The 288,358-nt window shown below is 43.0% G+C and overlaps 1 protein-coding gene across 6 annotated transcripts; it reads left to right on the top strand.

Annotated features, from left to right (window-relative positions):
- Positions 1 to 78,668: 78,668 nt before the first annotated feature.
- On the top strand, positions 78,669 to 272,423 carry PCNX1 (pecanex 1). Of its 6 annotated transcripts, none has more exons than XM_062181383.1 (36): positions 78,669 to 78,821; positions 120,758 to 120,966; positions 132,262 to 132,367; positions 134,593 to 134,638; positions 136,041 to 136,130; positions 146,601 to 148,307; positions 158,849 to 158,978; positions 166,082 to 166,266; positions 180,792 to 180,882; positions 182,609 to 182,666; positions 185,291 to 185,508; positions 194,248 to 194,401; positions 198,151 to 198,183; positions 201,555 to 201,726; positions 202,199 to 202,309; positions 204,164 to 204,255; positions 211,017 to 211,126; positions 211,522 to 211,627; positions 214,174 to 214,266; positions 218,060 to 218,210; positions 223,990 to 224,131; positions 224,825 to 225,002; positions 228,526 to 228,634; positions 230,575 to 230,704; positions 234,097 to 234,155; positions 238,448 to 238,663; positions 244,950 to 245,203; positions 247,368 to 247,598; positions 249,815 to 249,915; positions 250,768 to 250,918; positions 258,904 to 259,134; positions 260,837 to 261,111; positions 262,447 to 262,652; positions 265,878 to 266,320; positions 266,987 to 267,127; positions 267,314 to 272,423. In XM_062181383.1, exons 1-36 carry the CDS (start codon positions 78,669 to 78,671, stop codon positions 267,452 to 267,454), a joined length of 7,023 nt encoding a protein of 2,340 aa, XP_062037367.1. In that variant the 3' UTR covers positions 267,455 to 272,423. The 6 variants fall into 6 exon arrangements, with proteins under 6 accessions (XP_062037367.1, XP_062037368.1, XP_062037366.1 ...); XM_062181384.1 differs by having other exon boundaries at positions 158,846 to 158,978; positions 185,306 to 185,508; XM_062181382.1 differs by having other exon boundaries at positions 158,846 to 158,978.
- Positions 272,424 to 288,358: the final 15,935 nt, after the last annotated feature.

Genomic DNA, 288,358 nt, shown 5'->3' with positions numbered 1-288,358 from the left:
AGTTTTAAGCTATAATGTTTTTCAGGTAACACACTTGAGAAGGATAATCCTCAATGAATACCAAATATATTGAAAGTGCTCTTCCGCCTAAGAAGCACTTTCCTTGTGTTTTGCTTGAAGCTTGAAAACTCTTGAAGTTTTTTAGGAAATTAAGAAATGTTCAGTTAGTAAATAAAGGTGAACCACATTTAAAAAAAAAAAAAAAGACTTCTACCTGGGAGCAGCTTGTCTTCCTGCAAAATTCACCTGCTACGGGGGTGGGCATTCAGCCCAGCAGTTCAGGCACCCATGTACCATTGCCATGAGCCTGGGTTCTGTTCCCCACTGCAGCTTCCTATCTTACACAGCCTGGACAGCAACTATGGTGTGTGAGTGGGTTCCAGTCACCCATGTGAGAGACCCGGATGGAGTTCCTGGCTCCTTAGTTCCTGGCTCCTGCCCTGGCCCAAGCCAGCCCATCATGGACATTTGGGGAGTGAATCAGTGGATGGTACCACTCATTCTCTCTCTCTTCCTCTCTCTTCCTCTTCCTCCCTCCCCCGCTTTTAAATCACCACTGTGGCTGGTGTTGCGGCACAGCAAGTTAAACTCCCATATCAGAGTTCCAGTTTGAGTCCCAGTTGCTCTGCTTCTAAACCAACTCCCTTCTAATGCATTGGGAAGGCAGCAGAAGGTGGCCCAAGTACTTGGGCCCCTGCCACCCATGTGGGAGACCAGGGTGGAATTCCTGGCTCCTGGCTTCAGCCTGGCCCAGCCCTGGCATTTTCAGCTATTTAAGGAGTAAACCAGTAGATAGAAGATTCTCTCTCCCTTCTCTCCCTCTCTCTCTCTCCCTCTCTGTCACTCTTTCAAATAATAAATAAATAAATCTTTATTTATATAAATTATATATTATATAATATGTATAATATAATATATACTATATATAATATAATTATATTATATAATAGAAACATATTATATAATATAAATAATATAAAGATTTATTTATTATTTGAAAGGCAGAGTGACAGAGTGAAGTAGAGACAGAGAGGTCTTCCATCTGCTGGTTCACTCCCCAAATGACCACAACAGCTGGAGCTAGGCTGGTCTGAAGCCAGGAGCCAGGAGCTTCTTCCGGGCCTCTCACGCGGGTGCAGGGGTCCAAGGACTTGGGCCATCTTCTACTGCTTTCCCAGGCCATAGCAGAGAGCTGGATCAGGAGTGGAGCAGCCAGGACTCAAACTGGCCTCCATATGGGATGCTGGCACTGCAAGCAGTGGCTTTACCCACTGTGCCACAGCACTGGCCCCGAGAAATAAATCTTTGAAAAGAAAAAAAAAATCCCTTATCGTGGAAGATCTTGCCAGGACCCTCCCCTTTCCTTCCTCCAAACCCAGAGGTTGGGTGGGCCCAGGTGCCTTCCCTGCACGCCCGGGCACCTTGGGAGTCCCCAGGCCAGCTTCGCTGTGCAAGCAGGTGGCAGAGGAAGGTGCCTGGTCCGAGGAGAAGCACAGAGGACCGGCCCTTCCCCGGCGACCGGAAGTCTGCTTGCTGCCTTGTCTCCCGTTTCCATCCCTGCTGCACCTCCAGTCAGTAGAGTCCCTCTCAGTGGGAGGGATTGGAAACCTGGGGGGGGGGCTGAGTACCCTTCCCCACTTCCTCCCTGCTTGCTTCCTTCCGGAGTGATGCACTTGGCTTTGCTGCACACACCCCAGAGCAGAACTGCGAGCCAGCCAGAGCAAGCACCCCAGATCCTGCTGCTACTTCCTGCCTCCCACAATGGGTGAGCTGGGTTCAGATGGCACTCCCCCTCTTTTTTTCAAAGATTTATTTTATTTATTTGAAGGGCAGAGTTACAGAGAGAGAGAGAGAGAGAGGGAGAGAGAGACTTTTTCCATCTGCTGTCCACTCTCCAAATGGCCACAAAGGCCAAGGCTGGGCCAGGCTGAAGCCAGAAGCCTAGAATTCCAACCAGGTCTCCCACATGGGTGCAGGGGCCCAAGCACTCAGGTCATCTCATGCTGCTCCCTCGGGTGCATTAGCAGGGAGCTGGATCAGCGGTGGAGCCGCCAGGACTCCAACCGGCATCCGTACGCGATGCTGGCCTGGCGGGTGGCAGCTTCACCCCAGAAGGCGCCCTTTGCACTGTTTAGGTATCGCTTGTGAAGAGGTGTGATGAGCCCACCCTTGATGTAGGCCGTGGGTCGTAGATACATGTTCTAGTGCCTGGTAATAACTCGGGTCCTGCACCCGCCTGCTGTCACTCCAACAGTGACCCCTCTGCCCCCGCCCCTCCCCTCAAGCTCTTCCCACACACGCCCCGGCCCCATGTAGCTAAGGAGCTGCAGCGGCCTGTGGCTGCCCTGCCTGGTCTCTGCCCGCCGTCCTCCCTCCCTGGTCCTCCCGTGCCCCTGCTGTGCTGCTCTCTGCTGAGTTCTGAGCCTGGGACACCGGGTCACTATATGGGTAAGAGAAAGAGGAAAATCAAGTCGGAGCGATGTGTTCTGATGAGCCCTGGGTCCTGGTTCTCAGAGCCCCCAGCGCCTGGGGTTTGGAGAGGGGTGAAATGGCCACAGATGCTGACTCCACTGGCAGTCACGGCGGCTCTTATCTGTGAAGGCTTCACCCCCTCCCTCCTCTACCCCATCCTGAGGGTGTCCTCCCTGCCTCAGCCTCTCTCCACCTGCTGTCAGGAAAAGACTTGAGGGGCTGGCCTCGTGCAGCAGCAGGTCAGGACGCCGCCTGTGACATGGGCATCCCACATGAGCACTGGTTCAAGTCCCGGCTGCTTCCACTTCCCACAGTAGAAGGTGGCATGGGTGGTTGGGCTCCTGATTCCTGATTCCTATGTGGGAGACCCTGGCTGTTACAGCCATGTGGGGAGTGAACCAAAGTATGAAAGATCTTGCTCTCTGCAAAAAAAAAAAAAAAAAAAAAAAAAGAGTTGAGACTTGAAGTGTGGATCTGAAATGGGGCTTTGAAACTTAAAAGGGCCTTAAGAAAAAAAGAAAAAAAGGTTCTTTCTGGAGAACAAGGAGAAGCACCCAGCACTTCAGGGTTCCACAGGGGGCCTCTTAAAAAAAGCTCACGGAAAATGCATATGACAGGGGAAAAAATGCATGGATTTTTATTTTGGAAGGACACCAAAATAAACTTATCTTTTTTTATTCTATTTTCCCACAAACCTTTGGAAATGGCGTCTCATGTCTCCAGTGACAGGGCAGCTGCTCCAGGCAGCAGCTGGCGCACCTGCACCCCAGGGACACCCATCCGTACCTACGTGGCCCTGAGCATCGCCCAGCTCTGCAGCACGGCCGTGAACACAGGGACGGAGCTGATGAGCAGGCCAGGGGCAAATCAGAGCCATCAGAGCCTGTGATTCCTACGAGCGTCTTGGTTGGAGGCCCTGAAATCAGACAGCCAAGCGTGGCCTCTCCGGCACAGAGGAGAAGAGCCTGACAGTATCTGACAACCGTGTCATCACCCCCAGCCCTTCCACCGTTCCACCGGCCCAGCTGCCTCTGCCCAGCGAGCTCCAGCCATGCTCTAATGAGACCTCGCTCTAGGGTGGGAATTCGGCACAGCAGTTACGATGCCACTTGGGATGCCCGCAACCCATATCAGAGGGCCTGGGCTCAAGCCTGGGCTCCACTCCGGACTCCAGCTTCTTGCTGATGCATACCCTGGGAGGCAGCAGTGACGGCTCAAGGACTTAGGTCCCGGCAAGCCTCGTGGGAAGAACGGGGTTAAGCTCCTGGCTGCTGTCTTCAGCCTGGCCCAGCCCTGGTGGTTGCGAGCATTTGGGGATGTGACCCAACAGAAGGGAAGTCTCTCTCTCTCTCTCTCTGTCACTCGGCCTTTCTAAATAAACACGTACATACACTCATTTTTTTCAAAAGCCGTTTCCCCAGGTTCTGCACCCTGGGAAACCTCTCCTGACCGCCCTCAGATGTCAGGAAGCTCCCTCTCCTGGCTCCCATGGGACTAGTCCTGCCGCCTGCTCCCACCCCTTCTCCATTCGTTTTTAATGAAGGGGCTTTGCCCGTTTCACCCTTGCCCGGCACAGTTCCTGTGTGGCCCACTTTGAATGGGGAGAGATGATAACACTCACACAGCGGTCAAGGAGCCCTTATCCAAAATGCTTGGGACCAGAATTGTTCTGGATTTTCAACTTTGGAATATTTGCATACACCCAACTGTAATATCTTGGGAATCAGACCAAGTCTAAATACGAGATTCATTTATGTTTCACATATACCTTATACACATAGCCTGAAGGTGATTTTTTTTTTAAAGATTTATTTATTTGAAAGGCAGAGTGACAGAGGGAAAGAGACAGAAACAGAGATCTTCCATCTACTAGTTTACTCCCCAAATGGTCACAATGTCCAGGCCAGGCCAAAGCTGGGAGCTGGGAGCCCAGAACTCTGCCCATGTGGATAGCAGAGGTCCAAGCACTCAGGCCATCCTCTGCTGCTTTCCCAGGCGCATTAGCAGGAAGCTGGATTGGAAGAGCAGCCAAAACTTGAACTGATGATCTGATATGAGATGCCGGCATCACAAATTTCAGCTGAACCGACTGTGCCACAATAGTAGCTCCCTAAAGGCAATACTATACAATATATCAAATAGTTTTGTGCATGAAACGAAGCTTCGTGGTGTGAAATTTTCCGCTGTGACATCACATTCATGCTCAATGTTTGCATTTGGGATCATTTCAGATTTTGGACTTTCAGATGAGGGAACCAGCGCTCAGCGTTTCCTCTTTTCGCCCTCCCACCAGAGCAGGAGAATGCACACAATGCGTGAAGCGACTTGTCCAGGTCATTTTGTGAAGTGGCAGAACTGGACGATCTACTCAGTTCAGATACTGTAGACCCACCTTGCAGGTGACACTGACTGCCTCCTGCCATGGAGTAGGAAGCTTCTAACAAAGACAGTATAAAGCAACTTCAGAACAGTCATGGATGGAGCCAGCACTGTGGCTTAGTGGGTGAAGCCACCACCTGCAACACCAGCAACCCAAATGGGCTCTGGTTCGAGCCCTGACTGCTCCACTCCCAATCCAGCTCCCTGCTTATGCTCCTGGGAAAGCAGCAGAAGATGGCCCAAGTCTCTGGGCCCCTGCACCTACGTGGGAGACCTGGAAGAAACTCCTGGATCCTGGCTTCGGCCGGGCCACACCCAGCTGTTGCAGCCATTTAGGGAGTGAACCAGGGGATGGAAGACCTCTCTCTCTTTGTTTCTCCCTCTCTCTCTGTAACTCTGCCTTTCAAATAAATTAAATATTTTTAAAATTCATGGAATATGGAATTAAACAATGTGTCCATTTTGGTGAAAAAAAATTTGAAAGCTATGCATGTTTTTTCCCTATAATACCTATTTCCTTGAATTTTTTGAAGACCCTGCTTAGATACCTCAATTTCATTCTCCATTCTCTCCCACCAAACTCAAAACTCCAGATAACCCTTAGATCCTCCTCTCTCCAGCTGTGTGTCTTCAAGCCAGCCCTCAGTGCTCTGTGTTATTATCTGGAAAACAGGAATTCAAGTTAATTAAATATCAGCTAAAAGTCCGGCACGTGCAGAACCCAGAACTAGGTGTTAGGGATCTAAATGCAAAGGTGAAAACAAAACAGGAAAAGATACAGCCTCGGTCTTCAATAAAGGTAAAGTCAAACAGAAGAGATCAGGGTTGTACCAGTCAACCCCACAAAACAGTGAAATAAAGTAGATATGCAAGTACGAATAGCATGCATGGGGACTAGAGTTGTGGTGTGATGGGTTAAGCTGCAGCTTGCAATGCTGCATCCCCTATGGGAGCCCCAGCTGCTCCACTTCTGACCCAGCTCCCTGCTAACGCTCCTGGGAAAGCAGCAGAGGATGGCCCGAGTGCTTGGGTCCCTGCCATCTCATGTAGGAGATCCAGATGGAGTTCCAGGCTACTGGTTTCAGCCTGACCCAACCCTAAGTGAACCTGCAGATTCAAGATCTTCCTTTCTCTCTGTGTCTTCCTCTGTCTCCAACACTCGGCCTTTCAAATACATAAACAAATCTTAAAAAGAGGGGGGGATATTAATGGGTGGAGTGCCTACCTCCTAGGGTTGTGTTAAGAATCAAATGAGGTCACAGGTGTCAAGGCTCCTTAAAGCACTATGCAAAGGTTGGCCAATAGGAGGGGGCTCCAGAGAGTTTGAGGAAAATGGAGTTAGGAGATAATACAGGGTGAGCCTTTGGTGCAGTGGGTAAGATGCCAGTTAACACACTCGTTTCACATATCACATGCCTGGGTTCAAGGCCTGGCTCTGCTCTCAATTCCTGCTTCCTGCTAACACACATCCTAGGAGGCAGCAGGTAACAGATCAGCTTCCAGGCTCTTGGCTTCAGTTTGGAGCCCTCATTTTTGCAGGCATCTGGGGGAGTGAGCCAATGAATGGAAGACCTCTCTCTCTCTCTCTCTCTCTCTCTCTCTCTCTCTCTCTCTCTCTCTCGTCATCTGTCTTTGTCTCTCTTCCTTTAAAACTAATAAAAATAATTTTTAAAAGATAAGGGAATTTTCCATGAACTTTTGGGAGCCCTTGGTTACTATGTTATTATTTGGCTTCTATTGGAGACGCCAATCCGGTTGTCTGCCCAGACTCCCTCCCTTTCCAAGAACTGCACTCAGAGCCAGTTCCGCAGGCAGCACAGGCACCCTCCTGCTCATGTGCCATTTTGGCCATTCTGGCTGATGGAGCCAGGTGCAGACCCCTGGCCCAACCTGCGTCACTCAGAGTCCCCGCTGTGGATTTGGGATGGGAATGAAGGCGCCATGTCTCAGCCACTCCGAGCTCTCGAGCAGAGGAGACACAAACCCTGGAGGCAAGGATTGCTATTTTCAGACAAAGCAGACTGCAGGTTAAAGAGCCCCAGACTGTGGAAGGAGGGAGAAGGGAGAGGTTCGCGGAGGACTGAAGACCAGGGGCCGGGGGCCGGAGCTCTGACATCTCAGCCTTAGTGTGCATCTGTCCATGCCGCCCAGAAACCCCGCACCAGCAAGGGATTCGGTGGGCTTCGACCCCTTGTAACTAAAAGATTCATAACTAAACTGCTTCTAAACTGACTTGGTTCCGAGTCATTAGAGTAGGAGCCCCCCTTAGCTTGGTAACAGCATGTCACTCACTCAGCACCTCAACGAGTATCATTGCATATCGGCTGCTTACAAGAGGGAGGAGTGGAGGAAGAAGAGGAAGCTGGCGCCACCCTCTGCGATACAAGCCGGCCGTCATGTCAGCCTCCGCCAGCTGGAATCACCAGGTTGTGTCCTGGAGCTCTCTAACGGCACTTGATGCAGCCAGCCTCGGACCCTGTGGTTTTTGCCCATTAGCCTTCTGCCTCCCGGGAACAGCCCCCAAGCCCCACTCCCACCACACTACCTCTCCCCATTTCAGGTTCTCCTGACGAGGCTGTTGTCACGGGCCCCCGCCCCTGGCCACAGAGTGGACAGGGAACCCACGCTGGGCATAGTGAGAATCTGCTTCTGGGGGGCTTGAGTTCTGAGCTGAGACACACGTGCAGAGGGCAGCTGGAGCTGGGCCATCGTCCCACAGCCGCGCACTCCGAAAACTCCCCAGGTGGCCTGGGGGGGGGGGCATCAGAGCAGCCCTGCCCCTGGTCTCAGGGGCTCAGCTGTTCCTTTAAATCTGTAGCCACCTCAGGATCCATCACTCAAAAAAATGTAAATCTTTTGAATTAAATGAGCCAATCAGCTATTTATAACCACAGAGTCCTGACACATCCCTGCTCTGCTTTCCGGATAAAAGCTCCTGGGTGAGTGAAGAGAACAGGAAGAGGCAGAAGAGGGAAGCTCCACCGTGTCCCCTCCCCCAGCCTCCGGCCCAAGCCCACTTCCTGTTTCAAGGCCCTTTAACAAATCTGTATTTGCCACCAGGTTTTTTTTTTTTTTACTTTTGGAAATCTACACAAGTCATTTGGCTGAAGGCTGAGGCTTGTCTCGGGCAAAGAAGATTGTTCTTTTACAGAGCTCTTGCTGGACCCCTCTGCACCCGTTCTCCTCTGCCAGAGCCACCTCTTGCTCATTTCCAAAGCATGCATAAATCAATAATCAATAATAAATTAATCAGGATCCACATCCCAAAGCAGGACGCAAGTGATGCTTGGACAGGCCTGCGTTTTTAATTCCTAACTGTCATAGCAAACTGTTCACAACTGTGGTACCGTGTAACGGTTCAGTACACGAATATGTTGTGTAGCGTCCACTCCCGTAAGCATGCCCATCTCCTCCAACATTTAGTGTTCCTTTATGGTGAAAACATTCCAAGGGCTGGCTCTGTGGTGTAGTGGGTAAAGCCACCACCTGCCATGCCGACATCCCATATGAGCGCTGGTTCAAGTCCCGGCTGCTCCACTTACCATCCAGCTCTCTGCTATGGACTGGGAAAGCAGTAGAAGATGGCCCAAGTCCTTGGGCCCCTGCACCCATGAGGGAGACCCAGAAGAAGCTCCTGGCTCCTGGCTTTGATTGGCTCAACTCCTGACTTTGCAGCCATTTGGGGAGTGAACCAGCGGATAGAAGATCTCTCTCTGCCTCTCCTTCTCTCTCTGTGTAACTCTGACTTTCAAATAAATAAATAAATAACTCTTTAAAAAAATTAAAACATTCCAAATCCTTTCTTCTAGCTTTTTTTCCCCAGAAAACTTTTATTTAAGGTCTACAGTGTCCATGCATTTCATAAATACAACTGTAGGAACATAGTGATCCTTCCTACCATACCTGCCCTCCCACCCACACTCCCACCCTTCTTCCTCCTCACTCTCCTATTCCCATTCTTATTTTTCACTAAGATCTATTGATCTATTTTCAACTAACTTTATACCCAAAAGATTAACTCTATACTAAGTGAAGATTTCAACAAATATTATGAAAAAAAAAAAAAACTGTTCTTCAACAGTTGAGACAAGAGCTGTTCAAAGTCATCACATCTCACAGGGTCAATTTCAATTCTATAGGTTACCTTTATGTGCTCTATTAGTTTCCACAGATCAGGGAGAACATATGGTTTTTGTCCTTTTGGGACTGGTTTATTTCACTACCTATAATGTTTTCCAGTTTCATCCATTTTGTTGCAAACAACAGGATTTCAATTTTTTTTTTTTTACTGCTATGTAGTATTCCATGGTATACATATCCTATAATTTCTTTATCCAGTCTTCAGTTGACGGATATTTGGGTTGATTCTATATTTTAGCTAATATGAATTGAGCTGCAATAAATATGGGGGTACAGATAACACTTTCATATGCTGATTTCATTTCCCTTGGGTAAATTCCCAGGAGTGGGATGGCTGGGTCATATGGTATGTCTATATTCAGATTTCTGAGGTATCTCTATACTGTCTTCCACAGTGGCTGTACCAGTAAACATTACCACCAACAGTGGATTAGGGTACTTTTTCCTCACATCCTCGCCAGCATTTGTTGTTTGTTGATTTCTGTATGAGAACCATTCTAACGGGTCAGGTGAAACCTCATTTTGGTTTTGATTTGCATTTCCCTGATGGCTAGTGATCCTGAGCATTTTTTCATGTGTCTGTTAGCCATTCGGATTTCCTCTTTTAAAAAATGCTTGTTTAAATCCTTTGCTCATTTCTTAACTGGGTTGTTTGTTTTGTTGTTGTTGAGTTTCTTCTAGCATTTAAAAGAGAAATATGCAGTCCATTATAACTTTTTTTTAAAGATTTACTTATTTGAAAGTCAGAGTTACACAGAGAGAAGGAGAGGCAAAGGGGGAGAGAGAGAGAGACAGAGACAGAGACAGAGACAGAGACAGAGACAGAGAGAGAGGTCTTCCATCCGATGCGTCACTCCCCAATTTGCCGTAACAGCCGGAGCTGTGCTGATCCGAAGCCAGGAGCCAAGAGCCAGGAGCTTCCTCTGGGTCTTCCCATGTGGGTGCAGGGGCCCAAGGACCTGGGCCATCTTCCACTGCTTTTCCAGGCTGTAGTAGAGAGCTGGATTGGAAGTGGAGCAGCTGGGTCTCAAACCAGCGCCCATATGGGATGCCAGCACTGCAGGCAGTGGCTTTACCCACTACACAGTGCTGGCCCCCATTATCACTTATTTATTTATTTATTTATTTGAAAGATAGTTACAAAGAGAGGCAGAGACAGAGAGAGAGGTCTTCCATCCACTGGTCCACTCTCCAGATGGCTGCAACGGCTGGAGCTGAGCCGATCTGAAACCACTACCAGGAGCTTCCTCCAGGTCTCCCACGTGAGTGCAGGGGCCCAAGGACTTGGGCCATCTTCTCCTACCATCCCAGGCCACAGCAGAGAGCTGGATCAGAAGAGGAGCAGCCAGAACTAGAACCAGTGCCCATAAGGGATGCCGGCACTACAGGAGGTAGCTTTACCCACTACATAGTGCCAGCCCCTGTTATCACTTTCTACAGTGATGCTACTGTGCAGCAGAACACCAGAACTTGTCATACCTATCTAACTGCAACTTAGACCTGTGTTTTTGTTATACATTTTCTTAATGGTCATTATGTATTATATCCGGTCAACACAGATCCCTCATGGAAATATATTCCTGGGGCAGTTTGGCCTGACAGTTAAGACACTAATTAGGATGCCTGTGTCTCATGTCAGAGTGCCTGGTTCAATGTCCCCTTCTGGCTCCTGACTCCAGCCTTCTACCAGTGTAGATCCTGGGAGGCAGCAGGTGACGGCTCACATAATTTGGTTGTCGTCACCTCTCTTGGAGACTGAACTGAGTTTTCGGCTCCCAGGTTTTTTTGGTGCAGCCCTGACTATTGTGAGCATCTGGGGAACGAACCAGTAGATGGGGGCTTGCTCTCTCTCTCGCTTGCTCTCTCTCTCTCACACAATTGAATACATAAATGACCATTTAAAGAAAAAGAACATATATTCCTAATTTCATGGAGGAAGTTATCTCCCAAAGTAAGGCTGATAGAATTCAAATAATAGATACCTCAGGACTAGCCAATAGCAGATCTAAAACCAGAAGTCAGGCCTTATTACCAAAAGATCAGAGCTCTTTCAATCATCGCATGCTTCCTTTTGCACTATAATTTGCTTTCTTAACATTTAAGAATTTTCTTTACATTTAGAAATTCTTATTGAGCAATAAATACTCAATAAAAAAGCTAGATTCGGGGTGGGCAATTGGAATAATGGTTAAGATGCCACTTGAGTGGGCCAATGCCATGGCATGGGGGTAAGGCCACCACCTGCAGTGCTGGTATCCCATATAAGCACCAGATCTAGTCCCAGCTGCTCCACTTCCGATCCAGCTCTCTGCTATGGGCTGCGAAGGCAGCAGAAGATGGCCCAAGTGCTTGGGCCCCTGCACCCATGTGGGAGACCGTGAAGAAGCTGCTGGCTCCTGGCTTTGGATCGGCCCAGTTCTGGCTGTTGTAGCCAAGTGGGGAGTGAACCAGTGGATGGAAGATCTCTCTCTCTCTCTCTCTCTCTCTCTCTCTCTATCTCTCTCTGCCTCTCCTTCTCCTTTTGTGTAACTCTGACTTTCAAATAAATAAATTAATTTAAAAAAAAAAAAGATGCCACTTGGGACATCCCACATCAGAGTGCCTAGGTTTGAGTCCCAGCTCCACTCCTGATTCCACCTTCCTACTAACGCACACCTTGGGTGTCAGTAGGTGACAATTCATGTAGTTAGAGCTTTGTCACCCATATGGGAGCCCCAGATTGGGTTCTAAGTTCCTGGCTTCAGTGTGGTCCAGTCCGAGCTGCTGTGAGCATTTGGGGAGTGAACCAACATGTGGAAAGTTTGCTCTTTCTCTCTCTCTCTCTGCCTTACAAATAAATATAAATTAAAATAAATTGAAAATTTTTAAGAAAGAAGCTAGATGCAGAAATCCTAAATAGTTTATTTTTACTACTTTTTTTAAGATTTACTATTTGTTTGAAAGGCAGAGTTACAGAGAAGCAGAGGCAGAGAGAGAGAGAGAGAGAGAGGTCCTCCATCCACTGGTTCACTCCCAAAATGACCGCAATTGCTAGAGTTGTGCCCATCTGAAGCCAGGAGCCAGGAGCCTCCTCAGGATCTCCCATGTGGGTGCAGGGCCTCAAGCACTTGGGCCATCCCCCACTGCTTTCCCAGGCCATAGTAGAGAGCTGGACTGGAAGTGGAGCAGCTGAGACTTGAACCGGCACCCATATGGGATGCCAGCACTAAAGGCAACAGCTTTACCTGCTACACCACAGCACCGGCCCTCCTCTACTACTATTTGAGATCCATAAATTATTGCAAATTCTATATCAGTTGGATATAAATCCAAATAACATAATTTAATACACTTCCAAATATTAACTAAATATAGTGTAAACAAAGTAAGATACTTGGTTCTTATCATTGTGGTTGTTTTTTTTTTTTAACTCCCCAAAGTGACTCAATTATATGGTTGAATTAGAACAGCTAAGCGGGGACAGGCCTTGTGGAACATGGAACGTTCACATACCATGTTGGAGTCCCAGTCTGTTCTGGCATGTCTACTTCCAATCCAGCTTCCTGCTAATGCATCTTGGGAGGCAGCAGATGGTGGCCCAAGTGCTTGGGCTCTGGTCATCAACATGGAGGCCCAGATGGAGTTCCAGGATCTTGTCCTTGTCCTGGCCCGGCTGTGGCTGTGGTAGGCATTTGGGGATAGAAGATCCAGTGGATGGATCTCTCTCTCTGTGTTTCCATCTGTCACTCTGCCTTTCAATTAGATAAAAATAAATAGACATTTGGGAAAAAAATACAGGTAAGAGAAAATGACAAGGAATTTGATTTGAGCAAGATAAGTTTCATGGAATTTTTAAAAAAGATTTTTCTTATTATTTATTTGAGAGACAGTTACGGGGGATGGGGAGAGAAAGAGTGAGAAGTCTTCCATTGGCTGATCACTCCCCAAATGACCGCAACGGCCAGAGCAGGGCTGATCCAAAGCCAGGAGCCTGGAGCCTCCTCAGGGTCTCCCACATGGGTGCAGGGGCCCAAGCACTTGGACCATCCTCTACTGCTTTCCCAGGCCATTAACAGGGTACAGCAGATAGCTGGATAGGAAATAGAACAGCTATGACTTGAACTGGCACCCATATGGGATGTTACATTGCATGTGGAAGCTTAGCCTACCACTCCACAACACTGCCCCCCTCCAGGGGGCCTGCGCTGTGGCATAATGGATAAAGCCGTCACCTGCAGTGCCGGCATCCCATTTGGGCGCCAGTCCTAGTCTCGGTTGCTCCACTTCTGATCCAGCTCTCTGCTATGGCCTGGGAATGCAATAGAAGATGGCCCAAGTCCTTGGGCCACTGTACCCACGTGGGAGACCCAGGAGAAGCTCCTGGCTCCTGGCTTCGGATCAGCGTAGTTCCGGCCATTGCAGCCATCTGGGAAGTGAACCAGCGGGTGGAAGACTTTTCTGTCTCTCTGCCTCTCCTTCTCTCTGTGTGTAACTCTGACTTTCAAATAAATAATTAAATCTTTAAAAAACACACAGAACACTGGCCCCCGTATCACAGAATTTGTAAGGGAATTGCTTGGAGGTAGTGAATGCCTCATCACAAGAGGTCAAGCAAGGTCAAACAAACAACTATGAGCGTACTTTGAGAAGTTTATGGAACTAAAGCATAGGTGTAGAGGCTGGCTAAGACTCCCACACGTCACACTGGAGAGCCTGGGCTCGAGTCCTGGCTCCGGCTCCTGACTCCAGCTGCCTGCTAAGGCAGATCCTGGAAGGCAGCAGCCATGGCCCTGGAAACCCAGGCTGGGCTCCTGGCTTCAACCCCGGCCCAGCCCTGGCTGTCGCAGGCATTTGGGAGAGAGAACCAGTGGATGGGAGCTCCTTCTCCCTTTCTCTGCGTCTCAGATGAATAATTACATGCTTCAAAGGATGACTTATTTTTCTGCAAACATTTTTTTAAATCTAGGCATAGTTTTTTGCAGCATACATTTTCCATGAACGTTTTGAGGACCACCTCAAAACCACGGATTTTTTTTTTTTTAATGTTTGCACCAAATTAAACTTTTCTTCTAATTCTACTTTCCACAACCTTTTTGAGGCACCCATATTTGGCAGAACTCTTACAAAGCAGTGAGTGGTTCTCCAGCACCCGTGAGCAGGAGAATCAGCCTGAGGGCTTGTCGAAGCAGCCACAGGGTCTCTGGCTCCAGGGCTCTAAGTGAACCTGCAAGTTTGTATTTCTAACCAGGGCCCAGGTGATGCCGCTGCTACTGCTGCTGTCCTGGAACACTTTTTGTTTTCCATTTTTATTTATTTATTATTTTTTATAATAGATATCTCCCAACTGCTGATTCACTTGCCCACAGCTGGAACTGGGCCAGGAGTTCGGTCCTGGTCTCTGTGTGAGTGGCTAGAACAACTCCAAGTACTTAAACCAACACCTGCTGCCTCCCAGGGTGTGGATTAGCAGCAAGCTGGCATTGGGAGTGGAACTGGGACTTGAACCCAAGCACTCTGATACGGGATACGAGCACTCCAAGCATCATCCTAAGGGCAGCACCTTAAGGGCTGCAGCTGTTTGGGATAGGCTGCCAGAGATGTGGTGTCCCTGCTCACACCTGGGACAGACCCGTGACACTCCCACAGCAGCACCGTGAGCAATGCAGTGTGCAGTGGCTGGCAGTCGTGACCAAGGACAAATCCCTGCTCTCTGCACGTGTTCGTGGAGGGAAAGCCCAGAAATCTGGTTGCCGTCTGTGGGGCCACTGCTGATGAAAAAAGGCGATATTTATTGACCATTCATTCAGCGTCAACTAGTAGTCTGAGCAAGTTACCTGTGTACCTCCTTTAAGAAAGGGACTAACCAGGGTCGGTTAAGCCTCTGCCTGCAGTGCCAGCACCACTTATGGGCACCAGTTCACACCTCAGCTGCTCCCCTTCCAATCCAGCTCTCTGCTTATGGTCTGGGGAAAGCAGTGGAAGTTGGTCCAAGTGCTTGGGCCCCTGCACCCTCATGGGAGACGCAGAAAAAGCTGCTGGCTTCCGATCAGCCCAGTTCCACCCATTGCCTCCAGCTGGGGAGTGAACCAGCAGATAGACAACCTCTCCCTCTCTCTCTCCCTCTCTTTGTCTGTAACACTGCCTCTCAGATAAATAAATAAAAAACTTTTAAAAAAGGGAATAACTGGTAGAATGGAGATGTGTAGCCAGATTCTAAACTTTATGCCCTTTCTTTCTTTCTTTGAGAGACAGACAGACAGATAAGGGAGAGAACTCTCCTCTGCTGGTTTGCTCCCCAAATGCCCACAATGGGTGAGACAAAGCTGGGCTGATGCCAGGAGCCCGGATCTTGATCCGAGTCTCCCACATGGGTGGCAGGAACCCAATTACTGCAGCCATCATCTGCTGCCTCCCAGGATCTGCGGTATCAAGGAGCTGAGTAAGGAGCTGGAGGGGAGTATTGAACCCAGGAACTCCCCCATGGCACATGGGCATCTCAACTGGTAGCCTAAGTGATAGTTCCTGCACCCACACTCTTCATTCACAAGGAAAGACAAGTGGAAGGGACAGAGACAGAGGTTGTGTTGTATGAAGCCAGAGCTTGAGCCCCTGTGTATTGTGGTCTTACCACATCTCTGCAGGCCTGGACTCCTAAAATTTCACCCGTCTGCTTCAATCGCACACATAGTTATTGTTTCCAAAGCTCACTTAGAGTTCTGCATGGTCAGCCTGACCACATTCTGCCCATAACAGTCTCTCTGATAGAACCACCTCAGTGCTGACGTTGGGCCAAATTGCCATTCCGGGTTCCTCTTGCTGTCAATTCCAGTAGCCCCTGGGGACCCAACATCCCTTCCTGACTGGCCTTGTTGGGACCATTCAGGCATGAGAAGCCACAAGTGATGTTAGTGTGAAACTTTGAGCCATCGCTGCTGCCTCCCAGGGTCTGCATTACTGGGAGGTTGAAGTAAGAAGTATTAAAATGGAGCCACTAATGTCAAACCGTAAAAAAACTGAACCAGAAGTCTATGAAGGAAAAGCCTTCACACACATATGCCTGTGGCAGGAATTTGGAAGGAATTCCTCAAAATCGCAGTATTCTAGGTAAGCCACTTGCACCAGGACACCTACCTGACAGTGTGCATCTCATTGCTGAGTTAACGCCAGCTCCTGCAACAAGCCCTTCTAACCAATGGCCTTTGCTTCAAAACAGCTTACGTGGACTTCTCCTTTTTGTCTTTAAGCTCTTCCCCTTTATCCCCACCCTGCTTGGATGTGCCCGTGGTCTATCATAGCATGCATAATCTGGATGGCAATCCCTTGCTGCTATTCCCAATTAAACACAGGAACTCAATCCAGGTCTCCAACGTGTGTGACAAGAACTCAACTACTGGAGTCATCGCTGCTGCCTCCCAGGGTCTGCATTAGCAGGGAGCTGGAGAGTCAGTCTCTCTGTCATTCATGTGAGGCTGACAGCCCTAAGAGAGATGTAATCTGGCTGTCAGATCCCTCTCATTCTGATGGGGTCTTTGGCCCCCAGTGCAAATCTCTCCAACTTCTCCCCAAGTCAACCACATGCCATGGATTAGACCAAGACTTGCTCTTAAAACTTGCCCTGTTTGCTTCATTCCTCTAGGACAATGGGCCACCACTTGCTTTAACTCAGCATAACCAAAGAGTCAACTCAGATAATTCCTGCAAAACAGGATCTGCCCCCAAGGTCCTCTGATGCGTCCAGTCTAGACTTTGGCTTCAGCTGATGCCTCTTTTCTTTTTAAAAATTTTAAAAATGTATCTGTTAGATCAAGAAAGGAAAAGAGAGAGAGAGTTCCCGTCCAAAATGTCTGCCATGGCCAGGACTGAGCCAGAGCTGAAACTGGGAGCGAGGAAACTCAAATCAAGTTCTTCCACTTCGGTGTCTGAGCCATCACGGCAGCCTTCCAGGATGCACATCAGCAGGTAGCCGGAATCAGGAGCCACAGCCGGGAGTCAAACCCAGGTACTCTGACAGATGCTGCCGCTGATTTAACTAACGTCTTATCCTCTAGGCCAAGCGATTGCCCCCAGATGTCTCTTTTAAAGGCTGACTTCTCTCTCTAATCAAATAACCAAACTTTTACCTTATTTGGGCCCTTTGACCCAAGCATTGGCAACTTAATAGTATCACCACTCAGCACATATTGAATGGCTTCTACAGCTAGGGCACTGTGTTAGGAACAAGAGAGAGAAATAAGACACAGACGTTCTTAAATAAAAAGAACAAGGGCCATAAAAGGTAGCACATGAACCCCATGCCTCCTGCCTGAGACAACAGGAAGGGCATGGGCAGGGTAGAGGGAGGAGAGCTGAGATGGGTGAGGGAGAAGAGGCAGTAATCAGTAGCCTGAAGACTGGCTGCTGCCAGTGAAGCCAGAGCTGGCTGACATCAAGTCTATTCAGGGACAGCCGCAACACAGAACCCTTATTAGCCAAAGCTGTCAAAATAGACTCACTTACTAAATGCGTAGCCAAGCGTTTCACTCCCACACAACTCCATATAGAAACATCCTACAAAAGCAATTTCCCAGCACACCCTTCCAAAATACACAGTGACGTTCCGTTTGAAGGGCAAAATAATTAAGAGACAGGTGTTAATTGACTCGGCCAATATTACAGAGCAGGGGGTGAAAACACTAGACACGGGTTGTCAGGAGCTTGCTGGGAACTGCCGATGTCTGGCCCTTACGTGAGTGTTGCCGGTCTCTCCTGCCGCCTACCAAGCTCCCCTAAAACTTTGCCTCTGAAAGCAACCACAAGCCTATGCACATGACTCTGCAGCCAGGGCTGGGCTCACCTGGGCAGTTCTTCTGCTGGTCTGGCTTGGAGTCACTCACGAGCTTGCAAGAATTGAATGCAACAATTGAAGCAGGATGATGTTAAATGATCTCACCTGCGGGACTGAGGCCCTGGTGCTAGCTGTCGGCTGCTCCTCTTGGCTGATGTCACTCAGTGGCCTGGCACTGTCTTAGAGGGTGGCAGGAGCACAGCAAGAAGGCCCTACTGGAAGCTGCAAGGCCTCCTAGGCCCAGGTTCTGGGAGGTGTACAGTGTAAGGTGCCTCCCCCGCCTCATCTCCCCCTCCCTCCAACTCCCACCTAAGCACCCTCAGAAGAAAAGCTGTGTGACCACAAAGTAGTCTCCTGCACACTGGGAAGAAAGTCCCCCAGCAGAACGGGAACCCTGCCAGACTCTCAATCTTGTACCATGAAAAAATACATTTGTTGTTTAAGGCCTGGAGCCTGTGGGATTTTGTCATAGCAGCCGGAGTAGACTAAATACGGGTTGTTTACAGCTGGGGGCTTGGTATTAATTAGCTTCTCATTACTGTAAGACAAGACCCAGAGTAGACTTCTTGGGAAAGAAAAGGGGTTTATTTTGCCTGCTGGGTCTGGAGGGTCAGAGTCAAGGTCGGTTGCTGGCAGAGTCCATCCAGGTTGGCTGCTGGCAGAGTCCCAGGGTGGCACAGAGCAGGCAGTACACGTGTCATCTGTGTGAGTCTCTCTAGCCTTATAAAGTTACCAGGTTTCAGTCACATGGGCTCCACCCTAACGATCCGTTCAATCTAATCACTGCCTAAATGCCCTGACTCTGAACCCCATAACCGGATTAGATCTCCGCCCTCTTGATACAAAAAGCATAAGACTTTGAGGACTCAACTCTTGGGTTCAGGAGGATACATATTCCAACCACAGCAGGGCTTCGCAGAATGAAACCGCTATGAGCATTTGTGCACAAGCGTCTGGAGACGTGCTTTCCTTTCTCCTAAGTCAATACCTACAAGTGGAACAGCTGGGATCATATGGTGCATGTTTGTTTACCTTGGAAAGAAACTGTCAAAACTGTTTTCTAAAGAGGCTGTATCACATTGCATTCCCGCCTGCAGTGCGTGAGTCTTTGGGTAGCGAGCAATTCTTGCCCACATCTTGTACAGTCAATCTTTTTCACGTTAACCGTCCCGTTGACTGTGTGGTGGCAGCTCCCTGTGGGTTTCATTTGCATTTCCCCCGTGACCCGTGGTGCTGGTCATTTTTCCGTCTGCTTCTTTGCTGTCTTCTGCTTTCTTTAACGAAGCATCTGCTCAAAGCTTTTGCCCTTCTGTTGTTGCTGGAGAGTTTATTCAACATAAATTTGAATACGTGTTAGCATAGATAATTAAGTCTAGAATCTTTTTTTTTTAAAGATTTATTTATTTATTTACAAGGCAGTTACAGAGAGGCAGAGAGAGAAGGAGAGAGAGGGACAGAGAGGGAGAGAGAGAGAGGTCTTTCATCCGCTGGTTCACTCCCCAAATGGCCACAACGGCTGGGGCTGAGCCGATCCGAAGCCAGGAGCCAGCAGCTTCCACCAGTCTCCCACACTGGTGCAGGGGCCCAAGGACTTCGGTCATCTTCTACTGCTTTCCTAGGCCACAGCAGATAGCTGGATCAGAAGTGGAACAGCTGGGACTTGAACCGGCGCCCATATGGGATGCTGGCAGTGCAGGTGGTAGCTATACCTGCTATGCCACAACACTGACCCCTAAGTGTAGAATCTTCCTGGCTGTCCAGATTGGGCAATTCTGGGAAAGGAGACCAAAATAGCCAAAGAATCATCTATGGATGTTGAAATTTTGGAGGAGGAGCTATGGGGCCTGAAAGGAAGATGAATGGAGACACATTCTCCAGCTCCACAATTTTGTCTCTAATTAGCCTTGAGGCCTTCCTAGGGGTTCTCTCACCATTAGCACCTGATTCCAGTCCCTTCCACCTTCTGTGGGAGTTTGCTGGTTCAGGAGTGCACCACCATATGTCACCCTTGCTTGAAGTTTGCCAAGTGTGTAGGCAAATACAGAGATACCCAAGAGAAGAGCCGAGATAAGATTTGGCCCTCAATTTGTCTAAGGACAGAGTTGAAAACAAGGTGGCGTAGCAGGTAAAGCCACCACCTGCAGTGCCGGCATCCCATTTGGGCACTGGCTCGAGTCCCAGCTGCTCTACTTCTGATCCAGCTTTCTGCTGTGGCCTGGGAAAGCAGTAGAAGATGGCCCAAGTGCTTGAGCCCCTGCAACTGCGTGGGAGACCTGGAGGAAGCTCCTGGCTCCTGGCTTCGGATCGGCCCAGCTCCAGCTATTGCAACCATCTGGGGAGTAAACCAGTGGATGGAAGACCTCTTTCTCTCTCTCTCTGCCTCTCTGTAACTCTGCCTTTTAAATAAACAAATAGATCTTAAGAAAAAAAAAAAAAGAGAAAGAAAAAGAAAACAAGGTGGTGTCTGAAACACGTTCCACTAAAGCCAGGACAGTGGAAAGGGGGAATACGGAGAAAGGACCGGGGAGAGGGCGTGGATGGGCCAGGCGGGTCGTGAGGACGCGTGATAACAGCCTGTGCTGGGACCAAGGACACTGCGTTCACTCCACTCTGGAAGGAGGGAAGTGCAGACAGCCCAGGAAGGAGATGCATAAATGATTAAGGAACAGGGAGGCTGATTGATGAGGCTGATTTAATAGAGTTCACTGAAGCTCATTTATTTAACAAAATGTAACTGAAGCTAATTTTCCATCAGAGCCTGAAAGGCCTTGGAAAAGATGAAGAAGATGGCAAATGGGAGCGTTGGCTGTCTAGCAATCCCATTAAATAAATGGGCATACTCTGTGTTACGCAGACCAGTGTTGGAGCTACACTGCGGCCTCCCTGTGTTGCCACAAGCCTCTTGCTGACATTTTCTCATCCGCTACCCCGTTTCTCATTTCCTCCCTTCTCCTTTCTGTCTGGTGGATGTCACAAAACCCCAATTCTGAGGGTTCTTACACCCTCACCATTTAGAAGAATCTTTCTCGTTGGGTTCTGCCCTGGGTTCAACCATCCACGGTCCCATCTATGTGAGGGGGCTCAGAAGGTTCATGGAAAGGTCACAATATCTTTTTAAAAAATATTTGAGGGGCCAGCACTGTGGCTTAGTGGGTAAAGCTACCACCTGCAGTGTCGGCATCCCACGTGGGCACCGGTTCGAGTCCCGGCTGCTCCTCTTCTGATCCCGCTCTCTGCTGAGGCCTGGGAAAGCAGTAGAAGATGGCCCAAGTCCTTGGGTTCCTGCACCCATGTGGGAGATCCAGAAGAAGCTCCTGGCTCCTGGCTTCAAATCAGCATGGCTCTGGCCGTTGCAGCCAATTGGGGAGTGAACATGCAGATGGAAGACCTCTCTCTATCTCTCTCTCTCTCTCTCTCTCTCTCTGCCTCTGCCTCTCTGTAACTCTGCCTTTCAAATAAATAAATGCATCTTTAAAAAATTATAAAAAGTATTTGAGAGAGAGAGAGAGAGAGATCTCCCATCCACTGATTTACTCTCCAAATACAGGCTAGAGCCAGGAACCAGGAACTCAATCCAGGTCTCCCACATGGGTGGCAGGGATTCAATTACTTGAAACATCACAGCTGCCTCCCAGAGTCTGCATTAACAGGAAGCCGGAGTCAGGAGCCAAAGCCAGGAAGTAAACCCAGGCACTCCAGCTCGGCCACGGGCATCTTACCAGCGAGGCTAAATGCCTTCGCACCCTGTCTTTCAACCCATTTTCTGTGAACTTTATTGAAAACCTTGGGTTCTCTGGGTCTCACCCAGTTGTCCTAGACTGAAGTTTATTCTAATAGCCCTCACCCCTCTTTGAATTAGACCTTTTCTCAACTCTGGAAAAGATAATAGAGGAGCGCAATTCCACCCGCTTACCTGATCACTTTGGAGCACCTTGTTCTAATCAGTTTCCCGCATCCAACAGACCCCTCAGGTCTGATCACATCTCAGTGCACATACCGAACACAACCATGTTGTGATGCTGGATTTTATGCATCAACTTGGCTGGGTTATGGAATTTAGATACTTAGCCAAGCACTATTTTGAATATTTCTGTGAAGTGCTTTTGGATGAAATTTACATTTTTAAACATTTTAACTAATTTATTTGAGAAGCAGAGACACAGAGAGAGAGATAGAAAGAGAGTGGGTTCCCACCTGTTGGTTCACTCCACAAAGGCCTGCAGTGGACTGGGCTAGGCTGGGGCCAAAACTGGGGGCAGGATGGAGCCAGCGTTGTGGCATAGGGGACAAAACCACCACCTGTAATGCAAACAGCCTTTACAGGTGTGGCTTTGTGTCTCGGTTGCTCTTCGTGCAATACAGCTCCCTGCCAATGGCCTGGGGAAAGCAGTGGAGGATTCCCCAGGTATTTGGGTCCCTGCCACCCACGTGAGAGACCCAGATGGAAGTTCTGGGTTCCTAGTTTCAGCTTGGCTCAGCTTGGGCCATTGGGGCCATCTGGGGGTTAAACCAATAGATGGAAGATCTGTCTGTCTCTCTGTGTGTCTCCCTCTCTCACTGTAACTCTGCCTTTCAAATAAATAATTAAAAAAACAAAAACAAAAACAAAAATGGGAGCTGGAAACTCAACGCAGGTATCCCACATGGGTGGCAGGAACCAAATTACTTGAGCCATCACTGCTGCCTCCCAGGGGCTGCATTGGCAGGCAGCTGCAGTAACAGATGGAGCCAAATATTGAACCCAGGTATTCAGGTGGGGGACACAGGACGAGGGTGTCCAAGCCACTAGGCTAACGTCCCACTCTAAGATTTATATTTAAATTGGCGTACTTTATGGGACAGGCTTTGGGTCCAGCAGTTAAGACTCCACTTGGGATTCCCTCATCCCATTCGAGCGTCTGAGCTCACGTCCCAGCTCCATTCCCCATTCCAGCTTCTTGCTGGGGCAGGCACCCTGGGGGGCAGCAGGTGACGGCTGTGGGAGCTGGGTCCTTGCGACTCTGTGGAATACCCAGATTGAGTTCTGTGCTCCTGGCTTCAGCCTGGCCCGGGCCCAGCTGTTGCAGGCATTTGTGGAGTAAATTAGTGGACGGGAAATCTCCCTGTCTTTCTCCCTGTCACTCTGTGCTTTTAATCAGTTAATGACATTGGCGCACTTTGAGGGAAGCAGATTGCCCTCCTGTACGTGATGGACTTTGCCCAGCAGGTGAAGGCCTGACCAGAGCAGCAGGCTGAACTCCAAGCAGAAGGCATTCTTCAAGCGTCATCTGCAAAATCAACTCCACCTGTGCCTTTAACGGGCTGCTTTGAGCTTGGACTGCAATTCTCTCCTGAGTTTCCAGCCTGACAACCACCCCCATCAGATTCTGGGCTCACCAAGCTGACAAAATCACCTGACCCAGTTCCTTAAAATAAATCTTTTTGTACACCGCCCACCCCATTCCCCAACATGCACACAATCACACACACGCACACACTCGGTGCTGTTTCTCTGGAGAACCCTGACTCATACAAATTTGCACATCATTGAGTATCGCTGGTGATGTAGCTGAGCATTGAAAACAGGAAGAGTGGGACCCCGATCCAGACTGGGAGCTTTTAAGCTCACAGAAGTCATGCTAAGCTCAGGTGAGAGCTTTTGCAGGCAAGTGAGGCAACAGTTTTGAGGGAGATCTTCAGTGGTATAAAATGCTATTGGTAAGAATATATTTTTTAAAACTCTTTGACCTCTGTGAATTGAAAAAATGTTTAAATGTGTCTTAGTATCAGCATCATCATTGATAAAGTTGACATCTTTCCATGTAATCCCCTCCCACAATGGCAAAATATACTACCAGGCCCTTATTTTGAGAAGACCCTGGGGCCAACTGCACACAGAAATAGCAGCCCTAGTAAAAAGAGATTTTGTAAAACAACAGAGTGATCTCCCCATTATCAAAATTCCTTATTCAGTGTCCTTTAACACGTGATAGTACACAGATGTCCTACAAAGACCTTAAGAATTTACAATATAAGCATACTTCAACAAGTTTGTGAAAAACGGACTTAAAAAAATAAGGTTGGGGGCAGGCATTTGGCCTAGCAGTTAAGATGCTGGTTGAGATGCCTGCATCCTCTATCAGGGTGTTCGGGGTTCAAGTCCCAGCTCCACTTACGATTTCAGCTTCCTGATAATGCACACCCTGGAAGGCAGGGATGATAGATCAGCTGGCTGGGTCCCTGACACCCATGTGTGTGATACCCAGATTGAGTTCCAGGCTCCTGGCTTTGAACTGTTGTGGGCATCTGGAGAGTGAATTAGCAGCAGATGGGAGATTCTCTCTCTCTGCCTTTCACAGTTCTTTTAAAGAGATAGTTTGTGAGGCTGGCATTGTGGTGCAGTAGGTTAAGCCCCAGCCGATGACATTGGCGTCCCATGTGGGTGCCAGTTGGAGTCCTGGCTTCCAATCCAACCCCCTGCTGATGCACATAAGGAAGCAGCAGAAGATGGCCCAAGTGCTTGGGCCCCTGCACCCACGTGGGAGACCTGGAGGACGTTCTTAGCTCCTGGCTTTGGCCTGGCCCAGCCTTGGCTGTTGTGGCCTTTTGGGCGGTGAACCAACAGATGCAAGATTTTTCTCTGTGTGTCCCTTCTTCTCTCTGTAATTCTGCCATTCCAATAAATAAATAAACAAACCAATCTTTAAAACAAAACAAGATCTGTTTGTTTTGGTGCAGAAATTTTGAATTCTGTGCAAGAAAGGGATCTTCAAAAGGTTTATGGGAAATGTGGATTGCATGGATTTCAAAACTTTTTTGTGCCAAAAATAAACTTTTAATTCAATTTTCCCATAGACTTTGTAGAGTACTCCTGTAGAAGCTATCACATGGTGATAACAATAATTGTCCTTCGTTGAGCACATATTAGACAGCATACTGTTCTACATGCATTACATACAAGAATCTCTTCTTTACAACAAATCTGCAAGTAGATGTATATAATGAAGAATTCATCTGGTCTTTTCCCTGGTTCACAGGAGGCAGACCAAATTCATAGTGATGGGAGTATCTTTGTTATTCATGGTGGGCTCCTTGGACCTCACCTGAGTTTATGCTAATGAGGTTAAAAAAGGATGGGGCTTATTCACACCAGAAAGAGCAATCATGTGGTTTGAGGGTTAGAGCTCTGAGCCACGTGACATCACTCAACCTCCAGGGAACGGAGGGAGGAGGCCTGGAGACAGACTTATCACGTGACAAGTGATTTACTCGGTCATGGCCATACAATGAAACCCCGAGACAAACTCTGGACAAGGATGCGCAGTTGAATTTCCTGGTTGATGATAATAAACATTGCTATGGGCTGAAAGTTTGTGTTCCCCTCCCTCACCCCAAATTCATATGTTGAAGCTCTAGTCCCTAATGTGATGGTCTTTGGCGGGGATGGAGTTAAGATGCCCACATTGCACATCAGAGTGCCCAAGCTCATTTCCTGGCTCTGGCTCCTGACTCCAGGTTCCTGTTAATGCAGATCCTCAGAGGCAGTCATGGTTTAAGTGCTTGGGTCCCTGCCACCCATGTGGGAGTCCTGGATTGAGTTTCTGTTTCCTGGCTCTAGTCCAGCCCTGGTCATTGTGAGTATCTGGGGAATGGACCAGCAGATGGGAGCTTGACCTACCTATCTACCTTCCTGTTTATCATTTATCTATCTATCTATCTATCATCTCTCTCTGCTTCTGAAATTTAAAAAAATAATAATAAATTTGTACTGGAATGTGAGTCAGGCTTTTGATGCTCAAAAATTCAGACTCCCAGTTTTTCAAAGATTTATTTATTTTCATTTTATTAGGAAAGCAGAGAGACAAAGAGAGATCTTCCATTCACGGGTTCACTCCCCAAATGTCCACAAGAGCCGAGACTGGGCCAGGCCTAAGCCAGGAGCCCAGAAATCAGTTTGGGTCTCCCACTTGAGCCATCATCCCCGGAGGCTGGATCAGAAGCAGAGGGGACAGGACTCAAACCCAGGTGCTCCAATATGGGATGTGGGATGAGGGCATCCAAGGCGACATCGTAGTTGATCTGCCAAATGCCCGCCTGCAACTCTCTCAGTTTGGAGAAACAGCAAGAAATTTGAACCGAAATAGTACCAGAGAAAGTGTACAGATGACAAGCAAGCACATGAGAAGGTGCTCAGCATCGTTCGTCACCACAAATTAAAAACTATACGCACTGGAACGGCTGCTAAGTGATACGGTAACTGATAACATCTAGTACTCACAGGATGTGGAGCACCTGGAGCTCCTGTAGTTTGCTGTCCGGAATGCAAAATAATACAAACACTCTGGAAAACAGTTGTAAAGCTGAGCACATACTTCCCATCCCAGCCATTAATCCCACTTCAACGTATTTACCCAAGCGAAGTGTAAACCTATGTCCATGCAAAGATCCGTACACAAATGTTTACAGGGACTTTCTTCACAAGCACCAAATATGGGAAACAATCCAATGTCCCTCAGCAAAGAGTCAACTGTGGTGCTTTCTTAAAATGCAATACTTCTCTTGGGGTCGGAGCTACGGCGCAGCGGGTTGAAGCCCTGGCCTGCAGCGCCAGCAGCTCATATCGAGTCCCAGCTGCTCCACTTCCAATCCAGCTCTCTGTTGTGGCCTGGGAAAGCAGTAGAAGATGGCCCAAGTCCTTGGGCCCCTGCACCCATGTGGGAGACCTGGAGGAAGCCCCTGGCTCCTGGCTTCGGATCGGCTCAGCTCCAGCCATTGTGGTCATTTGGGGAGTGAACCAGTGGATGGAAGACCTCTCTCTCTCTTTCTCGGTCTCTACCTCTCTCTGTAACTCTTTCATTATTTTTTAAAAATGCAATACTTCTCAGCAGTAAAAGGAACAAACTTACACCAATATTCATAGCAGCATTCTTCTCAAAAAAAGAAAGGTAGAAGCTAATCAAGAGTCCATCAATGGATAAAAGGATTCACAGCCGGCACTACGGCTCACTAGGCTAATCCTCTGCCTGCGGCGCCGGCACCCAGTAGGGGCGCTGGATTCTGTCCGGTTGCCCCTCTTCCAGGCCAGCTCTCTGCTGTGGCCCAGGAAGGCAGTGGAGAATGGCCCAAGTGCTTGGGCCCTGCACCCGCATGGGAGACCAGGAGAAGCACCTGGCTTCAGATTGACACAGTGCCGGCCGTAGCGGCCATTTAGGGGGTGAACCAACGGAAGGAAGACCTTTCTCTCTGTCTCTCTCTCTCTCACTGTCTAACTCTGCCTATCAAAAAAAAAAAAAAAAAAAAGGTTCACAAAATGTGATATATACACACAATGGAACATTATTCAGCCTTAAAAGGGAATTGAATTCTGACCTACTGCAGCAGGGCTGACCTTTAAGATTGTTATGCCAAGTGAAAAAAAAAACAGACACAAAAGAACAAATATTGCATGCTCCGCTTATATGAGGTACAGATAAAGCCATGAGCCTGGAGCTCCAGCTGGGTCTCCCACACGAGTGGCAGAGGACTAAGCTCTTAGGTCATCTTCTGCTGCCTTCCCAGGTGAATTAGCAGGGCACTGGATAGGAAGTGGAGCAGCCAGGACTTGAACGGGTGCTCATGTGGGATGCCCACACAGTAGGCAGCGGTTTAACCCGCTGTGCCACAATGCCAGCCCCATAACCCACGCATTCTGATAACTGATGCAGGTGTCCAAGTGGCATCTTTACGGATGCACCAAATGCCCACCCCCAAGCTTTAGCTTGAAATTCCATATTTTCCTATGATATCATTTTGTCCTTTGCAGCAATAAATGCGAGTTAATATCAGAAAGGGTAGAGACATAAAGACTTGCAGGAGGGAAATGCCTTGGTTACTATCTCAAATTATGAACACTCAGCTGTCCCCGCAGCCATCACGAATTGCCCTTCCTGATTACCCTTTCCTGATTCAGCTCCTTTACTCGCACGTGATGATCTCAGAACTCCTTGAAGCTGCCTTATCTATGACATCACCCATCACAAGGATGCCAAAGTCCGTGCCGTGGCGATATCTCTGGATCTGGTTTTATTATAAGGATATCAGAGTGGATCTAAATTTCATGCAGAAGCTGGAGGAGGGCCTCCTCCCTAAGGAACTCTGGGCCACGCTTTGTTCCCAGAGCCCTGAAGCCTGGAGTGACTTAACCACTAGACACAGTAAGCACAGCACCTAAGGCATAGGATATTTTTAGGGGCCCATAAAATAATTTTCATTTCTTTTAAAATCAGAAGCAAACAATGACTTTTTGTGCCAAAGAAAATGTCTTCATATGTAATATTAATAGATCTACCTTTATGCCAGTGCAGTTGTAAAGTAGAATTTTTAATATTTTTTAGGGAAGAAAGGGGCCCAGGAAGGTAAAAGTTTACACATAGCCCCTCCTAAGGAGGGCCTGTGTGTTGCCAGAATCTCTCTAAATCTCTCTCTAAATCAGTTGGGTCAGGGTGGGCATATAATCTAGCAGATAAAATGCCTGTGTCCAGGGTGGGCATTGTGGGTTGAACGATCTCTTGGGACACCCACCTCCCACACTCTACTTCTTCTTCTTCTTTTTTTTTTTTTTTTTTTGACAGGCAGAGTGGACAGTGAGAGAAAGAGACAGAGAGAAAGGTCTTCCTTTGCTGTTGGCTCACCTTCCAATGGCTGCTGCGGCCGGTGCACTGCGCTAATCCAAAGCCAGGAGCCAGGTGCTTCTCCTGGTCTCCCATGCGGGTGCAGGGCCCAAGGACTTGGGCCATCCTCCACTGCCTTCCCGGGCCATAGCAGAGAGCTGGCCTGGAAGAGTTGCGACCGGGACAGAATCCGGTGCCCACACCGGGACTAGAACCCTATGTGCCGGCGCCGCAGGCGGAAGATTAGCCTATTGAGCCACAGCGCCGCCCCCACACTCCACTTCTGATCCAGTTTCCTACTTACGTGCCTGGGAAGGCAGCAGATGATAGCCCAGGTGTTTGGGTCCCTTTCACCTCCATGGGAGACCCAGCTGGAGTTTTGAGCTCCTGACTTTGGCCTTGCTCAACCATAGCTATTGTGGGCATGTGGGGAACGAACCTGGGATGGAAGATTCTCTGTCTGTCTGTCTGTCTCCCTTTCAAATACAGAAATATATAATTTTTTAAAAAATACAGATGCCCATGCCCCACATCAAGGTACCTGAGTTCAGCGCCCAGCTCTGGCTCCTGCTGATGCAGCCTCTGGGAGGCAGGGGTAATGGCTCAAGTGATTGGGTTCCTGCCACCCATGTGGGAGACCTGGGTTAGCTCCCAACTCCTGACTTCAGCCCTGGCCCAACCTCCGCCATGGCAGGCATTTGGGGAGCGAATTGATGAATAGGAGTTCTCTCTTTATCCCGCTCCCTGTCTCTCAAATAAAATTTAAACACAAGTAAATAAGTAAAACGGAAAACAGTGGGTCAGCTTTTTTGCTGTTGTCCACTTAACCACAGGGACTTGGACCACATCGAGAGTGCTCACAGGCTCCTTTTTCCTCTTTGCTTCTTTTCTGGTTCCTTCCTCCACCCAAATCCCTCTTCACTTCTCATATTACAAAACCAAAACCAGACAGGCAAACAAATTCCAGTCTTCCCTAAGAAGTCCTTTCTATGATTGTCTTGGTAATCCATGTCCTTTTGGCCCAAAGCTTTGTACTTGAACATTTGAATGTGTTCATTTGCCCCTCAATTCTTCAAAGCCAGAGGGTGATGGCACAAAGGTTAATATCTGCAGCCTTCCTCTTCCAGTTCAAATGCAAGTACCAGCCACTTCTCCAGGTGGCCTGGAGCAGTGTGCAGACAAGCCTGGAGAAGGAGTGTGAGCTTGGGCTCTGCTGGTATGCAGAGAGAACGAAAGTTCGGTGGTTGTCTGCCCCTGTTTCAGATGGAGGCTTGGAGACTGATCACTGAGAGCTCCAAGTACAGGGAAAAAGGGGAAGATGACAGGGCCTTTCCATTCCCCAGCGCCCAGGAAGGGTGGCCCCAGGCAGCATGCAGGGTACCAGGGAAGCTGAAAGGGAATGAGCCAGCAGACTAAGTGCCTTATAACTCTGCGCCTGGAAACCATGGATTCTCTGGCTCTGAGGACAGGGGAACAAAGTGGGTCCTCCCACCCAGTGACCCCACAGAGGACTGACAGTTTGCAAGTATGATACACAGTCTGTACCTCTCAGCAGTAGCAACTTGACCTAACCCAGGAGCTCCACACAGCTTCCCCAGAACTTCCAATTTTTATAAAGGAAACCCCCAGATGTAGATGAAATTGCCCTTGATCGTCCCAAGAAGTATTCCAGGTAGTTACTTTTTTTTTCATATACAAGGGGTCTTCAAAAAGTCCACTGAAAACATGTGCAATGAAAAAACTATGCCTGGACTTCAAAATGGTTTCTTGTACCAAAATAAACTTATCTTTTAAATCTCTTTTTCTATGAACTTTTAAAAGTACCTTTGTGTAAAGTATGGTTTAGATACATAATCCACTGGCAATCTCTTTAAGCCTCTGGAGCTTTTAAAAAGATAAGTCAATAAGCAGAAGTAAAATCCGTTGACACTAAAAGTCACAGTATAGGCGCGAGTGTTTAGCCTAGCACTGAAGGCATTGGTTAGGATGCCTGCATCTCATGTTGGAGTACCTAGGTTTGAAACCTGGCTCTGTCTCCCAATTCCAAGTTCCTATTAATGCAGAACCTGGGCGGCAGTGGTGATGGCTCGAGTAACTGGGTCTCTGCCACACACGTGGATGACCTGGACTGAGTCCCTGGCCCCCAGCTTTGGCCTAGCCTGGACCAGCCTTGGCATTTAGGGAATAATTCAGCTGATAATCTCTCTCTCTCTCTCTCTCTCTCTCTCTCTCTCTCTCCCTCCCTCCCTCCTTCCCTCCTTCTTTCTCTCTCATAAGTAAATAAATATATAAAATTTTAAAAAGAAAGTCACAGTAAAAACATCCCTACTCCATGTTAACAACACTAAAGTCTTGTTTCAAACGGCTGAAGTCTAGTAACGGGTGAATTATGGGATGAGGATGATACTTCTCCATCTTCTTGATCCAATGTCAGAAGTTGTCTGATTTATCCAAATCAGACCAGCAGCCATGGGTAGAGGAATGACATTGGATTTAGAATCTGTCCCCAACTGACTATATGACCACATAAGTCATTTCACTGTTGGAGCTTCCATTTCTTCCCTGGAGAAATAAGATTTTGGGGCCAGCACTGTGGCACAGCAGATTAAAGCCCTGGCCTGTAGCATCAGCATCTCATATGGGCCCCAATTCGAGTCCTGGCTGCTCCACTTCCCATAGAGCTCCCTGCTAATGTACCTGGGGAAGCGGCAGAAGATGGTCCAAGTGCTTGGGCCTCTGCACTCACATGGGAAACCCTGAAGAAGCTCCTGGCTCCTCGCTTCAGCCTGGCCTAGCCCAGGTTGTTGTGGCAATTTGCGGAGTGAACCAGCATGTGGGAGACCTCTCTCTCTTTCTCTGTAACTCTGCCTTTCAAATCAATAAAATAAAACTTAAAAAAAAAAAAAAACAAGAAGATTTCACCCACCTTAACTGTCTTACTTCCCTGGGACCATCATAACCAAATACCAACACCTGGGGGACTTCAACAAAGGAACCCACTGGACCTCACAATGCTGAAGGCCAGAAGCCTGAAGCAAGGTGCTGGTAGGATTGATCCCTTCTGAGAGCTGCATTTCTTGTCCCTCTCCTAGGTTCCTTGGCTCACAGGTGGACGTCTTTCCCTGTGTCTACACATTTTCCCTTCACATGTCTGTCCAAATCTCCCCTTACTGGATTACTGGATTAGGACTTGCTATACTGACCTCATCTGCAAAGACCTCATTTCCAAATAAGCACACATTGATAGATGCTTGGAACTATCCACAGAGTTGGGACTTCAAATTTTGGCAGAGACTTCATTCAATCAATACACTCACTTTAAAAAAAAAAAAAAAAAAAACAGTGAGGGGGAATATTTAAGAACCCCAAAATAAATTAAATATCTACCAAGAGGAGCTGGATTGAATATTGGTAGGTGGGTAGGGGACCACAGTTGCCTGTTCAGACTGTTCTCTGGCCAACTGCAGTGTTCTATGTGTTCCCTCCAGGGATATTAGGGACCCATGGCAGAGATGTCACCCAGGTAGAAAAACACACAATTCCAGAGACTTCCTCAAATTGTTCCAATAGCTTTCACACATACCTAGGTGTGCAAAGGTGTGTATGGATTTATTTGTTCTGTACACATAGAAATAGAGCCAGCATGGGGTCAGTGTTTCAGTATAGTAGGTAAAGCTGCCACCTGTGATGCCAGCATCTCATAAGGGCACAGTTTCAAGACCTGGTTACTCCACTTCCAATCCAGCTCCCTGCTAATGCACCTGGGAAAGCAGCAGATGATGGCCCAAGTGCTTGGGTCCTTGCACTCATGTGGGAGACCTGGAAGAAGTTCCTGGCTCCTAGCTTCGATCTGACCCAGCCCCAGGCATTGCTGGTATTGGGAGGGTGAACCAGCAGATGTACAATCTCTCTCTGTGTTTCTCCTTCTCCCTCTCTCTGTAACTCTGCCTTTCAAATAAATAAATATATCTTAAAAAAGAAAGCCTAGAGTAAATATAGAATCACTGTTGGTTTTTTGTTTTTGTTTTTTTTGACAGGCAGAGTGGACAGTGAGAGAGACAGAGAGAAAGGTCTTCCTTTTGCCGTTGGTTCACCCTCCAATGGCCGCCGCGGCCGGCACGCTGTGCCCGGTGCACCGCACTGATCCGAAGCCAGGTGCCAGGTGCTTCTCCTGGTCTCCCATGCAGGTGCAGGACCCAAGCACTTGGGCCACCCTCCACTGCACTCCCTGGCCACAGCAGAGAGCTGGCCTGGAAGAGGGGCAACCGGGACAGAATCTGGCGCCCCAACCGGGACTAGAACCCAGTGTGCCGGCGCCGCTAGGCAGAGGATTAGCCTATTGAGCCACGGCGCAGGCCCGAATCACTGTTTTAAAAAAAGAAATAGAACTACCAATACTCAAGGACCTAAATCCAGCCTTTTCACACTTGATAAGAAGCCAAAGAAGTTTCGCATTCATTCCTTAACTAGGTCCACCTGCCTGTACAAACCAAATGTTTTTTCCCTGCGAGGTAAACATGGAAGCCTCATTGGCAACCCCAGCCCTCAGGCTCTTAGAAATAAGGGGTGAACCTTTTGTGAGCTGCGCGTCCAGACCAGAACCAAAGTGTCCATGACCTGCACAAAGGTCACTTACTCTTCCGCCTTCGCCTTCCTGGGCGTTTCACCTTTGTCTCCCTTGCTCACGTCCTATGTGAATTTCCCAAGCCTTTCCCCTGCCACGCTCTCCACAAAGAGATGCAAGATCTTTGTTGAGGAGAAACCTTTGTAACAATGAAAAAATTCCTCCCTACATGACTCAGGACAGCTTGGAGCCAAACCATTTCCTTCAGTCCCTGAGCACAGTGTCTCCTTCCAGGGACTTCAGCAGCGCAGGGACAGCTGCAGACTCCAGTCAGACAATGTCTGCTCCAGTCCCTCAAGCCATCTTTACCCTTTTGTTTTTCTCTCTGGAAGGAGGAAAGAAAAAAAAATACCTTGAAAAGCTGCCATGCTGCATTATTTCCAAGTGTCTGTTGATGGAGGCATGAGCCAAACAGTCCTTTTTATTGGAGGACAGCAGGAGAGAGTACAAATGGAAGAAAGCAAGATATTTTTTAAAAAGATGGAAAAGGGCATGGATAGAACTCTGAGTGAATGGAATAAAGTTACACAATGGAAACAGAATTGAGCACAAACATTGCTTGTGCAACTCAGCTGACGTGTGCTCAGTAGAGGGCTCATGCTCACCTTCCTCTCACTGTGGGCGAACCAGGAAGCCAGCCTATTTCAATATTTAATTTGGGCCATTCTTCTTTCAAAGTAACCTAATAAGAGAACTGCAGGATTTATCAAAATGACACAGTGAATTGAAAGTGCGTAAACAGGATAGAATTTCACAAAATCATGTATAGTAATGCGCTTGAAACTAGCAGCCCTCGGAGTACACTGAAATGATACGTCCGCTTATGGAATTCTCTTCCATTCGCCCCTTCACATCCGGTCTTTTCCTTATTTCAGTCCTCGCTGGGAGTCTGGTCTCCATGGCTGGAATTACCGCTTGCCCTGCAGCTTCTCGCCGGGTTTAGCTATCGGGGAGTATCACCAGGTAACTGGAGAGAGGAGAGAGTGACGCGGAAGTGTTTACTGCTCTAGCTCCTTCCCTGATGGTCCCCATGGGTGTGCGCTGCTCTCTATGGAAGGGTCCAGCTCCTGGGGGAAACTTACCTCCCTCCCTTCTCCACCAGTTAGGCTCTGCTCCTTGCCTCTGTCCTTGCATGTTTTGGGGGCCACAGGTCTCTACTCTGGCTAGCCCCGAGGTACTGCATTGTTCTTTTCCAATTCCCCAAACCTCACCCTCATCATTATGAATAGATTAGTCACTTGAACGCTTCTTAACTGTCTAGTTGGGGTGGGGTGGGGTGGGGGCTTTGTTTCTAGGAGGTGCCCAGAATATGACAATGTGTGTTTTTCCCCCATTCAGCTGATCTAAGTCTCTCGAATGCCATCTTACGGGATGCTCTGTGTCACTGCAAAGCTTCTGGCGTCCCACACACAGAAGAAACATTTGTCATTCACAGCGTTGCTGATCTCAGGAAAATCCTTGCCCCAGTCTAACCCCTCTTTCTAAGGTCACAGTTGCAAACCCATTTGGTGAATCATACAGGATTCTATTTTGTTCACATAAAATCTGCCCATCACTGTTACCCAATATCTGCTTGTAACGAGATCTTGCTGCTTATGGTAAATAGGGTCGCGTCATGGAAACAGCTGATGCTTGGGAGCCCTAGTGACCCACGCTCAACTACCAGCTCTGCTGCGTATGCTTGGATAACATGGGAAAAGTGTCTCAAAGTCCCCAAGAGCCACCCTCATAATGTGTAGCGATGAAGAATTGCCACACCTCTGCCTCCTCCTTCCACTTTTCCAATGTGGCCGTCTAGAATCCTCGGTCCCTATTTGAACACAACAGTCAATGGTAAGATGAAGCTGGCTTTCTGAGGGCGACCGCATAGACAAGAAAGGAAAAGGTTTAGCTGCTTACCAACATGGCTCACAACCCATATTCAAACATGGCTTTGGGAGATGGGGAGGAAACTGTGAGACCTGAAGAAACTGATGAAAAACACATGAGGAAGAGGTGAAGCTGAACAAGATAGATTATTCCACTGCAGCTCGTGTGCAGCTATAGTGCCGTATGCGTTGTTCTTTTGTTGAGAGCTGGCTGAAGCAAAAGGATTTATCAATGTAGAAACCGGGACACTAAGCACAGACCATGTTCAAAAGAAAAACACACTAAGTGACCGCAATTCCTCCCACCCCCTTGAATGAGTTATGTTGTAAATAGCTCCTAAATTGCCACCAAAATGGAATTAAAATTTTTCCAATTCTACCAATAAAGGGTCCTCGTTGCAGGACCCTTGGGATAAGCTGATTTAGTCTTAGTATTTTCTGTTTGGATAAACACTTGTTACCTTTGTTGGGTGAGGAAAGAGGTTTCCAAATACTCATGCAAGGCAGGCTGGTGTGGACTAACGGACTGAAAGACCCTCCAGGAGCACAGGACCAGAACACGTGCACCGTGCTGCAGACTCGGCGCTTCTCTGTCATTGGCTACAGCTAAGCGTGTCCTTCCAGGCAGTGCGCCCAGCCTACCTGCTTGCCTGGCTGTTGTGAAACATCACGGCGGGGTCACAGGGGTTAGAATGCCTCCTCTGAACCGTTGCTATGGGGCGGTTAGATGAGGAAATACACGCAAAGCACACCGTGGGCACTCTGCGCTTGCTCGTTATTGCTTTTTGCAGGAGTTCAGAGCCTGTGTGCAATTTGGATGAAAGGATTTCTTTTCATTTGGAAAATCATTACGGATGACATTCTCCTAATTCATCATGCCAGCTATTACTGTGGCCCCAAAGGATTATCCTCGGCCTCTTTTCTACCAGGCCTTGCATCCATGAAAAACAACAAATGGAATCTGACAACATCAAGGACCAAACGGTACAAAGCAGTTACACTACACAAACATTTAAGTTGCTTGAACTGAACTATATGCTCAGCAAAAGAAAATAATACAGATGAATATATATATAAATTCCCCCTTCCAATATGGCCCTTAAGTCCAAGCCAACTACTTCATCTGGTACCCAACCAACGAAACAGCCATGGCCATCTGTTCTAACTCTGGAGGGAAAGTTGGCTGGGTTGCATCACTGAAAGATGGCCCAGAATTCCTAAAGCCTTGTAATCGGTACTGTATGGGTGATTTAAGAGATTTTTAATAGTAATGCTTTTCTTATAAAAGAATTTTTGTCATAGTCATTGACTTTAAAAGCTAAACTGCAAGCCTGGTACAACAGCACTGCTACGCTCTGTTGGGTGTCCTTCAAAGTTGTCAAACCACAGTGTGTGTGAAAAACGACTCCTAACCAAAACCGGTTTTACTCTAGGATTAATCTGGGGACCGCGTAAGTAGCTTTGTAGCTCCAAAGACAGCTTTTATCAATATTGGCATGATTGGCATTTTCAGTTACTTGTTTAAAAAAAAAAAAAACCAGACTGAGCACCTACTACCCACTAGGTCCTGTGCTCAGCTCTAGGAACACAGGAGTGAATAAAACAGGCTTGGTCTCTGATCTCGTGGAGCTCACAGTCTAGGAGGGTAATCAGATACATTGATCAACTAACCATACCAAATCATGAAGTCATTCATTCAACAAATAATCACCATAAACCAATACTGTGCCAGCCATTCATTGTACTTGGCATTTGGGATAATATTGACGATTAAACAGACTATACTCCCTCTCGCAAGGAGTTCACATGCTATTATGGAAGACAACGTGATGGACATGTAAACCATGCAGCTGGGCAGATGCTGTGATTTGGATATTGTTTGCAGGTGTTCCACGACGTTTCATGTGTTGGAATTTAATCCTCAGTGTGAGATATTCAGAGGGTGGAAATTCAACCCAATTACAGCATTCACAGGTGGGGTCTTTGGGAGGCCATGAGGATTGGTTAAAGTCACCAAAGTCAGGGCCAGTGCTGTGGCATAGTGGATTAATCCTCCGCCTGTGGCGCAGGCATCCTATATGGGTGCCGGTTCTAGTCCCAGCTGCTCCTCTTCCGATCCAGCTCTCTGCTATGGCCTGGGAAAGCAGTAGAAGATGGCCCAAGTCCTTGGCCCCTGCACCTGCATGGGAGACCTGGAAGAAGCTCCTGGCTCCTGGCTTTGGGTAGACTCAGCTCCAGCTGTTGTGGCCATTTGGAGAGTGAACCAGCAGATGGAAGACCTTTCTCTCTGCCTCTGCCTCTCACTGTCTGTAATTCTACCTCTCAAATAAATAAATAAAATCTTTAAAAATAGATAAATAAAGTCACCAAAATGTACCTCTCTTCCCCTGAATACTGGTGGCTTTTTTTTTAGAAGAGAGGGAAAGAGACTGGAAGGGACACATGTATGCTCCCCATCTCTCGCCATGTGATGCTCTGCATGGATTCAGCACCCTGCCAGCAAGAAGATGGACACCAAATTGTACCATCGAACCCACAGGGCCTTTTCTCCGTATGAAGTCACCCAGTCTCAAGTATTTTGTTGAAGAAATGCAAATCAGACTACTCATTTTGTAGATACTTATAATACCTGAGGAGGAAAAAGCAAAGCAAGAAATAAAGCTAGAGATGGTGGAGCCCCGATTGGGATGACAGGATGGTCGGAAGGAGCTCCCTGGGGGCTGGCACTGTGGTGCAGCGGGTTAACACCGTGGCCTGAAGCACTGGCATCCCATATGGGCACCAGTTCTAGTCCCAGCTGCTCCTCTTCTGATCCAGCCCTCTGCTATGGCCTGGGAAAGCAGTAGAAGATGGCCCAAGTCCTTGGGCCCCTGCACCCGCGTGGAAGACCTGGAGGAAGCTCCTGGCTCCTGGCTTTAGATCAGCACAGCTCCGGTCAGTGTGGCCATCTGAGGAGTGAACCAGCGAATGGAAGACTCTCTCTCTGTCTCTACCTCTCTGTAACTCTGACTTTCAAATAAATAAAATAAATCTTTAAAAAAAAAAAAAAAGGAGCTCCCTGAGAAGCTGACTTTTGAGCAAAAACTGAAAGAAGCAATGGTTTTAGCCTTTCAAGTACCTGGAGGAAGAGCTTTCCAGGAAGAAGAAATGGTTGGTGGAAAACGAGGTGTGGCTAGAGAGGAGGGAAAACCCAAGAGGGAACTGGCGGTGTGGTGTGGCAGGTTAGGCTCTGCTTGCGATTCCAGCATCCCATACCAAAGCTCTAGTTCAAGTCCTACCACTCTGCTTCCAATCCACACTCTGCTAACGCTCCTGAAAATGCAGTGGAAGATGATCCACGTGCTTGGGTCCCTGCTACCCATGTGAGAGCCCTGGATGGATTTCCAGGCTCCTGGCTTCGGCCTGGCACAGCCCCTGCCATTGCAGCCATCTGGGAAGTGAACCAGTGCATGGAAGGTATCTCTCTCTCTCTCTCTCTCTCTCTGTGTGTGTGTATATATATATGTATGTATGTAGCTGCCTTTCAAATGAAAAGATAAATCTTTAAAAAATAAATAGTGACAGAGGCCAGATAATACAGGCCTGGTAAGTCAGAATGAGAGAGTGCTTTTGCTTGGTCTATAAAAGCAGACCACTGAGAGGTTTCGAGCAGAGGAGTGATACAATCTTATCCACTAATGGAATCCTTCTGACTTGTGATGAAAATGGTCCACGGTCAAGGGCAGCAGTGAAAACTCTGGTGAAGAGACTTGCAATAGCGTAAGCAAAACATGAGTGTGGCGTACACAAATGGGGTGGTAAAAAACAGCTTGATCCTGGATGTCCTTTGAAGGGGAGCTGACAGGTTTTAATGTCAAATTGAAGATGGCGATACGGAGAGAAAGAAAAGAAGCAGCTATCATCAAGAGTGTGGGCCTGAGCAATTGGAAAGGTGAATTTCCACGAATTTAGATAAAGAGGGAGCAAGGTTCAGAGGTGGGGGTACTCTTATGTGTGCCTTTCTTGATTTGCATTGGACTATGTTAGACACTCTAGTAGAGAAGTACTATAGACTGTTAGATACATGGGCTTGGATTTCAGAGATATAAATTTGAGAGTTATGTGCATACAGAATTTTAAAATTTAATCTATCAGTTTTAAAATATTTATTTATTTGAGAGGCAGAGTTACATAGATAGAGATTACATGATTCCATTTATATGAATTGTACAGGAAAGGCAAGTTAATGAAGATGGCAAACAAACTAGTGGTTATCTTAGGTTGAAGGGTGGGATTCAATCTGCTGGTTCACTTCCCAAATGACTGCAACAGCCAGGGCTGAGCCAGGCCATACCCAGGAGCCAGGAACTCCATCTGGGTCTCCCACATGGGTGCAGGGACCCAAGGACTCAGGCCATCTTCTGCTGCTTTCCCAGGCACATTAGTAGGGAGCTGGATCGGAAATAGAGCAGCCCAAACTAGAGCTGATGCTCATATGGGATGCCAGCTATGCCACGATATAAGCTCCTAGAGATGTTTTTTAAAGCCACAAATGCAGATGAGACCACCAAGGGATTGAGTATGGAGAGAAAAGGAAAGCCCAAAGATTGAGTTCTGGCTACTCCAATATGTAGAAGCCGGAGTCAGGGGCCATGCTCACTTAGGGGTTCCTGGCTGGTGCTTGTTGGCTGCACTCGTAGATGAGCCCAATCAGAGAGCATATCCAGGGACCAGTCATTGGACCCTGCCTGTTTTCTGCAGGCAACAGACCAAGAAGAAAAGAGGATGGAAAGAAAGTCTGATGTCAAGGTGTGTCAAATAATGCGATAGAGGAGCTCTTCAGTAAAGCCTATACACAGAGCTACCATTTTAAGGAAAGCGGACCCAGGTGCTGCTGTGGTGTAGATTACCAGATGAAATCAAATCCAGCCACTCTGATACTGCTAACTGGACCAAGAGCTCCTCACACCCTCCGTGTCCAGGGCAGCGCTAATGGAGAAAGTCAAGCAGAAACTGCACAAAGGAACACCCTAGGCTGAGCAGTGGCAACATGACTCCCCAAAGCCTCTTTGGGAATGCTTCCATCCTACAAATAAAAAGAGAGAAGCAACTCCACACATGCTCCTGGCAGCACCGCACACAAGAGCCAAGAGATGGAAGCCTCCCTAATGTCCATCCATGCATGAATAGAAAAACCGAATGTGATATATGCATATTGTGGAATAGTATTCAGGCTGAAAATGTCACATGTTGCAACATGGATGAACTTTGAGAACATTATGCTAAGTTAAATGCCAGTCACATAAAAGTGAAATACTTGGGCCGGTGCTGTGACATAGCAGGTAAAGCCACCGCCTGCAGTGCCGGCATCCCATATGGGCTCCAGTTCGAGCCCTGGCTGCTCCACTGCTGATCCAGCTCTCTGCTATGGCCTGGGAAAGCAGTAGAAGATGGCCCAAGTCCTTGGGCCCCTGCACCTGTGTGGGAGACCCAGAAGAAGCTCCTGGCTCCTGGTTTTGGATCGGTGCAGCTCCAGCCCTTGCGGCCAATTGGGGAGTGAACCAGAGGATGGAAGACCTCTCTCTCTCTCTCTCTCTCTCTCTCTCTCTCTCTCTCTCCCTCTGCCTCTCTGTAACTCTGCCTTTCAAATAAAATAAATAAATCTTTAAAAAAAAAAGAGAGAGAAATACTGAAATGATTCTGCTGACATGAAGTATCAGAAGTAGTCAAATTTGCAGAAACAAAAAGCAGAATGGTGGTTTCCTGGGGCAGAAAGGAGGGAAAATGAAGAATTGCTGTTTACTAGGTTGAGTTGCTGTTTACTGAGTTCAGGTTACAAAATGGAAAAGTTCTGGAGATCTTTGTAAACAGTGTACAAACAACACTACTGAACTGTACACCTAAAAATGAGAAAGATGATAAATTTTACATGGTTTCTACCAACAAGATTATTTATTTGAAAGTCAGAGTTATACAAAGAGAGAAGGAAAGGCAAAGAAAGGGAGAGAGAGAGAGAGAGAGAGAGAGAGAGAGAGAGGTCTTACATCTGCTGGTTCACTCCCCAATTGGCTGCAACGGCCAGAGCTGCGCCAATCTGAAGCCAGGAGCCAGGAGCTTATTCTGGGACTCCCACGTGGGTCCAAAGGAGCCCAAGGAACCTAGGGCATCTTCTACTGCTATCCCAAGCCATAGCAGAGAGCTGGATCAGAAGTGGAGCAGCCGGGACTAGAACCGGCACCCATATGGGATGCCGGCACTGCAGGCAGCGGCTTTACCTGCTATGCCAGAGTGCCGGCCCCTGGAGCACTTTTTGTCTCTCTCTTTTTTTGTCTCTCAAATAAATAAGTAAAACATTTTAGGAAGTGCATCCTGATATAGGCATTGTGGTACTGCAGTTTGGTCTCCACTTGTGTAACCTATATCCCATGTCATAGTGCCAGTTCAAGGAGCAGCTACTCTGCTTCTGATTCAGCACCCTGTTAATGCACCTGGGAAGCAGAAGATGATGGTTCAAGTATTTGGATCCCTTCCACCCACATGGGGAACTGAGACGAAGCTCCTGGCTCTTGGCTTCAGCCTAGCCCAGCTCTGGCAATTGCAACCATTTGGGGAGTGAATCAGCAGGTGGAAGATGTCTATTTCTCTCTCTTTGTTACTCTGCTTTTCAAATAAATAAATATTTTTAGAGAAAGGTCTCTCTTGTATTTTATAAGGAAGTACAGGGTAGTGTGCTAAAGGCTAGAGTAAGAGGCAAGGATTTGAATGTCAGCTCTGACTTTACTGGCTACTCGATCTTGGACAAGTGATCATCGTTGTTACAAGTCTCCACACCCTTATCTATAAAAGGAGAGTTGGTCAAAGGACACAGAATATCAGATGGATAGGAGGAATAAGCTCACAAGATCTGTTGCAGAACATGGTGACTCTAGTTAATAATATGGGACTGTATTCTTGAAAACTGCTAAGAGAATACATTATAACTATTTTCACCACACATAGTAGGTATGGGGGGCTACAATGGATACATATTTCAAACCATCAGATCGAAATAAATGAAATAAAATGGGAGTAATGTTAGTACCTAGCTTTAGGGTGCTTATTGGGTTTAAAAAGGATGAAGGTATAAAGTTTCTAGCACAGTATTTATCCTTTACTTTCTCTTTAGCCTATGTCTCACCTCTAGAAGCAGAGGAGGACTTTGTAAGGAGGACAACAATTCTAACAAATAACGATCCCTTTTACTTTTTTAAAAAATGATTTATTTATTTATTTATTTGAAAGTCAGAGTTACACAGAGAGAGAAGGAGAGGCAGAGAAAAGGAGAGGCAGCGAGAGAGAGAGAGAGAGAGAGAGAGAGAGAGAGAGAGAGAGAAAGTCTTCCATCTGCTGGTTCACTTCCCAATTGGCTGCAATGGCTGGAGCTGTACCGATGCAAAGAAAGGAGCCAGGAACTTTTGGGTCTCTCACGTAGGTTCAGGGGCCCAAGGACTTGGGCCATCTTCTACTACAATCCCAGGCCATAGCAGAGAGCTGGATCGGAAGTGGAGCAGCCGGGTCTCAAACCGGCGCCCAAATGGGAGGCTGGCACTGCAGGCAGTGGCCCCACCTGCTACACCACAGCACTGCCCCCACCTTTACTTTCATGAGACTAAAGGGAGGACAGAGCCTTAGGCCAATTATAGGGTCAAGTCATCCTAGTTGCCTGAGTTATGGGACACAAGGCTTTAAGCACCTACATCACCTTCAAGGAAACAAGGTGAACTTGACACATGGCCACAGCTGTAGTCCTGTGCTAGGGAGGCAGCACAGGAGGCCAAAGATGGAGCTTACCTCGTGCACATCACACATCACACCTGGACTTTCTCTCCAGCCCTGCTATGCAGGAAAGGAGGTCTACTTCCTCACAGCTGGTGTGAGGCCCAATCTGCTCTCAAGCCATGAAAAAACCAATGCAGATGTGAACTATAATTCAACAACCCAAGGCGTGTTCTCATGAGCCCCACTGCTGCCTTTTCCAACACCAGGTAGGATGCTGTGCAGAAATCCAAAAACTTCTAGCCAGAACCTTTGTCTCTGAACAGTCCACTCCCTGTGTGAGCCTGCCAGCCCGTGATGCAAACTGAAGCCTCTTTTTCAACTTGACCAGCCCCAAGTGCTGGCAGATGGAGGCTACTCAGGACCAGAGAGGATTGGAAAAAGCAACGGAAGCTAGAGAGGAGTAAGAGGTCTCCCATAAGGGTGGCAGGAGCCCAGGGACTTGGGCCATTCTTCTGCTGCCTTCACAAGTGCATTACCAGGGAGCTGGATGGGAAGTGGAGCAGCTGGACTGGAACTGGTATTCCGATATGGGAAGCTGGCATCACAGGTGGTGGCTTAACCTGCTGTGCCACAACACCAGCCCCTGTGGTTGAATAAGAAATCATTCATTCAACTGACGTTTTCCGAGGTGTGTCCAATGAAACACGCATACATGCAAACGCACAGAGGGAAATGTTTCTACCCAGTGTTGCTTATATTCTAGCAAGATGAGAAACACAATAGATATATTGAACAAGTGAATGCACAGTATGTTGCCAGGTGATGGGGCTATGAATAAAAAGAAGAAGAAATTATAGTAAACACAAATGGGGCAGGAAGCAGTCCGGGGAAAATTGCAATTTTTAAAAAGTATTATTCAGGGTAGGCTTCTTTGAAAGGGTAACATTTGAGCAAGGACTTAAATGGCCTGAGGGAGTAAGCCATGCAGCTATCTTTTTAAAAAATTAATTAATTAATTTGAAAGGAGGAGTTACAGAGGCGGGGGGGAAGTCTTCCATCTGCTGGTTCACTCCCCAAGTGGCCACAACAGCCGGAGCTAGGCTGATCCAAAGCCAGGAGCCAGGAGTTCCTTCCAGGTCTCCCACATGGGTGCAGGGGCCCAAGGACTTGGGCCGTCTTCTACTACTTTCTCAGGCCAAAGCAGAGAGCTGGATCAGAAGTGGAGCAGCCGGGACTAGAACTGGCACCCATAGGGATGCCGGCACTGTAGGCAGCGGCTTTAGCTGCTATACCACAGCACTGGCCCCACCATGCAGCTGTCTAAGAGAAGAACTTTCTAGTCACAGAGAACAGCCAGTGTTAAGGCCCTGAGCATACAGCATGTTGGGTTTTCATACCTCACGATCAATCTAGGTGGAGTAGTACAACGTACCGAGTGAAATCGTTGGGTGTGAAGTCTGCGAGTGCGTGCATCCTACACCTGCATGACTAGCTCGCATCCAGGGTCCTCTGTTTCTCATCCAGCGTTCTGCAGAAGCACACCCTGGAAGGCAGCAGGTGCTGCCAGCACACAGGAAACCTGGAGGGAGTTTGGGCTCCTGGTTTTAACTTGGTCCTGTCCTGGCTATTGCAGGCATTTGGGAGAGTGGATCAGTGGATGGAAGACCTCTGTCTGTCTGTCTGGCTGGCTCCATCTGTCTGCACTTCAAATAAGATGGAAAATAGAAATTAATTAATTAGAAAAATTTTAAGAAGCAGAGCCTACTGGAAGGTGATGATGTCACTTGGGGGCACTGCTCACAGGAGGAATTGAGGGAGTTCTCAGCTCTCATGGGACTACATGAGTTCATGTGAGAATGTGTTACCATCAAGGAGCCTGGCTCCTCCCCCAAGTCCCTGTTTTGCATGTACTGCTCGTCTCTCTTGCACATGATCCCACCATCGAGACGCCAGCTGCCATGAAGCCCTCACCAGAGCCAAGCAGGTGTCCAGGCTCCACTCTCTAACCTCCAAAACTGTGAGCTGAAAAAACCTTTCTTTTATAAAGTACCAGGTTCAGGTATCTTGTTACAGCAACAGAAAATGGACTAAAACATCATGACCCAAGGGATTGAAGAGAAGCTAAGTTTGGAAAAAGAGATACTGGTTCTTAGGAAAAGCTTCCCATTTAAGGCACTTCTGACAGGTGAGTCTAGAGGGATAGATCATAGTTCTGCAAATGGTCTCTAGACGGAGCTGGGGACATTCAAGACGAGGGAAACCACAGCAAGCTTTGTCACAGGCTGTCAGCTGCAGAGGAACCCTAAGCTTCTGATCTATTGGTTTTCCATGCATGCTGCAATAATGAGCTGGTCCGTTCCTTTCTTAACCAGCCCGCCAGCATTACAGCCTGTGCTTTCTGTTGTGTCACTTCCTACCAAGATGGTCGATTTGCACTGCTTTAATCACACTCCTTCCCCAATCTTCTAATGATGAGATGGCTAGCCAGGCTCAGCAGAGCAGCCTGCAGCCACAAACTGGATGAAGCAGGTTCACCATCTTGTGGAACTGGAGCTAACAGTGCTGGTCTTATCATAGAGTGCTCTACCCAGTTGAACAAACTAGGCCTGGATGATGTTGGAATTGTCAGCTGGGAGAGGTTTACACCAAATAGAACATGTTCTCTCCTGCCCGCATGTGTGCAACATGTGTGTCCCTCTCAACTGGCTTTGTAACAGTCCATCTCTGCCTTAATTATATTCACATAGTCCTTTAAATACTCCACGTATAATAAAGAAAACAGAAGGAAGTGAAATGACTCTACACGACTGAAAACTTTATACACGGCTCCTGCCCATTTCCTGTAAGTCTATCACTCTGGGATTTGCAGGGAACAATAGGACATAAAACAGGGCACAGTTGAAAGAGAATGAAGAAAATTAGAACTTAACTGTTATTAATCATTCTTTTAATAGGCATCATTTTTTAAAGTTCCAGAATACCCCAAGGCCTTAGGCATAATGATAGGTCTGATTAATCAATGAAAAACAGAAGCTTGGAGAAATGAGGTAATGACTAGCAAGGCACAGCCACGGTTCAGGATGAGACTTCCCACCCAACAAGTCTGGCTCCAGAGTCTATACTCTCTGTAGCCACTGTATTACTTTTCTGCAATTAGGAAAGAATAAGAAAGGAGAAAAACGGTGATAAGAAAAGGCAGTGTTGAGTAAGAGAAGACGAAGAAAAGAGGAAGTGACTCACGCTGGTTCTACATTTGGAGATAACTGAGCAGAGCTAATGCTGCCCTCAAAAGAGAACTACTTCTTTCAACACTCATTCTGTTGTAAAAACATAAATAAATAAGCCACTGTCCTCTCTCCTTTTCTTTTCCTAACTGCACAATGCTTAGAATAATGCCGTCTAAACAGCATGTGTTCAGCCTGCTCCACGGACCAGCCAACAGATTCGCGTTAGAGGCACCGAAGGACTGAAGCCAGTAACTCTATCATCTAGACCTGTGGTAATGAGATCTCTTCCATACCTGTCTCCCACTATGTACTGTTTGTCTAAAGCAATAGCATCATAAAAGCCAGCCCTCCCCAGGAGTGGCACCTATAACGCTGGGTGCCGTGTGACTCTCCATCCTGGGTTCTACCGTAGCACCAGGGTGAGCCTCGAGGGGTCCAATCCCATCTCTCTCCCCATTGCTAGTGAATAGGTCTGGGGTAGGCAGACCCAGGCTAGTCTGGGCCAATGAGGCACAAAGACATTTTCTAGGTACTTCTAGAAAATGCAAGAGTATTCTGAAAATACTTGGGAGGAAGGTGAATTAAAAGATCAATGTAGTTGGGTGCAAAAAATTTGAAATCTATTTTTTCATAATACATGTTTTCTATTAACTTTTTGAAGATCTCTTCGGCTTTCTTATCCTTAACCATATGAAGTTCATAGGAGGTGAAAAGGGAGGCAATTGCCCAGTAATTACTAGAAGGCTTCCAAAAACCAGGGAAATTCCCTCATGATGAAGTTAGCATTGGGAATAGCACAGCAGAAAGCTGGAAAGGGCCACTGGACTCACTACTCCCAAATCCTACCTTACCTCTGACTTCCTGCATGTAAGTCAAGAACTTATTTGCTAATTATCTTTATTTAAAATACATACAGAAAAAGAGAGTGATTTCCCATTTGCTATTTCATTCCCCAAATATCTACAACTGTTGGGGTTGGACCAGGCCAAAGCCAGGAGCCAGAGACTCCATCTGGGTCTCCCATGTGGGTGGCAGGGACCCAAGCACTTAAGCCATCACCTGCTACCTCCAAGAGTTCATATGAGCAGGAAGCTAGGATTGGGAGTGAAGCTGGGACTTGAATCCAGGCATTCTAAGGATATAGGTAGGCATCCCAAGATGCATCTTAACTGCTGTACCAAATGCCCACTCCTGCAATTCAGATTTTAAGGCATCCTACTGATGCAGCCTAGTAAACATAAAAATAAATGGCAGATACACATGATCTGATTTTACCCTCAGTGCGGCTCACTTATTCAAGCTTTTCTTTTCTTTTCTTTTTTTTTTTTTTTTTTTTTTGACAGGCAGAGTGGACAGTGAGAGAGAGACAGAGAAAGGTCTTCCTTTTGCTATTGGTTCACCCTCCAATGGCCGCTGTGGCCGGCGCACCACGCTGATCCGAAGCCAGGAGCCAGGTGCTTCTTCTGGTCTCCCATGCGGGTGCAGGGCCCAAGCACTTGGGCCATCCTCCACTGCACTCCCGGGCCACAGCAGAGAGCTGGCCTGGAAGAGGGGGAACCAGGACAGAATCTGGCGCCCCGACCAGGACTAGAACCTGTTGTGCCAGCGCCGCAAGGCGGAGGATTAGCCTATTGAGCCACGGCGCCAGCTAAGTTCAAGCTTTTCTTCTTGTTATGATAGCCCTCTCACCTGAAAGGTGCAGCCTTTAGCTGCCTGGCTGAAAAAAACCTAGCCATATCCCAATGCCTCTAATTTCCTTTCCTTCATCCATCCATTCATCCACCCATCTGGCTAGTGGATCAATAAATTTATATCAACCACTTACTGTAAGCAAGGCATTTTGCTGGACACTGTAAGACTATCAACAAGAAAAATAAATCAAATACTCTATGCTCTAAGAGTCCTTAGAATCTGAAAAGTAAGAAAAATATTTTTTATAATTAACTATGGTAAAATAGATAATGTTGTTGACAGTCACCAGAACCATGCAGATGGAGAACCACAGCAGATCAACAAGAAGAAGAGACTCTTCCCAGCTAAGGTTTTTTGTGGAGAAGATAAATTTCACTTTCTATCTTGGATGAAACAGAACTGGTGCAGAGGACGTGGGCATTCCTGGCAAAGCAAGGCAGGAGCAAAGGCCCAGCAGCAAATCACAGAGAAGGGACAGGGAAAGATCTGGCTGGGAAACATGGTTGGAACTTGGAAGGGTCTTTGAGGCCAGGTGGTGATGGGATGTGATTCCAGGTCAAGGGATTGTTGTGTGGGCAAAAATGGTGGTTTTGAATCAGGTATGAGCTGCACAACAGATTGTGGTTTTGTAAGAAAGGAAGAGTGTTGAAGATGGAAGACAGCAAGTGCGGAGAGTGGGGTCTGGGCGGATGGTCATGCCAACGTCGTGAGCCATGCTAGACGTCACTGGAGCCTCCCCCCTGCTGAAGCAAGTGCGTCTAGAATGAGGGCAACTACTCAGAATGTGGGGGCATCAAGCCAGGCCCAGCCAGCACATTCATGAGCAGTGAGGTTAGGAAAGCCCTGGGTGAGAACCAGGGGAACAGGAAACAGGTGAGCACTGCACGTTTGCGGGGGCCACACAGGTGAACATTTCAGCCAACAAGACAGGACACAGGAGCCGGGCAAAGCAAGAGAGACAGGACAAAGGCAGGACCTAGGCGCTGACTGGGCAGGAGCATCAATGCCCAAGTAAAGGGTCAGGCGCCCAGACAAGGAGCCCGGACAACAGCTGTGTTGTGGAGACGGAGCAAGGAGAGCCCGCACAGACTCAGGGCTGAATCCGAGATTCTGCTGGGTAAATGTGCACCTGTCACTTAACCTCTGTGGGCCCTCTGTCTCCTTGACTAGGAAGGAACATAATAATGTCATCTCACAGAGTTGTTATAAGGAGTATAAATAATACATGAAAAGAGCCTGGCGCTGGGAGCACTCCACAAACGGGAGCTGTCGTTATTATCGACGTCCTCCTCAGTACTGGCATGGAACCATCGAGATTGTTTCGGCCCAGGCTGCGAAGATTAAGTCAGCGAGAGGAACGCTTGCCAAGAACAGAGGAGCCAGGACCGGGAGCCGGGCCTCTCCAGAACTGATCACGAATGACCTCTCTTGCTTATATATATTGGGCATTTGTAATTGTCAGTTTGGTCACTTGTTCTTTTTTTTAAAAAACAGATTATTTTATTTATTTGCAAGGCAGAGAGAGAGAGAGAGAGAGATCTGCCATCCGCTGGTCCACTCCTCAAATGCCCTCACTGGTAGGGCTTAGCCAAGCTAACGCTGGGAGCCAGGAACCCAGCCTAGGTCTCCCACATGGGTGTCAGGGGCTCAGCCATCTGAGCCATCACCTGCTGCCTCCTGAGCTGTGCCTTCATAGGACTTCGGAACTGGGGTTGAGCTGGGGCATGGACCCAGGCACTGCAGTAGGGACTGTGGGTGCTTTAATCACTAAGTCAAAAGCCCACTGCTCATTTGTTCTTCTACTCGGTGACATTAACACTGTGGTCACCATTCCCTCCAGCAAAAATCAAAAGGACCTTAGCGTTCTGCTAAGCGAGCCACACAGCCCGTGTTCTGTTCCTGGCATAGCCATTCGTGTTCCCCGGGGGGGTGAGTTATCATCAGTGTTCAGGGACACCATCTGCTCAGAGTCTCTGACAACCATCTCCATGGTGTCTGGCCAGATCTCATTAGCTAAGCGAGGCTGAGCCCAGGGAGCTTAATGTTGTTGGGGTGAGGTGGGGGGAAGGTGCAGGAGAGACAGGGGAGCTTACGGCGCAGGTGATGGGAACACAGGAGTGACCCAGCCTGGAGTTAGGAGATGCCTCCAGGGCAGAAAACCAAGGTTCTCAGCACCTGCAGCCTCTGAGGAGTCCTGTGTCTGCACGAGCTGATAAGGATGCTGCCCTGGTGATCCCGGGTGAGTGGAGCGCTTTTCCTGCTCCCTTTACATTTGACTCACCCTGCTATTAGCACCCAGTGCAAGAATAACCAACAGTTATTAATTCCGAACTGCCTGGCTGGCTACAAATAGACTGAAATTTGGGCTAAAATATTTTATTTTATTTTTTAATTTGTTTATTTGAAAGGCAGAATGATAGAGAAAGAGGGAGGGGTAGAGAGATCTTCCACCTACGGGTTCACTCATCAAATGCCTGCAAAACCAGGTCTGAACCAGATCAAAGCCGGAGCCTAGAACTCCATCTGGGTCTTCCATACAGGTGGCAGGGGTCCAAGTACTTCGGCCATCATCTGCTGCTTTCTCAGATGCTTTAGCCAGGAGCTGCATCAGAAACAGAGCAATCGGAACTCGAACCAGCACTCCAATATGGGTTGCCAGCACCTGAAGCAGTGGAGGGGCCGGTGCTGTGGTGCAGTAGGTAATCCTCCACCTGCAGTGCTGGCATCCCATACAGGCACCAGGTCTAGTCCTGGTTGCTCCTCTTCCGATCCAGCTCTCTGCTGTGGCCTGGGAAAGCAGTGGAAGATGGCCTAAGTCCATGGGCCCCTGCACCCATGTGGGAGATCCAGAAGAAGCTCCTGGCTCCTGGCTTCAAACTGGCCTAGCTCTGGCTGTTGTGGCCATTTGAGGAGTGAATCAGCGAATGGAAGACCTCTGTGTCTCTCTCTCACTGTAACTCTACCTCTCAAATAAATAAATAAAATCTTTTTTAAAAAAGAAAGAAAGCAGTGGAGTAACCCACTGTGTAACACCAGACCCTGGCCTAAGATATTTTAAAATATTTTACTTATTAACCGGTTTAGTCCTCATGACAGTTTCGTAAAGTCACTATTATTGTTTACTCCATTTTACAGGTTAAAAACTCATAGAGGCCGGCGCTGCAGCTCAATAGGCTAATCCTCCACCTGTGGCGCCAGCACCCTGGGTTCTAGTCCCGGTCGGGGTACCGGATTCTGTCCTGGTTGCTCCTCTTCCTGTCCAGATCTCTGCTGTGGCCCGGGAGTGCAGTGGAGGATGGCCCAAGTCCTTGGGCCCTGCACCCGCATGGGAGACCAAGAGAAGCACCTGGCTCCTGGCTTCAGATCAGCGTGGTGCGCCGGCCGCAGTGGCCATTGGGGAGTGAACCAACGGCAAAGGAAGACCTTTCTCTCTGTCTCTCTCTCTCACTGCCCACTCTGCCTGTCCAAAAAAAAAAAAAAAAAAAAAAAAACCTCAGAGAAACTGGGGGAGGCATTTGGCACAGCAGTTAACACACTGCTCAGGGCACCCCTACCCCCTATCGGAGTACCTGGATTGGAATCCCAGCTCTGCTGCTGATTCTATCTTCCTGTTAATGTCCATCCTGGAAGGCAGCAGTAATGGTTCGTTCAAGCAGTTGGGTCCTTGTCACCCATGCAAGAAACCAGATTTGAGTTCCTGACTTCTGGCTTCAGCCTGGCCCACGCCCAGCTGTTGTGGGCATTTGGAAAATGAGCCAGCAGATGGAAGCTCTGTCTTTGTCTTTCTGCCTTTCCAATAAATAAATAAATTTTTAAGAAGCTCAGGAAGGTCAAGCAATAAGGCCCCACAGCTCGCAAAACCCTTGAGCCAGGCTGTATTGGGTTCCGGGTTCCTATCTTCAACCTAGCATAGCCCCTGCTGAGAAATGAACCAAGTTGGACCCAAGTTTTGCTGATTCCAGATCTCTAGTTCTGAACTAGAAAGGTAACTGGTGCTCCTCACACTTGAACCTGTATACAAGTCGCACATGTGGAGTGTGGGAAGGGCATGGCTCTCTACTCAGGGCTGCACCAGGTGTTAGCTGGGCTATGTTCTCGCCTGGAGCTCAAGGTCCTTGTCCAAAAAGCTCCTTTGGGTTGTCACAGGCCCAGTTTCTTGTGGCCACTGCCCTAGGGCCCCTGTCTCTTGGCTGTTGTCAGCTGAGGGCCACTCAGGTCCTGGCAGCCCCTCACTTGCTCACCACCTGGCCCTCCTCTGTTCTGACCCCTGTGTGTTCAAGTCTCTAACACTTCTCTCTGCCTTCTTCTGCCTGACCTTTAGGCCCAGATGTACAGGGCTCTTGCAAGTAGATCAGGCCCACCTAGATAATCTCCTATCTTAGAGACACTTGATTCGGAATCTAATCATAGCGGCAAAGTCTGTGCACAGCAGAACCTAGGTTAACGTTTGATTGAATCACTGGGTGCAGGCCCATGGATTCCAGGGGCAGGAAGTCTTGGGGGTTGTCTAGAATTCCACCTATCACAAAGCGTTTTGGTATTCCTGGATGAGCTGCTTTGTTGATTCATCAACAGTTTCAGAGTCATGGAAACTGAGACTCCGTCAGCTGCCTCGTTTTTGCTTTCATTTCTACTCATTTGTTGCAAGCCTTTCCCCTAGGATAAAATGTACCAAACAATGACTACAAAATAAAAACGGACCGGCCATTTCCAGCAAATAGAGCTGAGCTCTTTTTCTTGCTTGTTGTGTAAACTGAAAGTACAACATAGCAGCCGATGCATAGATCATCTGGGGTTTCACTGACTCAGGAGCTTGCCCAGGAAAGTGTTCAGCCAGGGCCTGGATTGTGGGAAGGCAGCACCTCCTACTCAGGGGACTCTGAGAGGCCTGGCAAGGGCCAGGGCCTGCAATCTGAAGAAGGAGGGTTTGTGACAGCCTGACGTCAGCCACCTGATTGAGATCACAGGAATCCAAATCATTTTCCTGATTTCTAGCCTTCTACTGGCACAAGCTGAGAAAATATGAACCCAGGGGTGGGTGTTTGGTGTAACGGTTAAGACGCTTCTTGGAATTCCCATATCCCATATCAGAGTACTTGGGTTTGAGTCCCAGCTTCCTGCTCGTGGGCACCCTGGGAAGCAGCAGAGGATGGCCCAAGTGCTTGGGTCCCTGCCACCCATGTAGGAGACCTGGATGGAGCTCCAGGCTCCTAGTTTTGGCCTGTCCCATCCTTGACTGTTGCAGGGAAGCAAACCAGTGGCCAGAAGATCTCTCTTTGTTTCTGTCTCTCTGCTTTTCAAATAAAATAAAAAAAAAAATAAACCTTTTTTTAATATAAAAAAATGCTAATCCGCTATTATTGTCACTACTTGCAAAGGAGAGAAGTCAAAGTAAGAAATGGAAAGTAGGGGCCGGTGCTGTGGTGTAGTGGGTAAAGCTGCCGCCTGCAGTGCCAGCATCCCATATGGGCTCTGGTTCAAGTTCCGGCTGCTCCACTTCCATTCCAGCTCTCTGCTATGGCCTGGGGAAGCAGTAGAAGATGGCTCAAGTCCTTGGGGCCCTGCACCCACATGGAAGACCCGAAGGAAGCTCTTGGCTTCGGATCGGTGCAGCTCCGGCTGTAGCGGCCAATTGAGGAGTGAACCAGCTGATGGAAGACCTCTCTCTCTCTCTCTCTCTCTCTCTCTCTGCCTCTCCTCTCTCTGTGTAACTCTGACTTTCAAATAAAATAAATAAATCTTTAGACAGAAAGAAAGAAAGAGGAAGCTGCTGGAGACCTACAGGCAAGGGAATTCCCAGGGGAGTTCTCTACCCAGAAGGTTCTCTTCCCAAGCAAAGCAGAGAAAAACAACTCCCACTCCCTACTGTTTCTGGGTTTAGAGAGTGTGGCTGTCATAGTCCATTGGGTGACTATAACAAAATACCATAGACAAGTGGCCTTGAAACAGTAGCAACTTATTTCTCTCAGCTCTGGTGGCCCAGAAGTTCAAGATCAAGGAGCCTGCAGATCTGGTGTCTGATCAAGGCCTACTTCTTTGTTCAAACACATTCATTTTTTTAAAGATATATCTATAATATATAATACATATTATATATCTTTATATATTATATATATATAATTTATTTGAAAGACAGTGTTGCAGACAGAGAGAAAGAGAGAGAAAAACATTCCGTCTGTTGATTTACTCTCCAAATGGCTGCAATGGCCAGGACTGGGCCAGGACAAAGCCAGGGACCGGGAGCCATCCTCCAGCTCTCTTCCCAGGCCATTAGTGGCAAGCTAGATCAGAAGTGGAGCAGCTAGGTTTCAAACGGGTGCCCAAATGGGATGCTGGTGTTGCAAGCTGAGGCTTAATCTGCTAAGCCCCATGATCAAACACTTCCCCAAAGTCCTACCTCCAAATGCCATCATACAGTCACCTGACGCTTCATGGGACGTGCATATGGATTTCAATTCTTTTTTGCACCAAAATTGATTTGTCTTCTTAAAAACTTTTATTTATTTTTTTATTTGAGAGCATAGAGACAGAAAGACAGAGGCAGCTCCCAATCTGCTGGTGCACCCCCCAAATACCCACACTGGCCAGGATTGGGATTAGGTTTTGAGGGGACAGACATTCAGCCTATCACAGTTGGCCAATAACACCAAGAGGTAGAGCCGGCATCACGCTGGTGATTCTGTTCTCCTTAGTGCCTCCAAGTTCACCACACAGGAAGTGTCCCAGTTCCTTAGCCCACTCTCAGCACGGAGCACAGTGAAGTGAAGCCTGCAGGAAAAACCAAATGCGCACTGCAACCTCAGGGCAAGGGGAGTGGGAATTGGTAGTGGTGCTGTCTTCACCAGAACTTAAAATGTACAGCCTAGGTGACTGCCCTTAACTATATTTTTGTCAACACATAACAAGCTCTGCTTGGCGTTTCTGGTCCCATGACATCATCTTTGAAATATGAATCATAAAAGCAGTGCATTTCTGCTGCGCCTGCTGAGACTTGCTTTATCACCCTCCCATTTCAGCATCAATAAAATGATGCTGTCATTCCAGCTGGGAGGTATTTTGATTGTTCCCGAGAGCTGGCTGATCGCATTGTGAGTGTATGAGTACTTGTGTGCATGTGCCTGCTCTCTGAGGTTGAGAAGGAAACTGTCTCATCTCAGCAATGGATGAATGCTTTTTAATGGGAACCGATTACCAAGTTGAGACTTTCTATAAAATCTTCTAGCATCATGGCAATTTAAGAACAGCCAAAGAGAATTCCTTGCTAAAGGCATCATTAGCAAAAAATCCCATGCCTCTCACTTCTAAACAGAAGCATAAATGTAGGGTAGAAAAGTAGAGACTAGGAATAAAATAGGAGGGTTGGAGTAAATGATCTGTGAGGGCCCCTTTGATTTAAGGAAAATTCCAAGCTTAACATTGGAAGACTTGGAAATGATGACAAATGCTTGAAAAGGGAGAGTTAAATTTAGCAAGGTAGTAGAAATCTTCTCAGCTGATAAAAGGATTTGTGAGTATGGGTGTTTGCATGTGCACTGCTATGTCTGTTGTGCCCCCATTGTCTTTTTTCTTGAATCTCAGAATGATGGCTCAATGGGTGGCAGAATGGAAAGGACTCAAGAGACCAGCCAGAATGCCAGGCACAAGGCAGGCTTTCCCAGAAGGTCTTGGCAGAAAGAGTTAGACTGAGAGGCAGGCTGGCCGGCCAGAGCCAGGGAGGGTGAGAGATGGATACAGGTGGGTGGAGCATAGCCCACGCCGTTCAGAGCTCTAGGCGGTCAGGAAGTCCAAAGTGGCTGTCCTGGAGAGTGGGCACTGCACCCTGGAGGGAGAGGTTCAGAAGTAGGATTGGAGTTCTTAAGGGAATTAACAGGAGCAAGAGCACAGCACCCCGGCCAGAACAACTGAGACATCAAAAAAGGGCCCTGAGGGCAGGCTGCTAGGCATTGATCTCCTCGGATCCAATAGTAAGGCTGGTGTGATGCTGTCCTCTTGAGAAACTACCTTAGGGCTCCTTAAATTCTCACAGAGCATAGAAACACTGTAGGATCTCTGTGGCTCCCAGTTGGGATAATTAGCAAATGAGATGATGTCGAGAGGTTTAAGATGCGGCCTTTGTCCTCAAGGAGTTTATAATCCACTTGAGAAGAAAAGGCCAGCACACACGAGACAGAGAAAAATCAGTGTGCCCATGCACTGTGGCTGTTAGGAAAAAGACAATTTAGGGTTGGTGCCATGGCATAGTAGGCTAGGCCATTGCCTGTGGCACCAGCTTCTCATATGGGTACCAGTTCATGTCCCGGCTGCTCCTCTTCTGATCCAGCTCCCTGCTTAGGTCTGGAAAGGCAGTAGAGGATGGCCCAAATGCTTGGGCCCCTGTACCTATGTGGAAGAGGCTCCTGGCTTCGGATTGGCCATTTGGGGAAGTGAACCAGTGGGTGGAAGACTTTTCTCTCTGCCTCTCCCTCTTTCTGTCTGTAACTCTACCTCTCAAATAAATAAATAAATCATTTAAAAAAAGAAAAATTAATTAATATGAGAGTATTTCACAAGTTTATGGGAAAATGGAATTAAAAGATAAATTGCGGGGGAGGGGCATTCGACATACCAGAATGCCTGAGTTTGAACCCTGGCTCCAGTTTCCCAATTCCAATGTCCTACTAATGCACACCCCATTAGTAGGGCTCAAGTGGTTGAGTCCCTGCCACCCACATGGGCAACCTGAATTGAGTCCCTGGCTCCCAGTTACAGCCTGACCCAGCCCTGGCCATTGAGAGCGTTTGGGGAATGAACCAGCAGAGGGGAGTTCTGTCTGTCTGTGTGTGTGTGTCTAGCTACTGTGAGATAAATAAATAAGTAGATACAAACTTTTGCACCTTTATTTTTCTGCAAATTGAAATCCAGGCAAGTTTTTTTCATATTACACGTTTTCCATGAACTTTTAAAAGACCCTCTCATATGCATGAGATTTCAAAATGTTTTGCAACAAAATTAACTTTTTCAATTCTGTTTTTCATGAATAGCTTGGAGTGCCCTCCAATGTGCTGTAGAGGTCAAGGAAGGCTCCCAGGAAGAGGTGAAACTTAGGGGAATGGTTTGAAAATTATCAGCAAGGAAGACCAGATTCTGGGCCCAGAGGGTGGAAGATGTTGAAGCGGGCAGAGAGAAGAAAGAAATACCCAGAGACAATTTTCTTATCCTGGTCCCACCTGAGCTGAAGTCGCGGAGCCCCTCACTGCAGCAGGGGAAGCCGGTGCCAGAGCTGCACCATGGAGAACGCAGAAAGCCGAAGATCAAGGAAGGAGGTGGCCAGCCGGCGCCGTGGCTCAACAGGCTAATCCTCCACCTAGTGGCACCGGCACCCCGGGTTCTAGTCCGGTCAGGGTGGATTCTGTCCTGGTTGCCCCTCTTCCAGGCCAGCTCTCTGTTATGGCCCAGGAAGGCAGTGGAGGATGGCCCAAGTGCTTGGGCCCTGCACCCCATGGGAGACCGGGAGAAGCACCTGGCTCCTGCCTTGGGATCAGCACAGTGCGCAGGCCACAGCGCACCGGCCGCGGTGGCCATTGGAGGGTGACCCAACGGCCAGACTTCCAACAGTGCCGGTGTCAAGCCTCCAGGGCGATTTTCTACAGCTTTCAGCCTAGGCACTACAGTCCTTGTCACTCTTGCTCCATGTTTTTTTTCCATTTGCTTAATGACTGCTATTGAATCAAGTTTTCCTGTTCATTCAAACCCTTGGGATCTGGGAGCCTTAGTCAACTTTTCCCCACCTTGATGACATAATGACACACATTGTGTTCTAGCAGCTCCGGGTCCCACTGCTGACAGCATAGGACGCCTGCTCCGCAGAGTCGGGCTGATTGCTCTATATTGAGGAGTATGAGTCAACTCAACATATTCATGGATCTTCGTGACTTTCACTGTGAAAAAAAAAAAAAGAAAGAAAGAGTTTTAACACATTCCTTTAGCAAGGGCAGTTGCCTTTCCCAGACTGCTGCTGCTTAAGAAATTCCTAATGGTTAATGTCAGATCCCGGGCTACTGGCCTCTAATGCTGAGAAAGGAACTAGTGTCAGAGAGCCTTGGCTCTCAGCTACTGTTTTTCTCTGCAGGAGCGGTGAGAAATCGGAGCAGGGATAATCCCTTTGCTTTAGCAGCTGCTTAAGCAGATCTGACATTTGAGTTGGGAAAGTATATCAACTCAGCCCAGTTTAGAGGAGTTGTTTTTCTACCTTGAGAACGGCAAGTATGTACAGTCCCACTGAGGAACCTCTTCCATGGGAGAGCAGAAGGAAAAAGCCAGACACCCTACAGACTACCCTACTTAGGCAAGGTGTTGGTGGTCCTGGGAGGCAAAGACAGTGATTGACATTTGTCTGGCAATGTGTAGCACATTGCTTTAACCCTCATTTAATCCTCTCAACAAGCCTGGGGAAAGGGCTCGTTTGACTATGCACCCTAGCAGGAAATTGACTTGTATTCTTAAGCAGCAGTGAGTTACAATCCAGAAGTGAACCCAGTCTCCGGCATCCTAATCCCATAATCCTTCCCTATAAACCACTGTATGGCAATCAGTTGAGAGACAGATCATGCAATGATGTGTCATAAACAAAAAGTTAAGTCTGAGGGTGCTATATTTTAGAAGCATAAATGAGAGAACAGTAGCCTGCCTTTCGTTTTCTCATATTCAACTGTGCTTTCTGAGCAGAGAGAATGAGTCAAATTGCAGTAAGCTACCTGGGGAATCGTGTTCTCCGGTTTTATTTGTGCAACAGCATTACAGACTCGGGTTGGTGCAGACGTCCGCCCTGCTTCACTTCCTTACAAAGCCCTGGGCTTCACCGAAGCTGAGCGCTTCCATGAGCGTGTGCCGGGTGTGTGAATGCCATCCATTCTGAATATCTCCGGAAGACTCCTCTCACAGGCTTCCCAACGACCTGACACAGCTCAGGAGGCCCCTACCACGGAGCAACACTGGGTACTCAGCCCTAAAGAGTTTTAACTCATTAACGTAATGAACTTCCACCGTGCATGTTCAACTCTTCTTCAAATGTAGTTAAATAATTAATTAATTTTTTAAATTTATTTGAAAGACAGAGTTACAGAGAGAGAGGTCTTCCATCTGCTGGTTCACTCCCCCAAATGATTGCAACAACTGGAGCTGAGGCAATCCAAAGCCAGGAGCTAGGAGCTTCTTCCGGGTCTCCCATGTGGGTGCAGGGGCCCAAGGACTTGGACCATCTTCCACTGCCTTCGTGTGTGCTTCAGCAGGGAACTGGATCAGAAGTGGGGCAGTCAGATCTTGAACCAGCACCCGTATGGGCTGCTGGCACTGGCCCCAATGTAATCATTCTTTTTTTAATTTTAATTTAATTTTTATTTATTTGAAAGCCAGAGTTACAGAAAGAGAGAGAAGGAAATATAGAGGGAGAGATCTTCCATCTGCTGGTTCACCCCCCAAATGGCTGCAACAATTGGGGCTGGGCCGATCCAAAGCCAGAAGCCTGGAGCTTCTTCTGGGTCTCCCACATGGGTGCAGGAAGCCAAGCACTTGGACCATCTTCTGCTTTCCCAGGCACATCAGCAGGAGCTGGATTGGAAGTGGAGCATCTGGATCTCAAACTGGCACCCGTATGGGGTGCCTGCATTGCAGGCAGAGGCTTAACCTCCTATGCCACTATAGCAAGCCCCAAAGTAAGCATTCTTATGTCTGGCTGCAGCATCACTGCTGGCCACTCCAGAAGTTCAGAGGCTGAACAGCTTAGTGTGGCTTGGTAAGAACACATGAAATGTGTTTGGGAGCTATTTTTGCAAAATAGTGCCCTTAGTTTCTTTTTAAGATTAAACAAAAGGCACGTTTTGGTGCAAGAACAAGGTATGAGTGAGCACTGAGTAAAGATCTACATCCACACCAGAAATTCCCAGTGGCAGAGGGGAAGTGATTTTCATTTCCCAGTGGACAACTGGCATTCTAGCATTGTCTGGAAACATCTTTGAACTTCACAACTGGGGGCTGGTGTGCTAATGCTATTGGCACTCTGGATAGAGAGGAGGGACCAGAGAAGCTGCTGAAGATTCTACAAGGCACAGGATAGTTCCCCTCCCCCACAACTTCGTATTATATGCCCCAAATGTCAACAGAGCGTAGGTTAGGACCCCCTGACACACAGGACACTGACATGATAAGCTCAGCTAGAAATGGCTGTCTGCCGCAGCTAGGCAGCACCCTGCAATCCGAGTTCCACCATTAAAGGAAAAAGCGGCTATTGTAACCAGGGGTTTGCACTTCCTCCAGCCTTTGGCAGTCAGTTCAGCTCAAGCCCCAGCCCACGCTGGGAAGTCACTCCCAATATTTCCTTTGGGATTACAGGTGACTGTTGTTCCCAGCACCACTCTTGGATACCATTTCTGAAAAACATCTCTTACATACGTCTTCTTGTGGGCTTGTAAGCTATTGCTGACCATCCAGGGTTATCTGTGGATTTCTCAAGTCTTCCTCACTGCAGGAAATTTTCCACTGCCCATGAACTTGCGTGGGTTTGGCTGTCCCATCAGGGTGCCAGAACGCCTCACCCTCTCACATCTCTCTATTTCAGCTCCTTGTGCCACCAGCTAAATCCTCCCAAATTCTAATTTCTTTGTCCTACAAAGTAATTTAGCCTTCTTTGTTCCATTATCATAATTCCCTGCCTTGGATGGAGTAGTAGTGGAATCAAATACGAACGTCAAAGCGTTTCTTGAGCAATCACAATCGCTGTGGCGCAGCGGGTTAACACCCTGGCCTGAAGCACCAGCATCCTATATGGGCACCGATTCAAGTCCCGGCTTACTCTTCCGATCCAGCTCTCTGCTATGGCCTGGGAAAGCAGTAGAAGATGGCCCAAGTCCTTGGGCCCCTGCACTCACATAGGAGACCCGGAAGAAGCTCCTGACTCCTGGCTTCAGATTGGCGCAGCTCCGGCCGTTGCGGCCATCTGGGGAGCGAACCAGCTGATGGAAGACCTCTCTCTCTCTCTCTCTCTCTGTTTCTGCCTCTCTCTGTAACTCTAACTTTCAAATAAATAAATATTTTTTAAAAATCACAATCGCAAAATCAACCCATATCCCATGAAGTGAATTATGCCGCACATCTGAAGGCAAAGTGTTGAGAACTGTGCTTGATTTACACAGGTTTATTTTCTCCCCAGCACAAGGGGGAGAAACAAGGCAGGGTAGCTGTGAGGAGCAGCGGGCACTGGAGGTAGAGCACCTGGGTCTGATCTGGGCTCCGTCACTGTCATAGGTATGACTATGGGCAAGTTCACCTCACAGTTCTGCCCTTTCATTTCCTCGCTATGACAATAGGGAAAATAATAGTCCTATGTCATAGAGCTGTGGCGAGACTTTTTATTTCCTTTAAAGATTTATTTATTTATTTGAAAGGCAAAGTTACACACAGGGAGAGATCCTCCAACCAGTGGTTCACTCCTCAAATGGCCACAACATCCAGGGTTAGGCCTGGAACTGCATCAGGGTCTCCCACACTGGTGGCAGGGGCCCAAGGACTTGGGCCATCTTCTGCTGCTTTTCCAGGTGCAGTAACGGGGAGCTGGATCGGAGGTGGAGCAGGTAGGATTCCAACTGGCATTCCCATGGGATGTTTGGAACATAAGCTGCAGCTTGACCCACTGTGCCACAGCGCTGGCCCCTGTGCGTACTTTTTGAGCCAGGTCATGCACATGAAGCATTGTGATTCTATGGCTGGCTCTATGTAGGTGCTCAATAAACGATCGTTAAAGACTGGGGTATGTGAGCGCTTCAAGAAGTTCACGGAGGGCTGAGAGTTTAGCCTAGTGGTTAAGATGCCCACTTCTCACACTGGAGAGTCTGGGCAGTACCTGGGTTTGACTTCTGGCCCTGACTTCTGATTCCAGCTTCCTACAGTGCAGACTCTGGGAGGCAGCAGTGATGGGTTGGGTAACTGGTGACACACGTGTGATACCCACACGTGAGACATGGGTTGGATTCCCAGTGCTTGGCTTCGCCCTGGCCCAGCCCTGGCTGTTTCAGTCATTTAGGAGAGTGAACCAGCAGATGGGAGCTCCTTTTCTCTCTGTCTGCCTGTTTGTAAAATAAATAAAGCAAAAAACAAAGTTGTGGAAACAAGGAATTAAAAGATAATTCTATGTTGGTGCAAAAAACTTTGGAAATCCTTACATAGTTTTTTCGTAATATGCATTTTCTGTGAATGTTTTGAGAAGTCCTCCTGTGCATGGATTTAAAAAAAAAAAAAGTTGCACCAAAATAAGCTTATCTTTTGATTCTGTCTTTTATAAACTTTTTAAAGTCACCTTATGTAAGTAAGAGTGAGAGCATGCCCTAAGCGCAGTCCAGGAGACAGGAATAAGTGTCCTAAACTGTAGAGGTTCCAAGAAGACAAAGAGCTTCTGCCCTTAAAATACTCCCAGTCTCCTGGGAGAGACTGAAAAGTAAACACATAGCTATAATGCAATGTGACAGCGCCGCAGCAGAAGTCTGTACTTGTCAAAAGGTTTTTACTCAGCGGTGACCATGACTTCCTGTTGTTAGAGATAAATGTTAGCTTCTATCTCGCCAAAGAATCACAATGCATGTTACATTCTCCACGCACTGACAGACAGTTACAGCAAGTATGCCTGGGTGTCTGGATCTGGCTAGTTCCACTGCCCAAACCCCAACTTACGGGACCCAGGTGTCTCTGCTCTGTCGGGCTCCCCTCTGGTGGTCTCAGAGGAGGATTTGTGTGCCGTGGCAGGCTTCCTTTTTTTAAAAAAATATTTATTTATTTATTTATTTGAAAAGCAGAATGACAGAAAGAGGGGAGACACACACACACAGAGAGACAGAGACACAGAGACAAAGAGAGATCTTTTGGTTCACTTCCCAAATGGCCACGGCAGCCAGATCTGGACTAGGCTGAAGCCAGGAACCAGGAACTCCATCCGGGTCTCCCATGTGGATGTCAGGGGCCTAAGTATTTGGGTCATCTTCCACTGCCTTCCCAGGCACGTTAGCAGGAAGCTGGATTGGAAGCAGAGCAGCCAGGATTCGAACCAGCACTCTGATATGAGATGCAGGTACTGTGAACAGCAGCTTAACGGCTGCACCACAATGTCAGCCCCAAGTGAGCTCTTGATTAAGACCCTTCACGTGCAGCTTAGAGCGAGCTACCTCTTCCAATCCTACAGGAGAGTCAAAAGGATTCACCATGTCACATCTGTAAAGATCCTAAGTTAATAAATAGAACTTGGGGCCGGTGCTGTGGCACAGAGGGTTAAGCTGTGGCCTGCAGTGCCAGCACCCCATATAGGCACCAGTTCAAGTCCTAGCTTGCTCCTCTTCCAATCCAGATCCCTGCTAATGCACCTGGGAAAGCAGCAGAAGATGGCCCAAGTGCTTGGGTACCTGCACCCACTTGGGACACCTGGATGAAGCTCCTGGCTCCCGACTTTGGCCTGGCCCAGCCTTGGTCATTGCAGCCATTTGGGGAGTAAACCCAGCAGATGGAAGTTCTCTCTCCCTTTATATCTCCTTCAATCTCTCTCTCTCTCTCTCTCTCTCTGTAACTCTAGCTTTCAAACAAATAACTAATCTTTAATAAATAAATAAACTTTACATGTGCCCATTTTAAGTGACTTAAATCACTGAAGCCATACTCTAGTGAGTCCAGTGATTCAGGGGTGAGTAAATGTGCTGAGTAAGCACATCTCCAAATATCAAAGATTATGAAGCAGCAATAAGCGTCATTCTGTGTATAATGTCAAAGCATTTTCAGGCCATCGTCTCCGCAGCTTCCAAAATACATCAGGGCCCAGGGTAAGTTGTAGAAACTGTGCATTATTGTTCTGCTAATTAAATTAATGAAAATTTGATTTATGTGTGTGCATGTATGAATTAATTAATTTGAGAGGCAGAGAGAGAGCTTCAATTCCCTGATTCACTCCCCCAAATGCCTGCAATGGCCAGGGCCAGCCCAGGCTAAAGCCAGGAGCTGGGAACTCCACCTAGGACTTCCAAGGGTGGCAGGAACCCAAACACTGGTGCCATCACCATTGCCTCCTGAGTCTACATTAGCAGGAAGCTGTAACGAGGAGCTGGGGCCAGGGATGAAGTCCAGCTACTCTGTCAAGGGACATGGATGTCTTCACCACTAGGCTAAATGACTACTCCCAAAGCTCTGAATTAAAAATATATCTGTAGCCGGCTTAGCTGCCACTTCTGCTGCTGACATCCCATATCAGAGTGCCGGTTCAAATCCCAGCTACTCCACTTCCAATCCAGCTTCCTGCTAGCAAATGTGCCTGGGAAGGCAGCCAAAGGTGTTCCAAGTACTGGGGTCCCTGCTACCCATGTGAGAGCTCGGAGTGGAGTTTCTGGCTCCTGGCTTTGGCCTGGCCCAGACCTGGCTGCTTTGGCCATTTGGGGAATGAACCAGCAGATGCTCTCTCTCTCTCTCTCTCTCTCTCTCTCTCTCTCTCTCTCTCTCTGTGGCACTACAGCTTTCAAATAAATAAATCTTAAAAAATCTGTAGAGAATATTGAATGTCACAAAATAAGAAGCTGCCATGAAATAGCATAAAATGAAAATCAATCAAATGGGGAAAAATCAGTTAATTTATTCCTCACATCTAACTGGAATAAGTTCATTTTTTTTAGATTTATTTTATTTATTTGAAAGACAGAGTCACAGAGAGAGGTAGAGTGAGAAAGAGGTCTTCCATCTGCTGGTTCACTCCCCAGGTAGCCTCAACGGCCAGAGCTGCGCCAACCCGAAGCCAGGAGCCAGGAGCTTCTTCCAGGTCTCCCACGTGGATGCAGGGGCCCAAGGACTTGGACCATCTTTTACTGCTTCCCCAGGCCATAGCAGAGAGTTGGATCAGAAGTGGAGCAGCCGGGACTAGAATCAGCACTCACATGAGATGCCAGCACTTCAGGTCAGGGCTTTAACTCGTTGCGCCACAGCGCTGGCCCCTGGGATAAATTCTAAGAAGGTATTACATTTAAGTGGATAAAATCAAAGTACCAAACTATTAGAAGAAAATAAAAGAGAGGCATTCACCTTAAATTGGAGAAGGCCTTTCTAATGATGTCATTAAACCCAGAGCCATGAAAGACTGATATATTCAATCTCATAACATCAAAAAATTCTCTGCCTGGAAAAATCCATAAGCAAAGTTAAAAGACAAATGACAAACTGGATGGCAGTATTTTCAGCTCTATTACAGGCCAGAGATTAATTTCTCTGACATGTAATGAACTCTCCAAATCAGAAAGCCAAAGACCAGTGATATAATGTAAAATTGGCAAAGAATACGAAAAACCAGGATTGATCTTGTGGCTCAGTGGGGTAAGCCAACACTTGCAATATCAGTGTCCCATACTGGAGTGCTGGCTTGAGACTTAGCTGTTCCTTTTCCAACCCTGCCTCCTGCTAATGTGCCTGGGAAGGTAGTGTAGGATGGCCCAAATACTTACGCCCCTGACACCCATGTGGGAAACAAGGATGGAGTTTTTGGTTCTTGACTTCAGCCTGGCCCAGACTTGAATGTAGTGACCATATGGGAAGTGAATCAGTGGGTAGAAAATCTCTCTGTGTGTCTCTCCCACTCTATCACACTGCCTTTTAAAGAAATAATTAAGGCCAGCGCCGTGGCTCAATAGGCTAATCTTCCGCCTGCGGCACTGGCACAACAGGTTCTAGTCCTGGTCAGGGTGCTGGATTCTGTCCCGGTCACTCCTCTGCCAGGCCAGCTCTCTGCTGTGGCCCAGGAGTGCAGTGGAGGATGGCCCAAGTCCTTGGGCCCTGCACCCGCATGGGAGACCAGGAGAAGCACCTGGCTCCTGGCTTCAGATCAGCGTGGTGCGCCGGCCGCGATGGCCATTGGAGGGTGAACCAACGGCAAAGGAAGACCTTTCTCTCTTTCTCTCTCTCTCACTGTCCACTCTGTCAAAAAATAAAAAAAAAAGAAATAATTTTTTAAAAAGAATATGAAAAATAGGGACTAAGGAAGAAGGGCATATGACTCCTTGGCACATGAAAATGGCTTAGCTGCACTCCCCAGAGAAGAAACTCAAGCTAAAGGTATTCTGAGATATCATTTGCATCTTAAAATGTATATTTTTTATCATCTACTTGGAAGTTAGAGAGAGAGAGAGAGAGGTCTTCCATCTGCTGTTTTACTCCCCTAAATGGCTGCAACAGCCAGGGCTGGACTAGGCTGAAGCCAGGAGCTTCATCCAGGTCTCCCACATGGGTGGCAGGGACCCAAGGACATGTGCCATCTTCTGCTCCTTTCCCAGGTACATTAGCAAGGAACTGGATTGGAAGTGGAGCAGCCGGGACTCAAACTGGCATCCATATGGGATGCCGGCACTGCAGACTGAGACTTAACCCACTAGGCCACAGCACCAGCCCCCATAGCAGTGTTTTTAAAGTGAAACATTTTTAGCCAACTAAATGCCCATCTGTAGGCATTACATAAATGTTGGCAAGTCTATGCAATACAATATAATGTGAAAATAAAGGATGATGAAGTATATACACTGATATAATAACCTCCAAGATGCTGTTAGGCTAAAAAATCAAGGAGCAAAACAATGCATATAGTGCGCTATATTTTGTTTACAAAAATGGAGGAGGTATACATTTATATGTAAATTGTTTCCTAATGTACACATAAGATATCTGTATGGGGGTTAGGCAATGGGCCTAGTGGTTAAGGCACTGGCACCCCATATCAGAGTATGTGAGTCTGATACCCAGCTTTAGCTCCTGACTCCAGCGTCCTGCCCATGCAGACCCTGGAAGACAGCACGTGATGTCTGAAGTACCTGGGTCCTTGCCACCCACTGAGAGGCCTGGATTGAGTTCCAGACTCTTGGCTTTAGCCTGACCCAGTTCCAGTTGATTTGGGGCATTTGTGAACAAGTGGATGGGAGATGTCTCTCTCTTTCTCTCTCTCTCTCTTTCATTGTCTCTCTAATGTTAATTAATTTTTAAAAATCTATGGCTGGGTATAGACATGAGTAGGATATTGCATTGTATATCCTTTTTGTATCTTATATGGGGGAGTATAAAGCAACACTTATTAAAATTTTATAAATGAAACTGAAACACCAAGAATTATTTCAAAAAACATTTTTAAGATGACCAAGGTTGTAAACACATATGTGTTTTGTTTTCTGTTTATTCTGTACCTATTCCACCTCTCTGATTCTTTATTTTATTTTATTTTTTTATTTATTTGACAGGTAGAGTTATAGACAGTGAGAGAGAGAGAGAGACAGAGAGAAAGGTCTTCCCTCCGTTGGTTCACTCCCCAAATGGCTACTACGGCCGGAGCTGCGCTGATCCACAGCCAGGAGCCAGATGCTTCTTCCCAGTCTCCCACGTGGGTGCAGGGGCCCAAGCACTTGGGCCATCCTCCACTGCTATCCCAGGCCGCAGCAGAGAGCTGGGCTAGAAGAGGAGCAACAGGGACTAGAACCCAGTGCCCATATGGGATGCTGGTGCTGCAGGCGGAGGATTAACCAAGTGAGCCACGGTGCTGGCCCCATCTGATTCTTAACATAACCCTGTTTTACTTAGCATTTACCATACCCAACACACTCCCTACGCCTCAGTCCACATCTGGGACTGACTAGTGTAAGGCGAATTCCATTCTCCTGGCCAGTAACTGATCCAGGAACCCAGGCCAGAGTTAATTAGTGTGTGGCAGTGCCCTGAGAACAGGGGTTGGCTCAAAAATGAGCATTTGACCTAAAGTATGCCGGAGGTTCCCAGGACAGAAGTTTCCTTGCTCTTAGGTGGGTGTGTCATTGATGGCATCTCTGGAAACTAGTATTGACTAGAGCCGTTTTGCCTCCTTGAGGAAAGCAATTCAAGGTCAAAGCCAATGCATAGATGAGGCTGATCCCAGGGTACTGCAGAGAGCTGCAGCCAGAGCCACTAAATTCAACTGCTCCTGAAGCCTGCCCCCTCCTGCACCTCCAGTTATACGAAGCAATCATTGCCCTTATTGTTTATGTGAGTTTAAATTGAATCTTCTGTTACTTGATGCTGAGGCTGGTACCCATGTAGCACACAGAATGTTTCCAAGAATCTAAGTGAAACACATGGGTAAGTCAGAAGGAAAAAATGTCTCCTGAAGTTTCTCAGACTTAGCAAACTGCCAAAGCCCATGGCATGTGTTGACATAAAAACTTTCCAAAGCAGGCTCTGAACTCCAATTAGGATATAGTACAGAAGGAAAGTGTAGCGAGACCGAGAAAAAAGCTGCCATACATCAACAGTGGTCTCCAAGGAGTGGTAGGTCTATTGGCTAAGGGTCCTCTCAGCTCTATTTTTTCAGATTAAAAAATGAAAATGTATTACTTTGGGGATTAAATAATAGCCAAAAAGACCAATTGGATGCAAAATGGTAGGGAAGCTAGCTCATGCAACTGACCAATTGTCAGGCTTTCAAAATACAAGACTGAAGGTTAAATAAGCAAATGCTCATTAAAAAGCTCCTTATAAATTAGAAATCAGGATGCTCAGGAATTTCTACTAAATCTGAGGCTATTAGGAATGAGGAATTTAAAACAACACCCCCAAAGCAGATTTAGATTATAGCTGTAATGTTTAAAGAAGAATTCATGAGACTGGCGCTGTGGAGTAGTGGGTAAAGCTGCTGCCTGCAGTGCTGGCATCCCATATGAGTCCCGGTTGCTCCTCTTCTGATCCAGCTCTCTGCTATGGCCTGGGAAAGCAGTAGAAGATGACCCAAGTCCTTGGGCTCCTGTACCCACATAGGAGACCTGGAAGAAGCTACTGGCTGCTGGCTTTGGATTGATGCAGCTCCCCTGTTGCGGCCATCTGGGGAGTGAACCAGTGGATGGAAGACCTCTCTCTCTGCCTCTGCCTCTGTCTCTCTGTAACTCTGCCTTTCAAATAAATAAATAAATCTTAAAAAAAGAAAGAGAATCCCTTTAAAAATAATTCACTTGCATGTTCTTGAAGACAATGATTTTCACAAATATTTTTGAGGTATCATGTTTGTTTTTTAATTAAAATAAAATTTAATGTGAAATGCAGAGAGCATGAGAGAGAGAGAGAGGAGAGAGAGAGAGAGAGAGAAATCTCATCCATTCACTCCTCAAATGCCCAACAGCCAAGACTGGACCAGCCTGAAGCCAGCAGCCAGGAGCTCAATCCAGGTCTCCCAGATGGGTGGTAGGAACCGACTACTTAGCCATTCACCTCTGCCTCCCAGCATGCACAGTAGCAGGGAGCTGAAACTAGGAGTAGAGCCAGGACTTGAACCCAGGCACTCTGATATGGAATATGGGTATCTCATGGTAACAGCAGGCTGAGGGTTGCTGCTTCATTCAGTTTGGGAGGAAATTATGGATCTAAAAGCATTCTGGGAGTGGATGATGGGGATTTGTTTCCCCCTCATTCATCTACTGAAAACTTTTGAGGCATACAAAGAAAATGAGGGTTCCGTAAGGGAGGGTTGAGTACAGGGTAATCAGGGAAGTAAAAGGAAGCCAGGAGTTGTGAGCACGAGCAGAGTCCCAGAGGTAGGAACGGACAGATGCCTGCTGATCGGCAGCTAGAAGGTCAGCCCGTAATTTGTGCAAGAGCAGTGAGGAGAGGCCGATGAGGGACATTGTTTCACCCTTAAGAAACTTGGCCTGGGGCACTGCTTGATACAGCAGTTAAGTGCCGGCTTGGGACACCCATGTCCTTTACTGGAGTGCCTGGATTTGAATCCCAGCTCCACTCTTCTCTCCACTTCCTTGCTAATGCACACCCTGAGTGGCAGCAGGTGATGGCTCAAGTCCTTGGGTCCCTGCCACCCATGTGAGAGACTTGGGTTGAGTTTCCGGTTCCTGGCTTTGGAATGGCTCAGCCCCAGCTGTCACAGGCATTTGGGGAGTGAGCCAACAGATGGAGATCGCTCTCTCTCCCTCCTCTGCCTTTCAAGTAAATAAATATTTAAAATGTAACAAAAGAAACTTGGCCTGTATCCCATCAAAATGTACAAATGTTGCACGTAAATTGTGAAAAATCCCAGATTCCCATGCGCTGGAAAGGGAAATCCCACTATGTGAGCCGTCCCAATTGATCTTGTATAAATAGAATTTGAACACGTTTAAATAAATGAAAATAGTTGCATCAGTGGGGGGTGAGGGACAGGGAAGACCATTGGCTGTGGAGAAAAGAGACAAAGTGCAAGCTCATGTAGGTGTGAGAATAAAAGTGCCTATTTATAGCCAGAAGGAGCGTGCCAGAAAGAAAAGCTTGTGGCGCCTGATGGACCAAGGTCAAGAAAGTGAGTCTGATTTGAGGATGGCAGGTGGTGGAATCCAGGGCACAGGCGAGGGATTTCCTTAGGCAGATTGACACCTTTTCCACTAAGAAAAGAAGGGAAAAATGAAAGCTGAATGCACACGTAGATAAATTTAGAGGAAAGAAAGCAGGAAATTGAGGACATACAGGCTGACAGGTTCCACGTTCTTTTGTAGGAGTGGGGTTTGTCAGAGTGTCTCAAGAACGTGAGTGAGATTTAAGTTATTGAGGGGGCTGGTGCTGTGGTGTAGCGGGTAAAGCTGCCACCTGCAGTGCTGGCATCCCATATGGGCACCAGTTCAAGTCCCAGCTGCTCCACTTCCCATTCAGCTCTCTGCTATGGCCTGGGGAAGCCGTAGAAGATGGCCCAAGTCCTTGGGCCCCTGCGCTTGTGTGGGAGACCCGGAAGAAGCTCCTGTCTCCTGGCTTCAGATCAGTGCAGCTCCAGCCATTGCAGCCAATTGGGGAGTGAACCAACAGATGGAAGACCTCACTCTCTCTCTTTCTCTCTCTCTCTCTCTTTCTCTCTCTCTCCTCTCTCTCTGTAATTCTGACTTTCAAATAAATAAATAAATCTTTAAAAAAAAAAAGTCATTGAGAGAGGGGCCGGCTCTGTGGTGCAGTGGGTTAAAACCCTGGCCTGCATCCCACGTGGGCAGCAGTTCGAGTCCTGGCTGCTCCACTTCTGATCTGGCTCCCTGCTAAAGCATCTAGGAAAGCAGCAGAAGATGACCTACATCCCTGGGCCCCTGCACTCATGTGCAAGACACGGAGCTCCTAGCCTCATTGTTGCAGCCATCTGGGGAGTGTACCAGCGGATGGAAGATCTCTGTCTCTCTTTCACTCTCTGTAACTCTGTCTTTCAAACAAATAAATAAATCTTAAAAAATAAAACAACAACAACAAGACTTGAGCACATAATGAGTTTGAAAGACAGAAATACTGAGAAAAGGGAGCGAGAAAGCCAGGACAGCGAAGTTCTTTGCATCCTGAACTCTACTAATTTATTTGAGAGATTTTAATCTCGAATATATCACTGAGACCAACCTCCCATAATGTGAGAACAGGACCCAGCCTCTGGTCTGTCCCCCTTAGCCTGAGATGTCCTTGCCTGCCCTTTATCAAAAGGAATTGAGGAAGTGACACAGCTGGCTTGACAAGGTTCTAATCACTCTAAAAAAGTCGGGGCCAGCGTTGTGGAATAGTGGGTAAAGCCATCGCCTGCAGTGCTGGCATCCCACATGGGCCCTGGTTCAAGTCCCAGCTGCTCCACTTCTGATCTAGCTCTCTGCTATGGCCTGGGAAAGCAATACAAGGTGGCCCAAGTGCTTGCACTCCTGTACCCGCATGGGATTGGCCCAGCTCCACCTGTTGCAGCCATCTGGGGAATGAACTAGCGGATGGAAGACCTCTCTCTCTCTGCCTCTGCCTCTCTGTTACTCTGCCTTTCAAATAAATAAATAAATAAATCTTAAAAAAAAAAAGTTGTTTCCTTCTCCAATAGATAAAACACTGTTGGCCAGCACTGTCTGGGGGGATTTGCTTAGGGTAATTTCAGGTCCAGGCAGAAAAACTCCAGGTCTGGGTCAGAAGGTAACTATCATTTACATGTAAAACTCTCCTCCCAACCAGCTCAGGCCCACATGGCCGTCATAAGTTCCCCAAGAACATGATACCATGGATCAATCAGAGGAAGTTCACAAGCTCCACTTGGACGTGAGCTGAGCACGCACCCATTAACCCGATTTCAATCTATAAGAACCTTCACCCCTAATTCCTTGGGGATCCTGAGAATTAAGCAGTAGCTGCCTGGCTCCTTACTCTGTGCTTTGCAATAAATGCCTACTTACATCCACCACACCAATGTCAGTGATTAACTTCCTGTGCGTCAGGAGAGTAGAACCCAGGTTTGGGGGTTCCACAGCAACACCTCCAACTAGTTTGGGGGTTGTTCTGTGACATCACCCCCCCTAGAATGCAAAATATACTCTTTGTGCACAGTTAGAAAATTGCTATGTATATTAAGAGCTGCTGAATCCAAGTGACAAAAGACAGGGCAAGACAAGACTTTGTATCAAAACTCAAAAACTCAAGCCAAATGAACACACAAAACTAGTAAGAAATACACTGTTACGCAATGTGTCTGCAGCACTGAATTCCCCAAGATTCTCCAATTCTGCCTGGATTTCTTGACTTGGGGCTAGGGCTAATTTAGGAAGTAGCTAAGGGTGGATTAAAACACAGGTTCATCTGGCTCCACACCCTCTGATCTTTCCACTGCCCTCCCATCAAGGAATGTTCCTGGTGCTGCTTGCCAGAGCAGCCAGACATCCCGTCTCCAGAGGTGACAACTCCATTCCACAGAACACTGGGAGCTATCACAAGGGGAGGAGGCTCTGCAGAGAACCACCCATCGAGGCAGCTGGCCTGCTGGGCTCTGTTAGAGTTTTTACACTACCCTGCAACAGAAGAAATAAATAAGCTCTTTAATACGCTATAAACACATTAGGCATCAGACTGACACAGAAGAATCTTTTTAATGTCAAAGGATGGGAACCAATGTATATGCATTTTGTATCTAATAGGGGGAGTCCCAGTATTTGGGGAGCTTTGCACCATCTTACATACTTCTCCTGCCCCTACATATTTGCCCTGGCCCAGAAGGTATTATGTGAGTTCAAGAAAAGTGAGTTAGTTGAGATATAACAGGAGACGCTCTCAGGCTGACACAGAACCGTAATGAGAACTACTGAGCTGCTTAGAGCCAACTTAAACATATTTTAAAATACTCATCATATAGACTTGCCATTTAGAAAAAGGGAGATTGTGTTGAGATTTCCACAAAGAATCCCCTCCAAAGGAGAAAGAGCCTTTTAATGTAACTTAATTATCTTTATATCCAGATATTGATATTTTATAATATTATGTAAGATTTGGGAAATCTCTTCTGACTCTGCTTTTGACATCTATTTTCCTCATGTGATATAAAGTGGTAGATAGCCAACAGCTAAAAACAGAACCAGGGAAGGATTCTAGGGCATTTCTCTCCTGTTCCAAATTCTCTTCATCTTTGTTCCACATTTTTTTCCTTCCTAGATTTGATGTTTAATTTTTAAAGTATTTTTTAAAGCATCACCCCATTTGTGAAGTTTCTTAGTTATTTATCTGAGAGACCAAGAGACACAGGAGAGAGAAATGGAAGGAGCTCCAATCTGCCCATTCCCTCCCCAAATGCCTGCTAGGGCTGGGGTCACAGCCAGGAGCTGGGAGCTCAGTCCAGGTCTCCTATATGGGTGGCAGGGACCCAACTACTTGAGCCATCACCTGCCATCTCCCTGGGGTGTGCATTAACAGCAAGCTGGAATTGGGAGTGGAGCTGGCACTTGAACCCGGACACTGTGGTAGAGAATACAGACATCCTAACCCACAACTTAACTACAAGGTGCCTGCAGATGCCTGTCCCAGTAAAATGCTTTTAAAGGTTGAAAAGTTACTGAATGAATTCTAAAGCAGACGAAAGCCTCTTATTGGAAAGTCATTGATTTCTGTGCTTTATTTATGGAATTTACACAAATGGAGTGTCCATTAATTGTAACGACGCTCTGCTGGGCACTGTGAGACATGATGGTAAGAGCCTTGCCCTCAAGGAACGCACGGTTTAGTTGGAGGGATATAAAGCAGCACACAATTAAGTGCTAAATGAGTGGAACATATGAGTGCCCTAGGCTGCTCAAAAAATAGATGCATGGGTCTGGAGTAGTCATAGCGGATTTTAGGAAGCAGGTGGAGGGGTACGGTTTTCTAAGTACGGAAGTTGCTGTCAGAAAGCTTGGGGGCAGAATTAATAAATGGGTGGGCTGATAAAAATAAGCAAACAAATAAGTCTGCTGATATTCACCGATGCAAAGTCTTCATGCTGAGGAGCAGGTGCCAAGGTAGAGAAAATAGTGACTAAGGTTGGGGGGGGGGGATCTTGAATATCTGGCTAAGGAGCCAGCTTTTAGCCTTGTGGTGACTGAAGGGAATTAAAGACTTCTAAGAGGAGTGGATCAGGGAGATTATGTTGTTGGTGGCAGGAGGAATTGTTTTAAAGAGGATTGGCAGCAATGGGAGCTCTTGGGAGTGACTTGCCGAGGGCATCCCCTGGGATGGTTGATGAGGAGAAAGTATGGCAGACTGGACCGTGGGGGAGGGCGCATGGGGGTCCAAGTCTGAGCCAGGTTCAAAGATGTCGCTTTCACTGAAAGAATGAAGGGCCGGTTTGAGGGAATACATCAATACTTGCTGCATTTGGCTTGTGGACAGGATACAAGGGCCGTAATGTCTAACGTTCATCCCAGTCACTTCCACTGACCAGAGCTGCAGTGTGTATCCCAGCCTCCACGGAGGGCTTGGGTGCTGTTGTTAGAAGGTTTTGCACACTCAGCTTTGTCCCTTTCAGGAAGGACAGAGCATCTGCTATAGAACATTCCCAGTCCTCAAGGGGCCTATGTCAGGAAACATAATTTTAATAGGATTAGCTGAAAGATGGCCTACTGTCTGGTGGTGGCTTGGTAGTATGTCATGGCTGCTCACTTTGACATGCTAAGTGTAACATTATTAATGGCTTTTATACATGGCTAAGAGGGTCAACACTTAGCAAATTAGATTCCTGGATTTTTGTCTTGCTGTTTTATGAGTATGATAGAGAGTGTTACCTGGGGCAAACCATTTAACCTCTCTGTGCCTTGGCTTCCTGTTTATGAAAATAGGAAGCTTGTGGTGGCAGCGTTCATAAACATTTTGAAAGCCACAGATAAAAAGCACTGCAGGATCCCCCTCTCCTCCAGCCCCTCCCAATGGCTGAGTCAGTCATTTGCAAAGGTCAGCCTTGTTCATTGGATTGTTTCAATCGCTGACTCCCTAAGTCAGTTTATTTAGCATTTTTTTCCCCTAAAACACTTCTAACCAATCCTGAACTGAAAGGTGTAGCCTGTAACTGCCTCCCCTACCTCCCAGGCCTGTCCATCCTGCTGACTCTGTTTCACCCAGCAGCTGTTGCCATGGGACCCCTGTCCTCCAGGTTCTGGGATGAATCCCAGCCATACTGGAGGGGAATGAGTTCTGCATTAACACATAAGGAAACCAGGCCCAGCGTGAGATCTAAGTAGTAAGTTCTTGCTTTGTTTAGAAGTCTCACTCTGCCCCTCGCATCTGGTCTCTGGATACTTAACTGATTCTCCTGATTCTCCAGAACATTCCCAGAACATCAGCTGGAGGGCCTGATTTCCACTTATTTTCTCAGCTCCCCACTGGGACTAGAGTTCAGACTGAGAAGGCTTCAGCACGGAGGCTGGGTCCCTGCTACATGTGAGTGACACATTTTCTCAATGCTTGCCATGATTTCCCAAGATGTGCCTGCTCCTCATCTTCCCCAGGTTCTGTCCCAGCTGTCCGTTGGTTTACCACGTTGACATTCTCCATGTGGAACCAGCCTGATCCAGGCCGCCTTCCTGGCGTGCTGCCGGCCCCATAGCCTCCAGATGCTGTCTTCTGGCTGAACGCTGGTCACGCCGGCTGGGTCTGCCTTTCGTTTCACAGATGGATCCAGTTCTGGTCTCCAACCCCCCCCCCATCCACCTCACTCTTCTTACAGTTAATCCTTTTATATGACACCACTGTAGATATTTGCTGGTGTGGAAGCTGATGTGGTATTGGAATTTTATCCTGTTGACATCTTCCTTTGTATTGAAAAGCTTGGGACCACTTCCAAAACCTGCTCGGAGAGCTTTCCTGTCTCCTGCAGCAGAAACAAATGAAAACGCAACAACACCTGTGTCACTATTCAAACTCACTGCTGGTTTTAGATATATATTGAAGAGTGCATTTTGGTCAGTCATTCATTCACCTGTCTTAATTTCAAGGCATCTTTTTGGAACTTGATGACTTTGTGGTTAAAGAAAATAAACCAAGGATGGGGGCAGAGTTCTGCAGTGGTAGTTTCAACCTTTAAGATACCTTACAATCTTCTGGAAAGCTTGTTAAAACTGCTTAATATATCGGATAAGATGTCCATGCCCCATATCCAAATACCTGGGTTTGGTACCTGGCTGCTTGCTAATGCAGAACCTGGGAATTAGCAGCAATGGCTCAAGTAATTGGGTCTCTGCCACCTATGTGGGAGACCTGGATTGAGTTCCTGGCTCCTAGCTTTGACGCCAGGCATCTGGGGAGCGGGAGTGCTCTCTTTTTCTCTCTCTCTCAAACAAGTACTTGCTGAGTCCCATCCTCTAGAGTTTCTCTGGAGTCATGCCTGAGAATTTGCATTTTTAAAAAAGATGTACTTATTTATTTGAAAGTCAGGGTTATAGAGAGAGGAGGGGAGAGAGAGAGAGAGAGAGAGAGAGAGAGAGAGATCTTCTATCTGGTGGTTCACTCCCAAGGCTGGGCCAGGCAGAAGCCAGGAGCCAGGAGCTTCTTCAGGGTCTCCCATGTGGGTGCAGGGTCTTGAGCACTTGGGCCATCTTCAGTTGCTTTCCCAGGCACCATCAGCAGAGAATTGGATCAGAAGTGGAACAGCTGGGACTTGAACTGGTGCCCATATGGGATGCCAGCGCTGCAGGCTGTTGCTGAACCTACTATACCACAATGCCGCTAGCCTTGAGAATTTGCATTTTGGACACATCTCTGATGATGCTGATACAGCGAGACCCCCTAACTATACTTTGAGAATTGACCATACATTGAAGTTGGCCACAGGTACCCAGGGGCGGCTGAACAGTTACTGGTCAGTTCCAACTCTCCTGAGGGTGCTGAGAAATAAACTTCCAAAGTTCAGTTTATGCAGTTAAGATGGTAGCTGGGGCCAGCGTTCTCCCCAACCACTCATCACTTATGGGATCTTGAGCCATCACTTAGGTTCTCTGAGCTTAGCCTCCCACCTACAAAATAAGGATAGCATCTATACTGCCCTCACTAGGTGTTGTGACGGTTGAATGAAATGGGTGTGAAAATGTCCAAGCTATAAAGCGGTATAGCACTGGGGGTAGGAGCAGGCATTACAATGATTTTTCACTACTCTTCTTAAATCATCATCAGTTTCTTTTGGCTCTCTTGCTTTCCTCATTAATTATAGCAACTTTAATCTGGGAATATAAAGCACTTTTATTGCTATAATAAACTTCAAATTCCTTTTAAAAATTTTCATTCAATGAGATCAGACATGCTTAATAAACATTACACAGAGCCAAGCACAGTTCCCAGTTTTTATTGCTATAAAAAGAAAAGTACAAGACCCAATTGTAACTCGGGAGTGCAGTCACAGTGAAATCTTTCAGCCTTGCTTAGATGGGCCCATTGATAAAAATGGCTACTAATTACAACACCTTCAAAAACAAAGGCAACAAATACAAATGATAACCTATTCACCCATCCATACTTCTGTGTCTCTTGCCACTTTTTAAAAAAATTTATTTAAGGCAGAGTTACAGAGAGAGAGAGAGAGAGAGAGAGAGAGAGAGAGAGGGATCTTTGTTCCGCTGGTTCACTCCCCAAATGGCTGCAATGGCTGGAGCTGGGAGATCCGGAGCTAGGAATCAGGAGCTTTTTCCGGGTCTCCCATGCGGGTGCAGGGGCCCAAGGACTTGGGCCATCTTCTACTGCTTTCCCAGGCCATAGCAGAGAGCTGGATCGGAAGTGGAGCAGCCCAGATTCGAACCGGTGCCCACATGGAATGCTGGCACTGCAGGCGGCAGCTTTACTTGCTACGCTACAACTCCGGCCCCGTCTCTTGCAACTTCTATTAATTTTTTTGTTCTTGGCAGTTGTGCATCCTCCTGACCCTGGATGTGGCAATTCTCACCCCAGAGCCTCCAACTCCGTGCCAAGGCCCAGCACCGTTCCTATTCAAACTGGGCACGTGTGTGAGTTTTTAACGGAGTCCTCAGCCGTGCCTAATTCTTCCAGGGCTTCCGCGAGTATCTCAGCTGTTGGCGTCAATTGTAAACTGGTTTTTAAATAAACAGCATCACCACCAGCCAGGATGTTTTTTCTGAAGACAAGACCTATTGGTTTCAGGCTCAGAAAAATCCCCCTTAGGGCGTGGTCAGTGAATGGATGGTCTGCCAGGGACCCAACAGGTTCTCCCCAGAGCCCCCGGCCCCCGGGCTCCGCAGTGCGCGGCCCCGGCCCCCGGCCCGGGACGTGTCCGCGAGCGCTTCTCCCGGGCGCCTGCAGGAGGCGCCCGCGGCGCCGCGCGCACCCGCGGGGAGCCGGCACAGGGGGCGGAGGGAGAGGAGAGGAGGAGCCGGAGGGGGCGCGGCTTCCTCCGCGGCGCTGCCGGGCGCCGGGTCGCCGTCTCCACCCGGCCCAGTCTGGCGGCCGGCGGGGGTCGCAGCGGCGGCGGCGGCGGCGGCGGCGGCGGCGGCGGCGGCGGGGGCGCTGGCGGGCCGCGGGCGGCGGACGCTGCTTCGGTTGCGGGTGTGAGGAGACAAGATGGCGGCGGCGCCCTGGAGGCCGGTCTCCTCCTCCTCGTCGCGCTCCTCCGCCCCGCCGCTCGCCGCCTCCTCCTCCTCCTGGGTCTCCTCCTCCCGGTTCGCTGCCTCCTCCTCCTCCTGCCGCAGCACTAGCGACCGCCGAGGCGCCGGCCCGCTCTCCCTGGGCGCCGGAGGGGGATAGACCGGGCGGCGGCAGGCTCCGGCGAGCGAGGCCGAGCTGGGGCCGGGGCGGCGGCGGGGGCGGCGGCGGCGGCGGCGGCGGCGCCGGGCGGGGATGGGGTCGCAGACGCTGCAGATCCTCCGGCAGGGGGTGTGGGCCGCGCTCAGCGGGGGCTGGTACTACGACCCGCACCAGGCCACCTTCGTGAACGCGCTGCACCTCTACCTGTGGCTCTTTCTGCTCGGCCTGCCCTTCACCCTCTACATGGTGAGTGTGGGGGCGGGGAGCGGGTGGCCGCTTCCCGGAGCCCGGCCGGCCGGCGGGGTCGCGCCCTCCCGGCTGCCTGGTGCGCGCGCGCCCCCGGGGCCCTGCCTGCGCCCTCGCCCCCTCGGGGACCGCGGCCTGGCGTGGGCTCCCCTCCCCCAGCCGGGCTCCCCCACGCCCTCGCGCGCTCGCTCTCCCTCCGGGGCTTCCCCTGTTTCAGCCGTGACTCCAGGGCCCCCGCGCCCCGGTTTGCCGAGAAACAGCAGCTGCCTAGGCCCCTGCTCCGCGAGTCCTGAACCCGGAGCTTCTCGCTTCTTGGGCTCCCGGTGTGGGCGGATCGCGGCCGGGCGCCCCTGCGGGGTGTGCGCGGGGCAGTTTGCTCTGGGCACGCGGGTTCCCCGGGCTCCCCTGGGGCACCCCCTTTCCCCCGGGGCGCCTGCTCGCGGCTCCTCTCCCCGGAGCGGCCTCCCTCGCGCGCCTCTGTGGGCGCGGGGGGGGGATCTGGGGTCGCCCCGGCCCCGGGGGACGGTTGGAAGCCCGGCCCTTCCGTGCCGAGCCGCCGGCAGTCATTGTTTGGCCGGCCACCCTGGCTCGTGTCTGCCCGGCCCCGGCCGGGGTCAGCGGCCGCGGAGTTTCCAGGCCGAGTCCGGGGGGAGGGAGCGGGGGAGATAGGGGCAATCTGGCTGGCGTGTCACCAGATTTGTTCGGGTTGGTTCAAGGCCTTTGCCTGATAGGAAAACGGAAAGTACTACTGCCTGTTGCTGAATTCAGTACGATCAGTGTGTCTGGTCTGTTTTTAACAGCGATATTTTCTCCCTAAGTTGTAAGCACGTTTTCTCTTAAAAGCACGGAATGTTGGGTGGTGGTGGTGGTGGTGGTGGTGGTGGTGGTGGGGTGCATTAGGGAGACGAATGTGCAGAAAAGTGATACTTAAACCTTCGAGCTTTTAATCAGAGAGGGAGAAAGGATACTGGCTCTTTTATTTTAGGCGAACTCCTTTGAGCAGGGTCCTGCTAACTTTGTGCTGCTTCTTGGAACTCGAGTAAGGGCGCTGGGTTAGGAACCACCACCACCCCTCTCCCACCCCCCCTTTATCGGACTATGAGAAGGGCCGCTGGTGAGGGCACCCTCGGTGGAGCTCGGGTTCACTGATGGCAGGGAAAGTGCCTGTTTGGGGGAAGATGGTCTACATTTCACATCTTCAGACAGATTCTAATTTTTTATTGGCATCGTTTTGAAGGTACTTAATTGGGCTGAAAAAGTCCTCTAAAAATGTTGATGGTTTATGACTTATTTTATTAGGGGACTTGTTCAGTGTTGTGCATTCTGAAAATTTGTTGTGAGGTGTTATGATTTTCAATTACTTCTGGCCTAGGGATTTCTCTTTGCACCACTGAACCTTCCAGGAATATGACATCATTAATGAACAGGTTAATTACTTTGGGTGGAAGAATCCTCAGGCTGCCAGCTTTCATAGCCGATTTCTCTTGTATCCAGGAGAATTGTAAAATTAAAACTGAAAATGATTCTTGAGATACGAGGATTAGTTGCTGTGTCCCAGTATAAGGTTTTTATGTTAGCACCTGCAATTAACTGTGTGCTCATGGTAGAGTCTGTGTGTAACTAATGACAATAAAGGAATAGTAGAGCAAGTGGAAGCCAGTTCATTGAGTTTACCTGCTTCATTTTGGGGGTTTACTTAATTAACATGAATTATGAAATATGTGAGTGTCTACTGACACTTTGCTGCATTCTGGGAAAATGAAATTGCTTCTCTCTCATTTCACTTAGTGTCAACTCCACTTGTCCCAAATCTTTGAAAACCTCCCTCTGACTTCCCTCTCTGCACATCCAGTCATCGCATGGTGTGGGTCTGTCTTCAGAACCCAACTAGAATCCAGATCCCTGTCACCACTCTCTTGCCTCAAGCTACCATTATCTCCTTCCTGGGTTATTCCAGGGTTTAATGAAACTCACTGCTTCCGTTCTGTATACAGAAACCTGAGTGATTGTTTCAGATCTTGTCACTCTTCTGCGCTGTATCTCTATCCCCATTCCCCACATTTGCCTTCTTCCCACACAGTAAGTTCCTGCCTCAGGGCCTTTGCATTTGCTCTTCACCCACTTGTTTGTCTCCAGGTATTTGTGTAACATGCTCCATTTATTTCAGGTTTCTGGGACACTGTGAGACTTCCCATGATATCCCATGTGAAACAGCAACTTCCCTAGCCTTTACAACACTCCGTAGCCCTGTTATCCTCTTGTTAAGTAGTACATGTCCTTAGCTGATGCACTGGTTTGTTTAATGTCTTATCTCAGAATGTGAGTTCTAAGAGGTCCAGTTTGTTCATTGCTGTATTGTCAGGACCTAGGTCAGTGCCCAGATATGTGATGAGTACTTGGTAAATGAATGATTAGAAATGGACATGGCACAGCTTCTTCCTTTGAGGAACTTCAAGTCTGGTCTGGGGATAACGAACCTTTACCGGCATTAGCACTGAGTGACCCCAACCTGTGGCTGGGGGATGGATCTTGGTCTGGGAGTGGGGCAGGGTCAGTAAGGGATTTGGAAGAATTGTTGTCAGTGTGCTTAGTATCAAAGTATTGGGGAAGTTTGGATTATGGACCTAAAATAAAGCAAAATTCAGCACTGTGTTAAAATAAACTCTCAAACAGCTATAGGTTATTTTTTGTATGCTCTCCCCATAGTAATTAGAAGCAGTAGTGCCTATTTCCTAAATATGTGTATGGATTCTTCATAGCAAATCCTGTGTCCTCATGAGGCTTAGCAGTTAGTGACTTCTTTTGTGACATTAGGCAGATAGCTAGTCTGGGACTTTGGAAGCCAGAGATACTGTACAGGCTGAGTATTTTTCTTGAACAAGCCTACATCTGTGGAAAGATTGTACATTGAGTTAGGAAGAGTCTCAGGACTTTGCCTGTTTATCCGGAGCATTAGTGGATAATTTGAAAGGTAGAATTTATAGTTTCTATTATATAAAATTTCTGGGTAATGAAAAGCAAGAAGAAAATTTTCCTTCTTAACTCTGATTGTCCTTTCATGTTCCTTAAGTCACTCACACCCTTTTGTATTGTTTTTGTACATGACCTGTCACAGATGGTGAGCTTTTTGGAGGTGGGTGGCATTTTCAGAGTGGAAAGCAGACTGGAATTGATGTTATCTTGATTTTTAAAATTTTGGTTCTGTTATTGATTGTCCTTTGGGCAAGACACTCCATCTTTCTGAACCTTGATATACTTATTTGTGAGATCTTTTTTGTGTGTTTTGCGAGAGAATATTTATGAAATAGAGAAATTACTTCAGAGTGGCCTTTGGTGAATGTCATTTGAAAGAATGGCTTATTTTTATTTTTTTAAAGATTTATTTATTTATTTGAAAGTTAGAGTTACACAGAGAGAGGAGAGGCAGAGAGAGAGAGAGAGAGAGAGAGAGGTCTTCCATCCGCTGGTTCACTCCCCAATTTGCCGCAACGGCTGGAGCTGTGCCGATCCAAAGCCAGGAGCCAGGAGCTTCTTCCAGGTCTCCCACACCGGCACAAGGGCCTAAGGACTTGAGCCATCTTCTACTGCTTTCCCAGACCATAGCAAAGAGCTGGATCAGAAATGGGGCAGCTGGGACTCCAACCAGCACCCATATGGGATGCCGGCTATCCCACAGCTCCAGCACCCCCCCCCCCCCCCCCGGCCATGCTAATTTGTAGCGGAAGCAGTAGTGTCAAGAGTTGGTTTATTAGAACAGTGTTTCCTCAATAATGCCTTATTTCCAGAGGAGATTAGATAACTTTGTATTTATTAAGTCTAACCATTATCGTAGCATGTTCAATAGATTGTTTCCTTTTATAAAGAGTTGTATCCCTAGGTAATGAACTAAACATTTAAAATCAGTGGGGCCAGTATTGGCGCAGAAGCCACAATCTGCAGTGCTAGCATCCCATATGGACGCTGATTTGAGTCCCGGCTGCTCCACTTCCCATGCAGCTCCCTGCTAGTGCACCTGGAAAGGCAGCAGAAGATGGCCCAAGTGCTTGGGTCCCTGTCACCCACATGGGAGGACCTGGAAGAAACACCTGGGTTTGCCTGGCCATTGAGGCCATTTGGAGAGTGAACCAGCAGATAGAATATCTGTCTCTCCCTCCCTCTAATTTTGTCTTTCAAATAAATAGATCTTTAAAAAAAATCTATTTGCATAAGTGGTTTTCAAATTCTAATTGACATCAGAGTCACTTGACAGTGTTAAAAATTTATCCTTTTTCTGGGCCAGCATTGTGGTATGGCCAGTAAGGCCACAACTGTGGTACCAGCATCTCCTATGGGTATGTGAGACTCAGAGGAAGTTCCTGGCTCCTGGCTATAGATGGGTGGTTGTGGCCATCTGGGGAGTGAACCAGCAGATGGGAGACCACTCTTTCTCTCCCTCCCCCTCCCCCTGGTTTCTGAGCTGCACCAATCCGAAACCAGGAGCCAGAAGCTTCTTCTGGGTCTCCCACTCATGTGCAGGGGCCCAAGCACATAGGCCCTCTTCCACTGACTTCCCAGGCTGTAACAGAGAGCTGGATGGGAAGTGGAGCAGTTTGGACCCGAATGGGCACCCACGTGGGATGCCGGCACTGTAAGCCAGGGCTTTAACCCACTGCACCACAACACCAGCCCCTGATGCCATGTTTTTATCCCTGTCCTGTGCCTTTTTAAAAAATCAACATTTTTAACATTTAGAATTAAGATGAATATAATTACTTTCATAATTGGTTATGGCACAGATTTAGCTCTTAATCTTTCTGATATATCACCCATAATAAAGTAAGGACACATTGTCCAAAGATGGTTTACAAGTGAAGTCTCCAAGAAAGCAATCGTATTAGTCAACTTGTAGCAAAGCTTGTAAATTTATAAAAATAGCAGTTGATTCCTAAAATGCTCTACTGGCTTTGGTTAGATAAAGATGGAATGTTTTCTGCCATTTGAGAAATTATTCCAAGTTATAAAAATAATTTGGCTGTTGAAAAACTGGGACTTCTATTTCTTTTCTAGCGTATGAACATATGGATTTAACCAGGTAGTTTGCTATCTCTAGCTGGCTTTAGTGAGAATATCCCAACATTTTAATATAATTTCCAGACATAGAGAAAAGTAGAAGAAATTGTCCTATTGCCAGGATTCTGTGTATTTTTTTGTTACATGTTTCCAACTATATATTCCTCTATCAGTCCTTGTTTTGTCAAGGGGTTGCACATAAAACACATTTTGGACATCAGAACAGCTCACGTATAAGTGCATTAGCAGGCTTACTGTTGATTAGAGTTCCAAAGACGAAGCTCTTAAGTGATCCCTTGGGTGAGTTTGGATAAGTGCACACATCTGTGTGGTGCAGACTTGTACATAACACCAGCATCACCCCAGGTACTTTGCTCTTGGCCTTCCCAGTCTATTCTCTCACACCTTTGTTCTGACTTTTTTTCATAGTAGATTGGGTTATCCTGTTCTAGAGCTTTGTATAATGGAATCATACAATATGTACTTTGTGTAAGCCTCTGTCACTTGGTGTAATGTGTCTGAGATTCATCTCTAGTGTGTTGTATACCTGTTGCTTACTCCTTTTTATTGCAGAGTAGCGTTCCTTAGTCTGAATCTTCAGTTCATCTCGGTCACTTCTCCTGTAAGTGAGGAGTTAGGCTGTTTACAGTTTTTGCAGTTATGTGAAGGTGTCTTCCCAGCATGAGGAGTTTTCATCAGAACTCTGATATTGGAAAGCTTAATGGATGTCAGAAACCTTTTCTCTTCCATTAATAATAATAAATTAATGATAATTGTATACTTCATTCTCTGATTTCAGTTTTAGTAGTCTTTTTAAATACTAAATGATTCATTATTTAGATTTTTCTGTCAATGCAGAGAATCTTTTGTTCAAGTGTTCTATTTGGCTAAATGAACAATTACAGATAAGTAAAGAGAAAAACCACGTATAATCCCATCACCATCTGTTGAACATTGTAGTCTCCAAAATGTATTTGGAGCAATAAATGCTTATATTTGTGTACAAAAATAGGCTCATAGAATTTTATTGTTTTGAAGCTGCTGGTTTTCACCTTATTACCTACATTGTGTATATTTCTAAGTGGGGTAAAAAGGTTGCTTTTTAATAGCTCTGTTGTAGATGGTAGGGTGGATGTGTAACAGTGTATCTGCTTTCCCTGTTACTAGTTACTGAGGTTGTTCCAGTTATTGTAGTTAAATTTATTTATACCTGTCTTTTGTGTAAATTCCTAGAAATAGGTTCATTGAATTAAAGGACATCATATTTTCCTTTGATAAAGGATCATCCATTTTGTAAACATTGAGTCTTTATGTTTAAAGAGAATTCTGAATCAGAGAATGAGAAATTGATAGCTGATAATACAAAGTCCTGAGAAGGCAAAATAGGATTGTGGTCCAGAGAGCACAGGTGGTGTTGTTCTCTCTGGACAGGAGGAGGGAAGGAGAGAGGGCGAATGCTCTTGGTGAAGACTGAGGTCTGCTATGACGTATGTGCTCTCCTTCAAGTAGAGTGGGCGTTTTCTGTTGAGATCCAGGGAGGAGGTGAGGGGAATATTCAGGACTTGAGGGAAGACCCCCAAATGTGACATGCTTTCTTTACTTTCGCTGAGTGAGTAGGTGAACTGCTATTGAGGATGGCAGGATTGCTGAGCAGTTTTGAGGGTAACTTTGAGATAGGAGGACAGGAGTTCAGAGTTTTGAAGAGGATTGTTTGAGAAATTTGGGGCAAAATTTACTTGGAAGTTAACAGCATGTAGATAAGATCTTCTGAGGAGAACATATTAAGAAAATGACCATTGGCAGAAGTCTAAGACAAAGGAAACTAGAAAAGGTAGGAGAATGAAGAGGGAAAGGGTAGTCAAAAGTGCTAGACTGCTCTCCAGGGAGAGTGCTGTTTAATTTAAATATCTGTCAGCATGTTGATCTTCCTACCCCCACTCAACACTTGCCAAAACAGGGTGTTATTGTTGTAAATTTCCTTTTCATTAGCATATTGAATATAAACCTTTTTGATAATATTTTGCCTTTGAAAGGCAGAGTTTCTCTTAAAATAAGAATTTTGTAATTCAGTCTAAATTACGGATGTATACTAACATGTATTACATAGCAACTCTTACCTGATTCTTCCTATACTTTGTCCTCATGACAGTTTGCACAGCAGGCAGCTGATAAGCAGAGACATTTTTTGAGAGGAGATTCATTGCTTTTGTTATTTCGTCTGAGATAAGTGATTTTCCTGTGTCTCTGAGTATGGGGGTGGAGCGTGAGAATTACTAGACTGGCTTGGACTGGTGGAAAAGGGAAGATTGCAACGTTCTGTAGATTTTACTACTGGCTTCTTTAGCATGTAGATGAACTTCACCAAATCACAGTGAAGTAAGTAGCTACAATAGGTGAGCCGGTTCCCCTAAAAATTGATGAGATGCTTTCTTTGATAAAATTGTAGAAGAGTTTAGAGTTCTTCCTTTATCATTGGAGCCTGAGCAATTATCCTTGGTGCTAAGTGTGTTACTTTGTGTTATAATAAGAAAGAAAACCTAGGGAAAAGCAAACCATTTCCTTTTGAGGTTTAAAGAGGGAAAAAAAAAAGTCATATTCTGTAGAGCTTTGCACAAACCAGACAGAATCCTCAGTGCCAACAGCCCTGAGAACAGCCAGGAAGATTAGTCATAAATTTGAAAAGCTTGAATCATGTATGCGGCTGGTTTCCTTTTCCTACCTCTCCCCACTCCTTGTGTGAGTGTTTTGTAAATGTAAATTAAACAGGTCCAGCCACCTTAGAAATGCAAAACTTTACATTTTAAGATAATTTTGGATTTGCAGAAAAGTTGCATAGTTTCTGTATACTTTTTCTCCACTTCATCTACTATTAAAATATTATATAACTGTGATACATTTATCAAACTGAGGAAATTAATATTGGTACAGGACAGTTAATGAACTAGAGACTTTATTGGGTTTAGCAGTTGTCCCTTTTGCTTCAGGATCCAGTCCAGGGAACTGTTGGATTTAGTATCATCATCTTTACCTTGGTTTTCTTGTTTTCCCTTAATAAACTGCGATTCTGTTTTTTGAGGAATTATTTAATTTATAACACTGCCAAGTATGATATTTTAAAAATGATTTATTTATTTATTTATCTGAAAGGCAGAGTTACAGGGACGGTGTTGGGGGTGGGAGGATCTCCCATCCCTTGGTTCATTCCCCTGAGTAATTGAAACAACTGGGGCTGGGCTATGCCAAAGCCAGGAACCTGGACCTCCATCTGGGTTTTCCATGTCAGTGGCAGGGCCCCAAACACTTGAGCCATCATCTTCTGCTGGTTTCCTAGGAGCATTAGCAGGGAGTTGAATCAGACGTGGAGATCCACGGATCCACAAACTGCCGCCCATGTGGGATGCTGGCATCGTTGTTGTAGGTGGTGGCTTTTACATACTATACCACAATACCACCCCCCATAACATTTTAGAAGGACAATAGAGGAGAGTGTTCAGAATATTTTTGATTTGTGCATTGACCATTAACTTGCATGAAACTATCTTGAAATTGGGATTTTATGTATGAAGAATTGTATAAAATGAACATTATAAGATGAAAAAGACTATCGACCTTATCAGGGCAGAATATACACACATCTTTTAGCTTTCTTTATGATTCTGTGTTTCCTAATTTATAAATTAGAGGTAATGAGACAAGTACACAGTCAGATTACAAAGAATATGACTAAGCCCTGATGTGTCATAAAGTGTTCAGGAATTGGAAAGAGGATGTAATTATTTTCTAGAATGCTTTATGCAGAGGGCAATTCATATTATCAAAACATTTACTGTGTGCTGAGCACTGTGGTAGGCTTATGGTGGGAACTTCATGAAATTTTTTATTTGTGCTGGAACAGCATTTCCATCATCTCCCCACCAGGCAAATACAGGCAAATGAGTCTTTGTTCTGGGGAAAAGATTATTTAATAAAAGAAAATAGACTCTTGGCCATAGTGTGCTCTGCTATCGAGTGTTTTATTGTAATATATTCAGCATGTTAAGGGTTTCTAAGTGAGTTTTTTTTTTTTTTTAACTTCTGAGAATATTATTTATGTCCATACTATTACCATGCCTGGGAATTAGCTGAAACAATTAAGAGAAAGGATGTAAAAACAGTTAAGGAAACTCAAACACATGATTTGCACGCAGCAATATTCTGTTTTATTAATGCTGTGCAAACTAATTTAAAATTTTTTCTAAAATTTATTTATTTGAAAGGCAGTCTTATAGAGAGATAGAGGGAAAGACAGAGACAGAAAGATCTTCTATCCACTGATTCACTTGGCTGTAATGACTGGGTGTAGGCCAGGCTCAAGTCAGCAGCCTGGAACTACCATCTGGGTCTCCCACATGGGTTGCAGGGACCCAAGTACTTAGGCCATCTTCCTCTACCTTCCCAGATGTGTTAGAGGGAGCTGGACCCGAAGTGGTACAGCAGGTAGTAGGACCCACACTCCGAAATGCTGGCGTCAAAGGAGGTGGCTTACCAGCTGGGTCGTGATGCTGGCCCCAGTTTTGTAATTTTTAATATAAATATTTTCAGGTGAATAAGAAAGTTGAAAGAATAGTACATGATCACTTCCACTTCCACTTGTTGTCCTTTTTGAAAAATCATACTTGCTTGGGTTTTACATGCATACGTTACTTATTTGTGCATATGTACTCTCATGTACATGTGAATAAGCCTCAATTCCAACTCCAAGAGGCTTCAGGGGCCTAGAGTCATGGTGTAGCAGTTTAATAAGCCTGTGACTCCAGTGTCATAGCCACTCTGCTTCCAATCCAGCTTCCTGCTAATAAGCCTGGGAAAGCAGTGGAGGATGCCCAAGTGCTTGGGCCCTTGCTCCCATGTGGGAGGCCTGGAAGAAGCTCCTGGCTTCACCTGGCCTAGCCCCAGCCATTGCAACCATTTGGGGAGTGAACCAGCAGATGGAAGGTTTCTCTGTGTTTCTAACTTTACCTTTCAAATAAATAAATTAGCCTTTTTTTTTTTTTTAATGCTTTAGCCTTCATCTCCTGTGTAGTTACAATACCATTGTCCCAGGGAACATAATTGACAATAATTCCTTATTATATAGCAGCTAATCTGTATTTAGGCTTTCCCAATTACCCTAAAAATGTCATTTTCAGCCAGTTTTTCCAAACTCAAATCTAGTTAGGATTTAATCATGTTTCTCCCCATCTATTAACTTTAAAAAAGTCTGGGCCTAGGGCCAGTGTTGTGTAGGGGGTAAATCTACCGTTGTGCAGTGCTGGCATCCTATATGGGCACCAGTTTGAGTCCCGGATGCTCCACTTGCTCCCTGATAATATGCCTCGGAAAGCAGTAGAAGATAGCCCAAGTCCTTGGGCCCCTGCACCCACGTGGGAGACCCAGATGAAGCTCTTGGCTTCTGGCTTTGATCTGGCCTAGCCCTGGCCATTGCGGCTGTTTGGAAAGTGAACAGCAGATGAAAGACCTCTGTCTGCCTGCCTCTTCGTCTCCCTCTCTGTAACTCTTTAAAATAAATAAATAAATCTTAAAAAAGAAGTCTGGGCCAGTTGTGGAGTATTTTACCTAATGGATTTAACTGTGGTGGTATTCCCTGCACTCCTTTATTCTCCATAGTTTCTGTAAACTAAAACCTTATTTTATTGTTCAAAGCTATATAGAGTTCTTGGAATTTATAAATTTTAACATGATTGTCCAACAAATTTTCCTATCATTGTTACTTTGCCTTTGATTTGGTAATCACACAATTACATATTTGCAGCACTATTTTTGTTCACAACTTATGCCATGTCACTGTTTGAAGCTTTGTGTTACCTATTTTGATTTTCTTTCTTGTTAAATACATGTCTGTAGGTAAAATTTTAAAAATCACAATAACTAAAAATCATAAAGCATTGCCACACAACTCTTGACACTACTGCAGGTATTGACATTCGGCTAATAATTAGCATGGTGGGGGAGGCTGGCGCTGTGGGGTAGCAGGTAAAGCCACCACCTATAGTGCTGGCATCCCACATGGCCGCCGGTTCAAGTCCTGGCTGCTCCACTTCTGATCTAGCTTTTGCTATGGTCTGGGAAAGCGATAGAAGGTGGCCCATCTCCTTGGGCCCCTGCATCCGTGTGGGAGACCCAGAGGAAGCTCCTGGCTCCTGGCTTCAGATCAGTGCAGCTCCAGCCGTTGCGGCCAATTGGGGAGTGAACCAGCGGATGGAAGACTTTTCTCTCTCTGCCTCTCCTCTCTCTGTGTAACTCTTTCAAGTAAATAAATAAATCTTAAAAAATACATATAATTAGCATTTGGCTAAATTACCAGTTTTTAAACCCTTTTGGTTACTAATGGGGGTGAGGAGAATTAGAATTCTCCATGGGGTGGTTTCAGACTGCATTTCTGCCACTCTGCCCATTTTATTGTGAACCGGTGACTATCTCCACTCCTATGGAACATAAGCTAGGGAGGTGATAAGCTAATGCAGGGATAATTCTGAGTTGACATTATTTTTTAGAAAGGAAATTATTCAGCAGCCTTGGGAGATTATTAGAAATTCTATTTTTTAATGTGTACCATGATTCTTCCCATTGAACATCTTGAGCCTATTGCATATAAGTTTCTACACAGGCGATTGAGTTATCATTGGCTTTAAAAATGCCATCCATCTCCAACTGGGAATGAGCTTGCCTGAGATCCTGTTCTGCTCCACACCAATGCTTCACTATCTGGCCAGATTCTGGGCATATGTTTTGAAAAACAGCCTTCCCAAAGTGTGCCAACAGATAAAGCTACAGGTGATTTTGATGGGCATTTCAAGTTTAACAGTGTCCCCTGGGAGGTGTTAGTCTTTGGTTTGTGACTGTCTGAAAATACCCGATTATTTCCTGTTGAAGTTGTTGGTTTAACTCACCTTTTTTCAGCAGTGAATAAGTTGTTGTATAACTTTGATTCTGGCTATAATATAGACTTCCATAGTTCTCGTAATAGTAACAATTGGTACATTTTACCCAATATGTTTTATTCATCACATTGCATCTTTCAGTTAAAAATCCTTTATTAAATTTTTGTTGTGAAAATAAATATTAGCTGTAGAAATGTTCAACTGTGGTCAAGTGTATATAGACCGAAATAAAAGTCTTCATTTTCCTTTATCCTTTTCTACTCCGTAAGTGTCCCACCCCTTTTGGGACCATATGTACAACAAAATGCATACTTGTATATGTATGCTCTTGGAATATCTGGAAATGATGTTGTGCTTTGGGTTCTGCTGAAGTGCATGTAGCTCTCCTTTGTTTTTTATTATTCATTTATGTAATATTTATTTTATTTGAAAAGGCAGAGTTACAGAGAGGCTGAGGCAGAGACAGAAAGAGAGAGAGGTCTCCCATCTGCTCGTTCACTCCCCAGATGGCTGTAATGGCCAGAGCTGTGCCAGTCTAAAGCCAGGAGCCAGGAGCTTCTTCTAGGTCTCCTTCATGGGTACAGGGGCCCAAGGATTTGGACCATCTTCCACTGCTTTCCCAGGCCATAGCAGAGAGCTGGATTGGAAGTGGAGCAGCCGGACTCGAAGCAGCACCCATATGGGATGCCATCACTACAGGAGGTGGCTTTACCTGCTATATCTCCTTTATTTTTTGAACCATTTGTGTAGTAATCTATTGTTTAAATGTATAATAGCTTATTTAATTAGTTCCTTATTGTGGGGACATTTAGGTTCCTTTTTTTTCTTGTGCAAATAACTGCTGAACATATATGTAAATAAGAAATTACTTGTGGGAATTTATAGCAATAATTTCTAGAAAAGAAATTGAGAGTATACACATTTAAAATCAAAGCAGTTGCTGCCAAATTATACCTCAACAAAATTCTACCATTTCATATTCTCACAGATCTACAAGGGAACCATCTCCTCTCATGATTACAACATTGGGTATTAGGAATCTCTTTCTGTATGATGGTGTAAAGTGCCATTTGGTCTTGATTTGTTTCCTTAATCTTGAGTTCTTGGATATCTCTTCATATGAGTTGTAGACACACATCTTTTTCTCTTTTGAACTGCTTTTGGTATCTTTTACCTATTTTTAAGAAATGTTGGCCGGCGCCGCGGCTCACTAGGCTAATCCTCCGCCTTGCGGCGCCGGCACACCGGGTTCTAGTCCCGGTCGGGGCACCGATCCTGTCCCGGTTGCCCCTCTTCCAGGCCAGCTCTCTGCTGTGGCCAGGGAGTGCAGTGGAGGATGGGCCAAGTGCTTGGGCCCTGCACCCCATGGGAGACCAGGAGAAGCACCTGGCTCCTGCCATCGGATCGGCGCGGTGCGCCGGCCGCAGCGCGCCAACCGCGGCGGCCATTGGAGGGTGAACCAATGGCAAAGGAAGACCTTTCTCTCTGTCTCTCTCTCTCACTGTCCACTCTGCCTGTCAAAAAAAAAAAAAAATGTCTTTCTAAGTGATTAGCAAGAACCTTCTGTATGTGTGAAATTAGCTTTTTGTCATGTGTTAAAGTTTGGCCCAGTTTGTCTTAATTTTTTTTTTTTTGGACAGGCAGAGTGGACAGTGAGAGAGAGAGAGACAGAGAGAAAGGTCTTCCTTTTGCCGTTGGTTCACCCTCCAATGGCCGCCGCGGTTGCGCGCTGCGGCCGGGGCACCGCGCTGTTCCGATGGCAGGAGCCAGGTGCTTCTCCTGGTCTCCCATGGGGTGCAGGACCCAAGGACTTGGGCCATCCTCCACTGCACTCCCTGGCCACAGCAGAGAGCTGGACTGGAAGAGGAGCAACCAGGACAGAATCCGGCGCCCCGACCGGGACTAGAACCCGGTGTGCTGGCGCCGCAAGGCGGAGGATTAGCCTAGTGAGCCGCGGCGCCGGCCTCCAGTTTGTCTTAATTTTAAGATGGGTTTTTTGAGAATATAAACCTAATGTTTACTAGTCACATTTACCAATTTTCTCCTTGTTTTTTTCCTTCTAATATGTTTGAAATTCAGTATAAATGTTAAGTTAAATACAACCACACAACTCTGAAAGGTGATGAGAAGTTGCCTTTGGTCCCTGCTGATCACCCTCTCTCAGTCCTTGTTTCTGTAACGTCTTCCACATGAAACCACTTAATAATTTCTTGTGAATCCCAGCTTGCATATAGATGAGAATTGGAATCTATATTGGTTTTTATTCCCACTTAATGTATCTTAAAAATTAGCGCTGGGGCAGGTGTTGTGGCACTGTGGGTTAGGCTGCCACTTGGGGCGCTGGCATCCTGTATGGGAGCACTGATTCTGGTCCTGCTCCTCTGCTTCCCATCTGCTTCCTGATAGTTCATCTTGGGAGGCAACACATGATGGCTCAAGTACTTGAGTCCTTGCCACCCACAGGAGAGACCTAGATGGAGTTTCAGACTCCGGGCCTTGATCTGGCTCTGGCTCTGGCTCTGGCCTGGCTTTATAGGCATTTGAGGAGTGCACCAGTAGATGGAAGCTCTCTGTCTCTGCCTTTTAAAACAAAACAAAATAAAATACACAAAAATCCACCAGTCCCTGAGTACTTAAAGCACTTATTCCTTTAGTAGTTGCATGGTATTTCATTGTCTGGATGTGTTGTTTAACATTTAGGGTTTTTTTTTTTTTTTTTTTTTTTTGCAGCCTTTTGCTAGCAAAACCCCAAAGTAAACGGCATTATGTGATTTGTACAAAAATCATCTCACATGTGTCTGGGTACATTATCAAGATAAATTCCTAGCAATGGGATTTCCTGGTAGAACGGTTAAATGCTGTTGTAGTTAGAGAGATGTGCCAGGTTGTGTCGTTGTGTCCCAAAGGGCCGTGCTTTGCATTCCTACAGACAAGGTCTGAGAGTGCCTCTTGTGCAGTATCTTCCCACAGTGTTCACGGGTAGCAAATAATATCTTAGAGTGGTTATTTATTTATTTATTTATTTTGAAGGTAGAGTTAGTGAGAGAGAGAGACAGAGAGAAAGGTCTTCCTTCTGTTGGTTCACCCAAGTGGCCACTACAGCCAGTGCGCTGCGCTGATCCGAAGCCCAGAGCCAGATGCTTCCTCCTGGTCTCCCATGCGGGTGCAGGGCCCAAGCACTTGGGCCGTTCTCTGCTGCGCTCCCGGGCCACAGCAGAGAGCTGGACTAGAAGAGGGGCAGCCAGGACAAGAACCCGGTGCCCATATGGGATGCCAGTGCCGCAGGCGGAGGATTAACCCAGTGAGCCACGGTGCCGGCCCCCCTTAGAGTGGTTCTAATTTGTAGTCCTCCATATATGAGTTAGATAGGTTGAGCAGCTTTTCAAAAACCTGAGAGTCTCTTAAAAAATTTTTTTCTGTGAACTGTTCCTGTGCTTAATTTTTCTTGTTGATATCCAGACACTTTTATATGTCAAGAGATTAGTTTTTTTGGGCGTTATTATCTTTTTTTTTTTTTTTTTTTTTTGACAGGCAGAGTGGATAGTGAGAGAGAGAGAGAGACAGAGAGAAAGGTCTTCCTTTTTGCCGTTGGTTCACCCTCCAATGGCCACTGCGGCCGGCGCATCACGCTGATCCGAAGCCAGGAGCCAGGTGCTTCTCCTGGTCTCCCATGCAGGTGCAGGGCCCAAGCACTTGGGCCATCCTCCACTGCCTTCCCGGGCCATAGCAGAGAGCTGGCCTGGAAGAGGGGCAACCGGGATAGAATCCGGCGCCCCAACCGGGACTAGAACCCGGTGTGCCGGCGCCGCAAGGTGGAGGATTAACCTGTTAAGCCATGGCGCTGGCCTGGGCGTTATTATCAATAGCTGATAGTGTTAATATTGAACACATCTAGAATTTAATTTGCTGTAATATATGAGGGCTAGTTAAAAAATTTTTGTGTTTGGACAGGCAGTTGTCTCAGTCAACCTTTATTAAACAATCTCAATGATTTAAAATGCTGCTTTTTCTGGTGTATTTTGGGCTTTCTGTTTCATCAAAATGTCTATTGTGGGGCCAACACTGTGGTGTAGAGGGTAAAGCCTCAGCCTGCAGTGCCGGCATCCTATATGGGCACAGGTTCCATATAGTCCCAGCTGCTCCAGTTCTGATCCAGTTCTCTGCTGTGGCCTGGGAAAGCATAGAAGATGACCCAAGTCCTTGGGCCCCTGTAACCACATGAGAAACCCAGAAGCAGCTCCTGGCTTCTGATTGGCACAGTTCCAGCCATTGTGGCCATCTGGGGAGTCAATCAGTGGATGGAAGACCTCTCTCTTTCTCTCTGCTTCTGCCTCTGCCTCTCTGTAACTCTGCCTTTCAAGTAAATAAATAAATCTTTTTTAAAAAAGTACACTGCGTGAATTCCATAGTTTTTAAATAACTTTTCTCTCATATACTAGTCTTCCTGTGTTATTCCCTTTGCATTATTTTTCCTTGTAGTTTGTCGCGCTTACTCTTCTGTTATGCTGTTTCCTAGGAAGGCTCTTGAATTTTTGATTGAAATAGCATTAAATTTATGGATTCCTTTGGGGGAGGGGAGTTTGACCTTTATATGATAATGAGTTAAAGTGATCTCTGTTTATTCAAGTCTTCTTGTATATCACAAAGAAAAAAAATTTTTTTTGAGTTTTCTTCACATTGACCTTGGATATTTTCGCTTAGGAATAGTTTTAGATTTTAGTTTCTAGCGTTAGTGTAAAAAGAACATTCTTTTCATTGTGTTTCTAATTGGTTATTGCTTGTGTGTTAGAAAAACTAGTAATATTTTAAAATCAGCTTTTCATTTTAGATTTATAGAAAAGTTGCAGCAATATTAGAGAGATCTTTATCTTATACCCAGTGTCTTTTTCTTTCATAAACAAGTTATTCATTTGTTTGAAAGGCAGAGTTATTTATAGAGAGGGAGAGACACAGAGAAAGAGAGAAAGAGGCTGATCTTCCATCTGTTGGTTCACTCCTGAAATGGCCACAGTGGTGGGACTGGGCCAGGTGGAAGCCAGGAGCCAGGAACTCCGTCTGAGTCTAGAGCATGAGTGGCAGGACTTCAGCTATCTTAGGCTGCCTACCCAAGCTGGATTGGAAGTAGAGCAGCCAGGACTCAAATCTCTGCTCATATGGAATGCTGGTGTTGCAGGTGGCAGCTTAATTTGCTGGGCCATAACACTGGCCCCTATTGTTGGCATTTAGATGACTATGGTACCTTTGTCACAACCAATATTCCTTTTTTTTTTAAAGATTTATTATTTATTTGAAAGTCAGTTACACAGAGAGAGGCGAGGCAGAGAGAGAGAGAGAGAGAGAGAGAGAGAGAGAGATCTTCCATCCGATGGTTCACTCCCCAAATGGCTGCAACGGCTGGATCTGTGCTGATCTGAAGCCAGGAGCCAGGAGCTTCTTCTGGGTCTCCCACGTGGGTACAGGGGCCCAAGGACTTGGGTCATCTTCTGCTTCCCCAGGCCATAGCAGAGAGCTGGATTGGAAATAGAGCAGCTGGGTCTCTAACCAGTGCCCATATGGGATGCCGGCACTTCAGGCCAAGGCGTTAACCCACTGTGCCACAGCGCCGGCCCCACAACCAATATTCTAACATCATTATTAACTCAAATGCTTCATTCAGAGTTATTTAATTTTTATTTAATCCAGGATCTTATCTGAAACTCTTGCTTTTAAGTTTACTAATTTTGCAATTAGCCTTACAGAATTATCTTATTCTTTCTAATTATTTCTCTGTTGGTTTTAAAAGAATTTTCAGATAGGCAATTATATATTTAAATAACACCTTTATTTTTCAATTTTTATACTTTATTCCTTTGTGTAATTGTTTTATAACCTATATTAAGTAATGTTGAAAGTATGGACAGTTTTGTTCTTTCATGGGAATTTTAGTTTTTACTGTTAAGAATGCTAAATTTTTGTTTGAAATCTTTGTTCTTTACTATGTTATAGAAGTATTTATCCATTTCTTTTAAAATATTTGTTTGTTTTGAAAGAGTTACAGAGACAAGTAGAGACAGAGGGGGGGAGAGAGAGAGAGAGAGAGAGGTTTTCTATCCATTGATTCACTCCTCAAATGGCTGCCATGGCCAGAGCCGAGCCGATCCGAAGCCAGGAGCCAGGAGCTTCTTCTGGGTCTCCCACGCAGGTGCAGGAGCCCAAGGACTTGGAGCATCTTTTGCTGCTTTCCCAGGCTCACTGGCAGGAAACTAGATTGGAAGTGGAGCAGCTGGGACTTGAACCGGCTGCCATATGGGATGCTGGTGCTGCAGGCCAGGGCTTAACCTACTGTGCCACAGTGCTGGCCCCCTCTATCCATTTTCTAGTGACTTTTGGTCATTCTCCAAATATTTGCATCTTTTTGGAAGCCATTTTTGGTTCCTTTGAATCGTATCCACTCAGAGATCTGTTCCCCTTGTCAACTCCCCATATCTTAGTTATTTATGTGAGAAGCAGAGAGAAGAGAGGAGAGTGAAAGTGCACACTCTTGTCTGCTGCTTCATTTGCAGGATGACTACAATGACTGTTGATGGGTTGTACCAAGCCAGGAACTCAGTCTTGGTCGGGAGGAATTCAACTACCGGGGTCATCACCTGCAGCCTCCTAAGGGCTGCGCTAACAGGAAGCTAGAATCAGAAGGCGAGCCAGGAGTCAAACCCAGGCACTCTGATCTGGAAGGTAGCTGTGCCAATCTGTGGCTCAACTGCTGGGTCAAATGCCTGGTCCTTCAGAAGTCTTTTGTTTAGTGTTGTTCACTATATGGCTTAAACATTATTAAGTATTATAAAGTATTGTGCCATTATATGCCCATTTACCCTCTACTTTCCTCACTATAGCCTTGTGTGGTGGTGATACTGTCATTATCCCTATTTTGCAAATGAGGAAAAGGCTTCTGGTATTTAAATCACTGGCTCAGGATACAGAGATTGCCTGTCATTTCTTCCCTTTGGCTTTAAGACAACCTTAGTGAATTCCTGCCACCCTCTTCCACATAGTCATGCAAAATGCTGCTTTCTGATTAATTTGTTCCTGAAAGCCTGTGTGTGATTGATTTGAGATGATCTAAGTGTCCCCTGATCTTTTAAAATATGTTATGAATCTGGAGCTCTCAAAGCTGTCCTTCCCATCACCATCTAATTATATCATTAAGCCTGGCCTCTTAGCCAGCATATTATGTGAAGACAGTAGAAGCCCATTTATAAAGCACAGTATTCTCACAGGTATTTAGTTATGGGTCTCACATGTACTTAAAGTGTTCCACTGCTTATGGACAGGTAGAGGTTAGCCTGGTTCTACAGTATGCATTGTAAATAGATTTTATTATACTTTAATGTCCTTTCACTTACTGGTCTGATGTAGGGTTCTTTACCTGCTATGTTTATATCACATGCCATCTCCTCCTCGGCATTTATACCTGCTCCTTCGCTCCTGCTACAGAGGTGCGAGCTTTGTAGTCTGTCTACATTCTGTCCATTCTAGCTTTTTAAAATATTTATATTTATTTGAAAGAGAGAGAGAGAATATGACTGAATCTCCACCCCTGGTTCATTCTCCATGTGCCAGGAGCCTGGAATTCCATCAGGATCTCCCAAGCGAATGGCAGGGACCCAAGCGTTTAAGCCATTATCTGCTGTCTCCCAGAATGTGCTTTCGCAGGAAGCTGAATGGGAAGTAGCATATCAAATCTCCAGCCAGTCACTCCAACGTGGGATGCCTGTGTTCCCAGCAGTGGTTTAACCTGCTGTGTCACAGTCCCCATTTTCCATTCTAGTGTCTTTTTTTTTTTTTTTAAAGTTTTTAAGCTTTTTGTTCAGTGAGAAATGTGTAAGAGAGTGAAGACTTTATTTAGGGGAGAAAGAAAAGTTTACAGGCTAAGTTGGTCTAGTGTCTTATGAATAAGACCTGGAACCATAGTACTTGTAAACAGCAACTCATAACTGCATGTTAGAAGGAGCAGAAGACTTTTTTGGGAGATTTTAACCTGACTTTGGAACAGCAGTACTATTGGTTTCTAGTGGGTAGAGAGCGGTCAAGGGCGGGCTAAAATGCCACAATGCGCAGGGCAGTTTCCACATCAAAAGGTTGTCTGGCCCAAGACGTCAGCAGTGTTGAAGCTGAGCCCTAGAGCATGCATTCTCAGTGGGTGCAGTGAAGGCAGCAGAGGGGCCAAACTTAACTTGTTGGGCCAAGGGAAAGGGGATGTGCAAAAAAATCTTGCTCTTTATGCATGAAGTGCATATATACACATATATATGCACATATAGTCGGCAGTCTTATCTATGGTCTTACTGTTCCATGGAAGGAACGTGATCGGGAAAAATATGACTTCTGGGGCTTCGTAGGAGGGCCAGGCTGAGATACAGGTTGAGAAACACTGCCTAGGAGGAGGATCATCCAGTGGAGTGGTTAAAAACTTGGGCTCTGGGCTGAGACTGGATATGAATCCTGTTGCTAGCTTTATAGCCTCAGTTTTCTGTATGATGGAGATCATCGTGCTTTCTTCGAACAAATGTTGTGAGATAATTAATAGAACATCAAATTAGTCATTCTCCTGAGAAGCACAAGGAGAGGAAAAGTTCTTGTTTATTGCTGTAAACATCACTCCTTAGCAGAGTATCTTGGGGGGGTGGCGCTGTGACATAGATCCATAACTAATGAGGCTTCTTCCTCCTGCAGCGCTGGCATCCCATATGGGCACCAGTTTTTGTCCCAGCTGCTCTGCTTCTGATGCAGCTCTCTGTCATGGCCTGGGAAAGCAGCAGAAGATGGCCTAAATCCTTGGGCCCCCTGCACCCATGTGGGAGACCCAGATGGAGTTTCAGGCTTCTGGCCCAGTGCCAGCTATTGTGGCCATTTGGGGTGTGAACCAGCGGATAGAAGATCTCTCTCTTTCTCTCCTTCTCTGTATCTTTGCCTTTCAAATAAATAAATAAATAACTTTTTTTTAAACTAAAGAGTGTCTTGAGACACAGGTATTCATAGTAGATACATGTTGAATGAATGGCTACAGCACTCAAACATTGAGTTAGCGTAGCTAAGCTGTCTTTATGGGGAGTGAGGAAATGGTTTTAAATACTATTTTTTTTGTTAGGTGTCTTTCACATTTACTTCAGTTAAGTCTAATGTATGATACATTGTGTATTTTTTTAAAGAATTATTTTATTTCTTTGAAAGAGTTACAGAGACAGGTAGAGCCAGAGAGAGAGAGGTTTTCCATTCTGCTGGTTCACTCCCCAAATGACTGCAACGGCCAGAGCAGAGCTGATCTGAAGCCAAGAGCCAGGAGCTTCTTCCGGGTCTCCCACGCAGGTGCAGGGGCCCAAGGCTTTGGGCCATCTTCCACTGCTTTCCCAGGCCATAGCAGAGAACTGGATGGGAAGAGGAGCAGCTGGCGCCCATATGGGATGCCGGCCCTGTAGGCTGGGGCTTTAACCCACTCACCACAGTGCCGGCCCCACATTGTGTATTTTTAACTCTTTTGATTAATGGTAAGCATGGGTAGTACCATCTCTTTCAAACAAATTGAGTGAGCTCAGTGCTAATATACTTCTTCTAATTAATGAATCTTAACTGATTTTCATTCTTAGAATTTCAGCGTACAGTTTAACTCATAGAATTTAATGAAACAAAATATTACAATGTAATTAGTCTCATTTTTGCATGTATTTGAACACATTTTTAATTAACCCTCATTGGCTTGATACTTTTATTATTTTGATTTTTAAAAAAGGTTACTTATTTGAAACAGAAAGGCCCAGTGGCAGAGTAGCAGAGAGAGAGAGAGAGAGAATATCTTCCATCTGTTTTACTCCCCAAATGGCTACAATAGTCTGGGCTAGTCTAGGCTGCAGCCATGAAGCACGAACTCTATCTAGATCTCCCAAGTGGGTTGCAGGAGCCCAAGGACTTGAGCCATCATCTGCTGCCTCTCAGGTTCATTTGCAGGGAGCTGAATTGGAAGTGGAGTGGCCAAGACTTGAACCAGCTCTTTGATATGAAATGTGGGCATACCAAGTGGTGGCTTAACCCACTGAGCCACCTCGCCCGTGCCATGTTTTGATTTTTAAGCCTTAAATTTGAATGAAGACATTGTTATTAGGGGCTTATATAGCATACTACATCTATAAGAGTCATTTTTGTTTTATATGAGAACAAGAATAATCTCATTATTTTATATGTATTTAATAAGGCAGTCCCATTAAATGTATATTGAATTGGCATTTTGTGAGATATGGTAGCAAAAAACCTAGCCACTATTCTTCAGAACTACAAAGTCTTATTGACAGAAGTTGTTGATGAATGCATAATTTCACTTACTGTGAATCCTGAAATACTGTTCCAGTAGAATATTTCAGGAACAAATAATAGAGAAATAGGTCTAACTGGGTAAGGTAGACATAGGAAATAGCTTCTGGTCTGTGTATTTACAGCGTAGAAATTCAGCTTTACAGTTTATTCAGGGGTTTACTTAGGCTGATTAATTAAAGGATGATTTATACACCAAACTGTCAAGTTACTAATTTACAGAAGAGGATAGTAATCAAGATAGTTCTTAGTATAGGACACTCACACTCTTTGCAGCATGGTTAAGTTTACTCAGAAACCATTTATAAATCAAAACATTATCGGTGCCTTTCAAGTTACATTCTTATGTTATAATTCAGATTTTATTTGGGAAATTTTTGGTAACAAATGGGGCCCAGTCAATGGATACCATCTGCATAACATCACAAGATAAATCTATGTAGACTATTTTAGATGCATAAATGTGCCTTTATCTTCTTGTTTATATTTTTTGTTCTGACATTTTAATAACAGGTTATAATTCCCAGACAAATCAATTCTTTGTTTTTTATTACCCTTTAGGTTTTTGCTGCCTCATGGCTTAGGAATAGGTACCTTAATCTCATAAAACCATTTCAACACATAGGCTAGGCTGGATTAGTTTTGCAAAGAATTTTTGTGACTCACAATTCTATCTATAAAGTTTAGATTGTGGGATGTGTTTTATTTAGGCCTAACTTGTTTCTTTCATTTTACAGTTTTCAAATTATACTGTTTTTGACAAATCCTTTTAGACAGGAGCTATTTGGAGACCATGTTGGAATTATTTGAAAATTGTTTATTGTGTTCTCTACAGTAATCTAAGATGATCTTGGAAGCTGGGGAAAAGCTCTGCTATGAAAGTTCATCTCAGTTTTTTATTCACGTCTACCAGGTTGCTCTTGTAGAGCATTTTATCTGTAGTCCGCCATGTTCTTGTGTTACATTTGATTAATAAGGCTGGATTCCCTGCCCTCCAGTTATCAGTAAAGAAAGAATTAGAGTTTCTTACATTAATTGCCACTTGCTCAGTAAACTTTTTTCTTCCAGTTTTTTTTTTTTTTTTTTTTGGTCTGGGTATGTGTGTATGTTTGTAACAACAGGGTTTGGTTTTTGAAATGATAATGTGTTGAATACCATGATAATTATTAAAGATTAAGATAAAAAGCAGCATATGGAGGTGGGCATATGTATTTATGGGATGAATAAAAAATAGGACACTTTTATCCTAATTAAGTACAAATGGATATTTGTGACAAGTAGAATTTCTTTTTTTTTTTTTTATATTTATTTTATTTGTTTGAAAGAGTTACAGAGAGAGGTAGAGACAGAGAGAGAGGTCTTACATCCGCCAGTTCACTTGCCAGATGGCCGCAATAGCCAGAGCTGAGCCAATCTGAAGCCAGGAGCCTCTTCTGGATCTCCCACGTGGGTGCAGGGGCCCGAGGAGTTGGGCCATCTTCTGCTTTTCCAGGCTGTAGCAGAGAGCTGGATTGGAAGAGGAGAAGCTGGGACTAGAACTGGTGCCCATATGGGATGCCGGCACTTCAAGCCAGGGCTTTAACCCGCTGCGCCACAGCGCCGGCCCCAACAAATAGAATTTCTAGTAACAGCATTGCAAAAGTGTTGTTAACTGAAGTGACTTACACTGAAATGATGTGGATATGCTGTTTGTAAACCTCTGTTAGGTAACTTGTGATGACTTTTTTTTTTTTTTTAATTTGACAGGTAGAGTTAGACAGTGAGAGAAAGGGAGAAAGGTCTTCCTTCCGATGGTTCACCCCTCAAATGGCCGCTGCTGCACCGATCCGAAGCCAGGAGCCAGGCACTTCCTCCTGGTCTCCCATGCAGGTGCAGGGGCCCAAGGACTTGGGCCATCCTCCACTGCCCTCCTGGGCCACAGCAGAGAGCTGGACTGGAACAGGGGCAGCCGGGACTAGAACCTGGTGCCCATATGGGATGCTGGCACCGCAGGCGGAGGGTTAACCAAGTGAGCCACGGTGCTGCCCCCCCCCCTTTTTTTATAGATTTATTTATTTACTTGAGAGGCAGAGTTAGAGACAGAGAGGGAGAGACAGAGAGCAAGGTTTTCTATCTGTTGGTTCACTCCCCAAATAGCCCCAACAGCCACAGCTGAGCCCATCTGAAGCCAGGAGCCAGGCACTTCTTCTGGGTTTCTCCATGCGGGTCTGAATCTCCCATGTGGGTCGGGGCCCAAGCACTTGGGCTATCTTCCACTGCTTTCCCAGGCATATCAGAGAGCTGGATATGGAAGAAGAGCAGCCTAGACATGAAGCAGTGCCCATATGGGATGCCAGCACTGTAGGCAGTGGCACTACCCGCTCTGCCATGGCACCGGCCCCTCATATTTGCTTTAAGCTGCCCATCTATAGGTCCTAGTACAGTTATTTATTTGCCTAGAGAAGGACTCAGTTATATAATTATCAATTATATATTAGTGATGAAATGAATGTATTATATTACATTGGTCCCCTTTCAGCTGATGGTATGGCATGGATTTTGACTATTAAGGAAGAACATTCTTCTAAGAATGTACATACAAAGTGTAAATATAACTATTATTATAGAGACCTAAATATTAAATGCAATTATAAACATAAAAGATAGTATCTTCTGTTGATGATTCTATTTGTATTAAAATGTTTATTATGTGGATAAAATTCAAACTTCTGCAGAAATATGGAGAGACTCAAGTTCCAGCAACTCACTTGTCAATCAGTTGCTTTTGGGGAAAATGATTTCTGAGTTTGTTACAAAGGTTCCATGCTGGCCCTCTCAAATTAATTTGATGTCTTGTGTGGTTGGATTTATGGATTTTGGATTTTATTTACTTTTTACTATGAGAACGTATGCCTAAATCTGAACATTGTGAGTGCTTCCCTGCCTTTCCTGTGCAGCTCCTCTGAGGGGAAACCTGTAACTCCCAAAGAAGACCAGCAGCAGGCTCAGTCCCTGGAGCCCTCCCACCCTGCCCTGGCCTGCGGATATCAGGGCCTTCCCTAAGTCCTTTGGGGGCAGCTTGTATGTGAAAAACAGAAGACTTTTTAGAAACATTCATTTTCTTTTTCACTTCTCCCCTCACTCTTAATATTGTCTAAATTGCAGGACAATATTTGATTGTTAAACACTTCTTTATCCCTTCTGCCCAGCATTCTATCTGTCCTTCAAACACGGGAAGTAGCACTGCTGTGGAACTGAATTCTTCACATTGCAGGAATTTGCTTATCCATTTATCCTTTTGTGAAAGAGCCCAGAGGATATTTCTGATGGGATGAGTAAGTAGGGGTGTGCCCCCTCTACCTCAGGGGTGACAGGACTGAAGCATTTGGACCATCCTCCACTGCTTTCCTAGGCTATTAGCAGGAATCTGGATCAGAAGTGGAGAAGCCTGAACACGAACTGGCACCCATATGGGATGCCGGCTTTGCAGGCTGCAGCTTAACCCACTATGCCACAGTTCTGGCCCCTTATATTTTCAATTTGGGAACAAAAGTGTTATCCAGCTTTTTCTAATAACTGGATATTAAATTTTAGTATATCACAAAGCCACAAACTACAGTCTATAAATTTATGGCATGCCTCTGAAATGTGGGTGTGTCTTAGGACTTGTAGCAGTTTTTTTTGTTTAAAATAGTGTGTTTTTGCAGTTAATGGTGTCTTAAATTGCATAAAAAATGGGGATATGATGGCTTTTTCTTTCAAATATTTGTTTTTTCTTCCTCGGTTAATAATTCTTTTATCTTGAATTTGGATGTTGAATTTTGCCAAGCTTCTCTCAGCGTAGTAAGTCTTTCTGTGCTTAATCAAGTGCTTTTTTCTAGCAGGTGACACAGCAGTTGTCTTTTCCTAAGGGCCAGCACTGCTCGTGTGGCCATCTTCCCTTTTTCCAGTTGAGCTGGTTGCTGTAGGCCCCCTCTGCTTCTCCCAAGACCTGCCTCTCTACCTGCTCCCTCATTTTGCAGCAACTTAACAATACTTCTTAGGAAAAGGTCCACAGAGACTCCTGTCAGTGAGTACTCACATGCTCCTCTGAGAGAGAACTACCAGTGTAGCTGAGTGTAGACTTTTGAAGACTTGACTTCTGTTTTTGACAGCCTCCACTACTGCTGTCCTGTTTCTCATGCTCTGCATAAGGTGTGAGTTCTCCCTGGAAGCCTTTAGGATCTCTTTGTCACTGGTGTTCTGAACATTTTTAAATAATGTTCCTTGGTATGCATTTTCTTTGGTTTCTTCCTCCTCTTCGTCCCCCTTTCTTTTCCTCCTGCCCCTTCCCCTTCTCCTCTCCCTTCCCCTTCTTCACCTCCTCCATCTTTTTTTTAAAGATTTATTTATTTATTTGAGAGGTAGAGTTACAGAGAGAGGGAAAGACAGAGAGAAAGGTCTTCCTTCTGCTGGTTCACTCCCCAAATGGCTGCAACGGCTTGAGCTAGGCCAATCCAAAGCCAAGAGCCAGGAGCGTATTCTGGGTCTCCTACGTGGGTGCAGGGGTCCAAGTACTTGGACCATCTTCCACTGCTTCCCAGGCCATAGCAGAGAGCTGGATCCGGAGAGGAGCAGCTGGGATATGAACCGGCACCCATATGGGATGCCAGCGCTGCAGGTGGAGAGGCTTAGCCCACTATGCCACAGTGCTGGCCCCCCTCCTTTCCTTTTTTTTTTTTTTTTTTTTTTTAAAGATTTATTTGTTTGAGAAACAGAAAGAGAATGAGAGAGGGAAGGAGGTAGGGAGAGGGAGAGAGAGACAGATTTCTTCCATTTGCTGGTTCACTCCCCAAATGCTTCATCAGCTAGGGCTGGCCAGCATGTAGCCAGAAGCCAGAAACTCCATCTGCATCTCCTACATGGGTGGCAGGAACCTTCGTACTTGGGCTGTCCTCTGCTGCTTTCCCTGGTGCATTAGCAGGGAGCTGGATCAGAAGGGGGAGCAGCCCAGCAGCCTTCAAGTGGCGCTCTCGTGTGGGGATGCTGGCATTGCGAGCAGTGGCACGGCCTGCTGCAGCACCGGCCCCCCGGTGTGGGTTTTGTTGGCTTCCTTGTATTTAGCACTTGGGGTGCTTTCCTTCTGGAGTCTGGTATCTTTTCAGTGCGGTACATCATTGCTTAGAATTCCTTTGGTGGTTTCTTTTCCTGTCGTCTGTCTTTATAAAACTCACATCAAATGCTGGGCTCCTTCAGTTGGTCTTCTAAATGCTTTATCACTTCTCGTCTTTTTTCTACTTCGTGGCTAATTTTATTAACTTTATCTTTCAAATCTTGTACTGTATTATTTTATTTTGGCTATGACATTCGTACTTTCCAAGTCCTCTTTTTTGTTCCTTGCATCTTGTAGTTCCTTGAATGCAATCTTCTCTCTCCCACCCCTCTGATTTAGGTATCTTTCCTCTGTGTGTGACTTTTTTTAAAGAAAGTTTGATTTGCTGCCTGTCAATTCCTGTGGGGGGGCTTTCCTCAGAGGTCTCTTAGTCCCTAACTGGCTGTTCAGATTCAAGAGAGCAGAAGTAAATATCTATATGAGAGGCTTATACTATGTAGTGGGTGCTTCCCTAAGAAGTGAGTTGGATGGGGAGCCAGTCATTTCATTGATGCACCCTCAGTGTGAATGTCCAGAGGTCCTTTCTCTTGAACTTACTCAGTGTTGTCTCCTGTGTCCTCCTGGGTAGTGCCTGAGCGCCAGCATTCCTGGAGTCAGTGGAGGAACACACGATAGGCAAGACTTCCCTTAGATTTGAGCAGGTGGGGCCCCTGGTCTGGGCCCAGTATTATATGGAAGCCCATGCTTTGAAGTGCCTCCTTTCGGAGTATCCCCAGGACTTTCTAGAAATAGTCCCCCTAGGACTGATAGCTGCATTGGTGTTGTCCAGGTAAGGCGCCCCCAACCTAGACCAAGTCCTGTGTGAACCTAGACACTGTTTTTCCCATGTAGGGTCCTCTCTGACCCTCTCCCCACCCTTGCACGTGAGTGGTTCACCAGGAGCTCTAGGATTCCTATTTATGGAGTCTTCCTGGGGCTTGGGGCCTGGGCCCTAGTTCCAGGAGGATGACTTAGCAAGCAGATAAATCCTGGTGGCCAGCACTATATTTTTATCATTAAGATCACATGAGGTTGGATTTCCAGAGTAGAGCTAACAGTCTGACTTTATGTGGCTCAGATTGTTCAGATAGACAAAGACCCTGTATACAAAAATTTTCCAGCCCTCTGCACCCTTAGGACAACTCTGGCTGTAAGGCCCACTGTCGAGAGTTCAGACCTTTATGTTGTTTCCTCTTTCTTACCTGCTTCTTGCTTACTGTCTAATTAGCCTGATACCCTGAGCTCCAAACTGTTAACTTCCCATCTTATGATCAGATGGAAGGATATAGTAGCTTGGAAGAAATGGTAAAAATGGAGATGGGTGAGTCCAGCCACTCCATGTACAAACTGGCAGCCAGTTCCATGTTCTCAGCCCTACCCTTTGTGTGCGGCATCTAATGCCTCCAGTTACTGGACCTTGTTGGGGAGCTGGCTCCCTGCCCTCACCCACTTCCTGCAAAGCCCATCATCACACTGCCTCTGTCTTTCAGCTTCCAAATATTTCTGGCATTTTCTCCCCCATTTTCTCCTCTCTCATTTTCTCTGTCCTTGTGGTTTGTAACTTAGTCCTTTTGTTCCTTCCAAGTTTTATGTCTGGCTCACTCATCATGGGCTTTTTCGGCACCACCGCCCGCCTCATCCCTAGTCCCTACAACAGACTGTTCATCTCTTCCCATACCTCCTTTCCATGTCCTGCCTCTGCTTGTGTCCGGAATTCTGCAGGTTCTCCTTTGCTCTCCAGTGTGTGGTTGGTACTGAGGGTGGCCCAGAGTTCTATAGCTCAGACTTAGGATTTAAGGAGGTAGTGTAGAGAAATGTTAACTTCTGAGCATCTCCTTGTAAATTTGAAAGACTGACTTAAATGTTTATTTCTTAATTTTCAAATTTTCTTTTATTTTTCGGTGGTTCTCTTATAATTTATTTTTCTAGGGTGACAATGAGACACAATCTTCAAATGCTGTATATCTTAAATTTTCCTTTATTGTACTCACAGGCCTTCTGTTTCTAGTTGCTAGTCAGTTATCTGTTAGGAGACTCAAATTAAGGCCATTGAAGTGTATTTTTTTTTAAATGTTATTTTACAGTGATTTCTGTGTAACCAATTGAAATTTTCCACAATAATTCCAAACCATTGTTTTTTAGTGTAAACTGGTAAATTTTCTCACTGAAAGCTGACAACAAAAACATAGTTATTATCTAAAATTACAGCTTCTTGTAAAAAAGCAGATAGCTGCTTTTACCTAAAAACTTATAAAATTACATTTAAAAATTAATTACAATTATTTTGCTTGGAGAGTAAGCAAGATAATCTATTTTCAGAATTTTATTTTCCAGTGATACTGTTGCATATTCCTTGGTTTTGGGGGCATTTGTTGTGAAAGAACAGTTACTGGCCTGTGTTTGCTCGTAGATATGCCTTTGTGGCTGAATGACACTGGCTTGTGTTGGAGATTTTAGGCTTGTACTTTGTGTAGATGAGGAAGCGCTTTTTATTTATTTTCATTTTATTTGAAAGGCAGAGTGAGAGATGGAGCTCTTCATCTTCTGCTTCACTCCCCAAATCACTGCAACTTCCAGGGCTGGCACAGCTGGAAACCGGAGCCAGGGACTTGATCTGGGTGTTTTCTATTGGCGGCAGGTACCCAAGTCCTTGGGCATCATCTCCTAGTGTGTACATTATTAGCAGGAAGCTGGGTTGGAAGTGGAGTAGCTAGGACTCTGTCCAGGCACTCTGATATAGGATGTGGGCATCCCAATCCCATACATGTCTTAACTGCACCAAGTGCACTGCTCTTTACTGTCTTCCTCTCTCTCTCTCTCTCTCTCTTTAAAGAACAGGCTACTTATCTCTTAGTGCTTCAGTTTGTTCTTCTGTAAAGTAGGTGAGAATAATGACGGTGTGATAGTGAAGGCTAAATGAATTGATAGACAAAAACATTTAGAAATGTGTACAGTACATGAAGCTACCACATTATTAGATGTTAATTGACACTAAGTATTAGATTTGACATTAAGTATTAGATTTTGCTGATAACCCTTGGAAACATAGACTGCAAAGGGTGGAGAACAGCTACAAGTGTGTAAAGGAAGCAGTCTGTAGCAACAGTGTACCTCCAGCTCTTGAGTCAGCAGTGCAGGAAATAGGAAAACTGTGAATCCAACACAAAGTGTAGACAGTGAACTTGTGTCTTTGATTTTTATACAAGGAAATAAGCATCCTATCAGAGATTGTGTTTCTACCATGCAGAGTGCAAGCCCCAGGGGAGAGTTAATTGCTTGAGTTTTTGGAATGAATTATATGGTTACTTGATTTGGGTACTTCTAGTGTGACTGTTTCTGTGATTCCAAGTAGAGTTTTCAAAAGTCATATTAGAAATGTATGTGGTATATTAAATAGCTTGAACTTACCATTCTTGGATGATGTATGTTAAAGATAAACTGTCAGCCGGTGCCGCCGCTCAATAGGCTAATCCTCCGCCTGTGGTGCCGGGCACACCAGGTTCTAGTCCTGGTCGAGGTGCCGGATTCTGTCCAGGTCGCTCCTCTTCCAGGCCAGCTCTCTGCTGTGGCCCGCGAGTGCAGTGGAGGATGGCCCAAGTGCTTGGGCCCTGCACCTGCATGGGAGACCAGGAGAAGCACCTGGCTCCTGGCTTCAGATCAGCGTGGTGCACTGGCCGCAGCGGCCATTGCGGGGTGAACCAACAGAAAAGGAAGACCTTTCTCTCTCTCTCTCTCCCTCCCTCTCTCTCTCACTGTCCACTCTGCCTGTCAAATAAATAAATAAATAAATAAACTGTCAGAATTTTGTACTAAATCCCAGTGTAAGTAGCTCAGTCTCCCAATGTTTGATTTTCTTTTTTCACTGAAGAGAAGAAAAAGTGAAATCTGCCATTTAAAAAAGTGTGGTATAAAATGCTTAATATAAAATTTACCATCTTGATCATTTTAAAACATGGTGTAGTCCTCCCTTATGTCTGGTTTTACTTTTGGAGTTTCAGTGGCCAACTGTGGTATGAAAATATTAAATGGAAAAATTCTAGAGATAATAAGTTTTAAATCTTGCACTTTCCTGAGTAGTGTGATGAAATCTTGTGCCTTGTGCCTTCCCATTCTGTCCTGACTGGGACTTCAATGATTCCTTTATCCATTGTGTCCAAGCTGTATATGCTACCCCCCGATAGTCAGTAGCCCTTTGAGTTACCAGCTGTCTGCATAGTGTTTGGCATTCTCTGCTCTCAGGCATCCACTGAGGGTCTCAGAAAGTATCGCTGTGGTTAGGGGGAACTACTGCACTATTCAGAGATGGTCAGTATATTCACATTGTTGGCAGCAGATCTCTAGAAGTTTTTCATCTTGCAAAACTGAAACTGCTGTTTTCTTCCTCCCTGAGTAACCACTGCTCTACTTTCTGTTTCTGTGAATCTTACAGTTTTAGATATGTGACAGCAGCTGACTCACATAAATGTATATGCACACACACATAAATGTTTACAATAATACAAGTTTTAATGCGTCCTCTAGTTTATAACTTGTCCCTTAATTTGCAGTGTTTCTTAGTGACCAAAGTTCTTAATTTTTTTAAAAAATAAAATTTATTTTCATTTTGCTTTGAAAGAGAGAGAGAGAGATCTTCCATTTGCTGTTAACTCTCCAAATGCCTGTAACAGCCAGCGTTGGGCCAGGCAGAAGTCAGGAGCCCGTAACTTCACTCTGGCCTCCCACATGGGTGGCAGTGACTCAAGTACTTAAGCAGTCACCTACTGTCTGTTAGAAGGAAGCTGAGTAGCTGGGACTGAAACCAGGCACTCCAATGTAGGATGCAGGCATCGCATATGAGAGTGTGACTGCTGCAAGCAAATGCCTGCCCCAGGAGTTCTTAATCTAATTTCATTAGTCCATTTTATAGTGTGGACTGTGAGAGTCATACTTAAGGAATCGTTTGACTCCTAAGGGCATAAACACATTCTTTTAAATTTTAAACATTTCATTAAAGTTTTTCTCTTTAAAGTTTTTAATACATTTGTCAGATTAAGAAATTAAAATGTGTGGCTGGCGCCGTGGCTTAACAGGCTAATCCTCCGCCTTGCGGCGCCGGCACACCAGGTTCTAGTCCGGGTCGGGGCGCCGGATTCTGTCCCGGTTGCCCCTCTTCCAGGCCAGCTCTCTGCTATGGCCCGGGAAGGCAGTGGAGGATGGCCCAAGTTCTTGGGCCCTGCACCTGCATGGGAGACCAGGAGAAGCACCTGGCTCCTGGCTTCGGATCAGCACGAAACGCCAGCCACAGTGGCCGTTGGAGGGTGAACCAACGGCAAAAAGGAAGACCTTTCTCTCTCTGTCTCTCTCTCTCTCTCACTATCCACTCTGCCTGTCAAAAAATAAAAATTAAAAAAAAAAAAAGAAATTAAAATGTGAACCTTAAATTGTATAGTTCAGGGGTTGATGGCTTCACAAGAGGTTAAGTCACTGCTTGGGACTAAGACTAAGACTAAGACTCCATGTCTTAGTGCCTGAGTTTGAGTCTTGTCTCCCAATCTGATTCCAGCTTCTTGTTTCTGTGCACCCAGGGAGGCAGCAGGTGATGGCTCAAGTACTTGGATCCCTGCCATCTAAGTGGGAGATCCAGATTGAGTTCTGGACTGTAGGCTTTGGCCTGGTCCAGCCTTGGTTGTTGGTGGCATTTGGGGAGTGAGCTAGCAGGTGGGAGAGTCTCTCTCTCCCTCCCCCTCTGCCTTTCAAATAAAATGAGAAGAACACACATAGTTCCCATAACAGCAAATATTCAAAATATCTTGCATTAATGATCGTATTTGAAGAGCTTGGTTTAAAAATATTGGGGGGTGGGGCACAGCCTTGACCTCAGTTGTGAGTGAGTGATATTTGCCATTCTGTTAACCTTTAAGTTATAGACTACTGATTTCTGGCTGAACTGGTTTGAAAATCATAGTATTGATTACACAATAGCTGAATCTCAAAAAATTTAAGTCAGTTAATCACAGTATATATGCAGTGTGTCTGCTTCAGTTCAGCCTTTTAAATTTTATAATCTTTAGGTTTGTAAGATGTACCACTAATACAAATACAGGTGTTTTAAGATGTGTAAGGAAAGCTGCAGGAGCCTGTGATGACTCTGCAGGCCTTGATCTCACGCTTCCAGTGCTGTGACCTTGACAGTTTAATGAGGGCCTTGTTTCTCCACTGTATCACATCACCTGCTCTGCCGACACGGATCTTTGCTGTCTACTGTTTGTGCTACCCTAGGAAAGAAGTGAAGCCAGCCTTTTTATGTAAGCATTTTGCTCCAAACAGACTTTCACATGATGATAAAACAGATCAGCTCTTGTTACCAAGGGACTGTTAATGTGCATGATTGCATCAACATTAATTTAAGATAACATCCACAATAAAAGACAGGTATTATAACTTAAGAAGATGAAGCGTCCCTTTGTAATACTAGTACTTTTTAAAGTATTGCTTGTTATAGAACATAATTAATACAATTCAGTAATTGTGGCCATCATTGTGGCTCACTTGGCTAATCCTCCGCCTGTGGCACTGGCACCCTGGATTCTGTCCCGGTTGCTCCTCTTCCAGTCCAGCTCTCTGCTGTGGCCCAGGAGTGCAGTGGAGGATGGCCAAATGCTTGGGCCCTGCACCCGCATGGGAGACCAGGAGGAAACATCTGGCTCCTGCCTTCGGATCAGCGCAGCGCGCTGGCCGTAGTGGCCATTTCCGGGGGTGAACCAACGGAAGGAAGACCTTTCTCTCTGTCTCTCCCTCTCTCTCTAACTCTGCCTGTCAAACAAACAAACAAACAAACAAGTCAGTAATTGTTGGAAATTTCAAAATATAAGTTTCAGTTTAGATAGGTGGTTGACTAGGATGCAGAATTACAGTTTTACATTAAGAAAGCAGTTTTTTTTTTTTTTTTTTTTTTTTTTTTTTTTTAATTTTTGACAGGCAGAGTGGACAGTGAGAGAGAGAGAGACAGAGAGAAAGGTCTTCCTTTTGCCGTTGGTTCACCCTCCAATGGCCGCCGCGGTAGCGTGCTGCGGCCGGCGCACCGCGCTGTTCCGATGGCAGGAGCCAGGTGCTTCTCCTGGTCTCCCATGGGGTGCAGAGCCCAAACACTTGGGCTATCCTCCACTGCACTCCCTGGCCACAGCAGAGAGCTGGCCTGGAAGAGGGGCAACCGGGACAGGATCGGTGCCCCGACCGGGACTAGAACCCGGTGTGCCGGCGCCGCAAGGCGGAGGATTAACCTGTTGAGCCACGGCGCCGGCCGAAAGCAGTTATTTTTTAAAAATTATTTTTCCTCAAAGAAAAACTTGTTTCCCCTAAGGTGCTGCTTGTTGCTAATTAGAACTCTGAATATCTCTGAAACTCTTTGATATGTTGATATATCCGAATTAAATAAAATATAAAAGTAAATAGTAAATGTCACATGTTTTGCCCATTTGGGATATAATCAATAAAACTGAAGAATAGATGGTCTAAGTAGTTTCCAGCTTCTTGGTGTTTGTTTTTAGGGGACCTCTGAAATTCTGTAGAAGCAGACCCCATTTAAAATTTTCTTATAATGTTGGTGGATCATAATTACAGTGGGGGACTTATGGTCTGTTATGATCTGATGCTTATATTGTCAGCTGCACTGGAGGCAGCTAAGAGCCCAATGGAGCAGAGAAACATTTAAGCAGACTCATCAGTCAGCCCTGTGTGTCTGTGCACTCTTACCTGCTTTGGGAAAAGTGAAACTATACTGCACAGCTGTCCTCTGTCCCCTAGAATCCATACTGTAATCACTGATCAGGCTTACGCATTTAAACCATGTAGTGTAAAATAAATGGGTGACTTTTGTGATTTGGGTAGAAAATAAAAGGTTTACTCATCTGACATTGGTTTCAGGATGTAGTGATCACATTTTGTTTTCAGTTTTTTCTATGTTCTGTGTACTTAAAATATAAATCCTGCACATTTCAGTGTGTTTCTTGACACTCGGTCATCCACAGTTTTTAGCAGTATAATATTAGGGGGACACAGTTTATTTAGATGTGTTTTTAGTATTCCTAATCTTTGATGTTTTTTATAGAGTTAAATAACTATAGACCATTGAAAGTACTGCAGGAACATAGTCTTTAATTTATGTAACACTCTAAATGATAATGGTGAGGTTGTCATCCTCTCTTTTCATTTAATTAATGTAATCATCATTTTAACTTAATGAACTTTGGTGAATTATGATGGAACTGTGTATCATTTTTCTTTTTCTTTTTTAAATTTATTTGACAGGTAGAGTTATAGACAGTGAGAGAGACAGAGAGAAAGGTCTTCCTTCCGTTGGTTCACCCCCCAAATGTCCGCCACAGTCATCGCTGCACCGGTTCAAAGCCAGGAGCCAGGTGCTTCTTCCTGGTCTCCCATGGGGGTGCAGGGGCCCAAACACTTGGGCCATCCTCCACTGCCCTCCCGGGCCATAGCAGAGAGCTGCACTGGAAGAGGAGCAACCGGGACTAGAACTTAGCGCCCATATGGGATGCCGGCGCCGCAGGTGGAGGGTTAACCAAGTGAGCCATGTTGCCGGCCCGTGTATCATTTTTCATTAACATTTTATATTTGAAAATGGAATTGTAGTGTGGCATACAGTAAAATGCAAATTGTAGTAGGAATAAGAAACCTTGCTTAATATTGTTCAGGTGTTTTATTAAGATAGGTGATCTTGTCGGAGTCGGCGAACTCAAAATGCTTCCATAGCCTTGGCAACTCATGACAAGAGCCTAGGGTGATTACTGATGCCATAAACAAGAGTGTCAATTTTTTAAGTCAACAACAGAAGTCACTGTACACTTACTCCTCAAGTGGGATCTCTGTCCTTAATGTGTTGTACAATGTGAATTAATGCTATAACTAGTACTCAAACAGTACTTTACACTTTGTGTTTCTGTGTGGGTGCAAGGGAGGAGAGAACTTCTACTTTGACTATGGCCTTGTCGAAATAAGATCAAAGTCAGCGAGCTCAGGGGGCTTCCATGGCCTTGGCAACTCATGACTAGAGCCTGGGGAGATTGCTGACGCCTTAAACAAGAGTGTCAGTTTGTTAACTCAACAACAGGAGTCACTGTGCACTTACTCCCCATGTAGGATCTCTGTCCTTAATGTGTAGTTCAATGTGAATTAATGATATGACTAGTGCTCAAACAGTATTTGGCAATTTGTGTTCTGTGTGTGGGCAAACTGATGAAATCTTTACTTGATATATACTAAATTGATCTTCTGTATATAAAGATAATCCAAAATGAATCTTGATGTGAATGGAATGGGAGAGGGAGTGGGAGATGGGAGGGTTGTGGGTGGGTGGGAAGTTATGGGGGGGGGGGAAGCCATTGTAATCCATAAACTGTACTTTGGAAATTTATATCTACTAAATAAAAGTTTAAAAAAAAAGATAATTGAAAATGAATCTTTATGTGAATGGAAAGGGAGAGGGAGCGGGAGATGGGAGGGTTACAGGTGGGAGGTAAGTTATGGCGGGAGAAAAAGCCACTGTAATCCATAAGCTGTACTTTGGAAATTTATATTTATTAAATAAAAGTTAAAAAAAAAAGATAGGTGATCTTGGTCATGTCATTCAAATTAAATAGGTTTCAATTCTTGTCTGAAAATGAACTTGTTGAACTCAGTGGTCTCTAAGAATTATAGTTCTGGAGCCACCTCCTGGTGCAGCAGGTTAAAGCCCCAGCCGGCATCATTGGCATCCCATATGGGTACCCATATGGGTACTGTTTCAAGTTCTGGCTGTTCCACTTCTGATCATCTGCCTGCTAATGTTCCTCGGAAAGCAGTGGAAGATGGATCAAGTGCTTGGGCCCTGGCACCCATGTAGGAGACCTGGAAGAAGCTCCTGGCTCCTGGCTTTGGATCAGCTCTGGCCGTTGCCGCCATCTGGGGAGAGAACCAGCAGATGGAAGACCTCTCTATCTTTACCTCTCTCTCTAATGTTGTCTTTCAAACAAATAAAATAAATCCTTCTCCCGCCCCCCCAAAAAAAGTTTTTTTTAAAGATTTATTTATCTGAAAGATAAATAGAAGATTTATTTATCTGAAAGGCAGCGTTACAGAGAAGGCAGAGCAAAGAGAGAGAGAGGAGAGAGAGAGAGAGAGAAAGAAAAGTCTTCCATCCACTAGCTTACTCCCCAAGTGGCTGCAAGGACTGGAGCTGAATCAGTCGGAAGCCAGGAGCTTCTTTTGAGTCTCCCACATGGGTGCAGGGGCCCAAGCACTTGGGCCATCCTCCACGGCTTTCCCAGGCACATTCACAGGGAGCTGGATTGGAAGTGGAGCAGCTGGGACTCAAACCAATGTTCATATGGGATGCTGGTGCTACAAGCCGGGGCTTTACCCCACTGCGCCACAGTGCCAGACCCAAGTACTATAGTTCTTATGTGAACATTTCACATGGAAACCAGCATCACACAGGATTTTTGGTAAATTCTGTAAGTGATGTGTATGATTGTATGTGTCAAACAATTCAAGTGTGTGTGTTTGAGGGTGTCCAGAAAAGGTTGTTTATGGCACTTTAGTTTTTGTAATGATTATTAGATTGATTACTCATTAAACATCTAAGAGCTTTGAACTCAGCTCTTTCCAAAACATTTAAATTTTCATTTATTTGGAAGCTAGAGTTACAGAGAGAGAGAGAGAGAGAGAGAGAGAAAAAGAGAGAGAGAGATCTTCCATTTGCTGGTTCACTTCCCGGATGGCTGTGACATTCAGGACTGGGCTAGGCCAGAGCCAGGAGCTAGGAAACAGGAGCTTCATCTTAGTCTCCCACATGGGTGGCAGGGGCTCAGACATTTGGGCCATCTTCTGCTGCTTTTCTCCGGCCATTCGCAGGGAGCTAGATGGGAAGTGGAGCAGCCAGAACATGAACTGCTGTCCATATGGGATGCCGGCATCATCAGCTATGCCATTTTTAAGAGATTTATTTTTTGTAACTTAAGATTCTTATAATTTGTAATTGAAAGGAAATTTTCTTCTTTTTCTTTCTTTTTTTATTTTTTTGACAGGCAGAGTTGGACACAGAGAGAGAGAGAAAGAGAGAGAGAGAAAGGTCTTCCTTTTCTGTTGGTTCACCCCGCAATGGCTGCTGCGGCCATCGCACTGCACTGATCCGAAGCCAGGAGCCAGGTGCTTCCTCCTGGTCTCCCATGCGGGTGCAGGGCCCAAGCACTTGGGCCATCCTCCACTGCACTCGCGGGCTACAGCAGAGAGCTGGACTGGAAGAGGAGCAACCGGGACAGAATCCGGCTGCAGGCGGAGGATTAGCCCATTGAGCCGCAGCGCTGGCTGAAAGGAAATTTTCAAAAAATTTATTTATTTGAGAAGCATACACAGAGATACACTCCCATGTGCTGCTTTGCTTGCTGGCCCTGGGCTGGCTAAGCCAAAGCCAGGAGCTGGGAACTCAATCCAGATTCTCTGATGGTAGCAGAAACATAGTGATTTGTCATCATTGTTATCTTCTAGGGCCTTCATTAACAGGAAGCGAGAATCAGGAGTCAGAGCCAATTATCAAACCCAGACCTTCTGATATGAGAGTTGGACATCCTAACTGCTAGGCTAAGTGTCTGCCCCAGATCCCTTCAAGTTGCATTTATACATTTAGAATTCATTTTAAAATATTATTTCACCTAACAAATGTTTCTAAATAATCCTTCTAAAACTGATTTTTTTTTGTTAAATTCTAAATATATTATTTCACTTAAAATTATAAGCCTAAACCAATGATTTGGTAACATTTTAAAATCAGAATCACAAATTTAAAATTTTAGACACCCTAATGTGCAAGGACTTCTTAATCTAAGTGTTTAAAAATACCAAAATGGAGTTGTGCCTTTGACATGGGTTAGGCACTCATTTCCCATATTGGAATGCCTGGGTTTGATTCTGGCTTGGACTCAATTCCAGCTTGCTGCTTGGGGAGTTGGTGGTGATTGCTCAAGTGATTGGGTTCCTGTCACCCATTTTGGAAGACCCAGATTGAATTTCCAGCTCCTGGCTTTGGTCCTTTGCCTATTTTGGGCATTTGGGGAATGAACCATAAGATAGGAGATCTCCATCTTATTCTGATACACATATTCTCTCTTTGCTTCTCACATGAATTTAAAAAACGAAGCAAAAAAAAAACAAAAACAAAACTTATACCTTTTATGCTCATATTCAACAGAAAAGTGCTGATCTCTGGACTTGATTTATTATTTTTTACTTGCCCTGTTTCAACTGTGTCCCTCCTAAATGAGTTTTTTTTTTTTTTGAAGGGAGGGCTGTCATATCTGTACTCTAAACCTGTTTCATCCGAACCTTTCTTTCTTTCTTTTTTTGACAGGCAGAGTGGACAGTGAGAGAAAGAGACAGACAGAAAGGTCTTCCTTTGCCGTTGGTTCACCCTCCAATGGCCGCCGCAGCCAGCGTGCTGTGGCTGGTGCACCGTGCTGATCCGAAGCCAGGAGCCAGGTGCTTATCCTGGTCTCCCATGGGGTGCAGAGCCCAAACACTTGGGCTATCCTCCACTGCACTCCGGGGCCATAGTAGAGAGCTGGCCTGGAAGAGGGGCAACCGGGACAGATTCTGGTGCCCCGACCAGTACTAGAACCTGGTGTGCTGGCGCCGCAGGTGGAGCATTAGCCTAGTGAGCCATGGCGCCGGCCGGAACCTTTTCTGTCTTTTTTTTCATCTGAACCTTTACAGTTTCGCTATCAAGCAATTTCTTTCCAAGAAATTTGAGGTCACATTCTCAGATGGCTGATGTGGAAATTTATGAAAATGTGTAAATGTCCAGGGTGATTTTTCTCAGGAAAGCAGGGAAAAGTTTCACCCTCCCTGCCCCCAGTGACTCCTCACAAGTAGAATGGTCTCTAGGCCTGCCACCCATGGATTCAGTTCTATATCACTTAATCCTGAAGTGTGATGGGTCTGCAGACTTACCCCCAGAAGGCTTGACTGACTTATTTCAATTAATCAATGTATTGCTTGATTCTGTTCTGTTTTGCTTTATTCTTTTATTTTGCAGGCTACAGTTTTAAAATGCTTAAGTATTTAAAATAAGAGCTACTTGGATTTTGTATATTTCCTGTACCTTACCTGGTTTTGTTCTAAGGTCATTCTCATGACAGTTGTAAACTTCTAATTTTCTGGAACTCAAAAGAATGTTTTATTCTTTTTTTTTTTTTTAAGATTTATTTTATTTATTTGAAAGAGTTACACAGAGAGGTAGAGACAGAGAAATCTTCCATCCGCTGGTTCACTCCCCAGAGGGCCGCAACAGCTGGAGCTGAGCTGATCCAAACTCAGGAGCCAGTAGGTTCTTCCAGGTCTCACACGGGTGCAGGGGCCCAAGGACTTACCATCTTCAACTGCTTTCCTAGGCCATAGCGAGAGCTGTTCGGAAGAGGAGCAGCCGGGACTCGAACTGGCACCAATATGGGATGCTGGCGCTTCAGGCCAGGGCTTTAACCCACTGAGCCAAAGTGTCAGCCCTGAGAATGTTTTATTCTTAAAAGAGCACATGTTTTTATTCTTAATATGTTTATTTTATTTATCTTATTTGTTTTATTTTATTTATTTTTTATTTTATTCTTAAAATGTTTTATTCTTAAAAGAGCACATAAATAGAGATTCTAGTTGGTTCATGAACTTAATTTATTCAGATAGAGTGTAATGTGATATTTTAGCTTGCCAGTTATATTATAAGCTTTTTGGCATGGACTGTAAGCCAGTGCTGTCCAGCAGAAATGTAACACAGGTCACACAGGTAATTAAAAAACAATTTAGTACCCACATTAAGTAAAAAGAGCCAGGTGAAATTGCTTTCAGTGATGTTTTGTGTTAACTCGGTGTAGTTTAAATATTGTCTCAACGTATAATCCACATAAAATGAAGATGTTTTACTTTTTTATGCTTCTTCTTTGAAATCCAGTGTTTTTTTTAATTCTCAGTGCACATTTCAAGCTAACCACATTTCAAGGGCTGAGTATTCACATATGATTGGGGCTTTTGTATTGAACAGTTCAGGCTTAAACATTTTTTTAAGAGATTTATTTCATGTATTTGAAAGGCAGAGTTACAGAGAGAGAGATCTTCTATCTGCTGATTCACTCCCCAAATGGCCACAGTGGCTGGGACTGGGCCAGGCCGAAGCAGGAGCCACACGCATCATCCGGGTCTCCCACATGGGTGCAGGGGCCCAAGCACTTGGGTCGTCCTCCACTGCTTTCCCAGATGCATTAGCAGGGAGCTGGATCAGAAATGGAGCAGCTGGGACTTGAACCAGTGCTTTTATGGGACTCTGACATTGCAGGCAGTGGCTTACAATGCCAACCCCCAGTCTTAAACTTCGCAACTTAGCACTAGTAATATAGTTGTTACTTTGTATATGAACACATGTTTATAATTTTAAAAACATTTCTGTAATTGAATAGAATTTAGAATATTAAAAATTGTATATTTTTATTTTGTTTTTCCTAAAGGCCCTTCCTTCTTCCATGATCATAGTAGCAGTTTATTGTCCTGTGATAGCTGCTGTTTTCATTGTTCTGAAGATGGTCAACTATCGACTACACAGAGCACTTGATGCTGGAGAAATTGTAGACAGGAGTGCAAATGAGTTCACAGATCAGCGAGCCAAAGCTGAACAAGGCAACTGTTCAACCAGGAGAAAAGACAGCAATGGACCCAGGTAAGGCAGCCTGTGCCACTCAGTTTGTATGCTGTAGATAATGGTATTTGTATAGTGATATGTTTATTGTGTTGTTCTCTTTAGAAGATATTACAAGTACAGATTGTAGTGTTAAAACAAGACAAAGCTGATTGGTATGTTTGGGGGATTAAATCAATATTCTTGGCCTCATTACTGAGCAAATTAGACAATATGCTGTGGTGTGATAGTTTTATCAAAGACCAAAACCAAAGAAAAATAGTCTAAGGAAATAATTACGACTGACAAATCTCAGCATTTAAAAAATGTACACATATATAGAAAATGTAGATTAATCTTAAGCAAATTATGATATTTTACTTGACATTTGTAATCTGTGGTTTTAATCTTTCATGATTATCTTTCAGGCTTATATTTTTTACTCAGAAACTTACCTATTCCTTACTATGTCTTCACAAAAATGACTTATTCAGGTTCACATGGGTAGATCTTACCTCCTCCTAGAGGCTTCCTCTTCCTGCCCAAGCTGAAGTATCCTTCTGTTGCTCAATCACATGGTATCACATTGCCCTGGCTCAACTCACCTTCTTTTTTGGAGAGGCATTTGCTTTATTCATAGTCAATTTTACTATTACCCTAGAGAAATAATTAGGTAGTACTACTGTAAATCTTAAAGTGTTTCCTGGGTAAACACTTAAACTCAATTCAGACCTTAGAACAGTTCTATGAGATAGATGCTGTTGTTACTCTTGACTTACAAGTGTGGAAACCAAGGTGAGAAAGATACCAGAATGCCATGTTCCCACTCAGAATAATATAAAATAGTTCAGGGATCAGGGCATTAAATAATAAAATAGGTTTCAGTGCTTTGAAAGCCTTCTTTATCCCTTTTCAGTTACATTTTTCTTTATTTTTAGCATGATTACCCTATTTGTTTAACAGATATTTTACCTAGGTTACAGTGTTGTTCATTGCACTAATCTCTATATGGAATTATCTTACTTGATCATTTATTGCATTTATAAACTTTTTGAGGGCTGGGGCCTTGTTTTTCTTTTTTTTTTTTTTTTAAGATTTTTATTTATTTATTTGAAAGTCAGAGTTACACAGAGAGAGAAGGAGAGTTAGAGAGAGAGGTGTCTTCCATCCGCTGGTTCACTCCCCAATTGGCTGCAACAGCTGGAGCTGCGCTGAGCGAAGCCAGGAGCCTCCTCTGGGTCTTCCATGCAAGTATAGGGGCCCAAGGACTTGGGCCATCTTCTACTGTTGTCCCAGGCCATAGCAGAGGGCTGGATTGGAAGTGGAGCAGCTGGGACTCTAACCGGCACCCATATAGGATGCTGGCACAGCAGATGGTGGCTTTACCCACTATACCACAGCGCCAGTCCCATGGGCCCTTGTTTTTCTTATGAATTATTATATTCCCAGGTCCTAACTAAGCATTGGTGTTGGAAGATACTCAGCAAATATTTGAAGTAGTAAAATCACTTTTTCTGTGTTATTTTTTTATTAACCACAATATTCCATTTTGTGTATTTATCATGAATTAACTATCCTATTTTTGGTTATTTTAGTTATTTTCAAATTTCAGGTTAAATATTAGAAAGATCGCTGAGACACTTAAAAATTATTTGTCTTTACTCATTGGGAAGACAGAGAGAGACAGAGAAAGAGACATCTCCCGTTCTTGGTTCACTCCCCAAATTCCTGCAACAGCTACAGCTATACCAGACTGAAACCAGGAGCCGGGTAGCTCAATTCAGGCCTCTCACATAGGTTGCAGGGATCCATGAACTTGCACATAGGTTGCAGGGATCCAAGTACTTGAGCTATTACCTGCTGACTCCCACACTGCACGTTAATAGGAAGCTGAAATTGGAAGCAGAGCAGAGACCAAACCCAGGCGATCTGACATTTGATATGGGCATTTCAAGCAGTGCCTGAACTGCTGAGCCAAATGCCTGTTTGATTTTACCTTTTGACTACTGTGTTTAGCTATCTGAAGGCCTCTTTAATTGCACTTCTGGCAACACTGAGTAATTTGACAAAACTGATCCATATCTCATAGTTGAATTTTTCCATTTATGGATTACTAATGAAATGGAAGCATTTTTCTTGTGTTCTTTCATTTATACTTGTTTTGTGACTAAAATCAGTATTTTTCTGTGGGTTAATTTTTTTTGCTATTGCTTTGGAGAAGATATTTATGAAGGTTATTATCCTCTGTGTCAAGTGCTTTTCCTCAGTTTATAGCATTTTATATATCTATTTATATACCACAGTTTATTTTTATGTGGCCTTTTCTGTGTCTGTTTTTCTGACCTTGATAAGAAGTTTTTCCCTATCCTCAAATCATATATATATTCTCTTATATGTACTTTCACTATTTTATCATATTTTTCTCTTAAATTGTCAACTTGAGAATATTCTTTGTTTAGATATATGTCATAACGCCATTTATTAAATAATGCATTTTTGTCCAGTAATTTAGATGCTTTATTTTTCATGTAACATACATATGCATACAGTTGTCTTTTGCTGTCTGAGGGGGATTGGTTCCAGGATTCCCTGTGGATACCAAAATCCACAGATGGTCTAGTCTCTCATAAAATCGAGTAATACTTGCATATAACCTGTGCTCATCCTCCTGTATTGTATTACCTAATGGAGTGTAAGTGCTGTGTGAATAGAGTTGTTATACTAGGTTGTTTAAGGAATAAAATATTTTCATTGGCAGTTGGTTGAATCTGGGGAAACAGAACCTGTGGATATGGAGGGCCGACTGTACTGATGTCAGTGTCTGGTCTTTGTTTTCTGTCCCATTGTTCCTCCTGTCTGTTTTGTTCTTCACATCGTACTTACTTACTTTTTTTTTTAAGATTTATTTTATTTATTTGAAAGGCACAGTGAGAGAGAGAGAGAGAGAAAGGGAAAGGCAGAGGTAGAGTGATCTTTCATCTATTAGTTCAGTCTTCAAATGGCTGCAAAATACCAGGCTGGGAGAGAGTAACCCCATCTGAGTCTCCCATAGTAGCTTGATGTTTGGCTTTGGAAATCCCTTTTCCATTTTTCGTTTTTCAGTATTATTTTGATTGTTCTCATGCATATACTTTTTTTTTTTTTTTTAATGTATTTGAGAGGCAGAGTCACATACAAAGAGAGGTCTTCCATCTGCTGGTTCACTCCCCGAGTAGTGGCTGCAACGGCAGAGCTGGACCTATCTGAAGCCAGGAGCTAGGCACTTCTTTGGGTATCCCACATGAGTGCAGGGGCCCAAGCACTTGGACCGTCTTCCCACTGCTTTCTCAGGCCATTAGTAGGGAGCTGCATCACAAGTGGAGCAGCCAGGACTTGAACCAGTGCCCATAGGGGATGCTGGTGCTGCAGGCGAGGGCTTAACCTACTATGCCATAGCACTGGCCCCTTCACTTACTTTTCTGTGAGACGTCCCTCTGTGTGCTCATCTTCCAAAAACAATTCTGTTAGGGTTTTGATAGTATTTGTATTAAATTGGAGAAACTTAACCTTTAAAATGGGAAGTTTCATCCAGGGACATGGATGAGGTTTCCATTTATTTCCATTGTCATCCAATTATTCACTTATCATTTATGTCTCAAAATTTCAGATTTTTAATGCATTCTGCTTATTTCCTGAATCTACTTTTTCTGTTAATTTCTATTAATAAATGTATGCTATTATAATGAGTAAGCAAACAAAATGTAGACTTTGCACTTAGTTGGCTGAGATGCATATCACTTCCTAATTGTATAATCTTGGAGAAATTAAGCATTTTATGCTTTGAATCCACATCACAAAATGAGGTAAATAATAGTATTGTGTCATGGCATTCTTGCTGAGGATATGTTAAATAATATATGCAAGGCACTTAAGACAGTTTGAGACATGGTTGTCACTTTGTAATTCTAATTATTTCTAGGTATTTTACATATAAATAATATATGGGTATATATATATATATTTAGTTGCTCTTGTTATTGGATTTTTTTCCATTTTAATTAAAATTTTTATTATGAAATGTAAATTGTATTAGGCTGATTTTTGTGACTTTAAAAATTAAAGAGGAACTTGTTGTGAAAGAAGATTTGTTTTGACTTACTGGTAGACCCATATGGTCCAGTGTCCATGGAGGCTGGTCCTGGTGGGTGTGCAGACACAATCACAAGGTGAACCAAGAAGCAGAAGAGAACCTAGGCTTGAACTTGAGCTCGAATAGTAATCAACTCTCTTGAGAACCACCCTCTGAGGACACGCCTCCTGTGACCTACTAAACACCTTTCACAGATCTGCCTCGTAGCTGCTACAGTTAGATCAGCTCTTCACTCTTAATCCATTAACCAATAACATTAAGACATTGAAGTCTAACCAGTAACGTTAAGACATGAGTTTTGGGGAGACAAGTCCTACTGTACCTCTAACACAAGTATATATATTTCAAACAGCACATCAAATAGATGTATAGAGAATAATAATCCAATGAATATTTACTTGCTGCACAGTTTAACAAATAAGACATAAATTATATAAGCTCCATGCATACTTTTCCCATTTCATGCCATTCTTCCCTCAAAAGTGACTATCTTTAATTTTGTGTGAATCATTCTCTTTTCTTTACTGTTATAAAATTTTTGTAAATAATCCCTAAGTATATTATTTATTATATCTGCTTTAGGACATCCTACAATGAATCATATAGAATGTATTTTTTGGAGGTACTTTTATGCAGATTACACTATATCTTACTGGCTAACCCTTGTTGATGTTTGTAGTTAGTTTACCCATGTTTATTGTCATAATTGTCTACCATTGTAGGGATGGCAACAACCTATTTACCCATTCTTCTGTTCATAGCCATCAGGTGTTTCAGGGTTTCCTCTGATAGCACATTATTCTGTGTGTCTTCGAGTGTATATATAGTTTATGTAACCTGGCTCGTGTGTATATGTGTATATGTAGTTTATGTAACTTGGCTTATGTGTACATATGTATGTATAGTTTATGTAACCTGGCTCATAAGACATTTTCTTTTTTTTAAAAAAGATTTACTTATTTATTTTGAAAGTTATCATGTTCCATTTTATTGTTGTCCAAAATGATTTTTGCCAATTTACACTCTAACCATTTATGTGTGAAAGTTATCTTTCCAAATCTTTATCAATGTTTGATATTGGTAACCTTTAAAAATTGGCATTTAGGGGCTCGAGTTATGGCATGTTAGGTAAAGCTGCCTTCTCATCGAGCTCCCAGCTAATGGGCTAGGTGAAAGCAGCAGCAGATGGCTCACTGCTTGGGCTTCCTGAACCCAGTGGGAGAATCTGAAGAAACTCTGGGCTCCTGGCTTCGGCCTGGTGCAGTCCTGACCATTGTGACCATTTGGGGAGTGACGGAAGATCTCTTTCTCTCCCCCCCCAACTCTGATTTTGAAGTAAATAAATAAATTTTTTTTTAAAAAATTGCATTTAGGGACCTGTGTTGTGGTGCAGTGAAAGTGCCAGGCCCTCCATATCAGAGCTCTGGTTGAGTCCCATCTGCTCTGCTTCCCATCCAGCTCCATGCTAATGCATCTGGGAAAGCACCACAGGATAGGCCAAGTGCTTGGATCCCTGCCACTGAGGTGAGAGACCCAAATGGAGTCCTGGCTTCTGGCTTTAGTCTGGCCCAGCCCTGGCTGTTGCTGCCACTTGGGAAGTGAACCAGAGGATGGAAGATCTCTTTTTTCTGTCTCTCCCTTTCCCTCTTTCACTCTGCCTTTCAAATAAATAAAATCTTAAAGGGAAATTTGCCTTCAGTTGAGTGTGAAGTTTCTCATTGTTACTTTTAGTTAATCTTTCTGATTATTAAGGAGGTTGAGTACATTATTTTACATGAGTTTATGTACCATTTAGGTTTTTATTCTTTGCCCTCCTATTTATTTATTTCATTTTTCTTTGGAGTTGTATTTTTGCTATTTATAGAATTTTTTGTATATTCATTCTACTGTTGTTAGTTATGTACATTATGGATATCTTCTAGTCTGTGTTTTATTTCTCTTTCCTTAATGTTTCTTGTGATTATTATACATTCTTAGATTTAATATAATTTATCATTTCTAATTAGCATTTTTGTGTCAAGCAACTATTCCCTCCACAGAGGTCAGAAGGATACTATCCTATGTTGACGTCTTAGAGTTTGATTATCGTTTTATTGTCACATTTGAATATTATCTGAAATTATTTTAGTCTGTAGCTCTGGGCAGGAATTTGAGACTTACTGTTTTTTCTTATGAATGACTTGTTTACCCAGTATTTGTTAAATGAACTATCTTTTCCCTCATAATCTGAGGTCCTGTCTCAGTTGTAAGTCAAGTCCCTGTGTGTGGTAGTAGTAGTAGTCTCTGGGTGCTATTTTCTGCTGGGTTGATCTAGTTGATCTAGTTGAGCCTTTACTACACTAGCCTCATTACTGGGGTTTTACTGTATAATTGAGCATTTGGTGGAGCAACCCTATTACCTTGTTCCTTAGGAGTGACTTTGCTGTTCTTGTCTCTTTTCTCTTTGAAACAAAGTTGGTATCTACTAGGCAATTTCTGTGAGAACTTGGTATTTTTATTGATGTTTCATTGGATATGTCTGTCATTTTGCTGAGAATTTTTATCTACAATGTTAAATCTCTTGGTTGTCTTTCAAAATGTCTTTCAGTAAAGGTTTACCATTTTCTCCATTTAAAGGAAACTTACTAAATCATTCTTGTAGTATTTTTCTTTGTCACAAAATTTTTTATTACATCTTTATTTTTCCTCCTTAAATATAGCAGTTTACTTTGTATTCAGCAAACTTACTAAGCTCCTTATTATAATATTTTGTCATTTCTTGGTATTTTATAAATGATGAATTTTATTTCTAGTCCTTACACTTCTTATTTTTTTTTAGTTGTTCGTGGTTATGACTTCTAGCACATGCTTTAAATTGAAACAGTAATAGTGTCCATTCTTGTCTTTTTTTTTCCTAATTTTAGAATGTATTTAAAGTTTTACCATTAAGTAAGATCTTTGTAGATTTTTGGTTTTGTCATCTCTTCTTGTTTAACCTCCTACTTGTAATCCTCACATTCTGTTTAGAGGAAAATAAATCAATCAAAAAGCATACACTTTTATTTCTAGAGCTTGTCACTGTACTTGGTACACCATAGCTATCAATCATATGACAGTTGTGTGAATGAGTAAATAGAGTAGGACTGCTTGAACCTTGTGGTTCTTATTGGCCTTTTATGTGATAAAGCAGATGGAAAATGCTGAAAGATCTTTGTCTTAGAGAAGGAGTCAAAGTCATTAATGTTTGTATTTTGTTTCTAGTGCTTTAGCACATTGAATTTTAGGATTTGAATGCAAATACTTTAGAGACAGACTATTTTTCCTGTTTCTCATGGCAGTAATGCTTGTAATACAAGCTTTATGAAGTTGAATTTGAGGCTGAGTTTTTCTGTTTAGGGAGTCTTTTTATCATATTTTTGTGAGCATCATTATAATCCAGATTAGATTTGTAAACTTTGTACCATAATGATGCTGTGAAGTTTTTGATCAAGGCTTGGGCATAAGCAGTTAATATGATATTGATAATCAAACATTAGTTTGTGAAGTCTCCTCTATAACTTGGGTTAGGCCCCTTCTGCTTTTCTGCCTTTCCCTGTACCTGGTTTGTGTTTTTTTTTTAACAGATGGGGAGATTAAGGCATAAAGGTAGAGATTCCCTGAATTTGGTGTATTGCTTACTGCAGTAGCCCACTTTGCTTCTGTGCGAATTATAAACTACTGTGCTTTCCAGGTATGTGCTGAAATCTCCATTGCTAAAAACCTCCAATTCTTGCTGATAAAACAAACTCTCGTTCAGCCGTTTTGTATGTTTAGCTGTACTTAGAACAGCTTTCCATTGGCTAAAAATTCAACTTCTAAATTTGTAAAAGTACAGAATTTTGCTAGAGGAATATGTATATATGTAGGATCTGTCCATTTTTTTTTTTCTTTATATCTTTGTTCCTTTAACACTGCCTTTCTTCCCACTTGATGTCAACCATTGACTATTAGGTCTAGATCATTGTTTCTCAACTGAGAGTGATTTGCCCCGCAGGGCACATTTGGAGCTGGTTTTGATTGTTGCAAGCTGGGGGATGCTACTGGTATCTAGTGGGTAAAGGCCAGGGATGCTGCTAACCATCCTGCAGTGAACAGGACAGTCAGCTACAATCAAGAATTAAGTAACCCCATGATGCAGTAAAGATATCTTGTTCTGGATAATGATGTTGACTTTTGGTTTTGAACTGCAAAGAGAACTTCAAATGCCAATTTGAAAGTTAGTGTGGCTTCTTATAGAAGAGTTTAGAGTTTAAAGATCTTGTGTTCACACCTTGTCTTAGTTCTCACTGGTTCTGAGTATACGTCCATTTAGGTTTGTGGAGAAAAGACCAGATATGTTGACACATTGTAGACATTGTAGAGTGCTAAGTATTACCTGTAGCTTGCTCTTGTACCTGAACTCCATACATGAATGACCTTTTCTGAGATCTGTTACATTCCTTTTCTGAGACCTATTATATTCCTATGATTAGAGTATAATTAGTACTTAATATATATTTGTTTTTGTTTATTATTAATAACTTCACATTTAGATTGTAGTCATTTCATCTTACCATTAGAAGGAATGTATAAAGTTGGGCAAGACTGTCCATCAGCTGAGGTCTATCCATGCAGTGCAGTATTGTAAGGCCAGAAAAAGGAATGAAGTACTGACACATGCTACAATGTGGGTGAGCCTTGAAAGCATACTAAGTGAAAGAAGCTAGGCACAACTGATCATGTACTGTATAGTTCCATTTATATCAAATGTCCAGATTAGCTAAAGCTGTAGAGACAGGAAATAGATGAGTGGCTACCAAGGCTGGGGAGGATGGCAAAGGTAAGGAGAGTAGTAGTTAAAAGGGCTTGTTTTTGAGGTGTTAAAACCTTCTAGAACTGATGGTTTAATAGCTTTATGAATATACAAAAAGCCATTGTGTTACACAGTTTAAATGGGTACATCGGCTCTCTTATCCTTTCTGTGGTGTTATTTTATTCTTTTTCTTCACCTTGCCCTCTACATTTTGATTTCTGCGACTTAGAGGATATATTCAATGGAGATCAGAGTATGGTAACTGGTTCTCATTCATCACTAACTCACTGCTGTGGCATCTGCCTTTGTATACACTATACACACTTTACATTTTTCTATGGTGTGTGTGAGTCACCACCCAACAGCTCGCAGACCTGAGGATATTCTACTCCTCCTACATGTGGGTATCTAGGCACTGACTTGGCCATTAAGTTTGTGACTGAGTTCCAGGTTGTTTTATTTATTTATTTTTTTTTATTTGAGAGGCAGAGTTAGAGGGATTGGTTTTTTTTATCTATTGGTTAATTCCCCAAGTGGCTGCAACAGTTGGAGCTGCACCAAGCTGAAGCCAGGAGCCTGGTACTCTTTCATGGTCTCCTAATGGGTGGCAGGGGCCCAAATCCTTGGGTCATTTTCTGCTGCTTTCCTAGGCACATTAACAGACAGTTGTAATGGAAGAGGAGCAGCTGGGACTCAAACTGGTATTCAGGTGGGGTATGGTGTTCGAGTGGTAGCTTAACTCACCACAGCACTGGCCCCTATGTTTTTAAATTATTTCATTAAGAGTTTTTGGCTTGCCTTTTTTTTTGTAAAGATGTTATTTATTTGAAAGAGTTACACAAGAGAGGGAAAGACAGAGAGAGATCTTCTGTCCTCTGGTTCACTCCCCAGATGGCTGCAATAGCAACCAAGCTGAAGCCAGGAGCCTGGAGCTTCTTCCAGGTCTCCCATATGGTGGGTAGGGACCCAAACTCTTGGGCCTTGCATTCCCAGGCCATCAGCAGGAAGCTGGATTGGAAGTGGAGCAGCCAGGATTAAGACCGGTGCCCATATGGGATGCTGGTGTCACAAGTGATGGCTTTACCTGCTATAACACAATGCAGGTCCCTGTTAAAAAGTTTTTTGATTAACATGTAGTGTTTGTACATTTTTGTGGGGTTGAATGCATAATATTCTTTGTAAGCCGATCAAATCTGGCAATGAGCCATTCCCTATCCCTTCCTGTGTTTGGAGCCTGTTAGTTCTCTCAGTTACATGAACTACAGTCACCCCATTCCCAGTGTGGTTTGTTTTTATTTTTATAAATGAAGAGCAAGTTAGAAAGCTAGGTTCATTATTGCACATTAGATAGCTAATTATAGTCAATGGTGTAGACTTAGGAGCCCATTAAGCAAACAAGGACATTATAGAGGCCATTAATAATTAATAATAAAATACTAGAATTCAAACTGCTGTCATGATAAATGAAAGATATGCTTGGAAGCAAATTCTGTATTGTCTGTATCTTTTGACTGCCCCACCCAGTCAGGCTTAGGAGAGTTTTTGACTCATGTGATGGAGAAGTCTTTCTGTGAGGGATGTCTTTAGATGTGTCAGGATGCAGTTTCAATCCCATCATGAATTTGCCTCCCTTCTTTCAGCCAGATTTTAATATTTTTTTGTTAGTTGATTTTTTTTAAAGATTTATTTATTTATTTGAAAGGCAGAGTTACAGAGAGGGACAGGCAGAGAGAGAGATTGAGAAAGGTTGAGATCTTCCATCTGCTGATTCACTCTCCAAGTGGCCGAAATGGTTGGAGCTGGATCCACCCAAAGCCAGGAGCCAGAAGCTTCTTCTGGGTCTTCCATTTGGGTGCAGGGACCCAAGTACTTGGGCCATCGTCCACTGCATTCCCAGGTCATTAGCGGGGAGCTAGATTGGAAGTGGAACAGCCAGGACTCAAACCAGCACCCGTATGGGATGCTGGTACTGTTCTCATACTTGTATGTTCATCGTTGTGTCCTGCAGCTCAGTCAGTTAAAGTAATGCTGATTACTTTCTGTGTTGGCAGCTGACTAATTTCTGTTTGCTCTTGGGAAACAAAGGCAATCATTTCTTTGCTAGAGTAGTCTTAGGGAACATATCATAAAATATTTACTGTAATTGTAATTAAGGTGAGTTTCTAATGTTGGACTGTGTACAGTTTGGAATAAGAGTTTTAAATATTTTGAAATGATATGGTTATAAAACAGTTATCAGATTTATAAATGAAGAATATTCATTCTTTACTTTTTTCTCTTTGCTGTATTAAAAATCAGAACCTCTAAGTTTTATAGGAAAATGTATAACTCAATAAATAATAAAGAAATAAAATCATAAGTGCCAGAATCATGACAGTTGCTCTGTTTTTCTCCACAGTGACCCTGGTGGAGGGATTGAAATGTCTGAGTTCATTCGTGAGGCCACACCCCCAGTTGGTTGTAGTTCAAGAAATTCATATGCTGGGCTAGATCCAAGCAACCAGGTAGGAACCTGTGCTATTTTATTTTGCCTTTTCCCTCTCCTCCTGATAGTGCTCACTGTTGTTTTCATGCCTGTAACAGTCAGTTGATGTTCGCATTTATTGTTCTGAATCTTAGTTTTCTGATTGCTTATGATCTTTCATCAGTATTCTTATTTTAAACTGACATTTCACATTAATTAAGTACATGTTTGCTGAGCACACACCACATACCCTTCCTGGGTGTATAGTTCTGCTCAAGACAGCTGTAGTAGTTGCCCTTTGGAAATTTAGCTTCTTGGCTTGTGCTGTTAATGACCTTTACATTATCTGCATTGGAGAGGTATAGATTTTTTTTCTACAGTTATCCCTAGTCTAAACAGTCCAGGAAAAAGAAAAAAAGAGCTTGCTCAGAATTTTCAGTGTGCATTCTGTTAACTGAGGAGCATTAAGTAGAAAGTAAATCTGCTTTTGCCAGCTTTAATGTCTGACATGTGACATTTACTTTTTTTTTTTTTTTTAAAGATTTATTTTAAAGAGTTACACAGAGAGAAGAGGAGAGGCAGAGAGAGAGAGAGAGATCTTCCATTCGATGGTTCACTCCCCAATTGGCCACAATGGCCGGAGCTGTGCCGATCTGAAGCCAGGAGCCAAGAGCTTCTTTCGGGTCTCCCACGTGGGTGCAGGGGCCCAAGGACTTGGGCCATCTCCTACTGCTTTCCCAGGCCTTAGCAGAGAGCTGGATTGGAAGTAGAGCAGCCAGGACTCAAACCGGTGCCCATTTGGGATGCCGGCACTGCAGGCAGTAGCTTTACCTGCTACGCCACAGCGCCAGCTCTGTAACATTTACTTTTAACTTAATTCAGTAACTGTGCAAGTGTGCTGAAGCCTCATGTTGTGTAGCCTCCACTGAGTTTTTCTGCTGCAGTTGCCTTTTTCATCCTGAGTGTCTCCCAGTTACTCCTGCTTGCCTTCTGAGTGGATGACTCCATAGCTAGTGGAAAGGTCTGTGAGTGTGTGACACTGAATTTTGTGAGAAAATTGTCACCGGGTTTCAGTGGCCATTATGTCAGGCCTTCCATTATTTAGAAGTAAAAAAACCTCTGAGTGATGTCAGAATCTAGAAAACAGCTCACTTTTTAAAGGGATTTTATTTGAACTTTCATTTTTTATTTGAGAGGAAGAGAGAGAGATGAAGATTGAGCTTCCTTTCACTGGTTCACTCCCCAAAGTCCCTCAACATGTAGGCCTGGGCCAGACCAAAACCAGGAATCAGGAATTTAATCGGGGTCTCCCATGTGGGTGGCAGGGACCCAAGTACTTCAGCCATCACCTGCTGCCTGCCAGGGCGGGTGTAATCAGGAGGCTGGATAGGAAATGGAAGCTGAACACAGACGAGGCTCTTGGGTATGGGACACAGGTGTTTTAGTCACTGTGACCCTCACTCGCCCCATGTGATGTTCTGAATTTTATTTTATGATGCTAAGTTTGTCTGACTGTTTTATTCTTTGAATTCATGAAAAACATGTTAGAATAGCTGTCATGTTGCTATATCTGGTATCCTGAATATTTGGAATTTGTGGTATTTACTTATATGAGTTTTATGGTAGTATAATAAATAATGGCTGGATGCATACACTAAAAGTTCAGCAATCAGATTTTTGTTTTCTCTTTTGTGCTTTGTGCTAACAACTTATTTTTGTGGGTGCCATAGATTTTTGTCCTTTTAAAATGCTATAGCCATCTTCAAAGAAGTACTTACTTTTGTTTGGAGCTAAGAACAAATTGATGCACTAACAGTTGGACAGTAAAATTCATGTTGCTCTTTATAGCATATATTAATTTCTTTTGGCCTTTAACCTTTCGTTATATACCCAAGAAGTATAAAGTTAATTTAGATAGACTCAGTGTCTGGTTTTGCTTTTATTTATAACATGAACATGATAAAATATTACAAATTACAAGAAGTGCAGGAGATGAGTTGCTTGAGGTTGGAAGTATCCAGCGATTGGGGGCTCAGCATCTCAACACATTTGTAAAATATACACAGCACGTGCTGAAGCAGACAGCCCATGTGGCTGTGATGGAACATGCTCAACAGGTATCTTTTAATATTGATAAAGTGGCTGGTAAGCATGTTTTGATAATATGATAATTTTGTTTGATAATCTTGCTAGTCTATAATAATCTATAATGATACATAGCCACAATTTTAACAAGTTTATTTTTACTTTCTGTCATGTTTTCAGATTGGATCTGGTTCCTCTCGTCTTGGAACAGCAGCAACTATTAAAGGTAGAAATGATCTAACTTGAAACTTGCCTTTGCCTTTGCATTTCACGTTTGGCTGTAATAAAAATAACAGCATGATACATTCAAATGTAATGAAAAATCATTAAAAAATGTTTATAGATAAAATTATCTTACTAAATAACACTTAGTGGTGTTCCCCTAAGTTCTTAATCTATAAAGTGGCTTCAAAAAAGTTCATGGACAATGGCATTAAAAGGTGATGTGAATTTTCCTCGAACTTTTAATGAAGCTTCTTCCTGTAAGAGACTTCTTTGCCTGAAGGAAAACTCATAATAATTTAAAATTTTTTAAAATTTATTTATTTGAAATGCAGAGAGACAGACAAAGATCTTCATCCACTGACTGTTTCACTCCTCAGATGACCACCACAGCTAAGGCTGGCCCCAGCCCAACACAGTTCCAGTCTCTGATATGGGTGTCAGGGACTCCAGTACTTGACACATCACCTGCTGCCTCCCAGGGTAATGCAGGAAGCTGGAATTGAGATGGAGCTGGGACTTAAATCCAGGCACTATGATGGATGTGTGTATGTCCCAAGTGGTTTTTTGACTATTGCACCAAATACTTACGCCAAACTAATTTGATGTGAAACTTTCAAATGTGGGTGTAAATGAGACAATAAGAAAGCTTAAAGTTTTTTCCTGCCTTTTGCTTAATACATGTGCTTCATATATACTTCATATTATTTTTCCTCTTCAGTTTTTAGCTTTCTGAATTTCCTCAGGAAATTTGTTGTTACTATGTTATTTGCATTTCTTTTCTTTTCTTTTTTTTTTTTTTTAAAGATTCTTTTTATTTACTTGAGAGGTAGAGCTACAGTGAGAGGAAGAGACAGAGAGAAAGGTCTTCCTTCTGTTGGTTCACTCCCCAAATGGCCGCAAAGGCCAAAGCTGCACTGATCCGAAGCCAGGAGCCAGGAGCTTCTTCCTGGTCTCCCACGCAAGTGCAGGGGCCCAAGTACCTGGGCCATTTTCTACTGCTTTCCCAGGCCATAGCAGAGAGCTGGACTGGAAGAGGAGCTACTGGGACTAGAACCAGTGCCCATATGAGATGCTGGTGTCGCAGGCGGAAGACTAACCTACTGTGCCACGGCACTGACCCCCTGCATTTCTTTTTAGAATTAAACTTCTAAGGAACTAATTTTGTTAGTTAGCATTATGAAGCTTTCATAATATTTGTTTTGTAGTGTGAGATTAATTATGTGCTCTTATAGTCTGTGATCCTTCTTATTAGTTCAGTGCGTTTTCCATTATTGTAGCCTTGGATTCACAAGCACTGCTTTAGTTGGTATGTACCATTTTCCTTGGTGTTCTCCATTGGCTATGACATATTACATTCTTTACTTTGAATATAATATGCTCACATATTTCTTTTAACTTTGTAGGAGATACAGACACCGCTAAGACTTCTGATGATATCAGTTTAAGTCTGGGCCAGAGCTCTAGTCTTTGTAAGGAAGGCAGTGAAGAACAGGGTAAGAACGTTATTCTTCATTGGGACATTATAATGTGGGGGACTAGGGTGAACTTGTAGAATATGCAACTCACATTGTGGCAGAGATTCATTCTAGGTTAATACAGTTATCTTTAGAAACATTGAAGTGATTTATTGGGATAATAGTAATACAGAATTACATGTGCTTTTAGCCTACAAGAGCTCAGTTATATGTTCTACCAAATAAATATGGAAAAAGAAATTTTATGACTGTATGCCCCAGGGTGAGTATGAGAAGAGCAGTAAGAATCTGTTCTTCCTTTAGTTGGTTGGCATGTCTAGCCCAGCTTGGTGATAAACTAGCATGTAAAGCTGTCCTTTCTATTTGCCGTGATCTCTCAGTGCCAGCTGCTACATTTCTGCCCTAATGGCAGAAACAGCAGAATGTTTTACCAGAGAAATAACTTGCTGTTGGACTTTAGAAATTGTGTGTCTGTCTCCCACATAGCACTTTGCTGTAGCAGATTGTTGATAGGAATTTTGGCTATATGTGATTTTGACCTCTCCTTAGTCAACTTCATTGTAATGAATGTTTTGGATTTTATAGAGAAGTTTTTTAGATATAGCATTCTCTTTTTAATACTTTTTTTTGTTATAAAGAGAACAGATTTCATGTATTTCATAGACAAAATTCCAACAGTACAAAGATACCACATTTTTGTGTTTGACTTTTAATCTTTATAGATGAAAGGACAGCTATGTCATTCTCAGTTTCAAATGGAGATTATCCAAGTTTATATTATTAGTGAACCAGAATTGAGTTAGTAACTTCTTTCTCTGTTTTTACCCTGTTATAACCTTGTTATTTTTATTAGCCTGTTGATGAGCCTACAGGCTGATAAACTATTCTTAATCATGAAACTTTTTTATGAGATTACAAATAAGTAACTAAATTTTGACATTTTCCCATTAATTTAATATTTTATCCGAGTCCATTTTTTACAAGGGTATTTTGTTATTGGTACTTGGAATTTTAAGTTTATCATTGTAACTTTCTTTTCTGTATTACAATTACTTATCTTTATACTTATAGATACTTTTTAAAACACTTTGGGAATTATAATAACCCTTTGTATAACATGTAACCATCAAATTGTCTCAACAGCTAAGTAACAAGTCCTAGAGATTGTGATGACACTACATTTAGGGGTCATATGTCTGTCATATTTTGTATCTGGAAACTATCATGTGTAAGTATGGGAGGTTGGGAATTATGTATGCACAAACCTACCCTTGCAGCTGCACACTAACATAAATAATGATGTCTACATTCACTGTGTACTTACTATTGTCCAGGATGGTGGTTGGCAACCTTTTTCTGAAAAGGACCAGTTAGATGTGTAGGTATATGTCTCTCTTGCTACTCAGCCACTGTGCTTTTGTGGGATGAAAGGAGCCATAAACACATAAGTGCATAGGCAGTATAATGCGCCTAAAATCTCATTTACAAAATCAAAAAATGGGTCAGATCTGGCTCTGTGGGCTTTAGTTTGTCAACTGCTGGTTTAGGTCCTCTTCTGAGTACTTCATATACATTTGCCCAGTTTATCTTTACTATGAAGAAGTTGACCCCATTATTAACTTCACTTTATAGATGAGCATGTTACATGCTAGAAAGTTACATGACACTTGCCCACAGTCACACACTACAATGTGGCAAACCTATAATTCAAATCTAGTTTTGAATTACGCTTTAATCATTATACTATACTACTTTTTTCATATAGTTACATAATTTACTTTTTTTTTTTTTTGACAGGCAGAGTGGATAATGAGAGAGAGAGAGACAGAGAGAAAAGTCTTCCTTTGCCGTTGGTTCACCCTCCACTGGCCGTTGTGGCTGGCGCGCTGCGGCCGGCGCACCGCACTGATCCAAAGCCAGGAGCCAGGTGCTTCTCCTGGTCTCCCATGGGGTGCAGGGCCCAAGCACTTGGGCCATCCTCCACTGCACTCCCTGGCCACAGCAGAGAGCTGGCCTGGAAGAGGGGCAACTGGGACAGGATCTGGCACCCCGACCAGGACTAGAACCCGGTGTGCCGGCGCCGCAAGGCAGAGGATTAGCCTAGTGAGCCGCGGCGCCGGCCATAATTTACTTTTATCACATAACACTTTCCACATATTTAGTTAACATTTAACATATTTTCAAGTACTCATTAGTGACTGGCACTGTTTATTTTATTTTTTTAAAAGATTTATTTATTTATTTATTTATTTATTTATTTATTTATTTCAAAGCCAGAGTTAAAGAGAGGGAGAGGCAGAGGCAGAGAGGTTCACTCCCCAAATGGCCGCAATGGTCTGGGCTGGGCCAGGCTGAAGCCAGGAGCCAGGAGTTGCTTCTGGTTCTCCCATGTGGGTGCAGGGACCCAAGTACTTGGGCCATTTTTGGCTGCTTTCCCAGGCACATTAGTAGGGAGCTGGATCAAAAGTGGAGCAGCTAGGACATGAACCTGCATGCATATGGAATGCTGGTGCCACAGTCAGTGTCTTAACCCATTATGCCACAGCACAAAAATCTCTGCCTCTGTGTAGCTTCCATACAAAGCATACCTGTCTGTCTTCATGTATATTCCACAGTATGGGATCTTACAAGTGTTAAGTCAGGTATGTCTGTTTGTAAAAAGAGACAGAAGATAGGTGGGGGCTGGAGAAACTGTGATGTTAGAGTGGTGCAGGGAAAGCCACACTGAGAGCAAAGACCTGCGGAAGGAGTGAACTGTCAAGCTGTCTGAGGATCAGGGGCTTCACTTCATGTTGAGGAACAGAAAGAGCAAAAGCCCTAAAGTAGGAACATACCTATCAGGTTTGAGAAATGATGTGGCTGGTGTGGGTAGGGTGAGAGGCCAAATTGAATAGTCTTATAAGCCATTTCAAAGACAAGGGTTTTGAGGCCAGCATTGTGGCATAACACATAAAATCACCACCTGTGATGCTGGCATCCCATATGGGCTGCTCCACTTCCTATTCAGCTTCCTACTAATGGCCTGGGAAAAGCAACAGAAAATGTCCCAAGTCCTTGGGCCCCGGCAACCTGTATGGAAGACCTGGTTGAAGCTCCTGGCTCCTGGCTTCTCCCTGCCCCAGTCCTGGCTGGTGTGGCCACCTGGGGCATACCAGCAGATAGAAGACCTCTTTCTGTCTCTCCCTCCCTCTCTAACTCTGCCTTTTAAATAAATTTTAAAAATCTTTGAAAGATAATAGTTTTAATTCCATTAATTCCAGGTGAGATGATGAACTGCTAACAGGTTGTGTTACATTTAACTAAATTACTATGGCTCATATGTTCAGAATATATTAAAAGGGGCAAAAGCTGAAGCAGAGAGCTCAGTTAGCAGGTAGTTGAAATAATCCAGGACACAGATCAGAATAGGGAGAAGTAGGCTGGCTCTGTGTGTGTGTGTGTGTGTGTAGATGATATTAAGAGGATATGTTGCTGGATCTGGATATGTCAGGAGGAATAGTACTCATGGAGGACTCCAGGGCCTTTGGGCTAAGTGACAGAGAAGATGGAGCATACTGAACAGGAGCAGATGTATGGATGGGGATACATGGGTATATATGGATATGGGTGATAAGATGGGGGGAGTTCCATTTTGGTCATATCTGCTGTGAGATGCTGTTATATCTGTAAGTGGCAATGAGTTTCAGGTCAAAGAAGTCTCAATTGGGGTTTTAAATTTAGGAATTATCAGTGCATAAATGCTACCTCTCTGCCCTCCAAAAAAGTAAGTCATGTGAAGTAAAAGGTTGAATTATTATGCAGTTCATGAACTAACAGGGCAAGCCTGTATAGTAAGTTGGCTTGCAGTTCCCTGATCCAAATTCTTCTTGGTCCTGGCTGTGGCTTGGCTCCACCTAGTGGCAGTTTTTCATTCTGGCTTAACTATCCTTTGAAACCCTCATGCTTCTCTGGTTTGGACAGTGACCTTTAGTTAGTTGATTGGCAATTGGTTGGTTAGTTGACATTTGTTTTGCTACATGATTCAGGATAATTGGGAGAAAGCATAGGATGTGGGGGATGTACCCTGTCCTTTTCAGCGTCTAAGAATGGGTTATCTACAGTGTCACTGCCTGCTTTCACTTATGTCTTCCCTTCCAAGATCAGAACTTTTGAATGCTCCAGTATGAGCACAAGGTCTGGGTGGAATATGGAGAAATTGATCGTTGGTATTTCTGAATGTTAGCGTTTCATGGGTTCAGAAAACTAGATGAGATCTGAAAGAGAGACAGTGTCAATAGAGAAACAAGAAGTTCTGAGCACTGAGCCTGAGCTTCTCTAGTTTAATTCCAGAACGCTGAAGAGAAATAACTTGTGACATAGAAGGAAAATTGAGACTGTTATATCCCAGCCTTCCAAGAGTGGATTGATCAACTTTGCCAAATGCTACTGAGAGTTTAAATGACATGAGGACTGAGACTTGACCATTGGATTTAACAGTGTAGAGGGTATTGGTAACCTTGATAGGCACAATCTTAATTAAGTGGGAGTACAGTCCATCTAAAAGATAATTGGAGAAAAAGGCAGTGATATTTTTAAATTTTTAGAAAAGATTTATTTGAAAGACAGAGTTACCAGAGAGAGGAGGGGGATCTTCCATCTGCTGGTTCACTCCCTAAGTGGCCTCAATGACTGGGGCAGAGCCAGTCTGAAGCCAGGAGCTTCTTCTGTGACCCCAGTGTGAGTGCAGGGGCCCAGGGACTTGGGCCATTTTCTACTGCTTTCCCTGGCAGAGTAGCGGGGAGCTGGTTCGGAAATGGAGCAGTCCTGCCTCAAACCAGTGCCCATATTAGATCTCAGCATCACAGGTGGAGGCCTAGCCTGCTGTGCCACAACGCTGGCCCCATTTTTAAATTAATTTATTCAAAAGCCAGAATGGTGAGAAAGAGAAAGAGAGATTGGTTTTCCATCTGCTGGTTCACTCCCCAAATGCCTGCAGCAGCTGGGGCTGGACTAGGCAGAGGAGCCTCTCTTACAAGGGAGCCAAATTACCTTGGCCACCATCTGCTGCTTCCTAGGTACATCAGCTGGATTGGAAGTGGAAGTAGAACCAGGACCTGATCCCATGTTCAACTTAACCTGCTGTGCCACAAAGCCTACCCTATTTTATTTTTTCAGTTAATTTATTTATTTGAGAGAGACATGGAGAGACTTCCCTTCTGCTAGTTTATTTCCCAAGTGCCTATAATGTAGGTAGCAGGACTGGAACTATCATCTGCTGCCTCCTGTGGTGCATATTAGCAGGAAGTTGCAGTCAGTAGCCAGAACTGTGTATCAAAGCCAAATTCTCTGAAATGGGATGTTAGTATCTTAACTGACAGGCCACAACATCCACTGCTGGACTACTGTTCTGGGGAGTTTGTGTAAAGAGGACAGAGATCTCAGGTAATAGCTACCAGGGGAAGTGAGCATAAGGGGGAAAATTTAGATTTGTAAGAGAAATAACTATATGTTTGCATAGTTGATGGGGATGGTCCAGAAGAAAGGAGGAAAATACATTTTTGTTTATAAAAGTGATATGTTACCTTTAGAAAACACTGTTTAGTATGAAGAAAAAAATCCTACTTCTGCCACATTTTTTTTTTAAAAAGATTTATTTATTTGAAACAGTTACAGAGAGAGAGGGAGATACAAAGAGAGAGAAATCTTGCATCCACTGATTCACTCCCCAAATGTCCTCAACTGCCAGGGCTGAGCAAGGCTGAAGCCATGAGCCAAGAACCTCTTCTGGGTCTCCCTTATGGGTAGCACAGGCCCAGAGACTTGAGCCATCTGCTGCTGTTTTCTCAGGTACATCAGCATGGAGCTAAGTCAGAGTGGAGCAACTGGGACACGAACCAACGCCCATATGGGATACTGGTGCTGTAGGTGGCAGCTTAATTTGCTACGCTACAGTGCTGGCCCCCCTGCCACATTTTTGATGTATTGCTTTTTTCCTTATTATTTATTGCAATAAAATTTATATTTATGAAGTTCACCCTTCTATATTGCTAAATTTAGTGGTTTTAGTATATACAAGATTGTGCACCTATCACCACTTTTTTTTTTTTTTTAAAGATTTATTCATTTATTTGAAAGAGTTACACAGAGAGAGGATAGTCAGAGAGAGAGAAGAGGTCTCTTATCCGCTGGTTCACTCCCCAGTTAAGTTCCAATGGTCGGTACTGCGTTGGTCTGAAGCCAGGAGCTTTCTTTGGGGTCTCCCATGTGGGTGCAGGGGCTCAAAGACTTGGGCCATCTTCTACTGCTTTCCCAGCTGGATTGGAAGTGGAGCAGCCGGGACTAGAACCGGCACCCATATGGGATGCTGGCACTGCAGGCGGTGGCTTTACCTGCTATGCCACAGCACTGGCCCCCCATCAGCACTTCTAATTCCAGAGCATTTTCATCTCCCCAAGAAAGATACCTGTACCCATTGTACTCTGTTTCCTCCTTCAACAATACCTTATAACCACCAGTCTTTCTGTGTCTCTGCATTTGCCTATTTATTTTGTGTTTGACTTCTTTCACTTACATGTTATAGCACATATCAAGACTATTCCTTTTATATCTAAATATGGCATAAGGGCTGGCACTGTGGCTCACTTGGTTAATCCTCTGCCTTGTGTCGCCGGCATCCCATAAGGGCGCTGGGTTCTAGTCCCGGTTGCTCCTCTTCCAGTCCAGCTCTCTGCTGTAGCCTAGGAGGGCAGTGGAGGATGGCCCAAGTGCTTGGGCCCCTGCACCCGCATGGGAGACTGGGAAGAAGCACCTGGCTCCTGGCTTTGGATTGGCGCAGCACCGGCTGTAGTGGCCATTTGGGGAGTGAACCAACGGAAGGAAGACCTTTTTCTCTGTCTCTCTCTCTCACTGTCTATAACTCTACCTGTCAAATAAAAATAAATAAAAAAATAAATATGGCATATCACCTTGAGTATTCATAAAAACATGCACATGTGAATACTTAATGCCCATTTTAACTTATTAACCTGGAATCATGCTTTTTTGTATTAGTGCTACCTTTTTATGTACGTATTTTCTCACATGAATTATTACATAATCTTTGGAAACATTTTTAGTGCCTTTATAAATATACCACATAATTTATGCAGACATTTTTATTGGACATTGTGAGGAATTTTATATGGTGTATATGTGTGTTTTTAAGATTTACTTATTTATTTGAAAGCTGGAGTTACACAGAGAGAGAAGGAGAGACAGGGAGAGAAAGAGAGGTCTTCCACCCAATGGTTCACTCCCCATTTGGCCGCAGTGACCGGCACTGTGCCGATCAGAAGCCAGGAGCTTCTTCCAGGTCTCCCATGTGGGTGCAGCAGCCCAAGGACTTGGACCATCTTTTACTGCTTTTCCCAGGCCATAGCAGAGAGCTGGATGGGAGGTGGAGCAGCTGGAACTCAAACCAGTGCCCACTACAGGTGGCAACTTTACCTGCTACGCCACAGCGCCGGCCCCAGGAATTTTGTATTTTAAGAACTTTTGTAATTATCTGAGATGACAATCTTGTGCTAAAATCTTACATGTATATTTGATTTTATGCTTTCACAATAATTCTTTATAAATAGATTCACTGATCAAATGGTAAGAATATTTTTCAAGGCTTTCGGCCAAATCACCAGGTTTCTTTGCTGAATAATGCCACATGCAAGCTCCCCCCAACCCCCTGCCTTTTTTTTTTTTTTTTTTAAAGATTTATTTGTTTTTTTGAAGAGTTACAGAGAGAGACAGGGAGATACAGAGAGATCTGCAATCTGCTGACACACTGTCCAGATGGCTGGAATGTCCAGGGCTGGGCCAAGCCAACCTAGGAGCTTCATCTGGGTCTCCCTTGTGGGTAGCATGAGCCCAAACACTTGGGCCATTCTCTGCTGCTTTTTTAGGCGTACTTGCAGTAAGCTGGATCTGAAGTGGAGCAGCTGGGATATGAACTGGTGCCCATATGGAATGCCAGTGTCGCAGTTGAGGGCTCTATCTGCTACGCCACGGCCCTGGGGAACCCTTCTTACCCTGATGCTCACTAACAATAGTCACTGAAAGGAGTTTTTACTTTGATGAAAAATAGTGTTTCTCTGTGTTGATTCAAACTTCTTAATTTTAATGTAGGCTTTGAATATATTGGTACTAGTAAGAACAAATGCCTAAGGAGGCATATTTACTTGAAAATTTCCTAGAACCACCTAAAATTCTTTCTGACAAAATTAAACCTTTTATGGTATTTTTCTTTGAGACCATTAAAAAAGAGCATGAGTGTAAGTTTGGCTGTGTCTTTTAAAATGAAAAACTTAAATTTATGTTTTATTAATTTCTTAGAAGGGACACTGGTTTTGAGCAGTACCATTTTTGAAAAAGTACTTTGTTGTGCATTAGATTCAGTAATTTTTAATAAATTACTCACGTGACTATCACTCCATTTCATAAATATATTGGATATTATAATGAGAAGCTTTTTGTTTTTATTACTGGAAACAGTAAATGCAATGCTAACTTTTAAACTTTGATACTAAGAGAATTTGGTAGTAAGAGAAGCCAAATACAGTGATAACTGTTTTGTGCAAATGATAAAGAGCATGGATTTTACTTGTCTTGAAATTTTTAAAACATAAGATAAAGCCTAACAGGCCATTTATAAATCATAATTTCATGTTACATTCTAGAGACTGCCTTAAATTTTTTTTAAGATTTATTTATTTATTTGAAAGGCAGAGTTACACAGAGAGAGAAGAGGCAGAGAGAGATAGGCAGAGAGAGAGAGTGAGAGAGGGATCTTCCGTCCGATGGTTCCCTCCCCAATTGGCTGCAATAGCTGGAGCTGTGCTGATCCGAAGCCAGGAGCCAGGAGCTTCTTCTGGGTCTCCCATGCGGGTACAGGGTCCCAAGGACCTGGGCCATCTCCTACTACTCTCAGGCCATAGCAGAGAGCTGGATCAGAAGTGGAGCAGCTGGGTCTCGAACCGGTGCCCATATGGATGCCAGCGCTTCAGGCCAGGGCTTTAACCTGCTGCACCACAGCGCCGGCCCCTGCCTTAAATTTTTAATTCTTATGATATAATCAAGATTTTAAAAATTTTACAAGCATTTCTAGTAACTCAATCTATTTTATCATTGATATTCTCATGGGAAGAATCTAATATTTATGCAGTTATGACAAACATGATAATTTTTTATTTTTATTGCGCTAACAGCAGGTTCAACTCTCCTTGTCTGTCAAAAGATATATTTAAAAAATCAGCTCTTGTGAGCTATATTCCAAGATAAGTTTCAATGTAGTTAGGTAGGGTAGATGGGTTTATTTCCATCTGTACTTATATTTGTGTATGTAGTACAAATGGTAACTGATTACTGCTCTGACTGGAGGATTGCAGGAATGGACTTGCAGATACAGGAGGATATGAACTTTTTCCTGAGGTATTTTCTAATAGCTTTGTCCAGGATAAAAGCAAAAATGTAGCATTTTGCCCTATAGTTATTTTGTTGCTTTCAGCCATTATGAACTGCAAGATGCCTTATTTCATCGTATGATAATCTTATTTGGGCATTGGTCACCATTTTTATTTTCTTTTCCTGGTTGCTGTAGGTTTTTGTTGATTTGTAAAATAATCATATTTTTCAAAAGGATTTAGTATTGTTTTAGGTAAAATAATGACTGTTGGTGATATTGTGCCATATAATGTTAATTTTTTTACTTAAATTTTTTTAGTTTTTCCTTTTTTAAAAGATTTATTTATGTCACAGAAAGAATAACAAAGAGACAGACGGGAGAGAGAATGAGAGAGGTCTTCCATCCAGTGGTTCACTCCTCAAATGACCGCAGTGGAGTCAGGAGCTAGGAGCTTCTTCCAGATCTCCCATGTGGGTGCAGAGGCCCAAGCACTTGGGCCATCTTCAGTTGCTTTCCCAGGCCATTAGCAGGGAACTAGATTGGAAGTGGAGCAGCTGGGACATGAAGTGGCACCCATATGGGATGCGGCATTGCAGGTGGAGGATTAACCCGGCACACCACAGTGCTGGCCCCCACATAATGTTATTAACTCAACATTCCTTAACTCAGTGAGTGAGTTGATATGTCTTTTTATAGACAAACAGAGGCCTTGAAGGGTAACCTAATGTCATCTGGTTGGTAAACTGAGACACAGCTTGCCTAGAAATCCAGGTCCATTTTTAATACAATCCTTTGTGCCTCTGACTTTATTGCTACTAGTCTGTAACCTTTTTGGAGGCCAATTGAAGAACTTCCATTTCTAAGTTCAGTTCATTCCATCAGTAGAATGCTTTCTTTGTGCAGCTGTGAAATAGAAACCAGCTCTTCGGAATGACTGGCCAACTGTTATTCAGTGAACTGCTTGAGAAATGGTTGATCCTTAATTTACTGTATGCTGTGAATTCTTTCCATTGTTAAACAGTAGAAAAATAGATGATGCATCTGTGTTAACATTTCCAAATATGTGTTTGAAATAGATTTGGCAACTGATCGGAAGCTCTTCCGTCTGGTCTCCAATGACTCCTTCATCTCCATTCAGCCTTCCTTATCCTCTTGTGGACAGGACGTACCCAGGGATTTCAGCGACAAAGCGAGCCTGCCAAGTCACAGCCACCACCACCACATTGATCAGTCTCTGTCCAGCGCCTGTGACACAGAAGTAGCTTCTCTTGTACCTTTACATTCACACTCTTACAGGAAAGACCACCGGCCACGAGGTGTGCCCCGGACTTCCAGCTCAGCTGTGGCTTTTCCAGATACCTCGCTGAACGACTTCCCTCTGTATCAGCAAAGACGTGGTCTAGACCCAGTTAGTGAGTTAGAATCTTCCAAGCCTCATTCCGGATCCAAAGAATCCTTGGTGGAAAATTCTTGTTTATCTGGGGAATTTCGGCTTGTTGGTGACCTAAAAAACAGCATTTCTCAGCCACCCACAAAAAGTGGGAAGAGCAAACCTTTGAAGGCAGACAAAAGCATGGACAGCTTGAGGAGCCTGAGCACTCGGAGTAGTGGGTCCACTGAGAGCTATTGTAGTGGGACGGACCGCGACACCAACAGTACGGTCAGCAGCTATAAAAGTGAGCAAACTAGCTCCACGCACATAGAGAGCATCTTGTCAGAGCACGAGGAGTCTCCGAAAGTGAGCAAGAGCAGTGGTAGGAAAAAAGAAGGCTGTGCTGACCCAGAGGAGAAGAGCAATTGTGCCAGTGGCCAAAGGACTAGCAGTGACAAGATTGCCCTGGAAGGGAGCACAAATGGTGGGGCTCACGAGGCCAAGGATCCTCAGACTTCTGAGGAGATGAACAACCAGAGAACTCTTAGCACCTCTGCATCTGAAGAAGCCAATAAAAATCCTCATGCAAATGAGTTTCCATCACCAGAGGACAAGCCACTTGAGAAAACTGCGGAAAAGAAAGAGGAACAGAGTGAAAAGCCAGCAGTTCCAGTGGATTCAAAAGTTTGTAAAGATGCTGGTGGAAAGCAGAAGGAAGGGGATGTACGACCTAAATCTTCCAGCCTAATTCACCGGACTGCCTCTGCCCACAAGTCAGGCAGGAGACGGACAGGAAAGAAACGGGCCAGCAGTTTTGATTCGAGTCGGCATAGGGACTATATTTCCTTTCGAGGTGTTTCTGGTACCAAACCTCATAGTGCTATATTTTGCCATGATGAGGACTCTAGTGATCAAAGTGACTTGAGTAGAGCATCAAGTGTTCAGTCTGCTCACCAGTTCAGCAGCGATAGCTCTTCTAGCACCACTTCTCATTCGTGTCAGTCTCCTGAGGGCAGATACAGTGCTCTAAAGACCAAACATGTTCATAAAGAAAGGGGCACAGACTCTGAACACACACACAAAGCTCATCTGGGCCCAGAGGGGACTGGCAAAAAGCGGACCTCACGGCGGACTTCCAGCACAAACAGTGCTAAGACTCGTGCCCGTGTGTTGAGCTTGGACAGTGGCACAGTAGCGTGCTTGAATGACTCAAATAGACTAATGGCCCCTGAAAGTATAAAACCCTTAACCACTTCCAAATCAGATCTCGAGGCCAAAGAGGGAGAGGTGCTAGATGAGCTATCTTTATTGGGACGGGCTTCCCAGTTAGAGACAGTCACTCGATCTAGGAATAGCTTGCCAAGCCAGGTTGCATTTCCTGAAGGGGAAGAGCAAGATGCAGCCAGTGGAGGTAAGTGAACCACAGGAAGAGATAGATGCCCAGGAGTCATTGAAGTTTTGGTGCTGTTGATTAGAGTAGTATTTATTTTATTAAAATATGCTTTTAGTTAATATCCCTTTCACTGTTACTCAAATTTTATTCAAAGAAAGGAGATGGTTATCTTAGAAAAGGTTCCTATATAAATACCAATATTTTTTCAGTTGTTATTTGAGCATATCAGTTTGTTCTTGTTGCCTTTTCCAAGCTAGGTATACCACATGTTGATGTTTTACTGGAAATAACAAAATAACCCCCTGCTGACACACTAGTAGCAGCCACACCAAGCCATTTTCCACCATCTTTTACACGATTTGTGCTGTGGAACTTTCAGAATCAGATCACTCAGCTTGTTATATAAGATTTTTCCAATTATGGTGTTAGTTCTGATTATGTACTTTGGAATCTCTGGCTCTGTTTTTAAATCTCTTTCTGTGGTTTTATTTCTTGCTTAGTCAAGTTTCAAACATTAAGAACATTTTATTATTATCATTTTTTGTATCTTCACACTTTTCCTAAAGCTTATTAAGTTGAGATTTGTAGTTAATATTGGCATGTTGTGTCCATTATTGGATGTATGTGTCCCCCGTTATAACAATGGTGGTGTTTTGGTTAAAGTAATAGCTTGCTTTCTTTAGGTTTAGTGGAAATTGTGCAGTACTGGTTAAGTGACTTTATATTCTGTTAGTGTGTGTTGGTCTCTTTGTTTATTTCAGAATTGTTTCTTATTATTTCCCTCTGCCCAGAATAGTTTGTTTATTCTGTCCTGGTTATGATGGACTGGAAAGAATTATGGCTTCTGTTGTCAGCACCTTAGACTTTTAGCTTCTTCACCCATTTCCTTTGTTTATGCTGTATCTTTAGCTTTCAAGTTTGTAGTCTGTTGGTGTAGTAATGTTCAGACTCTTAATAAAAGTAAAGCTGGATTTTCTGTTTGTGCAAACATTCTGAAGCATGAATACTCATTTTCTCTCAGAGAATGTTACTTTCATAGAGAGTATTTTAAAGGTCCGTACTGTGGTAAACGTTCTCTTGTGTTTTTTCTTTTGATGAAATTTCTAACAATGTAAAGAAATGATCTTCAGTACCTAAGAAAGAAAGTAGTCTATCAAACTTAAATGTTGAGAATAATGGATCTCTAAAGAGGTTTTCTTGATGATACAGTTAATTAAATTTCCTTGGATCTTTGACCTGGATACCATTCTGTTTTTTTTTTTTTAAAGATCTAAAATGCATTTACTGATTTATCACACAAATCTCATGTATGTTCATGATGTGCAATAAACCATTGAATTTTAAAATATAGATTGATTTTTAAAGTCACTGTCTAGGTAAGTTTTAAGAGTGGGCATACTATGATAGAAAAATATTGTTGAAGTGTTAGTACTGATCATATATATACAAGAGCTGTAGTAAGTCTGTGTTTTTGTGTTTAAAATGTTATTTTCATTTTATGAGGAATGTGAGGTGTTGTTTTTTAGGGACAGTTACATGGAAGATGTTTCTTACATCTCAGTATGTATTTTTTTTTTTAACTAATTTACACTCAATTTTCTAGGTTCCAGCTTTTGTGGGTTTTTTGTTAGTATTCCTTTTCTTCCTTTTAACCTCATTGAATGTGAATAAGAAGCAAATAAGTAAAGAAAAATTTTCATCAGCCTTGATGGAAGAAACAGTCTGTGGGCTACTGTAAAAGTTTTTGCCTGAGGAAGTCTTGCAGGGGCCATTTTTATTTGTGCTGCATTGTGTTTAGAATAAAAAGAAGAACAAAACTAAGCCACTCACGTGTGTGTGGGATTTATATTTAGTTGGTTTTCATCACACCTAAATACAAGGATTTTATAGGAGGTTTACTTGGGATTTGGGAGGCAATTTGTTTTGCTTCTCAGTACTTAAAAATTATATAGAGTCTTGAGTACTTTTTAAGTAATTGTTTATATTTGTTAGATTGCCAGTTCTGACACTTTAAGGGAAATGTTTTAGACAATGTATTCTGTCTTCCTGTGCTCCTGAAACAGAAACCTGCTTAGATTTCATTCTAATGAACTTAGAAATATCTTTGAATTCTCCAGTGATTTCTTTTTATTTTTCAGGTGTTTGGTGTAAGTAATGTGGAGGGATGGAATTAGTAAATACACTTTAAAATAGTAAAGTAAAATAAGAAGGTAATCTAATGTGGAGTAGTCAAATGGCTTTGTTGGCTTCTGGGCTCTGCTCTAGTTGTAATGCTAGGAAAGCTACTTACCTAAATTTTTAAGCCTCAGTTCCCTCATCATAAAATGAGATGATAATAGTATATGTCTCTGAAGGTTGTTGTAAGGGTAGAGGAGTTGAATACATGCAAGATGCTTAAAATGTGATACCTGGCACATCGTAAGTTCTTAACAGTGCTGCAGTTACTATTCTCAAACAGGCCAGTTTGTATCCAATGCAAATGTATCCTGTTCTTGTTTAACCCTGTTAGTCAATGGTATGAAATTAAAGTAGAGGAAAATGATTAAATGTAGAAATAAATTAGGTATTCTAATTATGCCGTGTGGAACAGTAGTAAAAAAAAAAAAGTAACTAAATTCCTAATTTCTTGCATAATACCAGCAGAAAAATAGGTTCCATTAACATCTAATCTAGAAAAGTGTATTTTAATCTTATTTAGGCTGTGATGTCATATAATTTTTGATATGTAGTCACATAGCAAGTGATTGCTTTCATAAGACCTCTCACCATTAATTAAGTGTTCTATTGACCTCTTGTTTTATTCTTGGTTTTTATTTTATACCTAATCTTTTATAAGGTATATCTTTTAAAAATTTATGACTAGTATTTTAAGAACAAAACGTGCATATAAGTTTTATACGGTAGCAAAATGGTCTTGAGGTTTTCTAGTTTGTATTACTTTTAATAAAAGGAGTTTCTCTTCTCTCTCTCACTAACTCTGTCAAAAAAAAAAAAAAAACAAAAACAGTTTCTCTTGGGCCATTTAAATTTAGTTCCTGCATGATTCAGTACTATGATTATAGTGTATTTTCTGTGTCCGATATCAGATTGTAAAGAACGGAGGAGAAATTTGTATTTACATAATATTCTCTGTACTTTTTTCTGAAATTTTTAATCTCTGTTTTGTGATAAAATTACTCTAAATGTATGTCTGGGTCACAATTCTGTAAGCATGAGCTAGAATCCTATTATAATATTGTTTGTGTTTGGAACCAGAGATAATCTGTTGAGAGGATAGTTATTCAAAGAAAAGTCACATATTCTCTGTGAACAGGTTCATGCAGGGGTTGTGCTGTGCCTGTTAAATTGTAGATCTGTTATTTTGTTGTACCTTGATACCACTGAACTTTAGAGAAATGAGGACATCCAAGAAAATGCAAATTAAAGTGTTTATACTTTACTAAATAGAAGATATCTGAAGTCTAATAAACTTAAATTTTTGATTTCCCAGTAAATCACAGCAGATTAGAAGCAAATTAGTAGAAGAGGATGGGTGCTTGTAGAGCTGAAGTCAGGGCAGCAGGAGAAATGCACAGCTGATGCTAAAGGAGAAGCTGCAAAGCAAGAACCATGACAGCGTGTGGTGATTGAAGGCAGGGGCAAGCAATCTTTTTTATTTTGATAGTATTCAAGGACATCGTGATTTCATAATTTAAGACTGTATTATAGTGTAATGCTGTAATAAATGTGTCGTTTACCCTAATTAGTTAAAAGATTTAGTTTAGGCTATACTATGAAGAAAGTTCAGACATAGAGAACTAAATGGAGCAATGTTCATTAAATACAGTAAAACAGGTTTGGAAAGATTATCTTCCACTAACGAGTATCAAGAGGTATTTTATTGGTTAAGCTAATAAGTTTTTTTTTTTTAAAGATTTATTTATTTATTTGAGAGGCACAGTTACAGAGACAGAGTGAGAGAGAGACAGAGAGATCTTTCATCCACTGGTTCACTCCCCAAATGGCCGCAGTGGCTGAAGCTGGGCCTATCCTAAGCCAGGAGCTAGAAGCTGCTTCTGGGTCCCCACTGTGGGTACAGGGGCCCAAGGACTTACTTGGACCATTTTCCACAGCTTTCCCAAGTGCATTAGCAGGGAGCTGGATTGGATGCGGAGGAGCTGGACTTAAACTGGTGCCCATATGAGATGTTGACCCTGCAGGCGATGGCTTTATTCACTATGCTACCATGCCAGTCCCATGCTAGTAAATTTTTATCCACAGAATTTCACAAATCAACCTGTGCCCTATTTTGTCCTGTGGGAACAAACACATATGTTCCTCCTAGCAGCAGTGAATTTCTGAGGAAGACTTCAAAGGGTTACATTTTACACACCTAATTACTGACTGAATATGCTGGCAAGACACTAAATCTACAGTGTAAAGCAGGAGGAACAGCTGTTTAGGCCTGTCTCTGTTAACTCCCAGGCTCCAACAAGCATTGTAGACTCATTATGTGAACTATGGTACTGGTGCCTTTTAATCATTTGGAAGGAAGTTTGCCCTCTCAGATCACTTTGACTAGATATTCTTTACTATCAACCTCTTATTAGGTGAATCTGCTAAAAATATATATCCTAAATTATATCTGAATGCACTTTCCTGAGAGAGGGTTATCTTTCATCTCATTCAGAAGGGATTTAAAAAGAATAGGAACAACCTATGAAAGGGATTTAAAAAGAATAGGAACAACCTATGAAAATAAGGAATCCTAAGTAAAGAATTCTTGCATTCTTGGAGGAACTTAGAAACTTAGAAAGGGAAAGCTGTTCAGATAGAATGGATGGCATGCTAAGACTAAAATATTTACTCTAGAATTTTTTTGTAAAGCCATTTGAAAATTCATTTCATTAGACAATGATCTTGTTCTTAAGTAAAATAGTTTTGAGCTTGAAGAATATTTCAGTGTACTTCAGAATGTCAGTAAATTGTTTTGAGATATGTGTACATATGTTTAGTCCATACTTCTGTTGTCTAAAATTTAATTTCCTAATAGCATATTTTTCTGATCTGCTTGAGATAGTAAGTGCACATTTTAATTTCATAATCCTCTCAGATTTACTCCTTTTTTCCTCACAATAAACACCTCTCACTAAAAGGGACAGTTTTCTTGAATATTTTCTTCTGTCTAAATTTTTATTACTTAATAACTTGAGTTTTTGCAATACATATGTCATTGCAGAATACAACTACTCAGGAATAGCTTTTTATGTATGAATCCTTTCACTAATCAATCAAATATGAGAAAGGCAGAGTTACAGAAAGAGAGAGGAGAGACAGAGAGAGTGAGTTTCCATCCACGGGTTCACTCCCCAAGTGGCCTCAATGTCTGGGGCTGGGCCAGGTTGAAACCAGAAGTTTCATCCTGGTCTCCCACATAGTTGCAGGGAGCCAAATACCTGGACCATCTTCACCTGCTTTCCCAGACCATTAGCAGGGAGCTGGATCGGAAGTGAAGCTGTTATGGGATGCTGGCGTTGCAGTCAATGGCTTAACCTGCTAATGTCACCACACCAGCCCCCCACTGACAGAATTTTTGAAGAAGTATCTTTATCTGTACACATTTATACTCACAACTTCCCAGTTTTTTTTTTTTTTTTTTAAGAATTTTATTTATCTGAGAGGTAGAGTTACAGACAGAGGGAGAGACAGAGTGAAAGGTCTTCCATCTGCTGGTTCACTCCCCAAATGGCCTGAATGGCCGGAGCTGGGCCGATCCAAAGCCAGGAGCCAGGAGCTTCTTCTGGGTCACCCACACGGGTGCAGGGACTTAAGCACTTGAGCCATTTTCCATTGCTTTCCCAGGCCATATTCAGAGAGCTGGATTGCCAGAGGACTAGCAGGGACTGAGCAGGCACCCATATGGGATGCCAGCACTGCAGGTAGAGGCTTACTGTGTTGCAGTGCCAGCCACTTGTGCACCGCACCCCCCAGCCCCCCAGCTTTTGAGATAGAATTTTTTGTATCCTCACTTCTTACCTTCTGAAATTTGCTATTTTGTGTATCTTTTGCTGCCTTGAAGGTACGTAAGTGCCTTTAATGCTTTCCCTGTTTTTGCTCAGAGAAAAACATGTAGGTAGTCTTAATGCCGTATATTAATAAATACTTGAAAGAAAGGTTGCATTAGTAGCAACAAGTAAGTATAGTGATTCACTGTGGAACATACTTTTCCTTAAGTCACTGAAAGAAATGAGCACTAACTTCTGAAGTTAGAGATGTGTATTGTGGTTTCTACTTTTAAAAGCGATCTCCACAACATAGTTGGTTAAAATGGTTTAGGATACTCGTGTCGTGTCCATGAATTGTACTGAGGCATTTAGCAAATACTGAAACTTAATTGAGTTAAATGACCTGAGAGTTCCTCTTAAGATTATAACCAGTCTTTTGAAGTCATTTTAATCCTGAAAAAAAAAAAAAAAATACATGATTAAAGTATCAAGACTGTTGTGATTTTCAAAAAATACTGACAGCTTTCTAAATTTCTAAAATACTTTCTAGGTAGTATCTGTTTTGTCATTTTTAAAAAAAATTTGTTTGATAGGCGGAGTTACAGAGAGAGAGAGTGAGTGAGAGAAATCTTGCATCCATTGGTTCACTCTCCAAATGATCACAGTGACTGGGGCTGTGCCAAGCCGGAGCCAGGAGCTCTGAGCTACTTCTAAGTCTCCCGCATGGTGCAAGGGCCCAAGCACTTGGGCTATCTTCTGCTATCATCAGCAGAGAGCTGGATTGGAAGAGGAGCAGCTGGGTTTTGAACCAGTGCTTGTATGGGATGCCGGTGTTGCAGGTGGTGTCTTAAACTACTCTGCCACAATGCCGGCCCCCATTTGTGTTTTTTTTAAATCACTTGAGTGTTTTTTATCCTTTACTTACACATGAATACAATTTCCTAGTACCTACAGTACTAGGTTTTCACGGCTTACATTTTATATTCTTAATCTTTAATTAATGTCATTCTTTGCTAGAAAATACTGGTTTTTAAGCAAAATGTCAACTTGAAAACTAAACTAATTTTTAAAGCATTTTTCTCCCTTCTCTCTGGTTTTCTAGTTAAAAGATTTTTTTCTTTCTCCTGTAAAATTAAATGATTCAAAAAGTATTATAATTGCAGTAGTGAACTTTCATGAAATGTAACTTAGGTGACTGTATGTGCTTACAGCAAATTATTTTAAACTTTAAAAACACTTTCCCCTCACTTTGACTCTTTTTTTTTTTTTAAGATTTTATTTATTTATTTGACAGAGTTACAGACAGTGAGAGAGAGAGAAAGGTCTTCCTTCCATTGGTTCACTCCCCAAATGGCTGCACCTGCCAGAGCTACGCCAATCCAAAGCCAGGAGCCAGGTGCTTCTTCTGGTCTCCCATGCGGGTGCAGGGACCCAAGCATTTGGGCCATCTTCAGCTGCTTTCCCAGGCCATAGCAGAATGCTATACTGGAAGAGGAGCAACTGGGACTAGAACCCAGCGCCCACATGGGATGCCGGCGCTGCAGGCGGAGGATTAACCTAATGTACCACGGCGCCAGCCCCTCCCCTCACTTTGACTCTTAACAGAACTGGACCTCCACTGGACCCTGTTCCAAATAGAGATGTTGTGTATCGGTAGCACATGCCCGGGGCCATGGGTCAGTCTGACTCAGCATAGCATTTTCAGCAGAATGTATGATCCTGACTTCTGATAAAGCAGTTGCATTGGAGAACACTTTGAAAATTTTTACAACAGTAGGTATTTATATCCTGAATATTACAAAGGACAATATAGGAAGTTTTTATACCTCCACTTTGATGCATTGTTCAGAGGATGCCTGAACTTTCATCTGATGTATTTCCAAGACTAAGGAAATGAGTAAGATAATATGTTGCTTTTCTGCAGATGGCAGAATATAAAATGATGTGTTAATAGGAGAAAAAAAGAAGACTGTTTCTGAAGAAGCCAAAGAATGTTTTGGTTAAAATGGACACTATACAGTTTGTCTTTGTCTCAGAACTATCAAGCAATTAGCTTTTATGTAAGGTTAATATCACCAAGTCTTCAGTAGAAGAAGCTATTAAAGCTATCTCCCATTTCCTTTTCTCTTTCCTATTCTCAGGATTCATTAATCATGTATTGCTTTTTTTTCTGTATCTTTCTGAATAATTTTAGTGCATTCTGTGGATTAAATTATCTTCTATAAATAATGTCGGGGTAAATTTACTCACTATTCTGATTGAAATGCTAACAACTGGAGAGAATGTTAGAAAGTTTCTAATTGAGCATAATAGTTTGTTGTTGTGAAAATGATTTATAACTAATAGCATAACACGTTGTTATAACCATAGAATAGAAATCTTCTATATATTATATCATGAACTAAGTTGTGAATTGAATTATATATTTATTTATTTATTTATTGACAGAGTGGACAGAGAGAGAGAGAGACAGAGAGAAAGGTCTTCCTTTACCGTTGGTTCACTCTCCAATGGCCGCTGCGGACTTGGGCCATCCTCCACTGCACTCATGGGCCACAGCAGAGAGCTGGCCTGGAAGAGGGGCAACCAGGACAGAATCCGGCGCCCCGACCGGGACTAGAACCCGGGGTGCTGGCGCCGCAAGGCAGAGGATTAGCCTATTAAGCCGCGGCGCCGGCTGTGAATTGAATTTTTAAACTGATTATTTTAGTTCTGTAACAAGATTTAGCCTTGCTGGTGTTAAGGTGTACCAGTACTCATACAGCTTTCGATTTCTTTCCTCTGCTGACTTGTTTTCTCCACTGCTTTGTTGCTTCCTTCATCCAGTGACTGCCCTGCCAGAATATATTTTCTCCTTTGTGGCGATGTTGATGTATTTTCATTTCTTCAAGATCATGGTGATCAGTTAATTGGTAAAGTGTGCAATATGCCTTGTAGATTGTGAGAGCAAAACAGGCAGCCTTGACATTCTAGATCGGCACTGTCCAGTACAGCTTTCTGTGGTGATGGATGTATTTTATATCTGCACTGTTTAATGATGGTAGCCACTGGCTGCATGTAGCTACTGCGTGCTTGTCATGTGCTTCATGAATCAGAGGAAGTTTTTACTTTGATTTTAATTAATTCATGTGTAGAGCCATAAATGGCTAGTGGCTGCCATTACTGGACAGCACAGTTCTTGATGAACAGATTTAATCAATATCACTTGTTTTCATAAGCCATAAATAATTTTTATATATATAAGTGTTTACCCCAGAAGTAATAGCTTTTTTACATTTAAACAATTTTTTCATGTTTGGAAAGAATGTTTCTACACTAACTTGTTTTGTCTTTATTCATATTTAGCGTCAAAACACTCATTCTCAAAATTAAAATGATTCTTGGGATATTTAGATCACTGGGGAGCAAGAATTGTTTTAAATTTGGATACATGAAAATCATTTTGCATTTTATTTTAGGAATCTAAGTGTGATTAAATGGTCAATTAGTATGTTTTTATAAAGTCTGTATGATTCTTTGACATTGTTATGATTTTCCTCATTGTAATATTTGATTTTAGTTTATATTTTATTGCTTCCAAATTAAGTTATGAGTTTCTTTATTCCCCATTTTATTGTTACTTGCTTTCTGATATTGAGGGGACCAGGGCCAAGGGTGTAAAGTTGAATAAAGTTTGATGACTGCCAAAGTATCTTTTAGTTAAGGTATGTTCATGCTATCTTAAACTTTTACCAAACTAGTTTGATTTCATTTAATGTTGCCAGAATTACAGCCTGTGGTACTGTGAATAAACTTATTACCAGCTTCTTGACATTGACATTGAAGTACAAAGAATTCCTAGCTTTATAGTTGTTTGACCCCCAACATTTCTGTTTTAGGATGGTGGGGAAATGATATGTGCTCAGGAGAAACCATGCTTTGAATTTTGAATTTTGCTCTTTTGCTGGGTTAGCAGTGGGCAGTTGAAACAGGCGGAACTCCCAGTCAGCCCTGTGGTCATGAGGGGAAATAGCTGATACTTTGCAGTGTGCTGTGTTGCTAAGCTGTGATGTGCAGTAGCGTTGGTCTATTAAATGCATTTTTTACTTAGAATATTTTTAACTTAGAATGGGTTCGTTAGGACACAACCACCTTGTAAGTTGAGGAGCATCTTTACTGCTTTTTACTATTCTCATGAGAGTAGGAAATTAATTCCCCATTCCTGTTACTAGAAACTAACAAAAACTCCGACAATGTAAGGGAGACTAGGGGAATCTGAGACAATAATATGTGAGACCTTCAGGAAGAGTTTTAAAGTAACTGAAATATTAAAATTGAGGTTGAGGAGAAGATAGTGAACTAGTTGTAGATCAAAACCATTTTCTAAGAAACAATTATCTTTAAATAAATGATACGACTTTGTGTATATTTCCTGATAATGATAGGTTAACAGTACACAGAGGCAAACAGTTTGGAGTAATTAGATAAGTTCCCTTTACCCATAAGGGTGGGAAGTCAAGGGAAAGACAGGCTCAGCTGCTATGTACATCTCTGACCTAGGCTCCTATTTGACCTAAGTCTGTCTTGATGCAGCAGCACAGGCCAGCGAGGAGGCGGTCTCATTTCGCCGTGAACGCAGCACATTTAGGCGCCAGGCAGTACGGCGCCGGCACAATGCAGGGAGTAACCCTACCCCTCCTACCTTGCTCATCGGATCACCCCTAAGGTATGGTATTTTGAAATTCCACCAAGTTCAGCATGCATGTAACAGACCTTACCTGTGACCCAAGAGAGCATTTGGATTTTGCTCTTTCTCTCTCTCTGTCTCCTTTGCATTTTAGCTCTTACAGATTTTTCTTTGCATGTGACCCTGAGCCTATTGCATCTTGCATGCCTTATGTCGCACTAAACAAAATGATTAGGTTGGTTTACTCAATTTTTAATTGCAACATCACTTTAGTTATAGAATGTAAATAGTAGAAAAACTTACATCAGTTTTTCTTTTTTTTCTAATCCAACTTAATAATAATACAACATCTTTTCCCAAGATGTTGAAGAAATATGAGACCAAATGGTGAGTTTTTTGAGGAATAACAGACACTAACCTCAGCCTGATAAGCCAGTTTGATTTATTTCATTAAAAGTGATTTACTTTATCTTACTTAGAACTTGGTGTCTTTTTTTTTTTTTTTCACTGTAACCAAGAAAATGACACATGGCTGAATATTAACTTACATGAAGTATGGTCATATATGTACATTTTAAATCTGTGTATATATTGATACATACATCTGAGGTGAAATTCCCAGCCTCTACAGTGTGTTAAACACTTTCATATTTTCCTGTATTCCCAAGAAAACACCTGTTATTTATATTTGGAATAAGTTTCCATTAAAAATTTAGTGGTTTATTGTATCAAATCTAAAGAGACCATGCTTCAAATTAGAAATGTGAAAATTTGTTCAAAAAACTTTAACAAATGTGGACATAAACACATGTATTTGCTTAAGTAGTTCATACATTTTTCAAAAATATTTATTTATTTAATTGAAAGGCACAGTAACAGAGGGAGGGAAATGAGGGATTGGGGTTGGGGTTGGGGCAGAGATTGAGAGATTGGTCTTCCATCCCCTGTTTCATTCTCCAAAACTTCAGAGCAATCAGGGCTGGGCCGGGTCAGAGTCAGGAGTCAGGATCCACCCTGGTCTCTCCAAAGGTGTCAGGAACACAAGAACTTGGGTGATCTGTTTCTCAGGCGCATTAGCAGGAAGCTATGGATTGGTAGCATAGAAAAGCTAGGACTTGAACTGGCTCTTTCAAATGGGATGTGAGTGACCCAACCAGTGATTTGACCCACTGCACCACAACACTCACCCAGTAGTGCATAATAATAATATTACTTGTGCCAGGTAGCACCATTATAAAACTTATTTCCCTGCCAAAGCATTTAATGAAATTACTGCTTTTGAGTAAAGTCCTTTTTTCTTTAATTATTACTTTAATTCATATTCCCTTGATATTCAAGACTTGATTATTTTTCCATAGTTTACATTAGAGTCAGGAACTTCATCTCTCTCACAGGTCATGTTCCCAATGAGTCCTTCAATAATGGATAATTCTATAAAAAGAAATATGGATTTGTTAAGCCAACATTTAACATATAAAATGGGAAGACCACCAACTTAAAAGAAATACTTGTTAATGAAACCTTTTCTGAGTGCTTTGCTTTTGTGAACCCTCCTGTTCCTTTCTGTCTCCTTTCCTTTCCTGCTTGAAGTGCTTTTCTTCCTGCTGGTGGATTTGGGACATAGCTCCAACATGCAGAAAGAGCTCAGCATTTTATTTTCTCCCAACACCCCCTCCCCCTTTATAATAATATTTGGCAATAGACAAACTTTCTTGCTCATTCTATATTGGTGCTTCCTAATTTTGTTTTTGAAAGTCAGAGCTCATAACTTTTTTTTTTAACTTTCTCTTTTTAGTCTTTAAAAATCCTTTCAGTCTTTGCCTCAAATGAGCCTGTAGGATCCCACTCACCAAACAAATGTTGACAAGATAGTTTTATTTATCTATCTGGTGGAGTATTAGGAAGCTGTGTTCTAACTCTAGCTAATCACATAGGATTGTCCTGTCTTCATAGGGTCTTAAATGTATCATTACCCAAGTAAGGATATAATGTAAAACTTAGTAAGTAAGGGTTCATATTAGAGTTTTTAGAAAGCAGTCTTACAGTAGAGAGCCTATAGTTTTTGGGTATTTCAGTACAAAAATTGTATATATCTTAAATAAGATGACCCTATCACGGATGAAGTAAGATAAAATTTGCTGAGGGATGAGAAAAAAATACCAATTTATAAAATCATCTTTTGTGGTTATGATAATATTTAGGTAAAGTGTGTTGATGTTATTTCTCAGTGTGAGTTACAGAATGATATCATGTTAATAGATATAGGATGGCATGGTCATTTAAAATTTGGAAATTTGTCTGAAAGAAATAGAATAGATAATGAAAATACTTTCATTACAATTATATAAATTCTTGGACAATCTGCAGTCATCCCCTATATTGCCAAATAATACTGAAACTTACATGTAGTATGTTTTTCCTGTATAGTACATATATACCCATGATAAAGTTTAATGTCTATAAATTATGTACATAAGACATTAACAACAACTAATAATAAAGTGGAGTATTATAACAATATATTATAATACAAGTTGTTGAAAAACTTGAGTTATTTCTGAAAGTTTCTATTTAATATATTCTGACCATGGTTCACCATTGGTAATTGAAGTGAAAGCAACTGAAAACAAATCCTCAAAGGGAACTAATATAACTTATTTTAAACTTTAATAAATAGTTTAAATAAATGACCATTCAGAAAGCAACTTGGTAAAATACATGTCTTCAAGGGTTGGAAGTGAATCATCAATTTCCTTGTAAGGAAAAGCTGTGTGTATTTTTATATTACTTATTAGAAAAACTTTTAGAATTAAAAAAAGTTTTGTTAACCTTGTAGGTAGGTTTTGTAGGCTCTTGCTAATTTTTCCCACTTACTAAAAAATTTTTTTTTTAATTTCTAACACATTATTGAGAATTCAGATGACCTATATTTATCAACCTAAATGTACTTTTTTGAATTCTAGTTAGTTTTTTGTTAGAAACTATCAGCGTATTTTGGGGAAACGTGAATAGGGAATCATTTCGTGGTACTCAGGGATGAACCCACTAAGTCTTCGTGGGTTGTGGCTATGTTCAAGACAGTATCTTCTCTGGACTCTGAAGACTCATAGGAAGGATGCCATCATACTTGTAGTAGAGTTTACACTTTGGCTGGAGAGAGACAGAACAATAACTAACAGTATGAGGCAGATTGTGTCAAATACCAGTGAAGTGGTATAGAGGAGGGAAAGCCCAAGACCAACTGTTAGTATTAGAAATACTAATTAGTGTGACTGGAGATCAGTGATGCTAGCAGTAGCTAATTGTTTTAGACCAAAATTTCTGTCATTTTGATATGTTACAAAATAGTAGCTACCATTTCTCAAATTGAAAGTTTTGACATATAATTAGAACTGTAAGAATGATTTATTTATGCCAGTTAATAGCTTAGAATGAAATGCAGCTCTTCAGGTATGTTTCCTAACAATTTATGCAAAGATGACAGGCCTTTTTTGTTGTTGAAGGATTTCAAAGATCTATAGGAGCATAAATATTACTGATTTTTGATGTTCAAAAACATGTTTATAATCTCATAGATTTTGTAGAATTTCTTTATTCTGGAATTGATTTTCATGTACTGCCCATTATTTTTTTTGTCCTCTCTCTTTTTCAATGATTATTTATTTGAAAGGCAGAATGACTGAGAGGGAGAGAGAGAAGGAGACCTCCTCTGGCTCACTCCTTGAATGCCCACAACAGCTGGGATTGGGTCAGGCCAAATCTCTAGCCTGGGCTTCCATTTGGGTGTCCATCGTGGGTGGCAGGGACCCAGCTACTTGAACTGTCCCTGCTGCCTCCCAAGCACATTAACAGGAAGCTGGATCAGAAGCTTAGGAGCCAGGGCTTGAACTGGCATTCCGATGTGGAATGTAGGAGTCCAAAGTGACAGGCTAACCCAACTGTACCACAGTGCCTACCCATACCTGACCTTTGTAAACCTTTATTTCTGTTTGCATATATGAGTATATTGGATCTTCATCTTGAAGTTAGTATATTCTAAAGTATATTCACATTAAAACATATCTAATTGCCAATTAGCTCTTTGCTTATTACTTGAAAATGGAAAAATTGCTAGAAAAAAAGTTTGAGTATTATTTCTTATAAAATCCTTCTATCTTCTAAGTCAGTCTGACAGAGCACAGCACTTGAACTACTCAAACCCTTTTTCCTCACTATTTTTGCCCTTGTGAAATTTGTTCATTTTAGTAAGGCTTGTGCATAAATTTAGATAGCGTGTGGGGAAGAGTAATAAAGATTAATTATTATGTGTATGAAATATAAAAGCTTATGTGTCCCAAGATCATCACTAGATTTGTATCTATTTTACAAATATTCTAGTTCAGACAAGTTATTATAGGTACACATTAAGAAAAGTAGTGTCTCTAAGAGTTGACATTTTGCAGACTTGGTTGCTCCCATACTGTGGCCTCTACTTAGAATGTGTACTTTTCAGTGTCTGTAAAAGAAGCCTGCAAAATGAATGTTCATGGTAGTACTAGTTAGGAGAAGTGTCTGTGATAGTGGAAATAGTCTATAATATGCCCTCATATAGTGGACACCAACTACAAGCAACTGCCGACTCTGGAAACCATTAAGCCATGGTAGCTGCTAGCTGCATTTTGTGGTTATTGGACACTTGAAATTTGGTTAGTGTGACCCAGGAGCTAAAATTATAATTAATTTAAATGCTCACAGGCAACTATATCAGACTATCATTGTCATAACCGGAGGCTTAAGCAATATATACAATGTTTTCTGTTTAGCCTTTTATTTCAGAGTCATCTCAGCAGCTGAGTTTGTTTTAAAGGAACCAGAGAAACCATTACAGTGAATTCAAAGGATTAGAGGGAAGAGATACACAGGAAAAAATGATAAAGTAACTAAGTAAGGCCATCCGAAGTAGCACTCTTCTTTTTGTTTGAGGCAAAATCATTTTGTTATTTTTCTTTAAAAAAAAAATAGAGATTATTTATTTATTTATTTTAAAGATTTATTTATTTGAAAGTCAAAGTTACACAGAGAAAGAAGGAGAGGCAGAAAGAGAGAGAGAGGTCTTCCATCTGCTGGTTCACATAGACCATAGCAGAGAGCTTGATCGGAAGTGGGGCAGCCAGGACTCCAGCCAGCGCCCATATGGGATGCTGGCACTACAGGTGGCGGCTTTACCCGCACCGGCCCTGAGATTATTTATTATTCATTTGAAAGAGTGGCAGAGAAAGACAGAGATCCCTCAACACCCATGGATGGGTCAGGCTGAATCAGGAGCCTGGAACTTCTTTTGAGTCTAGCACGCAGGTGGTGGGGTCCAAGCCCTTGAGCCATCATCCAGTGCCTTCCCAAGCTGGATAGGAACTAGAGTGGCCAGGACTTGAACCAGCACTATGATAGGGAATACAGGGATCTAAAACCATGAGGCCAAGTAGTTTTGGTAACAGTCTCCAGGACTGTTAAAAGTAAACTTGAATAGAGTGCAGAGATGCAGTGAACACCATGTACAGAATGATGTTTTCATGAGTTTCATCAGTTTAAATTTGACTGTCGTACTAAGTGTTAAAAGTCAGTCTTTTAAATAAGTTTACAAATATATAAAAATACAAAATGAGTGAAGAGTGATATGATTTATTCGTTATTTAAATGAATTTTATAAATAATTTAAATGCTTATAATAATAAAATTCTAATTCTTTTTAAAGATTTTATTTATTTATTTGAAAGAGTGACGGAGAGGGAGTGACAGAAAGATCCTTTATCCACTCCTTCACTCCACAAATGGCCACAACAGCCAAGTCTTGGCCAGGGCAAAGCAAGTAGCCAGGAACTTCAATCCAGGAAGCTGGATTGGAAGCACAGCTGCTAGGACTTGAACCAGCGTTCTGCTCTGGGGAGCCAGTGTTACAGGCAGTGGCCACAGTCCTAGCCTTTAGGTATTTTTGAAATTTTATAAAATCTAGAAAAGACTAGTATCCTTTGAGGGAACAAACTACTTTTAAGATTTTCTAAAGTGAGGAATCCTTGCTAATGAGATTGCCCTTTTGGATTGGAAGGGGAAATAAAGCTTGTTAAATGTAATTGTCAACTAACCCTAATTATAAAAAGCATGTGACCTTCATTCTGAAATATGTAGATTGTTTATAATAACACTTTATATTGCAGGTTGAGTATCCTGTGTGGAAATGGTTGGAACCAGAGTGTTTAGATTTTGGAGTCTTTGCATATACATAGTGAAATGTCTTGGGCATGGGACCCAAGGCTAAACACAAAATTCACTTACGTTTCATGTGAGCCATATATACATGGCCTGAAAGTAGTTTTATATGGTATTTTTAATGCACCTGCATTTTGACCGTGACCAATCCTATGTGGTCAGTTGTAGAATTTCCCACTGTGGCACCATGTTGGATTTGGAGCATTCTGGATTTTCAGATCAGAGATGCTCAACCTGTAATTGTATTTGACTATATTTCATTTGGTTGAGTCAGTTATTCTGGCTTGTCTTGCACCAGTTTGTGCTTTTCTTTCTATTCAAAATTGCAATCTTGGTTGCATCTAATATTCTTTAGTTTTCAAGTGTTTAGAAACATGGCTTGATTGTAAATTTGATTTCTCAGAATATTTGAAAGGTTGATTCTAGAATTATTACAAGATTCTAAATAAAAGTGCATATTTAACTAAAAATTAATTGTTAGGAACCAGCTGCAACGCACAAATGTGAGGACTTCAAATTTTGTGGAAAAGTGGAACTAAATGATAATGTGCATTTTCCATGAATTTTTTGAAATACCATCTTAAGTTGAATGTACTCATGATTCTTCTTTGCTGCTTTCTTTTTCTTTACATTAGAATTTAGTTGACGTGAGTTGAAAAAAGTCACAGATGAGCTCATTTCATGTACATTAAATGTTTACCACTTTTAGCACTGCACATCTGGTTTGTAAGGATGGAAAGATTTTAGTTGGTAGTATGAGTTCAATCTGGATAGTTTACAGAGTTGTTGGCTCTTTCTTAGGTTATGTTGAAAAGTGTCTTTTTGAATTAGTTTTCATTCTAGATATTGTTTTCTCTTTTCTTTCCTGTAATGTCTCCCCAATCCCTGTTTTTTCCTAGCCTTCAAGATGGTCAGCAAGGCCAGCAGTCCACAGCCCAGGTCAAAGTCCAGTCCCGCCCCCCTTCCCAGGCTGCAGTGCTCAGTGCTAGTGCCTCCTTGCTGGTGAGAAATGGGAGTGTCCACTTAGAAGCATCACATGACAATGCATCCACTGTAGGCGGTAGCAGTTTGCACGATGAACTTGGTATGCAGGCCTTATGTAATCTTGGTGATAACAAAAGGTTAATGCAGCAGATAATGAGAAACCATGATTGCAATTCTTTTTTGAGATAGTTTCATTTTAGAGTTATGCATAGGGACATTTTTTATATACAGTTTGCCTTGTGTGTAAGGAAAATTTGACTCGCTTTTTCCTTTCCTATTTCTTTCTACTCTTATTTTACTTTGCCTTTTGATTATGTCTATTAATAAATAGTTAAAATGTTAATAAATGTTGATACTTTAGTTTTCTCTTAAAATGTTTTGAGCATTTCCTTTAACGCCAGGCATTTTTGTATCATTTGGGAAAATGTTGACTTTTTAAAATAATGATTTTGACTAAATCTTAGTTTCTTTGAATTCTTTGAATGTGCTATAGGAAAGGCAAAATTAATTTCTCATGATCTATTATAACAATCTTTCTTTATGATTCTGTGTTTTATGATATGTCCATTATTTATAGTAAGATTTAGTATAATTATAAAGGCAGCTTCATATTAACATCAAATTTGATAAAGTTTATTTTCTTGTTAATATATATATAAATATATGCATTAATTATTAGGTAATTCTCAGAGGCATTGTATAGTTTAAAAAGCTCAGTAATCTATATCCACTCACATATCTGCTTTATGCATTATTTAAGAACAGTATCTTATACTACTGTGTTTTTTTTTTCCTCTGTGCAATTCAGCTTTCTTGTGTTCAGAATATAGTTTAATACGATTAAAATAAATATATGAGGAAGAAAGCCTGGCATTCAGAAACAGTTGCTTGAAAGCATTTACTACTGTGATTGTGATTATCCATGTTATAACAATGCTTTCACCTATAAAAATGATAATCTAGTTGATACTTTAACTTGGCAAGATTTGTGGTATAAGGTGCCCTGATTATGCTTAGTAAAACTTACATGCTGTTTATTCCTTGACTTTTCCATTTTGTAAAAATCCTTCTCTATAACTTACAGAAACTTGAAAATGGTCAGCTAAGATATTTTATACCATTAAAATATATGAGGGCTAAAGTTACGGTGTAGTGGGTTAAGCTGCCACATATGACACTGACATTCCATATGGATGCCAGTTCGAGTGCTGGCTGCTCCACTTCCCGTCCAGCTCCCTGCTAATGTGCCTGGGAAGGCAGTGGAAGCTGGCCCAGGTGCTTGGGCCCCTGCCATCCATGTGGGAGACCTAATGGAGTTCCAGGCTCATGGTTTCTGTGTGGCCCATCGCTGCAGTTGTGGCAGTTTGGGGAGTGAACCAGCGGATGGAAGATCTCTCTCTCTCTCTCTCTCTCTCTCTCTTTCTCTCTTTCTCTCTCTCTCTCTCTCTCTCTCTCTCTCTCTCTCTCTCCCTCCCTCCCCCTCCCTCCCTCCCTCCCTCCCTCCCTCCCTCTCTCCCCCCTCGCCCTCTCCCTCTCCTCCCTTCTCTCTTTCTCTCTGTTACTCAGCCCTTCAAACAGATAAATCTTTTAAAAATTATATATGATAATTTCCAGATAAAATAAGAATTTTTATCAATTTACATTTTAATTTTAAATTTAGAATACTTTTGTACTTTAGAGAGGCAAGGACATTTATTAGGAGCATTCTTTTTTTTTTTTTTTAAGATTTTATTTATTTATTTGAGAGGTAGAGTTACAGACAGTGAGAGGGAGAGACAGAGAGAAAGGTCTTCCTTCTGTTGGTTCACCTCCCAAATGGCCGCAATGGCCGGAGCTGCGCCGATTCGAAGCCAGGAGCCAGGTGCTTCTTCCTGGTCTCCCATATGGGTGCAGGGGCCCAAGCACTTGTGCCATCTTCCACTGCTTTCCCAGGCCACAGCAGAGAGCTGGATCGGAAGAGGAGCAACCGGGACAAGAACCAGCACCCATATGGGATGCCAGTGCTACAAGTGGAGAATTAACCTACTGCACCATGGCACCGGCCCCAAGGAGCATTCTTGAGAAAAGGATAAGATAGACTTCATTCTGTTTATCAACGTTTTAGTTGCAAGTGATATTTTCTTAGTTGCCAATATATTAAGTTATATAATATTACCTTTATATTGGTATTCATCTCTGGTTAATCCAAAATCCCCATGGGCAAAGGAGATGTGAATCTGTGACTATCAGATTACAGACACCATCCCACTGTCCATTGGCTTTACGGTAGTAGATTAGCTAAAATAAATGGCTTCATTTTGATCTATTTTGGATTTTTAAAAATTTGTTTCAGATCAAGCACAGAATGAAAACAGTAGGTAATTTTCTCTGTAAAAACTGGTAGTTTGCTGAAAGACTTTGCTAAAGAAGCTTTGGCTATTAAACCAAAGCCACATAGATTATTGAAAATACATACTATGAGCTGCCTTGCCAGTTCTGAAAATAAAAGTCCTGTTTGGATTATAAGTGACTGTAGCGTCTTCTGGTGGATATACAGGGTATTCTTTTGAAATCTGGATTTTACCTTTTGTGTTAACTGCCTTCTGATAGCTAGTTCCTGGCTTTGGGTGACTTAATGCTGCCCAATTGAATACTCTGTAATGATTAGCACAAAGGAAGCGATCAGTACAAAGTATGTACCTGTTCCATAGTACGTTAAGCTGGCCAAAAAAGATCTAAAAGTGAACTGCAACTGGCTGTACAGGGATTGGCAGAGAAACGGGAATTTTTTTGTTTGTGTGACTTAATTTTTATGTTTAATTAATAGTAATAAGATTAATTTTGTGTCAGTGTATGTGCTTTAAATTGAAACACATTAAAATTCGCCATGATATTTCCAAAGTATGGAATATTTGCTACTCAAGTGTTTATTTTACAGGCATAATTGTTAATTATAATTATTTTCAGAAACTGAATTATGTTACATAATTTAAAAGGAAAAACATGGATGCTTTCCTTTCTAATATGTAGAGTTCCTTTCCATGCAGTCTATTAAAAAAGGTGGGGGGGATGTTCAGGTGGCATAAATAATGGATGTTTTGAAGCTAACATTTTTGAAAATTAGATTTCTCTTAAGATATTCTCAAATCCTTCAATGTAATATGTTGCTGTTTACCTTTAAGGTCGTATCTCAAAGGTTAACTTCATTCTGATCATTCTTACACTGCACTCCGTTATTTGCAGTTGATTTCATATTTTCTGAACTAAACTTCAATAATACTAACAAAAAGAAGCTTTGGCTTAGTGTACAAATTGTCCATAATAGGCTGTGAATTCAGGTAACAAAGTCCTATTTTACATCTGCTAAGCTTTTTCTATAAAATTTGTCAATCCTTAGTTTTTAATATTAATCCTAGTGTGCTGACATAAATTAATACTGGTACATTTATACAATGATGAAGTATTCCATTATAGTTGATAGTTACACTCTTAATATTAGCACAACATTTCAAAAAAAAAAATGAGGTGAAATGATTTTTCCATGATTAAAATTAGTAGTGGTTAATGATGATGATAAAATAAATTTTTTCATCTTTCTGTGGTAGAAATAATGTTTTAGATAAGAAATGAGAGTAAGGCAGTTTTACATTTATCAAGACAATTGTAAAATGCATAATCATGGGCAGTGTTTCTGTAACCAGTTTAATGCTTTGTTAATTTGATTAAAGCACTAGAGGGTTTTTTCCCTCCTACAGAAAACAATGAAAAGATAAAAATGTATTGGAAGTTTAAAAAGTGATGCTTGGATTGATTTTCCTGAGGCTTTCTTTTGTTTTTGTTATTGTGAAAGAATTGACAAAAAAGTGTCCCTTGAGACCACCTGCATTCCTGCAGAGCTTACTGACACTGACCATGCCCTCAGCTCAGGTAGAAGTTAAAGGAAGTTTGGCAACATCCTGTTGTCCTTCTTGTTAAGCAGTTTATGGCAACCATGCATTATTAAGCAGAAATACAATTTGGAAGCTTTTTTATTTTTTACTTTAAAAGGCAAAGGCTCAGGTGATCTGTAATGCTTTTAATGATTTTATTAGAATTATTTATGTTATTTAAGAAAGATTATATGTACTTCTCCAGTATTTTGGGCTATGATATGAGTACTTTTCTTCATTACACTTGTGGAGTCAGAGTACTAAAATGGACCTTGGAATTTATACTTCAGTTTTCTGTGTCATGGCAGATCATTTTCATTCATCAGAATAAAAAAAACTGCATTTTTGCAACAACCTTGTCTTTATCCTTTATTGTTGTTTTAGAGTACAAAAAATTCTACAGTATATAAGTGAAAGTAGTCTTTATTTTTATTGAAACACTTGAAGTTTTTTTTTTTTTTTTTTTTGACAGGCAGAATTAGTGAGTGAGAGAGACAGAGAGAAAGGTCTTCCTTCCATTGGTTTATCCCCCAAATGACTGCTATGGCCGGCCCACTGCCCCGATCCAAAGCCAGGAGCCAGGTGTTTTCTCCTTGTCTCCCATGCGGGTGCAGGGCCCAAGCACTTGGGCCATCCTCCACTGCCTTCCCGGGCCATAGCAGAGAGCTGGACTGGAAGAGGAGCAACCGGGACAGAATCCGGCACCCCAACCGGGACTAGAACCCCGGGGTGCTGGCACCGCAGGCGGAGTATTAGCCAAGTGAGCCGCGGCGCCGGCCCGTTCTAGAAGGAAAAAGTGTTAAATAGTTTAGGGGATATATTCTCCTTATGCTTACTTTTGATAAAATTAGAATGTACTTTTACTATTCTTGTAGTAGAAATACAAGTTTACAAATAGTGGACAACATTATGAATAAAATTAAGTCATTTGTGATCTCATCACTCAGGGATATTCACTGTTTTGCTTTTGTAACTTTTTCTTCCAATCTTTTTCAATATACTCATGTATATACTTTTCTAAAATAAAATCGGTATCTTATTGTGTGACTTCAGTGCTACTGTATGTGTTTTATGTCTTGCTTTTTTCATGTAGCATGTCTGAGCACTTATCCACGTTACTGTTCTTCAGCTCATTTTTGAGTGGCTGCATATTTTCACTTTGATTGCCAGGAAAGGCAGTGCAGAGCCAGACATCCTGAAAACCAGGCTTTCTATTCCAGCTCTACCACTCACTAGCTCTGAGGTCTTGGGCAAGTTATTTTCTCTCCCTGTACCTCAGTTTCCTCATTTATCAAAGGGAGGTAATAAAGACTTACTGTGAAGATTATGTGTATTAAGCCAAGCAGTTAGAACAGTGTCTGCCAGTAGGAAGGTTATTAGATACTGAAATAGACATTGCAGTTATTGATAAAATATTATTAAATCATGATTTACTTAATGAGCTAACTAATTCCATTGCTGATCTTCAAAGTGTTTCTTGGTATTTCCCTTCATAATAAATACTGTTCTGACCATCATTAATTACTATTGCCTTAGGGTAACTATGTTAAAATGGAATTTTCAGTCAAGAGAAATAAGTTATTGGAGTTTGATGTACATTCCTGCTAATTGATTTATGGAGAGTTCATACCAGCTTAGAAATTTTTCCAGTGGCTTATGTGGTTTATCCCCACAAATATAAATTTAAAATAAATATAGATACAATTTGTCTTGTCTGCTACACTGGTTAATGTTCAGAAGTCTGTCATTTTACTGTGGAAACTAGAACATTATTTCCAAAAGTTTTGGATGCCTTAACTACGTTAGGAAGTTGGTAGAAAATAACAAGGACTAGTTGAGATACCTGATGTGTCTCTTGCTAGTAGTATGTAAAAAGGACTTTTTGAAGCACTAGATTAGGTTGCTTTCCAGCATTAAACATTTTTAAGATTCTAAGTCAGTTGATACATGTACATAGGTTAGATTCTTTGATGGAAAAACCCCTAATCCTGCCAAAATCAGTGGCTAATAAAAAAGTTACATTTCTCTAACGAATAATGGTAGCCATTTTTAGCAGATGGGTTGACTTATCATCCACATACAGCTTCCCCACCTGGTCCAAGGTGGCAGCTGTAGTTGTTGACATTTCCTAGCAAACAGAAAAAGGAAGAGACTAAAAAAGGTCAGAAATCCATTCTTTATCTTTCAGACTGTGACTTGGAAAATGTGCTTGTCATCTTCTCTCACCTCCCATTGGCCAGTACCTAGTCACGTGGTGCCTTGTAGCTGCAAGAGAGGCAGGGCTATGACTGCTCAGCTGAAACTCAGTGAAGGGAAAGTGTTGTTATAAATAGCAGAGGGTAGGTGCTGGAGGTCTTTCTTCTGTCTTTGGCACCGTATACTGCTTTGGAAACTTCTGATGAGCAATAGTATTCTAATGAAGCATGTAGACATAAAACAGGATCTCCAAATTCTTGGTTGCTTCCTTGTGGGACTTTCACTGAGTACATGCTGTCCCATGTTTACCCATCTACTCATTTCTTACTCAGTATTTTTTTTTCCTGTTGTTTTTTTCCCCCATCAGTTTTATGGATCTGTAATTAGGTACAATAATGCATCCATTTAACTTTTACAATTCAGTGTGGTTTTTTTTTGTTTGTTTGTTTTGTTTGTTTGTTTGTTTGTTTGTTTTTGACAGGCAGAGTGGACAGTGAGAGACACAGAGAGAAAGGTATTCCTTTGCCGTTGGTCCACCCTCCAATGGCCGCCGTAGCTGGCGCGTTGCGACCGGCTCACTGCTGACCTGAAGGCAGGAACCAGGTGCTTCTCCTGGTCTCCCATGGAGTGCAGGGCCCCAGCACTTGGGCCATCCTCCACTGCGCTCCTGGGCCATAGCAGAGAGCTGGCCTGGAAGAGGGGCAACCGGGACAGAATCTGGCGCCCCGACCGGGACTAGAACCCTGTGTGCCGGCACTGCAAGGCGGAGGATTAGCCTAGTGAGCCGCGGCACCGGCCTCGGTGTGTTTTAACAGATGAGTACAGCTGTGAATTATGAAAATCAAGACACAGAACATTTCCATCACTTTCCAAAGATCCGTTGTGCCTTTTGCAATCCATTCCTCCTCTGCTTCTGGCCATGGCCATCCACTCATCTGCTTTTTGCCATTAACGTCTTCCCTTTTCTAGAAGTTGACTTAAATGCAGTCATATAGTTTGTGGCCTTTTGTGTTTAGTTTTTCCTATAGCATGCTTTTGAGATTCATCATGTTGTGTGTATTAGTTTGCTCCTTATTGCTGAGTATGCTCACCAGGTATGTTGTTTTGTCTACTCATTAGTTGATGGGCATTTGTATTATTTCCACGTTGGATATTGCAAATAAAATTTCTAAAACTTTTTTTTGAGTGTGAAAATTATTTCATATTGCCACCAACAAGTTCTTGTTTGTCATGTCCTTGCCAACACTTGTTATCATTGACTTTTTTTTTTTTTTGACAGGCAGAGTGGACAGTGAGAGAGAGAGACAGAGAAAGGTCTTCCTTTGCCGTTGGTTCACCCTCCAATGGCCGCCGTAGCTGGCGTGTTGCGACCGGCGCACCGCGCTGATCCAATGGCAGGAGCCAGGTGCTTCTCCTGGTCTCCCATGGGGTGCAGGGCCCATGGACTTGGGCCATCCTCCACTGCACTCCCGGGCCACAGCAGAGAGCTGGCCTGGAAGAGGGGCAACCGGGACAGAATCCGGTGCCCCAACCGGGACTAGAACCCTGTGTGCCGGCGCTGCAAGGCAGAGGATTAGCCTGTTGAGCCACGGCGCCGGCCCATCATTGACTTTTATATACTTGGGTGCATATAATGGCATCTCACCATGTTTTTTTTAAAGATTTATTTATTTATTTGAAAGTCAGTGTTACACACAGAGAGGAGAGGCAGAGAGAGCAGTCTACCATCCAGTGGTTCACTCCCCAATTAGCCGCAATGACCGGAGCTTCGCCGATCCAAAGCCAGGAGCCAGGAGCTTCTTCCAGGTCTTCCACATGGGTGCAGGGGCCCAAGGACTTGGGTCATCTTCTACTACTTTCCCAGGCCATAGCAGAGAGCTGAATCGGAAGTGGAGCAGCTGGGCTTCGAACCGGCGCCCATTTGGGATGCTGGCGCTTCAGGCCAGGGTATTAACCCACTGCACCACTGCACCGGCCCCCTCACCATGGTTTAAATTTATATTTCTTTTCTTTTCTTTTCTTTTTCTTTTTTTTTTTTTTTTTTTGACAGGCAGAGTGGATAGTGAGAGAGAGAGAGACAGAGAGAAAGGTCTTCCTTTTTGCCGTTGGTTCACCCTCCAATGGCCGTTGCAGCCGGCACATTTGCTGATCTGAAGCCAGGAGCCAGGTGCTTCTCCTGGTCTCCCATGCGGGTGCAGGGCCCCGGGACTTGGGCCATCCTCCACTGCCTTCCTGGGCCATAGCAGAGAGCTGGCCTGGAAGAGGGGCAACCGGGATAGAATCTGGCACCCCAACCGGGACTAGAACCCGGTGTGCCAGCGCTGCAAGGCGGAGGATTAGACTGTTAAGCCACAGCGCCGGCCTAAATTTATATTTCTCATAACAAAGGAGGATGCACATCTTTGGAGGCTTTTATTGGCATTCATCTGAAATATATCCATGTATTTTACTCATTTTTGAAGTTGGGAGGTTCATTTTACTACTGAGGTTTAAGACTTCTTGTGGTATTTTAGATACAATTCATTTCTCAGATACAATTTATAAACATTTTCTCCTATTCTGCAGCTTGTTATTTTGTTTACATGACCAGTCTTGATGTTTTAAATACCATTGGTATGGATTATTTTATCAAATAAGATATGGCCTTTTGAAATAAAATGTGAGCAAATGTTGAGGTGATAGTAGGTTATGAATTTGTATATTCAGTTTTCGGAAAGTTCAGCTGATCTAAGGATTAAGGCACAGGAGAAGAATCTTTTATTTTTATTTTTTAAAAAGATTTATTTATTTATTTGAAAGGCAAAATTACAGAGAGGCAGAGAGAGAGAGAGGTCTTCCCTCTGCTGGTTCACTCCTCAAATTTCCACAACAGCTGGAGCTGCGCTGATCAGGAGCCAGGAGCCTCTTCCAGGTCCCTCATGCAGGCGCAGGGGCCCAAAGACTTGGGCCATCCTCTACTGCTTTCCCAGGCCATAGCAGAGAGCTGGATTGGAAGTAGAACAGGGGCTGGTGCTGTGACGCAATGGGTTAAAGCCCCCGTCTGCATTGCCAGCATCCCATATGGGCTCCAGTTCGAGTCTCAGTTACTCCACTTCCGATTGGAGTCCTGGTTGTTCCAATTCCAATCCTGCTCCATGCTAACGTGCCTGGGAAAGCAGCGGAGAATGGCCCAAGTCCTTGGGCCCCTGCACCTACATGGGAGACCCAGAAGAAGCTCCTGGCTCCTGGCTTTGGATCGGTGTGGCTCCGGCTATTGCAGCCATCTGGGGAGTGAACCAACAGATGGAAGACCTTTCTTTGCCTCTGCCTCTCTGTAATTCTGCCTTTCAAGTAAGTAAATTAAAAAAAAAAAAAAAAAAAAAAAAGTGGAGCAGCCAGGACTTGAACCAGTCTCCCATATGGGATGCCAGCACTGCAGGCAGCAGCTTTACTCACTACGCCACAGTGCTGGCCTGGGAGTGGAATCTTAACAGTGGATTAAGGCATGTTGTGTTAAGTCAGAACTAGAGAATAAGATGGCCATTCAGTGGATGTATGTAGATCTCTCTTATTGTTGCTAGGCAATGAGATATCTGTATTTATCAGCTGTTCCTGAAGCTCATCAAAGCCGGCCTTTTTCTTCTCATATCTGCCCTTTTCTTACTTCTGTTTCAAAAAGCTAGTGCACCATTGCACATTCCATGAAGAACTAGTTCAGAATACTACAAGTTGAGGAGCAGGCCATAGATCTAGTGGTTAAGATGCCTGTGTTCTGTATCAGAATGCCTGAGTTCAATACCCACCTCCAGCTTCCTGCTGATGTACAACCTTGGAAGGCAGCAAGGATGGCTCAAGTGCCTGGGTCCTTGCCACCCATGTGGGAGACCTGGGATTGAATTGCTAGCTCTAGTCCCCCTGGCTGTTGTGGACATTTGGGGAGTGAACCAACAGATGGTGGTGAGAAAGAGTGCTCTCTCCTGCTGTCTCTTTGCCTCTCAAGTAAATTGAAAAAAGGAAACAATATTACAAGCAGCACAGTATTTTGATTTCCATTGTGGCACAATAACTAAAGAGATTTTGGAAGCCTGAGGTTGGCAGAATATTATGTGTAGGCTAAGTCAAATTTGATGGCTGTTTTTGTACTTAAATCAGTATGTGTTTTTTTCATGCATCATCTGTGGCTGTTTTCACATTATAGTGGCAAACTTGAACCATTGCTATAAAGATATATCTATCTGGTACACAAAGCATAAAATATTTATTATCTAGCCCTTCACAGAAAAAGTATGCAGACTCCTGATCTAGGGAGAAACAAGTCCTTTAACCTGTAAGCAGTAGTATAGTGAGTCATTCCTGAAAATTCACGATTTTACTTCAGATACTCAGGGTTGCCACTGAGTAGTAATGGGGAGTGATCCAAGAAATTAGAACTGATCTCAGAGGCCTCTCTCTTGGAAGCATAATGTATTCATTCAGATAACATTTTGAACACAAGACTCATCAACTTCAAAACAGTTCCTTGTTGTACTTAGTGTTTAAGTACTTAGTCATAAAGATGTACATGGTCCTCCAGCAGTCTTCTAAAAATCGATTTGTAAAATTTATCATCCATGTGTCTCTCTCTTTTTACTCTTGTAGACTTAAGATTAACAGTAGAAAAAATGAGAAGTAAATTAAGATACATGTGAGACTTGGGCCCGGAGGACACAGAATGAACTGATGGGTTTTAGACGTTAGCAAAAAATGATTGTCCAAGACACTTAAGAGGCCTCCTTTTGTTGCTCATACCTGGTGGAGGATTAGAAAAAAACCTGTAGATGATTTATCCTTCTAGTGATCACCTCCTTCCTAGATCTGTAGATAACTTTAGAAAAATGGGTGACATCAGGAACATAATGGGAGTTTCTTTGAATGCTATTCTTAAAATGTGCTTTATGTTGTTTGGTGAGGATTTTTATTGATAGGACAACTTATAGAATCCCACTGCTTTCTCATGTCTGTAATCAGCATTTTGCAAGTGCACCATTCATGGCTTCAGACACAATGTTTTTGGTCTTTAAGTCACTAGCTGGTGGTCTTTATGTTCTTTAAATTACTATCCAATTTTCCAATTTTACTCATCTTCCTATTGCTCATCACGTATTATTGACTCATGGTTGTTCCTTTTAAAATTCTCCCACTTTGAAAAAATGATTTGGTATAATTAACAAATTTCATTTCTATAGATTGTCATTTTTAAATATTCAAAACTGAGAAATGCCAAGTGCTTTAACACTTTTTTTTTTGTCTTTAGCAGTGCTGTCTCATGGCCAGTATCATCTTTGCAAGACTGCAATTCAGCTTCCAATCTTGTTTTCTGTTTATCCCCTTAAATCATAACAGGGCCATTCTATTCAATATAAGTAATTATGACCTGGGAGTTGAATCATGTTTTGATTATAAACTAGAGAAGGACATTTATTTGATATCCTACTTTCTTCTCAGTTTGTATTAATTAGAAATAATAAAGTTGTCATTACATTTCTTAATGCAGAATAATGCTAAAATAGGATCACTAATAATTTTACATTTTGCTTAAATCTAAAGTTTAAAAGTGATTCTGGTTTTAATCTCAGATGTGTGAAATTCCTATGTATGCCAAGAAAACTTATAAATTTAAGATATTCTTTTTTTGAAATTTATTTATATATGTGTGTATATATGTTATGTGAGAGAGAAATAGAGCTCCATCTGCTGATTCATTGTGTAAATGCCTGCAGCACTGGGCTGGGCCAAATAGAACTAGAAGTCCAGTACTCAGTCTGGGTTTCTCACATGAGTGGCAGAGACCCAGGTAGCTTTGAGTGTATTAGCAGGAATCTGAAATCTGGAGTGGAGCCAGGACTTGAAACCTGGGATTCTGATTTGGGACGTGGGTATCCCAAGCAGCAGTTTAACTTTTAAGCCAATATCTTCCCCAAAGTATTCTTTTTTTTTTTTTTTTTTAATTTTTTGACAGGCAGAGTGGACAGTGAGAGAGAGACAGAGAGAAAGGTCTTCCTTTTGCCGTTGGTTCACCCTCCAATGGCCGCCACGGTAGGCGCGCTGCGGCCGGCACACGGCGCTGATCCAATGGCAGGAGCCAGGTGCTTCTCCTGGTCTCCCATGGGGTGCAGGGCCCAAGCACTTGGGCCATCCTCCACTGCACTCCCTGGCCACAGCAGAGAGCTGGCCTGGAAGAGGGGCGACCGGGACTAGAACCTGGTGTGCCGGTGCCGCAAGGCGGAGAATTAGCCTATTGAGCTGCGACGCCGGCCCAGCCTCCCTTTTCTTAGACATGTTTTGTGCTTCCCTTCAGTTTCCTGAATTTTGTTACTTGTTAGTCATTGGTTTGTCAGAAGAATTCAGTCTTGAATACTTAGATGGTAATGAAGATATTTCTACCTCTCTCTCTAGAAAAGCTTTTTTTTTTTCCATTCTTTGTTTATCTGTATTTAAATGCTATTATTTCAATTAAAGTATAATACTAGACATTTATACATAAGACTAGGAATCTTATACATGGCAATGTAGTGACAATATTCTTTCACTATTCCAAGTGAAAATTATGAACACAGTATCTTTAGCTGGTTTTAGTTGCATGCAAATACTCTTACTATACCAAAAATGGAATTTATAATACTAAAAACCTCATGGGAAGCTTAAATACCCTTAATAAATTACATGCTTACTTAACTTTTAAATATAGAATTATATTTTGAATAATTTAAACTTTTGAACACAGAATTAATTTATTTGTAAAATACATGGAAATTATGTTTGTAACAAGTGGATTTTTACATTCCATTCTTACTAAACTTCACACATGGTAGCAAAACTCTCCTTGCTATGATTTAGTCACTTAACATAAGTTTATAATTCTTCTGCATTGTGTAATTGATGATTCTGATTAAGTGTTTTTTCCCACTAATATTGTGATAGCAAGCCAGTGAGGAAGGAACAGAGCAGAAAAAATGACCTTATGAAAATAAATTTTGAATATCAATTTACTATTTGTATTTAATCTTTTCATTAGCAATTTTTGCAGCCACTTCGAAAGAACATTCATTGATACTTCTAAGGAGCAGACAATTGGCAGCTGGTATCATGCCATTTTCATTCACTAATCAGGTTTCTATTATAGAGATGCTAAGAATGAATGACAACTGAAAGGGAGAAAAAATTAATACACATATAGAATAACTTTCCCTTGAAAAAGTACAGCGAACGAAATGCATATTTCACAGAATGCTTTGTTCCTAATTTTATCTCAGGAGTGTATTATTCTGACCAAAAAAAAAAAAAAAAAAAAAGCCACTACAAGAAGTACCATAATAAAGTAAAATTTTGCAGAGTACTCAAACAATCCTGTCTATTTATTTATTTATTTTTTATTTTTGGTTCCAGTCTTTTTAAAAAATGAAGTAATGTTTTTGTAAACCCTTAGCAACATTAGTGTACTTTGGGCTCCTTTTGTGAGTTTTTCAAGTATTCACTTAAATTTTAAAATCCACATTGCATACTTTTCACATTGTAGTCGTGGACTAATCTGAGTTTTAGGTAGAAATAATCTTTTAGATTGAAATTACCCTTTCAGATTTCCTCATCTTTATAAGCGCAGTACTTCCATCTAGTGAAACATAACCCTCGTAAATACTCAGAAAGCAGTCTAGACCAGACCCAGATAATTGCCGAGTTCTATACCTCATCTTATTGCCCTCCTGGAAATTCATAGTAATTTTACTTGCATTTCCTCCCATTTCACCTCAAGGTGAAGAATGCATTTAAAATCCCATTATCAGAAATCATTGTATATTATAAAATTCAGTTTAAGAGAGTTTTTTTCTTTTGATCTGTATTCTTCTGCATCCAATCTAATTTCTAAATCTTCTGTTAGTTTTGTAGAGATATTTGGCTATAGCTCTTGCTGTTTATAAATTTTTCATAAAGCTCTATGGTGGAATCATACAACTTGTAATGTTCATTAAATACAATAATTTATTGCCAACATTACTATAGCTTATTCAGTTCATTGAACTTCCTTAGGTCTAGTTTGGCACTTTTCATTTCTAAATAAATAAATAAATAAACTTTCATTTCTTCTTAAACAAGCAAGCAAACAAACTCCGAAGGCCATCATCCATTTTTGTTGTCTTGTAGTTTGAGCCGTCTCAAAGCAGGGAGCTTTGCAAAGGGCCACTCACACCCCTGCGAGTTAATGGTTGGGTTGGTTTTAGTAACATTGAATTTATTCAGGTGATGACCTGAATTGAGGGTGTGCTGATGGGAGAACACAGACTGTAATCCTTGACTTTGGATATGTGGATCATTTAGCCCTACTGTCTAGCATTCCTTTTCTTTTCACTTCGGGCTGAATTACATGCTTATTATTATTGTTATAAAATATTGTAGAGAAGAATATAGTATATTTTCTTAAAATGTAAAAAGTTATGAAATTTAGTGTATTGTGAAGGAAAAATTCTGACTGTTCTAATGGCTTTTTAAACAATCATTTATCTGCTAGGTAAGTTCTCTTCTACGCTCTATGAGACTGGTGGCTGTGATATGTCCCTTGTGAATTTTGAACCAGCAGCAAGAAGAGCATCTAATATATGGTATGTGTGAAATCACATAAGGAGTGTGTGTGTGTACCTGTATATATTTGTCATGTTTAAATTCTCAAGCCTGGAGATATAAAAGTTAATTTTTTATTTTTCTAATTGACAAATACAAATCATCTACAATTATGGTATACAACTCTCTGTCTTGAAATACTGTATCCATTGTAGAATGCCTAAATCAAGTTAACTAATACCTGTATTTCCTGACATAATTTTGTTTTTTTTTGATAGTGAGAAAGCTTAAAATCTACTCTCAGTGACTTTCAGTTACATGTGACATTGTTATTAACTCTAGTCACCATGTCAGATATAAAGAGTACTTGGAAAACATATCTATATCAACTTAATTAGACTTAATAACTTACCGTAGTGCATTTTTTTCCAAAGAATTAGGTAGAATTTTATGCTGTGAAAAATGTAAGCATTATTATAAAAGTGAAAGTTATTCTGTATGTTTAAAAATATTAAATCTAAATTTCCTGTAGGTATTATAGTAGGATAGGATAGGATAGGATAGGATATCCCACAATTACAAATTTAATTATAAATTTCATGCTCTCCCTATATTATAGGATGGAATAAAGCCTATCAGAAAAATCGTCACATAACAAATTTGAAACTCATCAATTACTTCTTCTTTATTATAATTTTAATAATTTACTTCTTTATTAAGGGTTATTTCAAGTAACTTTTTAAATACCCAGCTTTGATTTTAGTTACATTTTTTATTATCTTTAATGAAGAATTTTTTTGTTTACTTTTTTGTTTGTTTTAGGAATTTCTTAAAATGTGTGTCATATGTTACATTTTACTTTTTTCTCCACCTCTTTGGAAGAAATTTGTAAAATATAAGGAAATTAGGAGAAAAGCAAATAAATTAGAAATCTTTATCATGTAACATAAGTACAGTTTTAGAATGTGTTAAAATTCTTTTTTCTAAAATTTTGTTCTTGTTCATGTATTCAAGTTCCTGCTTTGGAATCCATTATTGGTAGTTTTTGATTGTTATTTTAGGACTTCACTTTAATAATGAGTCACTTCTATGGGTGGTTTACTTATTTTTAAAGTTTGAGGGTCCATTTAAGGCAATAGAATCTTGCCATTATTTAGCTCAGCTTGCTGAAGAGGTAGAACATGGAGGGAATTATTCTCTCTAGGCTCCTTTAGCCCAGTTTCAGAATTCACCTATCAACCAATTTTTAAATTGGAGTTAGCTGATTCTGTAATGGTGGAAACAGGGGATGGAGAAATGGAAAACCTTAGCTACTGTGTTAATTTGCGAGGAGAACAATTCCTCACATAAAACTATGATAAACCCTGAAGTTTTCAAATCCAGAGCTTACTGAAATGTGAAAACTGAATTGTGTTCTAGGCTGCCGTATTAGCTTAGGTTTATTGTGTCTTTAGTCACTTAAACACTTTCACAAGAGCCTTGTGCTGAGTGCTTTTATTATCTGAAGTGACTGATGAAGAAACAGGCATAGGAGCCACCAGGTAACTTGTCCAAGCTGTCATTCAGCTGAAGAGGTTTGAACGCAGACCCCATGACACGCAGTGTATGCTCTTTATTCACAACTGGGGGGAAATGTTATTTGCATTTTGAAGTTTACATGGAAAAGTGAAGCTGGTTTAAATATCATCACACTGTTAAAGGATTTGTTTCTCTTTCTACTACGTGACAAGCTGTTTACTCCCTAACTGCATTCTTGTTTTATTTTAGTGACACGGATTCTCACGTATCCAGTTCTACCTCAGTTCGATTTTATCCACATGATGTGGTAGGTTTTTCTTTATACCATGATATATTTCCAGATTAAGTCTGAAATGTCTATAGATACGTAGAAAAATCAGAAAAATCAGTGAAGTTACCAAATGTCAGTTTTGTTGCAAACTGGCAAAATCACCTTTGCTGTCCTTCAGTGGATCTCTTCTTGCAAGTCCTTTAATTAGCCATGTTTATACATTTTGAGAGGAGATAAAGATCCATTTACTCATCAGTCTCACAAGCTGATTGTGTCATTTGTTAGTTGAGCCAATTTGCAGCCTCATTGTAACTTTATTTTGATGTAGTTAACTGTTGACTATTAGCTATTCATAACCTGTGCGTGAGAGGAAACTGAGTGACGACATGTATGTAAAGAAATTATATATGTATAAAAATTATGTGTGTATGTAATCACATAATATATGCAAGAAATTATGTACATGTGTATAAAAATTAAGCTATGTGAAATACAATGGAGATTTAAAATAGAATGCAAGTTGCTTTTTGTTACCAAGGTGTATATATTCAAGCTGAAAAAGACAAAATATAAAAAATCATTATGAGAAAACATACAGATACATGTTGACGAATGTAGTGCTAAAGGGATTAATTTTTAGTGACTTCCTAAAGATGAGTTATTGAGTTAAAATACTTTTAAAAATGTATTTTAAATCCATCTACTGGTTCGTTTTCAAAATGCCTGCAACAGCCAGAGCTGGGTCAAGCCGAAGCCCAGAGCCAGAGCTCAGTCTAGGTCTTTCCTGTGTGTGGCAGGGACTCAGCTACTTCAGCCATCAGCTGCTGCCTCCCAGGGTGCTGCGATCAGGAAGCTGGAATGAGGAGCAGGGCTAGGATTTGAACCCAGTCCCTCTGATACAGGATGCAGGTGTTCCAAGTGGCATCTTTACCACTGCACCAAATGCAGATGAGTTATGAGTATGATTTTAAGATTACAGTTGGGAACTGGCAAAAAATAGTGGTTCTCAACCTGGGGATGTTTGACAATATCTGGAAACTAATGTGTGTCGCAACTGGAGGCATGCTACTGATGTCTAATGTCTAAGAGCCAGGGAAGCTGCTAAACATCCTGCTGTGGAGATCCTAGCCCCCTTAACAAAGAATTATCCAATGCAGAAAGTCTGTAATGTCAAGATTGAGAAGCCCTGATGTAGACCATAGGAAGAAAAGTGTCCTGGGTCCTATTTGGCAATGCTTGCAGGTAGAAATGGATATATTATACATGGGAAGCAAATTTTCTTGACTCTACCCACATTAAGTGTTTTATTTAATTGAAGATTTACTTTTTTTTTTTTTTTTTTTTTTTTTAAGAGTTACAGAGAGAGAGGGAGTGAGGGAGACAGACAGAGATCTTGATCTGCTGGTTCATTCCCCAGATGGCCACAATGGCCAGGGGTGGGTCATGCCAAAGACAGGAGCCAAGATCTTCATCTGGATCTCTTATGAGGGTAGCAGGGGCCCAAATAGTTGGGTCTTTCTCTTCTGCTTTCCCAGGTCATTAGCAGGGGCTGGATTGGAAATGGAGCAGCCAGGACTTAAACCAGCATCCATATGGGATGCCAGCATCGCAGGTGGTGGCTTTCCCTGCAACATCAGCCCCATCACATTAAATGTTTTAAAAGCAAAGTTTCGCCCCCTTTTATTTGCTACATATATATTCCTAGAAACTCCATAGGAAAGCAAAAATGGGATGATTATTATATTTATAATTTTCACGTTTAAATGGCATGGGAGCCTTCAACTAGCAAAATGCTGCTTAGAGTTGTGCCAGATAGAGTGAACCTTTTTTCTTTTTTCTTTTTTTAATTTGAGAAGCAGAGACCGTCTGTCTGCTGGTTCACTCCCTAAATGCTTGCAGTGGCTGGGCCTGGGCCACGACACATCCAGGAGCTGGGAACTCAGTCTAGGTCTCCCCTGAGGGTGGCAGGAACCGTTTACTTGAGCCATTTCCTGCTGCTTCCTAGGATCTGCATTAGCATGACACGAGTCAGGAGCTGGAGCTGGGGCTTGAATCCAGGTACTCTGATGTGGGATTGCAGGTGTCTTAACCAATAGACCAGATGTTCACACCAGATCCAGTCTTGTTGCTTTCAGAAGAAAGGAAAAGTGATGGTGAATGGATAAGTTAAAGCTAAAACAATGCAATAATTTCCTGTATAGCCTCAGGTGAACAGCCTGCAAAAACAGAAAAAAAGTGGGAGGAGAGCAAGATTTGAAAACAGTGACAATGGTGATAAATGACAAAGGAGTAAATAAGAGTTGAAGGACTCAACTCTGAACCCAACAGTGAGATTCCTATCTGAGAAAAGACTAGAAATGTGCCAGGGGAAGCCAGTAAGTCTTCACTGACAGTGATTTTAATGGATTCACTAGCAATGCAGTCATCAAGTCCTTAGGTTTCAAATATGCTTCATAACAAGACCTTTCAAAAAGTCTGTTGGCTAGTTTGCTTTGTTTCCTTAGTATTACCATCTTTTGTAGTTTCTAATCGTAAAATTTTCAAAGTGGACTGCAGTAGAGAATTAAGGGGCTTAGATAATCTGCAAGCTAATTGAGGCGTTCTTGAATCATGATTTGATTAAAGATACTTTAAGCCTTTCAACGCTGACTTTCTTTTAGCTCTCTCTCCCACAGATTCGATTGAATAGACTGTTGACCATCGATACAGATTTATTGGAGCAACAGGACATTGACCTTAGCCCTGACTTAGCAGCCACTTATGGCCCAACAGAAGAGGCTGCCCAAAAGGTTAAACACTATTACCGCTTTTGGATCTTGCCCCAACTGTGGATTGGCATTAACTTTGACAGACTCACACTTTTGGCCCTGTTTGATAGGTGAGATTATAGTATGATCCTAAAGATATGTGTAGATTTTATTTTTAAATGAAGTATTCCTTATTATCCATTGAGATTTTTACCTGATTATCATGTTGGAAATGTTTCTGTTTTAGTCCTCTTAAGATAAAAAGTAAGGTAATGAGGCTTTCAAATATTGACTCTCTTAAATCCATTAAAAACTTTGTTATAATTATAATATGTTTGTACAAATAAATCCTTTTTATTAGCAATAAAACTCACAGCACTGGAACTTAAAGTCCAGAGAATATGAGATATTGATGACTTTAGGGCATAGGTAGTATGATTCCAAGTATAAAAGTTATCAGAGGGAACTAGTATCTGTTAACAGTACTGTCTTCATGTTAAACATACCAGTATGTTACAAACCTGGTAGCCAATGGCTCATTGGGTCAGCTTGGAGTAGCAGGACTGAATTTACTCTTTGATTCAAAACAACCCAAGCCAGACAAATATATGAAACAGTGTTTTTTTTTTTTCAGACATTAAAGATATGACAACACAGGACAGTGACCCTGAGAGATGGGAAGCAGGTGGTGTGAGCCCTGCCTTTGTCCCAGCGCAGCACCTTAAGCTTAAGAGTTCTTAGGCTGCGAAACAGGCAGGGGCACTGGAGGTAGTCCCAGGGGCTCCCTGAAGAGCTGGGGGCGAGACAGCAGGGAGACTGAGGCGGCCAGGACAGATGAGACCGCTGCTCAGAGAGGACCTCAGAGGTCTGCAGCAGGTGCCCTTTGCCGCTCAGCAGAGCACTGGTCAGTTCATCCAAGGCAGGAAACTCTGGGAGGCCAGGTGGAGGCTCACGGGACAAGAGTGGTTCCTGGTACTCAAGCAGTGCGTGTTTCCAGCAGCCAGAGTGAAGTCACTCTCACTCCATGTCACATGGTACACTGTGCAGAATATTGAGGGAACTCTTCCCTGAGCCATAGGGAAGAATTAGCCCCTAGCATGTGCTCTGCCTCAAACCTACGTGACAAGTCATCCAAAGTAAGACCCAGACGGATGAAATTGTTTCTAAATAGCACAACAAAGCTCAAGAAGCTTGACAGGAGTCTAGAAACATCACTCACTAAGTTAAGATTCCCATTTGTCATCTAATCAGAGATAATCAGGTGTGCAAAGAAGTGAGAAAAAGGGACCTGCAGTGAGGAGGAAAATAAATGGAGACCAACCTGTAACTGGCACCCGATGTTAGAATTAGCAGACAAGAACACTGGAACAACAACAACAAAAAAAAACCAAAACAAAACTGCAACAACTATATCTGTACTCAGTTTGTTAAGAGAGACGGGACCAGCGCTGTGGAGTAGTGGGTAAAGTCTTGCCTGCAGTGCCGGCATCCCACAGGGGGGCCAGTTTGTGTCTCGGCTTCTCCCATTTCTGATCCAGCTCTCTGCTATGGCCTGGGAAATCAGTGAAAGGTGGTCTAAGTCTTTCAGCCCCTGCACCTGCATGGGAGACCTGGAAGAAACTCCTGGCTTCTGGCTTCAGATCGGCACAGCTCTGGCCGTTGCAGCCAATTGGGGCGGGAACTAGCAGATGGAAGACCTTTCTCTCTCTCTCTGCCCCTTCTCTCTCTGTGTAAATCTGCCTTTCAAAGAAATAAATAAATCTTAAAAAAAAAAAAAAGTAGAAACATGGAAAATAGACAAAATAAGTCCCAGATAGGGTGGAAAGTATCATTATACTCTTAAATCTGTGTATATGAAATACATGAAATTAGTCTATATAAATAAATCTTTTTTTAAAGATTTTATTTATTTGAGAGGCAGAGTTACAGACAGAGAGAGGGAGAGACAGAGAGAAAGGTCTTCCTTCTGCTAATTCACTCCCACATTGGCCGAAGCTGGGCTGATCTGAAGCCAGGAACCAGGAGCTTCTGCTGGGTTTCCCATGTGGGTCCATGAAGGGACCCAAGCACTTGGGCCATCCTCTACTGCTTTCCCAGGTCATAGCAGAGAGCTAGATCGGAAGAGGAGTAGCCGAGACAGGAACGGGCACCCTTATGGGATGCTGATACCACAGGTTGGTCTTAGCCAAGTATTCCACAGTGCTGGCTCCTAAATAATGTTTTTAAAAGGTTATAAGAGTTGAATATAACAGTCTTAAATAAAAACTACACTGGGTGGGATTAATGGTAGAAGAAAAGATCAGTGAATTTGAAGGCATAGCAATAGAAACTTCCAAATGAAATAAAGAATTTTCTTACCACTCCTTCCCCCTCCAATGAAAAGAGCATAAAATCAAAATGAGAGTAAGCTGTGGGCCAACTTCAAGAGAAGAAGGAAGACGTTTTGAAGAAATAGTGGAAAACTTTCTCAGTTTGATGAAAACTTATAGACACTGAAGAAGCTCAGTGAACCCCAATCACAGGAAAAGCAAAGCAGACTACATAAAGGCACATGATTATTCAAAGCAGTGATAGATCCTAAAAGCTACAAGAGGAAAAAAAAAAGACATTCTTTGTATAGAGGAACAAGATTAACAAAGACATCACTGTTATTGGAAATGATCAAATAATGAAGATAGGGGAGGCCCATCTTTTAAGTACTGTCAACTTAGTACTATAACTGGGTACTTTATACCCCGGAAAGTATCTGCTCAAAACCAAGGTGAAATAGACATTTTCTAAACTTGGAAAAATGAGAAGAATTTCTCAAGCAAAGTTGAAGAATGTCTTTGTGGCAGTAGGAGAATGATATTAGAGGGAAATATGGACCTACCCAAAGAAGCAAGCATCACTGGAATCTTAAAAGTAACCATATGGATAGACACTCATAATTTTTTCCTTAGGAATTAAATCTCTCTCTCTCTCTCTCTCTTTCTCTCAAAGATTTATTTATTTTTACTTGAAAGTCAGAGTTACACAGAGAGAGGAGGAGAGGTAGAGAGAGGTCTTCCATCCACTGGTTCATTCCCCAACTGGCTGCAATGGCCAGAGCTGTGCTGATCCAAAGCCAGGAGCCAGGAGATTTTTCCGGGTCTCCCACAGGGGTACAGGGGCCCAAGGGATTGGGCTATCTTCTATTGCTTCCCCAGGCCATAGCAGAGAGCTGTATCGGAAGTGGAGCAGCTGGAACTTGAACCGGTGCCCATATGGGATGCCGGCGCTTGCAGGCAGCGACTTTACCCACTACGCCAAGCACCGACCTCAGGAATTAAATCTCTTTAAAGATAATTGTTTAGACAAAATTAATATCAGTTTATTCTCTGGTCTATATATGACAATATAATAATATAAAATGTAGAAAGGAGAAATAAAAGTATAAAATTAGTGTTTTTTGTTTTTGTTTTTTTTTTAGTTTATTTGAAAGGCAGAGTTGCAGTGAGAGGAGGAGAGAGGAGAGACACAGAGAAAGTTATCTTCTATCTGCTGGTTCATTCCCTTAATGGCCTCAACGGCTGGGGCTGGGAGAGGCCGAAGCCAGGAGCTTCCTCCAGGTCTCCCACATGGATACAGGGGAGCCCAAGCACTTTCGGACCATCATCTGCTGCTTTCCCAGGCACATTAGCAGGGAGCTAGATCAGAAGTGGAACAGCCAGGTCTCTAACCAATGCCCATATGGGATGTTGGCATTGCAGGTGCAGGCTTAACCTGCTACCCCCACAGTGCCAACAACAATATAACATTTCTTATACTTGCACAGTATATGAAGTAGTATATTATCACTTGAAGGTAGCCTATCATAAAATGTGTATTATAAACCCTAAAGCAGCCACTAAAATAACAAAGGAAAGAATGATAGCTACTATGTCAAAAAAGGAGATACAGTGAATTAACAAAAATTAACTCTAAGGGTAGATATTGGCTGTAGTGGTTAAGATGCCACTAAGGGTACCCATATCCCATATCAGGGTGCATTGTTTGAGTGCCAACTCCTCTGCTTCCGATCCAGCGTTGTGTTAATATGCAGCCTGGGAGACAGCAGATGATAGCTCAAGGACTTGGTCCCTGTCACCTGTGTGGGAGACCTGGATGGAGTTCTGGTGTTCTGGTTTTGGCCTGTCCCAGCCATAGTTGCTGCAAGCATTTGGGGAGTAACCAGTGGATGGAAAATCTTCCTCTTCCCCCATGGATGTATCTCTGCCTTTCGAGTAAAATGAAAAATTTAAATTATAACAATAAAGAAAACATAAAGAGAAAAGAAATAAAATATGAAAGAAGTAACAAAATGATAGAATTGGGAAAAGTCTGAAATTTTCAAATTGGACCAAAAAAAGCAAAGCTCAACTCTATGCTGCCTATAAGAATGCACTTTAAATATTAAAACAGAAATGGGTTAAAAGGGAAAAGATAACAACATGATAACATGAAAGTGATGCTGGCATGGCTGTATTAATGTCAGACAAAGTAGAATTCAGAGGAAACAGTATCGCCAAGGATAGAGAACTTTGGTGATGATTTCACATTAATAAATATGTAGGATTTACCAATTCTGAATATTCCTACACCCAAAACAGAACCGCAAAATACATAAATCAGGAGCTGGTAGAAATAGGAGAAATAAGCAAACCCACAGTTACTGCTAATTTCAACACCTCTCTTTAAATATTTCACATAACAAGTGCATAGAAAACCAGTGAATATTATATAATAGATTTGAGCAGTACTATCAACCAGCCTGTGTTGACTGACCTTTATGAATCACTCCACCCATACATGTTCTTTTTTATTTTTATTTTTATTTTATTTTATTTTATTTTTGACAGGCAGAGTGGACAGTGAGAGAGAGAGACAGAGAGAAATGTCTTCCTTTTTGCCGTTGGTTCACCCTCCAATGGCTGCCACGGCCGGTGCGCTGTGGCCGGCGCATCGCGCTGATCTGAAGCCAGGAGCCAGGTGCTTCCTCCTGGTCTCCCATGCAGGTGCAGGGCCCAAGCACGTGGGCCATCCTCCACTGCCTTCCAGGGCCATAGCAGAGGGCTGGCCTGGAAGAGGGGCGACCGGGACTAGAACCCGGTGTGCCGGCGCTGCAAGGCGGAGGATTAGCCTATTGAGCCGCGGCGCCGGCCCCACACATGTTCTTTAAAGTGCTGTGGAACATTTACCAAGATAGATCATATTCTGTGTCATAATACAAAGATCAGGGGCTGTCATAGTGGGTAAAGCCACCTACTGTGACACCAGCATCCCATTTGGACGCCAGTTTGTGTCCCGGAAGATGGCTCAAGTTCTTGGGCCCCGCCACCAATGTGGCCCTTGGCTTCTAGCTTCAGCCTGGCCCAGCCCTGCCATTGCAGCCTTTTGGAGAGTGAACCAGCATATGACAGAATTCTCTCTCTTACTCTCTGTTTCCAACTCTTAATTTATTATTAATTTTTAAGTATTTTTACATTTACTTGAGAGGCAGAGTTACAGACAGATGGAGGGAGAGACAGAGAGAGAGATGTCTTCATCTGCTGGTCATTCCCCAAATGGCCACAACAGCCGGACCTCAGCCAGTGCAAAGCCAGGAGCCAAGAGCTTCTTCTGGGTCTCCCATGCAGGTACAGGGGGACAAGCACTTGGGCCATCTACTGCTGTTTTCCCAGGCCAAGCAGAGAGATGGATGAGATGTGGAGCAACTAGGACTCAAAGCGGCACCCATGTGGGATGCCCGTGCACAGATAGATGCTTAACTTACTACGCAACATAACCAGCCCCTTGTCTGCAGCTCTTGACTTTCAAATAAATAAAGAAATCTTTAAAAATAAATTTTAAAAGGATTCAGATCATACATAATATGTTCTCTGACTGCAGTGGAATTAAAGAATAATAACACAAGAGCCTTGGAAAATTCCCAAATATTTGGAAACTAAATAACACTTCTAAATAATTCAGGGTTAGAGAAGTAATCAAATGGGCAAATTAGAAAGCATTTTGAACCAAGTGAAAATGAAAACACAATATATCTGAATTTCTAGGATGCCACTATTTGCAATACTTGGGAAAATTTATTGCACTCCATACCTAAAGGAAAGATCTCAAATCAGTGACTTTAACTTCCACCATAGGAAACTAGAAGAAAGGGAACACATTTGGCTCAAGCATCAGAAGGAAGAAAATAATAATTAAAAAAAAAAAAAAAAAACAGAATTCTGCAAGGAAGCAGAAAAACAGCTAAGAAAATCTAGGGTACTAAAAGCTCATCTTTTTTTTTTTTTTTTTTTTTTTTCAAAGATTTATTTATTTATTTGCAAGGTAGAGTTACACAGAGGCAGAGAGAGAGAGAGAGAGAGAGTGATTTTCCATCCGCTAATTGACTCTCCAAATGGCCACAATAGCTGGAGCTGGGCCGATCCAAAGCCAGGAGCCTGGAGCTTCTTCCAGGTTTCATGCAGGTGCAGGGGCCCAAGCTGGATGAGAAGTGGAGCAGGGGCCAGCACTGTGGCGTAGCAGGTAAAGGCGCTGCCAGCAGTGCTGGCATCAAATATGGGTGTTGGTTCAAGTCCCGGCTGCTCTATTTCTGATCCAACTTTCTGTTATGGCTTGGGAAAGTGGTAGAAGGTAACCTGAGTACTTGGGCCCCTGCACCTGTGTGGGAGACCTGGAAGAAGCTCCTGGCTTTGGATTAGCCCAGCTCTGGCTGTTGTAGCCATTTGGGGAGGGAACCAGTGGATGGAAGATCTCTCGATATCTCTCTCTCTCTCTCTCTCTCTCTCTTTCTCTCTCTCTCTGTCTCTCTTTCTCTCTCTCTCTCTCCCTCTGTCTTTCTGTTGTAACTCTGTCTTTCAAATAAAATAAATCTTAAAAAAAAAAAAAGGAGCGCAGCAGCCAGAACTCGAACCGGCGCCCATGTGTGTTGTTGGCACTGCAGGCAGGAGCTTTACCCGCGGCACCACAGCGCTGACCCCCAAAGCTCATTCTTTAAGAGCATCATTTAAATTGATAAATCTTAAGCCAGCTAGAACAGAAAAAAACAAAACCAACCAACCAACCACAGGCACCAAGAAAGTAAGATATGATTACCACGACAGATTCTGCAGATATTAAAAATAAGAGAATATTATGAATATCTATATGCAAGTAAATTTGACAAATGGGCAGATGAAATGAACAAATTTCTTGAAAAATATAAATTAAGTTCATGAAAAATTGCGGTTATCAACCTTCCAACAAAGAACACTCCAGGTCCAGATGGTATCACAGTAATGTTCAGATTAATGAGATGGGAAACGTGGGAAAGGATAACTTGTTCAGCAGAAGGTGCTAGAATGATTGAATTTCCACGTGCAGAAAGTAAACAAAAATAAGGGACTTTTATCCTTACTGTGTATTTTATTAGAAAAATTAATTCAAAATTGATGATAGGCATAAATGTGATACTTAAAACAATGAAACTTCTGGGGGGAAAAGATAAATGAGGAAATTTTGTGAACTTGTGTTAGGCAATGTTTCTTAACTGTGATGCCAAAAATAAGAGTATTAAAGAACATCTTGATAAACTGGATTCTCAATATTCAAGATTAAACAAAAGCCTGAGGAAGCACCTGTTGAATTACAAGGGAAGTAGTATGCAGCACAATTCAAAAGAGGTCATATGATTGGCAGATATGGAATTACATAACTACCTCCTAAGGTCACATGGAAGTACTAGTAGTTTATTGAATTGAAAACACTGTTGAACATTTTTAATCTGCTAGAACTGTTAAATAGTATAGAGATGTTTATGAAATTTGGTTTTAGGCCCAAGCGATTACAAAATGGCATTAAATTCATAAAGTGAGTGATAAAGGAATTCCTTACCCATTGTAGAAAATACTAATATGTAGGAAGTTTTCAGGACAGAAATAAGCAAACTATAATCTGGCCACAGATAATTTTTAGTAAAGCCATTTTTGACTTGTTGTCTCTTTTGATCTGTAAGTGTTTATTTCTAAATAATAGAACTAATATCCTCCTGTATACTTGGTTTTTGTATTCTGCTTTTCTTTGAGTAGCATAAGTACTGAGCATTTTCCCTGTCATTTAATATTTAAAATCATAATTTTTAGCACATATTTGCCTAACATTTTGTGAGCATTTCACCAAGAAGTAATGATTAGTCTTAATTTTTTTGTGGGACATAGAAGTAACCGTTATTGCTTTAGTTTGTATCTTGGGCAGTATACTGTTTCTTGTGCAGTCTAATAAAGCATACAATTGTCCCAGCAACTCTAATGGAGGCAAAATTGATGATCTTTGACTCTGCCTTCATCCTCAAATTTGTGAGAATTTGTGCTTAAGTAATTCTGTGGTGAGGTTTTGGATTATTTCAGATGACTGAGAGAGAAGAAAAATAAAACCACTTTATATCAAAAATTGGCTGTAGACCTTACTCATATAGAGTAACATTTGGATTTTATAGGAACTTCTTTTAGATTTTATTTTTTAAATTTATTTTTTGTATATATTGTTTATTTGCCACCAAAATTGATGAGCTGTTTTGCATCAAATTTGACAGAAATGCAAATATTAAAAAATATTTTTAAATAGGAATTAAAATTACAGTATGTTTATGTATAATAATGGGAACTCCATAGTTTGCTGTGACATGCTTTATTTGTACATAACAATTTGTGTTGTGTCCACAGGAAACTAATTTCTTTTTCAGTATGATCTAAAACCTCTCCAAACCTAGCACCAAAATGGTACCTCAGCAAACATTAGGAAGTTTGTATTGATGTCTTCTCTTTTTCAATCTGATTAGTTTCTTAAATATTTATGGTACAAACCTTACTTATAAGCTTTTCTGTCTACAGAAATCGTGAGATCCTGGAAAATGTGTTAGCTGTTATTCTGGCTATTCTTGTGGCTTTTCTGGGATCTGTTCTTCTCATACAAGGCTTCTTCCGAGATATCTGGGTCTTCCAGTTCTGCCTGGTAATAGCCAGCTGTCAATACTCACTCCTGAAGGTATCAACGTCTCTTCTTTTCCTGCAGTGGAATAATGTTTGTGTTAAAGGCAGAAGGTTTTATACTATTGACTGAATTGTAGTAAGATAATCTTTACATTTATTTTTCCTGAGATTATATGGATGTTTACTTGAGATTCTGTAGAGAGCAAAAGGAGGATAAAACTTATAACATAATTGTATGGAGGTAGAGCTTCCTAGAAACTTCTTTGTATTAAAAGAAAATGTTGGTGTATTTGTTTTTTTCTTTAAAGATTTATTTGTTTGTTTGAAAGGTGGCGGTTACAGAGGTAGAGGAGAGAGAGAGAGAGAGAGAGCGCAAGCGAGAGAAAGAGAGAGAGGTCTTACATCTGCTGGTTCACTCCCCAAATGGCCACAACGGCCGGAGCTGAGCCTGTCCGAAGCTAAGAGCCAGGAGCTTTTTCCGGGTCTCCCACGCAGGTGCAGGAGCCCAAGGACTTGGGCCATCTTCTGCTTTCCCAGGCCATAGCAGAGAGCTGGATAGGAAGTGGAGCAGCCATATGGGATGCCGCACTGCAAGCAGTGGCTTTACCTGCTACAGCACTAGCCACATTTGTGTATTTGCTAAAATAAGATCCTCTGTTCTTGAAGTTTTTTTCTTATTTTTTAAATTTTTATTTACTTATTCAAAATACAGAGAGAGGGAAGCAAAGATCTTCCACCTTCTTGTTCACTCCTCAAATGCCCACTGAAATACTAGAACCTGAAATACTGAAATACTAGAACGATCACTGCTGCCTCCCAAGGTGCGTAGCAGCAGGAAGCTGGAATCAGGGAAGCGAAACTGTAACCCAGGCACTTCAGTGTGGGATGCAGGCGTCCCCAGCAGTGTCTTAACTGCCATACCAAATACCTGCCCTTTTTAATTTATTGGCATTAACTTTCCCAGTCTCATTTTTTGTGTCCTTGTTAGCTACAGTAATGTCAAAACTAGTATATATGTTCTTTGGGACATTGAATAAGGCAGTTGTTGTCTCCTTGTTATTCATTACTGAAAGATAACAAACATTTAAGTGGGTGTTTAACCTGACAGTTAAGTGTCTGTGTCCCACAGTGTAGTACCAGGACATGATACCTGGCTCAGGCTTCTGAATGCAGCTTCCTATTACTGCAGACAGTGACAGTTCAAGTGACTGAGTCCCTGCCAATCTACATGGAAGACCAATCTGCATGGCTCCCAGCTTCAGCCTGGCCCAGTTCCTGCAGGCTGTGGACCATTGGAGAGTGAACCAGTGGATGGGAGCATGCTGTCTCTCTGTCTCTTAAATACATTTTAAAATCCTAAATATTATCAATTTCAAGCCTTAAAAATGAGAGAATCAAATTGTCAACTCACATAAAACTGAAGTTTTCACTTTTTGCTCTAAATCAGTGTGTACTGTTACTAATAATGCACTGTTTCTACTTTTCCATTTGTTTTCCTATGCTTTGTATTGGTTATTTGCCTCATATATACTAACATGCAGAGCCCTCTTCCAACATGAAAACTATTTTAATTCTGTTTCTATTGTCAGCTGTCTTGTCTTTTTCTCTCACTGTTTACTACGTACAGCTAGACCTCTGGAGTAAGCCACCTAAGTGGTCTGCTCCATTTGTTCGAAGGCTCCTCTGTACTTTCCTCATTGCTGTGCTGAAATTATGGTCTTTGTGGTTACTGTTAGTCAGTCTAAATGCTGCATCTGTGTTCTTTCTCTAAGTCCCCATTCACTGTGTTTCATCATTTAGTACCTGTTAAACTCTGCCATTTGTCTGCTCTCCTTGTGGTCATCTGTGACTTCCATTTGTCTGACAGTTCTCCTTTGTGGTTGCCTTTTTGTTCTTTCAGTGGCTTCTTAATTTATGAGAATCCTCCCCCCCCTTTTTTTTAACTCTCAGCCTCAGTTTGTTGCCACTGAAGTCATCCTCTCTTAATACATGATTTGTTGTCCCTACATATGAATTGTATACAATTTTTTTTTTTTTTTACCTCTTTCGCATGCTTCAATCCTGTGTATCTAACAGTTTTTAAAATAGTGCAGCAATGGGACCGGTGTTGTGGTGCACTGCGTACAGCTGCAGCCTCAGACTCTGGCATCCCATGTGGGCACCGGTTCGTGTCCTCGCTCCTCCACTTCTGATTCAGCTCTCTGCTAATGACCTAGAAAAGGCAGTGGAGGATGGCCCAAATGCCTGGGCCCCTGCTAGCCATGTAGGAGACCTCAATGAAGCCCCTGGCTTTGGCCTGACTCAGCCCTGGCCATTGTGACCGTCTGGGGAATGAACCCTGGAAGGAAGATTTCTCTGTCTCTCTTTATGTAACTCTGATTTTCAAAATAAATAAATAAATCTTTGAAAAAGATAATAAGGGCCGTCGCCACAGCTCACTAAGCTAATCCTCCACCTGTGGCGCCGGCACACCGGGTTCTAGTCCCGGTTGGGGCACCGGATTCTGTCCTGGTTGCTCCTCTTCCAGTCTAGCTCTCTGCTGTGGCCCGGGAGGGCAGTGGAGGATGGCCCAAGTGTTTGGGCCCTGCACCTGCATGGGAGACCAGGAGAAGGCACTTGGCTCCTGGCTTCGGATCGACGCAGTGGCCGTAGCAGCCTTTTGGGGGGTGAGCCAATGGAAGGAAGACCTTTCTCTCTGTCTCTCTCTCACTGTCTAACTCTGCCTGTCAAAAACAACAACAACAACAACAACAAAAAACCAAAAAAACCACACACACAGAACAAAATCCCTTTGATTAAATTGGGTGATTCTATTGTTAAGGTTATTGGTGTTTCTTCTTGCCTTTCAGTTCTGCCACCTTTATATATCCTTTTATTGCCTTACACCAATTTAATGCACTCCCTGGCCTTAATGTCCCTTGTCCATTAATTTTGTCCACTGCCTCCATTTTAATATGGTTAAATATGGAAAAAACCTAAAAGTGACTGAGAGTTTTGAGACTAGTTGACTAGGAGAATAGTAATTTCAAAAACAGAAATACAAAAGTCAGGAATAAGAACTTTTAGAGGATAGATGTTGAAGTTGAAAGAGTTTAAGGATGACCTGGTTTCAAATCCAGCCAAGGGCCAAATGCCACTCTTATTGAGCTTGGCCCACTGTAGAATTACAGGGTGGTGATAGACCATCCTAGTAAAATTGTTTGCCATACCATTGGATGTGAACTGGGAATTGGGAGAAAGATCATGATTTGGGAAGTAATTGTGTGCTGGCTTTTGAATGTTTGGGAAGTTCACAACTGAACGTTCTGTATTAATTTGATGTGAAAATGCAAATACCCTCGACTTTTTTAGTAATCTTGGAATTTATGGGGAGAACTAGAATTCTGGAAAAAAAAAAAAAGTCACATAGCATATAAAAATAAGCTAACCTGTGTCACTGTGCCTGTGCTGAGTGAATGTAATGTAACATCCTATGAGGAAGAACTCTACCTTAATTATACATGTATGGGATACCAGGCCATGCAGTGAGCTGGATCTGTCTACCACATGTCATTTCAGTGACATTAAGCCAAATGTAAATTGTAGATTTATAGATTACAAAAAAAAAAAAGAGAGAGATTTGAGATGTTTTTAAGTTCACAGTGATAGCAGTCTCCAGAGCTGTTGTTTCATCTTTGAGACAGAATTAATGTAGATCACTTCTTGATTGTGGGATAGTTAGTTGGAGTCATTTCAGGAATTTTGAAAGTAGCAAAATTGCCAGTTCCTCAGGAGTATAATCTGTCCCTTTTGTCTCATTATTAGAGCGTTCAGCCGGATTCTTCTTCTCCCAGACATGTAAGTCATTCTTCATATGGCTGTAACTTGTAGTTCCTTAATGTTCATCAAAGGACCTTGGTACATTTTTTTGAGCATGTGTCAAACTGAATTAAGATTTATGTTATTTTCTCATCTAAGTTTTGATGTGCTATATAGATGATTTATTAGCCTGAAAGAAATTATGCTGATTGTTGTCTCTTAAGTCTTAATTGAAAATGAACATAGTAGTTCATTCTTTGATAGTCTGTTTCAGGAAAATCTCAGTGAGGTAAACATGGTGCACATACACTGGTGTTACCTAATTATTTACATTTAATAGATTTTGAATATTGAAAAGTAAAATTTTAAAATGACAAAAACTTTTTATTATTTTGTTTTGGTAATCATTTGGAGCAAGAATAAAGAATAATGTATAAGTCTGGTGTTGAGACTTTGGACTAAGCAATGAGATGCAGACTTTGTTAATTACTTTATGATTTTAGACAAAAATATTACCTGCCTAGTGCTATTTATTGTGAAGTATGATCCAGTTTTAAGGCAATTTGAGTATTTATTTAATAGAAAGACCAATGGGTAGTCTCTTTAAAGTAGTACAAAAATAACCTCCAAGAAATATTTCATGGTGCTACTTTCTTTCTTGAATGTAATTATTATTTTCTTTTTTTTAACTTTTATTTAATAACTACAAATTTCCAAAGTACAGCTTTTGGATTACAGTGGCTTTTTCCACCCCATAACTTCCCTCCCATCCGCAACCCTCCCATCTCCCACTCCCTCTCCCACTGCATTCACATCAAGATTCATTTTCAATTATCTTTATATACAGAAGATCAATTTAGTATATATTAAGTAAAGATTTCAATGGTTTGCACCCACACAGAAACACAAAGTGTAAAGTACTGTTTGAGTACTAGTTATAGCATTAATTCACATTGTACAACACATTAAGGACAGTGATCCACATGGGGAGAAAGTGCACAGTGACTCCTGTTGTTGACTTAACAAATTGGCACTCTTGTTTATGGCATCAGTAATCACCCTAGGCTCTTGTCATGAGTTCCCAAGGCTATGGAAGCCTTTTGAGTTTGCCAACTCTGATCTTATTTAGACAAGGTCATAGTCAAAGTAGAAGTTCTCTCCTCCCTTCAGAGAAAGGTACCTCCTTCTTTGATGGCCCGTTCTTTCCACTGGGATCTCACTCTCAGAGATCTTTCATTTAGGTGTTTTTTTTTTTTTTTTTTTTTTTTTTTTTGCCAGAGTGTCTTGGCTTTCCATTCCTAAAATACTCTCATGGGCTTTTCAGCCATATCCGAATGCCTTAAGGGCTGATTCTGAGGCCAGAGTGCTGTTTAGGACATCTGCCATTCTATGAGTCTGCTGTATATCCCACTTCCCATGTTGGATCATTCTCTCCTTTTTAATTCTATCAGTTAGTATTAGCAGACACTAGTCTTGTGTATGTGATCCCTTTGATTCTTAATCCTATCATTATGATCATAATCCTATCATTATGATCAATTGTGAACTGAAACTGATCACTTTGACTAGTGAGATGGCATTGATACATGCAACCTTGAAGGGATTGAATTGGAATCCCCTGGCACATTTCTAGCTCTACCATTTGGGGCAAATCAGATTGGGCATGTCCCAAATTATTGTTTTCTTACTCATACACTTGAATAATTAATAGAATAGTTCAGCAAAACATAACAAGGAGGCATTTCGACTGTTTATTCTTCTGTAAGATGGTTTTGAAGTGTAATGATATGTGGAAGCTTTGCTTTTTAACTTTTATTTTGATGTAATATTAGAGATAAGTTATAAGGAAAGCACAAAAGAAATCCTGATAGTGTTCACGTGGATTCCCTATGTTAACATCTTGCTATATTTTGTAATCCATTTCTAGCATATGATCTTTTTCTTTTTCATTTTTTCCTATTTTCCCGCAGACAGGACCCTTTACTTCTCAATATCTTAGTATATGTTTCCTAGAAACAGAAGTGTTCCTTTACATTAGTTCAATGCAATTACCGAAAGTAAGACCACTGATGCATTGCCTATTTCTAATCTATGGATCTTATTTAGGTGTTTGCCCATTATCTCAGCTGGCAATACAAAGCTCCCCTGGTCATGCGATTGGTATCTTATGTCACCTTTAATCTGGAGCAATTCCTCACTATTTGTCTTCCAAGATACTGAAATGTTGATGGTACAGGCCCTGTATTTTGTAGACTGCCCCTGAATTTGAGTTTGCCCGATGTTTCTTTTTCATTACATGCATTTTTAGGTAGGAATAGTCTAAAAGGAGTAAGTTATTCACAGTGTATATTGTCAAGAATTACATGAAGTTAATTTATCCTGTTATTGGTGATGTTAAGTTTGATCTTTTGGACAGAGGTGGTGTCTGCAGGGTTTCTCAAACCTCTGCAGTATGAATTCTTTGCTGGGGGTGGAGGCCATGTCCTGTGCATTATAGGATGTTCAGCATCGTTCTTGACTGTACCCACTAGATGGCTATTGGCATGCCCACCCCAAGTGGGCACCAGAGTTGTGGTTAGACATTACGAAGTCTCCTCTAAGGAGTGAGACCCCCCGCCACTCTGTCAAGAACTATTACTCTACTATAATGTTTGTTATTTTTTTCTTTGGAATTAACAAATATCTTCTAGGCAAATACTCTAATGTGTCTTGTCCTATACCTATTCGTATACATACTAAAAAGAATGAGTTTATACCCATACCTTTGATTTCAATCCAGTATCACAGGGTTTATTCTCTTCTTCCTCCCCTTTGTGAGGGTACTTCCAAAAGTTCATGGAAAGTAGAATTAATGCATTAGTTCTTAATGCAAGTTTTTTGAAATCCATGCAGTTTTCTTAAATAATAGTAATTTTCCAACTATTACAAAAAAAATTCTCTGCGCCAAAATAAGCTCATACTTTAAATTCCATTTTTCTTTATACTTTTGGAGTCCTGTCATATATTATTCTCTCTGCAACCACATGAAGGCTGCTTTCATTGTGGGCATTTGATACAGCTGATTGGGCCACCAGTATTGCATAGCTGCATGCCTGGGTTCCCTCCTGACTGCTGCCTTTGCCATCCAGCTTCCTGCTCCTGGACTCCCTGGCAGCCAATGAATGACTCAGAGTTGAATTCCTGGCTCCTGATTTCAGCCTGGCCCAGCCCCAGCTAGTGTGGGAATTTAGAGAGCGACCCAGTGGATGGGAGCTCGCGCTCTCTTTCTGAATAAATAAATTAGTTTTAAAGAAACTGCTTCTATATGGAAAAATTTTCTGTGCTAAGAATATATGCCTTTGATGATCTCAGTAACTAGTTGTAACTCACAAAATTAACTAAACTGACTTTTTAAAAAATATATTTTTCAGGGTCATAATCGTATCATTGCCTACAGTCGACCAGTTTATTTCTGTTTGTGTTGTGGTCTTATTTGGCTGTTGGATTATGGCAGCAGAAATCTTACTACAACCAAGTTTAAATTATACGGAGTAACCTTCACCAATCCATTGGTATTTATATCAGCCAGGGATTTAGTTATAGGTGAGTCATCATTAAAGTATCTCTGATCTTAACATTTAATATTTTTGTATACAAACAGTTCATTGATAAGTAGATCAATTCTATAGCTGAAATAGTTTCAATTAGCCTATTTTGCAATTTAGCGTAATTCTTTCTGAAGAACAAAACCATAGGGCTACTGTGAAGACGGACGCCGATGATGAACAGCAGGAGTTCTGCTCCTGCAGCAGATACAGTGAAAAGTGTTCTTGTTGTTTCTCAGCTTAGGTTCCCAATAGAATGAATGTGTGAAATAATTTTAAAAAGTGTTTATAGTTGAAAAGATTATATTTAAGATCGAACTAGTTATGTAGAGATAAATTATATTAAATGCTTTTAAAAATTGCTTAGTAATTTGTGCTGATTTTCGGATTCCTTTTCATTGTTTATGATCTTTCAATGAACAAAAGATGGTTACAGTATATTTTTTAATATACTTTTCTTTCTTCTATAGTGTTTACTCTCTGTTTCCCAATAGTATTTTTCATTGGTCTCCTGCCTCAGGTCAATACATTTGTAATGTACCTTTGTGAACAACTGGATATTCATATCTTTGGTGGTAATGGTGAGTACTTCTTTATTGAAATTACAAATTACAGTATTGCTTTTATAGATCATAAAATAGTAAGCTGAATATTAAAATGCTTTTCCAATTTTTACTTTTTAGAATTGATATTAGAAAAAAAAATTTAACAGTTGAAGAGTAAGAAGCAATTCATTTGTAGATAGGAAGTAGTAGTCATGTCTGCCACATTAGTGAAAGGGCCAAGAATAATGGGGATATTATATAAGAAGTGGTAAAATAATGTCTGAAACTAAAAGTTACAGTGAGCTTACATGGAGCCTTCATCATCTGTCTCAAATAGAATCAAATGCAATGTAGGCATCAAATTTGGGTTTTGAACTCATTTGTGTGTTTGATTGGTCTGTGTACTTAGTTTGTTTTATCTTTAGAATGGAAACATCAGAACCAGAATCTAAAAACATTTTGCTAAATAAGCTTTTGAGAAATACCTCTGCTTTCAAAGTAGAATTTGTGGATATGAAATGATATACTTAGATAAATGTATTCCCTTACATATATATTTCATTTATTTGTTTGAAAGACAGAGAGCACCCATCCACTCACTCACTCCCCAAAAGCTCACAACAGGTAGTACTGGGCAGTGTTGATCTGGGAGCAGAGAACTCAGTCTAGGCCTCCCATGTGGGTGGCAGTAACCCAGCTATTCGCACATCACTGTTGCTTCCCAGGGTCAAGAGCTGGAGTTGTGTTTGAAACACAGGCACTCTAATGTGGGATGTGAGCATCCTAACCAGCATCTTAACCAATAGGCTAATGGCCTGCTCCCCTATGTATATGTTGTTTAAAAAATAAATTTGACCACATCATGTTACCCTAGAATGGACAGTGTTTTACAGAACTTGACAACAGTCTCTCAGCAGCCAGTACGGCTAAAATACACCATTATTTAGTGTAGTAGTTTAAGACCTTACTAAAAGATGAGCATGCTGCTCGAGGAAATATATGAAAAGGAAAGAAATTACTGTAACTTTATAGTCTTTTTTTATATTTCACAATTGCAGTCCTTATCTTTTCAAGCATGTACATTTGAAATCATGTCTGCTGATAGTGTTGATATTATGGCTTAAATATTAAATAGAAATGAAGCATTTTCATGTTGCTGTGTCTCATACTAGAATATTTTTAATGTTTTGAAAATTCTTTGAAGGTATGTAAATTAAGTCAAAGCTGGTTCCGTCAACCTGCATGACTAGATGGGTAGAATACAGTTTCAGTATTTACAAACTGGTGTTGGTGTTAAACTCATCCAGATAATATGGAGAAGACTTAGTGTCGTCAGCTAATAACAGTGGGCTTTGTTATAATTTGTAAACTTATATAAGGTAGTTTTATATTTAATAAAGAATTTTTTTCCTGCAGATTTCTTTTATGATCATTGAAAATTGCCACTAAAGAAAATCTGCCGTCCATATTTTAAAAACAAAATCTGTATCTCTTACCACCTCCACTCCTTATTAATTTTCTTTTTTGGTTATTTTTTTTAGTAATTAGTAAGTGAGAATTAATTAACACATGAGAATACAGTTCCTCTCCAGGGCTCTGTAGGCTTTATTGTCCAATACTTTTTGTTAACATGAGATTCATTCTTGAAATATAATACTGTGTATGTATAATTTCATTTTGCTACATTACTCCCAAGATACATTTTGTCTTGAAGCAAAGATTATGGATTGCAGATTTTTGTCATGTCAAAATCTTTTGAAACTAACTGAATTTTCACCAAATTGAGTAGATATTTAACTCTGGTAATCACAACATTTAAATGCTTCTCATTGACCTTTTTACATATATGGATGTTTACAAAATAATGGTTTCTCTTTTCCTCCTGTCTAGCCACCACCAGCCTACTTGCAGCACTGTACAGCTGTGTCTGTAGCATTGTGGCTGTTGCCTTACTGTATGGATTGTGCTACGGAGCTTTAAAGGTGAGAAAGACATAGTAGTGTGTTGTTTTTAAGGCTGTGTTCCTGTATGAAGTATTTCTTGTGTGAGGATTATTTTAAACTAATAATTTGATTATTACCCCCTCCCCACCCCATGACATATTAGCATTCATTTCCATGTCTTTATGGGCTGAACATGGTTCTCCATCAGTTCAAATTTGAAAGTAACCTAACATTTAACTGTTATTGAAAGAAAATTCTCTTCCATGCAGTAATCATAGGTTATTATTAGAAATGGGCTGGCTTTGCAGCATAGCAGGTGAAGCTGCCACCCACAGTTGCCAGCGTTCCATATAGGTGCCAGTTCGAGTTCTGGTTACTCTACTTTTGATCTAGCTCCCTAGTTATGCTCCTGGGAAAGCAGCAGCAGATGACCCTAGTTCTTGGGCCTCTGCCACTTTCGAGGGAGCTGTGGAGTAGCTCCTGGCTCCTGCCTTCAGCCTGGTCCAGCCACCACCACTATGGCCAGTTAGAAGATCTGTCTCTCTCTCTCTCCCCCACCCTGCCTCTCTCGCTGTAACTCTGCCTTTCAAATATATAATATAAATAAAGTAGAAATAGATCTGAAACTAGGCTCATCTGTGATAGGGGTAGGCATGGCAATTGCAAAATCTGAAGTTAATTTTTGATTCTGAGTAAAGAATTTATATAGCCATTTTTTATGTCATGATTTCTTTAAACTTTACAAGAGCAAGTCCAGGCCAGCGCCATGGCTCACTTGGCTAATCCTCCACCTGCAGCACCGGCACCCTGGGTTCTAGTCCCGGTTGGGGCACCGGGTATTAGTCCCAGTTGCTCCTCTTCCAGTCCAGCTCTCTGCTGTGGCCCAGGAAGGCAGTGGAGGGTGGCCCAAGTGCTTAGGTCCCTGTACCCGCATGGGAGACTAGGAGGAAGTACCCGGCTCCTGGCTTCAGATTGGCACAGCGCCGGCCGTAGCAGCCATTAGAGGAGTGAACCAATGGAAGGAAGACTTTTCTCTCTGTCTCTCTCTCACTGTCTATAACTCTCTCTCTCTTTGTCTCTCTCTCTCACTGTCTAACTCTGCCTGGCAAAAAAATAAAATTAAAAAAAAAAAAAAAAAAACTAAAAGAACAAGTTCAGAGAATACACGTTAAGATAGAGGCTAGTAAAAATACAAAAAATTCAACATCATTATTGAGTCAAAAGGATCTGGATGATCCTTATGAGCACTGTTGTTGTCAAAGTGTAAACGTAAAAGTTTTCAGGTTTTTTTTTAAAGATTTGTTTATATTTTTGAAAGTCAGAGTTATAGAGAGAGAAGGAGAGACACAGAGAAAGAAGTCTTTCATCCACTGGTTCACTCCCTGAATGGCCTCTACTAGCCAAGGCTGGTTCCTGGCCAAAGCCAGGAGCTTCTTCTAGGTCTCCCACATGGGTGCAGGGACCCAGGGACTTGGGTCATCTGCTACTGCTTTCCTAGGCACAAAGCATGGAGCTGGATCAGAAGTGGAGCAGCTGGGACTAGAACCAGCACCCATATGGGATGCCAGCACTGCAGACAGTGGCTTAATCTGCTGCACCACAGCACTGGCCCCAAATTTTCAGTTTTTTACAGACAATTTTCAACTTCTTATGTGTACTTCTGAGTTTTTAAAAATTATTAATTTAAGGCAGTCAGAGAGTAATAGAGTTGAAAGGACTCTGAAAAGTTGGAGTATCCTTGGTTGCTTCATGTAGTGAACACTTACCATATCCAGGTACTCTACTAAAAGTCATTCCTTGCTTTTAAGGAGCTTAAAGGTTAGCTGTGATTAACAAGTCAATCCATATATTCAATACAGATTGTAATTAAGGCTATGAAATCAGAGTGCTATGGGTATAAAAAATAAGATAGCCTTATTCAGCCAAGCAATGATAAAACAATTTTCCAGGGGGGTGGTTTTAACCAAAACTCGGTGGCTTTAACCAAAACTTGAAAGACAGATAAGACTTAGTTGAAGCAAGGTATGAAGAGCCATAGAGTTGTAGAGAAAATATATAGAGGGAACAGCAGATAATTTGGAATTGCTAGAGTTTTGATTACATGGGGAAAGGCTAGAAAGATAAGAGCTGAATTATGCAATATCTTTCATCCTGAATGCATTGGGATGAAGATTAAAGAGCATCAGCATATCTGAGTTAAGGCAAGCAAATTATTAAAATCGCAAGTTAGAAAGAGTACTTGTCTCCAGCATGAAGGAGCTGGAAGTCGAGGTGGAGGGGGATCACAACGGAGAAATTGTTGTGCTTTAATCTTGAAGTTAGGAGGCTCCCATGAACATATCGAGGGGCTGGCTGAATAAAGAGAAAAGAGCCAGAATAGCATTTGGGAGGATTGCTGGATAGGGTGAGAGAGTGGCACTAATGCGCAGAGTGGGAAACGTTGGAGTTTGGTGAAGATGGGTATTGTTTACATTTGAACACCGCATTTCTTGATATTTATAGATGCATAGTAGGTGGTTATTCGAGTTAGTAATAGATTTAGAAATCATGAACAAAATGAAATAAAGTGTAAAACAAAAAAGGTTGCTAATGAGGATTGACAAAAGACAGTGGATGAGGAAAGAACTCAGAAATGCCAATATTTAAATGTTGGAGAAAACAGGATCCTACAAAGGGAACTTCAGAGGCAACTGAATTTGTGAATTTGGCCATTAACAGAATATTGGTAACTTAACCAAAGCAGCTTCTGTGGCCTTTTGGTTAAGGAAGCCAGAATAATATAAGTGCAGGTTTGAAGAGGTATTAAGGAAATATGTTCTACTCTTTCTAGAATATAGTTGAGAAGTTTGTGCATTTGATGGGAGTTTTCTGATTATTGTGTTTTAAAAGCATCTGAGAATTGATTGCATTTACAGATGAGGGTAACAAAATCTGGTACAAGGGAGATAATTATGGAACTAAACCCAGCAAAGAAGTAGCGACAGTAAGATCCAAATCCATGCCTCTCTCATGTGTTCTACCTTTACACCACCCCAGTACAGGTTTTAGGTCTGAGTTTGGGGTCATGTTTTGGAAAGTGAATCATTATTTGAAATTGTAATCCTGGAAGTCTGGTTTACAAAGGCTTTTTGAACTGTAATTATGTGGCAGAACAGTGGCAATGATAAAGCTGCCAGCCTGTCTCCTATGCCCTGAGGCAGTCAGAGAGGTAACAAGGTCCTGTTTTCTGGGCTACAACTTTTGCAATACACAGTTTTAGTTTTAGATAGGACAGTTCTTCATAAAATTCATGGAAAGTATTTATTATGGCAGAACTTTACCTAGATTTCAGGAGTTTTTTTGCACCAAAGTAAACTTATTTTTTAATTTGATTTTTCCCATGAACCTTTTGAAGTACTCTCATCTTATTGATTATAGTGGTCCAGTGCCACGACTCAATAGGCTAATCCTCCGCCTGCGGCGCCGGCACACCGGGTTCTAGTCCTGGTCTGGGCGCCGGATTCTGTCCTGGTTGCCCCTCTTCCAGGCCAGCTCTCTGCTATGGCCCGGGAGTGCAGTGGAGGATGGCCCAAGTACTTGGGCCCTGCACCCCATGGGAGACCAGGAGAAGCACCTGGCTCCTGCCTTCGGATCAGTGCAGTGTGCCGGCTGTGGTGGCCATTGGAGGGTGAACCAACAGAAAAGGAAGACCTTTCTCTCTGTCTTTCTCTCTCACTGTCCACTCTGCCTGTCAAAAAAAAAAAAAATTATAGTATAATAATCTGATATACTTGTGTATATGAACAAAGATTATATACAAAAATTTCATTATAGGATTATTTATAATGGCGGACGGTGCCGCGGCTTACTAGGCTAATCCTCCACCTTGTGGCGCCAGCACACCAGGTTCTAGTCCCAGTAGGGGCTGCTGGATTCTGTCCTGGTTGCCCCTCCTCCAGGCTAGCTCTCTGCGTGGCCAGGGAGTGCAGTGGAGGATGGCCCAAGTCCTTGGGCCCTGCACCCACATGGGAGACCAGGAGAAGCACCTGGCTCCTGCCTTCAGATCAGCGTGGTGCACCGGCCGCGGCGGCCATTCGAGGTTGAACCAACGGCAAAGGAAGACCTTTCTGTCTGTCTCTCTCTCTCTCACTGTCTCTCTGCCTGTCAAAAAAAAAACCACACACACACACACACACACACAAAAAGAAGCATTTATAATGGCAAAAAGCTAGAAAATACCCACTATCTATTGTTTGTGACTGATTCTATTAGTTATAGTATAGCCATATATTGGAATGCTATGCAGCCACAAAAAAAAAAATAGAGTTGTATGCAATAATATGGAGTGATTTCCAAGAATTGCTATTGAATTTCTTCTTTTTTAAAAGGAAGGTAATATGCCAAAGAATTGATGCTTCTTTCTTTGTGCTTTTTTTAAAAAGCATATACAAAGGCTTTAAATATTCATATTTTATATAGAGAATAATTATGGAAGAACACTAAAAATATGAGAACAGTAGTGACTCCCTGCATAATTCAAGTCATTGAGAAACTATTGTATACCTTTAGGAATAGTTTAAGTTATTTTACCTGTTGATTAATACAAGAGTACTTCAAGAAATTTGTGGAAAACAAAATTAAAAGATCAGTTTATTCTTTTGCAAAAAACTTTGAAAACCACGCATGAGAGGGGTCTTCAGAAAATTTGTGCAGGGAGTATACATTTGGCAAAGTGGTTAAGATGCCGTTTGTGCAAAAAGGAAGACCTTTCTCTCTCTCTCTCTCTCTCACTATCCACTCTGCCTGTCAAAAAAACAAAAAGATGCCGTTTGTGATTCCCACATTCCGTATTGAATTGCCTGGGTTTGTATGGTGACTCTGCTTCTGATTCCAGCTTCCTGTTAATGCTCACCGTAGAAGGCAGCAGATGATAGCCCAGCTACTTGGGTTACTGCCACCCAGATGGGAGGCTCAATACATCGTATTATGCCTTGCCCAGCCTTGAGTGTTCTAGGCATTTGGGGAGTAAACCAGTAAACAAAATATCTCCCTGCCCACCTTTCAAAAAATAAAGTTTGTGGAAAATGAGCATTATGAAAAATCTATTCATGGTCTCAAAAATATTTTACACCCAAATAAAGTAACCTTTAGTTCATTTTTGCCATAACACTTTGCTATACCCATGTGTATGCTTCAGTGTCTGTTGTTTCCTGATTTTGACGTTACTTAATGTTCTTGTTTTTCATTTTAGAAAGCAGAATGTTTAGCTCATTAAAAGCTAAAAATTTCTAAGACCAATTTAGTGCATTCTTTTTTTGTTAAAGATTTATTTATTTATTTGAAAATCAGAGTTATAGGGAGAAAGAAGCAGAGGAAGAGAGAGAGAAGAGGTCTTCCATCCGCTGGTTCACTCCCCAATTGACTGCAACAGCTGGAGCTGTGCCAATCCAAAGCCTGGAGCCAGAAGCTTCTTATGGGTCTCCCACGTGGTGCAGGGGCCCAAGGATTTTCCTAGGCCATAGCAGAGAGCTAGATTGGAAGTGGAGCAGCTGGGATTCGAACCGGCGTCCATGTGGTATGCTGGCACTGCAAGACAGTGGCTTTTCCCGCTATGCCACAGCGCCGGCCCCCACTGTAGTGCAATCTTTTAAAATGTGTAAACTTTGCAGATGTTATATTTCTTAGAGATTTTGATCATTGCCAGTATACATTAAAGCAAAAATATTTAGATCTTCTAAGGAGTCCAAACCCATTACTGTGGGTAGAACAAACACACCATTCAGTCCTAGGGTCTACATTAGCTTCCCTAAGCAGCTGGACTCTGTTTTTCATAGTTTGTAGCCCTACTCCCACTCCTGAGTCAGAATCCATTAACTGGGTTTTGTTTGCTTTTTTGTTTGTCTGGTTAGTGACTCATTAGAGGTAATAGTTAATACCCGTTAGTTTATATGTAATTTGTAAGTTAGGAAAATGCCTTAGTTCCAGCTGCCATGACAGAGGACCATCCTGGGTGACTTACAATGAAAGTTTACTTCTCGCAGTTCTGAAGGCTGGAAGTCCAAGATCCGGATGCCTGCATAGCTGGGCTCTGATGAAAGCCCCCTTCCAGGTTGCACACAGCTGATTTCTTGTATCTTCACCTGCTGTAAAAAGGACCAGGGAGCTCGCTGGGGTCTCTTTATAAGGGTGCCACTCCTGTTCGTGACCTTAATTACTACCTTTCAAAGGTCCCACCTCCTAGTACCAGCTCAGCACACATTTTAGGGGCTCTCAAACAACAGGAGGTGTTCATGGATTGCTTTGACTGCATGAAAATTCTAAATTCTTAATCTAAATAAGATAAACAAGTCATTTTGAGATTAACTTAACATGATTCCTTTTTCTGAAAATAAGTAATGTACACCTGTGTAATCTGTACCCCATCAGGATACAAAACAATTCCGTAGTCCTTTAAAGATTTTGCCTTCTCCTCAAAGCAGCCATACATTCAGTGTAATTCCAATGAGATGGAATACTTTTTGGAATTTTGACTGTTTTAAAAGTTCTTTTGGAAGAGTACATGTGTGAGAAAACCGAGACAGTTCCGAAACACAACAATGAATCCGGATCTTGGTGCTGAGATGGGGAGTGAACCAGCAGATGAAAGATCTCTGTTTCTCCCTTTCTGTTTCTGTAACTCTGCCTTTCAAATAAATAAATAATTCTTTAAAAATTGTTGTTGAATTTAACTTGTGTTTCTCCAAAATACTGACATAAAAGGATTACATACATGGTAGATGGTAAATTTAGAAGCATATCAATCTATTAACTTTTTTTGACAGGATTCTTGGGATGGTCAGCATATTCCAGTACTTTTCTCCATCTTTTGTGGTTTATTAGTAGCAGTATCCTATCATCTCAGCCGACAGAGCAGTGATCCATCTGTACTTTTGTAAGTAAAATCAGTTTTCATTAAGTTAAAGAAATAAAATAAGTTGGTATTTCTTTCAGGTAACTTCCAAAGTCTCCTTTCCAGTGCCTTTGCAAAATGCTACTGGCCTGATCTATTGCTGTGAATTGGGTTTCAGAATATACTAAGTTTGACTCGTTGTAACCGTGTTAGTTGAGAGTGTTAGTTTTTGCCTCCAAGTATTAAAATGTTTAATATAAAATTTTTCACTATGTGCTTATTTGTGATATCTTAAACTTTTTAGAATTTCTTATTTGCTACCAATGAAATATACTTGAATCACTTGGTTTTCTATCATAAACTTTATTTGGCATTTTAATTTTTGATTTTCAGATTTTGTCTGTATTAATTATTTTCTCTCTCCTTTTAATGTAAAGCTCTCTGGTGCAATCCAAAATTTTTCCAAAAACAGAAGAGAAAAATCCAGAAGACCCTCTGTCTGAAGTAAAAGACCCATTGCCTGAAAAACTTAGAAATTCTGTTGTAAGTTTTAGCTTTTTTTTCCTAAAGATTTATTAATTTATTTGTAAGGTGGAGCTGCAAAGAGAGAGAGAGAGAGAGAGAGAGAGAGAGAGAAATCATCCATTCTCTGGTTCACACTCCAAATGGCCTCAGTGGCCAAAGCTGGGCCAGACTGAAGCCGGGAGCCAGAGCTTCTTCTGGGTCTTCCACCTGGGTGCTGAGGCCCAAGCACTTGAGCCATCTTCTGCTGCTTTCCCAGGCACCTGAACATGAAGCAGGACTGGAAGTGGAGGAGGCAGGAGTTGAACCAGCGTCCATACAGCATGCAGGTGTCGGAGGTGGCAGTTTTACTAGCTAGGCCACAACACTGGCTCAAGTTTTAGCTTTTGAAATCACCTAAAAGACACATTTTAGAGATTTGATCATATTATATAATGAATCCTTTTTGAAAGTTTTTAGTAATTCTTGAAAAAGGTAGTTACATTGAGTGAGATTAATAATACATTGTTGGCTGTCTTCATTTCAAATTTTGACATGCAGATCAAACATTTGTAAGCTGAAAATCCAAAGTACTCCAAAATCTGATAAGTTTTTGAGTGCCACACATGAAAAATACCACAGTCAAAAATGTGAGGACCACGAAAGATACTGTGTAAAATTACCTTCAGGCTCTGTGTATAAGGTATTATATGATGCACATGTGAAGTTCATGCTTAGATTTTGGTCTCATCCCCAAGAGATCTCATTATGTATATGCAGACAGTCTCAAATCCCAAAAAAATCTGAATCCAAGACACTTTTGGCCCAAGCATTTCAGATAACGGATACTCAGTATGTAAGAAACACTCATTCCTTAAACTTGGTTTCTGTGTAGTATGATACATTAAACATTTCTTCTTATGTCAAGTAAAATTAACTATTTTTATTGGTCATAGAATTTTTAATCTTATTCAGTTTAGACTAGGATCTTAAATGTGGGTACAGTGGTTTCCTCTTATCCTTGATTTTGCTCTCTCTGACTTTACTTTCCACAGTTTCAAATACCTGGAGTTAGCCTTAGTCTGAAAATATTAAATGAAGGATTTCAGAAATAAACATTTCATACGTTTTAAGTTATATACCATTGTTAGTAGCATGAAGAAATCTCACTTTGTAAGTCATTGTTCAGTAAATGGGTGCTGTTGATGCTCCCACCTCTTTAATGATGTAGTGGCTCTCTGGGCTGTTGGTGTAGTATGGAGCAGTCCACATTGTTCATAGTTTCAGACATCACAGGAGGGTCTCAAATAAGGGAGGACTACTGCATTAACTTTTTTAAGGCACATTTTGTTGTTTCTTGTTGATAAAAATTATGTCCTTGTAAGTCATTTACTAGTCTTAGAGGGTTTTGTTTCTCAAGGACAGTCTGAAAAGTGTGTGTGTTTTCTAGGTTTAAGGAGATACCAATAGCCTGTACTAAATTAACCTACTTAAGTAAATTCTAAAATATTGTAATTCAGTGAATTATAATGTTGGCTGTATTTATTTAATTGTTTGATAAATGACTACTGTAGGTTTCCTATCTGCTTTGTAGAATAAAACATTTTCTTGGTCCTTTTTTATGTTATTTCCATTTATGAAAGACTGAATGTATATAAATGTTGAATAAGCAATATTTACTTTGAATGGACTTGGGCTGTTGACATATTCTTTAGAAAACTTTAGAGCCCGGCACCTCGGCTCATTAGGCTAATCTTCTGCCTGTGGTGCCGGCACCCCAGGTTCTAGTCCCAGTTGGGGCACCAGATTCTGTCCCAGTTGCTCCTCTTCCAGTCCAGCTCTCTGCTGTGGCCCTGGAGGGCAGTGGAGGATGGCCCAAGTGCTTGGGCCCTGCACCTGCATGGGAGACCAGGAGAAGCACCTGGCTCCTGGTTTCAGATTGTCGCAGTGCTCTGGTCGTAGTGGCCATTTAGGGGGTGAACCAACGGAAGGAACATCTTTCTCTCTGGCTCTCTCTCTCTCTCTCTCACTGTCTAACTCTGCCTGTCAAAAAGAAAAAAAAGAAAAAGAAAACTTTAGAAATACAAAACTGCCTCACAATATAATGTAGGGGCTGGTGCTGTGGCACCATAGGTTAGTCCTCTGTCTGCGGCTCTGGCATCCCAAATGGGCGCCAGTCCTGGTCCCAGCTGCTCTTCTTCCGATCCAGCTCTCTGCTGTGGCCTGGGAAAGCAGTAGAAGATGGCCCAAGTCCTTGGTCCCCTGCACCCACGTGGGAGACCCAGAGGAAGCTCCCAGCTCCTGGCTGCTTTAGATTGGCGCAGCTGCCAACTGTTGCAACCACTTTGGGGGAGTGAACCTGCGGAAGGCAGACTTCTCTCTCTCTGTCTCTCCCTCTCACTGTCTTTAACTCTGCCTCTCAAATAAATAAATAAAATCTTTTAAAAAATATAATGTAAATAATTTTTTTCCTAGTTGCGGTTTCCAAGTTAGTAAAGGATGTATTATTTCTTAAGCTTTGCTGTTTGGAAATAAAGGAAGCACTTTAACAAACATAAAGATTGTCTGATTTTTCCTTTGTGTCTCAGAGCGAGCGCTTGCAGTCTGACCTGGTGGTGTGCATTGTGATTGGTGTGCTGTATTTCGCGATCCACGTGAGCACAGTGTTTACAGCATTGCAGGTAAGCAGTCGTTTTGTTATTTCAATGAGGAAATATTTTTCTTTGGACTCATTTCTGATTTGATGTTTTTCTGTAGCACCAAAATATTTGTAGGTGACTTCTTATCTGGTTTAACGTCAGATATTTTCCCAAGATTTATCTGGGTCATGGATCCGGGACTGGCTTATCTGGGTGATGCTACAACAGGATTTTTGCTGGTTCTGCAATCATCTGAGGCTCATTGTTTGCAGACCCTGTGTTCTGTGCTGAGCTCAGCTCTTCCCCTTGCGGTCCTCACTATAGGCTGCCCGAGTGTCCTCCTGAAATGACAGCTGGTTTCCCCAGAGCAAGTGATCCTAGAGGAAAAGAGGCAGAAACAGGCTCTGCACTCTAGTAACCTATGGGAAATGACACACAACCATTTCTTCCATCGTCTGTTGATCACATAGACCAACCCTGGTACAGTGTGGGCAGGGAATATGTACAGGTGTAAATAGCAGGAGGCCAGGAGCATGTGTTGTGGCTGACTGTCATGGTGTACTCTCTGGCCTCCATGATTCACAACCCTCCCTCTGCAGAGTGCACTTGCTCCTTCCTGAAACCCCCTGCAAGTTCAGCTGCAAGTCCACATCTTAGCTACAGTCAGATTGAGGTGTGGCTGAGGCCCCTCAAGTCTTGTTCCTTAAGTCCAGTTCTGGTCATCTGTTGGCCATGTAATTTCTGTGCTTACAGCTCTCCATTCTTTTTTGTAGATTTATATTTGCAAATGTTAGCATTTTTCTTCTCCTGAAAGATTTCCTAGAATATTTCTTCTAGTAGGAATGTGCAAATTCTCTCAACTTCTATATTTCTTAAAGGGTCTTTTTATCACTGGTATTGAAAAATCCTTCAGTAGGTGTAAAATTCTAAGGTGACTTTTTTCCTTCATTACTTAAGATGTCTTCTTGATACTGCTTTTGATAAGAAATCTATTATCTTTATTTTTTTATTAATTTATTTGAAAAGCAATGATAGGTAAAGATCTCCCATTCACCAGTTTGTTCCCCAAATGTCCTCAATAGCTGGGACTGGGCCAGGCCAAAGTCAGAAGCCAGGAACTCAGTCCAGGTTCTCACGTGGATGGCAGGGACTCAACTACTCGAGCCATCACCTGCTGCCTCCCAAGGTGTGCATCAGCAGGAAGCTGGAATTGGGAGTGGAGCCAGAACTTGAACCCAGGTGGTCTGATAGGAGATGGCAGCAGCATCTTAACCACTACACCACATGCCTGCCCCTGCTGTTACCTGTATTTCTCCAGATAACTTGTTATTTCTCTGCTGCTTATAAGATTTTTTTTTCGGCTGGCGCCGCGGCTCACTAGGCTAATCCTCTGCCTTGCGGCGCTGGCACACTGGGTTCTAGTCCCGGTCAGGGCACCAGATCCTGTCCCAGTTGCCCCTCTTCCAGGCCAGCTCTCTGCTGTGGCCAGGGAGTCCAGTGGAGGATGGCCCAAGTGCTTGGGCCCTGCACCCCATGGGAGACCAGGAGAAGCACCTGGCTCCTGCTTTCGGATTAGTGCGGTGCGCCGGCCGCAGCGGCCATTGGAGGGTGAACCCATGGCAAAGGAAGACCTTTCTCTCTCTCACTGTCCACTCTGCCTATCAAAAAAAAAATTTTTTTTTTCATCACAAGTTGTGCATAATCTGATTATGAGGTTTCCTCATGTAGTTTTCCTTCTGTTTTGTGTTTGGGATTCATGTTATCTATGGTTTATAATTGTTATCAGATTTGGAAAACTTGGCTGTCGTTACTTAAGCTGCTCTGCTGTCCGTGCTTAGGCTTCCCACCCGCCCCACTCTGCCTCCTGGGCTCCAGCGGCGTATGTATTAGACCTTTGAAAGTGGTCGCACAGATGCCTTAATGCTTCATGCATTTTAGTTCCTTTCTACCGTGTTTTAATTTTGGATAGTTTCCATTGATACATCTTTAAATTCACTAATCCCTTTTTCTCTAATGCGAAATCTTCCAATAATCCCACCTAGTGTATTTTTCAACTCAGAATTTACGATTTTATCTTTGGAAGTTTATCTAGGTCTCCTATTTAATATTTCTCTGCCTCAACCTATCTTTTTGAACACATGCAGTTTTCTTCTCTGCTAATTCTAAAATCGCTGTCACATACAGGTTACTTCTGATGAATGTTTTTTTCACTGTGGGTCATGAGTTTCCTAATTCTTTGCACGCAGTGGGAATGTTTTATTGAGTAACAAGCACTATAAATTTTATTCTGTTAGATGTTGCATATGTTTGTATTTCTAGAAATATTCTTGAATTTTTTTCTAGGATATTATTATTAACAGTTTGGTTCTTTCAGTTCTTCCTTTTAAGATTTCTGAGGTGGGATCAGGGCCACATGTAGTATAGAGGGCAGTATCCCCCACTACTGAGTGCAGTGCCTTGTGGATCGGAGGTCCAGTCTGGCTTTTGGGGACAGACAATCTTTTAGCCCTGTGTAAGTGCTGGATGCTGGGTACTCCTGTCTGATCCCTTCGCATAGTTTGCCTGGCCTTGTGTGGTTTCACTACGTGCATGCACTGAGTGGTATTCCTGTGAATACTTCAGGAAGTGCCACTGGCCATCTCCAGAGTTCTCTCTATGCAGTTTTCTCTGTGGGACAACCTCTCTTCTGGTGAGCTGTATTGCCTTGGTCTCTCCAGACTTTGTGCTCCATCTCCATAGCTGAGGGAGCACTGGCTTTGCCAAGAGCAAAAGCTGAATTATTTAGTTTTATTTATCATTTTTGCTAGTTTTTCTTCTTTAGCATTTTGAATTGTTGATTGTGAACACTTGCGAGCTGAGTAAGGTTAAATGGGCCTTCAGGGTGCAGAAGAGATGTCCAAGAGGTTCCAGAGTTTCTAAACATATGACTTGCAGTCTGAATGTTTGAAGAAATGATGCTTGAATTCCCTCTTCTGTGAATTTAGTCATACATAAGAATTCGTTCCTAATAATATACCATGCCGAGGCACAAAAATAGAATACCTTCTTTTCTCATTCCATTCTGTTCTTCTCGCAGACTTACAGTTTTAGTTAGTTCAGGTTTTATTTTCTGCTAGTTGAAACAATGTAATTCATTGCTCTGAAAGTCACCTAGAATGTTCTTGGGCTAGGAACCAGTATAACTCAGGCCACCCTCACCGCACAAATGAGACACCAAAGAAAATGGTTAACGTATTTTGAAGTATATCTGTATGAACAGCCACTAAGTCTCATGACTGATTTAATGTTAACTGTAGATAAACGCTTAGTTCTTAGTATCTAAAATGGACTTTGTGAGGCGGACATTGTGACACAGTGGGTTAAGCCACTGCTTACGGCATCACATATCAGAGTGCTGGCTGCTCTGCTTCAGATCTGGCTCCCTGCTTAATGTGCTTGGGAGAGCGATGGATGATGGCCCAAGTACTTGGGCCCCTGCCACTCACCTGGGAAATCTAGACAGAGTTCCTTGCTTCTGGCTTCATCTTGGCCCAGCCCAGTCTTTGCAACCATTTTAGAGTGAACCAACAAATAGAAGATCTCTGTCTCTCTCTCTCTCTCTCTTTCTCTCTCTTTGTCCCTCTCTCTTTCCCTCTCTCTCTCTCTGTCATTCTGCCTTTTAAATAAATCTAAAAAAAGAAAGTAAAGAAACAGTCACATCAATGGGCAAAACACAGTTTAAAAAAATGAAATTGACTTTGCTGTTTGTCGTTATCAAATTGAAAACTGAACTGACAGTTTAGTTCTGTGTGTCTCAGATTCACTCCTAATTTTCTCAACTTTATTTTTCTTTCAGCCTGCTCTCAAGTATGTGTTGTATGCATTGGTTGGCTTTGTGGGTTTTGTGACCCATTATGTACTGCCTCAAGTTAGAAAGCAGCTACCATGGCACTGTTTCTCGCACCCTCTGCTGAAGACAGTGGAGTATAATCAGTATGAAGTTCGAAGTAAGTATTTCATTTGTACTCTTCTTAAGACTATGAGGTTTCTTTTTCCTTCCCTTGACTGTGCTGATAGGTGACTCAAGTTAGTTTAGTATCATCGAGTAACACTTTGGCTTATGTTTCTTGTGTTTAGATTTGAAGCTGTTAATGAATCAGATCTCTCACAGGATGCTGTAATTTCAGCTGAAGCCTTGCCACGTTCCCACAGAATCTAAGGGGCATTCACAAAACTCAGGAGGAATCTGTATTATGGAAAAACTGCATGGATTTCAATTTTTTTTAAAAGACAGATTTATTTATTTGAAAGAGTTACCGAGAGGAGGGGAGACAGAGATCTTCTATCTACTGATTCACTCCTCAGATGGCTGCAGTGGCCAAGGCTGTGCCAGGCTAAAGCCAGGAGCTTTATCTGGATCTTCCTCATGGGTGGCAGAGGCCCAGACATTTGAGCTACCTCCTGCTCCTTTTCCTAAGTCATTGCAGGCAACTGGATTGGAAGTGGAGCAGCCAGGACATGAACTGGCACCCATGTGGAATGCCAGCCCCTCAAAAATGTTTTGTATCAAAATAAACCTTTTAATTCCATTCCCACAGACTTCTGGAAGCACCCTCCTAAACTTTGCTTCTCGTTTTCTAAATCATTCCACAGAGACCTTTCATTGAGGGGTCTTTCTGTGTACATCTGTGACCTGTCTTTTTTTACAATTTTTTAAAAATGTATAATGGGATCAAATTTCATATATTTCATATATACAGTTTTAAGGGAATAATTATACTTCCTACCCTACCTCACTCCCACGCTCCCTCCTCCTTCCTTATTTTTTTTTTAATTTTTACATTGACATACTTCCAGTTTACTTTATAATCATAAGTTTTCCTTCACTAAGTAATGAATTCGACAAGTAGTAAATAGAAAAACCACTGTTCCTCAAGAATATAGACAAGGGCTATATACAATGATCAGCTCTCAGGGCTAGTGTTGTGGTGTAGTGGATTAAGCCTCCTCCTGCAACACCAGTATCCCATATGAGTGCTGGTTCAAGACCTGGCTGCTCCACTTCCAGTCCAGCTCCCTGCTAATGCACCTGGGAAAGTGGTACAAGATGACAAGTGCTTGGGACTCTGCGCCCATGTGGGAGACCTGGAAAAAGTTCCTGACTCCTGGCTTTGGCCTGGCCTGGTCATGGCTGTTGGGGCTATTTGGGCAGTGAACAGCAGGTTCTTTTCTCTTTTCTCTCTCTCTGTCTTGTCTGCATGCACTGTCCCTGTCTCTCCTCCTCTCTCTCTAACTCTGCCTTTCAAGTAAATTAAAAAAAAAAAAAAAAAATCAGATCTCAAAATGTGTGACTTTTATTTCTAATCCTCCACCTAATCAGTTTTTCTTGTCCTCTATAGATGAGCCAATCCTCTAAGGCCTCTATTTGAAATATTTTTAACTTAAAAGATTTTATTTATTTATTTGAGAGGTAGAGTTACACAGAGAGAGACACAGAGAGGTCTTCCATGATGGCTGGTGCACTCCCCAAACGGTCTCAACTGGCAGAGCTGTGCCGATCCGAAGCCAGGAGCCAGGAGCTTCTTCTGGGTCTCCCACGTAGGTGCATGGGCCCAAGCACTTGGGCCATCTTCCAATGCTTTCCCAGGCCATAGCAGAGAGCCGGATCAGAAGAGGAGCAGCCGGGACATGAACCAGCACCCATGTGGGATACTGGTGCCACAGGAAGAAGCTTAGCTCACTACACTACAGGGCCTGCCCTGTATTTTTAACTTAAAACAGGATAGAGAGGAAAGAAAAGGCTTTGCTCCTGTTTTTACTGGAGATACTGTGTACGACCAGGGTAAAAGAGTTGATAAGAGGAGAAATAACTATTTTGTAATTGCTATTATTAGTTCAGATTTGCAATAAAGTATACAATGATTCAAAAAGATGTGTTCTTGGTAAACATTTTCCATACCACTGTAACTCTGATTTTTGTCTTTGCTGTTTTCAGTGTTCAGTTCTTACTCCCTGGTTCCATGGTCTATACTGTATTTCCTCACTTTAGAGAGAGATTAAAAGTTAATACCTATGCCATTAATTGTATTAACTAAATAATATAATTAAATTAAATAAGCCACTGATTAAATAAGTCAGCTTTTTCTCCTAGACTTTACTATAAAGAGAATGAATTATTCAGTTTTTTAAAGGTGACTTGACTATTTTAGAGACTCTGAAAGATTTCTGTACCAAACTTGCCTTTACATTCTCATGGGTCTTTTAGTCAGATTGAGTGAAGCATCATGTTACTGTAATCTTGATTATCAGTTTTGTCCTGGGGAGATAAAGAAAACATTGGGGTTGGTGTTTGGGATACCAGGATGTTAACATACTGTTGGGATGCCCACAACCCATATTAGAGTACCTGGCTATGAGTCCTGGCTCCACTCTGAATTCCAGCCTCCTGGGAGGCAACAGGTGATGAATCAAGTACTTGGGTCTGTGACACCCACTTGGGGGACCTGAATGGAGTTCTTCACTTCTGTCTTTGGCCTGGCGCAATTGTACCTGCTGTAGGCATTTGAGGAGTGAACTAGAGGATAAGAGATCTCTTTCTCTGCCTCCAGCTTTCAAATGAAACAAATAATGTTAAAAATTTTTAAATAACACTAGTGTAGCGATTGCAACAATAGTTTTGTGCCAAACTTTTATAAAACACATGCTCTTTTTATAAGAAAAAATGACATCAAGTTATATATAAGAATGTTCTGGTCCCTTCTATCAGGGAGATAACTAAAAATGAGGTGTTTTTATGACTGTGAACTTTTTTTTTGAAGATTTATTTATTTTTATTTTTATTTGAAAGAGAGAAAGAGAGATCTTCCATCTGTTGTTTCATTCCCCAAATGGCCACAACGGCCAGGACTAGGTTATGCACAGGCCAAGGGTTTCTTCCAGGTCTCTCATGTGGGTGCAGGGTCTCAAGGACTTGGGCCATCTTCTGCTTTCCTAGACCCATTAGCAGGGAGCTAGATTGGAAGTGGAGCGGCCAGGACTTAAACCAGCATCCCATATGGTTTTTTTGAGTCCTGCATGCAGCTTTTACCCGCTAGGCCATAGCACCATTCCTGAACTTTTTTTTTTTTTTTTTTTTTTTAAGATTTATCTTATTTTTTTAAAAGGAAGAGGTACAGAGGTTGGCAGGGGAGAAAGAGAGAAAGAGAAAGCAATCTTCCATCCACTGATTCACTCCTCAAATGACCCCAATGCCTGGAATTTGGCCAGGCTATTGCCAGGAGCCAGGAACTCCATCTGGGTCTTCCACATGGGTGCCGGGGGCTCAAGCACTTGAGCCATCTCCCACTGCCTTCCCAGGAGCATTAACAGGGACCTGGATAGGAAGCAGAGCAGACAGGACTTGAACTGGAGCTCATGTGAGATGCTGACTTTGCAGGTGGTGTCTTAACCTTCTGTGCCACAATACTGGCCCCATGATTGTGAAACTATTAGTATCACCTTTATAGATTTGTGTAAGTGATATCAAGTAAATCTCATTTGTATTAAGGATCAACAGTTGTCATTAAAGTAAACCATTAGTCATTATTGCTTTTTTTAAAAGATTTATTTTATGTATTTGAAAGGTAAAGTTACAGAGAGGGAAAAGGAGACAGAGAACTTTCATCCATTTCTTCACCCCCAAATGACTACAACAGCTGGTGCTCTGGGCCAGACCAAAGCCAGGAGCCTGGAACTCCATCCTGGTCTCTCTTGTGGGTGACAGGGGCCCAAATACTTGAGGCATTTTCTGCTGGCTTCCCAAACACATTATCAGGGAATTGGATTGTAAGTAGAACAGCAGGACTCAAACTGGCAATCTGATATGATTTGCTGGCATTGCAAACAGCAGCTTTACTTACTGTGCCATAATGGCAGGCCCTCCTTTTCGTTTTTTATCTTTTCAAAACAGTTAGTCTGAATTTCTGCAAATTTTGAATGAGTACAAATTTTTTGACTTACTAAAGTATTAAATAATAACAAAGTGGGTTTCTTTCCCTCCTGATTTTAACAGCTGAAGGAAAAAAAAAATTTCTTAGAGAACTTCCTAAAGCCAGGTGATACTGTTTTTAGTTAACCAAAGAACTGCATTTTAAATCCTTTAGCTTATCCTACGCACTTTCCCCAGTGAAGTGTTAGAAAAATATTGGCAATGAAAAATAACTCTCGTGAGGTATGAATTCCTATCACATGTTTTCATAGCTTCTCGGAGGTATTTTTCTCCAATGTGTGTGTATAGGTAGCTTAGTATTCTAAAAACAGATGATGGGCACAGGCATTGTGCTGCCCTGCATCAATCCTCAGCTGGGAGCACCCACGTCCCATGTCAGAGTGCCCGGTTTGAGTCCAGCTACTTTGTGCTTCCGATCCAACTTCCTGCTGATGCTCCAGGAGGCAGCAGTTGATGGCCCAAATGCTTGCGGTCCCGCCATCCTCATGGGAGACCTGGAAGGCGTTCCTGACTCCTGGCCTGGCCTGGCCTGGCATAGCCCCAGCGGTTGGGGGCATTTGGGGTATGAAGCAGTGGATAGAAGATCTCCTTTCCTCTGTCTGTCCCTCTCTTTCTGTTGTTCTACTTTTCAAATAAGTAAGTTTTAAGAAAAAGGAAAAAAACTAGATAATATATCATTTATTTTTGAAAGGAGGGGAGGCTGCTAATCCTCAGTAATCTTTTCTCCACACATTATAGGCATACGTGAGACAATGTTACACCTGAAAACAGAGGTTTCTGTGTGGGTGCTTGGCCTTGGTAGGATGCCTGCATCCCACATTGGAGAGTTTGGGTTTGACTCCGGCTCCACTCTGATTCCAGCTTTCTGCTGCTGACCCTGCTGGGAGGCGGTGCTAATGGTGCAAGTACCACTGTGCCCACATGGAGACATAGGTTTTCTGGCCCAATCGTGGCCACTTATGGGCATTTGGGGACTGAACTGGAAGATGAGAGCTCTGTTTCTGCCTCTCTGCCTCTCAAATAAAATAAGTAAACAAACTGAGGTTTCAAGAATTAAGGTTTAAAATGAAATTCATCTAAATGTGAGTCATGTGTAAGTTGTAAATTTGTGTTCAGAGTTCATGTAGGAGACCAGGAGAAGCACCTGGCTCCCAGCTTCGGATCAGCGCGGTATGCCGGCTGCAGCGCGCCAGCCGCAGCGGCCATTGGAGGGTGAACCAACGGCAAAGGAAGACCTTTCTCTCTGTCTCTCTCACTGTCCACTCTGCCTGTCAAAAAAAAACAAAAACAAAAAAAAAACCAGAGTTCATGTAAATTGACAGTTGATTAAGGTATTGGAGTTCCTCCTTTAAAAAAAAAAAAGAGATTAATTTATTTGAAAAGCAGAGTTAGAGAGAGGAGGAGAGACAGAGAAAGAGATCTTCTATCCGCTGGTTCAACCCCTAAATGGCCTTATTAGCCAGAGCTGGGCTCATCCAAAGCCAGGAGCCAGGTGCTTCTTCCAAGTCTCCCATGTGGGTACAGGCGCCAAGTACCTCTGCTGCTTTCCCAGGCGCATTAGCAGGGAGCTGTTTTGGAAGTGGAACAGCCGGGACTCCAACTGGTGCCCATATGGGATGGCCGTGTCGCAGGCAGCTTCTCTACCCACTACACCACAACACCAGCCCCGGATTTCTTAACACTTTTAAATTTATGACTTAGAGCTAAATTTACATCGTAGATTTTCCTTTCTCATCACGTTGCCTTACTGCTTTATATGTTAGATGACATGTGATCTTCCTGACTTATTTTACTGTTAGATGCAGCTACTATGATGTGGTTTGAGAAACTTCATGTGTGGCTTCTTTTTGTGGAGAAGAATATCATCTATCCCTTGGTTGTCCTCAATGAACTGAGTAGCAGTGCAGAGACGATTGCTAGTCCAAAGAAACTGGATACAGAGTAAGTACAGTAGTCCCCTAATCTAAAGAGACTATTATAAGCAATATCAGAAGTTATTGATCAAGTATCAGGTACTCACTGAATGTATTTTTGTTGCAAAACACTGTTGAGCTAAAAAATGTAGGTGAAGTTTTGTCTTCTATCTCACTTTTTTGAACATGCATCTGTTTGTGGCATATTAACTACTATAGACATCTCATTGCCAGCTGATATTTTAGGATATTTATTAAAGAAGCTTATTTTTAATATTAGAAAGCAAGTTTTGGAGGTGACTGTATTTGTAAATTGTACCATACAGGTGGCTAGTTGTCCACAGGGTCATCCTGTATGCTCACTAGAATAGACTTATGTTGTTGAATAAGCATTGTTCTTTCATGCACTGGACACAGTGTATGTGGAAATGATAGAAATGTTTAGAAACAAAATTCCAATAGTCAGAATTCCAATACTGTTTTTTTTAACATGTAACATATAATATAACATAGAATAGAACATATAACATAGAATATAACATAGAATCCTATTACATACTATTAAAAGAGAATGTTTTACCAGTCAGTTCCTTTCAGGATTTGATATACTTAGCTATATAATCATTTTTAGAAGTTTAAATTTGACCTCTGCATTGTAAGCCTGGTGAATTAAACGATGATTTGGCCACGTGTTGTTAAGCTGTGCTTTCTCTCTGGATAGACTCGGTGCTTTGATGATCACCATCGCTGGCTTGAAGTTGCTGCGCTCGTCCTTCAGCAGCCCTACGTACCAGTACGTCACAGTCATCTTCACTGTGCTCTTCTTCAAGTTTGACTACGAAGCTTTTTCAGAGACCATGCTGTTGGATCTCTTCTTCATGTCCATACTCTTCAACAAGGTAGTTTTTCATTGAGTGGAGCATTCCTATGTGGAAAAACTATTCCTCTGTGTGACCTACTATCTAGTGAAGGTTATGTGTACGTTGCATTTCATGTGTTTTGTTTTAAGTAAGCAATATCTCTTTGCAATCAACAAGTATTTAGGAGCATTAAAATCCCTAAACCAGAGGTAGGTAATGTCCAGCCCACAAGCCATATAAGACCTGTGAAATCGTTTGGTCTGGCCCTGCCAGCAATCAGATGAGACTCAAAATTCAGTAAGTGTAGAGCAAAGTAATTTATAGTTGGTAATTGTGTATGGCCTGTAGATAATGTTACAAATATCCAAATGACCACTGTCTGAAAAAAGATGCCCTGACCCCTGCCCTCAACGATGTCAGCCGCTGTGATTCATGAAAGAGTCTCTCATTGCTATAGACAGGAGGGTAAGGTTAAGTTGTATAGAGAAGCTTGAGAAACATTAAGTTTTTAAATACTTCTCTCAGAGCTTCCAAAAGGGGGTGTGGTTTTGAATAGGTTTTAGAAGTAAAGGGGGTAATAATGGAATTGGGTTCTGTGCTGCTGGATACATGGAGGAGCAAATTGCAGCTGAAGATAATAACTTGATAGCTGAATGAAGACGTGAGGCCTTGTTGGGACAACCAGAGATTAGATGGATGAGAATTACGTTGAAGACCCTGAGGTTTGCAGAATTCTTCTAAAACCAAGTATTCACCTATAGCATCAGAGTAGATGTTCTTAGGTCCTTTTCAGATGAGGTGACAAAACCCGGGTCTTCTGCCTCCCAATCCAAGGATCTTTTCACCAAACCATACTATTTTTTAAACTGAAGTAAGTTGTACTGTCGTATTATTTATAAATTAAATAGTGATTAGATTTTATGTTAACACCACATATAAAAGACTTCGACCTATGTTATCTCATTTGATAAGAGAGCTGAAGCACCAAAACGCATTGAAAGTTCAATTTAAAAAAAGTGAGCTTGGTCAGCCACATTGGAATAATTTGGGGAAGAGAGAACCTAAAAGTATAGACGAGAGCTCTAGGGATAGGATAATTATTCAGATGTGATATACAGGACTGACCTAGGATGGGAATGGTAACAATGGAAAATCTTTAATCTGACCAAGGTTTCAGTGGTAGTCAATTTTAGTATTGTAATCATTTCTAAAATATTTTGGTATTATATTTGTTAAACCACTAACTTACATATATTTTATCATTTACTACTTCTTGTAGTGAGCCTGATTGTTAACCAAAGAAAGAAGCCAGGAAGTTAACCAGAGAATTGTTTGTATAAAGAAGCATGTGGTTTCTCATCAAATTTAAATATTTAGATTGAAAATTACGTTGCATCTTACACTAGTTAGAACAAAGTAGAAGTTGCAGTAAAATATAAACTGAACAATCTTTCAAACACTCATTAGTTGTGACACCTAACACTGCGTTGATTTGGATTTTGTTAGTACTTATTTTAAATGTTTGTTTATTTTCATCCACTTGAAGGGTAGAATAACAGGGAGATAAAGAGAGATGCTTCCAACTGCTGATTTACTCCCCAGGTGCTCAGAACAGCTAGGGCTGGGCTAGACCAAAGCCAGGAACCCTGACCTCTGTTTGGATATCCTATGTGGGTGACCAGGGCCCAAGCACTTGAGTCATTCTCTGCTACCTCCTAGGATGCACTAGCAGGAAGCTGGGTCAGAAGTAGAGTAGCTGGGACTTGAACTGGTGTTCCAGTATGAGATGCAGATATCCCAAATGGAAGCTTAATTTTTTGCACCACAATAAGCACTCTTAATGCTTTCATCTGTTACGATTTTTGGGAAGCATAGCTTTTTCCAGAACTGTTCTAGATGTTTAGGTTACATCAATGAGCAAAACAGTGAAAGTTCTTCCTGTAAGGAATTTGCATGTTATGTTCAATAGATAAGACTTAACTGTGATAATAGGCAGGTAGTATTCAAAGGATACATACTTTTTTTTTATTCTGAGATATTACTGTAAGGTACACCATTGATTTGATAACCTTTTAAGAAAAAATTAAATGTATTCAAAAGTGTTACTATCCTCATGCCACTTAACCATGTAATTACATATCCGATTTTTCCTTTAGTGTTACAGTCAAAATTTGAGCACAGTTTCTTTAGAATCTGAAGAATTTTCCAGGTCACAGTAAAGAGTTGAAGTGGTGTCATGATGATGTCAGGCTACTGCTTCTTGCTGTGGTCCTGAGTACATTCGTGCTAAGCATTGCCCACAGACTTTGAGTCAAGTCCTGGAACAGGAGGGTTTATCTGCATTTTCTAATTGGTTGAGTTGTGATTTTTTTAAAATGAAATTTAAATATAATAAACTAAATCAGCTAAAATATTTTAAGAGATAAATTGTTTGTTATCTAATCATGGCATGGAATTAGTCAAAACATCTTGCATTAATGTGATCTGTTGAGAGTTGGCCTTGACATGCCCGTCATTCAGTCAGTCTTGCACAGAGAAACAAGTTTCATCATTGAAGACATAGCTAACAACTAAAACAGAGTCAGATTTAAATAAGATTAAAATGTGTATTGTGTTTCTGTTGGCAACAGTTGAGGTTATTAATGGATGTTTGTTACTGTTACATATAACTAAATTCCTTTTCAAGCAGGCAGTAACAGCTGTGTTACAGCTTCTGATATGGAATTCCTTTTGACTGCACTTAAAGCATACTGTTTCCACAGCAGTAAAGTCTGGCAAAAATGTGTCTTAGGATAAAATAAACATGTGTATTACTTAAGCTTTACAGACTTCTAGATTTTCTTTCTAGGACAATTGTTATGCTGCTTCTTACCTTTTATTGTTAATGCTTGCAAATAGTAGTAATGCATATATGTGGCCAGTAGAGGGCATAGGATTTCTTTTTTTTTTTTTTTTAAGACAATGAACTCCATGAGTTAGCTTTCTTTAGTTGTCTCCATAAGTTAGCTTTCTTTTTTTTTCTTTTTTTTTTTTTTTGACAGGCAGAGTGGACAGTGAGAGAGAGACAGAGAGAAAGGTCTTCCTTTTGCCGTTGGTTCACCCTCCAATGGCCGCCACGGTAGCGCGCTGCGGCGGGCGCACCGCGCTGATCCGATGGCAGGAGCCAGGTGCTTCTCCTGGTCTCCCATGGGGTGCAGGGCCCAAGGACTTGGGCCATCCTCCACTGCCCTCCCTGGCCACAGCAGAGAGCTGGCCTGGAAGAGGGGCAACCGGGACAGGATCGGTGCCCTGACCGGGACTAGAACCCTATGTGCCGGCGCCGCAAGGCGGAGGATTAGCCTGTTGAGCCACGGCGCCGGCCCATAAGTTAGCTTTCTTTAGTTGTAAATAGTGTGTTAGAAAATAACTAAATTTTTTTGGCCATTGATATAGTTTGTCCTATTATGAAAAAATAATTTCAGTGTCATTTCCCTAATTAGGAAGAAAACGCACTTTACAAGTCTTATTTTCTAGCTCAAATCCCTGATGATGAGTCGCTGATGGTTTTCCTTCTCCCCTGCAGCTTCGGGAACTCCTTTACAAATTGCAGTTCGTGTATACCTACATTGCCCCGTGGCAGATCACCTGGGGCTCTGCTTTCCACGCCTTTGCACAGCCCTTTGCAGTGCCCCGTATCCTTCTCGTTATCGCTTCAGAGGAGTGGGCATTTACAGTTTTGATGAGATTGTCAGTTTATAGGCAGACTTTTCACAGGCATAGAATATAGTTCACTGTATGAAAATTATTAGGAAGTCAAACTCTTTAGTTGTCCATACCTATACTGATTTTGTTAGTTTAGCATATATTAGCATTTGTTGCTCACAAATCTTGTGAACATGAGAGAACTGTTAGCTTTTGAAATCAAGTTAATTACAAAAGTTAATGTTTACATATATGAATGTTGAAGTCCAGGAGTGATTCTACTTTTTATTTGAGAGGTAGGAAGAGATAGATGGGGATGGGGAGAGCTGCCTTCCATTCATTCCCAAATGTCTGCAATAGCCCTGGGTCCAGCCAGGAACCAGAGTGAAATCTAGGAGTCAGGGGCCCAGTCCAGATCTCCCACATGTTTGACAGGAAACCAATTACTTGAACTATCATTGCTGCTTCCCAGGGTCTGAATTAGTAGGAAGCTGTAGTGAGAAGCCAGGTATTGAACCCAGGTACTCTAATGTAGGATGCAGGCATCTTAACCAGTAGGCCAGATGCTTGCTTTGCCAAAGCCCAGGAATTTTTAATGCATATGAATATGTTTAGAATTCTTAAATGAAGGTACAAAACAGTTTTTTCATAGTATTATTGTAATTAAGCTTCTAGAATTTTCTGTTTTCATTTCTTGGAAGTATTCTCTAAACAACAGTAAAGATTAATGACTGTAATGATATTGAAATGCAGACTTCTGATATTTGCAGACTTTAATTTTAAACTTTAGAAAATTAAACCCAAACATTTATCCACAAGATTCACATATAGAATTTTAACAAATATGAAGAATCTTAAGAAAGTTTATAGAAAATGCATATTATGAAAAAACAATGCATGGATTTCTAAGGTTTTGCAACAAAATAAACATCTTTTGAAAATTATTTCTGAGACTGGCACTGTGGCATAGCAGGTTAAGCCACCACATGCAATGCTAGCATCCCATGTGGGCGCTGCTCCATTTCCAATCCAGCTCTCTGCTAATGGCCTGAGAAAAGCAGTAAAAGATGGCCCAAGTGTTAGGCCCCTGCCACCCAAGTGGGAGACCCAGAGGAAGCTCCTGGCTCATGGCTTCAGCCTAGCCTAACCCTGGCCATTGCAGCCATTTGGGAAGTGAACCAGCAGATGAAGACTTTTCTCTCTGCCTCAACCTCTCCATCTCTGTAACTCTTTCAAATAAATAAATTGATCTTTGAGGGAAAAAAATTTGAGAGAGAGAAGAGCCAGAATTCCTGTCTGCTTTGTCATTTCCCTTGTGGGGCTGGTGCTGTTCCAGGTCAAAGCCAGGAGCTGGGAACACAATCCAGACCTCCCACATGGTGGCAGGAACCCAAATACTTGAGCTATCACCTGCTACCTCCTGGGGTCCTCATTAGCAGGAAGCTGGAATCAGGAGTGGAGCCAGGACTTGAACTCAAGCACTCCAATATGGGATGCAGGCTTCCCAACCAGTGTCTTAAGCCTATAGGCCAAATGCCCACCCTTAAACTTACCTTTTACTTCCATTTTCCCATAAACTTTTTGAATTAACATTGTACACATTAGCACATACAAGGAGGCTTCAAAAATTCTGTGTAAAAATTGAAGAAGACAATGCATATTTTCCATGAACTCTCTGAGGTCACCTTACATTTATTGGACTCCTTTGAAAACATCACACAGATTGTACTTCTCGTGCCTTTCTCCTGGTACCTCCTTATGCTGTTGAATGACACTCCTCTGTATTTTTCTGGTGAAGTTTGTTTCTCTAATTGTGGTAGTCTAAATGTGTTTACGAGGGTTTTTTGGGTTGGGTTTGGTTTGGGTTTTGGTATGGTAGTAGGGCATGTGCTCAGATGAACGCTGAATTCCTTAACCAGTTTTCCCGTAGATTCAGCCATGTTGTTTGTTCAGGCTGCTGTCTCAGCTTTCTTCTCCACTCCCCTGAACCCCTTCCTGGGAAGCGCCATATTCATCACTTCATATGTTCGACCTGTGAAATTCTGGGAGAGAGACTACAAGTGAGTAAAATGATCACTTGAAAGATAATTGTGTATGGCATATTGACAGCATTAGTATTACAAGTCATTTATGGTTCATAATTTGTTTTAGTTTTGCTAAAATCTATAAAAATTCTTAAAATTTGAGAATTTTATAAAAAATAGAAGAATTTGGGGAAAATTATTCATTCCCTCTGTTTTTCTACTTTGCACATTTTTAAAAACATGGTTCTAATTGAAAGTATAAATTTTTGCTTCTTTTTGCTTTCAGTGCTATTTCGTAGAATAGCGCGGTTCCACATTAATAATACTGGGGAGCTTTATTCTATGCAGTGTTACGTCACTGTATCGTTTTAACAGTTACAGTTAGCTACCTGATAATTTCCTTAGAAACAGCTGGTTATTTCCAGCACTAAGCATTTCTAAGTTACTTCTGCTTTTTCATGAAGATAAAATGTTAATGATATCTTTGGATATGAAGTTTTTTCTTCCTTTCTGTTTAGGCTAGCAATTCAACCTAATTGCCTTGTATGTACTGTCCCCTCCAAATCCCGTTGTATCTAAGGAAGAGTTCTTAGAAAGGAAATTCCTGAGTTATGTATGGAGCATAAATGTTTCCAAAGTTTTAATGTAAACATGCTGATTCAAGCATGATTTGCGAGGGTTTGTGCTGATTTATAGTTGTTCTGGCCATGCCCGTGACTGCCCTTTCTGGTTGTACTTCCACACACTGGCATATTTAACAGGTGAAAACTGATCTCAACTGTTAAACAATGTGTTAGCTAGTAGGATTGGAACTCTACTCTGTTCCTTGATCTAAAACTACTTTTGGTATTTCTCCTTTTGGTGAATTTCATTAATATTTTTATGCTAATCTCCTGTACCAACTTTTAACACCAAATAATGTTCTGTGGCAGCAATTCTTAAAACTTTTTGGTCTCAACACTCCTTAATACTCTTAAAAATTTATTGCAAATACCCCAGTTTTTGGTTATTATTTTTGATTATTTAAGAGGCAGAGACAGAGCACGTATGCACTTCCATTTGCTGGCTTATTCCCTCAGATGCCTTCAGCAGCCAGGGGCCAAAACTGGGAGCCGGGAACTCAATCCAGATTCCCCACAGAGTGGCAGGATCCTAACTACTTGAGGGTCCACGTTAGTAGGAGGCTGGAATCAGAAGCTGGAGCTGAGGGTTTAACCCAGGCACTCTGATGTGGGTTTCTTAACCACTAGTTCAAATCCCCACCCCAAATATTTTTAAATATGCATTTTATCTACCAATATTTCCAGTAATAGAAAAATTTTATAAAAATTTCAAATATCCATTTTAATTAATTTAAAAATAATATATCTATTACATGTTAACATATATAACTTTATTTTTTTTTTTTTTTGACAGGCAGAGTGGATAGTGAGAGAGAGAGACAGAGAGAAAGGTCTTCCTTTTTGCCGTTGGTTCACCCTCCAATGGCCGCTGCGGCCGGCGCATCTCGCTGATCCGAAGCCAGGAGCCAGGTGCTTCTCCTGGTCTCCCATGCAGGTGCAGGGCCCAAGGACTTGGGCCATCCTCCACTGCCTTCCTGGGCCATAGCAGAGAGCTGGCCTGGAAGAGGGGAAACTGGGATAGAATCCGGCACCCCGACCGGGACTAGAACCCGGTGTGCCAGCGCTGCAAGGCAGAGGATTAGCCTGTTAAGCCATGGCGCCGGCCAACATATATAACATTTTAAAATTAAGAATAAGTATATGTCTCTGCTCGCTAGAAAAATTGATTGAGGAGAGTGGCATTGTTTTACAGTTTTGCTAATCTCTTAATGTTTGGCGTATTAAGAGCTGAATTTTTTTAAATCACTTCTAATTTTTTTTAAGATTTATTTATTTATCTGAAATGCAGAGTTACAGAGGCAGAGATAGAGAGAGAGAGAAATCTTCCATCGCTGATTCACTCCCCAAATGGCTGCAACGGCCAGAGCTGGGCCAATCGGAAGCCAAGAGCTGGGAGTGTCTTCCAGTTCTGTGCCAGTGCAGGGGCCCAAGCATTTGGGACATCTTCTACTGTTTTCCCAGGCTATCGCAGAGAGCTGGATCAGAAGTGGAACAGCCAGCATTCGAACCTGCAACCATATGGGATGCCAGCACTGCAGACAGCAGCTTTACCCGCTACACCTCAGCACCAGCCCCAAGAGCTGAATGTGTTTTTTTTGGACCGGCAGAGTTAGACAGTGAGAGAGAAAGAGAGAAAGGTCTTCCTTCCATTGGTTCACCCCCTCAAATGGCTGTCACGGCCGGCGCGCTGTGCCGATCCAAAGCCAGGAGCTAAGTGCTTCCTCCTGGTCTCCCATGCAGGTGCAGGGCCCAAATACTTGGGCCATTCTCCACTGCTTTCCCGGGCCACAGCAGAGAGCTGGACTGGAAGAGGGGCAACCAGGACAGAATCTGGCTGAATTTTTTAATATGTTTTTGCATTCAATTCTGTTGAATATTGTTTTGATTGAAGTATATGAAGAAAATCTAGACTCATTCAGATATATGTTGAAATGTAAAAAAGTAATTTCATAGCCTTTTTAGGACAAATGTGGCTATTTTTTCTTTGATTTTTCTAAAATTCACTAAATTTGTGCAATCTAAAACTATCTGTGAGCTTTTGGAACTCTGTTAGATCAGAATTCACCACTCTGTTTTATATTTTGATCTTTCATGCGTGCATCATTTTATAACATTACTTATTGATCATTTGGAAAGTTTTGGTTCACTGAATAATATAGATCTTCCACATTCTGCCACATTGCATTACACAATGTTTAAAAAACAGTGTTCAGTACTGTCACTACCAATTTCAAAAGAAAACTATCAAGATCCTGGTGATATATATTTTCCATAATTTAGATTTTTACTTAAAAGCTTGAAGTTTGTCACTGTCAACAGATGTTGCCAATTATATTCCAAGAAAGAAGACTTTTTTTCCTTTCTTAGAAAAATCTGTTAAATACCCACATCTTCATAATCTCGGGTTTTTACATCAGCTGATGAAATAAAAAAGATATTTCAAGGGAGAAAAGGCAGCAGTTCAGTTTGCAATTCAGTTACACAAATGTTTTCACTCAAGACAACCTTTGTACTTTAAAATGAAGCAGAACTGTCTTTCCCTGCCCATGTGTTCATAAGAAACAGCAGAAAAAAATTCGCTATGTTTTTGTGTGGTAAAGGAGGGAGAGTGAAATTGATGTTACTGCTAAAAGGGTGCTGTCAGGAGTTTTGTGGTTAGGCCAGTCATGCATTATTTTTTCCAGAGTTTTTCACAAAGTGGTAATATTTGTTTTAACTATAAGTTATAGTTTCTTCCTCTTAATTATTAAACGGTTTTAAAGTATAAAGAAAGTAACTAGATATGCTTTATTTTGTCCCCTTCAGCACAAAACGAGTGGATCATTCAAATACCAGGCTGGCTTCACAGCTTGATAGGAATCCAGGTAATAGCTCTACTGTGAGTAGGAAGAACCGCCAAGCATCTGTATTACACGCGTGTTTTTCTGTTGACTCCCAGCTTGTTCAGAATCCTTCATAGTTTCAAATAGTAATTTCTTTTAAAAACAAAATGTCATTTATTTTATTTTACTTTTGCAAAGTGTATGTGGATTAGAGTATCTAATTTATATACCTTCTTTTATGAAATATATTTTAAGAATGCTGCAGGAACTAAAAAAAACCATTTAAAGATTGTTCTAATATAGGTTAAAAAAAAAGAAGTAGAAAGTATCTAAATTAAAAGTGGTCACTCTAAATCCATTCACGATTTTAAAAAATTTTTGAACAATTTAATTATAAAAGGAACATACTTCAGTATACAAAAGGCTATATATGACAGACCCACAGTCAAAATCTTACTGAATGAAGAAAAGCTAAAAGCATTTCCTGTAATATCTGGAACCACATGAGGAGGTCCACTGTCGTCATTCTGATTCAGTATAGTTTTGGAAGTTTTCGCCAGAGCAATAGGCAGGAGAAAGTAACAAAAGGCATACAAGTTGAAAAGGAGGAAGTCAAATTATCCCTATTTGCAGATGACGTGATTCTACATAGAAATCAGAAGACCTCATCAACATACTATTAAAACAGACAAATACATTAAAGTTGCAGGTTACAAACTCGGCACAAAAAATCAGTTGCATTTTTACATACCTACAGCAAACTCACTGAGAAACTTATAAGAGCAATCTCATTTTAATAGCTACATAAAATAAAATAAAAACTTTAGAATACATTTAAACAAGGATCTGAAAGACCTTTACAATGAGAGTTTTAAAACAATAATGAGCCGGCGCCACGGCTCAACAGGCTAATCCTCCGCCTAGCGGCGCTGGCACACCGGGTTCTAGTCCCGGTCGGGGCACCAATCCTGTCCCAGTTGCCCCTCTTCCAGGCCAGCTCTCTGCTGTGGCCCGGGAGTGCAGTGGAAGATGGCCCAAGTGCTTGGGCCCTGCACCTCATGGGAGACCAGGATAAGCACCTGGCTCCTGCCTTCGGATCAGCGCGGTGCACCGGCCACGGCGACCATTGGAGGATGAACCAATGGCAAAAGAAGACCTTTCTCTCTGTCTCTCTCTCTCACTGTCCACTCTGCCTGTCAAAACAACAACAACAACAACAATGAAAGAAGACACAAAAAAGGGAAGACCTCCCATTTTCATGGTTTGGAAGATTTAGTATTATAAAAATGTCTATATCCCCTAAAGCAGTTTACAGATTGAATGCAATCTCCATCAAAATTCCAATGCCATTCTTCATGGAGCTAGAAAAACAGTCCTAAAATTCATATGAAAGCACAAAAGACTCCAAACAGCCAAAGAACTTTGAACCTAAAGAACAAAACTGGAGGCATCACAATACCTGATACCAGGACGTACTACAGAGCTGTTGCAATAAAACAAAACAAAAACATGGTATTGACATAAAAACTAACACCAGTGGGACAAAATACAAATCCTGGACGTGTGTCCATTTGTCTTCAGCCAGCTGATCATTGACAGAGGGGCCATGAAACATTCCCTGGAGAAAGGAGATGCTGAGAAAACTGAGTGTCCCTGTGCGCAAAAGTGAACCTTCCCTTCTTATCTCTTACCTTATACAAAAATCAACTCAAACTAGATCAAATATCTAAATGTAAGACGTGGAACTATTTGAAGAAAACATACAGGAAACACTTTAAGATGCTGGCCATAGGCAGCCATTTTTTTGAATAAGACCCCCGAAGCACAGACAACAAGAATAAAACTAGACAAAGTAAGTAGCTTCGGCACAGCTAAGGAAACAGTCAATAGAATGAAGACAAAAGCAATAGAATTAGAGAAAATATTTTCAAGTTATACATCTGACAAAGGATTAATATCCAAAATATTATAAGGAATTCAAACAACAAAGACAAAGCAATCTAGTGAAGTGGGCAAAGGATCTAAATAGACGTTTCTTAAGAATTAGAAATGGCAAACAAATACATGAAAAAATCCTGAATATCACTAGCCATCAGGAAAGTGCAAATTAAAACTACAATGAAGTATCATCTCCCCCCAGTTAGAATGGCTATAATCAAAAAGACAAAAAACAATAGGCTGGCAAGGATGTGTGAAAAGGGAACCCTAAAAAAAAGTGTGTGTGTATAGTTTGAATTTGAAATAGTGATTAGTGGATTCTGGACAGGATGTGGGGAGGGCAAAGGTTGGATACTGGGTACAAGAGGTAACCAGTTCTTGTGTTCGGCAGCAGTCTTGACATAACTACAGGTGACGCTAATGTATTCTAAATAAAGAACTGAAGGGGTGAAGCTGCTAGTCTCCAAACAGGAAATGAAAAGGCTAATTGCCTGACATGATTGATTCATACTATGTTTATGTGTTGTAGTATTGCACTGTGCCCTATTAAAAATATTCAACTATTACATGTGATTCAAACTTTTCATTAAAATAAAAAGGCCAGGTATGATGTAGAATATTGTCAGAACCCAATGCTTGTTTTATTAATTAGTTTCCTTCTATCTCCAAATGTTTACAGCAAATATAAACTTAATTTTGTTTAGTGTATTCTATATGGATATGTCATCTAGGAAGGCAGATAACCACTCAAGACAAAGCTTCTGCAGGAGGCACTTTGGTAGTGCTGACATTGTCAAGTCTGGTTCTTAGTTTTCTCATTTGGGTAGTGTCATTTTATTGGCCCTCCAATATTAATTTAATACAGAGAAAATGAATCTCCTGCCCCAAATATAAGAGATTAATGCATCAACCAGAATGCTGAAGTATTAATTTTGTAAAAGAAATGTTATTCCTAAATAGACTGTGGTATTTCTACCATTTAACTCATAAATTCCTTCAAATGCTCTAATCCATCTGAGAAACCAGGTCTGAGAATCAGGTTGATTTTTATAATGAAACTAGACTAAGGAAAACTGGTTATTTTGCTGTTAATGACTTCTGAAGAACCATCGGAGCTACAGTTAAGTGCATAGAAGGGTTTTGAGTTCTCGTGATGCTTTTCATGCTATCTTGTGTAACTCAAAGGCCATGTCCTTAGTCAGAATACACCTTTGTGATGGGCATCCAGAGAATTAGATGCAGTCATTTTACTGACATTAGAATCTTGGGTTCTGCTTTCATTTATTATTTAGTAAACAGTTTAAAGTCCCCACGTTGAGTGTTTTGCTGTTCTCCAACACTGTAATTTGGGTGTCCATTTATAGATGATTGCTTCAGGTGGGGTACTTCTAGAGCGAGCCGTCGCATTTACCAAGTGATGTTTTATCCTAATTTTTTTTTCCTTTAAAGATAAACTTATCATCCTTTTTTTTTTTTTAATCCATTTTTTTAATAGGTTCTTCACTGCTGGGTCTCTGTCCAGTTTATTTTACATAATGTTAACCAGGTTCTTTTTGACTAACTTCTCTTTGATTGGGACTGTCTTACTCAGTCAAATCTCGTATTGTTTTACCCACATCCTTTACCAGATAGTCTGTCTTCTCCTTCTGAATTCCTTTGTCTTTTTCAATTTTCTTGCATAATTGTGTTTATAAAGCACACTTCTCCCATTAGCAATAATGGTTCATAAATTGTGGACTGTTGAAGAGGTGAGAAAGTCCTTCCATCACATCTAATTAAATTCCCATATTCCTCTCTTCAGCTATTTGTCTACTTAAAGGGATCCAAATGCTTCTGTTTCAATATTTTAAAACCACAGCTATTGAGATAGTAATATTTAAAACCAGCATACTGTGGTGCCATCAGAGCCCTTTATCACCTCATTGGTCAAAACTGTGAGTTATGTACATGTTTCCAATGAGAAATGAATTCCTAGTGTTTTTCTTTCTAAAATATGAGGAATTGAGTGATTTTTTAAAAACTTATTGTTGACATTTATTGTGTGTGATAAAATGTTGTCTTAGAAATTAAATTATGCTATCCTTTCTATTGTGATAAAAATGCATAACCAAGTTTGCCATCTTAAAAACTCCCACAATTTCTGGGTGGGAACCATAGATTCAGAGAGGTTATATAACTTTAGCTCTAAATTCTGAAACCTTCCCCATTACCCTATTTTTTCCCATTATCTTTTTTTTTTACATAGAAATTGGAAGAATGTAAGCATTATTTTTCTTATCCTGTAACAATGACACAACCCTAACTAAAAGTTAGCTTTAATATTTTTGAACAGCCTGGTTTGTTGATACAAGGGGGACTTCAGGTGAAAATTATCTTTTTTTAATCCCTTCTTATAGGATCAGATGACAACAACCTGAATTCCATCTTTTATGAACATTTAACCAGATCCCTACAACACAGTCTCTGTGGTGATTTGCTCCTAGGACGGTGGGGAAACTACAGTACAGGGGACTGTTTCATCCTTGCCTCTGACTATCTCAATGCCTTAGTGCACCTCATAGAGATAGGCAATGGCCTGGTCACTTTCCAGCTGCGGGGACTTGAATTCAGAGGTAAGACATTCACTTTTTCTCTAGTGGACTCCTGGGACATCTGGGTTTTATGTATTTATATCTCAAATCAAAAGTAGTCATGAAATTTGATCTTGGGGATTCTAGAGTACGAACAGTGAATAAGCAGTAATTATTACATTTTCTCCCCCCAGATTCTATATTCAAAGAAGAATAATTTTCATGTGATGGCATTGTATTTAAAGCTGGTATCATTAGTGTGTAATTGACTTGTTTCCTTGCAGATGGTGACTACTTTCTGTGTGTGTGTGTGTGTGTTTTTTTTTTTTTTTTTTTTTTTTTTTATAAACAGGCAGAGTTAGACAGTGAGAAAGAGACAGAGAGAAAGGTCTTCCTTCCGTTGGTTTACTCCCCAAATGGCCGCTACCCCGATCTGAAGCCAGGAGCCAGGTGCTTCCTCCTGGTCTCCCATGCTGGTGCAGGGCCCAAGCACTTGGGCCATCCTCCACTGCACTCGCAGGCTAAAGCAGAGAGCTGGACTGGAAGAGGAGCAACCAGGACAGGATCCGGCGCCCCAACCGGGACTAGATTCAACACCTAGAACCCGGGGTACTGGCACCACAGGCAGAGGATTAGCCAAGTGAGCCACGGCGCCAGCCTTTCTGTTCTTTTTTCTATGGTCTCCTGCTATTTGTTTTTTGAGCATTTGCACATATTTGCTAGATGGCTAGGGTGTAGAATGTTGTGGTTTTGTGTCTGGCAAAGATAGCGAACTGAGTTATATTTATATAGACACCATGCTATTGCCCTTGATCATTTTTTTAATTCACATGAAGGTCACATAAAATGAGCCATTTAAAGTGAACAAATCAGTGGCAGTTAGTACATTCCGTGAGGTGTAGCCATCACTTCCAGTTCCAAAACTTTTTCCTGACTCCAAAATAAAACCCTCTAGCCATTAAGGAATTTTGCCCACACTTCCCTCCCACTAGCCCTCTACGATTTCATGTGTTGGGAGGTAAAGCTATTTCTACAGAGAGACTCTTCCATTAGGAAACGTCAGTGTGATACTGTGTAAAGTGAGTAACTTGCAAGCATGGACACACTTGTTAGTGAAGCTAGTGCTTCCCTGAAAGTTACTCTGTTCACTAGCAATAAGACTTTACCTCTGCAGCACTGAAACTAATGCAGTAAACGTTGGTGTTCGTCATTCGTTTGTAATCCATTCTCTCTTTTTCCCTCCTCCTGTTCCCTCTTCCAGAATATCCTCTTCTTACCTTATGGCTGTTTATTTCTGCGTCTCTATCAGGAACCCCATGCTGTTCAATTCTAACCCAACCAGACTCACCTGAAAGCCAGTGCACCCTTCTCACCACCACCTACACCGCTGTGACTTCTAACTTTCTTTTCAGGTTTTCTCACCTGAAAATTTCATCCTCATATTTTATTTGATTTTTAGAAATGTGCATGAGAAAGCTGTTTTTACCTAACATTTTTGTGTGCCATGGAAGGGTGTTTTTCTTAGCATCTGCTCGTTCCTCTGTGTTAATCAGAAATTCTGCAAAACAAAAGATTGAGCCAAATTTCATTCTCCCAGCTTTCACCCCCGGTACTGAGTAGATTCAGATAAATTTTTGGATAAATCCTTTGCTATTAAAACCTTGAAATCAAATTTAGAAACACAGTATCCCTTACTGTCTGACCTCATGCTAGACTGGAATAGGAAGAGACACTGTACGAACTCTTCACTGAGGTGTGATTTTGTTTTAAAAGCAGATTCCGCCACATCACCCCTATACTTAAAATATCCCAGTGCACTTAAAATAGAATTCAAACTCCCTAACATTCGTGATCTGACCTCTGCCACTGTCTCCATCATCCCTTTATACCACTCTGCTTACCGTCTTTCACTTTCCTCGTTGGCTAAATTCTTTACTAAGGCCTCCTGTTCGCCTTCTCTTCACCCAGAAAGTACCTGCCATCCCCCCTCCTCCCACCAGTCTTCCATATAGCTGATTTCTTAATCAAATGTCATTTTCTCAGAGAATCCCTCTCCAGCCACATGGTTCTCTCTCAATTTACCCTGCTTTTACTTCCTTAGCATTTAGCATAGTTACAGTTTTATATTTATCTGTGTATCTCTTTAAAGTTGATTTCTTCTCTGGCCCAGGGGTTGGTAAAGCTTCTGTTGGGAGTCGGATAGTAAAGATGTTACGCTTAGGGAGCCATGCACATTGACTGTGCACATTACTCTGTGGTGGTGTTTTCTTTCAAACGAATCTTTCAAAATACAAGAATGAAATAATTTTGCCAGCCTTTGCTCCAGACTAAAGGTTCCCAAGGATAGAAATCATGTCTGCTTCATTCATCATTATGTATCCAGCACTGACACAGCAATTAACATTGAATACTTATTAAGTGTGTAGAGTGATTAAATAATGGCACTGTATAGCCTTTTATCTCCTTTCTCTTCATTCCTGAACTCTCATGAGGTGTGATTATATTCTTGCTCAATTGTTGATGTAATCTTTAGTTCTTTCCTTTCTTTTTTCTTTCCTTTTTCCTCTTTCTTTTTTAAATATTTATTTATTTGAAAGAGTTAAAGAGAAATGGAGATAAAGGGAGAGATTGTCTATCCTCTGGTTCACTCTCCAGATGGCTGCAATGGCCAGGGCTGGGCCAGGCCAAAGTCAGGAGCCAAGAGCTTCTCTGAGGTCTCCCATGTGGGTAACAGGGACCCAAACACTTGGGCTATCTTCTGCTGTGTTCCCAGGCCATTAGCCAGGAGCTGAATTGGAAGTGGAGCAGCAGGGACTAGTACATGTGCCTGTATGGGATGCCTACATTGTAGGCAGTGGCTTTACCTGCTACACCACAATGCCAGCCCCTATTTTCCTTTTTTTCTAGTGTGACTTCTTGTCCCACTTACCTCTCCCATCAAAATATTAATCGAGATTGTCATTCTCTTGCCAGGCAGATAGTTTGATCTGCTGAGTCATCTGAGGTGTTTCTGGAACTCACTCCATTAACCCTATTTAATTCCTTTGGTTGTCTTTGTCTCTTGTGGTGGATAACTAATTTTAAAAAATGTTTAACAAAAATATCTTGATCAGTTTCTTACCGGTCTTGGTAAAACTCTTTTTGTTTCTTTTCTGTTTTTGTTTTGTTTTTACTGATACTCCCGAGTGTTTTGCTTGTAATTTTTTTCTGAAAATTTTAAATTATCAGTTTTTTGTCTGTGTCAAAATTTTCTGATTGCAGGTTTTACCATGTTAACTTCTCATTTGTAAATGTTACGTATAACTAAGTTTAGTTTTCTGAGTCAACTTTTACATCTCAGAAGTTTGGAATGTGTTTTGGATTCTTTTGTTTTTATTCAAGTTAATTTTAACATGTCTAGCTTTTATGATTGTTAGTTTTATTTATTTTTACCAGATATTTGCTGTGAAGTAACTGAAAGAGGTAGTCAATCCAAGGAACAACTAGTAATAGTTCTTCATGAATATTCTAAAATTATTTTCCCAGTTTCAAAATTCTTTTTTCAATTACTAATATTAAATCTTGAATTGACTTTACTTTTGGAGAAGACTACATTGCTGGTAGGGGTGCTGAGGTTGAAAGTAGTGCTGCTTCCTGCTTTAACCCAGCTACCTTCTCCTTGTTATAAAGACACAGGAGTATAAATGTCAGGACCTCCAGATTCCCTCTACGCACAACTAACTGTGATCTGCCCACAATGTAGGTCTCATTATGATACAGCCTAACTTAAAAGTCTTTTATCAACTTCCCAGGCAGATGGCAAAATGAATAATAACATATAAAACCCAAGGCATAATTCCAGCATCATGTACTATAATAATAATGCTGATAATAATAATGACTCAGTATTTTATGTATATGTATTGGTACTTTTAAACCCTGTGTGTATATATATTTCTAGTATTGATCATCTATAACAGTCAACCATAGCATTCATGAGTGGTCTTCAAAACATTCATGGAAAATATGTGTTATGAAAAACCATGCATGGAATTCAAATTCTTAAGGATTTATTTGTGTTTTATTTGAAAGGCAGAGAGATGGAGAGAGATCTTCCATCCACTGTTCAGTCCCCAAATGTCCACAATAGCCAGAGCTGGGTCAGGTCAAACCAGGAGCTTGAATATCAGTTTGGGTTTCCCACGTGAGTGACAGGGAACCAAGTATTTAAACCATCACCTGCTGCTTCCTGTGTTGCACATTAGCAGGAAACTGGATCAGAAGCAAAGGAGCCAAGACTCAAACCAGGCACTGCGATATGGGATATGGGCATCCAAGCAGCATTTTTACCACTGTGTCTTTGTGTGTCTGCCCCACACTTAGAAATAAATTTTTTACACCAAAACAGACTTTATGTTTTAATTCCATTTTCCACAAGCTTTTAGGGTATCCTGTTATGTTACTCTTTTAATGTCTAGTTCAAGATATACTATGTAACATTGTATAACATTATTAGAGAAGTGTTAGTTAATGGATTTAAACACAAAAATGAAATAATAGAATTATTGAGGATTCCAGAGTACTAAACAATGTATCTCCTTAGTTTGGCCAAAATTGCTTCTCAGCCTTGTGGTTCATCAAACCATCTGTATCATCAGCTGGGTTTTATGGCAAATACTTCTCAAAGCAGGGTTTTTTAAATGTGGATGCTGTATGTACTGCCTTTAAAAGGAAAAAATTACTATGAAATCTGATTTAATTTTATTATACGTAACTTACATATATGCCTATATACACTTTATACTCTTTACATACAATAAAAAAATTACAAATTAAATGGAAGTAGAGCCATAGAACAAAATAAAAATTAACACTGAAGTAATAGATGTTTATTTTCCTGGCCCTAGAGTGCTATTGATCTATTTTATTTATAACGTGTTCTTATTTTTTTTTTACTTCTTTTTAACTTCAGTAACAGTAAGTCAGAGAATTCCTTTTAGGTAAGTGTCTTGTATAAAAGAATGTAACTTCAGGGTGGATGTTGAGCTTTGCAGTTAATATGCCCACGTTTGGGACCAGCATTGTGGCATAGCTGGTAAAGCCACAGCCTGAGATGCCAGCATCCCATATTGGCACCAGTTCATGTCCAGGCTACTCCACTTCTGATCCAGCTCCCTGCTAATGTGCCTGGGAAAGCAGTAAGATGACCCAAGTGCTCAGGCCCCTGCACCCGTAGCTCCAGGCTCCTAGTTTCTGCCTGGCCCAGCCCCAGTCATTATGGCCATCTGGGGAGTGACCCAGATTATGGAAGACCTTTTTTTCTGTAGCTCTGCCTTTCAGATAAACACATCTTAACTGGAATACCTGGGTTCAACGCCCAGCTCTGATTTCCTGGCTTCAGCTTCCTGCTAATGTAGACCCTGAGAGGCAGAGATGATAGCTCAAGTAACTGGGGTTCACTAGAGACCTGTATTGAGTTCCCAGCCCCCAGCTTTTGGCCTCCAACCTGGGGCCTTTGTGGGCATTAGGGGAATGAAAAATGTGATAAAAGCTCTCTGTCTCTCAAGTAAATAGATAAAAATTTATAATTATAATAATGGATAAAAAATGTAACTTCAAAGATTGGTTTCTGGTACAGAACAAGAAGACTATATTTTGAAAGCTTCTAACAAGGTAAGCCTCAAATATCAGTAATTTTATCAACTGCTCGGAATGGACAAAGAAAAATTTAATCATGTATCTAATATTCAATTATAGTGAACAGTTATATGGTGAAATAAATAGTGTGTGTGCTATTCTGCTCTCAGGATGGGCATCATGCTGGTAAAGAGAGCCTGCATTGTTCTGAGTTCTGCATGCCTGTCTGTATTCCTTTTTCCAAGAAGAGTCAGTTCCTACCCCACTATACCTTGTTTTAGCTAAAAATTTCAAGAGTACCTTCACTTACCCATTTGACCTTCATTTGATAGAAATGCAATTGTAACGGATGACCTCGTGGCGCAATGGTAGCGCGTCTGACTCCAGAAATGCAATTGTAAACCTATTTGAAGAGTTTGGAAATCAGTTGTCAGAATTAAAATTATTATACTGCACAAATTCCCAGAACCTTTAATATACTAAAATACATTGTGATTTTGTAGATAAATATTAATGTACTTGATTTCTGGAATTTGCTACAATTTTAATGAGTAGTACAGGTAAATCAATTACAAACTTCTAATCACAATACAGTGTATCTTTTTTTCCAAATCTCTGTGTCCTTAAGGCATTTTCTCCCACCTTGTATTTTTTGTTCATTTATAATAATCTGTCTCTTCTTTTTTGTTTTTCTTTTCCCCTTCTTTTTAAGGCACCTATTGTCAACAACGGGAAGTGGAGGCCATTACTGAAGGTGTGGAGGAAGATGAAGGATTCTGCTGTTGTGAACCTGGCCATATTCCCCACGTGCTTTCCTTTAATGCTGCATTTAGCCAGCGCTGGCTAGCCTGGGAAGTAATTGTCACCAAGTATATTCTGGAGGGTTACAGCATCACTGACAACAGTGCCGCTTCCATGCTTCAGGTCTTTGATCTTCGGAAAGTACTCACCACTTACTATGTCAAGGTAGCAGTGTGTTGCTACTTAGATTTTTGTTCTGTTTTAAAATTTAGTCAGCCAAAAGGCAGAGTTACAGAGAGGCAGAGGCAGAGAGATAGAAAGAGATGTCTTCCGTTCGCTGGTTCACTCTCCAAATGGTCACAATAGCTAGAGCTAGGCTGATCCGAAGCCAGGAGCCAGGAGCTTCTTCACTTCCAGCTCTTCCATTCGGGTCCAGGGGCCATCCTCCACTGCTTTCCCAGGCCCTAGCAGAGAGCTGGCTCAGAAGTGGAGCTGCCAGGACTTGAACATGGGATGCTGGCACTGCAGGCTGCAACCTCACCCGCTATGCCACAGCACTGGCCCCCCTACTTAGATCTTGAGATAATCAAGGCTTTTCTTGGGAAAGATATATAGGAGAGTACTTCTAGAAGTTCATGATAAATAGAATTAAAAGGTATTTATTCTGCTATAAAAAACGGAAATCCATGCATATAAGAGGTCTTGAAATTTTCATGAAAAAATACAAAGAGCTCTACACCAAAACCAACAGCTCATTAAAAAAAAGATTTTTAATAATTTGAGAAACAGGGGCCAGTGCTGTGGCGCACTAGGTTAATCCTCCGCCTGCGGCACCAGCATCTCATATGGGCGCCAGTTCTAGTCCCGGTTTCTCCTCTTCCAGTCCAGCTCTCTGCTGTGGCCCGAGAAGGCTGTGGAGGATGGCCCAAGTGCTTGGGCCCTGCACCTGCATGGGAGACCAGGAAGAAGCTCCTGGCTTCGGATCGGTGCAGTGCTGGCCATGGCGGCCATTTGGGGAGTAAACCAATGGAAGGAAGACCTTTCTCCTCTGTGTCTCTCTCTCTCACTGTCTAACTCTATCTGTCAAACAAACAAAAAAAAAATTTGAGAGACAGAGTTCCCATCCTTCTTGTTCACTCTTCAGATGCTGGTTGGGAGCTGGAAACTCAGTGCAGGTCTCCCATGGCAGTGGCATGGATGCAAGGACTTGGGCTATCACCAGCTGTCTGCTAGAGTCCACTTCAGCAGGAAGCGGGAATAGGGAGCCGGAGCCAGGATGTCAACCCAGGCATCCAGTATGGACCATGGCAGCCCCAGCTTGTATCTTAACCACTAGGATAAATGCCTGCTCTCAGATTTATCTGTTAATTCCATTTATCCATAAACTTTTTTAAGGACCTTCTGTGTGTATATGTGTTGGGAGGTGGGGGTGTTGTTAACTTGTGTTTTGTCTGTAAGTTAGTGATTTAATTATCTGGTACCCATAAAAGTCAGTAAAAATATATGTAACAAAGGTCTTAACTGTTTTCTTTATTGATACTTAAATATGTTTGTATATTAATGATAATTACTAATGTTTATAGCTTACATGTTCTGAGCTTTGTGCAAAGAAATAAATGCACACATGTGTATCTTTAAAGAATTGTTACTTACTTTTTTTTTTCTTAAGATTTATTTATTTGAAAGGCAGAGTTACAGAGGCAGAGAGAGAGAGAGAGAGAGAGATCTTTCCATCTGCTGGTTCACTCCCAAAATGGCCACAACGGCCAGAGCTGAGTTGATTGAAGCTAGGAGACCGGAGTTTCTTCTGGGTTTCCCACATGGATGCAGGGGCCTAGGCACTTGGGCCATCTTCCACTGCTTTCCCAGGCACATTTACAGGGAACCGGTAATTCCAGTCCAATGATTGGAAGGGGAGCAGCTGGGACTTGAATGGACGCCCATGTGGGATGCATTCACTGCAGGCAGCAGCTTTACCCACTGCACCACAACATGTGTTTTAGAAATAAGCATCCAAATTAACTTGCTTGGCTTCTAGCGTGTAGAGTTTGGGTTTTAATACCTGAGTTTGACTCCTGAACTCAGCTCTGCCAGTTGCAGGAGTGAACCATCATATGGAAAACCTCTCTCCCTTTCCCTCTCCCTCTCCCTCTTTTCCTCTCTGTAACTGCTTTTCAAATAAATAAATAAATAAATATATATTTTTTAAAAATGCAAGTAACACTTCTTTAAAGATACACATACGTGTGTATATTCTTAAAAGATAGGCAGAGTAAAGTATTTTTGAATCACACTACCACTAGAGATAGTTGGAATTTATTCCATTGAGGAACTAGAGTTAATTCAAATTGTGATTTAACCTGAATTATTTTCATCTTTTCCACATTAGGGTATCATTTATTATGTTACAACCTCCTCCAAATTAGAGGAGTGGCTTGCTAATGAGACCATGCAGGAAGGGCTGCGTCTGTGTGCAGATCGAAATTATGTTGATGTGGATCCGACATTTAATCCCAACATTGACGAGGACTATGACCATCGACTAGCAGGCATATCCAGGGAGAGTTTCTGTGTGATTTACCTCAACTGGATAGAGTATTGTTCTTCCCGAAGAGCAAAGGTGAGATTTGTTTATTCTGCCTGCAATTCATTGAACCCAGGTTTTTCCAGAGATGGGAAGAATAACCTTGTTGTTGTGAGGTCAGTTTTTCTAGTCTTTCCTCTCTCTTACCCTCTCTGGGTAAGAGAACTTGTCTGGGTCCCTAGGCTGGGCCAAACCAGCTCTGTGAAAACAAGTTAAAGGAAGTAGCCTCAGGGCCAGTGTTGTGGCTTTGCAAGTAAAGCCACTGCCTGTGACACCATCATTCCATGTGGGTGCTGGTTCGGGTCCCAGTTGTTCCACTTACAATCCAGCTGCCAGCTAATGCACCTGGGAAAGCTTGGGCCCCTGCAGCCATGTGAGAAACCCAGAAGAAGCTCTTGGCTTTGGCCTGACCCCAGCTCCAACCATTGCAGCCATTTGGAGAGTGAACCCTCTCCCTCCCTCTGTAACTCTTTCAGATAAATAATTTTTTTTAAAGTGGCCTCTCCCGCTTCATTTGCAGTGTCTTAACCTAATCTCCTCTACCCTGTGCACGCACATCTCTACATACAAATTCAGATTATAGTCATTGCTTTCCAAAATCTAGTCCCTAAGAAAATTTCAGAGTTCCCACTCTACTCGCTGGACTCAGATAGAAACTATAGAAAGTGCTATTTAATAGAATGATGGAAATGTCCTATGTTGTCTGGTATCACATACAGCTATTAAATACTTGAAGTGTGGCTGGTACAACTAAAGAACTAAAGAACGTAATGTTTTTAAGTTTTATATAATTTTAATTGATTTACATGTAATGCTCCATATTTTTGATCGTTAGTGTATTGACAGTGTATGTCTAGACCATTGACTTACAAATGTTGATGTAGGCAAAGGTGACCTAGGACTTGCAAAGATGCAGATTCCTCACCAGAGAGATTCGTTCACTCAGATTAGGCTGGGGATGTGAGAGATGTGATGCTGTGGGTGATTTTAATCCAGGTGATTCCCAGTCCTCATATCAGGATAAATTGTCTTATCCTGAAGGTGAGAAGAGCGACTTAGACTTCAGCTGCCAGTTCCTTGGTCTTACAACTGCCATGGCAATGTTGCATTACCATGCAGCATTAACCACAGTACCAAGACCTGTGACTCCAAAGCTAATTCCTATCACCACTGTTGTTTTCAAAGCAAAAACCTTGTGTGGCTGAACCACCAGCATCCTATGTACAGATTTACTCAATACCATAGAGCGTAGTTAGTCACCTTGACAAGCAGGGCCTCCCTTCATCATGGTCGGGGCAGCACCCCTGGTGTATTCCTTTCCTTCCAGCTAGTTAGAGGAACGTACTCTGTTCTATCAACATCTTTTCTCTTTATTTCATCAGTAAGAATGGTAGCACCCTTGTGCCTCCTGTCTGAGCGGTAGCAACTTACACTGAGCAGAGTAGTATATTTTTAAAGAAGGAATAATGGATAAAATAACCTCATAGGAGGCTCAAAAAAGACCAATAGACAACATCTGAAAATAAAGGCTCTCAACTTCTCTTCTTCCACACATATAACAAATAGTTTTATCTTTTCATAAATATTCTTCAAGTGCTTTGCATATCACTCTGCAGTCCTCAGCATACTTTGTGGGGTAGGTGAGGAGGAGAGGCATTATATTCTACTAGCCCTTCTCTGGCTTAGATGACGCTACTTTTGTTTGGATTTAACTGTGATCACCTGAGCTAGGAGCTCACTGTCTCCCTTATCCGAAACAGGACTCCATCCTACCTAGACTTACAGACTTACTCTCTTAGACTTCTGCTGAGGTCATGGGCATTACTGGAAGCAGTCCTCCTAATTGCTTCTGTGTCATATATTCAAAAGGTCTTCCTCCAAACTTGGGTGTCCCTCTTGTTCTCACTAGGTCACCTGCCGTATGCTGGACTCCTGGAATCCCTGTGGGAAACAGTGATCAGCTGTGTGTTTCCAGCGGTGTACTCTCCCTCCTACTCTATAGTTTTTCATCTCTGAATCACCATTCCCAGAATAGCCTCGTGCCGAGGAAGTTTGTATATTATGCCATGAAGATTTGCTGATTCCAAGCTCTAGTACCCTCACCTGAATGTTGGAAAGGTGTTTCTAACTGGCATATTACCCGGAAATAAAAAAAGCATTCTAATCTAATTGAGTTCTTTATCCTCTCTCTCTGACTTTATGTCAAATACTTACATCCTTTTCTGATAACTAATGTTCTTTGTTTTCTAAAGCCCCTGGATGTGGACAAAGATTCATCCCTGGTAACTCTTTGTTACGGACTTTGTGTTCTGGGACGGAGAGCCCTGGGGACTGCATCCCACCATATGTCCAGGTAAAGGAGGCATTTCTGTTTTCAAGAAGAGATTATAGGAAGCTGAGTAACCTAAATTTGAAATCATTTTTATGGATACATTTATTTTATACTAATTTATTGCAAAAGTCTCTCTAGATTTTTTATTTTTTATAAATCTTTTTGCTATACACAGTTGAGTTCTAACTGATTAACAGAACTGGCTTTTAAAATTCACACATTAGAGTAGCATTGGTAATGATGATTTATTGAATTTAAGACATTTTACTGAATCTTGTTGAAGAATGGGATGGGAGAGGGAGAGGGAGATGGGATGGTTGTGGGTGAGAGGGAGGTTATGGGGGGAAAAGCCACTATAATTCAAAAGTTGTACTTTGGAAATTTATATTTATTAAATAAAAGTTGAAAAAAAGACATTTTATGACATCATGCTCCCATAACGGTTGATTAGTCTCCTTCCATTTACGTCTATTTTTATTTTTCCACTGATCCTTGCAGTCTTTATCCAGAGCATATATGCTTTGAATCTAGTTTTGTATTAGATTCTGGGACTCTAAATATAAACCAAACTTCCTTACATTTACATACAAGTGAATTAGAGTTAAGAATACCACATTTTAAATTTCTTGTATGATTATTCATTTTCCATTAGGCCTTCCTTTGTTTCCACATACACTTCTTTGCCTGTTTATTTTTGTAAAGTCAGTGGCTTGTAAACAAGGGTCCCAGGCCAAAGAGGCCTTATGTCTCGTGATTCTGATTCCAGAGTCTGATTTGAGTTCCGGGACTCTCTGATGCACAGCCAGATGTAAGAGTCAAGGTTATGAAAGACTTATGTCAAAATATGTGAACTTTTATCTCCAATCTTAACAGTAATTTAGAGTCATTCCTCTATGGATTGCATGCCCTATTTAAGGGAGATTTCCGTATTTCTTCAATTCGAGATGAATGGATCTTTGCTGACATGGAATTGCTAAGAAAAGTGGTAGTCCCTGGAATCCGTATGTCCATTAAACTTCACCAGGTAAGAAGACGAGATTTTCCTTATTTGTTACTGGTATTTACTGGCACTTTTTCATTTGATATTCAAATTATGATTCTTAGGAACCTTTTGGGAAACACTCTTAATCTGAACCAAAGAAAAACATGATTCATGGCAAGATATTAAATTTTTTTTAAGATTTATTAATTTATTTGAAAGGCAGAGTTACAGAGATGCAAAAGCAGAGAGAGAGAGAGAGAGAGAGAGAGAGAGAGAGGGAGAGGTCTTCCATCCACTGTTCACTCCCCAAATGGCTGCAATGGCCAGAGTCAGGCCGATCCGAAGCCAGGAGCCAGGAGCCTCTTCACGCAGGTCCAGGGGCCAAAGGACTTGGGCCATCTTCTCTTGCTTTCTCAGGCCATAGCAGAGAGCTGGATCAGAAGTGGAGCAGCCAGGACTTGAACCGGTGCCTATATGTGATGCCAGCACTGTAAGCGCTGACTTTACCCACTAAGCAGCAGCACTGGCTCCAAAATATTAAATTTTATTAAGATTTATTTATTTATTTGAAAGGCAGAGTTACACAGAGAAAGGAGAGGCAGAGAGAGAGAGAGATCTTCGATCCGCTGGTTCACTCCCCAATTGGCTGCAATGGCCAGAACTATGCCGATCCGAAGCCAGGAGGCAGGAGCTGCTTCTGCATCTCCCAAGCAGGTGCAGGGGCCCAAGGCCTTGGGCCATCTTCCACTGCCTTCCCAGGCCATAGCAGAGAGCTGGATCGGAAGAGGAGCAGCCAGGTCCTGAACTGATGCCCATATGGGAAGCCAGCACTTCAGGCCAGGGCGTTAACCCGCTGCGCCACAGTGCCTGCCACAAGATATTAAATCTTGATATTAAATCAGAGCATGAGCCTGTGTTTGTAGCAGTAAATTTCCATATTAGTATTATAGAATGATCTGGGCATAAAAATTTAAGCAGTTATAAGCTGGAAATAATTCTTTGGCCCCTGTGCTGCTGGTTTTGCCTTCATGTGATTGTAGTTCACTTCTCTTCCATGGATGAACATTGGCTCACTACAAATAAGGTGTAGTGACACCTCCAGAGACTCTCAGAGCTACTGTTCCTGACCTGTGAGTTTCATTTAGTACATTACACAGAACAATACATAGTTACCACTTATGTTGCCTTAGTTAAAAAAAACAAAACAAACAAACAAAAAAAACCCTCATAGGATAATAAAATTCAAATGAGGCTCTGCAGTGCCTTTCCAAGGCTCTAAGTCAGAATATAGTGTGAGAGTGAATTCTGACATTTGCTCCTTCAGTCGTTCCTCTTAACTGCAGTTATCAGAGCTGATGGAGACTACATGGTGAAACTCATTTAAATCCATGTGCTATACTCAGATCTGTTTATTTTTCCCCCAAATACAAGGTGAGTTGCTCTTCGAGTGATGGCTTCATCCACAGTGTTGGCCTGGAGGTCGTTTCCCAGATCTTTCAGCAGCATTACTAGTAAGGGATACAGACTTTGAACATCTCTGAAAAGTGAAAGGCTGTTTTGAAGGTGTCGGGGAAACTGCACATTTGGGATTAAACAGAATTTTCTATCTACAGACTAGCTTTAGAGTTGAGACAGAATTCTGTGTATTTAAAAGATGCTAACTTGAGGAGAGTACTTTTGGTGCAGCAGGTAAAGTTATGACACTGCTTGGTTCACTCACATGCCATATCAGGGTGAACCAGCAGATGAGAGATTTGTCTCTGCCTCTCTGTCTCTGTCACTGTGTCTGTCTCTCCCTCTCTCAGTAGAAATTTGGGAACAGTGTTGTGGCATCGTGGCATAAGCCACTTCTTGGATGCCTGCATCCCGTGTTAGAGTGCGTGAGTTTACGTCTCAGCTCCTGTGCTCCCAGTCCGGTCTCCTGCTGATGCGCACCCTGGGAGGACCCAAATGCTTGGGTCCCTCCCACCCGTGTGGGAGCCCCAGCTGGAGCCTTCGGGCTCCTTGCTTAGGCCTAGCTGAGCATTGTGGGCATTTGAGAAATTAACAAGTAGAGATCTTTCTCTCTCTCTCCCTCTCTCCCCGTCTCTCCCTTTTATTTTATTTTAAAGAAAGGCAAAGGTACAGAGAAAGAACGAGAGAGAGAGAGCAATCTTCCATCTGCTGATTCTTTCCCCAAATGGCCACAACAGCTGGGGCTGTGCCAGGTTGAAGCCAGAAACCTGGAGCTTCTTCTGGGTCTCCCACATGGGTGCAGGTGCCCAAGCACTTGGGCCATCTTCTGCTGCCTTCCCAAGTGCATTATCAGGGAGTTGGGTCAAAAGTAGAGCAGCCTGGAATTGAATTGGTACTCATATGGGATGCTGGCATTGCAGGCCATGACTAAAACCCACCATGCCACCGTGACGGCCCCATCTCCCTCTGCCTTTTACATAAGTAAAATGTACTGAGCTTTAAAAAATTATCTCTAAAAAATAATTTTAATTACCTAAATAATTATCTCAAAAAGATAGTGACTTCACATTAAAGTGCTTTTGAAACTTCAGAATTTCTCAAAAGGTACCAGTTATATATCTGCCATGTAAGAAATACTCCATTTTATGTGACATAATTCTCTAACAATTCCTGACAGACTTTTTCAGTTAACTCCAAATGTGATGACAAATATTTTGTGTCCATCTGTCTGAGAAGAAACTGAGTTCAGAGCAGCCTCTGCTGCTCCCGATCTGCCTACCGGTGCCCTTTCTGTTGCCGGGTCCACTTCCTTACACGTTTCCGCCTGTGTCCGTGTCTCTGGTCTGTGTGTTGGCCCAGCATTCTTGAATGCAAGACACTCCCATCCTTCAGTGAGACAGGCAACAGCAGTTACATACAAGGCCTAAGAGGAGGTGTGACTGGGAACTCTGGAGTCAGGGAGGTCAGGGGGAAGGGAGGAGGCAGGTAGTGCAGATGTAACCTGGGGAGGTTTCCTAATTCTGATAACCTCTTAGAAGGGTGGGGAGTGGCCTGGAAAGTCACAAGTCAGTACTCGGAGCCATGGGTTACCTATGAGAAATTCTTAGGCTGAAAAGAGAAGTGTGTAAATCACTAGCCACCACCTGAGTGCATACGTTGCACACATGAAAATCCCTAACAGGGAACAGTAGGCTTGGAGACTAAAAAGGATGGGTGTACACTTGTCCTGCAACCCAGCAATTCCACTTCTAAATAATTACCCAAGAAAACACAAGGGTATGTTCACACAGATTTACACACAAGTGTTTATTGCAGCTTTACTCATAGTAACCTCAAACTGGAAGCAACTCAAATATGCTTCAACAGAAAAGCATACAAATTATTGTTTATCTACACAATAGAAATTACCCACCAGTAGCAAAAAGAAACTACTGTTATTATATGCCACAGCACAAACGAATTTCAAACATTATGGAAACTGAGAGAAGCCAGACATAAAAGGAGTACTAACTGTGTGGTTTTATTTATATAAAATTTAAAGTAGGCAAAACGAAAGTGACAGAAAGCAGATCGGTGGTTACTTGGGGTGTAGAGTGAGTGCCAAATAGCAGGAAATTTTGGGGAGTTATGAAACGTCCTATATCAGGATTATAGCAGTTTTTGCATGAAGATGCACTTTTGTCAAAAATGCATCTAACTGACCGGCGCCGTAGCTTAACAGGCTAATCCTCCACCTTGCGGCGCCAGCACACCGGGTTCTAGTCCCGGTTCGGGCGCCGGATTCTATCCCGGTTGCCCCTCTTCCAGGCCAGCGCTCTGCTATGGCCCAGAAAGGCAGTGGAGGGTGGCCCAATTCCTTGGGCCCTACACCCGCATGGGAGACCAGGAGAAGCACCTGGCTCCTGGCTTTGGATCAGCATGATGCGCTGGCCGCAGCGGCCATTGGAGGGTGAACCAACGGCAAAGGAAGACCCTTCTCTCTGTCTCTCTCACTAACCACTCTGCCTGTCAAAAAAAAAAAAAAAAGCATCTAACTGCACACTTAAAATTGTATATAAATCCTATCTCAAACTTGTCTTTAAAAAATAAATATTATGTTCCCAGTGAACTAGATATCAAAACTTCTTTTAATCTTTGCCTTTTAGATTTTTTGATAGTGTATTTTCATTACTTCATAGGTATTTTTAGCCTTTTCCTTAATTCCTTTTCCCCCTCAATTTTATATATTATTAGTGCTTACTTTTTGGATATTAAAAGTGTTAGGATCTGTGTAATATTTATAGTTGCATGTTACCCTACAATATACACAGTACTTAGATATATATTATAGCAACATTACTCAAGAAGTTATTTTAATACCAGTTTTGTTGGTGAAGATTAACAAAAACTCAGATGAAACCAATTGCTTTTTTCATGTGTTCTGTCTTTCTTAGCCTCTGTTTAATCATTTTGTAAAATATCTTCACTCTTTATTTGGTTTTCCTTTTTTAAAGATTTATTTTATTTATTTGAAAGACAGAGTTACAGAGAGAAGTAGAGCCAGAAAGAGAGGTCTTCCATCCACTGGTTCACTCCCCAAATGATCGCAACGGCCAGAGATGAACTGTTCCAAAGCCAGAGATTCTTCTGGGTCTTCCATGTGGGTGCAGGGACCTAAGGACTTGGGCCAACTTCTACTGCTTTCCCAGGCCATAGCAGAGAGCTGGATCAGAAGTGGAGCAGCTGGGACTAGAACCAGCACCCAAATGGGATGCCAGCACTTCAGGCCAGGGCTTTAACCTGATGCGCCACAGCGCTGACCCCAGTTTCTTAGTTTTTAAAAAATATTTATTTATCCATTTGGTAGGCAGAGTTACAAAGATATGGATAGAGAAAGAGCTCTTTCCATCTGCTGGCTCACTCCCCAAATGGCCGCATCAGCCAGAGCTGCGCCGATCCAAAGCCAGGAGCCAGGTGCTTCTTCCTGGTCTCCCATGCAGGTGCAGGGCCCAAGCACTTGGGCCATCCTCCACTGCCTTCCCAGGCCACAGCAGAGAGCTGGACTGGAAGAGGAGCAACCGGGACAGAATCCAGTGCCCCAACCGGGACTAGAACCCAAGGTGCCAGCGCCGCAGGTGGAGGATTAGCCTAGTGAGCTGCAGTGCCAGCCTCTTATTAATCTTAATATTTTCATTGATTTACAGTGCTTGGTGACCAATAAAATTTGTTTAATAAATGAGTTTCATTGTTTTCAAATATATATATGTATCCTGTGCATCTGTTCATAACTTCACAAGTATATTTCTAAAATCCTATCTGAAAACTTTTACCAGAAGAACTACTATCTCTTATTTTTCAAATCAATAAAATTAAAATATAAACATTGCCTGAATAAATAAAATTAAAACATAAACATCCTCCTATCACCCAAAACAGTACTTCCAAAAAGGAATCACTGCCAGTAGTTTGATGTATATCTTTTCTGATTTCCCTCAAGGTCATATATTTCCATCTATGTGTATAAGTATTTTCTTTTTTAAAAATGTAACTGTGCTCTGCAAATTAACTATCACATATGCAGGGTTTTGGGTTTTTTTTCCACTTAGTATGGCCTGGGCACCTTTTGAAGTCAGTACATACAGAGACATTTCATAATTTTCAAGGACTGTAGTATTCCAGAGTTTAATTTTTACTTGTTTATTCTGCCATATTCCTGGTCGTGGACATCTTGCTTGTTTCAAATATTTAGCAACTCAAACAGTGCTACAATGATGTACAGGGAATTTTCCATACTCATTCAATCACGGTAAGCCCAGTGAAAAGAAGTATTTGAACAAGAGAGCACATTGGATGATATTAGCCATCTGCTGGTTGAGGGAAGTGTGAACTCAGTATTTACAAGGGAAGGTTAGGAGAGTTGGGATATGACGTACAGAACTCAAGGAATGCTGTTCTAGAGCAGACCTTCTAGAAGCAGAGTCAGGACACAGGACTCCTGTGCAAAGAGATTGAGTGAGGCATTACACTTGGGAGAATTTTATAAGAAAGTGTTGGAAGCAGGCTGGGAAAATGGAAGAAGCTATCCTATACTGGATTCTGGAGGGAGCTGTGAGAGTTCTGCTGTGTGCAGACTCCCACCCTGCAAGCAAGGGCTTCCCTCACTCAGGCAGTTCTTAGAACAGGGAGAGACCTGTGAACTGTTGATGGCCAGCACTCAAGGACGTGGACGGATACGTGCACTAGACAGAGAGGAACTTTGATGTTCCACAATCTGACCAAACGCTAATTTTCTGATTTTCCCACTACTTGCATTGGACTCTAAGGCCCACGACCGCAGTGCTGTGTCTGTCTTGTTCACTGTTGTTTTCCCCAGTGCCTAGCAATGCATTAGACACCCAGTTCTCAAAGACACTTAGTGCTGTAGTTGTCTTTAAATCTCTTCATTAGCATTCTGTGCTTTTCCCCTAAAGATTTTCCTACCCAGAGCCCTTTCCCTCTCTGCCCAGTGCCCATTTCCATACACTGAAAATTATGTTCATTCATTAGTATCCAGCTGAGAACCACTCCACTGTGCAGATTTCCCTAACCACATCAGCTAGACTTGATGGGTCTTTTTTCCAGTTGACTTTTATAATCACATAATTTTTAAATCTAATTTTAAAAATTCAGAACTTCTCAAGTCCTAGCATTTTCATTTACTAACTTTATAAATGTAGCAAGCAGCTAAGCCTCTTAGAGCTTCGTTTTTGAAACATGTAAACCCAAGTGTTTTCTCCACATCCTTGGTAAGATTGTCAGGTGAAATGATGTGCTGGAGGACAGTTCCACATACGTCCACGTGTGCAGTGTTACCTTCATATATCCCAACCCCCCACACGTAGAGGCTGCATCCTTGGGTATATCGCCTCCTTGCTCTTGCTCTTCTTCCCTTCACACACTACATACTCCTGGCATACTTGGGTTGGTTGCAAATGAGTTACTTTATTTGGAGATCAAAATCTACCAACCTCCCCACCATAAATAGGAAAGTAGCCAATGTAACGTTTCCATTTCCTTAACACATCATTTCAAAAATTCAGATTTATGTTACAGTTATTTCAGTATATGTCCTGTGTCTCTTATTAAAGTTGTAGGTTTGTAAAAGGGAGATGCATTTTATGTAGCCCTTTGTTTCATCCAGGCTACCTGCCATAGAATCTTGTGTATAGCAGTTGGCAAGTGTCTATCAAATGAATGAGTGGTTATTAAGACCAAGAAGCTCTCCAGAGAATACTCTACTAGTTGGTTTAGGACTGGAACCCTGAATCTATGCTCAGAGAGCCTTGGGCTGTATCTTAACTAGATGAAAGGCAGGGTAATGGTATATGGTACAACCATAAGGAGATGTGAAAGGTGTCCCATTAAAATAAACACAAAATAGACACATTTTAGAGGCCTTCCTTAGCTGGGAGCAGTGAAATAGTCCTTCATAGAAGAAACACATGCAGGAAGGTAAATAAAACCAACTTCAAAGAGAAAAAGGAAATACATAAAAATTAGAAATGACAACTATCCAAAACTTAGAAGAAAGGGTCAGATTGAGGAATTTCTGAGAGTAGTTTAGCAGTAATATAACCTGCTTATGATTAAGTCTGTTCCTAATAATATTGACACGTGTCAGTATGAAATATTCCTGTTTGGGGCAGGTGTTTGGTGTGGCAGGTAAGATGCTGCTTGGGTTATCCATATTCCATGTTGAAGTGCCTGGGTTTGAGTCCCGGCCCCATGCCCACTTCCAGCTCTGCTAATGTGTGCTCTGGGAGGAAACGAGTGATGGCTCAAGTCGTTGGGTCTTTGCCATCCTTGTGGGAAATCTGGGTTCAATTCCCAGCTTCTGGCTTCAGCCCAGCCCAGTTGTTGTAGGCATTTGGGGTATGTAAACCAGTGGATAAAAGATGTCTCTCTGTCTCTCAAATTAGAAAATAAAAGTAAAAGCATAGGAAGCCAATTTTTAAAGGAATTTTTCATTTAGTAACTATAGAAGTTAACATCCTGGAATCCATTCTTCTCTCTTTCTAAAAAAAGAAAAACTACTTTTTAATTTCTGTGTTTAGGATCATTTCACTTCTCCAGATGAGTACGACGACCCCACTGTGCTCTATGAAGCCATCGTGTCTCATGAGAAGAACCTCGTGATCGCCCACGAAGGGGACCCTGCCTGGCGCAGCGCAGTCCTCGCCAACTCTCCCTCCTTGCTCGCCCTGCGGCACGTCATGGACGATGGCACCAACGAATATAAAATCATCATGCTCAACAGACGCTACCTGAGCTTCAGGGTCATTAAAGTAAGTCTGTGAGGCATCCACTGCTTCTTAAAAAGTAGCAATTCTTGAGCCAGTCTTTAAAAAAGCAGCTGCAACTCCTTATAGGATGAATGGTGACCATACCACGTTGTGTTTGTGTCTGCGCTCCTAACTTACTTGGTCAGTCATCTTTTCTATCCTCTGAAATTTTCTCATGTGCTAGACAGCCTTACGTTTTTGCTGGTTTTGGTATTCTAGTCTTTTTTTTTTTTTTTTTTTTTTTTTTGACAGGAGAGTGGATAGTGAGAGAGAGAGACAGAGAGAAAGGTCTTCCTTTTTGCCGTTGGTTCACCCTCCAATGGCCGCTACGGCCGGCGCATCTCGCCTATCCGAAGCCAGGAGCCAGGTGTTTCTCCTGGTCTCCCATGGGGTGCAGGGCCCAAGCACTTGGGCCATCCTCCACTGCCTTCCCGGGCCATAGCAGAGGGGCAACTGGGATAGAATCCGGCACCCCGACCGGGACTAGAACCCTGGTGTGCCGGCGCCGCAAGGCGGAAGATTAGCCTGTTGAGCCACTGCGCTGGCCCTTTTTTTTTTTTTTTTTTAAGATTTTATTTGTTTGAGAGATAGAGTTACAGAGAGAGGCAGAGATAGAGAGAGAGGTCTTCTATTCAATGGTTCACTCCCCAGATGGCCACAATGCCTGGAGCCAGGAGATCTTCTGCATGCAGAGGATTAACCTGTGCCACAGCACCGGCCCTGGTATTCTTGTCTTCCATCCATTATATATGAGGCCTTTCATCTGTTACATGTTCAATCTGGACAGTATGTCTTCTTAGAAAGTCAGGTAAGGGCCAGCGCTGTGGCATATCTGGTAAAGGCGCTGCCTGCAGTGCTGACATCCCATGTGGGCACCAGTTCAAGTCCCAGCTGCTCCTTTTCCCATCCAGCTCTCTGCTGTGGTCTGGGAAAGCAGTAGAAGATGGCCCAAATCCTTGGGCCCCTGAACCCACGTGGGAGACCCGAAAGAAGCTCCTGGCTCCTGGCATTGGATCAGCTTAGCCGTTGTAACCAGTTGGGGAGTGAACCAGCAGGAAGAAGAACTCTCTCTCTCTCTCTCTCTCTCTCTCTCTCTCTGCCTCTCCTTCTCTCTATATATAACTCCGACCTTCAAATAAATAAATAAATCTTTTTTTAAAAAAAAAAAGTTAACAAATAACAAGGTAGTTTGTACTAAATAGAAGCTGTAAGTAGTTGCTCTAGTTTTTCTTTTTGAAAATGAAAACATTCCGGGGCTTTTGAAAGCTTAGTTTCTGAAATTTTATTTTGATGGTTTGTAGTTATTTGTTACCTTCAGCATTCAGATTAGCTTCCAGTGTCATTGACATCTTTTCAACTCTCAGTGTGTATTACCAACTCTAAAGATGTGGGCTTTTCTATCAAAAATGTGTATTATCTTATTTATAAATTCAGTGTTTCATCAACTTAAAAAACTGAATGGACCACCTAATACTTGATGCTTTTACAAGGCAGAGCAGGATCTCTCTGTGTGTCTATTATTTAACAGTCTGCTAATGACAAAGCAAAATTGATTAGCATCTGTTCATATGTGACCTACTTATATTGCCTGCTTTTCAGTTGATTGTCATAATGTCTTTTGTGTTATTTCTGTTTCTGCTCTTGTGTGTCTGTGAATTTTATTCTTAGCCCCTTAACCTAGTTTCCTACATTTTCTGGTTTCCAGGTGAATAAAGAATGTGTCCGAGGTCTTTGGGCAGGGCAACAGCAGGAGCTTGTTTTTCTTCGTAATCGTAACCCAGAGAGAGGTAGCATCCAAAATGCAAAGCAAGCTCTGAGAAACATGATAAATTCATCTTGTGATCAACCTATTGGCTACCCAATCTTTGTCTCACCCCTGACAACTTCTTACTCTGACAGCCATGACCAGCTTAAAGAGATTGTTGGGGGGCCTATCAGCTTGGGAAATATCAGAAACTTCATAGTGTCAACCTGGCACAGGTGAGCTATGGGTTGTGTTTTTCTGCTGGGGCATGGGTGGGAGTTGTACCCTGACCCTCTTCATCTAGGCAAGGTATCAGCATCACCTAGGAAGCTCATGTAACAAATACAGATGCCACAGCTTAAAAGTAGACTTGTTATATTTGAACTTCAGAAAGTAGAAGCAGAGTGTTTTTATCTTCAGAACCATGTTAGGTAAATCTAATTTATAACTTGGGTTAAGAACCATTGCTGTAGTATTTTGTAGAACCTTGAATAATTTCCTTTTCTTTGCTTAATTATTGCAGCATAGAGCCGCTGTTTGAATATGTGGGCCCGCGACAGGGACAGTTAAGAGAAAACCATGCAAGTTGCTTCCTTCCTTGTGTTTTCTCTGTGTACCAGCAGTAGGGGGAAAACTCTGTATCCATTCAGACTTGTGATGGTGAGATGCAGGGATGCCACTGCCTGTGTAACAGTACAGTCATCCCCCAGATCTAATAACTTAGAGATATGCATGTGAATTTTTCTCTCTTTTGTGTGGTTGAAGACTATCGTAGTTCAGTGAATAGTGAAGGAAAAGTGTGGAACGTCTTCAGTTTCTTAAGCGTTGTTGAGATTCCTAAGTATCAGAGCTTAAGAAAAACAGAATCTGGTGATTAGAACAGCAAACTGCGAAGTGGATGTTTTTAGTAAACACTACCACTTTAACATCAGTCCCTCCAGACAGAAGGAGGAACTTAGGGTCGTGTTCCAAAGCATTTTCTTTCAAAGAATATCTGTTGTACTGCTGAAATCACCTTGGGGAAGTTCTTTTCCCTTGGTAGAAGTGGCACAGAGATAGGGCCCAGCTATTCTGGTGTGCCTGGGACTGAAGGGTTTCTTGGGATGCCAGACTTTCAATGATGAACCAAGACAGTCACCATACACTAGAAAACCAGAAAAGAAAAAAATGATTGCAACAGACACTTTGAGTGTGCCGTAGTCACAGCATAAGTAAATTGGATTTTCAAGGTATAGAGTCACTGAACAGACACTGGTAAGGATTTTCTGTGCAGCAGTGACCTTAATGGTACAGCTGCATTACGTACAGTTCTTTCTTACAGCATAAGAAAGATGATAGATTGTATGAAAGTGAAGTTTTTAGGAATTTTGAAACAGTGAATAAAAGAGGTATGGTTCTTAAGCCATTGTTTGAAAACAGACTTCTGTTATTCCTAATACTGATTGCACCATAAGGATTTTTAAAAAGTCATGTTGGTAGCATTCATAGTTCAGAATACCTGGAAAAAGAATAAAATGCCTGTTTTGAAGGGTTCTTGAGATGGTGCCTCCTACTCTGGTATTTGTTCCTAGGCTAAGGAAAGGCTGTGGAGCTGGATGTAACAGTGGGGGCAATATTGAAGATTCGGATGCCGGAGGTGGAACTTCCTGCACTGGTAACAATGCAACAGCTGCCAACGATGCCCACAGCAGCGTGTCCCAGGGAAGCATGGCAAACCTGGGGCAGGGATCAGGAGCAGGGCTGCACCCCCCTGTCCCTTCCTACCCACCCACACTCGGTAAGAAGAAGCAAACTTGTGTGTCTGTCTTAACCGTTGGGGCACTTGGGTTTGTGTATAAAGAGTGATACACACCCAGACACACAAGCCACTTGAAAATAATAGACATGATGGAGTATTTCACTGGATTCTCAGTTGTGCATTATCCCACTACTTTATGTTAATTATTATATGTAGGTACAGGAGGGTTCTTCAAAAAGATAATGTATTTTATATTTTTTATTATATATATATATATATATATATTATTTATTTATTTATTTATTTGAAAGAGTTACACAGAGAGAAGGAGAGAAAGAGAGCTCTTCCATCCGATGGTTCACTCCCCAATTGGCTACAATGGCCAGAGCTGTGCTGATCCGAAGCCAGGAGCCAGGAGCTTTTTCCAGGTCTCCCACGTGGGTGCAGGGCCCCAAGCACTTGGGCCATCTTCCACTGTTTTCCCAGGCCATAGCACAGAGCTGGATGGGAAGTGGAGCAGCCGGGACTCGAACCCACACCCATATGGGATACCAGCACTGCAGGTGGCGGCCTTACCTGCTCCACCGCAGCGCCGGCTCCAGTTGCATATATTTTGTTAAGATTTATTCATTTGAAAGGCAGAGCCACAGAGAGAAAGGAAGGGGTAGACAAATCTTCCATTTGCTGGTTCACTCCCCAAATGGCCACAATGGCTGGAACTGGGCTGATCCAAAGCCAGGAGCTAAGAGTTTCCTCTGGGTCTCTCACATGGGTGCAGGGTCCCAAGGACCTGGGTTATCCTCTGCTGCCTCCCCAGGTGCACCAGCAGCAAGTTGGATCAGAAGCAGGGCAGCTGGGGCTCAAACCAGCACCTATATGGGAGGCCGGTGCTGGAGGCGGCAGCTTTACCCATTGTGCCACAGCACCTGCCCACACATTATATATAATGTGTATAATACATGTATTATAAGTATCTATTTTTACTTGATATTTGATATAACCACTTTATTCAAGATACTAAGGGTTCCTTGGAAACATTTTAAAAACTAATATTAAATTATTATACCACTTAATGGGATTGTAATCTGGGACACAAATGCACAGGCTGGGGTGGCCTCTGATATTTCCAGGAACAAAGGAAACAGTGGAGTTCTTTTAGGGGCAGAGAAACACAAACTCTCTTGAATGGAAATTCATTGGCACTTGGAGGGTACCCACAGGGGCTGGTGATCCGTGAGTGATGAACCGTGGCAGTTACTATTGAAGCTAGTCCTCAGGTCCTCGTGGGCACTTGTGAAGTAGGAACAGTCGGAAAGGTAGGACAGGTGTTTGACTGGACTGGTTCTGTCCGACAGCTCTTGGAGTGGGCATCTAGGACCTGAGGGCTTCCCTTCTCCTGGTTCTACTTCCGTGAAGAGTCTCCATTCTGCTTGGTGAATTTTCAGATGTGTGTATAAATCCTGGCCGTCACATGGTACTTTCTTAAGCTGGGGTCTCTCTTTTTTTTTTTTTTTTTTTTAAAGATTTATTTATTTATTGGGAAGGCAGAGTTACAGAGAGGCAGAGAAAGAGAGAGAGGTCTTCAACCTCTAGTTCAGTCTCCAAATGGTCGCAACGGCTGGAGCTGAGCCAATCTGAAGCCAGGAGCTTGGAGCTTCTGGGTGCAGGGGCCCAAGGACTTGGGCCATCTTCTGCTGCTTTCCCAGGCCACAACAGAGAGCTGGATAGGAAGTACAGCAACCGGGTCTCGAAATGGCACCCATATAGGAAGCCGGCACTGCAGACAGCGGCTTTACCCGCTGTGCCACAGTGCTGGCCCCGCACTGTACTTCAGCTGTACCTTTGCTTTTTATTTTGGGGTATAAAGTATATGTAACTGTATTTTCAGTATAATTAATTACTATTTCCTAATAATCTTTACATTATTCCTGTGAGTCAGAGGAAAAATACATCTGAAGAGTCACATCGAACCACTTGTATAAAGGACACAGAAGAGCCTGCCATGCAGTGGCACTGATAATTTGTACTGAGCAGTGATCCCCTAGAGTGTGCAAACATTACAGAGTGCTACTCATTATCTCTCTGTAGGCAGCTTGTCATTGGGAGCCAGTGAATGCTTTGGGAATAGTAGTTACAGAGCCTGCCATATAGTAGATCCTTCATAAATATTTCCTTTGTTTTAATTGACTAGTAAAAATTATATGTATTTATGGTATGTAATGTGATATTTTGATCAATAAATACATCGTGAAATGATTCAATTGAGTTATTTAACACATCTTTCACCTCACATACTTACTCCTTTTTGGGGTCAGGACATTTTAGATCTACTCACTTAGCAATTTTCAGGCACACAATAAATTATTAGCTGTTGTCACTATGCTATGCTATGCGTCTCCAGAACATATCTTCCTGTCAGACTTTTTACCCATCGGCCAACATTTCTGCACTCATTCCCTCTGCTCCCTCTCTGCCTTGTGAAAGTAGAGTGTGCATGTGAGCTCATGCAGTGCTGGTATTTTATAATACATATCTCTGTCTCATTTCCATGAGCTATTTTGTTTCTGATGGAGGAAAGAGGTATCCTTATTCTTCTGAGATATTTCTGTAAGGACACTTAGTTTAGGATATATCCCAGCCTTAAATCATATTTGCTGTAAATTGTTTATAAGTATTTCTTGTGCTCTAGACTTTGAATTTTAAAAAACCTTAACGGGGCCAGCACTGTGGCGTAGCGGGTAAAGCCGCCACCTGCAGTCTGGCATTCCATATGGCCGCCAGTTTGAGACCCGGCTGCTCCACTTCCGATCAAGCTCCCTGCTATGGCCTGGGAAAGCAGTAGAAGATGGCCCAAGTCCTTGGGCCCCTGCACCCACATGGGAGACCTGGAAGAAGCTCCTGGCTCCTGGTTTCGGATCATCCCAGTTCCAGCCGTTGTAGCCATTCGGGGAGTGAACCAGTGGATGGAAAACCTGTCTGTCTGCCTCTCCTTCTCTCCATGTAACTCTGACTTTCAAATAAATAAATAAATCTTAAAAAAAAAGAAACCTTAACAAATGAAAATTATAAAACAATACACACAAAAAACTGATTTCAGATGCTTGTTTCTGTTTCACAACTTTGAAGTTTTAGATATAAATATCACCTTCTGTAAATTCGCCAAGTAATTGCTTGAGGGCTAAAAATATTAAGAAACCACAGCCCAGAAGCTCTGTATCTGAATCGTCCATCGTGAATGAGCTCCGCTGTTGTTTCTCCTTCCAGGCACCAGCCACAGCGCCCACTCTGTGCAGTCCACGCTGGTGAGACAGTCCCCTGCGCGTGCCTCGGGAGCTAGCCAGTCTTCCTACTGCTACAGCAGCCGGCATTCGTCTCTCCGGATGTCTAGCACAGGGTTTGTGCCTTGTCGGCGCTCCTCCACCAGTCAGATATCACTGCGCAACTTGCCGGCATCCATCCAGTCCCGCCTTTCCATGGTGAACCAGATGGAGCCACCCGGGCAGAGTGGCCTGGCCGGTATGCAGCATGGCCTGCCTTCTTCCAGCAGCTCCAGCCAAAGCATCCCTGCCTGCAAGCATCACACTCTCGTCGGCTTTCTGGGGACAGAGGGAGGTCAGGGCAGTGCCACTGACACCCAGCCAGGCAACACCGTTAGTCCTGCCGCTAATTCACACTCCAGAAAGGGGGAGGTGATCTACAGAGTCCAAGTGAGTAAACCCAGAGGTCTTCTGTTAGTCTTTTGTCTTTGTTGTAGGGGGAAGGACTCAGAAAACACCTTTTGGGGCCAGGGTTGTGCATAGCAGGTAAAGCCACAGCCTGCAATGCCAGCATCCTGCATGGGTACCAATTCAAGTTCTGACTGCTCCAGTTTCTTTCCAGCTCCCTTATAATGGCCTGGGAAAGCAGCAGAAGATGGCCCAAGTCCTTGGGCCTCTGCACCCACGTGGGAGACCTGGAAGAAGCTCCTGATTTCAGCCTGGCCGAGCTTTGTCCTTTGCGGCCATCTAGGGTGTGAGCCAGCAGATAGAAGATCTTGTGCTCTCTCTGTAACTCTTTCAAATAAATAAATCTTTAAAAGAAAAATACTTCATACTGGTTAGTCTGAAGACTACAACGTTTTTGAATGCTGAAAAAAGAAGTTGCTGCCAGCTTAAAAACTGAGAGCAAGCAGGTTTTGCCGTGGTGATACTGCTGCCTGGTTAGCATTGAGCACACGGCCACTGCAGTGAGGCCTGCCAGTAGCAGGTTAGGAAGAACTGAGGTGGTGGAGAATGTGAGAAACAGGGTCTGTGAAAGAAGTTTTGTTTGTAATTATTTTTTTTGTCATGAAGAAAAAATGAATTGGAAGTGATGCTTATTTATTTACTAAACAGATTGTGGATCCCAGTCAAATTCTGGAAGGGATCAACCTGTCGAAAAGGAAAGAGCTGCAATGGCCTGATGAGGGGATTCGGTTAAAAGCTGGGAGAAACAGCTGGAAAGACTGGAGTCCTCAGGAGGGCATGGAAGGCCATGTGAGTATTCCCATGAGGCTGGCAGGCGTGTCCTGACCTACCTGTATGTGTGGTTTCAGCTGAAGGAAATACTGAGGCTCTAGTCTTTGAAACACAATTGCTACCTGTGCTTCTAAGTGAGGGATGAGAGTTTGAGTACACTCGCGTTCTCTGCCACTAATGTCTTGTTTTATTCTGAATCATTAGGTGATTCACCGATGGGTGCCTTGCAGCAGAGATCCAGGAACTAGATCCCACATCGACAAGGCAGTGCTTCTGGTCCAGATTGATGATAAATACGTGACTGTCATTGAAACTGGGGTATTAGAACTTGGGGCTGAAGTGTGAGCCCATGTTTTCTGCTCTATTTCTCTTCCTCTCCAGTCCAAGGAATTGGAGAAAGGGGGAAGCCAGCAGAAGCTGCCTGCAGGTGTCGCTTTGATCCTCTGTGGGACAGACTTGAAAACAGTGGGCTTGGTTAAGCGCCTCTCCTTCCCCTGTCACCTTGACTCCTGTCACTGTTCCCATCCCCAAGTAAAGCTGAAATATTTTTTTAAGTTAGCTGACAAGAAGACATTTTGCATGAAGGATAAAGTTCAGTTAAAATACATCTTTAAGAAAGAAAGGTTTTTCCTATGCATTGCCTATGCTTTAAATCAACAAAGTCTTCATTTCTAAACTATGATTTCATATTTTTCTAATTTCTTTGCCAAAAATAATTGCCATGTTTTGTCCTAGAACGTGAAATCCATTTACCTTGATTTTGAAAAACCAGAGTAGAAACATTCAGCTTGACACATAGCAGTATAGAAGTTTAATGTACAGTAAAAGAGACTATGAACAGACAGAGATTTATCTTATTCCTTGAGCGCTAAAAACTTTAATGAAAAAACTGCACTAATTTTTTTACAACAATGCACTAAAGTCTGAGGTTTCTCAGAACATTTATTTATATATAAAAATAAAATCCCATTATTTAAATTGCCTTTGGGATTAACCCCACCCCTTTCCTTGCAAACATAGAAAACAGGAACTGTGCTGTTCATTTTCTGTTAGTAATCTACTTCATGCCAGTACTTTGGATGTGTTCTTTAAAATGAACATGGGGTCTCAAGACATACCCAGCTTCATCCGTGATGCTTCCCAGAGCTGGTAGTGGTCAGTGGATCAGCCGTGTGGACACTACTGCCAGCCTCTGCGTCCACATTTCAGGTGAGCTTGACACAGTGTGCGCCTGTGTGCCCTGCTGCTCTCCACGTGGGGCCAGCTCTGCTGGGTCCATTCTGGGAAGAAACTGCTTTGGCTCTTCAAAGAAGATGGTGACTGTCCGGGAACCTGAAGAAAGGAGTGGTTGATTTTTATTGGAGAGTCTGAGCTCGTGAAGTTACTCATACACAGTTCAGTTAATCAAGTAAAAGTTTTTCAAGCAAAATTATCCAAATGGTGCAGTTCATATTGTTCAATTCCTCTTTAATAACTTGCTTTTTACTCCCCCTTCATTTCTTTTTCTATTACTTGAATTTTATTTTCTGTAATTTATAGTGTGTACATGTAATTTGAAATATTTATAACTGTGAAATTGACTTAATTCATATGTTGTCTCATAAATTATATTGGTTTTTTTTAGAAAGGTTGTATTCAGGGAAATATATAACTCAGATTTACAATTAGGTTACATGGGAACTGCAACTTAGATTTAATTTGCAACTTTTAGTGTTTTTTAAATTTGTAAGAGAATTGTCTCTTTTGGTTTGAAACTCCAAAGAAAATTGTACATCTCCTGTGATCATTTAGGAGCAGCCATCTTTCTACCCCCTGTGAGGAGATAGTAAAAAGAAGCAGGTAAAACTGGTTTTGATACATTTTATTCAATCCAAAATACCCAAAAGTATTACTACTTCAACATGTGGTACTAGCCATGTGTCAGTTGCTCAGTAGCTGTATGTGCCTGCTGGCTACTGTTGGACCGCACATGCTTAGAGCATCTCTGGACGAGGTGACAGGAGAGAAAAGCTGTTTTTCTACTAATTCTGATAGAGATCTCAGAACATAGCATAACATTACAGTAGAAGGAATGAAACTAAGAAATTAAATAGCTAGATTATAAAATCTTACTGCATTTCTACTTCAAAACATATCTATTTTCCCTTTTTCCAATTTTAAAGTTGGTGTTCATTTAGAACCCAGTGTGCCTTGTGTTGACATTTCTGTAGACTTCACACTTTGCAAAATTTACTGTGTAAAAGTATTTTCGAATGATTTACTGAACCTTTACACAAAGATATCCTTTCTAAATTGACCACTTTAACATGTATATCCCGAATAGTATCGTTATGTTCTGTATTTGCCTCATTTGGGCAAATCTGCAGCATACCATCAAAGTTCAGTGTTGGTTTTCTTTTTTCTAACACTGAATGTGTGAGCTGTCTATCTGTGATCTGTTTGTCTATAGGTAGTCTAGATCTTCCCAAAGGAATTATGCTTCCTGCTGCTTGCTCCCTTTCTGAGGTGAATATGATTTTTTCATGGTCATTGCCTCAGTGCAAAGAGAGAAGCAGACTATTTGCCATCTTAGGTGGAGGATAATTCATTTTCCCAAAGAGAAATAAAAAATTGGAACTCACTCAGAAGGACTAGAGTTGTTACACATATTGACTCTGAAGTCATATTACTTTTCTAATTACACTGAGGGAAATTGAAGAACAATTCGTGTCTTCATTTGATCTAAATTATTATATAGAAATAAACACACTTTCACTAATTAAATGTCTTATCCCTGCCCTACTCCAAGCCCCAGAATACTGAGTTGTTTGTTTAGATTCTTTGCTTGACCTTTTTCATCTTTAGTTCATAATTGCCAAGGCTTTCAAAATTCCCTAATTTGAAAAAAAAATGTAATTAAAACACTAGCTTTTTATTTCCTTTTAAATAAGAGCTGCGTGATTGAAATCTTGGTTTCTCCTTGTTTGATTTGGCCCCACCCCCAACCCTGTTTTGAGGAAGGGCAGTCCTGGAATGAGTTGTAAGTCACTCTACACTAAGTTTTTGGTTAACCTTTCACTTCATACCTTGGTATAACCCCCGGTTTTTACATCATTTTCAACATTTTTAAGACTTTAAATGTTGACTTTTTGCTAAAGAACTTCAATTTTTCCCAAGATCTAGATGAACACAGGATGTTGATGTTTAAGAAAGGTAGGAGAGTGTGTGGTGAGGCCCGCTTTGTGTATTTCACAGTAAGAGGAGATACTTGCCTTGCAGGAAATTAGAGAACAAGGTTAGGTTCTCCTTTCTATGGGTTTCCATTACTGGAGGATTAGATTCCATTAGATTTGAATATTTCAAGTACATCTGAAATACTTCTACTGATCGTTGAAAAAGAAATAGACAGTATTTCTGTCCCAAGTGAGGTATGGAAAACTACTCTGTGTACTAAACATCAGGCTGCGAAAGTGCAGGGTTTTATACAGGAAACTGAAGCTCATTAAGAAGATGTAGTTTTCTCTCTGGGTTGCTTTCCCTCTTACACAAAAACATGAAAGAACGGCTCCCATCCGAGCAGCCTCCTGCTCCTGCCTACAGACCGGTGGACTGATGTCCCCAGTTGTTCGTCCAGGACTGGGTCTTCTCCGCTCAGGACCCGCCCAGTGTCTGACGCGGTCTTTTTCTTGTAGCTAATTCATGCATCCTTCCTCCTAAATAAACCTTGGACTTGAGAAAAAGATGATATCGGTAGTTTTGTGTGAGAATTCTTCGAATTTATGTTTACTAGCTGCTAAATCATCAACTGCTGCCTAGACTGTTAATTAATTTTAATATTTAATTGCTTTCCCATGAACATGGACAAGCCCTTTCTGGGTTATTTTAAGTCCTCAGCAGTGTTCATTCTCATTCTTTTTTGTATTTTAACATATTCATATGAAGTTATTTTGTCTGCATGTACACCCTGTTAGCTTTTTCTTTTGAAATGATACACCGTTCAGATGAGGTATAAAATATCCCCTTTTATTCTAGAGCCTTTTCTTTTCATTCCAAAATGAGACAATACTGTCAATCAAGGCTAAGATGGTACCTAGAACCTGTTAATGGGCTTTGAGCCTTCTGGTTAAGTCTTTTGTGGATATTGGGTTTTACTGATCTGGGGAAAGAGGAAAAGTAGATATGTGTAGCTTTTTTTATTATTATCAGGCATTAGAAAGCCATCCCCCCCCCCTTTTTTTTTCCATTTCTCTTCTTGGAAAAGAATTTGGTTGATATATATATATACAAACCTTCTCATTTTTAACCTGTTAACATATTTAGGTAACAACTGAGATTGGAAGAAATTATTATACAAATAAGCCTGATAGGATATCAGTGGAGTATTAATTGTTTGAAACAGAATTGTATTTTCCTCTTTGAAACACCTCACCTGAGTTATCTGTCAAGAATTAACATGTAATTATTTTTCTTGATGCCTATAAGCCACATATTCTTTCTGAATTAAGATAACTATTTATGATTTGTTATCTATCATTTTGTAGAACCAGCATAACATTTTTGGGGGGAACTAGAGCTGATTGTCAATGCAAGGTTATATGACAACTTTGTTCTCAGACTCATACCTATTATATAGGGTTATACCTTTCTTCTTATGCCTCAGCTCTGTCCTGACCATCTGTGATTCAGTGGAGCCACGCTAGAAGGAACAGAGGTTGTCTAACACCCAGATAGGGAGGAGTTCCTGGGTGTTACTGCCTTAGTGAGGAGACACCTGGAATTGAGAGGGAGACATGGGTGAGAATGAGAAGGCTGCTCCAGATGACTCTTGGTCTATGTACTTGTGGTTGAACAAGATTTTTTATATATGAAGCTTGATTCTACACCAAAATAAAAGAAACAGGGTGGTGGGGGGGTGAGATCATGTCTGCTTATGCTTTTTATAAGCTTATAGTTGAAGTAAACTGTAAAAACTATGTTAACCTTACGCAAGTCTGGCAGTGAGCTCTGCATGAGGAAATGGAAGGAAGAATTTAAACTGACTCTTGGAAAGCAGGTGTGGGGAAGAAAAAATGGGTTTCCTTTTTCTGATCATGGGCTCCGGAAGTCTTCATTGCCTTTACCAGCATTCAGTGTAAACCAGAGGTGAGGATCCATGTACTCGCGCGTGTCTGTGAGTGTGTGTGCGTCTGAGTGTTACTCTAAACAGCTTGTAAATATTATAGTTGTTTAAAATGGAAAATAAAAGCTGGGTTTTTCTTTTTGGCAAATATATTGCATCAAAAATACAGTATTGACAGTGGATAAAACACAGGAAATAAATTTTTTTTTCATTTTGCCTTCTGTCCATTTTTGTTAAGAAAAATTAGAATATACTATAATAAGTTCTGTGTGGCATATTCGTAAAACCTACTTGACTATGAAGTGATCATTTTATCAGAAACATTGGCCTGTAACCACGTAGTTCAGCTGAAGTAGAGCAGAAGTGGGGGTGAGCATTATGGCACAGCAGATTAAGCTACTGCTTGGAACACTCTCACCCTGTGTTGGAGCGCCTCGTTTGAGTTTCAGCTCCTCTGTGCTTCCGATCCAGCTCCCTGCTGATGTGCCTGCAATGGTCCAAGTGCTTATATTCCTCCCGCCCATGCGGGGGACCCAGATGGAGTGTCTGGCTCCTGGCTTTGGCCTGGCCCAGCCTCAGCTTTAGGGAGCATTTGGAGAACGAACCAGCAGATGGAAGACCTCTTGTTCTCACTCTCTCCCCTGCCCCTCTCTCATTCTGCCTTTCAAATAAATAAATAAATCTTTTTTTAAAAGTTCAGAAGTATATATGTGCTGTGTGTTTTTGTTTTCTTTTTTTTAAGATTTATTTATTTATTTGAAAGAGTTGCACAGAGAGAGGAGAGGCAGAGAGAGAGGTCCTCCATCCGCTGGTTCACTCCCCAAGTGGCCACAACAGCTGGAGTTGAGCTGATCCGAAGCCGGAAGTAAGGAGCTTCCTCCAGCTCTGCCGCATGGATGCAGGAGGGGCCCAAGGACCTGGGCCATCTTCTACTGCTTTCCCAGGCCATAGCAGAGAGCTGGATCAGAAGTGGAGCAGCCAGGACTCGAACTGTCACCCATCTGGGAGGCCGGCACAGCACCAGCCTCCATATGTTGTTGTAAGAGAGGATCTCCTTCAACTTTTCTTGGTAGAACATAGTTTTTTCTTCAGTATTGATCTGAATGGTATATATTGACAACATAGTATTAGATGGAACATAGGAAATGATCAAAACGTGCCTGTGTTCCGTTATACACTTAATTACAACACAGACTATGGAAGAGATGTGTGGGTTGTGATCAGTCAGGCAAGTGCTGACTTGTTAGTATACTGGGGGGAGGGGTTTGCTCACCCAGTGATTTCACAGACAATTCTCTCTTTTTTTGAAAGATTTATTTATTTGAAATACAGAGTTAAAGAGAAGGAGAGACAGATCGTCCCTCCACGGATCCACTCCCACAAGATGGCCACAATGACCTGGCTGGGGTAGGCCGAAGCCAATAGCTGCTTCTGGGTCTCCCACATGGATGCAGGGCCCAAGTACAGATAATTCCTGAAGACAAGGGAAACCGACTTAAGTGAGAACAGACATGCCCTCTTGATTAAATCACTCGTTAGGCCTTTAAGTCGCCACTTGATGTTTTGCTTAATAACAGCCCGAGCTGTGTCCATGCAGACACCAGCGTCCCAGACACTTTGCTGTTTCCCCTCCAGGATCCCAGTGGCACAACTGGAAGCACAGGCACTTGATCCTAAAGGTTACCGCCTCTCCACAGTTAGAGAAAACACACTGGTTCATGAATCACATCTCTGTGCGTGAGTTGTATCCATCTTGCAGCCAGAAAGGCCAAGGCCAGTAGACAGGAAATGTGGGCTCCATAAAACCCCTTCCTTAAAGTACAGTTCGCTTAGATTCTTGTTTTCTCCTGAAACACAAGGATTCTGCAGACCTGTAGCGAATTCATTGGATCCTGAAGATACATTTTCCCCGAGGTGGAGGGGAGGGGGCTGAAAGGCGTAGTGGTGGCTGTTCCTGGGGATTCAGTCAGCCCATGGTACACCAAAGTACTTACTCCCCCCTTCCTATGTGCTTATCAGAGGACACCAAATATAATGAAATTTCAGGCCTTGGAGAAACAGTTCAGCAAAGGATCCCTTGACGGTGCTGTCATTTCTCCAGGTGGACAGTAGCAGCAAGGGGCCAGAGCTGGCTCTGTCTTGAAGACTTTGAGAAGACCTTCCCGTTGCAGCACTCAGTCAGCCAGCAAAAGGGAGAGGTCGTCCTTTGTTCCCAGGGTCCTTTGTGCTCCCTAGAATATTGTATGGACAGACAAACAACAGGCCTGGGTAGAATTCGCCAAGCCTCTGGTCCCGTCTGGAAGCAATGCCTTGACCTGTTCTTCATCAGAGAGAGTCAGCGTCCCAGGACGGCACTGAACATAGGCAGGTCCCTCGTAGCACCTCTGCGTTGGGAACGGGTTAACTCACACGCCATCACCACCCTCAGCTGTCTACAGTTAACAGTACAGCATGCCACAGGTATCAGTGGTAGCCACACCACAGTGCAGCGTAAATGTGTACGAGATGCCTTTGTTTAGGCACAGCGCAGGTGTGTCTCACTTTGTGCATCTGCACAAAAATAAGCAGCATTTCCTTAAATAATGAATTCTGTAATAGGAATGGACTTGAAAGGTTTACTGTGGCAAGAGAGTGATAACCCAACCCAAAAGTTGAAGAAACGGGAAACTCACACCACCAAATGGAAGGAAGACTGCGCTCTGGGGATTGGTTTATCCGTGTTATTCTGCGTCTGTAATGTTTTCCTCTGCCCTCTGAGATGGTCTGGACCTCATTCCCTGGTGCATCCTGTTCCAGAAAGAAGAGCTGCTTCCTGTTGCCTCTCTCAAGGGAAGAATTTTCCAGAAGTCTCTGCATACCTCTTGTATCTCATTAATAAAAGTTGAACATACACAGGTCTTTGCCTTGTCCCTGTGTCCTGACATCCTAATCACTGGCCATGGAGACACTGGCTCTGAAAGGTCCAGACCTGGCCAGAGCCCATGGCCCATTCCATTGTGTGTGGTGGCTGCGTGATGCATACAAAGGAACTGGCCAGGGCGTGTATTAAGATCTGTAGGTAGGAGCCAGTGCTGTGGCATAGCAGATAAAGCCGCCCCCTGCAGTGCTGGCATCCCATATGGGTGCAAGTTCGGGACGTGGCTGCTCCACTTCCCATGCAGCTCTCTGCTATGCTCTGGGAAAGCAGTAGAAGACGGCCCAAGTGCTTGGGACCCTGCAGCTGCATGGGAGACCCAGAAGAGGCTACTGGCTCCTGGCTCCTGGCTACTGACTGGCGTGGCTCTGGCCATTGCAGCCAACTGGGGAATGAACCAGCGAATCGAAGACTCTCTCTCTCTCTCTCTCTCTCTCTCTCTCTCTCTCTACCTTTCCTCTCTCACTGTAACTCTGACTTTCAAATAAGTAAATAAATCTTATATAAAAATATAAAGATCTGTTGGTAACTTAACAGAACTTGAGCATTTTCAACAAATAAAGATTCAGGCCACCTAAGAAATTTTTAAGTAAGTTATTTAAAAATAATTGTAGGGTGTATCTGAAGTAGACCTGGAATACCGTCATCAGGACTGAGGTGGAGAGTGTTGGTTCTGGAGCACAGCGGGTTAAGCCATCACTCCCAACGCTGACACACCATATCAGTTGGAATATCATTGTCTCTGTGTCAGTTTGCCTTTCAAATAAATGTTTTGAAAAAACCAGATGGGAAGTCTGCATTGTGTCCTAGTGGGTAAAGCCTCCACCTACAGTGCCAGCACCCCATATGGGTACCAGGTTGATCTCTGGCTGCTCCGTTTCTGATCCAGCTCCCTGCTAATGGCCTGGAAAAGCAGTGGAAGATGGCCCAGGTGCTTGGGCCCCTGCACCCATGGGGAGATCCTGATAAAGCTCCTGGCTTCAGTGTGGCCCAGCCCTGGCTATCAGAGCCATCTTGGAGTGAACCAGCAGATGAAAGATCTCTTTCTGCCGGCGCCGTGGCTTAGGCTAATCCTCCACCTTGTGGCGCCAGCACACCAGGTTCTAGTCCCAGTCGGGGCGCCGGATACTATCCCGGTTGCCCCTCTTCCAGGCCAGCTCTCTGCTATGGGCCGGGAAGGCAGTGGAGGATGGCCCAAGTCCTTGGACCCTGCACCCACATGGGAGACCAGGAGAAGCACCTGGCTCCTGGCTTCGGATCAGAGGGATGTGCCGGCCGCAGCGGCCGTTGGAGGGTGAACCAACAGCAAAAAGGAAGACCCTTCTCTTTGTCTCTCTCTCTCTCTATCCACTCTGCCTGTCAAAAAAAAAAAAAGATCTCTTTCTGTCTCTTCTCTCTGGAACACTGCTCGTCAAGTAAATTAATTTTAAAAAGGAAAAGCCAGGTGGAGTGGTTCCAGATGTTTACTCTCTTGGGCTGCATTACGTTTCTCATGACAATTCTGTTTTTCCCCACTGTAAACGTTTTTGTTTCCTGAATAACTGGAGAAAAATTCACCAGTGAAACCAGCTGAGTCTGTGAGTCTCTGTGGGAGAAGGCTGTGAGTCATGGACGCAGGTCCTCCAAGGTCGGTTCCCATCTCCTACGTCCTTTGTAGTCGGTATCAGGAAGTCCTTTTAGCCTGAGACTGCAGTTCTGAAGCTTTACTGATGTTTGTTTTATTAGAAATGAACATGACATTGTAACGATACTTGTAAGTAAACTCACTACATGTGAAGAACAATTCTGGGCCGGTGCCAGGGCTCACTTGGCTAATCCTCTGCCTGCGGTGCTGGCATCCCATATGGGCGCTGTGTTCTAGTCCCAGTTACTTCTCTTCCAGTCCAACTCTCTGCTGTGGCCTGGGTAGGCAGTGGAGGATGGCCCAAGTGCTTGGGCCCTGCACCCGCATGGGAGACCAGGAGGAAGCACCTAGCTCCTGGCTTCTGATCGGCGCAGCGCACCTGCCATAGTGGCTACTTGGAGGGTGAACCAACGGAAAAGGAAGACCTCTCTCTCTCTCTCTCTCTCTCTCTCTCTCTCACTCACTAACTCTGCCTGTCCAAAAATAAAAAAGAATAATTCTGTGGCCGCTGTTGTAGCACAATGGATTTGGCCACCATCTGGGACACCCGCGCTCTGTAAGAGCACTGGGTGGAGTCCCGGCTGCTGTGCTTCTGATCCAGCTGCCTGCTGACACGCCTGGGAAGGCCCAGAGGTGGCCAGAGTCCTTGAGCCCTGCTTCCCACGTGGGAGACCAGTTGGAGTTTCAAGATTCTGGGTCCTGATGCAGTCATCTGGGGAGGGAACCAACAGTTGGAAGATCCCTCACTGTCTCACTCCCTTGATGTCACTCTGCCTTTCAAGTCAATTAAATCTTTAAAAGTATGCTTCCAAGTTAGAGGAAATTGTATAGACAACTGGACTCAAATCTCCATAAATATATATATATATATATACATATATAGATATATAGTCTGTTCTTGCTTTGGCTAAAGTATATGAGTAAAAACTGGCCTCTGTTTTGGGAAGGAGGGGAGGGTTTTTTTTCTTTCTTTTTTTTTTTTTTTTTTTAATTTTTGACAGGCAGAGTGGACAGTAGAGGGAGACAGAGAGAAAGGTCTTCCTTTTTGCCGCTGGTTCACCCTCCAATGGCTGCCGTGGTAGGCGCACTGCGGCCTGCGCACCGAGCTGTTCCGATGGCAGGAGCCAGGTGCTTATCTTGGTCTCCCATGGGGTGCAGGGCCCAAGCACTTGGGCCATCCTCCACTGCACTCCTGGCCACAGCAGAGAGCTGGCCTGGAAGAGGGGCAACCAGGACAGGCTCTGGCATCCCGACCGGGACTAGAACCCGGTGTGCCGGCGCCGCAAGGCGGAGGATTAGCCTACTGAGCCACGGCGCCGGCCGGAGGGTAGGGTTTTAACCCTTTTTAGATCATTATGAGTTATTTTCAGATTACACTAAAGTTTGATAGTGGTGGGTTCTTAGTTTAACTGCAATGTGAGATCCTAGTTATCCTCTATTAACGTTAAAATCCCTACCCCTTAGTTTGTCTTACTTGGATAGTGGATTTTATCACATCATTTATTGGTCAGTTAGTACTGATTCCTGGGCTGGGTGGTTGTGTGGTAGCGGGTAAAGCTACCACCTGTGATGCCGGCATCCCTTAAGGCACCGGATTGTGTCCCGGTGGCTCCCCTTCGATCCAGCTCCCTATTAATGGCCTGGTAAAAACATTGAAAATGGCCCAAGAGCTTGGGCCCCTGCTACCCACCGTGCAAAACCCAGATGGAGATCCTGGCTCCTGATTTCAGCCTGGCCCAACCCCTGCTGTTTTGACCATCTGGGGAGGGAACTAATGAATAGAAGATTGATCTATGTTTCTCCTTCTCTCTCAAATAAAATAAATCTTTTTTAAAAAGTATTGATTCTTTGCGTCATGCAGATCTAAGTGTTGACACATTTCATCACAGTCTGAAGAAACACGTTTGCTGTATCAGTCTAATCTGGCACCTTGATGAGGACTCCTGCATTCCAGCTGCCTGCTAATAGACCCCCCGGGAGGCAGCAGGCGCTGGCTCAGCTACATGGGACCTGGGCACCCACCTGAGAGACCAGGATGGAGTTCCCAGCTCCGGGCTTTCATCCAACCCAACCCTGACTACTGAGGAGTGAACCTGCAGATGGGAGACCTCTCTGTCTCTCCTCTTTCTCTCTCACACTCTCCGCCTCTCAAAATAGGTTTTTAAGTGTGTGGAAAATGGAATTAAAAGATACATTTATTTGTAAGATGTATTTATTCATCTGAAAGGCAGAGTGAGAGAGAGAGGGAGAAACAGAGAGACAGATCTCCCATGCACTGGTTCAGTCCTCCAAATGGCCACTGTGGCCAGGACTGGCCCAGGCCAAAGCCAGGAGCCTGGAACACCATCCCATGTGGGTGCACTGGCCCAAGCACTTGGGCCATCATCTGCTGCTTTCCCAGGCCATTAGCAGGGAGCTGGTTGGGAAAGGGAGAAGCGGGACTTGAACCGGCGCCCATATGGGATGTTGGTGCTACAGGTGGCAGCTTTACCCACTATGCCACAGCGCCAGCCCCGACAAATACTTTGTTTTGAGATACTTTATTTTTTATGTTGTTTGATGGAGCATAATTGACACAGTATTACCATTCACCCATTTTAAGTGCACGGTTCACTGATAACATCCGTGACAGTTAGCAGTTGACAGCTACCCAGCACCTCTCCTTCTCATGACCCGGAGAGGAACCTCATGCTCTTTTGCAATCATTGCCTGTTCCCACTGCAGCCCCTGCGATCACAAATCTACTTTCTAAGTTTGCTTTCTTCAGTATCCAGAAAAATCCTGTGGTTTGTTGTTGGTGTTGTTGTTGACAGGCAGAGTTAGACAGTGAGAGAGAGAGACAGAGAGAAAGGTCTTCCTTCCGTTGGATCACCCCCCCCCCCCCCGCAAGTGGTTGCTACGGCCAGCGCGCTGTACAGATCTGAAGCCAGGAGCCAGGTGCTTCCTGCTGGTCTCCATGCAGGTGCAGGGCTCCAGCACTTGGGCCATCCTCCACTGCCTTCCCTGGCCACTGCAGAGAGCTGGACTGGAAGAGGAGCAGCCAGGACAGAATCCAGCGCCCACCGGGACTAGAACCCGGGGTGCCGGCGCCACAGGCAGAGGGTTAGCCAAGTGAGCCCCGGCACCGGCCCCCAAAAATTCTGAATTTTGGCACTTTCCTTGTCCAGATCTCCTAATTCCCATCGTGTGCTGTGTTCTGCTCTCAGGGGCAGGAACAGTTTGGAAATGCTGCAGAGTCCACGGTGCTTGGCACAGCGGAAGTGCTAAATCATTGGCCTGTGCTGCCTTATTAAGAGTACTTGCATTGTAGGAGGGCAAGCAACTCAGAGGAATGAGTCCTATAGTGGGGGATCTCAGAACCTATGGCCCCAAATCCACAGCACCCACAAGAAATATTGCACCCAGCCCCAGTCGCTGATCTCGGCAGGTGGGTATACCAAGCCCCTGCAGATCCACACCGTCCCCACCCTGTGGCTCCAGCTGTCACTGATTCTCTGGGCTCCTGTTCGCCACTGTTTCACTCCTGCCTATTTTCCCAGTCTCCCAGACTCTGCAGCAGAGATTCTTTGTCCTGATCACCAGGCACGGCCTCCAGCCCTTTCTCAGGAGCCAGCAACCTCCTTCCTTTAGGGATCACTTACAGACGACAACAGCGGAGGTAGGCAGAGGGGACTCTCGGGAAGGGGTGGTGTCTGGAGGGGCAAGGAGGCACCACAGGGAGCTGGTGGCTGGTCACCACCTGAGAGTGAGGTAGGGGCTGGAGCTGAGATGCCCCAGGAGTCCGGAGCCGGGCTGCACCCCCTGGCATCTGGGGGTACACAGAGAGTGGCTGGCTGTGCAGGGCCCTCCCCTGCCCTCTCTCCACAAGGTGGGACTCTCTCCCGCTAGTTCTGTTCCCTCTGCTTTCCTAAGGGGCCAGGACTCCAGCGACGAGGTTGTCTCCCTGCCCCACACAGCACAGCCAAGCTCTCAGCCTCAGGAAGCCAGCAGAGAGGCAAGCTGGCCACAGGGGGAGGGCAGGGCCTGGGGGACACAGGGTCCATGCTGGAGTAGATTGGAGTACTGCCAAGTACTGCTGAGGATGCTGAGTACTGCCAAGCATGACTGAGCACCATGAGTACTGCCAAGTACTGCTGAGTATGGCTGAGTACTGCTCATCTTCAGAGACCCAAGCAGATGTAAAGAAAACACACATGTTCATGACTTAACGAAAGCACTCTTCTTGTGCTGTGGCTGAACCGCGAGCTGGGTGGGGCAGCTGGGATCAGACAGCTCATGTGGTGGGAGGAGCTGGTGGAGCCCCTGTGGGAAGGGCCGGTCCGGCCCACAGCCCCAGTCCTCCCATCCTCCAGATTTTCCTGGGCAGCTCTCACAAGCAGAAGAGAAAGGAATACCAGGGTGAGCAAGCCTGGCTGATGGGGGGGGGGGGGCCTGGTCTGGGGCCCCAGGCCCCGCCTCGACCTCCCAGCTCTGAGTCCAGGAGGCTGAGTGAGCAGGAGGCCGGGCTGCACTGCATGTGGCCGTGAGCTGCTCAGGGCACCGTGGGCACAGGAGAAGAGAGGCAGAGTCTGGTGGGACGTCTCCCAGGTGGGGCTGGGTCACCTGAGCTGGCAGGTGTCAGGGTGTGGAGGGAGAGGGACCTGCAGGGATGAGGGCTGGGTGTGCACTCCCCTCCCCCCAGCATTTCCCAGGCCTGTGCAGCCTCACAGGGTCAGGCGCCAGCGGTGGGATGACATTCGGGACCCTGTGCCCACATTCAGGCCGCAGAGTCCTGGGGCTTGCAGGTGCTTTTCTGGAGCACGTGCCCAGGCACAAGGAAGGTGCGCCCAGCAGGCTCCTGGCCAGCCGGCCTCCCTGGGCCTTGGGCACCCCCCTCCTAGTGCCGAGCCTGGGCTGGGCGCTGGGACCCTCCACAGGCCCACGGCCCTGAGGGTGGGATTTCTGTCTCCTCCCGCATCCCCAGCTGGGCACAGGTGGCTCCCGCAGCCACCCCCAGCCTGCCCTGGACCTGGAGAGCTCATGCACAAGGGGCGTCCAGGGGGTGACGGCCTGGGGACCACTTGGGGTTTTCCTCTCTCTGTGTCAGGACTGCTTCACACAAGGAAATGTGGACTTTCTTTTTGGCACAGGAAAATCGTTTTTGTGAACCCCACGAGGATGCGATTTTTTGGGATAGTTTCTTTTTTTTTTAACCTCTGTCATATTTGAATCTTGATTCCAGTGCTGGGACACCTCCCCCCCCCCCCTTAATAAATCACACTTTGCTTTCTGAAATCAGTTGAGAAATAAAAGACTTTTAAAGGGAACTACTAGGGCCAACATGGTGGCATAGCCGGTAATGCCTCAACCTGCGGTGCTGGAATCCCAGCCCCCATTCATGTGCCTGGGAAAGCAGCAGAAAATGGCCCAAGTGCTGGGGCCCCTGCACCCCCGTGGGAGATCCTGGATCCTGGATCCTGGCTTCATCCTGGCCCAGCCCGGTCTTTGTGGCCATCTGGGGAGTGAACCAGTGGATTGAAGATGTGTGCGTCTCTCTCTCTGTCTCTCCTCTCTCACTCTGTAAGTCTGCCTTTCAAATACAGAAATACTTTTTTAAAAAAAGAAAGAAAAGAAAAGAAAACCACCAAGATGCAACCAGAAGGACTTGTGCTGACAGGGACTGGTGACAGCTGCCGGAGGCCCCAGACCACTCTGTGTCCCCGGCTGTGTCTGCCCTGCAGGGGCTCATTTGATGTCGTCTAAAGACGCTGTCCTTTGGAAGCTCAAGGTACAGCTGTGCCAAGGGCAAGGGGGCTGGGGCAGGGAGACCTCTGTCACAGTCTGGAGGCACAGAGCCCAGGGCAGGAGCAGACCCCAGGGAGCAGAAGCCAGCCCTGGCTCTGGCACAGAGTCTGTTCCCAGGCACTTTCTGCAGTTTTCCCCTTTGTCCCCCTGCACCTGGACACTCTGTTGTTAACACCCAGTCTGGATACAGTTGCACTTGGGGAAATTGAAGCCATGGCTCTGGGCTGGGCCATCCTCTTAGAGCCAGACGGGGGTGGCCGCAGAGCTCTCTAGTGATGGCCAAGGGGAGCAGAGTCCTGGGTGACAGCTGAGACACGGGCATCCGCCCCCTCCACAGTGCGCGGACACTGAAGGGAACCTGACCTCTCCTGGACCTTCGGGAGCAGACGCTTTGGGGGCAGGCTCTGAGGAGTAGCGCTTTAAGCTCCCCGTGAGCTGCTCACGCACAGTGGACTGGAGACGCTCTGCTCTCGGCCAGTGGTTGGCCCCCGCCGTCCTAGGCCAGCCTTGTGGGATGAGCACTCAGCCCTGTGCAGTTCCTGACCACCGGGACAGATTGCCCCCGACTTTTTGATATCCGGACAAGCAAAGGAAACAAGCCTTCAGGGCACTCTGGGGTGAAGAGACAAGGCCGCTCAGAGCGCCAGGCCAAAGGAGTGGCGCTCACCACCCGGCTTCCACCGGCACACGAAGGACCCAGGCCGGTGGCCCACTGGGGAAGCTCTGGCTAGGAGCTGCCCAGCACGCACATGGGCACGGGTGCTAACCATGCCCCGTGAACTACGACCCCAGGGTCAGCCTAGGTTGAAACAGCAGTAGGGGGCCAGCGCTGTGGCTTAGCAGGTAAAGCCGCTGCTGGTAGTGCCGGCATCCCATATGGGCGCCAGTTCTAGTCCCGGCTGCTCCTCTTCTGATCCCGCACCCTGCTATGGCCTGGGAAAAGCAGTAGAAAATGGCCCAAGTCCTCGGGCCCCTGCACCTGGGTGGGAGACCCAGAAGAAATTCCGGGCTCCTGGCTTCGGATCGGCGCAGCTCTGGCCTTGTGGCCATCTAAAGAGTGAACCAGTGGATGAAAGACTCTCTTTCTCCCCTCTCTCTTTTCTCTTCACCTGCCTCTCTCTATCACTGTGTGGAACTCTGATTTTCAAATAATTTAATTAATTAAAAAAAAGAAAGAAAAGGAACAGCGGTGAGGCCTTCCAAAACTCGGGACACTAGCCCCCAGCACTTCCCACCACACTGGGAGGGAAGGACACGGCGAGCTCTGACTACGCCCGCTCGCGTGGACAGGGCTTGCTGCTCCCAGGCCCTCCCTTGACGATCACATGGGTGCCCTTCACTGTGGCGTGGGCAGTGATGGCCTGGCCAGCTTCCACCGCAACACGTTTTCAGCTGCACGAATGAGCCGCTACCAGCGGGCTACCATCAAGTGGAACCCCATTTCCTCCTGTTACGTTTGCTCAGCTGTGTGCTGCCTGCAGCTTCAGCCCCGACTCAACAGGTAGGGGCTGGGGAGGGCATTTGTGGGGCAGCCAAGATGCTGCTGGGGACGCCCACCTCCCACACTGCAGAGCCTGGGTTTCAGTCCTGGCTCCTCTCCCAATTCCAGTTTCCTGCCAGTGCACACCCCCAAGTAGCTGGATCCCTGCTTCCCACATGGGAGACCTGGAGTGAATTCCTGGCTCTGGGCTTCTGCCTGGCCCAGCCCCAGTGTTCAGGCATTTGGGGAGTGAGCCAGTAGGTGGAAGATCTCAATCTCTCTGCTTTTTAAACAAAGAAGTAAATAAAAATATAAATGAATGAATAAATACAAAGAAGTAGGCACTGGTCAGTTTAAGGTCCCCAGAGACTCACCTCCCTGGTGGTCATCAGGGTCCAGGGCCAAGCACCTGGTCTAGCTGAGGTGGGTGCGTCCATGGCCGCTCAGCGGACCAGGCTCTGGGCGGAGCAGAGGCACAGGGACAGGAGAGGCCCCTGGCCCTTGGTGGCCTTGCTGAGCTGCCCCCTAGTGGCACCCAGGGCTGCCGGTGGACTCTCGGTGAAGCAGGAGCATCACTTTCCCTGCTACACAGTCTGTGGCTTCAGCTTCCTCCTGCCCGTGGGGAGGCCAGCAGACAGATGTGGTGGAAGTCACAAATGGGATCCTAGTCCTGATCTAACACCGTGACCTGTGACCCTCCGAAATAGCTTCCCACTGCTGAGCCTCGGTCTGCTCTCCTGTAAAGTGGGAGCACTGGCCGAGGCCCCCCGGGTTCTGCCAGTGCGGTTATTCTGTGACGCCTTGCAACTAACTGATCAAAATCTTTGATGTCTTTTCTTTTTTTAATGATTTATTTATTTATTTGAAAGGCACAGTTAGAGAGAGAGAGAGGGAGAGACAGAGAGAGGTCTTCCATCTGCTGGTTCACTCCCCAGATGGCCACAAAGGCCAGGGCTGGGCCAGGCCAACGTCAGCAGCTTCTTCGGGTCTCCCATGTGGGTGCAGGGGTCTAAGCACGTGAGCCATCTTCCACTGCCTTCCCAGGCACATCAGTAGAGAGTGGAGTGGAGTGGAGCAGCTGGGACTGGAACTGGCTCCCATATGGGATGTGGCACTGCAGGCGGTGGATTTACCTGCTATGCCATAGTGCTGGCCCTCAACTGTTCTGATTCTTTACCAAAAGCAAATCTTGTGGTACCCAGAGAGTAAAAAATCCTCTTGCCTTGATTTGAACCAAAAACAAAAATCTACTGACCACATTTTTCATCTGTGATGTCTCTCGAAGTTGCCCTGGGTACTGGGGGTGTCCTTTGTGCTGAGTCTGTGCTGTCAAAAAAACAAAAAACAAAAACAGAAACAGTGATGGCTGCAGTGGTTGTGTTCCCGCCACTCACATGGTAGACCTGGATGGAGTTCCCAGTGGGGGACAGCTGTAGGCATTTGGAGAGTGAGCCAATGGATGTCCGTTTATCTCTCTCTCTGCCATTCAAATTAATGAGTTATATAATTTTTTAAAATGCCAGGACTCAAACAGCTTATAAGTTTCTTTCGTTCCCACACACCAATGCAAGGTGGATAATGGCCCAAGTCCTTGGGTCCCTGCACCCACATGGGAGACCTGGATGAAGCTCCTGGCTTCAGCCTGGCCCAGCCCTAGCCATTGTTGTCATTTGGGGAGTGAACGAGAAGACAGCCCACGCAGTTCCCCCACTCACCGCCCATCCTGACCTACTCCAGGTCTGGCTTGGATTTCTTCCCAGTCCCTGCCCCCAGGACAGCTGTCACAGGGCATGTGAGAGTGGCTGCAGGCACTGCACCAGGAGCAGCAATAGAGCCTGGTGGCTGTGCCACCCCCACCCCACAGACGCTGGCCCAAAGCCATGCAGATCCTCTCCTGTAGCTGCTTGCACAACCCCTGGAGAAGTTAACACCGGGAGGTGTAGGTGCAAACTGAGGTTGGCTTGCAGGTCGAGGCAAGGCTGGGAAGGGCCAGGGAGCAGCCCTGGGGACCACTGGGCTGGCCTGCTCCCGCAGCTCGGGGCCACCTCCTTCCTGCCCTGCGAGCTTCCCCTCCAGCCTTGGCTCACTGCTCTGGTCCCTCTCCTTCCCAGTGGGACTCCAGGCTTCAGATTCTGCTCCCACCTGCTGGCACTGGCTTCCCCGGTGACCCCGACCCCCCGTGCCCCTGCTGTGCTCCTCTGCAGCACACTGGAGTTGAGACTTTTTGTCTTTGCTTTTTAGAGCAGTGAAACTCATCTCTATCCTTTTATGTTGCTGCCCAGATGCGCCCAGCCCACCTTGGGAAAGAGGGGGGGCAGGGCAGCCAGTGCACTGAGACCCTCACCGACGCCCCCGTCCCTCTGCCTCTGGCCTGGACTCAGCTTCCCCTGCAGATGTCCGTGGGCCCCGTGGAAGAGGAGGGTCCTCAACGTGGTGGCCCGTGGCCCTCCTGCACCCACGGGGGTACCCACCAAGGCCCTCAGTACACTTGGAAACCGCAGATGACACCCAGCACAACACTGTGCTTCCCCCACACAGCCCTGTCGTAACGTGCAGGCACACTAAGAGATTCCCAGCCGTGAATCTGTGGATATGGACACAACCATTGTAACGACAGACTGCGTAGGCAGTTGTGTGAATGCCGGCCCTCCTGTCTCTCAGCTGCCCTGAGCACTTACAGATTTATTTTTTATTTGTTTGAAAGGCAGAGCTGGAGAGCTAGAGAGGGAGAGAGAGAGACAGAGAGAGAGATCTCCCATCTGCTGGGTCATTCCCCAAATGGCTGCAATGGCCAGGCTGGGCCAGGCCAAAGCCGGGAGCCAAGAGCGTAATCCAGGTCTCTCAGGTGGATGGCAGAAGCCCAAGGATGTGGTCCATCCTCCGCTGCTTCTTCAGGCATATTAGCAGGGAGCTGGATCAGAAATGGAGCCGCCAGGTCTTGAAGTGGAGCCCATAGGGGATGCTGGTGTCACAGGCCACAGTGCCAGCCCTGACTTTGGGAATGGGACAGGCATTTGCTGAGGCTGTGTAGCCGCACTTGGGACATCTGCATGGTGTACTGGCGGGCCTGCATCTGAGTCCCAGTCTGCTTCTGACTCCAGCTTCCTGCTGGGGCTCCCCCTGGAGGCGGCAGGCGATGGTGCTGGGGCTCCCCCTGGCAGGCGGCAGGCGATGGCTCAAGTGCCTGAGTCTCTGACATCCACGTGGGAGACGAAGATTGAATTCCAAGCTCTAGCTTCGACCTGGCTGAGCTGTTAAGGGCATTTGGGGACTGAATCAGCAGATGGAGGAGCCCTGTCTGCACCCCCGTCTTTCAAAGTTAATAAATAATAAGTAAAGATGATGACACAGCACAGAGAAAAATAAGTAAAATTGGCGTATACATCATTTCTGGAATGTCTCATTAGTACATGTGGGCCATTGTTGCCCACAGGTAACTAAAACATAAAGGAAGTGGACGAGGGGAGATTATTCTATGTTGGTTAGCACAATAATTAGTTACTGGGAATCCATTTCCATCTGTCCTTACGTAGGGATTAAAGCACAGAGAGGCCAATCGCCCGGCTTCTAGTAAAACCCCCGAGTTATCAATCCATGGAGTCAAGAGCATGAACAGGAACGCCCCCTCCCCTCCTCCCCACTCCCATCCCGCTCTGGGCGGCCGGGTCCTCTTCACAGGGGTCCTCTAGCATGTTGGGCTGTGCTGGGCCGGAGCCCTGAGCAGGAATTAAACACATTGTTCCTGACTGAGACATCTGGATTTGACCCTAGCTGCACAGACCAGCCTGTGAGTGTGGCCTCGTGCCTCAGTGTCATCAGAGGGTGGTTGCGATGCCCGTGCACAGGAAGCACGCACGGCATTGCCTGGCGCCTGGGAAGCCTCAGTGTTTGTCAATGTCCCCGGACGCTGAAGTTCATCAATTCTTATTCTAGTGCCTGGCGGATCGTAGATGCATACTGAATGTGTACTGAATGAACACCACTTATCTCATTGGTCAGATTCTTTAAGATTTATTGATTTCATTTGAAAGGCAACTTTATACACAGAGAGCGAGCGATGGAGAGAGTGAGAGGGAGAGTGAGAGAGAGAGACCTTCCATCCACTGGTTCACTCCCCAGATGGCTGCAATGGCTGGAGCTGGATCAGGTGGAAGCCCAGCGCCTCCTCCAGGGCTCCCGTGTGGGTGCAGGGCCCCAGCACTTGGGCTGTCTTCTGCCGCTTTCCCAGGCCATCAGCAGGCAGCAGCTTCATGCACTGCACCGTGATGCTGGCCCCTATGGGTTCTTGTATAGTCAATATTTCCGCAGCCATTGGAAGTTTGTTCATAGCAGAGTTCTAAATGGTCCAT

The sequence above is a fragment of the Lepus europaeus genome, chromosome 22 (genome assembly GCF_033115175.1).
Source record: "Lepus europaeus isolate LE1 chromosome 22, mLepTim1.pri, whole genome shotgun sequence".
Lineage (NCBI taxonomy): Eukaryota > Metazoa > Chordata > Mammalia > Lagomorpha > Leporidae > Lepus > Lepus europaeus.
Note: the sequence above shows the minus strand (reverse complement) of the source record. Positions and strands in the feature narration are given on the sequence as shown.

Excerpts from the sequence above, each read along its gene's own strand:
- PCNX1 (XM_062181382.1), top strand. The coding sequence starts at position 78,669 with ATGGGGTCGCAGACGCTGCAGATCCTCCGGCAGGGGGTGTGGGCCGCG. Across the intron at positions 132,368-134,592 it reads GGCTAGATCCAAGCAACCAG|ATTGGATCTGGTTCCTCTCG; the intron begins GTAGGAACCTGT and ends TCATGTTTTCAG. Across the intron at positions 166,267-180,791 it reads CAGTTTGCACGATGAACTTG|GTAAGTTCTCTTCTACGCTC; the intron begins GTATGCAGGCCT and ends TTTATCTGCTAG.